The 222,144-nt window shown below is 40.6% G+C and overlaps 6 protein-coding genes and 1 pseudogene across 14 annotated transcripts; 4 read left to right on the top strand and 3 right to left on the bottom strand.

Annotated features, from left to right (window-relative positions):
* The first annotated feature begins 4,924 nt into the window (after nt 1–4,924).
* On the top strand, nt 4,925–38,503 carry MAPK12 (mitogen-activated protein kinase 12). The gene is made up of 12 exons (XM_066182970.1): nt 4,925–5,066; nt 5,789–5,918; nt 17,076–17,134; nt 18,437–18,548; nt 27,505–27,534; nt 29,197–29,244; nt 32,247–32,361; nt 32,981–33,052; nt 33,630–33,709; nt 34,460–34,538; nt 36,067–36,240; nt 37,027–38,503. Exons 1-12 carry the CDS (start codon nt 4,951–4,953, stop codon nt 37,095–37,097), a joined length of 1,086 nt encoding a protein of 361 aa, XP_066039067.1. The 5' UTR covers nt 4,925–4,950; the 3' UTR covers nt 37,098–38,503.
* Nucleotides 38,504–53,080: 14,577 nt separating this feature from the next.
* On the top strand, nt 53,081–56,431 carry LOC136290138 (secreted frizzled-related protein 2-like). Its single transcript, XM_066184553.1, has 4 exons — nt 53,081–53,367; nt 53,900–54,069; nt 54,970–55,062; nt 56,121–56,431. Exons 1-4 carry the CDS (start codon nt 53,081–53,083, stop codon nt 56,429–56,431), a joined length of 861 nt encoding a protein of 286 aa, XP_066040650.1.
* A 1,457-nt stretch (nt 56,432–57,888) lies between these two features.
* TUBGCP6 (tubulin gamma complex component 6) lies at nt 57,889–98,312 on the top strand. The gene is given in 47 exon segments (XM_066182967.1): nt 57,889–58,172; nt 58,540–58,612; nt 59,460–59,594; nt 59,909–60,005; nt 60,649–60,746; nt 60,823–60,927; nt 61,125–61,193; nt 61,829–61,955; nt 62,437–62,502; nt 62,859–62,918; nt 63,299–63,388; nt 64,604–64,710; nt 66,322–66,389; nt 66,870–67,140; nt 67,771–67,861; nt 69,192–69,277; nt 69,747–69,800; nt 70,411–70,495; nt 70,921–71,106; nt 73,003–73,162; nt 75,686–75,714; nt 75,717–76,499; nt 78,008–78,171; nt 79,578–79,788; nt 80,306–80,479; nt 81,522–81,643; nt 81,939–82,014; nt 82,462–82,571; nt 84,350–84,441; nt 84,534–84,673; nt 86,335–86,484; nt 87,114–87,195; nt 87,273–87,361; nt 87,536–87,651; nt 88,575–88,713; nt 88,799–88,915; nt 89,180–90,467; nt 90,891–90,940; nt 91,194–91,386; nt 91,648–91,816; nt 93,076–93,217; nt 94,175–94,369; nt 94,625–94,757; nt 94,964–95,177; nt 96,246–96,445; nt 97,239–97,401; nt 98,230–98,312. Coding segments are annotated over 45 exon segments (7,350 nt in total). The 5' UTR covers nt 57,889–58,172; nt 58,540–58,547; the 3' UTR covers nt 97,391–97,401; nt 98,230–98,312.
* A 1,155-nt stretch (nt 98,313–99,467) lies between these two features.
* Nucleotides 99,468–114,080, bottom strand: SELENOO (selenoprotein O). Its single transcript, XM_066182966.1, has 9 exons — nt 113,572–114,080; nt 112,059–112,262; nt 110,949–111,129; nt 107,807–107,937; nt 107,145–107,425; nt 106,659–106,809; nt 104,755–104,940; nt 103,550–103,706; nt 99,468–102,884 (listed from the first exon to the last, which is right to left on the bottom strand). The coding sequence occupies exons 1-9, from the start codon at nt 114,078–114,080 to the stop codon at nt 102,690–102,692; spliced, it is 1,995 nt and encodes a 664-aa protein (XP_066039063.1). The 3' UTR covers nt 99,468–102,689.
* A 1,622-nt stretch (nt 114,081–115,702) lies between these two features.
* On the bottom strand, nt 115,703–150,143 carry TRABD (TraB domain containing). 8 transcript variants are annotated; one of them, XR_010720758.1, is made up of 12 exons: nt 150,057–150,143; nt 138,742–138,804; nt 136,537–136,615; nt 133,715–133,881; nt 132,719–132,859; nt 127,628–127,738; nt 126,092–126,231; nt 124,650–124,822; nt 122,887–122,998; nt 119,822–120,199; nt 118,491–118,535; nt 115,703–116,567 (listed from the first exon to the last, which is right to left on the bottom strand). XR_010720758.1 is itself a non-coding variant. In XM_066182960.1 (10 exons), the coding sequence occupies exons 2-10, from the start codon at nt 138,763–138,765 to the stop codon at nt 119,989–119,991; spliced, it is 1,158 nt and encodes a 385-aa protein (XP_066039057.1). In that variant the 5' UTR covers nt 138,766–138,804; nt 150,057–150,143; the 3' UTR covers nt 116,574–119,988. The 8 variants fall into 8 exon arrangements, 5 of the variants coding, with proteins under 5 accessions (XP_066039057.1, XP_066039058.1, XP_066039061.1 ...); XR_010720757.1 differs by having other exon boundaries at nt 118,491–120,199; XR_010720756.1 differs by lacking the exon at nt 115,703–116,567 and having other exon boundaries at nt 116,574–118,535.
* Nucleotides 150,144–163,402: 13,259 nt separating this feature from the next.
* On the top strand, nt 163,403–168,219 carry LOC136290137 (tetraspanin-7 pseudogene; annotated as a pseudogene).
* Nucleotides 168,220–188,502: 20,283 nt separating this feature from the next.
* Nucleotides 188,503–211,871, bottom strand: PANX2 (pannexin 2). 2 transcript variants are annotated; one of them, XM_066182959.1, is made up of 4 exons: nt 211,377–211,871; nt 210,712–211,002; nt 192,194–193,645; nt 188,503–190,320 (listed from the first exon to the last, which is right to left on the bottom strand). In XM_066182959.1, the coding sequence occupies exons 2-4, from the start codon at nt 210,935–210,937 to the stop codon at nt 189,959–189,961; spliced, it is 2,040 nt and encodes a 679-aa protein (XP_066039056.1). In that variant the 5' UTR covers nt 210,938–211,002; nt 211,377–211,871; the 3' UTR covers nt 188,503–189,958. The 2 variants fall into 2 exon arrangements, 1 of the variants encoding a protein (XP_066039056.1); XR_010720755.1 differs by lacking the exons at nt 188,503–190,320; nt 192,194–193,645; nt 210,712–211,002 and adding exons at nt 200,461–200,549; nt 200,982–201,112.
* Between the last annotated feature and the right edge of the window lie 10,273 nt (nt 211,872–222,144).

The raw sequence follows: 222,144 nt of genomic DNA, 5'->3' as shown, positions 1-222,144 counted from the left end.
GAATTATCAGCAACACTTCCATTTGCTTTAAAAGCAGCTGCTTTTTTCTCACACGTTGCTGCTACTGCTGCTTGTGTTTATGGATGCAAACACTGGGCCTTAGAAAATCAGCACACTTGACAAGTGAGAGTACCAAGTGTCATTAATTTATGAGTCTGGGTAAGGGGTTTTAAGGCACTAGTATCAAGAGATTTAGAAAGCTACATTAGTGTTGGTGCCACTGCCCTTCTTTCTGCTGTAAGATAAAATATTGAACTGATACTCCTAAAAGGGTCTGAGTTTTTTACTACAAGGAGGGAATATATTGTGAGCTTTCTATGTGAACACCGATCTTCCAACCAATCTGACACTTAATCCATTAGACCAGAAATTTCTACATAATAAGCGAAACTCTTCAATTAGGCTTCAATCTTGCAGACATACAAATGCTTCATTTTGCACTCCCACAGTCCCCCAGCTACAATTATTGTCACAAATTAAGATGTGTACCATAGCACAGAGGTTTTAGCCAGTCCTTTTAGGTTCCAATTTGATCACAAGTAATACTGAATGCAGTAGAAATACTGAATCACAGTGGCAGAACTGAGACATCTATACACTAAATCTGCCATAACTGGCAGCTTCCACTGAGCAATACTTTGTTCCTTATAAAATAAAATAATATCCTGCAGATTAGCACTCAAATAATCTTATGCCTATTTTATATTAGAGCCTGATTGCTCAAATCAAGAACCCATAGTTAAATTACATTCCGTGCAAAAATTACGTAGAGTACTCCTTTCCTGCCCAGCTGTCTCGTTAGGTTGAGGTGGAAACAAAGAAAACTAAGACAGCATTGAGAAGGATGTGTAAGATGAGGATAAGAATGCCATGATGGTTTGAGTGGTTTAAACAGGAGATATGCAGTGACAAATGAGTAAAGCCATCCATCAGTGATATCCACTAATGCTCTTTTCATATGATTTTTGCATTGAAGTTGGGAAACTCTTGAGTTTGTTGGGTTTTTTTGCTCTGTAGACTATAGCATCTCATACTGCAACAATCTGTGATAGATTAAAAATTAAACTCCTTCAGTCTATTGTAGGAGAGGACCTTTTGGTGGATTCTGAGGAGAAGAAGTTAGGACAGTGTTAAAAGTAGTTGATTTAGGTGTCAACTGCTCTCTACAACTGACCTCTCTTCCTCCACCAACCTCCAGCAAGCAGGGATAATGGGGTAGTACATAGTAAGTTCTCACTTGACCTCTTGCAAAAATGAAATGCATAGTTTAAACTATTTTTTAAAATAAAAAAGCACTTAGGTGATGCCTATTTATTCCTTTCTGCTGATTGCTGAGTGACATTGCAACATGGCGAAGCCCCCAGGAGGGCTACATGTCACAGAAACTGGAACTGAAACACCCTGCTCATGGGGCAGAGACAAAATCAGAAAAGTTGCAAAATAGTTGGCAGTGACTCCAGTGGGGAAGAGTGGGGAAAAAATAGCACAAGAGTATTTTCTGGTTAAAAATTGGATTTTTCTAATGACTATTTTTTAAGCTTTGTTTCTTGTTGTGATAAATAGAATGAACTTACTTCCTCCGCAGCAACAGGTTTAAGTAGACAAGCACAGAATATTTTTTGAAGGTGGGGATATAGGAAGCTTGTTAAAAATAATAATGTTCTAGGAATCAGCTTTTGACAATTCAGCAAGATTTTCTGTTTATTGACATTGAAGGTATGTTTTACACAGCCAAATTATTCATATGTGAATTGGCAAATCAAGAATAAAATGATCATATGAAAAACAGATATAAACAGGCAGAAGGTTTTGATTTTTCAAAGGACTTTGTATGATCTTTCCTGCACATTTTCAGTGCCTGGACTGGAGATCAGGTGTCAGTCCCCTCTCCCTGCTCACATTGATGCACTCCTGCACCCAGGGCCCAGCAGCTCACCCACAGTTCAGTTCCTGATAAACAGGGCTGTGCCATTTTGTCATTTCCAAGGGACAGTTTGTGGTGAGCAGCTTTGCCATGAAACTCTCTCACCAGACTTCATACATGTAGGATTTCTTAGGAAAACATGGTTAGATTTCTCACTGCTTGCTTATAGAGCTTCTGCTCCAGCACCAAATCTTCACCTCCAGGCTGGAGGGAAATTGAGCTCTCAGTTCCCAGAGAGATTAGAAAGGGTACTGTACCTATCCCATCTACCTCATATGCTATGCAGCTGATGGCAACCATCCAGCACATCAAAAGTTGGCTCTTAAAAAAAAAAACAAAACCACCACATTCTGAAACCTCTTAAATCTTCCCTTTATGGGATGAGGATTAGAAAAGTGCAATTTTTGCACCATTAATGCATTTATTATTTTTTGTTAATGATGTCTGAAAAAGATCTCTTTTTTTCTATTAACTTTACAATAAACATATGCCAGAAGCAGAAACATCTGATAACATTCTTTTTTCAAATCTATCCTGTCAAGCACACATTGCTTGGCACAGAATAAGAGATGGCTGTAGCATCTAATTGCCCCCTTGCAACAACCTATCTGGGAAAACACATCACCATGTATCCAGCTGAGCCTAGCAGGATGCAGAGACTCATGCAGTTTGTGACACTGCTGTAAGATCCACCAGCTGTGAATAGACCCAAGTTTCTTGCCTCATTCCCTTCATCCACATTTTGAATGGTTTATTCAACAAAGCTTCCCCTGTTATGACAGTGCTGATTTCCTAGTCTTTTCAGTAAGTTTTCCAGTTCACCTCCTGTAGGTGTGACCTGGTGGAGAAAGTTGGTCTTATATTTGACCTACATGGCTACTTCATTCATTTGTAGCAAACGATGCCTAAATACTTACTCAAAGGAAAAACATGGGAAAAGCAGCAGTGGATAACTTTATCAATTTAAAATGTTTTTTAAAGTTGCTCTTTAATATTTTCAGCTTCTGCACAAGAGTGACCTTGTCTAAGCGATGCTAAGTTAGAACTTTTATCTACTGTATCAAAATCATCTAATTTCTGCCTTGATAAAAAGCAAGCAGTAAAAAAGTATCACTTTGTCACAACTGGATAAAGGAAAAGTAAGTGAGGGATGACAAGCAGAACTAATCCTCTCTGTATTAGAAACATATATAATGGTCATTAAAAGTAATTTAACTAATGGACCAGTTTAAAACAAGAGGAAGCTGCTCTATCTTTCACCTTATATCACTTATCACACCAGCCAACATCTGAATGGCAAACACCATAGAAGGGATGCCAGAAATTAAAAAATAATTTCCTGGGGCAGTGAGTTTTTAAAACTAAGCATCTACCATTGATCTAACGCTTCTTACAAGCCTCGTGTTAACTGCTAAATGTCAGAAGGTTGCTCTCCATTCTCACTAAACCAGAGATTCAAACAGGTCAGCAAGGAGCAGCACTGGAACACAGGGCTGGTGGCTGGAAGGTTGTGTTCTTCCTGTTCCCCGGCAGAAGGAAAGGCAGGGCGACTCTTCCATATTTCAGAGCCAGGCATGAAAAGGGCTGGGCTCCTGGCGACTACTAAAATGGCACTGGGATCTGTGAAACTTGTCCAGATTGCTCCTTTAGAGCTAAACCACAAATTGAACTCTAGTGACAGCAAATCTGAATTATCTAACCTCCGCAACATTGCTCAGGGGTGAAGTCAAACAAAACAAAGGCTTTACCAGACCCTGAAGGACAAGAATTTTAATTATATTCACAAGAGAACACATAAAACATATTTTAAACCAGGTCTTTGCCTTACACGTGTTGCTGGCCCAGACCTATTTATTACAGAGCTACTGAGAAGGTTGTTCTTGTCCGCACTTCAGCACTGCAATAATTTCAAGCTACTGCTGCACAGTTCCATTCCTGTAGCAATGTATCTGTATAAGAGGCCATTCTGATGCACCAGCCAAACTGGTTTTGAGTAATATCGTCAAACCACCTGCAGTTTTGCTGTTAGAGATCTCAGGAATTCATCAAGGTTACTGAGGAAACAGGATCAAAAATCAGAAGAGAGCCTGAGAATATGTCTGCAAAAAATGTAAACCCTAGATAGGGGAAGCACGTGAGGATGGACCAGTTGAATGTCCTGAAAGATGTGTGCCTGCCTCATGAAGTAGCAGCTTAGCCAGCCCAGAAATGCATGCCCACATGGACAGTAGACCTAGAATCTATATCTGGCATGAAATGTAAACAATAAACGGCTTCTGTTGGAATCATATTGATTCGGTTATTCAGTGGTTTCCCCCCTGCACATTCCAGCTCACTTCAGCCATGCACAGGACCACTTGCTCTGAGCACCTAAACCAAGTGATTGGTAGATTTTATTTAACCATATGAAATATTGTTGTAACTTGTGGTCTGACCCTGGGATGATGTGGGGACCCCTCAGTTGTTCGTCTCACGGCAGAGGCCATACAAAAGCTCACTTTTGGACTCCCAGCTTTACCAGCTGCAGCCTCTCGTACTCCTGAACACTTTGATGCAGCAGCCGGCGGCACCTCACCGGAACCTGAGCACAAACGCAAAACGGGCCCCGCGCCAGGGTCGCACCGTGGCGGGGAAGAGACGGCGAGGAGGGGTTTGGTCCGCACCGCAAGGACTCGCCCGGACAGCGAGAGCCTGGGCACCTGCCTCCCTGTCCGGGCACGCTCCGCCGCCGCCGGGACACCGCGCCCTCCGCGCCTCGGCGGAGCGCGGCCCCAGGCGCCCGGGCTGGAGGGGAGGCAGCGCGCTGCCGGGCCGCTGCCGATGCCGGCGCCGGTGCCGGTGCCGGTCCCCGGGGCTGAGCCGAGGCGGCGGGCGGTGCTGCCGGCGGGGCTGCGCGGGGCGGGCGCGGGCGGCGCCGCTGGCTCAGGCCCAGCCCCTCGGCGCAGCCCGGCTCGGCGGCGCTGGCCGCTCCCGCTTCCCCACCCGAGCTCTTTGTCGGCGCCGTGCCGACGGGGGTCGGCAGCGCCATGTCCTCCCCCAAGAATGGCTTCTACCGGCAGGAGATCACCAAGACCCTCTGGGAAGTGCGAGACCGCTACCGGGACCTGCAGCCGGTGGGGTCCGGCGCCTACGGAGCCGTGTGGTGAGCGGGGCGGCGGGGGGCAGCCCGGGGGCGGGCGGCGGCCTCTGTCCCGGCCCGGGGGATGCTGCCGGGCCCGGCTCTCTGTCGTGTTGCTCCCTGCCAACTTTTCCCGGTTGTTTTGCGGACCCGGGCTGGCTCCGCCCGGTGCCTCCGGCCCCGCGGGGGCAGAGGGGCGGCCCCGCTGTTCACCTGGCCGCCCCGGGCCGGGCTGCTCCGCCGGGGGAGCCGACCCGCGCCTGTCCGGTCCGTGGAGCGAGCAGAGCCCCGGGGGCGCTGCCCCGGCCCTGCCCCAGCGCTGCCCCAGCCCTGCCCTGGGAGCGCTGCCCGCGGCACCCCGGAGCGGCAGCGTCCCTGAAGCCCGGGGTGTTGTAGCCTTGGAGCGGGCCCCTTGGTTTGGCTCTGCGTTGGTGGTGGGTTTGGGCGTTTTGTGGGATTTTTTTGTCTTATTTTTGGGGTTTGGGGATTTTTTTTCCCACTCCGCAGATGTTCCTCTTTAAAGCTTTTGATAGTTGTATCCATTTCATCACAGAGCCTGGCACGCTTTTAAACGATGGAAATGAGATGGCTGCTGGCAGAGATGCTTTGGGGAGATGGTCTCCCCCCATGGCACCGGCGGCTGCCCGAGAGCCCGGCAGCGTGGGGCAGGATGCGGCCGCTGGTTTGCTGGGGTTTGCAGACTTGCTTCCGTCCTTGCTCACCAAACTCTTGGTTTTCACTTAAAGCTCAGCCGTCGATGGAAGAAGTGGTACCAAAGTGGCCATTAAGAAATTGTACCGCCCGTTTCAGTCTGAACTCTTTGCCAAACGAGCTTACCGAGAGCTGCGTCTCCTGAAACACATGAAGCATGAAAACGTGAGTTGGGTCGTTAGCTCAAAAATAACAGCTTAGGCACTCTAAATCAAGGGAAATACGTAGATTTAGATAAGGCAGATGTGTAGCGGAATGGAATTCTGGAATCTTTCAGCCTGTTTTTTTGTCTGCCTGTCCTACAAACATCAGTTCACACAAACTAGAATATCCTGTGGGAAGTACCACTTAATTTCCATGTAGGAAAGATTGGGTGGGGAAGGTTGGGACCACAGTGCATTTTGCTCAGTGCTAGTGAGAGGGATTAAAGACCAGAAACTACAGTCTCCATTACTATGTTCCTGTGAGTTGCAGAATACTGAGCACACATCTGTGGGTCTCAGGTGCCAGCATCTTTTTTTTTTTTTTTTTTTAATTCCTCTGAGCTTGCATGAAGATGCACACATGCATATCTCTGGGGAGGGGTTAGTATTTTTCTGCTTTTTATCATTCATGAAGGATTTGAACCTTTCAGGCTGATATTAATGGGAAACAGGAAAAGTCCACAAATGACTAAACAAATTGCTTTACTGTGAAGCAGAGAATAGGTAATAGAATTGCACATAATTGCCATGCAACATGAAAGAAGAACAGCTGTAGAAAGAAGTGTTGAAAGTGTGATAGAGAGAAAGATTCATGGTCCCAGTACTGCTTAGGGGCTTAGGAAAAAAATAAAAAAGGAATTTGTGCAGAAACAGTTTTTATGGAGTCAAAGCATTGATTCTAAGTGAGAAGAGTCCCAGGGTGGGCTTGGAGGGTCACAGTAGTAGTTTTAAGTGCTATTCATGAAGAATGCATATGGGATAAAAAAACCTTGTAGTTTGGAGGGAGTTGTTAAAATGATGCATAAGAACATTGTTTAAAATATTAGTTGATGTGGAAGATTAGAGCATACTTTCATTCAGAGGGTGTTCACAAAAAGCTGAGAGATCAAAAGCAAGCATGAGAGAAAGTGGTAATAACAATAACTAGTCATTGCCATTTAATATTATAATAACAAGATTGTGACTACCAACTAGGTTCTTTTGAGGAACAATTTGTGAGTTTTTCTGACAGTCCAGAAAGGAAAAGAGCTTTTTGTAAGCTTAAGAAGCTATCTGCTTGTGTTAATCTAAATCTTTTAGATTACTGATTACTGATAGTCTGATTACTTCAAAGTAACTGCCTCATAACCACTGCTGCATATGTTTAAGAGTTAATGTTTGCAGGAAACTTCTGTGTATGGGCTTTAATACTCTCAGCGTTTTTTTACTGAACATTTGGGAGCCGAGCAGCCTGTGCAGTTGCCAAGCTCCTAACTGTGTCCAGAATTTTGAGATTATTTTTCTTCCATTTCCCAGAATAATCTGTTGGGTAGCATTTTCCACTCCTAGCAGGTTTTATGCAGTGTATGCCCTTCAGAATAATACTCTAGAGCTCCACTGTGGGATCAGTTGGTAATTAACGAGTCCAGAAGAAAATGCTCACTGGGGAACCTGAGCATAATCTCTACAAGTTACAAATCAATATATATGAAGGAAGGGAATGATTTACCATCTTAGGAAACAGTGTGGGTGACAGAAAGAAGAGATCTTTGTACTAAGGAAAAGTTGTAACATGAATTATGGTATCTACTCATTAGAGAACAAAGACTGAATAAATGATCCTGCAGGGATTGGAGGGAGAAACTGAATCCACCCATCTGTGGTGAGATTGACATGACAGTACAGCCATCAAGACACTTCCTGTCTGCTATCCCAGCCTCACGTCCTTTTTGTCAATCGTGTTGGCCATGGCGAATTAGAAGCAGCAGCAATGCCTTTTAGGATTTTCAGTTCCTGAGCTGATCTCAAGGGTACTCCCTTAGCTGCTCCACCCATCCAAAATTAAACCAGAATGGCAGTATTGCTCCTCATCATGATTTTCAGCCCAACCCCTTTGACCAGCGACCATTCTGTCACAAAGGTTCTTTTTGCATATTTCATGGAAACAGAACCACAGAATGGTTTGCATTGAAAGGGATATGAAAGATCATCTAGGTCCAACCCTTCTGCTGTGGGCAGGAACATCTTTCACTAAACCAGGTTGCTCAGAACCCCATCAAACCTGACCTTGAACGCTTCCAGGGATGGGGCATTCACAACTTCTCTGGGCAACCTGTTCCAGAGTCTCACCACCCTCACAGGAAAGCCTTTCTTCTGTTTATTTGATAGTTGAAATTGTATCCAATTTACCCTTCTTACCTGTTTTTGTTTCAAAATTACTTTTGTCATCACAAGGAATTTGATGTTGGCTTTTATGGGAAGTGTGGTGTTTTATTTATTTCACTATGATTACCTCTCAGTGGACCATCTCTGCCCCTCGTAGCTTTCAGGGAATTTTTGTGTTAAGCATTCAGCAACACATTATCACAGTTTATTTAACCTTATGCTGTATTCAGAATGATGGACGAAATTGTAATGGTCTGACACATTGTACTAAAAATAGCAGCTCTGATCCTCCATTAAGATAGCAGAAGATACCATTAAACCTATGTCTCAGTGATACAATTCGTCAGCATGTCAGTGAAGAAAAATGGAGAAAAAGTACTGCTTAATACTCCAGATGACCTTCATTATATCCCCTTTGAGGAACAGGGTCATTTTTTTATGTAGAAGGGTTGTAGGATGACCAGAAGTCCTGTAAAAGCAAATATAGGAGTAATTCTACTGAATTTTATTGGATTTGCATTTTACTTTGTAGGGAAGCTAAGTCACAGGCCAGTTTGCTTGTGCCAATTTAGGCATTTTCAGGAGGAGGAGACTGGTTGCTGGCATACCATCTTTCATTAGACCTTCACTCTCTGTAAAGTCTCTCAAGTAAATGCAGTGAGGCATATTTCTGTATAGACCATATAGTGAGGAATGTTCCTATATAAACCATGCAGACTCGATCACATGGGACTTCTCACCAACCCTTTGCAAACAAATCCAAAGGAGTGTTGAGGGCCAAGAGACAGAGGCTGTGTGTGATGAGGATGAGACTTGTCTGTTACGAGATAAATCAGTCTTTAATGGCACTGGTACGCCTTTTTTCTTTTTTTTCTTTTTTTTTTTGGGTAGGCCTTTTAATTTGAGAGGACGCAGGATGTTTCCCAAACTTCATAAGCTGGTTCTAGTCCTAAAGAAGCAGTCTAATCCAGATCAATTCCTGAGACATTGCCAAAAAGAAAAGTTTGTTTCCAGTTAGATAAGCTGCTGGATCACTGTGTAGCTGCATAAATAGCTAGTGTATGGAAGGGCATGGTATGGAAATGAGGAATAAATGCAGCTAAGGCAGAATGAAGAAAGCACTTCTTGGAATGGTTTTTCTCCTTCGTTTAATCATGCTAGTTTGTAGTGTTCATCCCACTACAGTCGTAGCAGCTCTTGATTTTTTTTTTTCACATCTGCTGAATCTTGTAGAGAGGAACAGCCTTTTTACCTTTAGGAAATATTTTCCCGTAGTGCTGCTTCTGTTCTGTGTTTCAGTCCATTTTCAGTTAATTTAAAATGAGGACCTTTAAAATTTATCTATTATGGCTCTGGCTTAAAACCAAAAGCAGTGACAATATGGCCAGCGTGCTAACTTTGGCCCTGGCTTTAGCTCTCAAACATTTGCATAGGTCTATATTTGTGTATTCTTCTGCAGTTAATGGAGATGTCTGTGTATGCAGAGCAAAACCCAGACTAAGTGGAGGTGCAGAACCTTTCATTTCTTTTGGCAAATAACTTGGATTTTCTTATATGTTTGGAATGTAAATGATACCTTGATACTGCTTTTGTTGAAACAAGTGCACAGTTGTTTGCAGTGGTCCAGCCCTGGTGCTCTCCTCACCTCCAGTTTGTTAAGAGAATTTTTCAGGCAGGAGTGCAGAATAGCTGGCAAGGGGAGGTGGCACTGGAGAGAGGAAAAGAAGAGCAATGGCTCATACTGGTGGCTCGTGTCAGAACAGAGTGTGGATTTTATCAAAGTGAGGTGTTTGTACATATGTATATACCTATGTGTACGTACAGGCACCCGTGGGAATTCTCACACAGTTCTACCAATTAAAGTATGAATGTGTTTCTGGTGTAAAATTTCTGACAAATGCCCATTAAACATTTCTTGGGTCAGTTAATATTCTACAGATGTTTTCCCTTCCTGGAAACTGTATGTAAGAGGCCAGTTCAGTATTTGTTTAAAGGTACTCTATATTATGCTGTCATTCATTGCTCGGAGTGGAAATTATTCTCTGATGTATTCCCACATCTGAAGACCAGTGTGTGTTTTGCATTATGAGAAGCATGTAGCTTTTTTTTCCCTCTTTGGAAGGAATTGGATATCCAACAGACACCAAATTATCTGTCTCTCTACAGTTACATTTCTGAAGATGATGCACTTTTAGGTTGGCTGCTTTTTAATTCTGTTTTCTTTTTTATTTTGAAAAAATGCTGAGCTTTTTATTTTCACCTACAGAGTGTCAACCAGGGGAGAAATTAGTTCCAGAGAAAATAGTTGGTCATGCTATATTCTTGCTTGAGAAAAATCTTAAATCTGTCACCTTTTGCAGTTGGTCTAGCCTGACATGAGCAGTGGAAAGCAACAGTGTCTGCAGTGTACAAAATCAGAATAACAAGGGAGTTGTAGAGGAGTGATGCCTCAATGGATGAGAGCGTGCTCATTGTGTTAGAAGAGGTTTCCTGCAGCAAGTCCTGCAGGACTGCACCAGCTAAAAATTCACATTCTTTGGGTACATACATGTCAGTAAAGTGCATATATTTCCTGCCTGGAAATGGCAAATCTCCTTATTGGTCCATATGAAAGCAAAAACACAGTTGTAACTGGACAATTTATTGCTGTCAAAAATTTGTAAGGGAGAAAGACTCCTGTTTGCTTTTCTGCAGACTGAAAGCTTAGCACATCTAGGAAGCTAACAGGACACTGGAGTAATTTTATTTTGGTACTTAAAAGTCAATAAATCAGCATTGCGGAGTCTGTTGTCATTTCTGCCTATTTTCCTAACTTGACTAATAGGTGTTTTATGTAGTCTGGGCTTCAGCTGATAGCCATTCATTCACACATGGCCTTGGGTACTGGTAAAGCAGACTGCTGAGCTTATTCCATGAAATGAAAATAAGAAAAACAGCACTGAAACCCAGACTTTCTCTTTTGATTGCCATCCAATCTAGAGATGAAGATGAGTCTGTCTGCAGGATTTGAATCTGTCCAGTGTTACATAGGAATCCTTTGTAGGGAGAGTGTGGTGATGCTCATGGGTAAGGCTGGTGAGTGCCAGTGTGCTGACTGGCAGGAGAAAAAAAAAGGAGGTCATCCCTCATCTCTGTGAGGAAGAAAGGTGGCTGCAGTACAAGCCTTGGCACGAATAGTAAAAGTTTTAAAGAGATTGAGAGTTCTTAGTATAATAAAATGATGCAGGTGCCCATGATGAGAACAGCAAAGGAACATGAAGTTAATCCTGCAGAAAATTTAATGTGACATAATATATAGTTCAACAAGGCTCTCTCTCTCTTAAGGAATGTACTTGCATGTTTAGTCTGAGTGCTAAAGCCACTCAACTTCACTGTGTTTTCATGCATAACATCTGCAAGAGAAAGCAGCACTTACTGTATGACAGACTTAACCTACATTACTTATTCATTTATACTAGATTCAGGTCTTTTCTTGATGCCCTGCTGCTTACATCAGAAACTGTCTTTTACAGAAATATAATGGGTCAGTCCTTGAATAGAAGTAATCCAAAACATCAAAGTACAGGGGAGGGCAGAGGTAAGGAGCTATTCACCATTGTGCCCTGCTGTTGGAATAGTGTTTGGAAAAGAAGGCAGCTGAGAAGGGAAGAAAACCACCGTACCAATGTGAACCTGTTATTTATTTGTTAACAACAGTAAAGTTGGTGAGTGTGGTCAGGGGACACAGTAGGGTTAAAAATGGCTGGCGATGCTGCTACCCACCCCCCACTGGCTCCAAAGTAAATATATTGGGTGAAAGCATACCTGTGGAAAACAAGTTAGACCAGTAGATGGGTAGTTTTGTGGGTTTGCACTTCAGGAAGATGGAGCATCTTTCTTATGAAGGCATGCTGGGAAGGTTGTTCTGCTTGGAGAAGGCTCTGGAGGGACCTTAGAGCAGCTTTCCAATACACAAACAGGGCTACAAGAGAGCTGAAGAGGAACTTCTTACAAGCACATGTAGTGACAGGACAAGGCACAATAGTTTAAACTGAAAGAGAGTAGATTTAGATTGGGCATAAGGAAGAAATTCTTTTCTATGAGGGTCATGAGGCACTGGCACAGGTTGTTCAAAGAAGCTGTGGATGCTTCATCCCTGGAAGTGTCCAAGGCTGGATTGGAGGGGCTTTGGGCAACCTGGTCTAGTGGAAAGTGTCTCTGCCCATGGTAGGGGATTAGAATTACATGAGCTTAAAGGTCTCTTCCAACCCAAACGAATCTGTAGTTCTATGAAAGTGACACAGTATTACACCCTGTCCTTGAGATAAAAGCTATTAAAATACTTCAGTGCAGGCTGAAGAAATCCAGGTTATTTTTCAGTCAAATATACAGTAGATGCATTCTTTGTGGGCTTATTTATTTGAGAAATTGCCTCTTGGCAGAGTTAATTGGGGTAAAAATGGGGACCCTGAAAAGGCAGCACTGCTGCTGATTTTCACTGATGCTTTACATTGCCATTGCAGTGTACTCACTAGGAGGCCTCAGCTAGGCCTCCATCTCTGATAGTGTCAGTAATTGTGCTGATTAACACCAAAAATATATTTATAGAAGGTTTCATAGATAGCTCTGTTACATTTCATACAGGCAACACTATGAAAATAAATTATTCTTGTGATTGTTTATGGTGGCTTACTTTAGTGCTGGAACATCATAAAGTTCTTTACAAATACTGTCTTTAACTGAGAGGTTTCAAACAGAAACAGGTTTTTCCATCATATTATAAAGGAGGGGGTTGACTGCTCTTTGTCTGTTTCTTTCCCTTTTCCTGAAGTAGCTGGAGTTGTATCTTCCTCAGAGGAATTATTTTATCCCGTACTTCCTTGTGCTTAATATAGCTGCAAAAATCTCTGGCCTAAATGGAAATATGAATGACTCTGCTCCAGTACAGGAAAATAATCCCAAACCACAACTATTAAATAGAGATCACTGAGGAAAAGGAAATGGGTCCTTCACTTTTATTTTAAAATTGATTAACTGTTAGTATGTCATACTATTTTGGACACTAAAATGAGTTTCAGGATTTTTAGAAAACCTGCTTTGTAAAGCAAGAGAGGAAGTATTGTGAAATCCTTAGCATATTTAAAGAGTTTTCTGGTTCATTATTTAAAATTCCCTTCTTTGGGAGCTGAGCATTGGTCTTGGTAGCTTCATTCACTATAGAGGATTTGTAGCAATGATAGGTTTGTCTCCATAAGTTTGCAGCCTTACCTCAGCAATAATGAACATCAGGCAGCATGAAGTAAGTACCAGGAGCTCTGTTTACTTGAATGGATAGGCATTAGAATGTTATTGAACTTCATTAGTGTGTTTTGGGGCTGATATATTCTGCATGGAAACATGTTCTTCATGCTCCTGTGTTTCACAGGGGATCCCTGATAATGCCTTGGTACATGTTGTCTTGGTTTGGGAAGACAGGTATCTGCCAGGTAATAAAAAAAAAAAAACCAACTGCAGTTTCCTTTGGGATGGAGAGTGTAAACCCCCCCCCTTTTTTTTTTTCTTTTTCAATTATAAATTACAATCAGAGGCTCTTAGGCAAGGATTTGGGAAATAGGAATAGCAGTTCTTTACTAGTGTGTATTACAAAGCAAACAAACACAAAAAAACCCCTCACCCAACAACTACAGCATTAATAACAAACGGAAACAGTATCAAGAACCTTGAGGGCTTTGTTTCGCAAAACCCAGGGCAGTCTGGTTTCGGTGTCCCTGCAGGATCCTCAGAGCACCAAGCTGAAACAGTGGAAAAGTCCCGGGCTGGTAGCTGGGATGGCAGAGTGTCCTGGCAGGCAGGGGCAGGATGTCCCGGCAGCGCAGGGGGTGCAGGGTCACACTGCAGCAAGAGGAGCAGCGCCGAAGAAGCCGAAGGCGAAGCAGGGCCGGCCCAGCTCCCGCGGGTGGCAGAGAAAACTCAGGATTCAGGCCGAACCGGTGATAGTAGATTTCCCAGGACTGGATCCCTTTGGCCACAGTGAAACTCTTCCAGCCAGCAACAGCCGTTCTCTCTCTCCCCGAACGCCGAACGCCGGAAAAAGAAGAGCCCGCAGCTGCCTCAAGCTCTGTCTTTTACCTGCGTTATCTCCCCCTTCCACCTTTGTCCACCTCTTTGTTACGGTTAAGTACTCTCAAGTATCCAACACTTGGTCTCCTTGGTAACTTATGGGGAAAAAAATTCTTTAGAGAAAGAAGGAACAAACCTAACCTCCAACACATGTGATAGAGCAGCCACATTATTTCATCCTCCTCTGTGTCCCTTCTTTCCATTGTGGTGTCCCAGTGTCTTCCACTGCTACATTCAGATGTGATGGGGTTTATTTTCTTATGGTTCTTGCTTCAGTGTATGAAGGCATGGAAATAGCTGCTCAAGGAGAACAAGCAAGACTTTTGAGAAAGTGGGGCTTGATAAGGAAAGATGCATATTAAATAAGATTACTGCTAAAATGTTAACTTCCTTCTTCATATATGTACATCTGAGGAGAGCACACAACTTTCCTGGCTGTGTATGCTCTTGTGTGTGTGTTTGCATAACACTGCCTTAGGAAATGCCTGTAGAGCTGCATTATGCTCCACTGTTGCAAAGAATGTCTTTGTAATCCTGTCCTCCTCCTTTCTCTCACTACCCACAGAGAAAAGGAAAACCTTATGTAAAACTGACATAAAAAAAGAAAATTCTTACTGTAATGTTAGCACTAGAGGTATTACTTCAAATAATAACCACATCCTCTGTGGGTTTAATTATTGTTTTATGGTAGTTATTCTTCTTTAATTAGTTTGATATAACAGTCCCATATTATTAGTGACTTTTTTCCAAAGATACATGTGGCTACAGAGAAAGGGAGTTGTAATTTTCTGCTTTCATCTTTATTAGTTTTTCTATCTTCATGATCATTATAGCATTTTGGTAATATCCAGGCTAACCGTAGTAGTCTGCCCTTAATGTGAAAAGACTAAAGCTATGCGCAATAAAGATTTCATCACAGTTGGGGTTTTAAAGCTTTAAATAAAGGAAGGTGTCCTTTTCTTTGCATTTCCCCCCTCCATTTCTGTTCATGCTTCTCTTTATTTTCCCTTTTTTTTTTAAAGGTATGACAATTTTTTTTAATTTGTATGGCAGTTCTTGATATATGATCTAATGTCTGTATGGCCACAAAGATAGGCTTGAACAAGGTTATAAAGCTTATTAGTCCTTTAGGTTGCTTCTAGCCAAGTCCTGCACAGGCTCATGTTGCTAATAACAGCAATGTAGGAGCATCCGTGGACGGCAGGGAGAGGGAACTCTGCAAACTGGAGACACTTATAGAAACACATGGTTTTATTGCAAGGGTCGTGGGTAAAAGCTGAAGGGAACCCCCAAGGAGAGTGAGAGAGAGATAAGAGGTAAGACCAAGGGGTGAGAGCAGGGTGAGAGAGGTGAGCATGGTGAGGTAAGAGGGGAAGGTAGGAGCAGGGTATACAAGAGGGAAGGATAAGAGGTAAAAGCAAAAAGGGGCAAGAGAGAGAGGACCCCGTTACAATACATTGTATCTTCTTTTGTATTGAGTATTCTACTTTAAAGTGACCAACCGGCGCGAGATACAAAACCTACAAACTTTGCATACAGCCTATGAGAACTACTATATTACCATATCATTCTGTATTCTAAACTCTAAAGGCTATCTTCTTATCTATCTTTTTCCTGATACCTTGGCAGGGCTACTTCCTTGAGTCCTTTTATTTTCTATCCCTCAACCTATCTCCAGCTAATCACCGTCTTCCGGCCTGCCATGCCTACATCTCAAAGCTAGCTTTCATTTCTATTTCACTCACAGGTTTTATATTTTCAGTATTTCTTGTCAGGCAATCATATTTGTAGGCTTTCCCTGTCTCACCTTTCCCAACACAGCAAGCAAAGTTGTGGGGTCAATCCCCGTACAGGCCATTCATGTTAGAGTTGTACTCGATGATCCTTGTAGGTCCCTTCCAGCTCAGAATATTCTGTGATTCTGTGACATAGCAGCCTGCACCTGGGAAACACCATGAGCTCTCTGAGGCTTGGGGGTCTTCCTCTGCACAGACAGAAATGGTCATGAATTAGCAGCAGAGGTAGAAAAGAAACAGCACTAAAAGCCTGTGGTATTTAGATACTGGCTGGATTAAGCAGCATCTAAACTAAAATCTGGCTTTAGATCATTCCAGCTACTTCTTTCTGAGCATTGATTTCTGTATATTTAATTTTCTGGTGTTCAATGGGCTTGAAAGAAGCATTGATATTTAGTGTAATGCGCCCAGTCAATTTATATAGTTCTCCCAAAAACCATACTAATAGGAAAAGCTGTGGTGGAAAATCCATTTTACTAGATTATTGTTTCTGTGTTCAGTGATAGAATGCTTTTGTTTGGCAGAAAAACCTCTTGGAGGACCTAAGGTATAAGCCATAGTAAATCATATAAAGTTCTTGCTAATTTTTTCTCAATAAAAACTGTTTAGTTCTAGTTTATTCTTTGGACTTCCAAGAAGCTGTTTTAGTCTATATACCTAAATTACCCTGTTACTAAAATTAGAAGATGTTTAAGCTGCACTTCATTGATAAGCAGCAGGCTCAGCTAGGTGGAGAGAAATTACTAGTGCTTCATATTATAGACTGATTTTTCTGGTTTATTTTCAACACTTCAGTAGTTAAAGTGGTAAAATCTCCTTTTTCATAAAACAGGTAGCCTCTGAACTTTTAGTTCCAGTAGATACTTTTTATATTTTTTTATCACAGAGTAAAGCTGTCCTGTCAGTTACAAAATCCAGCACATATCAAGTCCTGGCACTACTTTAGGTATTCTTTCTGCTGTGTTTATGCCTGTAGCTAATGTTTCACTATGTTTTGGATTATATTTTTTCACTTATTAGGTGATTTAGTCTTTATTGTGTCAAATCAACGATTAATTTTTTTTTCTTTTTTTTTTCAGGTCATTGGAATTTTGGATGTGTTCACACCTGATGTGACATTGGAGAAGTTTAATGATTTGTAAGTTCCAAGTTGTTTGTTTTTTGGAGCCAAGCATTGTTGCTTGTGCAGGAGGAAAGGTTGTTGCTTTTTAAGTAGAGAATTTCAAAATTGTTGCTTCATGGACTTTTTTTTTCTGAGTTTCATCTTAATCTAACTCTTACGTGCAACTTTGGTGGGCTGGAGTTTTCAGATTGTCATTAGAACCAGTTTCCTATCTTACAAGGTGTGTACTTCTTTCAGCCCTTAGTAAATGGCAGTTTAGTGAATTTCCTAATCCACCTTACAAATATTGATTTCTTACCCTAAGGCCCAGGTTGCTCAAATGGTAGGACAATTCTTAACCCAGTCAGGTAGACTGAAAGTTACCCCTGCTGCATGGCATATTTCAGTGGGATCCATCCAAATTCAAGGATCGGTTAAAAAGTGCTGGTGCTGCTAATTTTTTAGTGTTTATCTGCACTGTGGTCTGTTGTGCCCTTTGACTGTTTTCCCAGTCAGTGGTCCAAACAGCCCCTAAAACAGATTGTTTTCTACCACATTTCCCTGACCTTTTGGTGGCATCTCAGATACAAGATGTTTAACGTGTCTGCTGTTCTGTTTATTTACTGCTACAATTCTGGTGAATTAGAGTTGCAAGAGAAACAGTGCTTAGAAATCCTTTTGGGTTAATGTAGTTTTCTTGTGTTAGTAGAACTGTTCTGGATTTCATCTAGCGTATCTATGTTTCCTAACCAACCTTGTGTATTCATATGTTAACAAAGAAAACTGTCTGACAGAAAAATGTAGAAAATGAAATACAGAAAACATGGAGCATGTGTTCATGTTGATTGTTGAGCCAAAAGGAATGTTGTCCATATTGTGTATTGTGTTAGCATTTTATACAACATATGTAATAGATTGCACATGTATGTGATGAGCATTGAAGAAGCACTGTGTTTTAAATGAGACCCTAAAATCATCCTCCAGATTTTGCTAGTTCAGTGAGGTGGTGATGACTGTGAGATACATCACCTTGCATGAATGTCTTAGTTTTCTATGTAGCTGTCTTTGAAATATAATGAGGCTTTTGATTAGTTTCTTTCTAAGCTAGTTCTGATAACTAGCAAATTTCCATAGTCAGTGACAAAACTGGGCAATACCTCTTCAAGACAATCAGATAAAAACTGATAGGCTTGGAGGGCAGGAGGATGATGAAGGAATTGTTTGGTAAATGGAATGATCTATATTTTAATATTGTAATTGAACTATAACATACAGTTATGTTTAAATTTACATTTGTTTGGTTTTCTTTCCTATTTTTTTGTTTTGTTTTGTTTTAAGCTACCTTGTCATGCCATTTATGGGAACAGACTTGAGTAAGATAATGAAGCATGAGAAATTAACCGAAGATCGAATCCAGTTCCTGGTATATCAGATGTTGAAAGGCTTAAAGGTTTGCTAGTTCTGCTACTATTTTGATTTCACAGTCTTCTTTCCTAGTAAACTGTTATGGAGAACTACAAGTACTTATAATTTAACAGCAAGATAAAATAGTAGAGTAGAGTAGAGCAGAGCAGAGCAGAGCAGAGTATGGTAAAAAAATATATTAAATCTAAACCATTATATTAATTTATTATATAAAGTATATTTTTACAGCTAAAAAATCCTGGATCTCTCAGGTTCTCATCTTACATTAGATGCTCCAGTCCCATAGCCATCATCATTAGCTTCAGTGGCTTTGCTTCAGTGTCTGTCTTTAACTGGGAAGCCCATAGCTGAGCACAGCAGGTGTGTCTCACCAGAGCTGAGAAAAGGGGAAGGATCATCTCTTTCAAGTTGCTGGCAATCCTCTGCCTAATGCGTGAGGCTTTTGGTTGTCTTTGGTGTAAGGGCACAGGTCCTTTTCTGCCAAGCTGGTCAATCTCCAGCCTTGTCTGGCGCATGGTTTTATTCCCTCCCAGGGTTTTGTTGAACTTTGGTGGATTCCTGTCAGTCCTTAGCCTGTGGAAGTCTCACTAAATGGCAGCACAATCATCTGGTGTGTCAACATTATTGTCAGCTCTGCATCATTTCCTGAGTTGCTGAGGGAGCCCTTTGTCCCATCATCCAGGTCAGTAATGAAAACGTTAAACAGAACTGGCTTCAGTACTAACCCTAAGGGGGACACTAGTGGTGATGGGCCTCCAGCTGGACTTCCTGCCACTGATCACAACTGTTTGATCCAGGCAGTTCAGTCACTGTCCATTAATCTAACTCTTACTTCCACTGTCTCTTAGGGTGTTATGAGAGTTTCAAAAGCCTTGCTAGAATCAGGGTAAACAACACTAATCCTGCTGTCTTATCATAGAAAGCTAACAGGCTATCAGGTGTGATTTTCTTCTGTAAATCCATGTTGACTACTGCCAATCAGTTCTTTGTCCTTCTAGTTTTTGGAAGTGGTTTCCAGAATTACTTGCTTATCACATTCCCACAGAGTGAGGTGCGGCTGACTGGCCTTCCTTGATCCTCTTCTTCAATACCCTGTTGAAGACATGAGCAGTATTTCCTTTCTTGCAATCATAAGGAACATCTCCTTATCACCATGACCTTTCACATACTATTAAGTGGCCTCATGATGACACTGGCCAACTTCCCTTAGAATTCATCAGTGCATCCCATCTGGGTGTTTGTTTAAATGTTAAATTTGTGCTTGTTCAGATGTTCCCTATCTGATCCTCCTCCACTGAAGATGAAGTCTTCCTTGCTTCAGACTTTTGTAGCAGTTTCAGGGACCTGTGGTATGGCAAATATTACCAGTAAAGATGGATGAAAAGAAGGCATTGAGCACCTTGGCTTTTTCATGCCCCTGGTCCAGTTTCCTGTGTTTTCCCTAGTTTTGTTTTTGCTCCCAGTTTGCAGGTAGAAGCCCTTCATGTTGACCTTTGTATCTCTTAACCACATTCAGGACTAGAGGGGTTTTGCCTTTCCAAATTCCATCTCTGCACACTTGGGCAGTATTTCCACATTCCTGCAGGGTGACTTTACTCTGCTTCCATCTCATGTATGCTTTTTTATGGTTTGGTTTCCCTGAGAGTTCTTGCCTCCTGTCACCTTTGCTTGATCTTGACTTCTAGTGTCTGTTTCTATTGTGTGCTGATGTTTTACACTGTGAAATTAGGAAAAGATTCATAAAAGACTGTAATGGACCATGCAGATTTGTCTGGTTTTGAACTGTAGGAAAGCTTCATTTTGTAGCTCTTCCAGTAAGTCTTGGGAAGAATAATGATTTCAATATATCACTTAAATAAAAAGTATAACCAAATGCCATGTGTAAGTCAGTTGTTGGTCACGTTCATGATTTGCTTTTTCTTTTCAGATGGTAAGCCTGACTGTTAATCCTCCATTCTTTCTCAGAAATAATGTTTACATTCATCTCTGTTTTATGTCTTAGATATTGTACTTATGTGGACGGCAGAGCTTACAGCTATAGCAAAACATCATAATCTTGAATTTTACTGACTCTCACAAGCATGATTCTAAATATATTAGCTGTCATATATCTTGTATGTTTTTCTTCCTCATCTTTTGCTAAATACTGTTTATTATTGCTACTCCTTTTTTCTGCTGTTTGACTTTTAAAAATTGGACTGTGTATATTGAAGTTCATGGTCTTACAACACAAAAAGAAGATATTCCTTAAGCTCCCTGTTTTTATCTATAACCTGTATTAATGTGATATAAAAATGATTCTTGGTCTAGATTAGTACTACAGTTCTTAAATTACTGTGTTTACCTTTCAGGTATACACATCTGTTGATCATAAAAAGGCTACTAATTCCTTACTACTTATTTTCTTTTGGTGACACAATTCCAAGAGAAGAAAAACCTTGATCAAGGTCTGCAGGCTTTATCCAGGCTCTCCTGCAGTGATGGCTGTTCAATTCTCTTTGCTGCTCTGGAGACCCATGGTGTAAGGAGGCTATGGAATGGCACTGTCTTAAATTGAATGTCATTCCTTGGCTGCTGCTGGCACTGTACAGTTTTGGTTTTATGGTCCTGTAAACACACAATGTATGGGCAGAATTTCCTCTGTGCTTGTACAGATAAGTGAAGTCAGTGTAGAGATGTGCTTGTGCAGTGGAAATACAGACCTGATTTTGATACAGGAATATCTGGCACGTCCATCAGGATGTGGATTCATCCAGATCTATATTTGCATTGCCAAACTCTATTAAAAACTAATTAAATAGCAGGATAGCATGCTGTGCCTGGACAAGAACATCAGGAAGAGCATACCCACAATTCTGTTGTCTCTCAGCACTTAACGGAAACAGAAGGGCACGTAAATTGTTTTACTCCCATCACAAAACATAATAATTATACTTTCTTGTTGAGTCCTGCATTATTGATTTCTCTTTGACCCTACCCTGGATTTTGTGATCCTATTTTAGTAGATTTTTGCTCACATAACTTTTTACATATGCTAAGTAACTATCCTTTGTGTTCTACAGTTGACATTTAAGTGCTAGAATTCCCAGATTACAAATGCAGGAACTAAAGTCAGGTAAACTAAAGCTGGATTTGGGGAAATTGGTTTTATTTAAACTGGAGGAAATTCACCTCTAATCTGGACTTTGAATGTGGAGTTACGATTTCAGTTTTGTAATTAGTTCCCTCGTCACAAAGCCATGTCCTAATAAGTGTTGTCTCAAGGACCCTGTAAGTGGAGTGGTCTGTTTAAGTTGCAGGTAACTGTGTGGGAAGCAGATTTCCAGGAGAGGCATGCTGTTCACCAGGGATGAAAAACATCATTTGTGCTAACTTCACAGGCAAGCAGTATATGAACTGTAAATAATTATCTTAGGTTGAGTGTAGTGGAAAGGATGAATAATTAATTCCAATGAAATGGCTTAGAAGCATATTTTGGTCCTAGTGACATACACTGTATGACAGAGGCCAGCAGAGCAGAACTTGTGGCCCCAAGGGTTGGCACTGTAGTCTGTTGGATCAGTAAATGTGGAAGACAAATGGAGCAACTGTGTGTGGTTGACATACATGGGAAGAAAATAGAGCAGGAATATGAGGATATATTGTGGCAAGGTTTGTTTGTTTGTTAGTGAAGGCTGTAGGGTTGGCTTCTGTGAGAAGACACCAGGAACTGCCTCCATGTTGTGCAAAGTTTCAGCCAGCACCAAGGCAGACGTGCTGCTGCCTAAAGCTGAGCCCATCAGCAATATTCATGGCATGTCTGTGGTAATAGATTTAAGGAGGGGTAAAAAAATGCTGTGCAGCAGCTGTGAGAGGGGAGTGAGAAAATACGAAGCAGCCCTGCCGGCACGAGGGTCAGTGAGGATAGAGGGGGAGAAGATGCTGCAGGTGCTGGAATGGAGATTTCCCTGCAGGCTGTGAAGACCATGGTGGCACAGGTTCCTCCTCTGCAACCTGTGGAGGACCATGACAGAGCAGTTATCCACACAGCAGCCATGGAGAACCCCATGCTGGGGCCCAGGGATGTGGCCTAAATGAAGCTGCAGCCCACAGAGAGCCCGTGCTGGAGCAGCTCCTGGCAGGTTTTGGGGCAAGACCTGTGGCCCATGGGGGACCCACACTGAAACAGTCCACTCCTGAAGGACTGCATCCTGTGGAAAGAACACATGCTGAAAGGGTTCATGAAGGACTGACTCCTGTGGGAGGGACATAAAAATAAAAGCAGTTACATGGCAACCAGCAGGCATGCTGAGATACTAACTGTGATAGATCTTCCATAAGAAGTGGTTTACCTGAGCAGTTTCTTACCCTATGTTTGAGCACAACTGTACTTATCTCAAAATTACTAGCAAGAAATAAAATATTATTCAGCTACTAGACTGTTTTGTTATTTCTTATTACACAGCAAACTCTGGAGAACAGTCTTTGTATCTGTTCATTACATTTTGGATTCTCATTGAACCATTTCAGCCAGAAGTACACACCTAGCTGGAAATATTTTTAAGAAATAGGAACGGTCCAGTGTTTGAGGCACATTCTTGTAGCCCTGTCTGTGCTAGGAAATGTGTTAAGCTGAAAGCAGTGTTGCTGGCCTGCCAACAGAAAAGAAAATGAGTCAGTAATTAGTTTATTCTTTTACAGATATCAATAAATTAGCTGTTTAAGAATGAGTTAGCCAAGTTTTGCATGAAAATCTTGTACTTTTTAAGGTTTACTGTGTGTGGGTTAAAGGCAGCCCATCTGTGTTTATTTGGATTGCTTTTTTAGCAGGGCATGGGGAACAAACATACACTTAGCTAATGCACTCAGTAGAGGCATTATAAGGGAAAAAATGCTTGCAACACCTGGGAAGGATGAGTATGCCACTGTAGATCTTTGTGGTAAAACTCACTCAGCTTCTCAAGGTTAGCCTCTCATTTGTATGATGGCTTTGTTTTTCACCTTTTAACTTGGATAGAGTCTATTCTGAGGGGGGCAGTTTGGTGTTAAAGACGTAACCTGCAATATGTATTTCTCCTTTGTAAAGTATATAAGAACTGTATGGTATCTGTATTTATTGTCTGGTCAAAGGCAAGAAGGCTGTTCATCATTTTTGTCACATTGCATGTTCTACTGTAACAACCTGTTTACATGTGACAGTTAAATGTGTAGGAAAAACTCTGTATGACTGATGTACTGTGAAGGCAAAAGGGAGATTTTTGGTAAGCCCCCCATCTGTTTCCTTGCAGGCTTCATTTCTCCATTTTATCTGTAGGCTGGTTCTGGATTGGTTGTATACAAAAAGCTCAATAGCCTTGATTTAAAAAAACCTGTATAAATTGAGGTCAAGACTGAGTTCATTAAAATTTGTATCAATTCTTCAGCCTTTGCTCTGCAAGTCTGTACAGTTCTTTTTTGTCAGTTCTTATCATTTTACTGTCTTTTTTCTACAGAGAATGAAATATTAATTTTCTTTCTTTGGTGAGCCTTGTAATTTATCAGAATTCAATGTGATGGGGCACCACTTAAAAACAATCACGTGCCTCTTCTTTGTCTGTCTCCTAGTCGGGCTGTAGTCTGGCATTAAATTTTACTTCAGCATGAACTTGCATCTTGGAAGGGCTTCCATAATTTCTTTTTTGTTGTTGTTTGACAGAAAAGCTGTGTATTGTCAAAAAGTACAGAAGGCAAGCTAAACATAAATGTCTGTATATGTAGGTGGAAAGAGACTGGAGCTGTCAGTCTTGGGTCCTTGTTCTGCAGGAATGCCAGCTGGGCTCCCGTTCATAGAGGTCTGGGCGAGGTGGCTGTCAGTCCTCTCTCTTTATTCAGAGTGCTTGAGAAGGGACAGACAGCACTTGGGCCATACAAACACCTGTTCAAGCTTCTTTTGCCATACTTAGGGTAAGATGTACCTACTCTAGTTCTCTGCTTTTCTCATCTGGATTTATGCTGGATTTTTTCTGCTTCTCTGCTTTCCCTTCCACCTCTGACTCATTTCCTCTTCAGTTTTTACTTCCCTGGCAAGATGCTTTTCATTTTCATTTTGCATGTTGCCTAGAACACATTCTCCTGAGTCTTGGCTAATCCCCTTTTGATTAGCTTTTTATATTGTGTAGAGATTACATTTAAAGAAAAGAATGCTTAAATTTTAGATGATTGTTGGATGACTTCCTAGCACAATCTGAAGCTTGCATTCCAGGATTTTTGTGAGCTACCAAAAATTGTCTTTAGGATAATGCACAGAGCTCCTGTGCTCCAAGGCACTTCACTTGTCTTAACTGGGTTCTTGAATCAAATATGGTTCGGGTGAAGTGGTAAAAACATTGTGAAGGCTATGTCTACTCTGTTCTGAATCGTTTTGCCATGTTAAGAATGAAAAATCTCTCAATAATTTAATGAGTAGAACCAGTAAGAATGGGATCCCGTTTCAGAAGGCTATTGAACAGAAATGGAAAACCTTCTGAATGAAGACTGGCATAGTTCCAGTGTTGCTGTGTGCCAGGGGACTATGAAATGCAGTTAAAAAAATACTGCTATTGTTAAAGAAACAGTGTAGCACAGCACCAGTATTTCAGATTACAGAAAGGTTGATGTGTGCATTGCCATCAGGAATAACTGGTATTTCATGTATTCTCAGTAGTGTTGCGCTAAGTGTTCAGAAAACATAGGAGCTTTCCCCAAAGTGTTAACGTGATCTTGGTGCTGTGAACACTCATAAAACCTTCAGTGGAGTGAGAATGCCAGCAAGACCATACTCTACCCCCAAACAGGTGAGATTTACTTTAACTGAAGTTGTGAAGGGTGCAGACCTTTTAATACCTGTTTGTACATTCCACATTCCTAGGTGCCAGATGACTGGGTCTGCCAGCTATTTCTTTACTGTGAACAGTGTTAGCAGCAAAAACCCGCTATAGAATATTTTAAGCATCTGTTCTGGAAAATCAAGAGGCTTCAGTTAGAACATACTGCAATAATTTAGAATGCAAGTAGACGTTGTGGTATCCTTGATCAAGATAGCTATGACAGAGGACATCTTTTTTCTGAATTTATTGGGAGTTAAGCTATTTACAGTTACATTTCTGGTTTGGGTTTATTTTGGAATTTTTTAGGTGCATATGGTCCCCATGTACAATTGACAAAATGCCTTCTCCTCCTCCTGTCCCAATTCACTTCATGCACATCCATGACAGATCAAGTATTTTGTAGTTTTTTGTTTGCTGTAGGGGTTTTACAGCCAATGTTCTGTGAAGCAGCCGTGTGCCCTCAGTGTCCTGTGTCAGCCCCAGGAAATCCTGTGCGGGGCTTTGGCATTTCCTACGGGTGATGATAAACCTTGCCCAATCTGCAAGTAACCTGCAACAGGAACTGCCCTACTGCAGATGCCAAGACAGGCCTAGGCTCTGGCACAGCAGCCAGTAGCGTGACCGTGCAGCAGCAGGGCCCTACCATGCCCTGGTGTGGATTGCTGAAGTTCTGGGCACAGGGTTAAAGGAAGTGAGGGCTTTTTCCCCCTTCCCTCTTTTCAGAACTTATGAGACCACATCTGGTGTGGCCAGTCAGGTGTAAGATAGGACTAACTGTCAGAGATTTTTTCAGTCACTGCTTTAAAAATTTGGATCTTAAATGCAGATCTTGTGCTGCTTAGGTTGTATGGGTTTTAAGTTCAGAAATTTAAGTCTGAAAGGCACATTGGTTCTGTCAGAAGAAGCTGGTTTTTGTTCTGTAGCTTTGCTTTCTTTGTCTCAGTATTTCTCATCAGTTGGATTATGAGGACCCCTTTGCAGAGGGACTCTTGCATTTGTGAGGTTAATTGCCTACCTGAGGGCTGCTGGAGAAGATGGTCATTGCTGTGGCTGATTTGCAATTATCCTGCAAAGTTCCTTATTTCTGTATCTGTGATGTTATGCTGACTATTCCTGGTTGGTCTTCTCTGGCTCTGCCAGCTAGTTCCCAGTGACTCTGTTGCCACTTGTCCCATTCTTCAGGGTGGAATAAAAGGAAAATTCTTCAGGTGAAGCTGGAGGATTTGCATCTTACTCATCTTTTCTCAAGTCTTTTAGTTTAAAAGCTTTTACTGTTCTCTTGTTTCTTAGCATCACTGGTATGGTGTGTTGGGGTCTCAGATCAGTTCCCCGCACCTGAAGGGACTAGCACATCCCACGCTGCTCCTGGAAACCGTGTCCTCAGTTCAGAAAAACTTCCTGCTTTTCGTTCCTTGCAAGAGATGCATATATCTGAACTAGTTACTAGAAGTTCCCTTTATTGACTGTGATGAAAATAGTCTCTTCTTGGGTATCATTCAGCTGGTGAAAGAAACTGCATACCTCAGTGAGGAGCATTTGGTGACAGTCATGGGTTCAAACATTTGTATTTTATCAGTTGTCATCCCAAAAGAACTAGTCCTGGGTGTTCAGTTTGTTGGTTTGGCTTTTGTGAGCCCTTAAATAGGTCACAGAATGGGTGATGAAAATATTCAAGTAAAGAGAATGTCTTTGATTTTGACCTTTCCATTTTCCATTGAGGAAATACTGAAGCATGTAGCAAGAATTCCCAGATAAGACCTTGACTGGCCTTCATCCCAGTCTTAATGTTCTCTTAAAAGCCAGTGCTGCTGGAGCATATGAATCTAAACTATGATGGCACACCAGAGACACCTATTGCAGGAGAACATTTCTGATATATAAAATAGCCTCTTTCCTTCCGAGATATATATATATATTTATCTCGATTGTAGTACTCAAACTGATTTAGTGATTTCTCATAATTAGGGGAGGGAAAGGACAAAATGCTAGTGTAATTATCTGAACATTAAAACCATAGCTAAACTGATCTTCTGTGCAATAAATAAACATTTTCTAATTTCAGTTTAGTTTAGCACCATGAAAAAGTACTTTCTCTCCTACCCCAGGCAACTTTTAAACTCAGGACCTCAACTAAAAAAATACTTTCTCTTTTTACAGTATATTCACTCATCAGGCATAATTCACAGGGTAAGTGGAAAAAAAGAAAGATGTTTCTACTTTGATAACGTGGGTGGTGTTTGTGTTTAAGCATTCTTATAAATATGCCTGGAATTCTGTTTATAGGTTTTCTCAGTTTGTTGGTGCCTTTAATTTCTTCAGTGGGAGCAAAAGGTGGCGTGGCTGTCTCAGTGTAAGCTGGGCACTCAGGTTACACTGAATACTGCTTAGACTGGGGGTTCCTAGATTACTTTGTGAAGTTGAGTTGTAAGTCTCCACAAGAGCAAATAGTGTCTAAAGTGAGATGGATAAGAGCTTTTTCTGTTTGTGGTTTTTGTTTTGTTTTGTTTTGGAGGTTTTTTTTAATGAAGATTAAACTTTTTTAAATAATGGTTAGGTTTTCTTTAAACCTTATATTAGTGTTCAAAGTTTTGGGGAACTGTAGAAACTGAAAAAAGTCCAGAATTATAGAGACTTAAGAACCTCATTTTTTTTTCTGAGACAAAGTATGCATTTGTGTCTTTTTGATTCCCTTGTCTGTATAAAGTCCACTTAAAATCACTTCTGCGCTGTGAAGAAGGAGTTCTGAATGATGCCTTCATGGTACCAAGCAGCATATCTTCCCCCAAAACTGCATTAGAACAGTAGAAATTTTCCATTTTTAATAAAGTATTAGGAGCACCATAGAAAATGCATGTTTATAGTAGCTTTAAGCTGGACTTTGAAACTACACAAACTGACAAAATAATGTTAGATATTTATATTTTTATTTTTGCAACTGCTGGGACCATGGTCTAAACTTACATTGCTTAGTTTTCTTCTAAGGTCTCTCCAGACCCTTGAGCTTCTTGGTTTCATTATGGTTTGTTGCACCAAATTGTTTCTCTCCAAGGCCCCTGTGATGTTAAAAGATCTTTGTACAAAACAGGTGGATCCCTGTTAAAAAGTTCAGAGAGAAGATACTTCTAAAGACCTTGTGCTAAAGTGTATCAAAACAAAGGTTTGGAAAAGCTGAAGGAAAACATATTTCCAATTATGTGTGCCTGAGTCACTGATGTTGCAATATCATCTTAGTCCTTGCCAGTTCTCTTCCCTTTGCTAAACTTTACAACTGTGAAAGATCAGTGGAAGTCTCTAAGGTGGCTTAAGAGACTTAAGGAAATACTTTTTTCATGGTGCAGTTGTATTGACTTTCTTAGGAAATTGATTTTTTTCCACAGAAGAGAGCATAGGGTTTTATGTAAAATCTTTTTGATTCCTTCAGTACTCCTTTTAAGTCTGTCAGGGTAAGGAGCCTTTATAATGTGTATTTTGATATGCAGTGTCTGCAGTCCAGAACTATATATGTGAATTGTTAACCTTGTGGTGTTAGTATTGAATGCAACATACTTATGTCCAAACCCCTCTCATAGAAAAATTAGTGAATTTCTTTCACGGGCAAGTATTTTCCTGACTTCTAGTAGAAAAAAAAATTTTCTTGTGGGGAAAACATACTGGAAAAAAGCCAAACATATGCAAGTTTGCATTCTTGGTTGTGTTATTTGTTATGACATCATTTTACCTGTTGCTGTTCAAAATAGTTACATAAAAACTATAAAATGAGAAAGAAAGAAGGAAAGACAGCAGAAAAGAATACTTTATTGTCTTGCAGTAAAATAAAAAAAAAGTCATTCATCTAAAATCTGGTTGCAGGATCTAAAGCCTGGAAACTTGGCAGTAAATGAAGACTGTGAATTGAAGGTAAGGTATGTTTATTTGAAAAAACAGTCATATGTGTTAGAAGACAGAAGACAACAAGTACAGCAGCTGTGGACATGCTGGCCGGTTTCAGTGTTGGGCCAGGCTTTTTGCTCTTGAATCACAATTGGCCTGTACATCCTCACAAAACAAACAAACAAACAAACAAACAAAAAACTACAGGGAATTTGAATGGGGATTTCTGAGTTACGATGAGTAAGGACACATCAGATCTTACAGCCAAGGTTTCATCCCTAAAAGAGACGTAAGAGTTTATGGGAGTGATTCGGTTATATGAGAATCTCAGATTTGAATAAATAGAAAAAGTCTATTTCTACAAGCTGGGAGATACAGAAGATCAAAGTTTGTGAAGGACACCCCTAACTGAATGAAAGAAAAGGTGATGCAAAGCATAACAAAGGTGTTTTTTAACATGCAGCATGCAAACTATGTACTTGCATGTAGCCATTGTAATACAAATTCTGGTCTTTGGAGACTGACCTGAATGTTCCAGGATCCTGTGATTTTAGAGTTTTCCTATCTAACACAAAAAGCCATTGACTTTTCCTGGCTTGTAGGTGGACAAATGGTGAGTGGACCCCAAGGTGATGGGAAAAGAGAATCTAGAAAAAACAGTTTCATATGGTTGTCTTCCCCCACACCCCAAGCTGTACAATTATATTTTAAGATGCAGGCCAGATGTCTCCTGAGCTGTATCTTATTAATACTTATTTAGTACATTTTTTTCTGCACACTCTCAAATTGAGTTTATGCAGGCACAGGATGACATTGCCAGGGATAGTGCAGCCATTTCCCCCCATGTCTGTGCACTCAGCAGCTTCCCCTGCATCAGCTCCTGTGATGATGAGACTGTAAGCAAGTTGGAACAATTCCTTGAATGGGTAATTAATTAGCTATCAGTTTTTTCACAATGTGCTTTCTGATGCTCATTTTCCCCTCATCTGATGCTCTCAACTCATACACAGGTATCAGAAAATTGACAGTGAAGGGTGTATGAGGGGAAATCACTGCCCTTTCTGTAGTCTCAAAGTTACAAGTTATTTTTGATAGTTACTGAAGCAGTTTAGGAAAATAAAGTTTGCTGAGTCAAAGGATAACAGTTGTTGAGGAGCTGAGGGAAATTGAGTCATTCTTTCATAATTCACAAATTATGAAAAGGATTTTCATGTGCTCTGAAAATTGCTGTGGAAGTTCCAGCTGAAAAATTGAAGATTAAAGTGTGGGAATAAAAGTTTTATGTGAAGATAGTTGTTGAAATGATACCATATTAATATTAAGTACAAATAGGATACACTTGTTTCTGAGCTTAATGAGATGTAAATGAAAATAAATCACGAGGTTAAAGCATAACGCACAAAAATTCTTGCTGTCGTTTTCTACTTCTACAAATCTACAAACCAAATTATATTTTAGCTGTTTCCAACTCTACATGTCACAACCCTTGACAGATAGATAAAATGCCTAAAAGACTGTGACAGAATAGACTGTACCACATCTGGCTTTGACCTGTTATATATATTTTTTTTCTTCTTTTTCCACCCTCCCTGTTGTCTTACTGTGAAAATACGATATGTGCTGAATATTTACCAAAAAAGCTATATATAAAGGTGTATTTTGCCACTACAAAAAGTCTGAGTCTAGTAAATCTTCAGTACCCAAAGAATCAGCCACAATCAAGTGCATTTAATTAGTATGAATTAAAAATATCTCCCTTTGCATTCTGTTCCTGTTTTTAAATTGATTGATAATCAGCAGTTATGGGGAAAACATGGAGGTTTTATCTCCAGTATGGCAATAAAGATAAGCCATAACATTTTGTAGTCTTGATTTGTGAATGAAAATACATATCTCCTTTTTGCTAAGTTCCAGGGAATGATGAAACTACCCTGAGGTATTTTAGGATGCTTAATTGCAGAGAACATTACAAAAACATGAGTTTTGGTATACGAATGCTCAGGTGTCCCGATTAAAACCTCTGCCCCATCAATAAACACGTGCGGCCCGATTCACATGGCAAACTCTGGCTGTTCATGCAAAGCTTCATATAAATCATGGTCTGTGTGTGACCATGATTTATTTATCTTCAATAGAACTTTACTTACCCACTTATCCTGTTTCTTGTTAGAAGCATGAACTTTCCAATAAATACAAATAGATTGTTATCCCAGGAGTGGGATTTTCTTGCTGTTTGCTGCATCTGTTGATGGTCCATACATGTGGGCGTTCTTAAGGCAAATTTTATAGAAGTTGACAAAAGATCATAACATTCATTATTAATCTCAGTGCTGTACACACTGCTATATCTAGAGAGAAGTATCTGAGAATCTTCAAAATACACTGAATTGTGCATAGCACTTCAAAAAAATTGCATGGATCTTGCATTTCTTACAAAAGGTTTGTCTGTAGTTGATGCTGGAGATTGGAGAAGACTTGGTGGGACTATTATGGTAATTCCCTACTCTTGTTGCCAATTTTCAGTGTGACCTAGAGGAAGTCTTCCCTTGTATGAGTTACTCATAAAGTAAAAATAACAATACCTTCTTACTTCAGAATATTCTTGGCATACGCTCTTGAATAATTGTGCCACCTGGGATATGAGAGCAATGGACAGTCTAAAATGGGTGCTATTCTTTTAGCTGTAACTTGATACAATGGTGATTCAGTGGTCACGGATTTTTTTGCATTAAATGTGTCCAGTATCTTTTTAATTACCAAGTGAATAATTCATTATTCACCAATTACTGGTCTTACAGCTTTTGGTGGTGCCACAGAAGTATTTAACTTGAAAGAAGTTATTCCAATCTCTGTGCTACCTCTGTCTTGATTTTTAAAATGAGAAAGACACTTCAATGAGAAAAAAGATACAAAAATAAACTAATCTCTGCAGATTGCTCCAGGTTTTTTTTTCCTTACAGTTGTAAAGAACTGAATGAACTAGATAACGAGCTATCTGATCTGAATGTGCTTTGTGCTTTCACTGACAGATCCTGGATTTTGGATTGGCAAGGCATACAGACAGTGAGATGACTGGCTATGTGGTTACAAGGTGGTACAGAGCCCCAGAGGTCATACTTAACTGGATGCATTATACTCAGACAGGTCAGTGTGTCTTCAGAAGTATCTTAACAGAGCTAAAGCATTCACTGAATCAGGTGATATAAAACAAGACTTCGTTTCTGAAATGAATAAGAAATTGGAGGTGGAAATGGCAATATAATTACGCAACATTTCCTTGTAGATAAATTGCAGGTAATCATGTGGTGGTGAGTTTCGGGATTTTTTATATATGTTTTCTGAGAGTAACAGAAAGTACTAAGGTGATTAGAACATTAAAAAATTATACAGACATGACAGTCTGGTCTCTGTTCTTGTGTTTCTGTAAAGGTGTGCTGATTTTAATTTGAACAGAGGAAAATGGCAAATGGAGGGAATTCAAATAACATTAAGATAACTATGGAAGTTTTTGAAAGCATTGAAAATTTACTCCCTATGTGCCTGCTACCGAGAAACTCATTCTGCATATTATGAGATTATCTCTAGTTTGCTCATTAAAAACTCTGGTAGTTTTACCTGTGCTGTTCATCATACTTGGCAAGGCACACATTTGTTTTATAACAGGCTATAAAGGTAATTTTTGTACTTATTTAAAATGTGTTTTAAATTAAATTTTATGCAAATTAAACAGACAAGTTAATGAGCCTCTTGGTCTTTTTTTCAGTTGACATCTGGTCTGTGGGCTGTATAATGGCTGAGATGATAACAGGGAGACCACTGTTCAAGGGAAATGATCGTATCCTTCAGTGAATTTATGATACTGATGTAAGAAAATTGAGAGGTTATGTGATACAGTAAGTGTGTTCAAAAAACAATGAGTATAAATTGAAAGCTTGCAGCTTTCTCATTAAATTATTATTTCATATCTGTACCACTTTTGCACACCTGCCAATTAAAATTTGCATTGCCGGTTTTTTTCAGTAGAGGTGATCTTCGAATCACAAATCATCAAGTAAAAAGCTCTGTGATAATAGAAAAGCCATATTTCTTTTTCTTCTAGTGCGTGCAATGCATGTGTTGATTGTTTAGATACACTAATACTTTTGGACTGATTTTTTGTCCAAACAATACAGAACTGGCCTGATAATATTAGAAAATTTTGCAGATGATTCAAATTTGTGTTCCCAAATTATAGGATATTTTCTTTGCCTTTTCTAAGAAAAATGGAGAACTTTCATCTTTTATAAAACTTCTGTTCAGTCATTGAATTAAGATTTTTACATTATTCTCCAACAGCAAAGAAATGCATTAGTTTTGCAGGATGCTTAGTTTCCTAATAGTGAAAGAATTTGTTCCTTATTTCTGGTATTCAGATTTGGACCAACTCACGGAAATAATGAAAATAACAGGTACACCAACTCAAGATTTTGTTCAAAAATTGCACAGTCAAGATGTGAGTATTCTGATTTGTCAATTGGTTTTCCATGTCTTAATTTTCCTTTAAGCCATGCTCAGTTCTTAGACAGTCTGAGATAATGTGTATTGACTACTGATATGGCCCCTGATGGTCCTTCTCTGCCTTGACATGCTTTGTGCACCCACAATAGCTACTGGAGATGGGGGGTGTGGAATGACAGAAAATTATCAAAACATTATTTAAATATTTCAGAATTCCAATGTGTACCATATAAACAGGTGAGCTGATATATGGCAACTTTTATTGTAAAGGTACTGAAAGCATGAAGATATTCAGAAAATGCTGTTGTTTGCAAATGTCTCTTTCCTGTCCTTATGTTAATGTCCTTCTAGAATCCTGAGGCCCTTACTATAAAAAATGTAAATTTATTCATTAGACTAACTGTACAATTTAAATAGAAAGGAATTACTGTATAAAGTTTACTTCTAGAGATTGCTAGAAACTCGCTATGATGTTCTTTCAAGTAATTCATACATATTTATTTGAATAAATATATTAAATATGGAGCACTAATAATTAAAGCTTTGCATTATAATTTCTAAATCGTGGTTTTAAAGCTTGATTTAAAAAAGATTTTGTTCAGGAAGAAGGTGAATACCATCAGAAAAAATGCATTGGTACAATGTGCTGTCAGAATATTGTTGAGAAAGATCTTAAGCATATGGTTAATGTTGTCGCATTACAAAGGTGGCAAGGATCTAACTTAATATCCATGTTTCTTTTAAGGCAAAAAACTATATTAAAAGCCTCCCAAAAGTCCAGAAGAAAGATTTTGCATCCATCTTGAAGTATGCGAATCCTTTGGGTAAGGCTGTTTGTGTGGGTGTATGCAGCTTGTTTTTGTGTTTGCATTGGAAGCAGCTGCAATATCAGTCATATGACAGGTGATGTGATGGTTCTTGGGTTTTTCTGTCTCTTGCTTTCCATAATTCATTATTTTGATTGTAGTGGCTGAACTTTGCTGAGTTTAAACCCTGCCAGCAATCAGTTGTTTCTTAGAAGCTTAAAAAAAAATTAGTATATCGTGTTTTGGGTTTCAATCTAGCCCCTGCTTATTGGTTTTACTTGAGCAGTTTTCTCAAGAGCCCTAGCAGATCAAGTATATCTAATAAAATTTTCTCTGTACTGTATTTAAACTGTAATTCTGAAAGCCCAATCTGATCTGCAGTTGAAATACAAGAAAATGGAAAGCTGAGATTTTAGTAATGGAATTAATACATCCTGAGAAACATCTGTGCATTCCTGAGAAATACTGGCTTGGATTCCATAGATATTAACAGCCAGAAGAGCATACCAAGTGTGCATAACTGTGACATGACCTGAGGCAGCCAGAGCTCTGAAAATATTCTCCCTAGGCATTATCAATTCTCCAATGACCTAAACACTAACAAAGCCAGTTTTATTAGAATATTGATTAGGATAATTGAATTTTCTCCGTTTAGGAAGTTAAAATTTTAGGTTCAGATACAGTACAAATAAATCTGATTAATAAAAAGCTCTTACCTTTACTGTATGGTTAGCTGTTGGGTAGCTACAGCAAGCTACACATTTACATTTAGTTTTTAGGATGTCTCTTCTTATTTCTGTGGCCATCTGGCTGCTTCTGGTCTGGAATAGGAATTTAAAAAGAATGTACAACATGGCAAGCAGGAGTTGAAGCATCCTGTCCTACACTTCTGCCTCTACTTCCTTTCAGCTGCTCCAAATCCAAGAACATCCTTTCAGCACAGAAAAACAGAAAATAAATCATTCATCATACCTGTTTACACTAGTCCACTTCGACAGCAATGGACCAAATCCAAAATCCACAGCAGGGGAACACACAAAATTTTAATGGGTTGTTTTGGCTGAAGTCAAAATCACATAGCAGATAAAGTTAGCTCTGAGATTCTAAGCATGGTCAGCTGACCTGACTTAATGAACTTCAAAGTGTACTTGGTTTGAATTTGGTGGCACAGAGCGTAGTTCTCGTTCGCTGTTCACCTGTTTATTCAGCTGCTGTCAGGGGGTGATGTACCTTAGAACCATGAGTGGCAGTGATTAAAGCCACCTGAGAAAGCCCCAGGCACAGTGGTCCTGGAGCCAGAAGCTGAGAAGTCATTAGCTGTTTTCTGTATTGCATACAGAAGCAAGGGAGCACCTCTGCATTGCATCAGGCTTTGTACACATCCCAGCTTGCTTGCAACAGTCATGCAAAGAGGTCTCAATAGATGCCCAGTGATTCTGTTCTATTGCTCCATGTATTTATTTGAAATACCTCCAGGGCAGTATTACTGTGTACAAGTGGAATCAGGGGTGTGATTTGAATATACTGTTGGTTTTCTGTGCAATAGCTGTAAACCTTTTGGAGAAGATGCTGGTGCTGGATGCAGAGAAGCGCGTCACAGCAGCTGAGGCTTTGATGCATCCTTACTTTGAACCAATTCACGATCCTGAGGAAGAAATTGAAGCCGAGAAATACGATGACACGTTTGATAACATGGATCTTCCACTAGATGAGTGGAAGCGTGAGTTTAATTTTGTGATATTTTCAAAAATAACCATATTGAAAGGCCATGTAGAAAAAAAAATGTTCCCCCTTACAAATTAACTTCTGCTTTTGATCAGAGTAAATAGACAGCATTAAGAGAAATGCTACTGAAAAGCCAGTGTTTCTCTTAGCAAGTTCTTGTGGAAGGATCTCAAAAAGTTTCTTCTCTGCTTCCTAACAGAGACTGTCCTCCATTTCCCTAATGTTTCTGTCCTCCCATCTTCTGCAACATAGAAAAGAAACCATTTCTGTAACTTGTCTTTCAGTGAATAGGGCAGATGAAGAGATTGTTTGACTGTTGCCTCTACAGGACTGCCGTGGTTGCTGGCCTTAAAGTTAGATTCTCTGAGGAAGAAAAAACATATCTGTGTCAGCAGAGATTTAAGTCTAATGTTGTTTTCATCTAAGGTTAGAGGTTTGTAGTTTGGCTTTTAAGTGAGGACCTGACTTTTAAATCTAATGTGCTCAGCAGCTCTTGTTGAGGATATTGCCCACTATACTCAAAAGTCAGTGCTCTCATTCCTTTGACAGCGCGTGTACCATTTCAGTTTTGGGCTACTTTTTCAAATCTGAAATGGTGAAAAAGTGATCCTTGATTCCCTTACTTTTTGTGCTCTTCCTCTCTTTTTGCCTGAAGAGGTCTCTCTTCCCGAGCTAGATCAGAGCCCAACCATGCTGGGGTTGCACCTTGCTCATTCATGTTTGTGCAGCTCCTTTTCTGATTAGACCACAGCAATGCCATGTGTATTTTGTTGTTTTGCAGGCATTACATATAAGGAGATATTGAACTTCAAGCCACCACAGACATCGGACTCAAAGGAGACAGCAGTGTAATTGTATGGCTCAGTATTTTCAGAACTCTGAGGAAGGCAGAAAAGTTGTAAATGTTTGTGACATTTCAGGTGTATAAAACTTTCTATAAATAAGCTCTATGTAATCTGTTTCATCTGCACTGTAAGAAGGAGCAATGTCTTTTATGGAAGTTGGTGCCTTTGGGAGTAGCATTTCAAAAATATCCAGAAACTTATTTCTGCCTACAGCTTCTTCCTTCTGCATGAAAGGACTCAGACTGCAATAACCTGGTGCCATCCTCAAAAGAGCAGGAGCAAATCTTCAACTCAGAGATCAGAAGAGTACAAGTTACCACCCAGGCAAGCTGAGAACACAGTATGTCTGATGTGCTGTGACTGCTCTTCAAGACCACTGAACTGTCATGAATGCTAGAAGTATTCATGTGACTTCCTCTGGAATATTTCACTTTGCTGAGATGCCTGGGAAGGCCAATCATCTTCTGTTACCTCAGGGACTGCAGTGGGTAGCAGAGACAGCCCAAATGAGTGCCTGCGTCCCCTGTCCTGTGTGAGAGGAAGAGAACCTCAGAAGTGCTGATGTCCTAGATTTTTTTCAAAGTAACCAGCATAGCAGGACAAGATTTCATAAACTTGCTAGATGAACAGTCACTGGATATATAATCACTGTATAATATTTTTCTCTAAATACAGTGCATTTTCTTTCTATATTAGACGAGGGATCAAGGATTTCCAGGGAGGAATTCTTCAGATTTTCTAAAATTTTGTAAGCTCTCTAACATCTTAGTATTAAAATTATCTCAGACAATCAGCAGTGCTGATTTTAAAAATAAAGCTGCATGTGGGTTACTTTATAGAAAATGAAATGAGGACCAAAATGATACACTGCAGCTCTTTGTCAGGAATACCTGCAGCAAGCTGGTTTTTTTTCACAGTGTACAAAGCTGTTACCAGGTGAAGAATAATAATTATTCCCTTTTTTACCCTTTTGAACTCATCTTACTCGGAAAAACCTTCAGACCTTTTGTTGAGAGGTACCTTAGCAGAAGGAGTCAGCTTCCTGATGGGATAGATTGGTTAGATGCTTCCTGAGTTTCTCTTACTGTCCTGTTACTGTATTTTCCTAGGTGCTTTGTTCATAAGGATCTCTGAGAAGTGTGAAAAACAACTGGCAAACCTTTGTGAGGAATTTCTGTGTGAAATTGCTTTTCTTTCTTAAAGGTAGTATCTTCACAATTGACTGTTTGGATGTGGAATGTTATTCCCAATGTAATACACTCTGGTGTGTTACTACTGAATGAAATAAATGTGAAAGAAGACATTTGATCTGAGCAGGTAGTAACTGGTAAAAAAGAAAACATTATATGGTTTTTTTTTTGCTTTAATATCCAATATAAACCATAAGTTTAATAAAGGCACAGTTATTCTGTATCTTTCAATGAATGTTTGAGTTAAACACCTGTAAATATTAGCATTTGTTTAAAAATTGTTTGTGATGAGAGTTGATTAGCTGGGGTGGACACCTAGAGAGACTAAATAGTAACAGAAACATTAAATTAATGTATTTGACAAGTCATTAAAAACTACTGTTTCAGGAATGCATGAAAAAAGGCAGAGAATGTAAACTGAATCAAAGTATTTTTCCAAACTACAGGTTCCTCACAGAAGAAGGCATACTTAAGAGCCATACCCCATTTTGCACTATGGACTTTCTGCTTGGTCTACACTTCTGTGTTAAATAGAAGTTTTATCTTTTACGGAATAGATGTTTTCTCTTAGGACTATGTTCTGTGGTCTTCTTAAAAGTCATGGGAGAAAAGTGCCTATTGGAATTAATGGTGTTGGTAGACCGAGTCAATGAAAAATGAAAAATGTCACTTACTTGAAAGTGCTGCCTCTATATTTTAAATGGATTTCAACATCCTGAGTTCTAGCAAATGCCTGAAGTCTGGAGATAATGCAGATGGCTCAAATGTTAGTCAGACTAGGAGGGAGAATTTTTTAATTGAAAAACTGCTTTGGATTTTCTTCCTAAAGGCCAGTGCTGCAGTGGGCATTTCCACAAAGTCAAGCCTTAAAATCCTTCATTGGCTGAGGTGAACTTTTCCCTCTCTTAATTTTAACTTAGCATTGGACCAGCAGCCAACACACATGAGAAAGACATAAGAAGATAATGTTAGCTTTTCTTGGTAGTGGAGAAATAAAGAACTCTTAAAGTAACTGAAGACCTTGATGCATATGTTAGCAAAGACAGAAGTACTGCTGTGCCATCAGCAAATGGCAAAGACAACATCAGGTTGGTCAAGAAGTTTCTGTGAAAAGATCAAATTCTGCAGAAATGGCTCCAAGTGGCAATAGAAATCATTAAAAGAACTTTGAGGTGAAAGCAGACTTTGCAGCAGAAGCAGCTGCTACTCCGAAGGGAGAGTTCCTAAGTTTTTATTTCCTATTCCTACTGGTGTTAAGCAACTCAGGTGTAAGAACCCAATTTCTGTTTGCCTTACAAGAGAAATGTAAATACATTCTGCATGTACATGAAATGTGTTGTGACAAATAAAGGTTGTGAGGTTTTTTTTTACACAATAATGGTCTTATTTTGCCCATACGTATTCCCAGATGTATAATCAGTACTGAAAATACTATTTTCAGTAAATGGATCTGTATGAAACTAGTATTGGAGGTACGTTTCATGTGATATTAGCTGCTGGTATAGTTCTTTTGGAAGCTAGTCAGTGCACAGACGCTAATCTTTCTCCCATTTTGTGAACCTGGAGTTGTCACAGAGCTAATCTGACTGTACTACTGCCACCAAACTATTTCTTAATAGCTTCTTGGATTTTACCAGACATCTCTGCTTTATTCTGAAGGACAGGATTTCAGTTCTTAAGTACAGCTGCATTTCTCAGCCTGATTTTAAAAGCCAAAGTCAGACTGATGGTCATGAAGCATATATATCTTTGAGTTAGACAGGGAAGTTTGAGTTAACAAGACTTCCAATGGGATGTATGGGGATCACATGCTTCCTGACTATTTTAGACTTTTAAGTATTGGTCTTTATTGCATTAAAGACTCGCCAAATGTTGAATTTTGATAATGTGTTAATGTGGGCCAGATGTGGTTCACAACTTCCTTTCTCGATTATTTTCTTTTTTTAAAAAGGATATCACTGAGGTGCATGCTAATGTGTCAGAAGATGCACTTTGTTCTTGATTGGGAATTACTGGGCATATGAGCTGGGTGGGAATCTTTGAGTTTCCTCCTTTCTGATCTGCTGTTCAAAAGTGAATGGCAGATGCTTCTGGTTTGTTACAGCTAAGGGTCTCAAAGAATGAGGCATCTGTTAGATGCTATCATTCACTGGATCTTGGTATAAAATAGCCATGTATTTTGACAGACCCTGCAGGGACCACAGAAAAGAATAGGGACTCAAAACACCTGCTGTCTCTGCTGATTAATTCTCCATCTCCTGCTTATGCTGGTGGCAACTGGTTGTATAAGCCAAACAATACCAGAAGCAGTTTCATGCACAGCAGCACTTAAAATCTCCTCCTAAGTCTTCATAAGAATTCAGAAACCTGAGCTGGAGAAAGATCAAGAGAGGAGGACTTCCATTGTACAGACACTCTTTGAAACTTCATGGAGTACCACTTAATGACCAGCTCTTGTGCACAGATCATTTGCAGCCTTTGGAATAGTAACATCTGAAAAACTGCATTTTCACCTAGCAACCACCTGCAGCTCTGAGGCATGGGACTGATGTATACTTTTTAGCTACCAGGAACAGCATCCCACAAAGGAGGTGAGTGGGGACAAGGAAAGTGTTTTAATGATTCATCATTTTTGTCTGCTGCTGTTTTACTCTGTAATGGGAGCTCCTTTATGTTTAGCCTCATTACTTTTCTAACCAGGAGTTTTCTAGTTTGTGGTCTGCTTCATGAGTAAGCAATGAGGTGCATTTCCCTGCAAAGTTAGAGTGATCCAGGCATGCAGCTCTTAGACTCTTCATTGAAGCATTTTGAATATGCTGTTGTCTTTGAGAAGCAAAGTAGACTGCTGGTGAAACAAATGAAATGCAAGGAAAGGAATTGCTCAGGTCCTGCTTGAGAATTTGGTTCTTGGTTTTGCCACGCAATGTCTTGGGAGCTCATGCTCCTGGGGAGCAGGTAAAGTTTCTTGCTGTGTTTGCATGGTGCCAGCAGCCGTGAGGCTCTTGTAACACCTAATCCACTTCAGTCTGATACTAATGAGAAATTCACTATGACTATAACATTGTTATATCACAGCTGATAATAGTAAAATTGTACTGCTTGAAAAACCATGGGCATTTAGTCTGCGGCGGCCTGGGCCACAGCAGCTTTTTTTTAGGGGTTTTTAGAGTCCCATTTATACATGATAGTTCCTGCTGCCAAGTTGTATCACCTTGGCATGTGCCCAGACATTTTGCTGTTCCTATGTAACTCCTTACATTTTTGGGTTTGAGCCAAGTTTGACTTTTCTTTTTCATAAAAATGGTAGTGCACTACTGTAAGGAGAAAAAATACAGCCAAGAAATGTATTTAGGAAAACATAAACTCAAGTTTTCTCTAAAGCAATAGATGCAGCAAAGTGCTGCAGGCATGGTCCATGCACTAGCACTGACATGGCCACAGAGCCATCATTGCCTGGAAAACTCTGCTCAGCCAAACTGATGGCTGCATGTGGCTGTCATCTCTTGTCTGTTGTTCTCCAGCCGTAAAACAGTAACAAAGCAGCCTTTGTGAGGTAGTTGTTTAGGAAAGCCTGATGGTGAGCTCTGCTGTGAGGGTTATGAGAGCGTCTGCAGGAGGTCATGAAGCTTGGGCTTCTGGGGCTGGGAGCCAGCCCTTCTCCATAGTGACCCTGAGGGGAGGCTCGCCAGCACTGTGGGGGCAAACCCTGATGGGGGGAGCTGCTTCCAGCAGCAGCTCTTGCCTTGGCCCTGCCTGAGCTGCAGCTCCTCAGCACCTGCAGCCGTGTCCCTGGCCATGAGTCCCACCAAACCACCTCCACTCGCAGGCTGATGTCCCAGTCTGGGCTGTCCCCATCCCCAAGGAGGTGCCCCACACCCAGGGCTGGGGCTGTCCCCACTTGCCCCTGCCATCTGCCCTGACCTAGATACAGTGGTTTACAATAAATCGGGGTCAAATTGAAAGGATGTGTTGGCAGTGCTCCATAATAAATGGAATGAATACATATTTCTGTGCCGTTGGCAAAGCTACTGTAAGTTGCTGTGAGTGTGCATTTGGACTAAGTGTCATGACAACATCATTCATTAAATTTTTCATACATGATGCATTTGTGCAAAAAGTAATGATTAGGTAGGAAAGAAAATTACTGCAAGAGAGCACAGATTTCCTTTAAAAAAAGAAAATACAATGCAGGAAGATTTTTTTGACGGGATTACTAATAGTGTAAATAAACAATCAGACTCATCAGAAAAGTAAAACCTCAGCAGTGAGAACACTGTGAACACTGACAGCAAGTACTGCCTGCTGGCAGAGTGGGAGGGCTAGGTCACCAGGCACACATACAAACTCTAGGTCTCATGTCACCTTACAGACATCAAACATGACTCCCCATATGGCTTTCAAGCACTCTGGTACTGCTTTGCATTCAGATTACTGAATTTTCAGAACAGATGTGAAACTATGGCCATACGAAAATGAGTGAATATTTGGAGACTCAATGAAATGAGTGTGATTCTTTTAATGAACAGTTCACTATAATAGAATTACTTTTTCTACTCAGTATTGCCATTGCGAAGTCTTTAGAACAGAACATTAACTGTGTTTCCATAGGTTTCTCAATGGGTTTTATGGCCTCTTATGCTTTATGGCTGGATTAGTGGTTATGATCACCTGGATTTGATATGATTAATGTTATGAACTTGCTGCATGTCTTCCAGGTTTTGCATTGCTTTCCATAACTAGTGTTTGGTATCATTAGAGTAATTTGAGACATAAATTATTTAGTTGCAGGGGAAATTCCCTGTATGCTGTAACCTCAGATCTTAGCAGCGGGGTAAGCATGACTTTCCATGAGAAAATGCTCAGGAAAGGCTGAAGGGCTAAGCCGAGCAAGCAGAGAGCATCACTGTGTCCCACACACTGGCTTGCCTTAATGTATCAAATTCATACCAGTGGATGCCTGAGGACCCCCTTAGGGCTAATAAAATCTTCTCTAATATGGTGGTGTGACATCCTCAGCTGGTTCATACATCCTTTGTGATCAACTAGGAGTTTTAAACAAGACTAAATCTCTCTCTTCTTGTCCAGAAATGTTAGACCTTAGTAAACATGGGCATGACAATAGGGCTGGTTGTAAAGGGCCTCAACCATAAATGGTCTTTTTCTCTTGGAAAGGAGAAAAATTAAAACTTTGAAGTAGGCAGAATTTGAAGCACCAATTCCCCTCATTTTTCTGTGTTTGTTTTATCTACTCTAGCAGTATTCCAACCAAGAAAATCAAATACATCTAATCCTCAAAGAAAGAAGTAGCCAAATGAATGTCCTCACGTGTGGCCATGGACCCAATCTGGCTTCTTCCACCGGAGTGTTGGAACAGAGTTGCCGTGTGAGGACTTGAGGAAGCACAGGGACAGAAGTTGTTTGTTTCCTTTAAAGATTGGCATATGTATCTGCAGCATCCCTTGGTGAAGCCAAGATATTAGGTTGAGGTTGCTTTTTTGAGCCAACCCTGTGGCAGGGAAAATACCTCCCATACTCAATGCTTTTTCAACATCATGGACCAAAACCAAGCATTTTATAGAATGTTGTGAACTTGGTCTGTGGTCTGTGTATGTTGGCCACCTTTGTCAGTTTTGCTCATGTAAAGGTCTGCCATAAGACACTGACATCAATAGGATGTATTCTAACACTCAGCATAAGCAAAACAGGCAGAATATTGCCTGCCAGGGCATAGTCATGGATCATGGAAACTGTCTTTGCCTTCCTTAGGTACAGAACCTGTCAGTAACTCCAGTACCTCTGTTTCATTTTGCTAGAATATCAGGGGGAAAAATGCTACTCAGCATGAAGGGAAACACATAGCATTTTCTCTGGATGTTTCTAAAAGTAGTTTTCTCTCTCACCAAACAATTCAAAGGTCTCCTGTCCCAATACATTTAACATTAGTAATGCTGTAGTAGATATGTAGATGTAACAAGGCTTATGGGGAGTGGCAATAGCTTTTATCACTTTTATCACAGAGATGCAGGAGCAAAGGAAAAAAGCTGAGGAAGCTGTCAGGCAAACATGCACCTTTTATGGTATGAAACTAGAGCTGCAATCAGAAATCCTTTTTCTCTGAATGCTCCAGTCTAATTTCAAAATACCTTTCCCTCTAAACTATTTGCTTCTCTATGGTTTCCGTAATGAAAGGAGCCTCTTGTGGAGACAAGTTATCAATCTTTGATCACTGCAACCAGCATGAAACCTTTAATGCTATTTAGAGAATGAAAATGGATCCTAAGACCAAAAAAACCCATCAGCTTCTCCAGTCTAACTGTAAATTTAATTATTTCTCTGGCTGTGCCTCCCTGAGCTTCATATACTAATTAGAAGTAAACCATAGTTTTAGAGATCATTTACGTACTATTTGATTTTGGGCTATTTCTAAATGATTGCTCCACATCTTTTTCTTATTTACTCAGCTCTTTTTGTTGTGTAGCTATTTAGGATGGATTCACCCATTTCACTTCCCAGTAGCTCCACTGGAAGAAAATGGTTGCTCTGGAATGAAGGTAAAGGGCTGTGAAGACCAAGTGACATAACATTTCACAGGCAAGCCTCACAGTCTGCACCCAGATTAGCAAATGGGTGCTGAAGTCTGAAGTCTCAGACCCTCTAATCCTGGCCTGCTGGCTTAGGGGCTCTGCCAAGGTATTGAAATCCAAATAGAGTTTAATCATTAGGGTGGAGACTCCTTTATCAGTGAATTTCTCTTCGAGATAGCATAATAGAAACCAAATGTCTTTGATGTCAACAGAGGCAACTGTGCAACATAAGCCATCACAGAAAAAGAAGGAGCCTGCTATCTGCCCCAAGGCTCAGAGAAAGAGAAGATATGTTTTCTTCCCTATCTTTTTGTATAGCACATTGCGTCTATGCTTTCTCTTTAAAGACTGATCTGTGGTTTGTTTGGTTTTTGGCTTTTTTAAATTGAATTCTCCCCCTTTGCAGAGAATTTAAAGCCTTTCATGAATACCAATGGGGGTTTCCCACAGAACAGAAGGGAGGGCATGAAGTGGTTGATTCTGTAACTCTCAGGCTTGCTGTGGTAGTGGTTGTGGCAATATGAATCTTTCTTATGGGAACAATTGCTGAGGTTTTACAGATTTTGCAGGCCCAGCATCAGTGTTACAGGAAGGCACTAAGCATTCACCATTAAAGTGCATATAAAAAGATTTAATAAGAGTACAAGTTGCAGAATCCACTTACTTTTACAAAACTGTTTTAGATGTCTTAGACAAAAAGACAGTATTTACAGAGATACCATCCCCACATGATAACAGAGAGAAAATCATAAAGGCTCAAATCAAAAAGTACTGTCTGTGAAGCCATTATCCCATTTGAAATCTCGACCTGCCCATAATGATCCATCTAATGCCTGGCATGGACCTGCCAGTTGTCTGCCACAGTGCCGTGCTCCTGCTGTCTCTCGAATTCTTCACTCCTCACACCGAGGTGTGATTTGGCTAAGCAGCTGTAGTCAAAACAGGTTACACATAAGGCCAGTTGCTTCATTCACTGAACCTTGAAAAATGTTTTGAGTTCCTTGATATATGAGGAATACTGAAAAAAAGTAGATTAGTGGCAGCTGCAATAGCAAGTGTGTCTTTTGTCAGGATAGGAAGGTGCCTTGAAGACTTCAAAAGGCTCCCTTTTGTGGTTATCCTTGTCCAAAAGGTGTGGGTTAGGTAATATCTAAAATAAGGAGAGTGAAAAAAATATATATTCACACTGTCAGTGAGTAATCCTTAGCCTTTAAGCACATAGCTCATGGTGCAGAACAGAAAATAACTATTCCCATCAAATATTTGCATAGCTGTCAGGTAAAAATCATATACCATACCCTATGAATGGACACACTGGTTTGTGAAGCAGTTACTCCTGTAGTTTGTAATTGCCACAGTTAAAAATATATTTTCTCAGAATCCCAAGAAGTTTTTGAATATTGTCTATTTACACATTAGAGTTCAGGACACAACTATTTGTTTTGAATAAAGTTTAGTACACACCTCTGTACTTGAATTAAAAAGTTTCAAAATGTTTTTAGTTAGAAAGCCCAAAATAATAAATCTCTTTCCAAAACTATGCTAATATAGAAACCTAAAGCTAGGATTTATCAAGAAAATACATTTTCTTTTTGAAATTTTAATTCCATTCTACAGTCTTAAAAACAATATGAATCCTGGTTTGGACAGAAGTTTGTAAGCAAAAAAAAAAAGCTGCCAGGATTCTAATGATTGAAAGCTCAAATTCATGTCCAGGGTGTAACTTTGACTATTTCTTTGCTTTCTTTGACAAGCCTTTGGTTTCACCAAGAACATTTGCAACAGGAATATTTGCTTTGATTATTTAGATTTAAATACGTATTCAGTGTCTGGAATGAGATTACATTTTACCATCAAGGTGTGCCAGAGTAGGTTTACACTGGATATGAGGAAATATATCTTCATGGAAAGAGTTACCAAGTATTACAACAGGCTGCCCAGGGAAGTGGTTGAGTCATGTTCCTTGGGAGTATTCAAAAGACATGTAGGTGTTACATTTAGGGATGTGGTGTACTGGGACCTTGCAGAGTTAGGTTTATGGCTGGACTTGGTCATCTTAAAGGTCTTTTCCAACCTAAATGATTTTATGAATCTATGAATGATTTTATGTATCTACATTATTCAAGAAAAAAAAATTATGCAAATGCCAGAGGGAATCTTGCTAAGAGAAGATCTGGCCATAATATCTAATTCGGGTATTTGAAGCACATCTGTGTGTTTTTGAAACATTACAGAAATTATTTAAATTTTGCTTATTCAACAAAGCGTTTAGGCTGAAGTTTGCCTTTTAAACAGGAGCTTCAGGTCTGCTGCTTCTCATGGTGTTGAAGTGAATCAAGCCTGGCCTGCCATGTGTTGTGAAAATATCAGATGCCAAGAGCATTTCCTGCTGGTGGCTGGGATACATAGAAGTTAAATGCGAAATACTGCCAAGCGACTTAAAAGGGATGGGCTCCCGGCATGCTGGAGTCAGCAGAGCATTCTCCCGGGGTTTTACTTGTTTAACTGATAGAGCTATCTCTAGTGGCAGCTAGAAGCCAGACACGATTTTCAAGACTTAATGTGTTTCTGTCTTATCTTGATGATCACTACTTGGCTACAGACGACAAAGAAAGAATCGGGGAGGGGGAATAGACAAGGTGACGATGTTTACTTTCTCACCGGACTACAAATAGTTGGTATGTAATGTTTACTTGAAGCCCAAACAGATGTTGCCCTGTCTCCCTATGAGAGTTCGAGTCTACTTGTATTCTCTCATGTCCGCAGAGGTTTAGAAACAATTCAGCGAGCTCTGTGTTTAACTTCACTTTTTATTTCATTTGGAGCTGTTAGTGACAGACAATACATGACAGGGGACTCGGTTATGATAGAAATTTGATGGAAAACCAGCATCAGCCCAGTTGCTGAAAGACTGCAAAAGCAGCTTAAGTCTAAAAGAAAAGAGGAGCTTTTCTGTGTCAGAAATTGTGCCTGAAATATACGATACTCCATTTGTCAAATAGTCCTTTCTCAAAATTAAATCAGAGCAAAATGAAATTGAAATCCAGTAAAACTGACTCAAGATTAAAAAGAAAGATATTAGGCAAAGCAGCAAAAGCAAACCAATACCAACCAAGGAATAAAAATACTCTACGACATTTAATTTTTTACCTGGGGGAGAACAGAGAAGAAGGCTATTACCACTGGCTGTTTGTGGAAGATGCTCATCTGGTATATTATCATTAGTGTAAGACCCTAAATTCAGACAGGCTGTATTTTACTCCCACCTGAAAGCCATTATTTGGAATTTTTGCTTACCCCTGGAGCAAAACCAACAACACTATTGATCCTGCCATGGTTTTTATGGCTGAAAAACAAAAATCCACTTTCTTAACAACAACCATGCCAGCATTTCTGTCCTATTTTCAGCCACCTTGAAAGCAAACAGCTTCACACAGCATTTAACCAATGTGGTGTTCAGCATAAGGCCCTGATGTGCAGCACACAGGACATGGCCTAAATGCAATTTTGTGAGTGTGCCATTAGTAAGTCAGTACTGGATTTCACTTTTGCCTCTCAAATCACTTTACACAAATTGTCCTGCTCTGCATTGACAAAGCATTGCTGGGCAGGACCTCCAAAAGCTGAATGGGTCAATGAACATTGTGATGTCAAAGCTCAGATTTGTATGCCTGCATTAGCTGCTAGCTGGTTAGCAAGTCACATCATCTTCCTGTGTCCTTTTTTTGGCCCTGACTTGGCCTCCTTAGCAAATGCTACTTACCCAGTTTTTGTTTAGTATTCAGCACCCTTGTGCTTTAAGTGATGCCCTTGGGATCTGTGTGGGTATTTACATGCCCTCTCCCCACTCCTGTAGCATCTGAACACTTCATATTTGAACATGTTTAACTCCAGCATCACCCCACCAGTGTTAACCAGAACAATCCGTGTGTGCAGGAGTACAGTGCAGCAGGGTTAAAGCTTCCAGAAGAAATGCGGCAGACTCAGAAACAAGTTTGGGTCACCCAAAGCACTGATTTTCTCTTTCACTATTAAAATAAACTCTCAGTTAATCAACTGACAGTAAAAAGGCCAGCACTCTTTGAGCATGCCAAAGCAGTGAGCATGTAACAATTTCCATTACAGGTTTATAAGGAAATACAGTATTTCAGTCCTTTAAAAATTGAACCAATGCTAAAGCCATTGTGACAAATAAATTAATGACGCCTTTTCAAAGGCATTCAAAGGCATCCATGACTCTATCTCTGCTGTTTTACAAATACCATATGTGGCCTAATTATTTTTTTAATAAAGCAAAGGAAACATTATGAAGTAAATCCTGCACTGCAGATGTTAGTCCAGCAAAGCTTTCATCAGAGCAAGGACCACCTCTCCCCTGCCTTCCTGCATGATTACAAGCTTTGATCTTTGTCTGGGAGCCTTGCATGTCTGCAATGCACTCCAGTTAAAAATTACTCCAGCCAAATATTGCAACAAATGTTTAGGTTAAAACCAAAAATCCCTACATCTGCAAATTTCCTCTCAGCCCCCTGCTCTCTTTGAAGAAAATTTCAATTCTGTTTCTTAGTGGGTTCTGATGGGTGGCTCCTGGTTAATCTCTGTCTGTCTCCCTAGTAACAGTCAAACGAGAGGACACAGAGGTGGGCAGGGAGCAGCCTCCAGCCACTGTTCCTCTTATCACGGTCCATCAGCAGGTGTCCCTTGCTCATATCCTGGAACAATAAATAGAGCCTGTGGGTAAGGGAACCAGCACACAGCTTTCTTCAGAAGTCTCAAAGAGCAGTAGCTGGACTCCAGATTTTGAGATCTCTAACTGCATGCAGGCTCTGCAATTGCCATGATAGTTTGTTAAACTAATCTTTTTTTTTTTTTCACTTTAGTCAGTCTTTGTTCAAGCACCCTCTACAGACATATATCACTACAAACAGAAATACTGAGCCACCAGTTTTTGAGCCATCTGAATGTTTAGCTAGTGTGGCAAAAGTAAAACAGTTTACTGTGTTCACAAAATCTATCTGTGTGTATATTTGCTTGATGTTTTTTGCCCAGCATGAAATGAGCAGCTGAGTGTTGGCAAAAAAAAGAGAGAATCTATGGCACAGCAACATGGGTGCCACAGGTTATGCTTCTGCCAACATCTGCTGACCTGTAGCACTCTCCAACCAATGGCAATCTACTCTGCATGCTCACTTTTAATAACTGTTCTGCAAGACTCCTGCTAAAATTTAAAATTATAAAGGCTTGCTGTCAAACCAAGTTCAAAAGTAACATCTGCTCATGAAGGACATCAAAATAATTGCGCCTGAACAGAAGCACTGTCCCTTACTTAAAAGTGATCTGGGAGTGTAGTGAAAAGGATGTCAAATTGGTGAATTCCTTAATAAATTATGACACTGAAAATAGTACAGGGTAAGGAATTTGACCCACTTGAACCAAGTCACTTCCAGAAGAGAATCAAAAGCTCCCATAAATGATTCTCTTTCCTGACAGAAGATGGCTATCAAAAATTACTGAATTATGGATAATGATCTCGCTTTAGAACCACCCTTGGACCCAGTACAGTCATGGGTGCCAGCAAAGGCATTTAGGCACATTTTTCTCTTGAAACTGGGGACAATTCTTGAGTCTACCAAAAGTCAGCTTTTCAAAAGCAAAGCATCAAAAGATAGTTGGATGCCTCTAAGAGACTAAAAGAAACTTTAAAGCACAGGTCCATGGTGGCTCATAAATGACCTGCTCCCTGGGAAGCCTGGCAGGAAACTGTCTCAGAGGTACACATTTATTTCTAAAACAGTTCCTATGGAGACCAAGTTTGCCAGGAGAGGTATTAGCTCTTATTAGATGCTCTTTGTCTCACACGCTCTCCTTGTGCTTGCTTCTGTTCTGTCCATCAGTCATGATTCAGGGACCTCTCAGATCAGCCCCACTGGCTCACAAGCCAGCACACAAGATCTTGGGTCCAGCCAGAGCTCAGCCCAGCACAGGCCTGGCATGGGCAGGTTTTAGGCAGCGGGAAGGGGCACAACAGCCCTCCTCCTGCAGAGCAGCACCAAGGGCACAGCTGGAGACTCAGCAACCCCACATCAGCTGGAGAAACAACGCTGAGTCAGGTTTTAAGATGAATCAGGTTTCCTTGTAGGTTGTGAGACAGTCACTGAGGAAAAACACAGAGAAAAACATCTAAATAGTTGAGAGACCAAATACTCTTTCTTACTCTATGTTTTACACCATTTGGAAATCTGCATGTACTACCATACTCCACATGCAATAGAAAGGTTTTGTTCACCAGAGATCTTGCCACCTACTTTCAGATAGCAGTCAGATGAGAGAAGTATTACAAAAGAATAGGAAGAGAGGAATCTGATGAAGTTCATAGAATTACAAGACAAAGGGCTGTGCAGTTAGCTTGGCCTGGGCCTGCCTCTGCTTGGGTTAAGCAGCTTCGTGAAGTCGTCTCACTGCAAAATGGTAGCAAGAGCAGGTGTGGGAAAGTGCAGCCTGCAGACATACTTGCATAGATTTAGCAAGGACGGGACTTTTACTGAAGGCTCTAACTTCTTAAGAAATACATGGAGCACCTGTCAAAGGGAAACTATCATCAGGCCTAAGTCAGCCTGGTTAGGGATTCAGTTCCTCTGCTTTGAGGTGAGATAACAAATACAGAGAAACCACATTTTCTGGGGAAAAAACCCACCATTCTGGCAACAATGCATGAGAAGAAAAACTGACAGTTGTTTTAAATACATTTTTAGTTCCTGGGACCTTGCATGCTGTCATTTTTTCCTACTTATTTAAACAGACACTTTGATTTTACTAGTAGCTTAGAGTAAAAAAGGCAGCTAAGGAGGAATCAGTAGGTTTCAAAGATACTAGGATTAGTAACCTAACCTTTAAGTATAAACCTGTAAATTATATGTGATGCATTGTCTAAGTGTGCTACATCTCAGTATAAGCACAAAAAGCTATAGTTTCTGAAAGAATGTATTTCAATCAAGCATCAATAATACTAGATGACACACTATTATGAACATACTTATTTTAGCCTAATATCCAAGAGAGATATTTTACAGTAAATCCACCTACAAATTATTAATAGCTAAACATTTCTGCTAATAAATCATGTAACCAGATGTGGAAATAAAAATAAACACCCATAACTAACTGGGAAAAAAAAAATCATCAAATGAAAAAATCTCCACAAAATGCTTTCTTTAGATCTTCAGCTTTTAAAACTCATAATCTGACTTTTCTATTCATAATAGGTAAGCTATGCATTCATCAGATTCTCTTTCATCTTAATTGGTTCCCAGCTTCTCTATAGTGAAGAGCTGTACTAACAGTGATAACACCATCTTTTTGTGCTATGAACAGAAAAAGTGCACATCTGGTATCATTTGCTTTCATACACTTTCATGTAATTATAATTCATTAATAAATAGTTTAAATGCTGCATTATTTGAGCATTTTTAAATGCAGACTGCTTCATTCAAAATAATAAAAATGTGTAACTGTTTCTTTCCTGAGCAAACACTGATAGTCACAACAGTGCTACAAATTCCATTCTGTATTTTCAGGTGTCTATTAAAGTTGATAGAAGTTGGGGCCTTTAGCATTTCCCACAATAGGAATCCAAATTTCTAGTCAAAATACTTGGTTAATAGCAGATGTTTTATAGTGCTTGACAAAAGAAAGTGCCTCTTCTACATTGTAAAGCAGTGAAAGATACATGGGCCATTAGCACAAGCAAAACATTTTCACTTGATAAGTCAATCTGGGCTGTTTTTTTCTGTCATGTCAGCAGTGTCTGAAAACAAAGGAGACACAGAAGCCCCAGGAGACAGCATGTCTGCCCAACCCCGTTTCTGGGGGATCTCTTAATTTGCTTTTGAAAGCACATAGTGAACCTTCCAGGTGTCAAAATTTAATATGCCACATAGCATGCTGCAGCCGCTGACACCATGGACATGCCAAAGGCTTATTCCAAATCAGTGTTCTTGGGGAACATACATCTATACTTTTTCTCCACCTCCCTGGCTGTCACAACAATCCCTTGATTAGGCAATAAGACCTGGTCTTGTCTCAAGTGATTTGATAAGCAGTTGATAACCAACAGTTCATTAAGCTCTTGGGATATATAAGCCACAAGGTTTTCAGCATGCCTCTGCACTTGAGTGGTTTGACAGCTCCCTGTTCGGCAGCCCAGGAGCCACTGGAAGATGTTATTGATTGCAAAAATACTTGTTTTTGCTGTGAGTGGTTTACTAAGAGTGGCAACAGCCTTGGACATTGGATTATCAACGAAATGCGTAGTGATACCCAAGGAGATGGGCATGTGCCACAAGATTGGATATTCTGAAATGAGACTTCCCAACCTGATGGGACACACAAGCATGGCAGAGGTTATCCAAAAATCCACCACCTGGCAGCACCTTGCACACACAGACTGTCACCCTCATGTGAGGACGTTCCTGTGCTCCCTGTTTGCGCCCATCTGTTTAGATACGTAAGTATCACAGCACTGTACACAACTCCAGCCTTTATTTGCCAGAACAGGAATGAAATCAAATGCATGTTTATCATAATCTAAAGGTGATCTCCACTTTTTCTGAAGTAATTCTGTTAGCTTTTTGTATTCATCAGAAAAAAGGGTACTGAAAACTTGTTTCACTTCAACTTTAGTTTGCCTTGGGAACATGAATGGTGTTGTCAAAGGACATGTTTTATTTTGTTACAGCTGAACTTTATTCTTATTCATTTAGGGTTGAAGCACCTATAGTGAATAGAATCAGGCTCATACTGAAGCTTTTCTCAGGTTGCCATAAACGCATTTTTTAAATCCTAACTAAATATTGCAAGCTCAGTCCATACACAGACCGCTTGCATAATTTGCATAGCTGCTGCTTCTGGAATTATATTATTATTGAAGGATGTTAAATGTCAGCACAGATTATGTACTTTGCACAGGAATCAATGTTGCGATAGTTTCTGTTATCACTGAGCTAACTGACTCAGCCTGGTATTTCGTCCAACAACAGGTTCATCCATCCTTGTAGGAGTATGTGTGTTGCTGTCCGTGACAGCTGCGCCCCCGTGCTCCTCTGCCATGGCCACCCCTGGCCTGCCAGCCTGGACTGCGACCGATTCCCTGGAGATGAGGACACGTGCCTGGCACCTCTCACTAAGGACTATAAATACTTGCATAAAGGTAGCTCCAAGATGGTGGAGGGGAGGGTGGCCATACCCTGTGTTCCTGGGAATCAAGGAGATAGAAGGGACACTGTCCGCAGGCATTCTGTGATTTTGTAAATCGGTCAAGTCTATCACTACTGCTTCACGTGTCCATGCAGATGGGTGGCAGAGTGCCAGTGCTGGCAGTGCAGGCCGCAGCAGACCTCCAGTGCTCCAAGTCAGCAGTGCAGCAGGCTATGCTGTGATAGTGGAGGAAGGCAATCATCACCCTGCACAGCTGTGGGCAGCGTCATACACACAGCGGCACACCATGTTTGAATTGTTTTGAAGTCCTTTAATAGACTTATCAATGGCCCTTATCACAGATGCTTTTATGTATACGACTAGTTGGTTCTCAGATCAGCTCAGGAAAATTGAGATGATTTTATCTAATTTTCCTTAAAGAAACATGAGCTATCTTGGCATTAATGTTCAAATCTTCAAATGCACTCACACTTACTAACTCTATGGAAAAGAGTAAGATTAAGTTGCTGCTAGCACACCCAAATTCATATATATTCACAGGCTTAGTGCAGCTGAACCCAGGGTGACTGACAGAATCAGCCACCTAACCCTTACCACACACTGTAGTTGTGTTAAAAATTATACTGTATTTGTTACTTTATTTGTTGCTGATAGTTGATCTTGTCCGTCTGAACAAGGGCTGAATGTGCATGGAAAATGAAACTCCTTTTCATCTCTAGCCTTATTTTCAGAGAAGTGTGTTGACTTTTTACCTGTTATCACTGGCCCTGTATTTGATGTGTATTTTGTCTGTCACCCCTGTGGTTAAACAGTGGGTTCTCAGCTTTGACAGCAGAAAATTAAAACAAATTATTCTAAAAGATAACAATGAGAATTTGTAATTTCTTATCAGTTGTACCAAAGCCTACCTGCCAGACCTGCCCAGCAGTGGAGGAATTCTTTACACACAAAAGAGTTCTTGAAGTTTTCTGTGATAGTAACTTTGGTAAGTCCTTGCTAATGTACCTGGTGTTAAAGAGACTCTTCTTCTAAATGCTTTAAAAGTAGGATTACAATTAGTGACAGTTTCTGCAGGGATTTCAAAGGATTAAGAGTTCAGCTGCTAACTTAGCTTTAGGTTGGTTTTCAGAATAGGTTCTTTCTAATCTAAATATAAGGAGGATTTATTGTGCATGAAAGATTTATTAATGATCTGGTTTCCAACCAAATAGCTCCTCTGGTCCAGTTAGCTACAACATGCTTTATGGAAAATATTTCAGTCAAAAGCAGCCAAATAAGCAAGTTTGCCTTTTATTAGCGTTTAAATTGAAAGTAAAGCTTTGATGTTTTACCAGTATATGATGTATCTTTGCTCCTTTTGTGAACGAGTTTTTTGTGATACCTAACTTACTGAGAAGGAGACTCAGAAAATCCTATCAGTAAAAGGATTTCTTACCTCCTGTTGTCTTGTTGGAGTAAGGAGTGGAGTTTGCCCTAGAGACTTCCTGGAAAGCCCTTTGATGGCAGTGCAAAGATTTTCAGCGACTTTGGCTAGCATAAGATCTAGAAATACAGACAAATGTCACGCCAAAAAGTACTGATGGAGTCAAGTGGAGTAGGTAGATACCTATAACGAAAAGGGAATATTTAAAAGGGTGGTATCAGCAAACTATTTTTGCCTAGGGATTCCACACATAGACAAGGTGAGTTTCAGGAAAATTGCTTGGGCAATTGCTGGGCAGTTTTGTGATACAAGAACAAGACCAACAGCTTACGATATGTAATCACCCAAAGTCTGATATAACATGGTGATGGTAAAAATAAATTACTGACACTTGTGAAAATATTTTTTCCAAGTCACCTAATTCAATGGGAAAAAACCCTTTACTACATAAAATTTATTTTTCAAAAATGTTTTACACTTCTGCTGGCACAGGCCTCACCATACTCTCTCAGCATAAATTATGATCGTATTTTTAAGGACTTACGCTGTTTTCACTGGTACTGTCTCTTACTACATTGGAGAAATGGTCTGACTTGCATTTCCTTTTCCTTTTTCCTTAGCTGTGAAAGTAAAGCTGTCCAAGAAGAGAACAGCATTCGAGGATCAACAGTATAACATTGAATGCCAGGTGGAATTCATTACCCAGGGCTCACTCTTGCCCTATGAAACTCAGAGTATGATACAACAGTGGCTGCTAATTAATGAAAAATGTATAGAGAGGATGGCTCCAACCCACCGTGCCATGGTATATCTCCTTGTGGGGAATATTGAAGAGGGCATCATTTTAGTGAAACAGGTTTATCGCTGGCAGAGGAAGGACTCCCAGCTGACTTTGGCTACTCAGAAGTGGAGATACCATAAATGCTTGTAAATATTTATCATATTGTTTGTAAAAAGATGATTATACCTCTCATGCCAAACCTATCTTGTAAATAGGAATGTATTATAAGTTGAATATAAAGCTTTAATTTCCTTTTAAATTGCGTTGTAAGTTGAACTCAAACCCCAGTGTTATCAGGCTTCCTTTTGGTAGTGTTACAGATACCCTCGTCCTGTTTCAACTCGGACAGCTATGGATAAATATTTCTTTGAGTCATGATTTTGAAAAATTGTAATATGTGCAAAAACCAGCATAAACCAGTTTCAAATCCAGCTGACTTTAAATGTAATTATCTACGCCACCCACTCTCTCCAGCTACCTAAACTTTCCCTTGCCTAATGCTTCATGAATCCACCTCATTTTCTCCCGTTGGAGTATTTTGAAAGGAGGCAGCCCTCTGCTGGTCGCTTTTGACGGAACCAGAGCGGAATAAAGAGAGGAATAAGTAACTAAACACGGGATGGTTTGCCCCAGTCGCAAGAAGATTTGACTACTGGGTGTCATAAATCAGGTCCCTGCCACTGAAAAGTCCCTTTTCATTTTCAGACACATTACTGAAGTTAATTTATAAAATTAAGCCGTTCTCCAAATGGTCTGCAGGGAACTAATGGAGTCAAAATATTAAAAAAATAAAATAAAATACAGTAAGCACATGATTTGCATCTTCATGGTCACTGCCATACACTGACATTAAAGACAACATGAAGACGGACAGAACTTGAGTTTTATAAATGTGTATAATAAACGCAGTCACAGGTGGCAATACATAAATTAAAAACTATTTCAATCTAGCGTCTATTACATTTTCTGGAAACAAATACGTGCAACATTTATGGGCAGTAGATTTCTAAAATTCGCACTTGTAATGATCTGGATACATTCTCCAAAAGCACGGGTTTGTATGATTACTGAATGTGATGACATCAGTTCCATCACTTTCTACCATGAACTGGGAAACTAGTAGAAACCGAGGGAAAGAGCGGTCAGTAATGGAAGAAGCTGCGTTCACACACGTGCCGGCTGCCCCGGCCCGTCAGGAGAGGCATCAGCGCCCGAGCCACGTCACTCTGCGGAAATGGAGGGGTCGTCCCTTCACTCCAGGTTCTTACTTTAATTTTCATTATGTCAGAGGATACCGCACAGCCCGGGGCTGTGGGTTGTTTCGCTCTTGGCTCAGTTCCACGCTAAAACCCTTCCAGCGGTGGGACTCCCGAGTCAGCGCCGATCCCCACGGCCGCCCCGGCCGGCTCCGCGGCAGCGGCACAGCGCGGCGGGCGGAGCTCCGGCCGCGGACCGAGGCGCGCTCCCGGCGCGCCGGGGCGGGGGTTGCGCTCGGCACGCCCACACCCGGGGCCGGGACGCGCCGCCCCCCGCTCCCTGCCCTCGGAAGGCGTCGGGCGTGAGCGGGGCCGCGGTGGCTCGGGGAGGGGCTGCCCAGGAGGCGGCCGGCGGAGCGGAGCGGAGCGCAGCGCAGCGCAGCGCAGCGGAGCGCAGCGCGCCCGGGGCCAGGGTACGCGGCCCCGCGGCCGGCAGCGCGCTGGCATCGGCTGTCTGCCTGTCAGCTTCTTTATCTCTCTGCAGCGTCTCTCTGGGGTTTTTGAAGCACAGATAAAGTTCTAAACCAAACAGATCCCTGTAACTGTGCTGCGCGTGTGTATGAAATCCTGTTGTTCCTACTTTGTGGCTTTGTAGCTGAGGCTGTCCCCCGCCGGTGTGTGGCCTCGCCGCCCGGGTAAGTCTGCGTGCGATGGAGGGAGGCGGCGGGCTGTGCTCGCAGCCTCGGCTGCTCCTACGGCCCGCCGGGCTTCGGGGAGCTGGGCGTACGCCCGCGCCAGAAATGCCGGCGCCCGGCTCTCCAGCACTCCGCCATTGCCAATCCTGCCTGCCCGCACCCAGTTTCGGTGGGGGCAGTTTTGTCAGAATCTTGAGTCCTTAATGTTTTTCTTTGATTTCGTTCTATAAGTACAAAGTCTAAAGTACAAAACTTCGTGCAAGCAGGTGTGCTCTGTATTTATATTCTCGCTATCTAGTGTAATAGTAACTGGTTTAAGTTTATTTCTGATGTGAAATACGTGTCTTGGGGTTTCTGTTCTGTTCAGTTGTAGCAATGGCTTCAGGAACAGCGCTGGTTTATGATGAGGAGATGACCACTCACAAACTTCTTTGGAGTGAGTAAGTCACTGCTGTTGTTTTCATGTATAGATCTTTATTAAGACTCGTGAGAGCAGTACCAAATAAATGCATTTTTGGTAAATCTAATAGGAAGTATCTGGTGATACTTCCTGTGATTTCCGAGTAAATAGAAAGTCTTTTCTTTAGGAGGAAAAAATACAATAGTCACAGTTTGTATCTCGGTACTGTAATGATTATCTGAAACTGGATTTGAGAAGCTGCAGGCATCGAGTCTGGGAGGCCTTAACAAGAGGATGAGGCATCTGAGTATTCCCCTAAATAATGTGTTTTAAGCTAATTAAATCGTTTATAAAGCTAAAGTATCGTTGACCCCGAAAAAGTATGTAGATACACTCACTCAGCTGAAATATGTCAGTTACATTCTGTCAGAAATTGGTGTACTGCTTAAATTTGCATAAATTAGAGGAGTTCCTTTGCAGTGCTCAGAGTAACAATCCATTGATGTCTTCTCTCCCAAACCTGCTTTTCCTCTGTTTACCTTCATTGTAACCTACAGCTTTTAATTGCAGCATTCCTTTGTCTGTAGTTAAGCATTGCAACTTTTCCTCTTAAGTGAGAGAGAAAACAAAAAATGATGCTATTGTATTGTTGGTTTGGATTTTTTTAAGATTTGTTTTTGCTTACATTTTTTAGAATCAAGTTCTGACTCAGTTCCAAAACAGAAAATGCTTAAAGATTTTTATTTCTTCATTTTTACTCTCATGTATTTCTCTTTTAGGGTAATGAATTTTCTTAAAATGGGGAGTTAAAAGCTAGGCTTTGTTAAGTGTATTAGTTACCTGTGCTGGTATAGTATTATAGTAATATAATTATTGCTTAATTTTAGTCCCATTTGTGATATTGAAGTGCCAAAAAGACTTTCATCCTCCTATGAGCAGCTTAGAAGTTACCGTCTTGTGGAAAGATGTGTCCATGTGCCTGCCAGAGAAGGAAGTGAGGAGGAGATCCTGTTGGTTCACAGGTCTGAAACTTAACTTTCATCCAGATTAATTCAATGAAACAGCAGATCTCATATCTCCAGATTATATTTTGATCCATTTGAAAAGAGTGTTCCAAAATTCAATGGCTTCTATTAATGTCAGTGGAAAATGTGTCATAATGTTGAGTATGGCATAGATGCTGAATTATGAATCTGCTATCCCACTAAACTTACATTCTCACTCTGTGGGGTTGTTAGCAATGGATGCTGATTTATACATAGGAATACAAGTAAACTTCTAAAAAAAATTATAGTTGCTTACTTAAGTGTTGTGTTAATCTCTTTTTCCCCTGCAGTTTAGAGCACTTGGAAGTGGCAAAAAGCACTCAGACAATGAATGAGGAGGATCTGAAAAGGGTCTCTGAAAATTATGATGCTTTTTTCTTTCATCCGGTGTGTAAGTTAAACTGCTTCCTCTATTGGGAGTAACAGCTATTTGTGTTACTGCAACTGAGTGGCATTTTTCTAAGAAGGGGAAGATTAAAAATACATTTTTTTGCTACTGATGTAGTCTCACATTTATTTATGATATTATCAATATCTGTTTCTAGTTTAGTATAATGCTGTAATTTAAATTGCTCGAGTGTCCTGTCATCTGTTTTGTAATTGGATCACACCGGTATAATGCACTGCTCAAATTTTAGCTCTATTTTTGTCACATAATGGCACTGTAGACCCTTAGTGACCTGCAAATCCCATTTTGGTAACAGCTGCTCTTAAATGTTGTACCATGAAACGGAGATTAAGTCTTCTGTGTTATGTTTCTGTAGGGTTTCATTCCTTATTTTCAAAGATATCAGGTTATTCCACTCAATACATCCCTCTCACATTTTTAACTGCTCCACAAAGAACATGCTCATAAAGATTATGGTGATCACTGGTAACCATGAGGGAAAGGAACCTGTGTTATAAAGTTCTGTTTCAGCTCTCTTCATATAGCTTCAGGGGAGTAGAATTATGTCAAGGCAGTTTGCTGTTGGGATGCTAAAGCATGTCATGTGTGCCTTGTTTAAGCTGATGAGTTTCTCTTTCTCAGAGCACTTACCGCTGTGCCAGACTAGCAGTAGGAGCAACTTTGCAGCTGGTGGATGCTGTGATGTCAGGAAGAGTGCACAATGGAATGGCATTAGTCAGGTAAGAAAATTCGTGAGGAAGTTTTCACCTAGCAAAATTTCTTTAGTTGTGAATAATTTATAAAATTTTGGTTCAGACCTCCAGGTCACCACAGCCAGAGAAATGCAGCTAATGGGTTCTGTTTGTTCAACAACGTTGCTATTGCAGCAGAATATGCAAAACTGAAGTATGGTCTGCAGAGGTAAGTGCATGGTTGACTCTTGAGAAGCTTTTCATATGTAAACAACAGTTTGACATTGTATTAGTTTAGATTAATGTCTAGAGCTTTCTGGGTGTCATGTTCCATTTGGTTCAGAAAAACATTTTTCATTTATACCTTCTGTTGATTAAGATGCTGTGGCTCTTCCTCTGAATGTTTTCTTTTACTGGTCTGTATAGAATCCTAATTGTTGACTGGGATGTGCACCACGGGCAAGGAACTCAATATATATTTGAAGAAGATCCAAGGTTTGAAGGATTTTTTTTCTTCTTTAATATAAGCTGTTTAAAGATTGCTTGTCTTTCTAGACAATAAGATTTCTTCAACTTCTAAAATTAGAATCTTGCAAAACATTCACCTTGCTATTTTAGTCTCTGTTTTTCATTTTTTATAAAATAGAAGGAAATATCTAAATCAAAATAAAATGTAAATCTGTTCTATTTTAAAGAACAACAGACAAAATAAACAATATGATTACCTTGGTTTGCCAGTACTCAGGTAGTACATCTGTTCTCTGTTCATGAATCTCTCAATTAAAGTCTTCAAGTAGTAGTTGGATAAAATACATGAGCTTTATTTTTTTTTAGGAAAAGCGATACAAGTAGGGTCTAGAAATAAGTGTGCTGTTCTGGAAATTCCTTGTATTTGATCTGTATGGAGTGCATGCTTACAAGACATTTTTAGCATGGTAATTTTTAGGTTGATTTCAGCATAGAACCTACTGTACCAATTTTCACAGTCTAAATCCTTTGAGAGAACTAAGGGGAAAGGATAGGATAGTTTTATTTTCTGCTGTCAGGCGATGCAGTCACCAGGTTCAGGATATAAAGTAATTTCCACAATCTTTTTGTCAAATTGTATTTTTATTTTTTTTTGTTTTCAGTGTTTTGTACTTTTCTTGGCATCGCTATGAACATCAGGAATTCTGGCCATCACTCAAAGAATCTGATTATGATGCTGTGGGTCTGGGAAAAGGAAAAGGTTTTAACATAAATTTGCCTTGGAATAAGGTAAATATTGTATACAGCACAACAAAGCAAGTGCAATAGCTTTTTAACTCATCCTTCATGTAACACTTTCTGAGTAAGTGCACTGCTTCACTTCCTTTGCAAATGTCTTACACAGTATATATCCTTCCTGTCAGGGTAATGTCTGCTGGAAAAATATGGCTCAAAATGTGATAATGTTTGAAAAATAAAAAGGAGAGAAAATTTTACCCACTCATTTTTACTTGAATATCTTGCCTAGCCATCAAGTCAAAAAGTGTTTCAGGAGACAGTTACATCTATCCTTGTTTAGCAAGAACTGAAGCTCATTAAGATTACAAATGGTGGATATTTATGCATGTTACTTAAATACAGGGCTTTTTACTGTACTTCATAAGATTCCCTCATCTTTAACTTTTCCTATCTTTCCCTAAAGTCTCAAAGAACCTTAGAAAATTAGTCATTCCAACTGGAAAACATGATCAGTGTTTCTCATATTTTTCAGGTTGGGATGGGAAATTCAGATTATCTTGCTGCGTTTTTCCATGTGTTGCTTCCAATGGCTTTTGAGGTAATTTTCTACTGCCAAGGAGTACTTACTGAGTGTTTCTTAAACAGATACCATTGAATATTTTACAGAAATGCAGTAATTGCCAGTAGCACAATTAATACATTTATTCTGCTGGTATGACGTTGCCTTGATCCACTGATTAGTATTTATGGAATTTTAGCTTTTAAATATTCAACATAATCATCTGCAGCTTCTCCAGCAGAAAGTAGCGTAAAAGGGTAATGTATTCAAGGAGAATCCTTCTGTGTGTTCATATTCTAATTGAAATAACAGCTGATCGTGGTACAGTCGAAATCCCATACAAAACTGAAAATAGGACATAAAGATGTGCTACTGCTGTCTCTCTTTTATAACAGTTTGATCCTGAACTGGTTCTTGTCTCCTCTGGATACGATTCTGGAATTGGTGATCCTGAAGTAAGTAACTTGGGGTCTTCGTGTTGTCAGTCGTAAATCTATTAGGAAAATATTCCTGGTGTTTTAATGTCCTGCGATTGCTAAGTGAAATTCACTTTGATCAAGCTAAAAATAAATGCTTAAGTCTTCCAGCTGACCCAAGTTCATTAAGCATTACAAGAAGGCATGTAAAGACAGATTATCCCATATGTGTAATTACTGTGTTATTTTTTTTTTCACCTTCCTTAAATGCAGTGGGTTCAGCATTCTGTTTGATATAATGAGAGATAAGTGTTACGGTATTCCATCTCAGACTTGGGTCCTTCAGATTGTTTGTTTGGGTTTCTTACCAGTGTTTCTGTATCAAGATGTCATCTCTTAAATTTTTTTCTTTGGTTTAGGGTCAGATGAATGCTACTCCTGAGGTCTTTGCCCACCTTACCCATTTCCTGATGCAGTTAGCTAATGGAAAGCTGTGTGTCATCTTAGAGGTAAAGACTTTTGAAATGTACTCCCAGGGGAAAGGTCTTTGTATTAGAGCCATTTAGGGCAAACTAGAAGCTAGTAAGCAAAACTTCTTAACAAAATAATTTCATTTTTTTATCTTTTTTTGAGTACCAGGAATGCAAGAATGGTTAAGATTTGACAGTGCTCTTACACTTTAGAGTTTTGAAACAAAGGAGCCATATGCTCATCATTCAAAAAAACATATCTTCTACAAATCTGTTCAGTTCTTGTGAACAGTGATTAGTCTACTGCTCTTGGCAGTCCCAAACTCATTTAAATGTATTTAGTGAATAGGCTCTATTACCAATGTTTTTACTAGTGCATTTTACGCCAGGAGACTTTAAAACCTTTAACCTAAATATATTCTTACTTAGTAATGCAGCACTTAGAAAATTCCCTTTTTGATTTAATGACTGTATGCAGGCTCTTTAGGAACTCTTTCTTATTCTTTTTTTAAACAATAAAACGTTTTCTCCTTTTGAAGTCTGGACTTCAACTCCCTATTTCTGCTGCATGTTAGAAAAATAGTGGCTTTTCAGGTAAATAAGTGTGTGGAATTACTGCTGCCAACAAGGTCTTCAAGAGTGAGCTGTTTGATTCACTTGACCTCTTGTTTTGCATGATCTTTCTTCCATCATCCTTCTCTCTAGCAGATTATTACAGATACTTTTGTCTATTAGCTGAAGTGCAAATAAGCATTCACTCCTACCACAGATGGTGTGACTGCTCCATAGGTGATAGATGGCTGCCTGCATGTCACCTAGCTGTCTTAAATCCACCTTGTTCTCCAAATTCTACCAAACTATTAGGCAACCACATATTAAAAGTGTCAGGCTGTGGGAGATTTCTCTGGTACAGCCATTTTCAAGGACAATGATAGCATTTGCCTTCTACAGAATGTTCCATAAGGATTGTTGAAGATGGGAATGGATAACACGTGTTTTAATGGCAAAGTAATGACTGATTTCTGAAGTTGAACTATGACAAAGTGAGTTCAATCATGAGATGCCGGTGAAGTTCAGCAGGTGGCTACTAACTTACTGTTTTCATATTGAAAAGTCATTGACTTTGATATACTGGGGTATCAATCTCTTTCCGTAAATACAGATACATTTCAAAAGGATAGTTTATTTTCTGTGTTGAAATTCAGAGAGATGTTAAAAGTGCTCGTCCCTTAGTTGACACAAAATACTTTTTAGGGTGGATACCACTTGAAATCATTGGGTGAATCAGTGTGCATGACTGTAAAAACTTTGCTTGGAGATCCTGTACCTCAGATAACTGGAGAAATGGCACCTTGTCTAAGGTAAGCATATTAAGAATTTTAAAACAACTAATGCGTTTTTTAAAGAGACTAAAGACATGCATGCTTTGAACATTTTGCTGAAGTAAGGTTTTAATATGATAGTTTATCATATATTATTTTCTACTTTGTATAACTTGCATTTTTAAATAGTCATCCAAGGTACATTTTCTATACTTTCGTTTCTGAAATTATTTCAAGTTGTGAGATCTTATAGCATAAAACTATAAGCCATTTTATCTTTAGGCCTTGTTATCCTGTAGAATTCCATCTCACTCAGATGAGATCTCACTGAGATAATCCTGCTGTAATCAATGTAATACCAGTTAACTACAGCCAGTATTTGGGAATGTATGCAACTGCAAGGATTAGTGCTTCAGACCCCGGAGCCACTTCAGTTTCTGTAGTACAGCAACAGCTGGGGCAAACCTTTCTCTCATCAGTGAGAGCTGATGCTGGGAAGAGCCAGTCTTGATTGAATACTTGTGTTTCTGGAATTTGGAGCATTGAGGCCTGGGGTGCAAAAGCACTTGACTATGTAGAGCTGTACCAAGATAATTAAATTTCAAGTCTAACTTCTTTTTAGAGACACCAAGACTGTGTTTGTACAGTGGTGGAATCTGACCTAGTAAAGCATCCTGAACCTTGGGCTTGAATCAGTCCCACATCTAAAGAGTGTCTTTCTGCACTATCTCCTCCACATCTCCATGTTCTGTCCTCCATCTCTCTCCCAGCTCAGTAGCTGAACTGTGATTTTTCTAGCAGAAATGCCCCTCATGCACTTTGGTGGCAGCACCTCCCAATTGGCTGTGTTAGTTAAAACTCAGAGCTTGGATCAGACTGGGAAGCAGTGTGGATATACACAGACTGTGGGCAGAGTTGCATTTGATAAACTGATGGGACAAAACTGGTTATTTTGCTCCTAGCACATCCCATAAGCCCTCAGTGTCTTCTTTTTCTTCTCTACCAGCTGTGGTATCTCAGATTGCTGTCATCCTATGTCACAGAGAGTTGATGACATACTTACCCAATGTATCAGTCCAGCTCCTGATATATACTCCTTTCAGTAATCTGAAAGTACATGGAATTTCTTCTGGATTTAATGTCACCTGAATTATGTTTGTATGATAGCTTAATGCAGTGGGAGCGTTTGTCCATACTGCTGCAAATGCCAGTGATAATAAAAAGGAGACTTGAACACAAAGAATAGCAGGGTATGTGATTTACATAGTTCCTGAACAGATTGTCTTGCTTTTGATTTTCAGTTTAATTAAATCTTTACATTGTGTAGATAAAATTTCTTGGCAAGACATTGACAGACAGGAGAAATTTTTCCTAAACTCATACAGGTCTGCATCCTCCAGCAGCAGGGTTGGGATTTCACTCAATGTATAAATGTGTGTACATGCTGTATGTATTCTTCACTTTTCTTTTTTGACTCTCAAATCTTTTCAAGCAGTGTGCCCACTGACTCCCGTTCTGTTTTGCATTCTTGGGAGAGATCAAAGTTTGTTCATTTTCAGTTGGATTTTTTGGTTTTGCTTTTTTGTTAAGTTATGATTTCTCTTATGATTTTCATTATTATTGATACTGTTAATCTGGTTTATTTTTTAGTGCTGTTGAATCTATTCAAAATGTGAGAGCAGCCCATAAAGCCTACTGGAAATGGTTGGCTTATGAAGGTAGTTTCTCTTCATTCAAGGAAATGTTACTGATAAATGGATTTATACAGAAATTGAAAATTATTAAAATTAATACCAGTGGGTTAAACTAATTGAACAAGCAGTTATTCCTCAAGTGACTGATGAAGCAGTATGAGGTTTCATTCGAGGTCATGTCTTCAGCTGGTCTGAAAAGAACTTTCTGAAGCTGGCAAACATCATGCCAGAAAGTAGCACTTTGATATCTTAGTGGATGCTGTTTTCTGTGTCAAAAATACGGGCATAAACTTTATTACAATATATGACCTTTCACTAGATTAAAACAAATGTAGTAGCACTAAAAAAATAACATCTGTGTCAGGAAACATTGTAGCTAGTGCATGGAGTAAATATGTATACTATGGATACAGCTGTATTCTATTTTTGTGAATAAATATATGCAAATATTAACACATTACTTAGAAACTAATACTTGTGAAACCCCTCTTTCTTTTTCTCTAGATACATCATTTTTACAAAATTTGAGCACCAAATCACACTTACTAAAGAAGGCTAATTCAAATCCCTCCACAGAACATGAATCTAAGATAACTAACAATGACAACACTGTCAAAGTAGACAGGTTTTTGGAATTGCACATGAAAAATATTCTATTTCCAGTGCCTCCCATCAAAACAGCAACAACTGGCTCTGCAGGTTCAGAAAATTTTCTCCCTGAACATGTTCAGCTGGTGAAGGAAATGGACAAAACTGAAATAAAAGCTCTTGTCAGGTTGGTCCTATTTACTTTATTTTTCACAGAGGATGAGAGGTCTCTGTACAGACTGTCATCTAGCTCTGTCTACCACAGTCATCTTTTTAGCCTTAGTCTACTCAGTTACATCCAGAATTTCTTCCTTTATAAATAAAGACATTTGTGTTGTATAGCACTCATAGCCTGAAATCCTTCAGAGAAATAATCAGAATACTTTTTCTTTATAACTATTTCAATAGAGATAGGACAGCTAATGTTAATGTATTAATTTAGAAAGAGATTTTGCTAGGAAAGTGTCTTAAAGCTCTGTACTCACTTTTAGCTAGAAAAAATACCAAACTGCTCTGATTTGAGAAATTCAGTGTTTTGTATTGTCTTCATCTAATTTTGACAGAACTCTTGTTTCCTGAATATCCTCAAAGATTTTTGTCTTCCTTCCAGTGCAGAATGGAGACAGGTTTAGGGAGCTGAAGACTCTCAGGCACCAGTGTTGTCATCTTCTTGCTAGAGCAGGTTTCTGAGAATAAATGTGGAGCACCTATTCAAAATGTACCCCATTAATACTAAGTGCAAAGCCCTTTATCAGTGTCTTCTTCAAAGACTACATTGCCTCTAACCTAGTTTTTCTTAATATAATTTCTTTTACAGTGGCTTTTATGCAGACCTTGTGAAAGAGGACAAAACTTTGCTTTCTATTGGCAATATATTTGTGATCCTAGATAAAATACTTAAGAAGGAGGTAATAATCTATTGCCTTGGTCTTGGGGGTAGGGGTGGAGTTGGATTACTCTGATTTTTTGCTTCTACTATATTGTCCAGATACTAGTTATTATTTATTTCCCAAGTCCAGTAATCTCAGCTAGAATGTGTTTAGCTATGAGAGCGAGCATGCAAGATGAGAAAACTATTTAGGGATAGCTGTTAACCCCAATCCATCTTTCTAATCATCTTTGGGCAACTCATTGTCCAGACGTTCTGTAGGTAGTCACAAAATATGAGTCCCTAAGAACGTTCTCATTGCTCTCAGAGCCAGGGGGAGCCAGGCATTAAGTCTTCCAGTTAAGGGGGGAGCAGAAGTTGCTGTATCAAGCACCAGTAAGCAACTGCAAGCAATCTGAAGAAATGCCAATACTTTTTCCTGTCTCAATGTGCAAAGTTTACACAGTAAGTTTTGACTTACATGTGCATGCACACATATTCTTTAGTGGTGTTTTCAACAGCTCTATTGTATGCTCTGATTCTGAGCAGAGTAATTTTAGTTCAGTATTTTGATTCTTGCAGGGTCAGGAATGAAGGCTTAGAGGGTGCATCTTCACATTTATATATAAAAACTTGGATGAACATAGAAGAAAAACTGAAAACAAGTTAAAAAAATTACATCATAATAAGTCACTCTTCCTTTGGGTGAAAAGCTCTCTTTAAGGTACCAGGCCTGCAAGGAAGAGCAGCTACCACAATAGCCTCTATCTTCTAAGGTATCTTGCTCTTGGAAGTCACATATGAAGATCTTGAGGACAAATTTCTGACATTATAAACTGCACACAGCTCCAGGAGAGCCTCTAAATAGATTTTTTTAAATGGTTACTGGTAAAAAGAAGTAGAGCTTTTAACGAGTTGCAGATGTAAGTTAACTTTTTGTGCTGACAAAGAGGAGGAATGAGGAGGGGAAATGGATCTTTTTGCTTAGTTTTTTTGTAGAGTTCAAAGCAAACACCACAAATGAAAACCGAAGGGTTGACTGAGTAATATACCAACTGTATTTTCCAGAAAAGAACAGCTTGCCTAGGTTAGAGTCAGAATATTCAGGAACAACCTCCTTTTCATAGGGTGTATTGTTCTGCACAGTTTGCAGACTACCTAGAGAGCCAGTAAATATGGCCTTCCCCTGGAAAAGCTATTTTTACAGTTGCCTTCTGGTATAGCACCATACTTTTGAAATAATAATGTAGTTTATGGCATAATAATCAAATATAGACTTTCTGTAGAAAATGAATTAACACAGCTCTTACACTTAAAAAATGACATGATCTTTTGCAGCATTGCTTCTGAATGAAAAATGTATTTTGTAGGTGTGTAATGGAATTGCAGCATCACCCACAGCTGCTCTTTCTGCTGCTGTTGCACTAAGACATTCTGTTCGGTTTGGATTTCAAAGGTGAATTTGCATGTTTTGAATTTAGAATCATTTGACAACATGTTAAAATCAAATACTAAATGTGGCAAATACGGCAAATTGCCTGTGAAACAAATAGCATGCCCACACACGTAGCATTTTCAACATGTAATCCAGATAATAGTGTGTACACCAGCAACAACCTTTTGCCTTTCCAAAGGCAAAAAATTGTTAGGATGATGGCTGTGATAGCCTACACTTGCTTTGTCAGATTTCAATTGGCTTTGGCCTGGGGACAATTCCTTGATTTTTGTTTTACCTCCCCAGTATTTGCTGGAAAAAATGGGATTTCCTTGAGTTGTCCTAAATGAGTTTTATTTCTACGTTTAATGGACCAAATTCAATATATATTCTTTTTAATGCTTCTAATCTACACGCAAACTTGTATACAAATTGCACTAACTGAAAAAAAAATTACTTGTAAATGTATGTAAATTTTTGTTTCGTGCAGAGTGCTTTGTGTATTTATTGGAGACATGCAGATGATACCAGACACAGAAGATGGGTGAGGTTTCCCTTTACGTTCGGGGTACAGTACCAAGGGCTTTCTAAATGTTCACAGGTGTCTATATGTGTGATGAAATCTGCATTGAGGATTCAATCATGAGCTGACATTTATTAAGTTTGAGACATCATACAAAACATCCCCAAATATATCTTCAAAGATAAATTATTGTCTTTAAATGCTATTTCATGAATATGGTTGTAGGTTTAAAGTATAATCATTCAGTATGAATTACAATTTAGATTGTTATTGAAAATACAATATAACAAATAAGGCAATTATTAATTAAATAGGGCCTGTCTCTCCTATAACTGCAGGAGGCACATATTGCTGATGCAGAGTTCCTTACTGAAAGTCTTCTTATATATGTATTTTTTCCACCTCCCCTTTTTCTTAAAAGTAATTTGCCAATAGTCTTTAATCGTCTTTTTAAAAATACCATTAAAAGGATTTCAGTTTTAATTGTTTACATTTTGGAATGTACTAATGCAAATAGTTATTTGCTCCTGCATTATGAATTAGTATTTAAAGAATGAGGAAAGAAAATATCCCATTTTTATCCCCTTGGGAAATAATTGGTTAAATACTCAAATGGGATTTTTATTTACAGAACAATGCTTATCATAAACATCTGTGAGAAAGAACAGTCTGGAAGGACCAGCTGCAAACACTATATTTCTCTAAACTGGAAAGAGGTAGGATTCACTTTCTGGAAACAACATAGGAGAAAAATATTAAAACCAGAAATAACAGAATATATTTAGAAATTTATAAAATTACATTTCTCCACTTTGGACCCTTGAAAATTTTTCCTTTTCTTGCCCTTGCTAGGTTACTGCTCCCTCACAGAGCTTTAGAGTGTATTAGAATGCATAGATTTGAGGAAACCTTTCATAGTTACTGCAGTTCATCTTCAGCAAGGCAGTGTTATGCTGCGGAGACACTAAGGAAAAGATGAATAATCCTGCATGTTTAATATAAAAATTGCTGGGGAAATAGATCAGTATCCTGTTTCCTAGGACAGTAAAACGCTTTTTGAGAGTCACCTTTCTGTTTCATTTTATATCTGGGAATTTGAGGTTTTATATTTGTGCTAACCAATTTGTTGTTGTTGTTAAAGGATGCTGAAGGAAGTGATTTCTTTTCTGCTGTACTTGGATTCATTCTCCCTGTAGCATATAGTTATCAACCAAACTTAACAGTAATAGCAGTTGGACCAAACAGAAGCCTTGGAATAAATGGGATTTCTCTGCTTGTTGCTTTACTACAAGGATTAGCTGAGTCTCGAATTTTTGCTGTGATTGAGGTAAGAAGTGGTGCTAAGCCGTGGTACTTCAAAGTGTCTGGCAGAGACACTGGTATGAACTGCTTCAAGCCACACAGTAGCAAAAACTGGCTGTATTTATCCTGCCTTTGGTAGCCCTGAGTTCACAGCTCAAACTGCCCAAGTTTCTTTCTGTCCTGAGAACAAGACAAGGCACAGCTCCACACTGAGCTGCAGGCTGCAATCACAGCCTGCACAATGGAGAAACCAAGGCATGAACACAAGCCCATGGTTATGTCGGTGGACCATAGATGTTCTGTCAATTTGCCACAACTTCCATTTTTATCTGGGATCCACAGCTCAGTTGTCTCCTCTTTTCAGAGGCACTTCCTGTATGTTAAATCATCTGGCCTCTTTCCATCAAATGTGATTGAAAGCAGTCCCTTGTCCTGTTCATAACAGGCTACTAAATTTCCTCTCCCTGGTGCTGTAATTTGTCACACATGACTTCCAGCCTGCAGAACACAAATCAGAAGGGCACATATCCTTCAAGTGAACTTAATTAGGATAATACATATTTGAGGGCCAGAGTACCCCAGCTTTGGTTTTTTTTTTACGGTAATACATATTTGAGGGCCAGAGTACCCCAGCTTTGGTTTTTTTTTACGGTAATACATATTTGAGGGCCAGAGTACCCCAGCTTTGGTTTTTTTTCAGGTAGACAGCACAGGAAAGAATATAAAAAATATGGGGACTTTTCCTAGGCTGACTTTTTTCATATGCTACCACATTAAGGATGCCTAAGTTTAGGAGTTGGAGGTTGTTTCCAGAGCAGTGATCAGTGTCAGTGAGTGTATCTTCATGAATTTGTCTAATCACGTAACTCAGTTTATACTCCTGGCCTCTCCTGTGGTTGTGAGTATCCTCACAGCATCCTCTGGTTGTGAGCAACGCAGTTTCTCTGTGTGATCTATGAAACAGTAACTTTTGATTACTTTTGTGCCTTCTAGTTCCTCTTTAATGAGAAACAACAAAAAATTGTTCATGTATGCTTGTTCTTATCTGTTCCCCTGGAAGTACTCAATTAAAGCCTTGCTACTCATTAAGCTGCCAATTAAGTGGATTTTGACATAATTTATTCTGTAGTTTTCTCAAATGTTATTTGTTTCAATTTACAATGTTGATGGCATAAATTGTCTAAACTAAAATAATTTGTAGATTGATATGCAGTATCCATAAATAATGTATTAGCACACTACTAATTAGGGGTATGAAATGGAGAAAATTACTGATATTGTGAATTATAAACTCTGACGAGAAAGGATATTAGGCATAGATGTTTAAAAAAAATTATTGGTACTTTTATATTGGTCCTCTGCTGGTAGCTCCATAACAGGAGGATGATTTTCTAATGCATGTGCATGGCTTTTTAGAAAACTTGAAAAAACGCTTCTTAAAACAAAACAGTGTTACAGTCTTCCAAATATAATCTTCATATAGCATCAACATTTCAAGTACAGTTTCTGCTAGGAAATGATTTTGATTTAGGCTGTGAGAAGTCCAAAAGAGTAAATTTCTTGAATAAGCAAAATATAGTATTGTTTTCCACTCATAGAAAGTAAATGATGCATGACTTAAGTAAAGCAAGCTCCATGCTCCCTTCAACCTCATAATATTTTCTGTCCTTAACCCCTTTTCATAACGGGAAACGTGAGATTCTTTCTCCAGTGGAAAAAACAAGTTTTACAGCAGATAAAAATTAATTTGCATTTTTCAGAAAAACCTCCATTTGAACAGGTTTTTATTTGAAAATGGGAGGTTGCTCATTGTTGCTACTAATGCTAGTTAGTAAATTACAAAAGAGTATTTTAAGGTATTTAATGTATCACTGAAACAAAGAGAGTTTGGTTCACAGAGGTATTTTTTCTTCCTAATTAGGACACAGAGATAAGTTTAATGCAAAATATAACCAAAGCATTAGTGGGTGCTTCTACACCTTCCTTTGGAGTTTATTTACCTCCTACCCAAGAAAAAGTAAATAAAATAAAAGCATTAAGAGACCAGTTTCAGCAGGAATGGAAAATGCTTCAGTGTTCAGGTAGGTTGTCTGATTTTATCTTTAACTCTTATATACTGTAAGTTTCTGAAAAGATGAACTATAAATACAGCTGGGTCCTGTAACTTAGTCAGTGGGTCTAGACTGGTCTAATGTGAAACTGGTGAAACTCTAAATGCTTCTAATTCTGCCACTTGAGCCGGAAAGCACCAAATTTCATAGCATAGCTGTACCCTTGAGACTTAGAGTACTGTTACTCCAAAATTTTGGAATGAAATTACCAAAATATGTGCTTAAAGAATGGGTAACAAGATATGCCCTGGCTCTGATTGCTAATGTGTTTTCTGAATATAGTGCCAAACCAGGTGATATTTTTATATGTTTAACTTGTCCACAAATAACTCAATAATGATTAGTCATGCTGCAAGTACAGTCACAGAGAGCTGAAGATCAGGCACTGTATTTGTACAGGAATCAGGCCAGGCAGGTAAACATACTTGTCTAGAAATGTTTCTTTGCTGAATGACTTCTGTTTTTCAACTAAAAAAAGCAATTATAAAGGTGGGCATCTCTAAAAGAAAATGCCCAAATCCAGGGGTCTGGTGTCAGTAAAAATATTCTTGTGGGGTCAGGAATTGTGGTATGAGCTTGATTAACAGCTGTTTTTTTTTACTGCTCTTCTTTTCAGTGAAGGAGGGGATTTCAAGAAATTGATTTCACTTCAGAATCATTTTACAAAGAAGAAGAAAAGGAAAATATGAGGACTTTACTCTGCCCTCTTTTCAAGCATAAATTGTCTATATAACAAATAAGAACTCCAAATCTCCAGAGACTTAGTAGTGGCCTAAGGCCACATCATGTAAATTCTCAAAATTAAACAAACATCCCAAGGCAATAGCTATGATATGCCTTGTTTTGTAGTATTACAGGTATGATTTAGGGATCCTTTTCAGGAGCACTTTTTTATTATTGTGACTTCAATAATTTGACCTTTTGATTTCAGACACTTCAAATGATATTTTTTACTGGTGTTCCCACTGGGTTCAACTTTATATCGTGGAATAAATAAATCTGTCTTTGCAGTTGTCTTTTTTAATTGTTCACAATGCTTCCCTTCCTATTTGTTTTGGTTTTCATATATTGCTAGAGGGGAAATGCCCATCCTTGAACATTCTGAAATTAAAATCTCTTTCAAAAGAAAATAAAAGCTATGTGAAAGATTTTTCACAAAGAAGAGCTGAACATGAAGATGTTCTGTTTCAGTTTAGAGTTTCTTTAAACTGACCTTTGAAGTCTAAAAAGGTATCTAAATTGGAAACTGGCCAATGGCCAAACTTTAGCTTCAGCATTTTTCCTAACAGGAAATCTGTTTTCTAACAGGAGATTTTGCCATTTTCCTCGCACTCTTCCCCTCCCTTTCTTTTTTAACTCAGCGTTTTCAATGAAAAAGCGTTTTCTGAGAAATAGCTCAGCTCTTTCCCCCTTCCCTGCCATTATTCAATGGGATTTATGGTGTTTGAATCACGTTAATGTTGCATTTTGATATGTATTTTTCTAAGCCTTTATTAAAACATGAACTAAGGAATGAATTAAGCGCACTCTTGGTAAATTTGTTTGAAAAGACGTCGCAAGGCTGCAGCTTCCTCCCGTAGCTCGGGACTAGCGTGGTTCATTCACTGCTTTCTTGGCGCTAGCGTGTTGTTACATATTTGTCAGCTGAGTGGCGACAACGTTTAGGGTGAGTAACGCGGGAATGGCTTAAAATTCACGAAGGCTCCGCCTCGGCGTTTCCGTGCCGGGCGGGGCCCGAGGGCCGGCCCCGCGGCGCTCCCTGGGGCGGCCCCGCGGCGCTCCCTGGGCCGCCGGCGGGGCGGGGCGGGGCGGGGCGGGGCGGGGCGGGGCCGGGCGCGCTCGGGTGACGTCGGCGGCGCCGGGAGGAGGCGGCGGAGCCGTCCCGCTGCCGCTGCCCCGGGAGCGCCCAGGTACGGCCCGGGCGGCGGCGGAGGGGCGGGAAGGGCGAGGGGCGGCCCCCGGGCCGCTGCTGGTGGCGGGGGTTCGGGGGGTTCGGCGCGCCGTGCTCGGGCCCGGCTGGATGCTCGGGGTGAGCCCTGCCGCCGGCAGCTTCTCCGGGGGTACCGACACCCCGCGTCTCATCGGTGGGTGCTCCGGAGCGCCCCAGGGATGGCGGGTGCCCTCCAGCCTAGCGGTGCTGCCGCCTTCAGTCGCCATCACCTCCCCCGTCTTGCCCGCGTCCTCTCGCCCGCGCGGCCCCGCGGCCGCGGCTGAGGACACAGCCGCGTGGGGAGGGAGGTGCCGGGTATCTCCGGGAAAAAGGTCGAGATGTTGCCGCAGGAATCCGGGATTACATCACGTCAACCTTCTCCCTTCTTCCTGCACCATCACTTCATTGATGATAAAAGTTAAACTGGGTTTTTTATAGCTCGTGTCCTAAATATGTGGGAGGTTAGTTCTCTTTTCTTTTGGCATGTCTCAGTTCAAGTTAAAGCATACTCATCAATTTCTTATACACCTTACGAATTTCTTCCTTTTCCTGGTATTTTTCAGGTCTTCCTTCCCATGAACGCAGAGAGCCCTAGACTTTAACAGCCAAAACCTGACAGCTTCATTTGAAATGGAGAGCATTACACAGTTGTTCAACGACTTGTGTGAAGCACACTTGACAGGTTTGCCATGGAAGGTTCACTTAGGCAGGCAGAAGATCAGCAAGAGAAAGGCTAAGCAAAATCTGAAAAGGGTTGCTTATAATGCCCTGTTCATGAACCTTTTTCAGGATGAGGCTCGCAAGCTGCAATCAAACGTTTCCAGGCTCCCAGTGAAAAACAAAATTTTGATGCTGTCTTTCAACTTGAGAGTTGCTGGCCTAGGTGCTCAAGCAGATAGACTGGAGAATCTTGTGGAGGAACTGGAAACAGCTGAATGCTTACCATTTACTGAAGTTAATTCTGTCTTAGATCTCTTAGTACAGCTTGCTGGAACAGGTCCTCCTCAGCTGGTACCACAAAAAAAGGACTATTTTCTGAACAACAAATATGTTGGGAGGAATGTCAAATACCAGGGTTATGATTATTATGATGTCAGTGTGTTTGAAGCCGACATCCAGTCTCTGATAACAAACGAAGAATGTCAGTTCAACGACACAATTCAGCAGACACTTCAGATAATGGAGGCTGCGCCTGGCACTGGACTCCCGGCCATAGGGCTGTTCTCACAGAGCTGTCCTGCGGGGGACAGGTTCGAGAAAGAGACGCGCGTCTCGCTCTTCGGTGCTCTGGTCCACAGCCGGACGTATGATATGGACATCAAGCTGGATTTACCACCAGTGCCTGACAATGCAGATTTGTCTGGACTTGCAATTAAAGTATGGTATCATTTGGTTTGTACTAAGGAGTGTGTGCATGCTTTCATGTGTCACTTTGAAACTATAGTTTAAAACCTAGGTAATGGTTTAATTGATGATAGAAGCATACAGCACTGGAATTCAAGATGGAGCAGGGATCCTTTTCCTTGCATAGAACCAGATAAGCTCTTTGGAGATGTATGATAACGAAAACCTTGGTCTTGCCCTGTAGCTGTGTCATTGTGGCCATAGGGTTTATGAATTTAAGCCATCAGCTGTATCCATACCTTCCCTGCCCTAGCAACCTTTTACTTGCATTTTTCCTGCTTTGTCTATTGAACTCCTGCATTGTTGCTTACTTGTCAGTGCTCAGACTGACTGCCTAAGCATCCCTGCCTGAATGTATGTGCTTTGCTGTTCAGATTGCATTACCTAACTTGCTGTATTGTTGTCTTGGCTTGTTATATCTTAAAGCATATTTTTGGGTTGTTTTTTTTTTCCCTTTGAATGGCCTACTTCCTATTTTCCTTTTACCTTTTCAATGTGTACAGTTTCTACTGTATCTTTTTTCCCCTTTTGCTGTCCATTCTTTTTATTTTTACTGGTTTATTCTCATAGACTTCTGTGAAATGCGCTTTTAGAGCTTTTCTTCTTGCTTTGCATTTTTCCTGTGTGTAGGTAGGCTTATTTATAGCCTACCCTTAGATCCTCATCTTGTTCCTTTACTTAAGATATGGATAGATCTTACAATTCCTTTAATTCAGGGTCTGAATTGAAACTTGAATGCCAGCACATTAAATAGAAAAGCCCTGTGCCATTCAGTGTTCACATGTTGATGTAAATTGTAACCTAGAGGAGGCAGAACCTTTTTGAGTTAGTGCTGAACTCTTTCCATCAGACTGGAAGATTTGCAGTTTCTTGAGGAATGTCCTGCTTTTTCCATGGGTGTGATTGTCTTTTACTAAAATTGAGGACAATTCTGCACATATGGCTCCTGTTGAGTGGGAGTTGAGGATGTGGCATATACACTGTTTGGACACTTACAGATTTTCTGCATGTGAATTGGGGAACAAACTATGTTAGTCATAGTTAACAGAGTGTTTACAAATTTGAAGACTTGGGGCCTGCATCATTTGCCTGGAACCAATGGCACAGCAGTATGATTTTAATAATGCTACATATTGTTGAATGTCCATACCTGAGATTCTCAGTTTGTAGAACTATGTGCTGGCAAATAAGAAAGCTTCAAGTTTAATTACAACAAGTGTAGTATATTATTTTGAAGGTGATTCAGTTTTTATGTATGGGTATTAATACCTGTAGAGACACATCAAATGAAAAGAGTGCCTACAGTAAAAATTTAAAATTGATATGAAGGGAGGTTATGTGAAAGACGTTGGGTCACGTAGAGTCATTTGGTCACGAGAGATAGCGAAACATCTTTTTCATTAGCAAGTGTATCTTCATCATCTTATTCATTAGCAAATGTAAAATGTTTTCATGTCTGACATTTGAACTCTTTCTGACAGGTTCCCCAAAGTATAGACCAGTCAGAAGATGAGGGATTCCAGTCAGCATCCAATCTGACTCCTGATTCTCAGTCAGAGCCGAGCATGACTCCAGACATAGACCTGTGGGATGCAGTGCTTACATATGGACCCAGCAAACGAAGATGTTGGGAAAGAATTGGGTAGTATGTGTCTGATCTTACTGGTAAACTTACTCTGCACCATATGCACATGTGGGAAGGTGCATTGCATCTTGTTTCTGCATGACCTCAGTATAAATAGTGAAATGAGCATGTTTAATTCACAGATTTCAGTACACTGCATTAATAGAGATAAAGGAATAAAGGTCGTGTGGTTTCAACAAACAGCTTCTTAGAGTGCAGCAGTTTCATAGGAAGAGATAAAATCATCTTTGTCAAAAAATGAAGGGATTAGGAAAATGCTGTTTGTGTGAAATGCAGCATTTTTCTAACTATTTTGACTTATACACTATGCAATTTGTCTCAGTCTAAAATGATTCCATATTTTCATTTTCAAAAGAGAAAGTGGTAATTGTAGAGCAGTAGAAGAATTAAATATCTCCCAGTATTGTATTGTATTCCTTTCCCCATCCTGTAGACAAACCAGAAAATTATAACAGATTTCTTGGTGGTCTAGTTAGACTTGTAGTTCTTTTGGCTCTTGAGTAGAAGATGCATCTCCTGAGAGAAACCTCTCTGCAGTCCTGTTAAGGGTTCCTGGCTCCCCTAAAATGGAAGGTAAAAGAAAAGGCAGGTATGGCAGGTATCCTGACATTTCAGATGGACAGTGATATGCCTGATTCTTGGAGAAGCTTTGCTCTGTATGTTTTCTGTAATTTTAAACAATAGTCTAGTGGAGTGCTGTTGCATTGTTAAACAGTGTTTTTTCATCTCTGAGCCTTAGAAGCTCAGAAACTCAGAAGTTCCCTGTTCTGATTTTTCAAAACCGCTGTAGCCCACTTGAGCTTTTTTACCAGCTTTTTTACAGTTTTTCTTGCTACTGTTTAGACTGTAAGGGTGTAAGACTTAAATCTAGACCATATGCCTGACAGATTTTGTGTAATACCTGCTACTAGAATTCAGATTTTTTTGAGGAATTGGAAATAGAAATTGTTTTGGAGGGGATAGTAATCTTCACTGCGAAGAGGTAAAATGTGTTAATAGAAGTTTGTTCTAGCACTTTGAATGTATTTCTCTTTAACTTACTTGTATATTACAATTAAATGAACCATGGAAATATTGTATTGGCCTCATTTCCTAGTATGAAAGCTGTATCAGGGAAGGCCATAAAAGCAGCAGGTGGTTCTCTGTCAAGGATTTTGTCTCTGAACTAACTTTCAAATTATCTACGTATTTCTTCTCTGTACTGAGTTTGAGCTATGGTTTCACTGACTGAATGCACATTCCATTAAAAATGTATGTTACAAGTATATTACAAATATATTACAGGTAACTTTTCTGGGAGGAGTTCTGTGTGTGCAAAACTCAGAAATGCTTTTTTCTTTCTGTATGAGAGGTATTTCCATCTTTTCACATAGTCACCTTGTAATGTTGTGTTTGCTTTGACACAGCCCACCTGGTAAAAAAGAGGAACCATATCTTACTGAAGCTGGCAGAGAAGCTTTTGACAAATTTTATAAACTTCGAGAAGGAGAATTGCAGCTGTTTACTAATACTGTGCTTCAGCTTCCTCAGCTTGTGCTGGTGAAAGAACCTGAACTGGTTAAGGATGTCTTGAATGTCCTCATTGGTGTGGTATCCACTACATTTTCTCTCAATCAGGTAGGGAAGATTTTTATCTGCACCTCTTAGTCATTTTTGTTTTTTCCTTCATAGAGGTTTCCTTTTCAATACATTTATTTCTGATGAGATCTTGCAGTTGTGGCTAGTGTAAAGAAGTTGAATTTTGCCTAATGTCAGCAAGGCAGTATTTATATATTGCAATAATTATGTTACTGGAATAGGCTAAGAGTATTTGTAATTCTCTAAAGGTTTATGAGTACGTGAGAATAGATGTGTAAATGATTTTGTAGATTAGATTTTCTTTAAGGAATTAGATATAATGAGTCTTATTCTGTATATTTGAAGGCATCATTCATACTCCTACAATTTTGCTACAATTCAATGTTTATCTCACTGTCCTAGCTATACAGTCTCAGTCAACTGAGTATCTAAACTGAGAATTTGTCTGCTATTATTTTTGTGTGTAAATGTTTGCTCTTTTAAATCAAAATGCAGCTCTGAAGTAGCTGAATCTACCTTGTTTGTTTTTTTTTCTTTTCTCCCTGTATTCTTGTAGGCTGCTCAGTCATTTGTGATAAAGGAGGGGGTGTATGTATCTGGCACATCACCAGAGACAATGCATAACCTACTCTCAGAAGTTGCAGAGTATGGAACCTATTACACACGGCTAAGTCGTTTTTCTCTTCAGCCGGTTTTGGATTCCTCATACAGCAAAGGACTTGTGTTTCAGGTAAAACAATTGTATTAAATCAACTACATTAAATGGGCCAATTATCTGAGGTAGAGAAGGTGATTGATTTCATGTAAAGCTGGAATTCCTGCATTCTGCAAATCTGCAAAGTATTTTTAGTGTAATGCTCCATCGCAGATCAGCAAGGAGCAGTGCTGCTGTGTTTAAATCACAGCTCTCTGTGCTGTGGGCTTGCTTGCACTGAAGCATGCCGTAAAATGTCTTTGTTACCCAAAGTGTGATTTGTTTAGTCATATTGTTCTGTTGTGGACTAAAAAATTACAATTTTTAATTGCTTTTAAAACATTACATATTTATACAGAAAGATGTATAAAATGCAAGTACAAGAACTTTCTTAGTACACTGTGTAGATATATATATGTAAGTATATATATATATTTCAAAAATAAAAACTGAGGTAGAGACATATAGTATTGAATAGTTTTAATTACTTTTCCTTGGTTCAAAATTAAGTACAAATTTTCCATGTCAGTCCTCTGTATATTGTGTTGAGCTGTATGTACACTCTGTAATATCTGGTGACTTAATCTCTTCCTAATGCATAGAATTAAGTTAGGATTACTTATGAAAATGTATTCATTCTGAATATTTGATTTACAGCAATGTTATTTAATTTCTGTTAAGGTCTCTTTTAGATAAAGTTCTAGATAAGTTTTTTGCAGTATCCAGTTTAGGCATAAAAGTAAAGAAACCGTTTCCCCTGGATTGGTGTTATAGAGAATGAGGAGCTCCTCAAAGGATAAGCCAAAGTAGCTGAACCAAGATGCTTTATTTCACCGTGCATGGGCACAGGTTCTGTGCATGGATGTGTAAAGAGTATAGGGGAGTCATCTGGCTCATTGGAATGTCTGAGGTTGCATGGATCTTCACTTGCCCCTTACTTTGGTGTACAATTCCCCCTTACCTGCATATGCCATTTATTTTACTAAAAGGTTTGTTTTCATGCTGATGCAGTTGATGAGAGTCATGGATAGACTGTTAACAACTTTCACCGAGACTAAATATTTTCTGTTGATGCCAGGCATTCACAAGTGGACTGAGAAAGTATCTTCAATATTACCGAGCCTGTGTTTTGTCAACACCTCCTACTTTAAGTCTTCTAACAATCAGCTTTCTATTCAGAAAATTAGGTCGTCAGCTGAGGTAAGAGAATGGTATTAAATGTTTAAGCTTTTCATAGCAGAAAAAATGCAATTGATTTCTTCATATACACTAAAAAAAAAAATTACCTGGGCATTCTTACTTAGTCTATCAGCATTTTTCTTCTGTTTTACAGAATTTTGTTTTATATCCAGACTCTTCTAGGGAAAACATACAAGGTCTTTATACTCAGTTATCATTCGGCAGATATACTAGTTATATATATATATAAAGTTTATCTCTGATCCTGGAGACCCCTGATTGAAATTTTTATATATGTTTTAATACTGTTTTTTAGGTATTTAGCTGAACTGTGTGGCATAGGAACAACAGCACTGGGGATCACTGGTGGAGCTGGTGCTTCTTTTCCTACGGTGATTTTTTGTTCGATCTTTTTATGTTTGTTTTGGGCTGCTGTGTTAATATTCTTCAAATTAATTTGGATTTTACATGAACTACTGGGTGTTGGTCTCTCTGCTAGCAAAGCTATGATCCTGGACCCCAGTTAGAGCTCTATAGTCCTTTCTCAAGATACTTAAAAATTTGGAAATTTGTCCAGTGTTCTCAATTCCTAAAATAAGCAAAGGGCACAAAATAAACCTTCTAGTCACATGAATCCAACTCTAAAAATACCTGTTTCACTCTAGAGATGATAAAGTGAGCTTGAGGTAATTTGCGCAGGTAAAGTGACCTTAACTGCAGATAGATGTAGAAGTTGAGATGAATCCTGCCTCTGTGTCTAGTGAAATATGTAAAGCCATGTATTTTTGTTAAAGTTGTGAGGTTTGTTGCCTAATGTTAAAATATTTTTCAATTTTTAGGGTGTTAAATTGCTTTCATATCTGTACAAAGAGGCTCTCAACAATTGTAGTAATGAGCATTATCCAGTTCTTCTGTCTTTGTTGAAGACAAGCTGTGAACCATACACAAGGTGTGTACATACTGTTCTCTGCATAATTGAGTTTAAGGGTTAGGAATTGGTAATCTGCCGAGTAACTGCGTGTTTAACAATGGTTTCTATTATTTTCAGAAAAAATACATGTCTGTATATGCAGTATATATTAAAACTAGTTAGTTTTGCTGTTCTGTCCCTCTTAGCTCAGTAACAATCTAAGGGGTTATTTGTGGTTAGATTAGTAAATAAATATATTTAAATAAGATTTATTTCTTGCTGCTGGTCATGGAAACTCATACTGGAATAGAGGATATGGATAAAATCCTCTATCCTTTGGATCTTTTTTTTTTTTTTCATACCTCAGTTAAAATCCTGAAACTGGAAACTGACAAGTTTCTTTTGTTGTACAAACTGGGAAAGTTCATGCTTTTTTCCACTGTCTTTTTGTTGTGGGCTTTTTTGTAAGCAAAAATGAATAAAATATCTGTTGTTTGTTAAGTACATGTAACTAACTAATAATAGGAGTAATTAGAAGTAGATTTCCTTGGACTGCAACAGTTTTGTTAAGCAGTGCACATCAATTTAGAAATTATTAGTTTCTAGACATCTGAAGAGATGAGCAATTTTTAATAGCTATTTACAGCAATTATAGCTGTAGTCCATCATCAGTTTGCAATGCTACATGATAAATGTCAAAATACTTAGAAGATAAAACAAAAGTCTGTCAAAATGCTCTAAATGTAAGATTCCTCCCATGGCCACCCTTCTTGTGTTTTCTTCTTTCTGTGTGAAATGATCTTCAGAGAAATTTAATTTCAGATTTACCAGAAGCCTCACTGAAATATCTTCACAGCTCTTACCCTGCTATTTATAGAAGGAAGCCAGATTTCTGAAAAACCAAGGGCATCACATGGAACCTAGAAAAACCTGGATTGCTGCATTGGTTCCTGAATTTACTAGATATCTATTGAAGCATCAATTATACATCAGCACTACCCTGGAAGGAAGCTTCTATTGTCTGCAAAAAGTGTTACCCACTCATTTATTAACCTGAAAGAAAGTGAATAATACAAGTTGTTGCTCAAATAAATCATAGAAGCATCAGATTCAATAGTTTAGAAGTTCCTTTTACTTAGAACCTTGAAGTTGAGCAGTGGTTGCTGGGTTGAATGGTCCCTCTTTGTTGCATAGTGTTAACTAAAAATTAAAAAAAAAATCTTGCAGGATCTCTGAGCCTTTATGTCTTTAGCCTCAGCTTGTGTTGCACAAAAATAGTGGGTTTTTTATTTCTTCAAAAGTTTGGCTCACACAGATAAGATATGAAAAAGCATGAATAAATATGCCAGAATAGTAGTTCTCATCATTGCACGTTTATTAAAAATGCCTCTGAGTCTGGGGAAAAAGTCCTTGGTATTGTATCTTTGTTTTATACCCTTTTAGTTTCTCCCTCCTGAAATTGCCTCCGTTTCAAACAAATCCTTTCTTGCTGTGCCCTTGATGTGCTGCAAAGTTTTCTATACATTTTTTAATATATATTTAGTAAATCGATATGCTGGAATAAAATCATTGTTTTAATTGTTCTTGTGTCTAAACTAATTATCGCTGAAATATTCTTTAAAAATTTTTAAGAAAAGTTTAGAGCCACAATCTCCTATATATTTAAATGTCAATGTCACAGCACTTAATTCATGGCTTTTTTATCCTGCCTATAGCTTGTGTCTTTTGGGATTTTAAGGAATATACTGACTCCTTGGTTATAATAAAGGAGAAAATGCAAGAGGATTGATTTTCAATATTGTATTTTTTTTTTCCAGATTTATCTATGACTGGGTATACAGTGGTGTATTCAGAGATGTTTATGGAGAATTTATGATTCAGGTGAATGAGGATTATCTTTGTTTCAGAGGTACAGTATATATATGGAGCATTTCTAATTTATCTAATTTGTGATGTTAATTAAATCACTAAAACATACACTTCCATCTTTTTGTTACATAGATAAACATTACTGGACTCACGGTTATGTTTTGATTTCAAAAGAAGTAGAAGACTGTGTCCCTGTATTTCTTAAACATATTGCTAATGATGTATACATATGTGGGAAAACCATAAACTTGCTGAAATTGTGCTGTCCTAGGGTAAGTTTTGTGTTTCTTCCTTCCTATTACATTGAGAAAAACATGTCTCTCTAGAGTAACAGTCTAGGTTTTTAGCAAGTTCACTTCTTTATCAAAACCTGGTATTGTGTAAGTAGGATCATGGAAGGCAATTACTTACTTGCTTTCAGATACTTGTCAGCTAATTATCCACTATGCTTGCTACCACCTCACTGCAGAAATAGGCATTTTAACATCATCAAATTTATTTTATACAATGCACTGTATTTCTTTTCTTTGTATCAAAAGCAGAAATGTTTTAGGCATTGAAGTAAGTGCCTTCCACTTCTTGCACTACTCCTTTTTGGTTTAAAGCTGCCTCACTTACCAGGCCATGGCTCAGTTCTGCATAGCTCTTCCAGCTGTACTGCTACATTTTCAAGAAGTGCTTAAATAGTTCTGATTATTGGTGTTTTGCAGAACGATTCTTGTCCTTGGTGAGAAAAACATGTTCAACTGCTTGGTGTCTTCCCTCTTCTCTCTTATGTCCAAAAATAAAACAACCACAGAGGTGTGTGAAGTCTGTAGACATTCCCAGGTAGCTAGAATTCTCTTTAAGGTGGGAGCTGCGCAGTCTTGACAGCTCATTATCAGCTATGTAGTGCGAGGTGTAAGCCTAGTACCTCAAGTGAACTGTCCCTCTGCCAGTTCTCCTGAGTCTGCTCTGATAACCGTTCCCAGGCCATGACTCAGGTGTGCCAGCAGTACTAGACTCTTTATAAAAGTGTCAGCAATCACTTCCGTGATAATTTACAGCTTTATGCATCACTAACACAGTTTCTTCCCCTAGGTCATATGGCACCCAGGTTCAATCATCTTCCATCTATCTGAGAGTGTCAGGCACATTTCATCCCTTTTTGATAATGTCCTCAAGAGTTGGGCTTTCCCAACTTCGTTCTGCTTAGGCTAATACATTCCCAGGAATACAGCCTTGGGCTTCAATCTTCTGGCTTTTACTAGTAGACTGGGGGAATCCAGTATGAGCATGCTTGTGCACTCGTTTGGGTTTTTCCTTCAAGCTCAGTTACCTGTTTTCTGCACTAAGAGAATAGCTTCAGAGATTTAGTGATATTGAGGCAGAGTAGGAAGACCAGGTATAGTTAGAGAGTAGGTTCTCTGTGGTGTGCACTGGCTGTGGTTTTGAGAGTTCTGTCATGTGCAGAACTCTCTCCTGTGGGGGTGTTACTTCTGTCTTAGAGAGTTCCTACTGAGTGGGGGTCTGTGGGGGATGTAAGTGAACAAAACCTAAGTTTTGATAGGAGAGATGCATTCAGCATTGAGTTACTCGTGCTCAGTTAATTTGGATATTCAGAAAAGGAAAATTTGAGACATTTATAACATGATTAATATAAATGTATGCATTAGATTTTCAGCAGCAAAGACAGAACTTTTAAGAATTTGACCTGTGGTCCAAGTTGTGGACCATGGTACCTTTGTCTCCTACTTTGAATTACATAAATGCCAAAAGATGATAGAGCTCGATGAAAGCTTTAGATCATAAAGATGAAAGCTTTAGATCTGTGTGGAGGATTGTGTCAATGTCTTGAAGCATGACTAAGATAAAAAAATGTATAATGTGAATTCATAACATAAAATTTTACACTTTTAAAAAGGTATGTAAAAGGAAATTTCTCATTTTTCAGCATTATATATGTTGGTCAGATATACCTGTTCCCCGGATTTCAGTTATTTTTTCACTTGAAGAACTGAAAGAAATAGAGAGAGATTGTGCAGTGTACGTAGGTCGAATGGAAAGAATTGCCCGATACAGTTCCATAAGCAAGGAGGAAAAGGTAAATTAATAAAAGAATAAATACTTCATTAGTATTTTTTAAAATAGTCCATTTTTCATTTTTGTTATAACCTCTAAATAATTTGTATTTATAGTCAGGATTTTTTCATGGGTTAATTGCAGTTTTAATTGCAGCAAATAAACTTACTTAATGTAGCTTTAAAAAGTATAGGTGGTGTGTTGACATTTTTTTGCCTTTTCATATATTAAATGAGTGTTAGACTTCAATCTTAGTTCTTTGCATTAGGAGATTTGTCCTCCTACTGAAAAGACTGTTAGATTCTTAATAACCAGATAAGACTTATTTGTAATTTCCATAGATAATTGTTTTTTCAGAACATTTTAGCTTTAGTCTCTGAAGGCCTGAGACTTCTGGCCTTCAGATTCCATCAATTTAGTGTATATATCAGATGGATTTGGTTTGTTTTAAATCTGGAGTATTAACTTCCAATACTAGTTTGTAGATTTTGCATTTACTTACTTGTTTTATTAATATTTTTGTTGTATTAATTGATTAATAACCATTATAAAATATGTCTTTGCAACAGTGCATTTCAAGTCTAAAATAATAGAAAAAATTCCACCTTGGCTTTTTGGTTGTTGCATTTTGGGTGTTTTTTTTTTTTTTAGAATTTGCGCATGGAAATAGCCAAACAAGAATTGATTGTTCATGCTCGGGAAACTGCCAGCAAAGTACTAAAAGCCATTAGCGGTAAGTTATAGTGGCATTTTATATGTTTTCTAGTGGGTTAGTTAATGTAAACTAACAGTATCTTTATTTTAATACAGACAAGCAAATATCAGAACGAATGGCTTTGGATGCGAAGAAACGAGAACAGTTTCAGAAGCTGAAAGAGCAGTTTGCAAAGGACCAAGAGGTATCTCTCTGTGTTTCTAGAGGCAAACTGTATTTCTTAGGCAAATAAATGAAAGGATATGTTGTACTGAAGCTGAATTAGTAGCTCACGGTGTACAAATAAGAACTTCTTGTAGACGTGTGTGTTACAACTGGTGTTGAGAATGGCTTTTAAAAGCGTTAAATATTTATGCAGCGTCGTCTTGCGATAAAGCAGGAGGAGATTGATGATGATTTCAGCTATGCTCGAGAGCTCAGAGAGAGAGAAAAAAGACTGAAAGCTTTAGAAGAAGAACTGGAAAAAAAGGCAAGGTAAATGTATCTGAGTAGTCTTCAAAACCATCATAAAGATCTCAGGAAAAAAATATTGTGTGTTAAAATTTGTGGTACTAGTAGTTTCCAGACATTGTTCTACAAGGGTAATATTTGCAGTTAGAAGATAGATGTAAGGATTTTTGGTAATCAATGAGCAATTTTGTTATGAATGGTTAGTGGCCGAAAAATCTGGGACCCACTCATTTGTGCCAACCCTATCCAGTCTGGGTTTTGTTATAATCAGAGTTTCAGGAAAAAACTTGACTGTATCTTACAGCTTAAAAGCAGAGCCCGCTGCAAAAATGGCCACATATATGTCAAAGTAGAAGTAAAAAGCAGTTGGAGTTAGATTGATATTTTACTTTCTTCTGTTTCATCCAAAATTATTTAAGCCAAACGAGTGACTTACTAAAAATAGTAATAAAAGTACATGTTTTTTGCAATAGGACACGAAATAAAGATGCTTGACTCCAGTCAGAAGGCAGTAGAAATCGGAAGGCTTTATTTACAATTCATTCAGCTCTTTCATAACACGCTGCGCTAAAAGGCACGTTATTGGTCCATAGGGCTAACACCTCTCCCATTGGCTAAGTAACAGAAATAGCAAACAACACCTGTTGTTGTGGGAAAGGAATATTGTTTACACAAGGTTGTTTTGAGAAAAGGAAAACTGTTGAAAAGTTTCCCTTAGGAAGAGCTCAGCAATTCTCGGGCTCGGAAAATATCGAGCCCACATGTTGACTAAAAATACAGTCCTGTGTTTTCCACCTGTTTATTCTCTGTGACTGAAGCCTCTGGCTTCTACATTTTAAGAACCAATTCTCAGTTCTGAAGTGCTAAAAACTCTTATTCTTTAAAAGGGAAGATGAAAATCAGTGTGCAAAAATCTGTAACTTAGCTTTCTCTTTACCTTCATTTAGGCAGGAATTAATTGACCATTACAGCAAACTTTCTGATGATGCAGCCCGTAGGGAACAAAGAACACTATGGAAAATCCAGCGCCACAAGTTGGAAACAGCACGTCTTAAGTTTCTGTTGGAAGATCAGAAATGCATTGAGGTACCTCCTAAAAATATGTAAGAAATGTGATTTAGAAAATTTGATACTTGGTACTTAAAGACTTTTGTCTTTTTTTCACTTGTAGGAAATGCTTGAAAAACTTCCAGATGGAAACTACAGGAGAAAATTAGACATTATTCCTTATAAACAGTGCCAGTTGGCTTTGGATAAAAACCCTGTTGAGAAAGATCCACCTTCACAAGTGAGTTTATTTTCTTACAAAACCTTCTAGTTGCTGTTCCAAGTTTCCCTAAAGGGACTTCATTTCATGGTTCATTTCAGTTCAGTAAACACAAGGTTCACTGTAACAGCAAGGTGAATAGTTACCACTTACAGTACATCAGAAAAATTGGAAAGTTTTTAATCCTGTAATAAAGTAATACCTTAATTAGTAGGTTGATATGTGAGCAGCCATACAGTGTAATAATGATTTATTTTTTTGGTGTCTGTTGTGAAACCTCTGCAGTCTAATGACACAGTTGGCAGTAAAGAATCTGAGCCTGAACAAGGATATGCTGCTTCTGCTGACAAAGCACTGCCCATGCCAGAGCCAGCAAATAATAACGCTGATGAGCATTTTCAGCCTAAAGCAACGGGATCTGAAAGCAGTCTCCAAAATTCAGAGAAAGCATGCAGTTCTCTATACAGTGCTGAGTCCTTGCCTGAATCCAATGTGAATATAGAAGATTTCATATCAAAGTCACACGATGAACAGCCTATTGCTGTTAGGATGCAAGGTTCTTTGCTAGATGAGGCATTCCGAAATATTAACTCTGATCTTTCTGAAACTTCGCAAGCGAGTGGAAGTCAGCCTGTCTTGAGAGGAGCATCAGAAGAGGACAATGCACCATTGCATCAGCAAAGCGAGTATGATTTTAATACAGTTCTTAGACCATCTGCAGTTTGGCAGGGACATGTTAGAATTGGGGAAAATGTATTTGATGTGGACGACAGAAGGCCTCGGTGGAATATTCATGGACATGCATCTGATGCCAACATTAGAGTGGGAGAATATGTACCTCAAGTGGACACTTACCAGCCACATTCAAGCCCTTATGGACATTCTTCAGATTCCCATATGAAAAGCAGCAGCTATACTTCTGAAATTGAATCTAGAAGACCCCGATGGAATATTCATGGGCATGTTTCTGAAGCTCATATCAAAATTGGGGAATATGCTTCAGAGATAGAGACTTCAAGGCCTAGGTGGAACATCCATGGACATGCTTCAGAAGCCAATATTAAGATTGGAGAGTATGTGTCAAATGTAGCTCCTACAAGGCCTCGATGGAGCAGCCATGGTCATGCATCTGATGCCAATATCAAGGTTGGTGAAAATGTGTCGGAGGTGGTCTCAGCCAGGCCTCGCTGGAACATCCATGGGCACGCGTCACAGTCGCACATCAAAATCGGAGAGCTGGTTTCGGACACAGAGCCTTTGAAATCCCGTTGGAGCCCATTTGGACACGCATCCCAGTCAAGCATCCAAATAGGGAAGTGGGCCCCATCGACAGAAAATGATCCCATACCTCATCGCAAAACCATTTTGGGTTCTTCATCCGACTCCACAGTTCAGACACTTCTGTACAATGAGGAGTTACCTCCTGCTGAAGGGAAAAGAAATGAAGCAAAACCGTCTCAAGTTAAGGAAGAGACATTGCCACAGTCACAGATATCTGACAGTGTTACAGACTTTCCTGATGCTAATATTAAAGATGATAAAAAGGAAAATACAGTAGAAAAGAAACAAGAAGGTAAAATAAAATTAGGTTTATTCAGTCAACATTTGTTTAAGGATTTGTGAAAATAACTATGAATGTTTGTTTTCTAAATGGGTACTTTCTTCCTTACCTACGCCACTTAATTCCTTGCATAACTTTTCATATAGTGCTAGAATTCAGAGGAAAGAATTTGAGCTTAGACTTGTGTCCTATGCGGAAGAAACAAGCATTGAAAACTTCTAGCCTGAAACTTTGTGAAACTGGACCTTTAGGGTCCTTGAGTGGAGAACGTGCATGAAACTGCCTGGGTGGGGCTGTGGGGAGGTGCTGTTGTTGGTGTGGTTGTTTCTGTGATAGTTTATACAGGAAGTTTGATTAACTTTAGGAGCAGATCTGAGGTATGAACCAAATATTATAATGGGTCTAAGTAAATGCTGACTTTAATTGTATTTACAGTAAATGTTGTCAACAAGGACTCTTCTCCAGATTCCTCACAGAGCTTACAGGTAAGAAACAAAAGTGGTTGTTGAGAGGATTTATTTTTCTTTTGAAGAATTGAATGCACTGGTAGTTAAGGTAATAAATTTCTATCCTAATTTAGTAGTCACTGTAAAATCATACTGGTTTTGCATGTCTGAAACACACAGGTGAGTAGGCTCTTCTCTTTTCATTTGGAACAGCTGGGCAGTTATCTGTATGAACATATTTTGAGCAGACAAAGCCAGCATCTTATAAAATTTGTCCATTTATGATTTATAGAGAGAAGAACCTGAAAAGGCCATTCCACAAGACACCATGCCTCAAGAAACTTTGTCTTCTGAAGCTAATGCTCCCACACCTAAGGAGGAGGAAGGCGAAGAGGAAGATACGTGGAAGAAAGAACAAGCTTATTTGAAAGCCTTATCGGATCAGTATTGTATTGAAAAATATCAAGATAGTTACGATTTGATGTGTGAGTAGAACTGTTGGAACAGGAGATCAGTAGAATCTGTGGTAAATTTGAGCAGGAAAGCTGAATGCCATGACTTACTAGTAAATTGCCAATGTTATAGCCAAACAATTTGCTCCTAGGCACAAAGATGAGAAATACATTTTGACATGTTACGGTTTTCTAACCTGGAGGTGTGTATAGAGAGTTTAATAGGAACATATTATTAATTGTTAAGCTTCTTAAATATAATAACTAACAATGTTTGTTTATTTTTAAATGTAGCAGAACCACCAGTTTCTCATCTCTTGCATCACGTGATACCAAGATCATACACATTTCCTGTGGATCCTATGGTGCAGTCTGCAACAGATGAAACTGCTGTACAGCTGAGTGAGCTCTTGTCTCTGCCAGTGCTGATGAAACGTTCTATTACGGCTCCACTCGTGTCTCAGTGAGTACTTGTTAGCAATTTTGCAATTAATTTTGCAATTAATGTTGTATTCTGTTTTGAGACAGGAGTTGCACATAGATCTCTTAAATTTGCTCCTAGAAGTAATTCAGTAAATGGTCCATTGCTAACTAAAAAGTTCAGATCTGCGTGATAAATAATAATGTAAACTTAGATGTTTATGTGTAAATTAAAAATTTGAATGTCTGTTTGGAATATAAACGCTCAGAGGGGAGTCTTGTAGATTATGCAGCAATTATTTTGACACCGTTACTTTCATTGTTGTTTTAAAAAAGTGTATTCTTTATAATATGTGTGCTAGTTTATATTTGAAAGAGGAAAGCTAAGGGAGTAAAAAAAATTCCTTTGATTACTTGAAATCTCATATTGTTCAGGGTATATTTCATGTTTGTGTGGGAACTCCAGCTTCAAGGCTGTTTTGAGGTATAATGGAAGCTGTTCTTGTTACCATTGGGATATATAAGGAAACCATATATATGTTGGACAGTTTTATTAGTATATCTAATAATATTTGAAATAAAAGGTTTTGTTACTTTGTGCAAGAGTAGCTTTTGTCATGAAAACAATTACGCACAGACACTCTTTTTAGAATCTGCTTTCCTATAAGTTTCCATCTGCTAGCTCTGAGTGTGCTATACTCAAAGTTTGGAGCAATGTAGAAAGATGTTGTTGTCTTAACTTAATTTGAAATATTTGGTTGGCTACCAGAATGATCTGTGTACAAATTCACACATTTAGCAAACTGAGCCTGAGTTTTTGTTCTGCCAGAATTACCCTATCCCTGATAGGCAACTTAAATTATTTAAAGCTAGGTTGAGTACCTACACTATACTGTAGACTGTAGTGTAGATCTGCCCTTAATATCTGGTGCCAGAGCTTTTTCAGTGAGTTCTTACTGGAGATTTAATAGTCCTTAATTTGTGTAGATGACAGAGATAAGAAGGCTGTGGATAAAATGTTGCTCCAAGTCCAGCAGCGTATTCTAAAGATCATTGTATGTAGCCAGTCTTAAAATACTTCCCCAGTATTTTTCAGAACCCAATTACCTGAAATGATAGGTTTTAATTCTGGTATATAAAGGAGGAAGATTTTTCATCTCTTTTTTTTTTTGCCTATATGAGTAACATCTTGTCTTAGTGGAGTTCAGTACTGGCACATTAATCTGTTGTAGCCACTGAATGTTAACAATAAGGAAGGAGTTACATGTAACAATAATACCTTTTCTGTGTTTTTATTCTTAGTGTTTCTCTTGTGAACAAAGCAATAGTTGATTACTACTTTGTGGAGCTGAACGTAGAGAAGCATTTTGAAGCGTTGAGACACTTTTTGTTAATGGAAGATGGGGAGTTTGCTCAGTCACTCAGTGACCTGTTGTTTGAGAAGGTATTTGTTTTGTTGTCTTAACCCCAGTGTTTGAGTTGTCTGCTTTACCTTGATGCCTCAATTGATTTGGATGGGAAGGAGGGAATGGTGTGAATTAGAATCCTGGCTTCTGGAGTTTTCCTCTTTTGTTCTGCATCAAGAACTCTGTAGCAAGGAACTCTGTTAATTTTGTAAGGATGGAGAAAAATGGTCTTGGACAGGTAAGCACTCATGGAAGGGTAATTCACTCTTCCCTGTGAAAACTGCATTATTGCTGTCCCCTCTTGTCTGCTGGCAGCAAGGCTGGAAGAGCCTGTTGCCATTTGCTAAAATCCAGCAGAAAGGCCTGTGTTGCAAGCTACCTACTCTTACCTTAAATATCCTCAAATAGAGAGCAGAGGAGGACATGTGAAGGGAGTGCTGAGGCAGTATATTCGTGATTTACTGCTGTGTCCGTGGGGAAGACAGCAAGGTAGGAGAGATAGCCTGGGTTGATATAGATGATTGCCTGTGGACATAGGTGGCTGTAGGAGAGTTAATGCATTTCTCTTGAGTCCTGAAAAAGCTTTAGACCCAACTGGGGAAAACACTTAGGGGTTTAGACTTGATGAATAGCTTTATTTGTAAACCTCTGAGAATGCTGAGGTGATGAGATAGGCAGATTCAAGTCAGATAAATCTGTTGGTTCCCTGGCTTTCTAAAGACTATTCCCTGCAGGAGGAACTTAGAGCAGCTCCTCAACCACAGCAGACATACAAAAACAAATCAGTGTAGGTATGAGATTACCTTCATGCTGTGAACAGGAAATAGTTCAGAAGTTGCTTCTTATGCTGTTCATGCATCCCTATGGTAGAAGTAAAAACTTCCAATCAAGGCAGGGTAGTCTCCACTTTACCATTGTGCTTTAATTCACCTGTGTTCAAGAGCCAACACTTGTTATTAATATGGTGTAATTAGGATTTCTTTTTTTATCCCTAGCTTGGATCAGGACAAACACCTGGTGAATTGCTGAATCCACTGGTTCTTAATTCTATCCTAAATAAAGCACTACAGTACAGTCTTCATGGTGACACCCAGCTTGCTTCCAATCTTTCTTTTGCCCTCAAGTATCTCCCAGAAATGTTCAAGCCTAATGCCCCAGATGCTCTGAGTTGCTTAGAGCTCAGGTACAAGGTAAGAAGGCATGGAGCAAGGTAGCATACTGCACTTATGCCATGGTTCTTATGTACAGTGATAAAGTGAATATGTTAATAAGACTGCAGTATCTAAGAAAGGAGTAAAATAATGTGTAATGGAAACTACAGGATTTACTTAGCCTGACCACGGCATTACATTATTAAAATACATAATTGTTGAAATGCTTGTATTTTAAATAATGTTATAATTTCTAACAAAATGTAGTATGATCAGTGCTGCTATTTCTTGTAGGTTGACTGGCCTCTGAACATTGTCATTACTGAGAGCTGCATGAATAAATACAACAAGATTTTCTCCTTTTTGCTTCAGCTGAAGCACATGGTGTGGACTCTGAAGGACGTTTGGTTTCACTTAAAGCGCACTGGTAAGTGTGACTCGTGAATGAGAGAGCATCCTGTTCCAAATGCCTTCAGCACCCTCTGCTAGACAAGTGCTTACATAGAGTCATGTCGAACTTCAAAAGCCACCTTGGCATTTTAAGCGGACTCTATTAATAAAAACCTTTATTCCTTTAAAAATTCTGATTTTAGATGGTCTCTGTGGCTGATAATATATTTCTTTTATTTTCAGCTTTAGTGAGTCGTGCATCAAATTCTGTTCAGTTTCGACAGCTCCAGCTGTATAAACATGAGATGCAGCATTTTGTAAAAGTAATTCAAGGTTACATTGCTAATCAGATTCTTCATGTTACATGGTGTGAATTTGGAAACAAGCTGTCTTCTGTGGGCAACCTAGAAGAAATTCACAGAACGCATGCTGAATACCTCAACAAAGCAATCTTCAGGCAAGCTACCATACTTAGTTTTATGTCAAATACATGTTAAGGGAGTGGCCAGTCCCAGCCTAATGTATTTGTGCAAAACTGACTTATGTGACACATTAAATAGTCTTTACGTATGAAAGTGTTCTTATGTGAGAAACAAACTTCATGGCATCTTACAAGGTCTGTACTTTGATACTTTTTCTCAGATATCTGTCCTTTTCATTCCCTGGACTCCTTGAGTTACCTCCTGCTCCTGTTCACCATGCCTCTGCAAGCTTCCAGTCTGCTCAGGACAGCTCTAAACTAAGAGCCCTAAACTAAGGGCACATATGCCACAGTTCTTTTTCTTTCACTCCATCCTTTGTAAATTACTGCTGTTTCATTCATCATGAGTAGTGTGCACAGTAAGCCTTGCTAAAGGATGTAAAATGCATCTCCTGTACAATGCATCTTCTAATACATGTGCAAGTGACCAGGGCTGGACTTGGAAAAGGACAAAAAGATGCCTCTGTCTAGATTTATGAGCAGTGCAAGAGACACCTGTCTTTTGGGAATCACAGGCTTTTAGCTCCTTAGTTACTGTATGTGAGGCAGAGGGGTGGCGTGACTAAAAGGAAAGGAGCTGGAATTTATTTGGTTTCTCCTTGAAGAGTGTACACTGAAATGATGAAGTGTTGAGATGGAGGGAAATGATAAAGAACAGAAATTATAATCAAGAAATAAATCTCTCCTTTCATATCTCTCTTTCTGAGTTTTAATCAGAAAAGACTTGCCTAGAGCTGCTGTTTGGATAGCAGGTAGTAGGATGAGAGGAGATTAAAGGAAGCTCAGAGCATACTGTTGTTAAATGTCATCTTTTTTGCAAAGGCAGATGTCATTCTAGAAATCAGATACTCTAGGGCAAATACAAGTTTCTTGGAAGGGCAAGTAAACTGTGCGAGATTTAGGCATCTTGTTTAAAATTTGTTGGCTGCAGTCTTGGGGATTTTTTTAAGCAATTACCTGAAGGATTGTTACTCCTTTGTATTTGTGGTCTTACAACCAGTAAATTGTATCAACTGATTTCTGAAGTTGTTTTTGCTCTGTTAGGGGTCTGTTGACAGAGAAGGCAGCCCCTGTGATGAACATCATACACAGCATCTTCAGCCTGATTCTGAAGTTCCGCAGCCAGCTCATCTCTCAGTCGTGGAGCTTCGATGCAGGGAAGCAAATGGCTGTTCATCCCAACTTTGGTCTGATGCAGCAGTCCTACAACACCTTCAAGTATTACTCCCATTTCCTATTCAAAGGTAAGAAATTGCATAAATTCTAGACAGAAGAAAAGGTCAGCTGCCAACTGGAATGTTCTGGTAGTATAATGTAAAAGTAGGAAGATTTGTATACTTAGAGAGTGTTGGAAGTGTAGTTCCCAAATGAAAACTGCATTATTGTGGTTTGCTAAGATCTGCATATACACCAGTTAAGATGTCCACACAAGAAATCTGACAGATATTTCAAAACTGACTGTAAGTTTTTGCGGATTTACAAAATAAGTATTTGGTATTTAGCTGTTCTTACATGCCTACGGTTTCTCTTTTCTCTGGAATTGAGTTCTGGAACTTTTTATTGGCAGCAGTGAGAGATAGTTAGATACCACTCAGAAGTAATTTTAGATGTATATGCAATATTTGAGTTTTGCCACTGGTATGAGATTTGGAAATCCCAATTGCTATGTTGGACTAAAGCTCAGAGAGCCTCCCAGCTCATGCTCCAGGCAACTTTTTCAACCATATGGATTATTTGCCAAATACTCTTTCCTTTACCATGATAAAATTTCATTTCACTGTCAGCTTAGGCTATAATGTGCTGAAATGGTTACCTTCCATTTGTCTTTCAGATCTTGCTTGTGTTTTAGTACATTACTTACCCTTCCTCTAGTATATAGATGGTTTGTGGGGTCTGGGTTCCTTTTTTTTTTTTTTTTTCAGAAAATCTTGAATTTCTGAAGAGGTGCAACTGCTTTTCTGAGATCTATTTTTCTGGAATATTTTCTAGTTCAGACTATATTCTTCAGGAAATGAGCTGCCCTTTTTATTCTTTAAGGGTGTCCAAAAATGGTATCAAAGGACCAAAAACAGATATTTCAGGATGAGTTAGAATGGCTGCTTCCAAATTCTGCAGGAAGTCAGAACACCTGTGGGAGCCACCTAAGCCCATACTACGAGATCTATGGTTGCTTCATGGACAGAGGTTAATAGACCATTCCGTAAGGAACTCTGATGAGTGACCCAGTTTTTTACACCCTCTTTATTAAGCACTACAAGACAAATATGTGCTTGTTCATCTCCACTTGTACCTTCAGTCACCACGTATTGTAAAATGCTCTCTTTCCACAATGGGTTGATCCAGAATCCATTGAAAGCCAATACAAAGTTGTCTGGACTTCAATGGCTTTGGCTCGGGCCCTGACTTCTAATAATACACCTCCCCTTCTTCCTTGCATGCTGCTGCTGCTTGCTAATTCCTTTGGTATTAGTGCATGGGATGTTTGTGAGCATAGGGAGTTTCTATTGGCTTTTTTCCTTTGTAATTAAGGATGTTTAGAGCAGTCAGTTTGTTTGTTCATAGAGCGTGAGGGGTTTGTCTTAGGAATTTCTCTTTGGTTTTCTGTCTCACAATGGACTTTACTCAAGAAAACTTCAGCAGAGCTGCTTCTTTCACAGAGGTCTCCTGAGGACCTTAACATGCTTCCTGGTCAGTTGAAATTATGATAGGAACACACCATCTTATTTTGAAAGATTCTGTGATTTCTATGTTTCTATGAAAGCAACTTGATAAGGAAATGCTGTTAGAATAATGCACTTTCACTTAGAACTGACACAGTCTTTCTTTTGCATTTATTTGAAATATTTTATAATTCCAGAAAGAAATACTGGACCTTTCTTAGGTTAAAATATATATGTTTCTATTGTTCTCAGATTTCTGCATTATGCCTTTTTTTTTTTTTTTAATTAAAAGGGACAGATGCTGTTGAAGATGAATTTACAAAATAATCTTAATTGAAGCTTACTTTATGTTTTTGATTTTCTTCCAGTGGTAACAAAGCTTGTAAATAGAGGATACCAACCACATTTGGAGGACTTTCTGCTGCGAATTAACTTTAATAACTACTACAAGGATAACTGAACTCTAGAGTAAGGATCACTGGTAACACAGTGAAACTATATGTATGTGCTTATGATTTGTACAAGGTTATGCAAATGCCATGCAGGAGGCATTTTCCTTCAGTGAAATAATCTGCCATCTAAAAGCTTGAAGAATATAACCACCATATACAGAGCATGATGATGCTTAAAATCCACTAAACCTGCCAGTTGTTTGATCTGCTAAAAATTAATATTGTCATTATTGCAGAGATAGAAGAGCCGAGTGCCTGGTCTTAACACAGGAGAGAGTGCAATACTGTATATCTGTGAATGTGTAAATGTTGTATTTTCAGTGGTGTCAATTTCCTTCAATGTAAATACATGTACGTGAAATAAATTAACAGATACTTTCTAAAACTGTTCAGAGAAGGCTATGAGGTACAAATGTTCCCACAGATTTTAGTACCTGTTACTTGATGTGGTTTATTTTCAAACTGATTAATTTTTAATTTAAATAACTAATTTCTTTAAGACTCCTAGTCACAGTGGAAGAGGACATGATGTGCCAGGGTGGTCTGCTAGGAGATAAAGTATTTGACTGTTCAAGCACTTGGTGATTGTTGGAAGGCTTGTGCCAAACTTAGTTTCTTTATCCTTAAACTATGCATCGTGTTTTGTGGTGATTATTCAAAACACCTAAAACAGAAATTCAGTATCACTAAGGCAAAATAAAGCTGTAATTCCCAATATATTCCAGCTACTGCTTTGAACTGATGTCTGTCTGGAGCTTTATCAGAGCCCCTCATGTCCTTTGGTTTACATGGCATGGTACCTGTGCTGCACACAGGGTGGCTGCAGCCTCCAGCTCCACAGCTGCTGTCAGGGTGAGGGAAAATAGAAGTGTTAAGGGGAAGTGGCAGGACCAAGTGTAACATTTGTATACAGGTGAGAGGAACTGAGAACTGTCACTGCACACTAAAAAACTCCCACTGTCAAGGCAGGAAGCATAAAGCCAAATCATAAGATGTAACCTTGTAACCAAGGTAGTGGCAGCATTATTTAGAATTCAGATTGTGTGATCATACAACTACATGTGACACCATTGTGAAACCCTCCTGTTGAGTTCACATCTGCAAACAGTATGGTTAACAGTAAAACTTTCAGGAAATAGGCATGAACAAGAATATTAAAATTGCAATTTTTATTAATTTTAATAAAAGAATCAAGGCTGTAGCAGTTATTTGGAAAATAAAAAACCCCAAACCAAACAACCCACAAATACCAACACCTCCCTGACACAACATTCCAAAATAAGAGCTGACAGTAAAACATTCAGCACTGTAGATTTACAACTTCATGAAGCAGATTACTGTGAAATCTTACCAGGCCATGAGAGGAGTCCCATTATCATGTGAGACTATCCAGAGATCCACCTCCAAGAGGCTCTCATTTCAGTTTTGTAATCTGCGTACTACTTGATTTTATGCAAGGGGACTTCAGGCTATATGGTATAGCCACAGGCTAAGTCTAATCAAGTATTTCCACAGAAAGCTTTGGATAAAAAGAGCCACCACTTCATTTTGAGCACAACTCCGTAACTTTTACATAAGCAGAATATGTGACCAGTAATAAATATTATTTTCAGAACCTACTGCAAATACAAGCAGTAAAAATCAAGAAGCAAATTATGATTCAAGTATTTGGATTCCCAAATGCTATAAGCTGTACTCCTTTCTCTCTGAAGAACTAAGTGATAAGTGTTAGCATTCTAATCTGGACAAAATTTGGCCGAATCGTGCTGAACAACCTCCTGCTTCCACACTGCTCCTGGAACAAGAACAGAATAAACTCACCATCATCAGAGATCAAACTACAACCTACCTTCTGAAATGAGAGTGCTGAAAGAACACAAGCATTCCCCTTGGCTCTGGATCATCAGGATTCTTCAAACACAAAGCACTGATGATACTGCATGCCCTGGTGAACTGAGCAGTTGAACTTCAGTGTGGCTGGAACATGTGAAAACTGTCCGAGTTTATACCTGTTGGTATGTTGCACATACAACTTTACTGAGTGGCACACCAAAGCAGCCACACCAAGGTCCTGCATTCATCATTCCAACCCTGCTAGACCTCTTGCACTTGATCAACACGTAAGCAAAGAATATTTAGCAGCAAATGCCACTGCATTTGCATTTCTGGCTGTAACATTAATTTTCCCTTTTAAGGATAATATAAATTATTCCAAAGTATTTCCATGATTTTGTTGATGTAGGTGCACAATAATTTGGTAGTTAGTTCAAACCTTTGTATGTCCAAACACACAGTTACAATATTCTCCTTCTCTATATACCATGATTAACAGAGACCTACTCAACTGCCACCCCAGTTATTATCATAATGCTGTTAAAAATTTTAGACTTGATCTCTTAGGCATGGTTAAGAATCATTACTTTTTACACCATTCTGTTAAGCAAAAACCTTGGACAGAGCTCCTCTACAATTCGGTTCCCCTCTGCACCCCAACAGAAAAGAGAAAAACTGAGAAACAAAGAACAGTTACGTTGATCAGTTTGGAGCAACTTCTCCCTCCGTTACTCCCTTGTGGGCCAGGCACACTGTAAGAGACCACAGGTTCTGCAAGGGAATGTCTCAAGTGTATTTCAGATTGCTGACACACTTTCCCTCTCTGATGCAGTCCTCTTTACCCAGCACTGACTTTCTGCTAAAGGTTCCATTAAATGGTTTGGTTCTAGTAACCCAAATTTAAAGGAAGGATAAACCTCAATGAAAGCCTCAAACTCCCTCAAAAATGGATTATTCCCAGAAGACCTCTTTCAACTACACCATTCTTCCATGGGCTAGGTAATACACCTAGTTTGTCCTTTTCTGTAAGGACTTCAAAACTGCACAGAAAGTGCTGTGCTTGTCAGAGATGGTTTGTCACAAATCAGTTCCTCCAGCTCCAAGACAGAATGGATATTTACAGTCAAAGCATGCCCTATGTCCTCTGACAGTGAGGAAGACAAACTGACTTAGTGCAGATGGATGAGCAACAGTCCAACTGTTCTCCCTGGCTGCTGACAGCTCGTATTGAGGAAGACTTAAACACAATTCAACCCGAGGTGATAACAAGTTTGCATAGGGGTAGCAGAAGAATTTCTTTGAGGACATGTAAATCACAGTGTAAGACAGTGATCTCTTTGGAAAGAGAAGCCTTTGCATTAAACCAAATCTTTCAGGTGTCTGAACTAGGAACACAGTCCTTCAAAAAGAATTTCAGAAAACTAAGTGACAACTAACTACAGAACAACTTTCTTTTGATGATGTGACAATAATGGCAACCAACCTTCCCCTGAAACCTCAACTGAAATGTTTAAAGTAACTTGCAAGCAAGTCAGTTCCTCTTCTCCTCCCACATCATCTTTTACCCAAGCTCAAATAGCACATTCCTAAATGACCAACTTCCATCATGAAGATTTCCAAGGACCGTGGAAGCAAACTGAATGGTGCAAGAGTAGAGAAGGAACGAAGAACCCCACTGACCAGTGTGATGAGCAGGTACCTCACCTGCACACTTCTCAAACAGGCAGACTCTGTTAGGAGCACTAACCTGGATTTGGGTGCTGGAGTAGTTTAAGGCTCACACTAATTTGGCTTATGGATCCTGCCCCAGGCAATTGGGTTACAAACTGCACTCCTGAGTTTAGTAGATATTTATGAGTGTTTTGTGCAAACACACTGAACCTGAATAAAACTTCACCGCCAAGCTTTCAAGTGCAAATGTATGTAACCTCCCTTAATTCTGTTCTTAAAAAAGCCAATTCCTCCCCCCAAATTCTAGCCTGCACACATTCTCAGAAAATAGATAATTAAATACCAATCTGAAGGTTCACAAGAAATGAACTACTTAATTAAATGAAATATAGCTTCAAATAAGCAACACTGAATCTATTCCTCCATTAAAGAGAACTAGAAGTTTCTGCATAGAGAAAGCAGTAAATAAATATTAAAAGTACTATTAGTTAAGACATCAGACAAAAACAGATCAGATTCCTGACTTGTTATTTTTGTCTTCACGTAACAACAGCTCCATTTGGATGTTTGAAGTTCAGCCTGCCTCAACATAAAACACTGCTTTTTACTTGCAACGTAGTGAGGATAAAGGAAAGACTTTGGGTCTTTAAACATTTCAATTACTGATGTGTATGGGCTGTTGACTGTCACTGGTTTGTTCCAATGATCCACAATTGCTTCAAATTAAGCACAGCTGAAGAATGCTGCAGATGCATCCAAATGTAGTGTTGTTTCAACAACTTAATAGCACTTTGATGTTTGCCTTGCTAAATTCTTCACTGCTGAAGAAGGATCAGAGTCTTCAGTTCACCGCAAAAAACAAAACAAGGCAGTTATGAAGATCACGTAACGCAGAGCTCCGAAGCCCACAGTGGAGGTTTGCTGCAATATGATTGTCTGCTTCTGGTCTCTTGAGAACAAACAGCTGCTGTAGCAGTTGCTCCCTCTTCTTCTGCATCTTCCTTTAACTCCTGGAAACTTTCTGCTTCTTGGAATGGATGTTCTAAAAGTTTCAGTACATTTCGTACCTAGAGCGAAAACATAGCATAGCTGTTAAGAATTTAGAAAGTGAAGGCAAAATGATACGGAGAAGAACTCATGCCAAATAATGAGCAAGTATATTGTATTTAATGCATGAACTCCAGACAAGCCAAATATTAAACAGGTGAACAATATATATAAGATGCAAACTGTAAAATTGTACCTGGCTGAGTTTGTATCTGTATGAGATTCAGGCTCAGATAACTTGAAATGCAAATATTAAATACAGACTCTTATGTAATTTCTCAAATTAATTTTTGCATATTCTGCATGGAATGTTCCACAAGCTGAAGTCCACAGGTGAAAGCTGTAAATGTTATAACACTTTTCAGAAAGGAAGAAGTATAAATTAATCCTCAACTGCCTTCCAAGCCACTCTTGAGACAGTAAAAACAGTTTAAATGTCTTGTCCTGAGGTCAGCCTACAAAAGCTGGTGAAGTTCAGATTGAGAGTTTTGATTCCATTATTTGTACTGCAGTCATTAAAATTACAGTTTCAACAAAAACAAGAGACTTCCTGAACACTGAATTCCCAATCCCCTTACTGCCCAAGATTCCAGACCAAATTTTGCCTGGTATAATGTCAGTCATTGACAACACCACTACACATCTACACAAGCCTAGAGAGTAAGAGAGAGCAATAATAGCATACCTCTGAGAAATCCCCATTTTCAGCTGCTTCTATGGCATTCTGGGCAATATAATTTCTCAAGATATATTTTGGATTGTTTGAATTCATGACCTTCACACGCTCAGTGTTCCAGGCATCAGCATTACCAACGCTTTCTATTTCTTTTTGCAAACGTTCTCTGAAATGAAGCAGGTGACAGCAACTGGTTTTAACCAAGAACCACATGTAGAAGTTGACACATTTTCTTATTTTGAGATACTTTGTTTGCAGTTCTTAAAATATACTACATCATCTGTAATCCTCTGAGTTTATAAAATGCAGCATGGCAACAGAATATAAAACAGCACTTTGTTTAAAATCAGTACTATGGACATGGCTTGAGGAAGTGGCACAGCAGAGCTTTTCTATTCTCTAAAGTCAGATCAAGAAACAGGATATGGTCTGTACTGCATTGCTCTGCAATGACTGACACATTCAGGTCCTGTCTTTCAAGTAGTTCTATACTGTTTACTGGTTAAAGCTTTTGCTGTTCCGCTAAAAGCTCAGGGATGCAGCTGAGGCAGTTTGAGCTATTTTTTATGAGTAATACTTGCTAAGGCTCTCAGCCCTGCTGGAGAACAAGATCACAGGCAACCAGGTGAGGAAAGATCTGACCTAATCCACACAGTACAAAAAAAATAATGCTCTATTCAGGGGGATTCTTTACAAAAAATCTCTTGCTAACATGTAAGTCTTTAGGCTTTAGAACAGTCTGGTCATTTGTTTTTTCCTGGCCATGACTTCTAGTCTTACTAGAATTATTGATTAACAATGCTTGCTTTCTGTATTAACACATAGACTTTTCTTTTGGAAAAAAAAATTCAAAGGATAGAATGCTTAGAGGTCAGTCAGTTGTAGTTACTGAGCACTTAAAAGTTCACAGCTGCAATTAGTCTATGTCAGAATCAATAACAACATTGTTGAAGCACTTTCATACTAGATTTGATGCTAGGTGATTTCTACACCCTCACACTACCTCAAAATCTAGTAAACAATATAAAAAGAAAGATGTCCTTGAACTTTCACAGCAACAAAGACACTGATCATGGCAGTAGATAATAATCTTGAGTTGCATGCCCTCTACATCCTCCTAATCTATATTTGAGGCAGGGTATCTTTTATGAGACATACACATTGTTCTCAAAATGCAGAAATATAATAGTGCTATCAATACTGAGAAACCTTACCTGTATTTCTCCAGCCATTCCTTCCAGTGTCTTTTATTTCTGCTGAGTAAATCATCTGCTGTTAACTGCTGCAGTTTAGAGAACTGTTCAATGCGTTCCAATTCTTTATTTATATTTGCTTTTGTTCCAATTAATGCAAACAGCTGAGGATTCGACTGAGCCAACATCAGCATCATTGACAGTTGTCTGGGAACAAAAAGAGCAAACACATTAGATACTAAAGTTGAGCTGCCCATCAAGAACCATCTCTTTGCAATCAAAGTAGATACAAAAACATTCATAACAAACTAGGATTTCACTAGCGAGGTTAAGTAACAGAAATTCATAATTAAGAAAACAAGTTTTATTACAAATGATCCTGATTTTACTGCTCTTCCCCCTTCTTAGGTGTGTTTAATTCATATTCCTATGACATATAAAGTGCAGACAGTAGATTTTCAAAACTACTAGTTTAGCTGCACAATTCCCATCAAAACTTCAAAATGAATTTGGTTTAAAAAAAATTTATCTTACTTAGATATCAAGACAATATAGAATTCACAGGTTTTGTTGTTTTTTTTTTAATTTCATACCTAGTATTTTTTGCCAGTACTACTACAAACCTAAATGATATAGGAAAAATACTTCATTTGAGTCACATGAGACAACACTGTGTTTGACTTTTTTAGCTAGCCAGTCTAAATCACAGACTCAGAACTGATTTCTGGTAATAAATTCTGAACAATATCCAGGCTATTTTGCTGCAAGTTTGACTAGGATTGGATCTTTTCATATTTCACTGTGTTAGCTGGTGCGGTATAATAGCTCCACCTTATTTTGCAATAACATACTAGCTTTTATTTTTTATGAATTAATAACTACAGCATACATAGCATACAGTAAAATAAAAACCATAAGAGTTGCAGCATATCAAAATATAAAGTGTATTCTGTATTTGAATTTCCTCTGTGAATGTATTTTTAAGCAAAGGAGAAAAGAAACATTACTCCTGGCCTCAAAACAGACAACTCATTATATCAAGTTATATTTCCCTACTTTCAGTCAGCAAAGATAAGCCAGGTGCTTTTATGCAGATCTGATATACACATCTGACATGCCTAGATCTATGATATCCAAGTGCTAGGATTAAAAATGCAATCTGTCATGCACTTACTTTAATAAAACAGTACTATTCCCCTTCAAAATGTCACATCCCTACCATGATGATTTATAGCTACTTTTGATGTTTCTCTAGTCCTGAATGCAGTGTTTAAAAAATACTGTCCCATCTCTACCACACAAGCTACCTCTGTATTGTGCTATCAACACACAGCAAAAGCTGGAAAATTTGGCAGGTTCATTATTTTCCTGGAGCACTTAAAAAACAAGGCCAGGGAGAGGGAGAAAAGTGTACCCAAAATACCTTTAATTTTCTCCCCCATCTCCAAAAAGTGGAAAGCTGCTACAATCACTGTTTAAAGCAGCAGCTGAACATGAGTAGTTATTTTTCCATGCTCAGAGTAGCTGGACTGCAGAACAAATGGGGCATGAACTACACCACCTAAAGTTTATTGTTAGGCGAGAACTTTGGCAATTGAAGGTGACTCTTTGCTGACAGTACACTAGCAGAACACAGTAGCATTGTAGTTCAAACCCATTTTTTCTGTAAAATACTTCCATATCACTTCATTATTTGGCACTCTCAATGCCTCAAGTCAGCAGAGACAGGGAAGGAAAAAAAAGACCAAGCAAAAGCTTGGACAACTTTGAGAGCCAACTACTGAAAGTCACTGCTGTAGATCATGTCTACTTAACAGTAACATTTCCAATCTTAAAATCAGTGAAATATTACATACCATGCAGAGTTCATTATGGTTATAATAAAACTAAGAGCAAAAGCAAAAAGCATTTAAGCAGTGTCATACCTTGGATCCATCTGTGGTTTAAAAACAACTTTCAGTTCTTCCACAGAAGCACACTGACTTGTAAGCTCTTCTAGGAAATCTTCAAATTTTGAAGGATCAATGTCTACTGAGAATGAACTCAGCAAGTAAAAAATATTTGTGAAGTCTCCAGCTGAAAAAATGAATTTTTTGAGTAATGCAACTAATAAAACAGCAGGAAAGTAGTTCCCATACCTCCTTCCACAGCAGTACAGGTCACCATTCTAAAGAGGCAAATAAACTTTTGTCTCAGTGAGGGTGCAAATGTGAGACAAAGGCCCTATATAAGGCAAAACTACTCCACGGTTCACAATAAGGTAATTATTTTCAGCCTTTTATTCTTCTCACAGATAACAATGTAGTTGCACAAGGCTACTTTCTTTTAAGATCAAGATATAAACTGTATTTTGATTTGATAATAGATTCTGATGGGCTATTAACTAAGCACCTTCTGTGCTATTCACCAACCTGTGAGATGCATGGTTTCAAGCAGTTCAGACACCAGCTTACTATCTTCTTCTAATTCCAGTTGGATTAGGCCTAGTTTTTTTCTCATCTTCTGCAAATAATGTTTCTCAAATTCTGCATCATACTCCTCTTCCAGGATGAGCTGGCTTATTTCCAAGGGCAGCTCTGGAACTAAAGCTTCAGCAAGTTTCCCCAGGTTCCACTTGCAAATCTCGGGCTGTTTGTTGTAAGCATAGCGCCCTGTATTATCAGAACCATTGCAAACGTGCTCAGGGTCATACCTACAAGAGAAGAAATAGTCAGCATTCTTCTAGTTATCTGGACACCAATATAGTGAGAAGTAGTACTTTCATTATTTTAGTCTGCTCTAGGAACTGAAAAATTTGAAAGGAAACACTCCTTGATTCTCTTCCCAAAGCCACAGGCTACATGATCAGTTGTTAAGTTGATCTCTAGCTGTTAAGCTGGAGGTGTTGTGAACATAGCTAAAAGTACATTGACAAGAAGAATTACAGGACAACTAGAACCACCGTAATCTACTTTACCACAAAGACAATTCAAAAGTTGTCTTCAGAGTTAAAATAATGAAGCAACCACAAACACCAGGATTGTCCTACATAGCAAGAACAAATGCACATTCCAAACAATGGTGCCACACTGACCTGTCCATGAACCCAAACGGGCCATAGTCAATCGTTAGTCCAACTATACTCATGTTATCTGTATTCAGCACACCATGACAGAACCCCACACACTGCCATTCAGCAACCAGCCTCGCTGTCCGCTTGGTTATCTGAAAGAAAGGACTTCTTTTCAGTTTTCATCACAATGTATTTCCAGTATATTCCTGTATTTCCTAGTGTGAACTGAGCAGATTGTGGCAGTATGGCCTACACACAAACATCTTACAGACAGTTTGCCTCTCTCCTCCTGCCAGTGACTCCCCTGTTTATCTGTCTCCCATTTCCATTCATATCCTCTTCTCTCCTTTCATGCTTGACTTGCCAGTCAATTGAACAGTTTCAAATGCCCTGAAGACAGTACACTGAAATAAAATAAACTGTTTGACATCAGACTTGCATACAAGTCTAGTCATTATCCAAATATATTCTTTTGCCTATTACTAATTTTAAAGAGTAACTACAGGCAGGTCACATAAGCAAATGTTGTCTTTTGGTTTACCTCGTATGGAGGGGCGATTTACAGGGAGGTTAACGGACTGACACGAAAAAACTATTCCCTGCAAACAGGTTTCAGCACTGACAAGGATTTCTCTCCATGTTCTGAGAGTGGAAATAAGGCTACAGCATTAAATAAAAATATTGCAAGAATGACAATTTTATTTAAATGCAATTCTTCACCAAATACATACTTCATCAGAAAATTTCCACTGCTTAACTGGGAACTATTTTTATGGAATTGACTAAAATCACTGCATATGCCCCATCCTTCAAATAAATAGCATAGTATTTTAAAGCAGTCCTAGTCACTTAAATACATTAACCCACCTATCAACTGCAACACTAAAAATCTAAAAGTCAGGAAGCTAACATGGTTTTTAAATAAAACTACTTGCAAATACTTTACTCAATTGCTGTAAGTAAAAATTTTGCATAGCTATTAGCTAAAACTTTTAAATCAAATTACTTTCATAGATAAAATCATTCTTCTTCCCAAATAGCTAACAATGCACAGAAACCCAAAACAACTATTTGCACCATGCTGCAGTGTAAGTGTATTTCATTAAAGTTCAAAAAACAATCCACTGATTGTTTCATTAGATGGTTCCATGCCTTTGTGCTCAAATCCAGATTTTTTTCTACATTAAAAAAAAAACCAAAAACATACAGTCAAGTAAAGAAGAAAAAGTAAGACAAATCTTGCCCTGACAGGTAGTGAAAACCACAACTGTTGCGTGCAACAGAACCTTCTGGTTTACCCTGAGATCCCACACTTCTAATTTTTCCAATATTCTCATGGTAGGTACTTTACCCATTTTTCCTGAACGCTGATTCATGGGGCAGCTGGAAGCCAGCAGCCAGCTACATGTGTCCAAAACTGATTACCAAGGTCATGAACCAGTAAGAGAGGCACACCCTGCACAATGGCTCTGTGCCAGAAAAATGTAGAATTTAAAAATGACAAAATCCTGGCCACTAGGGTTGGGATGAAAGCACTCCAGTAATAAGGCAGTTCTTGTACGGATGCATTGCACACCACCAGGGTTCTGGTAAAGAGAAATCCTCCTGACAAGAGTGCCCAAAAAACAACTAAAGCTTGAGTGCCCCTCAAAGATGGGTATATTGATGATGAAGAGACAGCTCTGCATCCCCTTTGACCTTTATTATTTTTGATCACCATTTTAGCATAGCTAGCCACACTAGAAGGCAAGTATGGTGTGTATATATAAATAAGACCGTCAGCTGAAGGACATGCTCATTTGAATCTAAACAATAGCTACAAATTACTTGAGAAGTCCAGATAATGATGTTTTCTAGACACCTGCACATTATTCTCCATTTCCTCCACAGTGCAGAAGGAATGATAAAACAAGAGAGAGTTGAAGTGACAGCACTTCCCTGCTAATGGATGTATTTGCTCAATTAGAGAACGGACTGGGGTGATTTTCAGGAGAAAAGTCTGGAAAGTTTCCACTAAGGATGAGAGAAAACATGAGGAGGCAGTGATAGCACAGACATGGAGTGTGGACAGGCAGTGGCATGAGGAGCACAACAAATAAAAAATGGATCTGGGGAAACGAGAAAAGGATGCTAGAGATAGGGACGGGGGGGGAAGGAGAAGGAAACCAGTAGTAACTGGGCCAGGAAAAGCAGCCAAAAGCAGAAAGAGGCAGGACTGGACACACATCCACAAAGATCCCCAAGTCCCATGACTTTTCTGCTATCCGGAAGTAAACATGCCATCAGCTGCAGAGCTGGACACACACATTGTAAGTGACAAGCCACAGCTCTCCCCATCAACCCCAACTGTTCACACACAAAGGGCGCGTCCAGCACAGTTAAACTGCTCGGAACATAGTGGTGAACCAAGTCACAGCTTGCTTTGAAGAACTAATGCAAGTATGTACAAGCTGTGGTAAAGAAAAAAAAAAAAAAGGCAAGAAACCAAACCATAGAATGTCAGCTATTAAGTCTGGCCTTTGACCTCTTACTCACTGGTCTGCTACAAAAGTGCATCATGCTGCAGCTATTTCCTCATCATTCCCATACCAGGTCATTTCAGATTTCAAAGCATCACAGCAGCTTTCAGATAGACTAGTTAAGTATTAGACATGGGTATTTTTTAATTACTGTTTGCTGGCTAGTTATAAGAGTGCTCAACTGCCTTTAACCATTCCAGTTCTAAAGTCTGAAGTTAAAACTGATTTGCATACAACATTCCTGTTTATAATTTGGAAAATGAGACACAGCATTCTCAGCATTTTACAAAACAATGCCTTGCAAGTGATGTCTCAGCACCATCAACTCATCATCTGACAGTCAGAGCCAGAACTCCCTCTCACAGTCTAAGACAGTCCCAGCAATTGGAGATAAGCCTTTGGAAGCTCCCCCAAAGCAGGGAAATGATGATTTACCATTAGAAAGGTTAAACTGTTTTCACTGGTCAGATCAATATCAACACTGCTTTCAATCAATAAGCAGGTCTACTGAGTGCTTTCTTCAAAGAAGAGTTCAGACAATTGAATGATACAAAGTATTAACTGACTCCAGTCATCTGTGCTTGCAGATGAACTTCCTAAAGATGACTGGTAGGGATTTATGAAGAGAATCTGATCTTCCTTACCTCTCTGAAGAAAGCAGCATTCCTCTGAACAGTATTATCTGAATAAGCCTCCTGAATTTCTGGGTAGAAAGTGCTGATCACATAATCAAGCATCTGTATTCGAATATCATTTCGGTTAACGCTGGGACCCTTGCGGCCAGTGTATTCATCAGGGGGTTTGAAAATCTCAAAAGAACCAAATCTGTTTCAAAATAAAAACACATTTTAGAATTATCTGATACTGTTAACATAATTCGGTATTGCATGTAATAAAAACATTTACTGTCGTTGCAGTAACAGCACACCTCTTAACACCAATTCTTCGGGTGACTGAGAGAAAAGACCTGCAAGATTCCTGCACTGAATGTGGTGAAGCTCAGTGACTTGGGGAAAGGAAGCTCCTACATCCTCATGTAACTAAACTGACCAACCCTGTCAGTACTGAACACCAGCTCATTAAAGTCTCTTACAACTTCTACTGAAAAAAATTTAATCTGCAAATACGTAGAAGCTGGACTTATTTTAAATACTAGACTGTACATCAAGCACACCAGATATATTTTCCAGATTTGTAAACACACGGGAATGCACAGAAATATTCACATACATATGAAAGCATATATGCCTTATACCTCACCTTCCTCTAATATTCTGTAACCTTAGAGGAAGCAATGCAACTTCCTGAAATGCCTAATATTTCTACTGGAGCAGGAACCTCATACACTTCTCAAGCTGGGAAAGCGCACCCGAAGTTTCACTGTAGCACATTAGAAACTAAGGATAGAGCTATAATCCACCACCACCACTACTACTACTAAAAAAACCCATGCATTCTGTACAGGAATAAACATGAAAATTCTCTTCTCCTAAGTCTGCAGAACTTACTTCTTCTCTCTACCCGGCCAGCATCCCTAGTATATATCTGTCTCAGTGCAAAGACAGCAGCCCATCCCATTTGTTGAGCAAGAAAAGGAGCTTCCTATAGTCCAGCAAAAGAAGTTCCAAGCCTCCAGAATAAGAAACACACAAACTGTACTGTTAGGGAAATACACTTACAATGGTATTTTAAAAGAATGTTAGTTTTTAAGGAAAAAAACCAAAACAAAACCAATCAACAAAATAGGCTCCTACCTTATAAATGTAGAGGCAATTCTCAGAACAACTGTACACCTTTCATTTTTTGGATTCCCATCATAAAATACGTCCCGAACGACTTTGGAGTCAGATGTCACGCAGGTGCCAGCCCGTGTTGTGGGTATTCCCAGGTGAAACATGGCCTCGCTGCACAGGAACTCCCGGATGCTGGACCGCAGGACCTTCCGACCATCCGCTTGTCTGCAGACAGAACACATGGAGGGGTTTTAGGCTATCAAGGCAGGAACTCCTGTCTCTTCTGCAGCAGTAGAGAAATAAAAGCCTAAAAGTAGCACACTCTGTTCATGGTCACACAAAAAAGCAGTGGCAGATGTGAAAGGAAAAGCAGGACATTCAAACTTCTGTTAAAGTTCAACTAGATGGACACAACAACTTGCAATGAAGAGCACACATACCAGAATAAACCTTCCAGCTACACATATCCCTTCTAATCATTAACTGTGCTGGTTTTATTGATGCAATAATCTTTCAAAAAATTTTAAAAATTTGGACAGCTATAGCTATTTTATTGTATATCAAGCCAATGGTTTCCTCTTAATTAAATGAAATATAATAAAAAATATTATTTTGAATCTTTCTGGGTAAGCAATCAAGAAATGGGGTCCTAAATATGAGCATGCACAAGAGCTGCACTAGAAAACCCCAAACCACCTAAACAGACAGACAACAAACTAGCTTATTTAATAGATACTAAGCAAATGGAACAGACACAGGTGGTTCTGAGCCCATACTCCAGGCACTTCCAAAACCACAGGCAAACAGGAGAGCTGCCCAGGGCAGACCTAAAAAGCTACCACCATATCTCGGATTTTCACTGTGATTTCCTTAAGCCTCACAGACCTGAAGAAGGACTTTAGAAGCCCACATTCATGTTTCACATACATGAAACTAAGCTGTTACGGAGCCTGTGTAGAGCTGGGACAGAAAACTTGGGAAATGCAAGCGGGAAAAATCACCTGAAATGTTTAAAGTATTTAAAGGCTAATGCGACTAACAAAGAGACCCATCTCTTGCAGGGATTTGGTCAATATGCCATTCTGGGGACTCGTCCACTATTCCCTGGGAAGAGTGGGGAGAAGGACCAGCAGCACAACCAAACACGCACATTTAAATACCACCTGTGCGGGCAGCAATTACACACCGCTCTCCCCACTGTCATCGTGGTCTGCATCCTCGTAAAGAGGGAGACCCGCACAGGAGGATAACCAGGGATAGAAGTGACGTGCCACCTGAGCGAGATGCAGTTACACTCTTGTTTCCCCGCGGAAAATTTTGCCACCACCTGATCTGGCATTTAAACATTACACTCGCTGACGCCAAAATTAAACAAAAAACAAATAACCACGAGGGCTTAAGAGACGACCTTTGCCTCAAGGAACGATCCTCAGCACGGCACCAGCCCCTCGCTAATGCGACCTGCGAGCCGGCAAGTCCGACCCGTCCACGGAGCCCCGGGCGCTGCTCCGGCCCCGTCCCGCCCGGGCCTTACCGGGAAAAGGGGGTGATGCCGGCGCCCTTGAGCTGGATCTCCCAGCGCTCGCCCCGCGGGCCCAGCACCTCGCCCAGGTACATGGCGGCGCCGTCGCCCAGCTGCCCCGCGAAGCTGCCGAACTGATGGCCGCAGTAGCAGTGCGCCGCGGGCTCCGCGCCCGCCGGCACCCGGTTCCCGCTGAAGAACAGCGCGGCCTCGGCCTCCGCCGCCGCCGGGTCGGCCGCGGGCGCCTCCAGCCCCAGCAGCGCCAGCGCCGGCAGCGACATGGCCACCAGCCGCGGGTTCTGCAGCGGGCTGGGCCGCACCCGAGCGAAGCAGGCACCGGGCACGGTCCGCGGGCCGCCCTCCTCCGAGGCGTCCACGGGCAGCGAGCGCAGAGCCAGGTTGTCGAAGCGCAGCGCGCCCAGCCAGCTCCCGCGGCCCTCGGGCTGCTGCATGGCCGGGCCCGACGCCGCTCGCAACAGCCGCGGGGGGAAGCGGCGGGCGCCGCGCAGCACGGAGTCCATGCGCCCGGGCCGGGGGCGGTGCCGCGGCGAGTCCCGCCCATGGGGACACCGTGCCCGCAGCGCGGCTGGGAGCGGGCGGGTGACACTTGGCCCCGTCGGGGTGGCTGAGCCCGCTCGAAAGCGCCGCGAGGGGCGGCCGGCGGCAGCCGCCAGCGGGTCGCGGGGGCGCTGGACCCACAAGAAGAAAAAAGATAAACGAATGCATGCCACAAGTTCAGTACTTATTCAGAATGCTCCTGTTTTGTGTAATTTCAATTAATAGCTACTATCTCAGTGGTGGGTCGAGACCAAACCTCTCCAAGGTGTGCATACTTACTTTCTCTGAAGGATGCAGTGTATGCCTCCACTTAAACCCGGACATAGCAGGTAAACCATCTGCAGACGGTAGATGGCACTAAAGTACTGCTGTTGTACATTCCGGCTAAACTCAAACGTGAGTCTCAGCTCTAAAGAACTGGGGTGTAACCGTAACAGAGAGACGACATGGTGATGGCAGCACGGAGAGGGAGAGGAGCTGCCCAGTGGCAGGTGATGCACACCCAGAACCCTGTTGCAATTGTACAAAATTAAAGCCCTGAGTAACCTTGCCAGGCTTGCTCACACACAGCTCCAGGAACAGAATGCTCCTGCTGGCCCTGGAGAAAGCAAAGGCACAGCTTAGTTGCTGCAGAGACGCATCCCATTAATAACCACCCCGCTCTAATTAAATATTGCTTTTCATTACTTTGTTCAGTTTGTAAATCATCTCTGTCGCCAGAATCAGGGACATGTTACCACGGAAAGAACGTGACCTAGCTGGGATTTCTCCCCCCCCCCCCCCCCCCTTTTTTTTTAGGTCTCATCCTTCCAACATTCCCTCACGCATTAATCATGATACACAAGTACCAAGCATCTTGGATAAGGCAAGTGTGGAAGTAGCTGTGTGCATCTTTCCCTCTGCCCTTATCATCACAAGAGCTTTTCCGTGTCATACTACACAAACCAACAGACAGAACAACCAACAAGCAAAAGCAAGGTGTTAGCTCACCTTGCAGCACAGTCACACCCAGCAGAGAGCTACCAAGGAGGAGCCAGAGTCAGGCCAGGTGTCAAGACTCAAAAGACAAGGTCTTGTGATGGAAAAGAGCACACACACACACACCTGTCACCCAGCCTTTTCTCTACTGGGAGTGAAGGTAAGGAGAGCCTCATCTTTTCTGCTGTTGCGTCCCTGGAATATAGAAAGCTCCACTCTGCAGCAGGCACAAGGCAAGTGATGAGGGAGGGGATAACTACACAACCCCCAGCCAGCTTCTTAAGCTGGGAGCTGTTGAACAGGACAGCCGCTTCAGCGGTTCCTGGGGTCCTCACATACACATAGACACAAAAGACCTGCTGGTCTGAGGACATACACAGCTGGTGTGTGTTTTCACCCAAAGAGTCAGCAGACTGATTGCAGCTGTGTATCTTTGGAGCTACTTTTGTCCTACGCTTGATGTCTTCCATGTGCGTTTCCACAGCATGGGCTCAGCCCCCCACTGAAGTCTGTCCATCAGTTAGGCCCACATTAGTGACCCTCCTCCTGCCAATACTTAAAAGCTCACACAACTTACAAAAATGTCAGTCTTAAAACACTCAAGCCTAAAAGTCAAGTTTATTTCAGTTTTAAAAAGAAACAGGTAAATACATACATGAGTTACACAAGAGAGTTTCTTTTCCATGTGTAGTTCCCACTGCCTGGCACTTTGAGGTAACTTGCTATACTTCTCAGTTTTTTAAATGTTTTACAATACACACAAAAATACAGCTTCCAGTGGAAACACAGACATTTCAATCCACCTCAAAAAGTCAATCTTTAAATTTTATTCAGTATTTGGTATAGAAATGACACCTCAAACATGACGTGGGCCAGCAGTGTGCAATGTAATGCTGGTGAATGATACACTCCCAAAGCAGGCAGCTGCCAGGTGCCACCTGAGGCTGACCGAGCACTGCTCCAGAGCCAAGCTGCTGTGCAGCGTCCTCTCCACTCCCAGGGACAGTACAGGACTACAGTACTCAAAGATTTTTCTTCCACCTAAATGGTTTAACCAGCAATTCTGTGCAGCCACAGCTCCAATTTCAACTGGAAGGAACTTTGCCTGATCAAGGAAAAACAGGCTGCATTTTGCTTTACACACAATCAAAAAAGATGGACCACTGATTGACAAAGGGTACAAACAGATGGTACATTATCTGTATGGAATACAGCTTATCATATATGTGAATACAGCGTCTTTGTATTAATGTCTTTTTTTTTAAAAGTAATGGTCACATTGATTTACCTGTGTCAATTTGAAAGATAAAGGTCTTTGCCACTCATTCAGCATCTTTTGCACGTAAAGGATCTTTATTTCCCATTCGGAGGACAGCACTTCAAGCACAAATGACTGTGCCTGATGTGAAGCCAATGTCAGAGTGCTTTGCTGCACTGGGACTACAGCTGTCAGCTCCTTGCAAGACTGAGCACTGGAGACAGGAAAAGAAAACCAACAACAACAAAATCAACTCACCACACCTAACTGTGGACTCATGTTGAGCAGTCTCCCTGTGTGTTCAGTAGGACAGGGAAACTGTCCTTTTCCTCTTAACCAGTTACATGTGGTAGGCAGAGAAACTAGCTCCCCTGCTTCAGCATTACACTCAGATGCCCTCAGCAGGAAGTAATTAGTTCAGCTAATGTTCTCCAGGAAAATGTGTTAGATGGTGGAATTGTCCTGTACTAGATCTAGCTAACCAGCATTTGCTCTCAATAAAAATACTGGCTAATTAGGAAAATAAATACCTTCAACAGAAATGGTGGTTAAAATATTTTATTTTTTATATAATAGAACATACTGCTGTTTATTTTAGATCACTTTAAAGGCACACATTGTTAAAAATACTTCAAATTTACATCACATGTACAAATGCATAAAACAGATGTACATGTCACCAAAAAAATACAATATGGCTTCATAAGGTTGAGGCGGGGCTGGGACAATTCAACATATACTTAAATTTTACAGGATGCTGCTAACACTGACTAGAAAAGAAAAGAATGGACCTTAAACATGGATTATATTATATAAACAGTACAACACATTGAATATACAACATCAAGAATTTGTGTATAGGTTCATGGAATTGTTAGTTCTGCAAATTCATCACTTTCCAGTGCCACTGAATAAACAGTGCATGCATATGGTCTGCCAATTTAAAACAGTGGGAAGATAAATTGCAAATTCTCCATCCACAAAGAGGTTCCCTGAAGAATTTGCTGATATGCTTTTTAAAAAAAAAAAACAAAACAAAAAACCCGACTGAAACAACAGACCTAAGGTACTGACTGGAGAGAATAACTGAATAACAAATGAACACCTTAGATGGTAATCACTTTTGGCTAAAAAGCATAAAACATCAAGACTGCAAGAATGCTCCGTGACAATCATTTAGCATTATTCCCACCCAAGATTAAGGCTCCTATCTAAAATTTACCTTAGATTTGTTTTCCTTTGTGTAAAATTACCTGAGCACAGATATCAAAGATCTACAGAGCTTTTAAAATACTTGCAGATACTTTAAAAATCTGTAGATAATTTAAAGCAAAATATCAATATATTTAATTCTACCAGTTAAATATTCTCAAGAAAATAACCAACAGAACAACATTTTGGTATGTCAGTAAAGCCAGGAGAAGAGTGAGCTTAAGCTTTTGCTTTCATCTTTTACAAATGTACATAAAATGTAATAGAATTATTAAAATAGGACTGCTTAATTGTAAACAATACATTAAATGTTTTTAAAAAACAGGAATCAAAATTCAGGCAGTCACTCTTCTATAAATTGTTTACAAATGCTCTTACTAGAGATGGCTGGTGGTTTCTTAAGCACTAATAAATAGAAAATTAAAAGACCTGCCCCACTGTTTTCTGTGTAATAATTTACACTTTGTGTCCTAGAAGCACGAATTGCTGTCATTCTCACTTGCTAAAGTTCATTCCCTGGACACCTGTAAGGCCCAGACCCAGAACTGCACCTAGCATCATCTCAAGAGCTCTGCAGAATCGGGTTAGATTCAGTAAGGTTAAAAATAAACATGCACTTTAATAATTTGCTGCACTGAAACTCAAAAAATTTTCAAAGAGCAAGGCAGAAAAGCATCAGGTTGCATGGACAGACGAGCTCCCAGCCAAGTAAATGCCATCACGGAGAGGAGCATCAGACGCTTAATTTTAAAAGCTCAAAAAAGACAACACTGTACAGAAGACAGATGTAATACCTCCAGCAAACAAAAGACTGTATGGAACCATTTCCAACACAAGCCTTTGGAAATATACCCTATTAAAAGCAGTTTCTGGATTTTATTGAACCAACTGAAAAAACACAAAGAAACACAAAACACAACATCACCTTTTCCTCCTCCTGCCTCACATAGTGGTTTCCCATCTTTCATTCCTGAAAGAAATTAATACAGATAAAAACCTCACTTTAAACAATAAGCAACTGTATATGACTATGAGGAGCAAACGGGACAAAGTTCAAATACATCAGGTTAACTTTGATATGACAATGTTATCTGTGTTGGCGAACTAAGATTAGCTGATTGCCAAGAGCATTTTACAATCACTGACAATCCTGTAAAAAAGGAAGGTACAAAAAAATCCCAATGAAATATGAACCTAGGATTAAAAAAAAAAAAACACACCAAAAACAAAACAAAAACCCAAAACAACAGCAAAAAGCCCAGATTGATGATGGATGAGTGTTCCAGATAATTAAAAAAGAAATTAACAGCAGTCTGTAGTACCCATAATTCTATGTATAAATAGCAGGTAATCCAAATAAAATGCTACAGTTGGTTGAAAAATTAAACTAAATTGAAGACTGCTTTCCCATTAAATAGATTAAAATATTCATCCACCAAGAAATTACATTGATAAATAAAATACTTTCCTGTAGCAAAAACAAGGGGCAGGTTAATTCTAGGCTTTTCTTGCCAAATATGAGAGGTCTGAGAAACAAAAGTAAATTGTACAGTAGTTCTAGTTTCTTCAATTTACAACACTGAAACCAGCAGGATTTGGCTAAATAATACAGTTTAAATAAGCTAATCTAAAGGAACAGAGCGTCCTGTAAACATCTGACACAAACCACATTGCATTCTGATGGGGTGGCTATACCTTCTCTATGCAGGAGAAGGTCAATTCAATTGGTGGTGGTAACAAGGGATGCAATCTAAAGGCAACATTCCTGTTCTTCAGTAAGGCTTGTAAAAAATTTGAGCCATGTACGTTTGACAGCCTGTACAATTCTGAAATTCCTGGAAAGCTCTTAAGTTTAAAAAATGCCTAAATGTTTTAGGTATAAAACACACATTGAGAAGATGTCCTTCTAAATTATGTGTAAAAGTGTCTGGCACCAGAAACAAACACTTGGTATTATTATACCTAAGGAAAAAAAAATCAAAGAATCACTCAAGTGTCCCTGAACTTCAGAGGAGATGCAGCCAATTAGGTTTGTGTTGTTCTTTCCTCTGAAAAAGGAGCCATAAACACATACCCTTTAAGCTGCCTGTACTACATCATCAGTTATATATATATATATATATAATATATAATGCATATATAGTATACACATATACAATATGCATGCATATATAATATATATATATATATATATATTTGCATACACATTTCTTTTACCTCAATCTGGAATCATCTGGTTTCATGCAACACACCTACCAAGAATCAAAACTATTAATTAGATCATAGCTGGTGTTATTTTAGTATCAAATCTTTTATCATGTAGTGACTGAGTGTTGCTCAGCATCAATCAGCTCTGACTAGAATCCTCATCCTTCAGTCCAGTTCACGCGTTGCCTCCATCACCCTTTCTTCAGCCACCTTCTTCACACAGAGCCTCTACTCCATGCTCTACTCCACGTCCACTGCTGAGACACCTCTGTCAGCCTCTGAAGATAGGGCTGTGTTGCTGGCATTGAGAGAACAAACTGAACTGTCCTGTGACCTATTCGGTAGCAGCCATATCCCAGCAGTCCAAGAAATGTTGCTTTTATAACGAATTTGAAAATCTTACTTGAAACTGATGGAGGAGGCACACTGAAACAAAAGATAGAAAACAATGATATTATTTGCATAGCTAGAAATAGTAGGCATTTTCCAATTAAAAAAAAAAAAAAAGATTTTTTTTTTCCCCTCCTCTCCATAGTGCAGGAAATTTTCAGGTAACAGATGCATCACGAATGAACAATGTATTCTTTCATGTTCAAGGGCTACATACAATTAAATAACAATAAAAATTTAAAAACACTAACAAAAGCCTTTTTACTTATGTATTACGCCACTCTTAATGGCTAGGAACCTTTACTCGTCTACCACCCTGCCAAAAGAACTGAGTCAATATCCAGACTTCTTGAAGAATACCAGAAGAGAATATCGAGATTTTCACAGAGCCACTTTGAAGTCTCTGCACTGGCCACCTGAACCAGGAGGGCAGAGGACAACAGGCACACCAGATCTACCCCCACAAGCTTCAAGCAGTCTCACTGTTGGCGTATGAAGCAAACAGTTAATATTGCCCTCCCAATAAAGCTGATTCTTAAAGCACAGCCACATGCACATGCAGCCCTGCACCCTCACTGACAGGCTCAGCAGCAGCTCAGCTGGCCCTGCACCCACAGCAACTCATGGGTTTTCTGTCACAGACAACTCAGAGGTTTTCATATATTGTTGCAAAGGAGCCTCAAGTTATCATTTATTTATATGCAGAAAAAGTTTCTAGTGTATTCAGAAGTAATCAGTTACAATAGTGCAAAAACACTGCGTGCTCTCAAACCAGGTTAGATGTGCTGAGATTAGGATACAACTAGACTGAGTTTAGATCCATGGGCTCAAACTAGGGAAAAGTTATCACTGGTAAGACTTTGCACATTACAGCAATATACAGGAGAGTTTAAAAATAGCGTATGTATTGAACCAAGAATGGTGTAAAGGTATCTCTGTACTTCCTTATACCCTTCTCCAACTACTCTTTCTCAATTCTAATACCTCACCACAATTTAAAAAAACTCAACAACAGCTGGTCAGAGCATGGTGCTAATACCGCCCAGGTCATGGGTTCAATGACTGTATAGGCCATTCACTTAGGAGCTGAATTCAATGATCCTTGTACATCCCTTCCAACTCAAAATACTCTGTGGCAGACAGTAAGGTCTGCCTGGAGTCAGGTTCAATGCATGAACTTAAAAATTAGAAAAAAATTAGAAAAAAATTAGAAATATATGTATAAAAAATAGAAATATATATATTTTAGAATATTTTAGAAATATAGGTAAATATATTAGAAATATATGTAAATTTTCAAGTTCACGTTCACTCTTCTAAAATTTAACTAAATTTCTGTGAAAGTCTTAAAAACTTGCCACCCTAGAGAGATGATGAACACTAAACACACGAAAGAAAGCCCTAGCTCTGCTCTGCAACTGCAGTGCAACAGCACAAGGGGCAAAAAAGTTTAAAGAAAAATAAGTTGCAAATGCAGCACTCTTATGAATGTCATTTGCTCCATATTATTTCAGAAAACCAAGTTAATATCTTGTGAAAGATACTAGTAACTCTTCTGCTCAGTTATGGCACTGGCATGGGTAAAGACAATCAAGTCAGAGCCTAAACTTTGATGAGAAAGACCTTCTATGCAGGCTTGAAGACATGCATTTGGTCTTTGGGCTCCTCAGTTCTGTGTTGTCAATGATGCAACCAACAGCCACCACACAACTCCATGGATCTGGACAACCTCATTGTACAGGTTCTTTGCAGGGTGCAGAGGAACATGGAGAGCTAGTTTGTGACTCCAGGCAAGGCTTAGCCTTGAAAGATAGTTATAAATGGGTAGGCAGAACTTCTATACTTTGCATTCTTGAGTCCAGACAACAAAAGTCTCTCTAAATCATATTTTACATGTCTAAATATACCATTTATGTGGATGTCAGTCTTTTCTGGTTTTCATAGCCTCTGAAGAGATGCGTGAGGTGGTTACATAAACACAAGAAACAGATGTGATAAGGGAAGTGTGAATATTTGAAAGACTCTATAATCCTAAAGCACCACAGATCAATAGTACTAGGTTGTATTATAATCTCTCCTGTATTTCTGAAGTCCTGACCTTTGTGGATTTACAGGATACACATAGTCTGAATGCTTTGGTTCTTCAATTCTGTCTTTTAGAAAGCACATACATCTTTTTTAACAGGTACTTTGAAGCAAGAGTTCACCAGATACATGGCTTAAACCAGCCCATAATTGGTTAGGTATACACAGTAAAACAAGTCATTACTTAGATACACACTTAAAAATAGGGTACAAGCAACTGTGACACAAAGCTTGCCAGAGCCAGCAGTGTCCTGACAAAACAAAAGCTTTAAATCCAATGATTTATATTTACCTGTTAGACTGAAAACCTGTTCTGTTTTTACCATAATCCACAGCCCTCATTTCAATTTTCATTTTAGAAGACTTAAATGAGGACCAATTAATTTTCTTTCTAGACAATGGCATATTCTCATCTCTGCTTCCCTCCATATTCAACTATTTTTTTTTCCTTTAATATTTTATTTTTCTTTGCTGTAAGCACAATCTTCAAGCACTGCACAGCAAGTCAGTGAGATGACAGGGCAGGGATGAAGTAGAGATGCTTCTTCAAGTTGTGACAACCAACCAGAAAAACTGCAAAGAAACTGCAGGTTTTTTGCAAGAGAAGCTGTTAACACATAGGAAAGGCCGATGGTTACCTCATTATTTCCTGGATCTTTAAGTCAGAATTCCAGTTCTTTTCAATTCCAGGTACATGACCCATGCCAACAACACCAACTACAACAGCTGGGATATATTTTCTAGGTTCATCTGAGAAACGAGAGATTGACAGAAAGGAACAGATCTGTAAAAGAACTAATTTCAAGCTATAAATAAATAGGCAATGTGCGAGACTACAAAATTCTCTTTTTTTCCAAGATATAGGGGCTTTTATTACCAGATATTGAAACACTGTCATTACATAGTTATCTCACCTACTGCCTCTTTCATTGAAAGTCTGAAAGTCATTAAAGTCCTGGATTTTCAGGAATCATTTATTTAATAAACAGACCTGGCCAGTGCTCATACTCCAACCTCAGGGCTTAGCAGATGCAAGCTAAATTAATTTCTTTCCTTCTCTGTGTAGGTCATGTTTCTGTGCTGCTTATGAGGAACTCCCCATGTCTTTGCTGTCTCCTGGACAGAGAACTTTCTCTGTCACTTTGGACCGGGCACCTGGCACACAAAGTGTAACAAGATTTGGGCCCACAATTGGAGAACAATGCTCAAGACCACACCTGTCCCTGTCAAGTTCACTGTTAGAGACCCGGCCGCAGCAACAGCAAATTCAGGCCAGTGACATCCAGCAGTGAGCCAGCTACACCAGACCAACGCAATACGTGCCAGATCTCACCCTCACCTCCCATCTACTTTCCAAATTTCACAACACCCAAAAAGTGGTTTCTGGAAGTTTTCCCCAATGAAAAATATAGCACCATGCCGCAATAAAAATAACTCACAAATAACTTTCTAAGGAATAATTATCAGGCTGCTTTCCTATGGGGAAAATGTTATATAATACCTAAATATAAAATACAAGTTTTATTGTTTTGCTTTAAATATCCACCCATGGTTTTTCCAGGAAAAAAGTTAAAAAGTGAAAAGCAGACCACCTCAAAATGGAACAAAACTGTATTGAAAACACTAGAACTATTATACATATTTACCAAATTGTTTTTTCTACATTTTCTTTTTCTCAGTCTATTCTATGGTTGCTCTAAATCAGAACCACAACTACAACAGAAGTTCGGCACCAAAGTGATGACAAACGCTATCTTAAGACATTAAGTAAGGGGTAACATACTGCAGTAGGCTGATATAGGAAGGGCATCATATATGCCCTATCTATCAGACAGATCACATATGCCAGCAGAATACTTCCAAAGATTAGACAAATACTGTTTTTCTATATGCCTATACCTTGCTGAAACAGCAGAGTCACATATGATTATTAGTGCCAGATCATCAAAGTTCCTAGCAGCCCAATTTATAATTTAAAAAAAAAAAAACCAAACCAACAAACTATGAAGAGTACTGAAATTAGAGAATTAACTTATCAAGAAATGAGTCCCTCAGCAGCCAGTGACAACAACGAATTTGGTGAGATAACGGGGCAAGTGAGATAGACAACTGTCCCATACTGTACTGTCATACCAGATCCCTGCCTTTTGAAATAGTTGTCTGGCTAATTAGTACTTTCCAGTTTTAAACAGCACAACGAGAAAGGAAACATATTTTAGAGTCTACTGCTCTAGGTGGTTTCAACAGAAGAGTAATACCCCTTTTTAAATTTTTAAGTGTTGTATCTTAAGTGACACGTGGCATTCATGAACAGAACATCCCAGATTTTCTGAGAACTGAACTTTGGACCAGTATACAAAGAACATCTTGCTGGTTATAATCTCTGCTTTAAAGTAATTACTTTCTGAAGCTCGAGGTAGTTCTATCTGCTTTGCTGCTTGCTTCAGCATGTAGGTCAAGTAAATATCTCGTTCGGAGACAATAGTTCGATGAAGATCGGGGAATTCTCCAATCATTTCTGCCATCATTTGTTCCAGTAAATCCTTCTGTTTGCATTTCTCCACATCATCTTTACTGAAAGAAAGGTAAGTTTTCTCAGTATCTGTTATGCTTTTAAAGGTCAACACACAAACTAATGAATAAAAGCAACAGGGCGCTACACCTAAACACAGTCTACAGTTCTCCTCTCTCAGTTTTCCTCTCCAAAAGGAAAATAATCTCCATAAACCTGTAAACTGATACCTAACAAAGCATCTACAATGAAGGAAAGGGAATAAAAGAGGTCCCTTGCCTTTAGCCAGCTCAACCGGATTTTCTCCCTTCCCATTTTAAAAGCTGACAACTCAACTCAGCCAAACCACTGGGTTTCAAAGGCAGGAGTTACCATGGTGCCCCACTTCCAGTGTGTGTTAATAAGCTTAGAAGAGCCTACACACAGCTCTTCTGAGGAAGCAGATCTGATCACTGATCACACACAGAGTCTACTTAAGACGAAAAAAGGCACACTGTAATGCATAGTCTGAGGGCATGGAAAGAGATCTGCAGGACAATCACAGGTCTTTAGCAGGGAAGTCAAAGTCATAAACAAATTTGCAGAACAGAAGAATAGCAAATGGGCAGAAAATGCAAAATAAGAACTGCAGGAGTAAATGTAATGAGCTTTTATTCTTTTCAAAGGTGCTATAAACCCTTCTATTAGCACCCCTAGCTGTGGGTCATAGCTTGTGGAATTAAATTATCTGGTTTGGCATCACTGTCTACTAAAGATAGATGTCAAATACGCTTCCTTTAGTTTCCAAGATGAAAGAACACTACAAATGTCAGCAAGGCAAGGTAAAGGAGAAATGCTAGCTTTCAACAGACCCAGAAACATCAACAGACTGACAATTCTGATGTTGAATTATTACTCCCATTTTCCATGGAATGTCATGTTGATGTCTGGACGTGGAACTCTTAAGAACATACAAATTATTGCACTGAGGCCTTTATTCTCTCTTATTTATAATATCCACACACAGTGGTGGGAAAGATTTCATTTTCTGCATAAAAACAAATAAAATAAAAATTTAGAGAAAAAATTTTAAGCATACTAGGAATTCTTCAGCACCTAATCTTACACTTCACTTGGAGGTAATGCATTGAAAGACAATTACAGGAAGACCTGACAAAAGATGAGAAAGACAGCTTTCACTTTAAAAATATATATTATTGCAGGATAGTTTGTATATTCATCCTTCTCACTCAAATTTCATTGCATCAGGCTGGGTACCCTCATACTTAAGTCAAACTGAAGAATTGAATGATCCACCCCAAACATAAAACATATGGAGTGCTCATTCATACCTGATGGGGTCAGATAAAAAGCAAAGGCCCCAAGCAAGCTTGACTTTCTGCCAGAAGGAAAGTGCAGCAATTGCTCTCTTAAATGTAACAGGGATGGGTCGGTCACCAAGGTGGAATTTACAGAAAGGTACTTTACTGGCCTGAAAGAGAAGATACAAATAACTAGTCAACATTTGACACTGCAGCACAGCACATTCTTGTTAACAAACATTAAGGATTTATTGTGTTATATAAGGTATCTTAAAAAAGAGCAAGTAGTGTCACACCTCAAGATAAAAAAATATTTCAGCTTTGCAGTAAATATAATTTACAAAATAATACTACATTACTTCATAAAGGAATAAATCTGCTACACAGTGCAATGTGTATTACAGTAAAAAACAATAAATTGTAATGCCACACCCTAGAGGTTTCTTGTACTGGAGCAGAAAGCTTCTGATTATTACTACATAAGGTGACAATGGGGCTCGATATGTATCTGGGTCTGAATAAAGTCAGAGGTGAACCAACTGTCACCACTTTGCTTTCATTTAGGGTTTGCCAGGATCATCAACCTTACAGTTGGTCATGCTAAAATATATTAAAGAAAGAGCTTATGAGACAATAACTGATGCCAGATACCACATGATAATGTGAGACTCGGCTGTAGCTCACGCTGACAAATTTTAGCACAGTACAAAATTTCTAGAAAATTCTTTCCTATGCATAGTTGTTTAAAAATTTCCAGCAATCACTTTAGAATAGGACAGAGCTATTCTTTCTCCCCACTTAAAATGAGAAACACTTTAAATATTTCATTCTCGTCTAGAATGGTCAAGAATATAAGCCTTGAAGTTTTCTTTTTTAATCAAGGATAAATACACCAAATTATTCCAGACTGTTTATCAGCAATGTTCTCTCAGACTTCCTTACTGGTACATAATTTACATAAAAGTAGCAAGATACATTCTTCAAGATGGATACATACAGAGAAAACAGCATCCCAGTTTTCCCGGGGGGGGAAGAGTAGTGTAAAACACAGCTACTATTTAGTTTCAGGTACCACTGCTGGCAGTAGTACAAAAGCTGATGTTAAAAAGACCATATAGGACTAACAGACCAGTCAGATATTTCCCCAATCTTTGCAGATGAATGGAAGAAGTCAGATCTCATTAATCCTTTTGAGCTGGTTTTCACAGCCTGAAACCCTGACACCACCAACAGTGGGACCAAGATCACTATTCAGAATTCAAAAACAATTATTTAAAATAAACTAAATTATTAATGAAAATAAATGTCTTCAGAAATATCATCAGGAAAAAGCCTTATCATTTGAAGCCTTTTTGGAATTGCTTTCCTACCACTTGTGTCCACAAATCTTTGCACCTTAAGGTACAGTTTGAAGTTGAAAATGATTTTTACTACTTCATTGGCTTCAGCAGAGATATGGCCCAGAGTGCTCTTTTCTAGGCAGTAACAAAATGGTTTTATTTGAGTTCAACTCTGGAAGCAAAAGGTCAGTAATCTGACCTCAGAAAAGCCATTTCAAGTTCGCACCTCTTTGAAAGCCTCCCTGAATTCTCCTCCTGGGGCCATTCCCAGCTGTTCTGTGATGTGAGCAGAAACCTTCAGAAGTAGCATTTGCATCAATCCAGACATGACTCCATTCTGGCAAAAGAGGGAGAAAAACGTTAAAAAAAAGGCAACAGGCTGAAGAATGCACTGTTCACAGAAGTGAAAGAAACAATAATTATTTTAATGAAGAAACAGCATTGAAGCTGTATTTTGGAGCTGCTTCACTGATCAATATAGTCCATATTTCAGTTTTTATCAGTCTACCTCATTGTGTGGCCAAAATATTCTGCCTTTCAACAAAAATGTACAGCAGGTTAAGAAAATAAAGAAGGATAGCCAGACTTATATCAGTCTATATTTATTGTCTGCTTGAAGAAACTGTCTGAATAACCTAATGGTTAAACAGTTCATACTGTGCATTTAGTTTTTCTTGACCTATCTGGATACAAAAAATAAAGGGACCACAAGAGCATATTCCATTAAATGCACAGTGAATGCCATGTCCTAGAAATACTGAAGTGAATAGCCAGTGGTCTAATCCCAAACATGTCTACAATGGTGAAAAACACTAGATTGAGGACTGGTTAGATGAAGAAACACAGAGAATCTAACAACAAATTGCAGTGTATGATTTTGGCACACAAGATCTTAAAAAAGAGACCTCACAGTCCTGAGTAGGAGCCAGTCCCACAGGAAGATTGAAGGCCTCTATTGCATTTTTGAACCAGACTTAAAATCAAAGCTCTTCTCTTGAAAAAGGAAAGAATTCTCCTATGTATACTTAAGCAAAATTTTCCTTTCCTGATCTTTTACAAAAAGATTGAAAGGAACATCTCAAATACATCCCTTCTGAGCAGCTCTGGCTGTCCTCAACAAGTTACTTTTGTGATTAGGACTCAATGAATCAACATTACGTGTCCCAAAGCACAACCTGCACCTTGGTTACACGTCTCCTCCATTTTGGCATCAGTCCATAATTCTACCAAAAGGCGCACTGCCCCTTCTCACAACAAAGGCTAATTTCCTGCTGTATCATCAACTTCATGCAACTAAAGATGAGGCTGCATAGGATAGCCTGACTTAATATTGACTGCTGGAAGTTACCAGAGAAATGTCCTGGTCTCCATTCCCTGCTCAAATGACCCACCCTGCGCCAGACCCAATGCTTGTGTGATCTCTCCAAAGGCTCTGGGTGGGTTTGTGCCATAAAATGGACTCAAGAGTCACTGAGGACCAGAACTGGCAAAAGAGAGGGGTTATTTTCAAAGCAAATTGATTACCTGCTTTATCATACTACAAACTAGCAAGCATGGAAGAAAGTCAAGTGCTGGGCTTCTGGGAAGAGCCAAGGAAGAAACAGGAGAAAAAGTGTTTTCACAGGATCCCTGAGATCCAGTTAAAGTGCCTGGGCAACAAAGGTTTCCAGAAGTTCAGAAAAGATACTCACAAAACCACCACCACAAAAAAAGCTAGGCTAATGCAGCCTGAGGTTATTTGCTGACTGATCTCTCCTTCAGGATTGATGCGCCTGAAGTTGTTTTTTAGATTTTTACACTGTGACAGGAAGACTCATCCTTGTTGGCTAACACAGGCATGCATCTTTGAAGTGTTTCCAAGATGTCTCTGCTCTTAACCTACATCAAACTTAGTGCCTGCCATATTTGTTTAGCAGGAAGGACGTAAAGGGTGACAAGTAGCTGCATGTAGCTGCAACCAGCAACAACTGGCCAGCCAGATACTGTTGGAGAAAAAAGAGAAAAATGTATAAAAAAAGGTGAGAGCAAAACAGTAAGGAAGACCATTATCTATAATAGATTATTCAGTGCTGTATAAAGGAAAGCTGACCACAAAAGAACATTAAATCCTGAGTGGATGGCAATGATTTAGTAGGTTAGATGGTAGAACAACCATAAATAAATATAGAATTCACAAGTATAAAGACATTTAACTGCACAGGCAGAGGGATGCAAAGCTATTAGCACACAGGAAAGAGAAAGCAAACCACCAATTTTATCAGCTCAGTGTTCAATAGCAATCAGAAAGCAAGAAGAATAAGAGATTACCGGGAAAGGAACAATAGTGAAACATGAAAGCACTGCTCTACAATCTGTAGCAGACTCCAGCCATGAAAACAAGACGCTTCTACTAGAAAATGTGCAAAGAAATACCAAACATATGAGAAGAGATTAAACATACTAAATTCTGGTGAAGTTTGGGAAAGGATGACTGAGGGAAGATGCACTACTGGACACACAACTAGCACAGAGACAGTGAAAAGGGCAGGAAGAGAGAACAATATCCAGGCAAAAAATGTTTATACTATGTATGGGAACACAGCCTATGCAAGGGGCCTTGGAGCTACTCTGTGACTGCATAACAAGTCACTGATCCAGCACCAAGTGCAGAAACAAGCCATGTGTACTTTCATCTGCAATTCTTTTTAAAACCCTAATTCCCATGAAGGAAGGCAGCACAGCCTTGACACCTGGAGTGTCAAACTGGCTTTCCTACTGCTGCAAGACCACTGAAGGTTAGACTTTAAAACACAAATAGGTAGAAAGTAGGTAGAAGAAGGCAGAAAGTGAACAGCAGCCTGCTCCTGTCCAGATGGATGTACCTATCATCTACCAATTAATATGATATCCATTTTAAGAGGACTACACCTGTGGGTTACCTAAACATGGAGGGCCGTATTACACAGTGCAAAAGGTGAGCTGTTTACAATAGCCAGAACCAATATTACACTATGTTCCTCCACAGGTAACTTTAGACAAAAAGATGTTAAGCTATGATTCACTAGCTCACTTTCTCCCCTGACCCCAGAGCAGGGTTTCTCAACTGCCCATCTGTGCCAAGAGTAGCAATCTTACAGCCACCAGGAACAATATAGCAAAAAACCAAGCCCTACTCAGACTAGCACAGGGCCATGGAATGGACACAGAAGGGACAGCAGAACCAGGGAGAAGATAAGAGAAAACCTGTCTCACCAGTTAGGTTTAAGCCAACTGTTACTGCACATCTCCAGGTTGAGCCAGATACCAGTCTACACCATGCTGCTTTGCTTAATGGAAAGCAAACAGGTATTTCTCTGCAAACAACTTCTAAGGGTTTTGAAATTCAAGGAGGAGCTAAAGGAAGTCTGGTTTACACCTGCAGCAGTTACTTAATAAGCTGTGGATGCCAGTGACCCATTGCAAATATGTAATGTTTCGTGTTAACATTCTGCTCAGTTTCCAGCTTCAATTAAGAGCAATGAAATCCAATTTTAGTGCTTAATATTTATGTAAGTGATTATAAAAAGACACAATGTGGGCTTTTTTTCCTCATTTCCAAACTCAAGGATGACAGTTGAAAGCAGCTTTGACTTCTAGTGTAGCTTTTGGGCCTTTCTCATTTCAGTGAGAGGAGGCAACTAAGACATAACTGGGCAACTTATCAACTGGTCTGATTTTTATCAGAAAAAAACAAAGACACTATAATTCGGCATGAGACAGCTGGACTGTTCTTCCTGGTTTTCCCTGTATAATCCATGCTGTTAGTGATTTGAAGGGGAAAGGCTGGGGAATTTCTGGGTTGAGACCATAGATACAGAAATACGTTCTTTAAAAAGTCCTATGTTCAAATTCTATTATTTGCATTATTCCTGCAAAAAAAGTAAAGGAGAGTAATACTGAACTGTAAGAATAGGAAGGATCCTTGCAGTATTCTCTGGCTTTGGAGCCAACAGTTTGTGCTTTCTACTGTCTGCACACAAGACCACTTCAAGCCCTGGTAGGAAGCGGTAACTACAAAGCTGCCAACATGAATTTACATCACAGAGAAAAAAAAAAAAAAGGTCTGCTATTTTGTTTTTATTGTCCTTTTCCTCTCAACACAACAAAACCTGTTGCATTTAGCTTTGATATAAAGAAAAAAAGTTTCTGTGCCTGTTCACAATGTCAGAAGCCCCCAGCTATGCTGTTCCAGTTGTTGTGAACATGCCTTTTGGCTACATGCATCAGAATAATCCACTCAAGATAAACAGATAGATGCAGCATTTCATGCAAAATGGAAGTGTTTTGCAGTGTCTTTTCCTTTGATAGGGCATAAATAAAGGAAACAGGAAAGACAATTTACTACCTAACTGCGCAAGTCAGAAAGCCTGCTCTGAGACCCTGTGTGTGAGCACCCACACTGCACAGCCCCCAGCCACTGCAAGTGCTTCTGCATACATGCAGATTATATTCCTATGGGGGTGCAGTCCTGGAAATCCCCAATTACATCAATAAAGCAATTCCAATATACAGTAACCACACAATCAAAATAACAATCTACGAATTTCTTCATCCAGCTGGACACTGAAACTCTTTTTACTATTGACCGTGCACTGTTGTTCTAATCAAGAGCCCTGTCATTTTAAGTCAACTTTGTGTTGTTTCACTGTGCCTAGCTTAAAATTACTCAAATGCAAGCTAGCTAAGTGGAACTGAAAAAATACAGGACTTTTTGCACACACATCCAAACATGTCCACATCAAACTGCCAGAGTAGTCATAATTTGAACAGGATCCCACACCTTTTAGCCCAGATTTTTCGGAATCCCCCCTTCAGGGCCTATTCTCAATTAGAAACTACTCAAAAGACAAGTGGATACGTAGGAATAAAAGAGCAGGAATTAAAGAGCAACACACTAAGATGAAGAAGGAATGCAGCTGAACAGAAAATACCAAAATTAAGTGCCCTTTAAACAGTTGTGATACAGATGCAGATTGCAGAAATAATAAACACATTTAAATATATTAGCAGAGCATTACAATTGCAAAGTTAGACTTGTGTCCTGCAAATGGAGCAGCTGTTAAATGCAGGATTCCTGTCGAGACCAACATTTTGCCCAGCCAATCCTATTGTGAAAACAAAGTCCTCAATGCTCCATCTGAAAACAGAAAAAATACCCAAACCTAGCTTTGCCACTGTAATAGTATTCTCACCTACATCAACAGTATTAGGTTCCTAGCTGGTGGGAACACTGGTTCTGATTGCAATTTGACAAATTACTCTTAACGTAAACCTTTAATTCTCACTGAAGGAATCATACCTGCTTTATAGCTTGTTGAAGTTTTTCCAGATTTATTTCTTTGGCTTCTTTTAGTAATGTCTTTTCATCCATCTTTAACATAGAAACTCTGTACTGGCACAGTTCCACCACAACTACATCAGGCTGCACTTCTTGTATTGTCTGAAAAAGATGGAATTATTTATACTGCTTTAGAAAGGAATAAACAGAAATGCACCAAATATCAACACTTTGAAGAGAAAAGGGACCTTAAAAGCACATTCCAATAATCATTTTCAATTAAAAAAAAAAACAGTAGAAGATGAAATAAGAATTCTCCAGGTAACTTATGGATTGACAAAAATATTAAGGAAAGTGACAGCAAAATGTCACCGGATGCTTTGAGCCAGGATAATGGTGACCATACTGTGCTGGGGAGGGGAGCAGGGAAGAAACACTTCATGTTAAACTTTTCACATTCCCAAAATTAATTTGACTGTACTCTGTGGTATTTTGCAATCTTGAGTTAGAATACACTTTGCGCCAGAATTGTCAACCCTGGCTCTTACAAGATTCCTCCCCCTCTAGCTCCTGAATAAAGCCACTCTTAACTGCAGAGTTTGCAGGAGATACAGTATGAAATAGTCCCTACTTGCACTAGGGCTTCAGACCTATTTGCAGCTTGAGAATGGAATTCAAGTTTTGTGCAGCATGGTTTTACAGCCAAATACTACCCAGGCAACAGAAGCTTCACCAGTGAGATTTCTACTTTCAACACTGGCACTGTATCTGCCTTTTTTTATTGAAGGGAAATTAAAAATATTTGAGCTGGGAGAGCAATGTATTGCATCAAAAATTATTACTATAACATGGCTCCTCTCATCCCATATTACTGTTAGCCCTCCAACAGCCAACTAGAAAAAACAGAGCCTGAAAGTTATAGCACAGAAGGAAGTCAGAGAGCTGGACTTCATTCTACCTAGTGCTCAGATGAAACATTATAAAGAAGCTGCTCAAGGGCTCACACTGAGTATTTACCTTTACCACATCCTTTTTGCTGCTGTCACTGAAGTGGGCTGTTCCAACCACATATACCTTAGAACCATCCTCAGCATCAAGCTCAGTCACAGTGCTTGGTAAAGAAGGCCTTTTCTGCCTCTTCTTCAACTTCATCTCCAGGAGAATTTTAAATGCATCTGCATCAGCTATAAATGCAAAGAAAAACAGAGAAGAAAAGCATACATGATATAAAGTGCAGGTAAGTAAGACAGAAAATAAAAATGTCGCCACTAAACAGCAGAGTAGAGCTAAAAGGCCATTGATTTACCACTGTAATCTTACATTCAATTCTGAAGCTACATCATTGAGAGTGCCATCACTGGAGAGGCTGCCTCCAAGCATGGGTCTCAGTCCAGGTTTCCTACCCTGTGGACACTGGGACAGGTTGTCCACGCAGTTCAGTAAGGGAAAGAGAGAAGCTGTGTGGCAGGTGAGGTGGACAGAGAAGCAAAGAATACTTAGAAAAGGTATACACTAAATTAGAGAAAAAAAAAAAAAAAAAAAAGAGCATTTTTTAAATTCTAAACCCGAAGTGTTTCATTTTGGGATTCTTATCTATATAAACGATAGCAACACATGGACACTGGTGTGAACATGGCAAAGTCACCTGCACGTATTGGCACATATAGGATACCTACAGTACCAACCTTAGCCTTTCCTGTCATTAACACACCAGGGATCAGTACACAGAGGAAAACTAAACCTTGAGAGTTATTTAGATCAGGAATCCAATCATTTTTCCCTAGATTCAACAACTATTGCAGATCAAAATGGTACAATGTGAGTTTAGCTCCTCTATGTCAAGCTTGCTGTATGGAAAACAGGAGGATCTATCAGCTCCATCACAGTTGCTCATTAAATGCCAGACAGCCTCATTGACTGAGACAGAGAAGCTTTAACTCGACAGCAATGGGAAATTAAAGTCACTTTGAATGAGTCATCTTTAAGCTGTAATACATCTTAGGAAAAAAAAAGTATCAAGCAGGAAAGCAGAGTTTTGTTTCCAACCAACTCTCTTTCTCTGGCAAGCTGCTGCACAAGTTAGCAGAGGTCTCAAGTGGTCTCCAGAAGCCTGGAATAGGATCATAAGCCCGGGGGAAAAAAAAAAAAAGATTAGTGAACAGTTTGTAGGCAGGATGTCAAAGATGCAGATAAATTACAGCCTCCTACCACACATGAATTTTACGAATCTGGTTTAACTCTGTGGCTCTGGCCCCAGTTCTGTACCACAAATATGAATCTTGTAAGACTTTGTGTAAAAAAAAAAAAAACAAAAAACAAAAAACCCCAAACCAAAAACAACCAAACATAAACCCCACCAAATTAAAAGAAAACTAACCAAATAAAAGAGAAAACCCAAACCAAAAAAACAGCAGCAACCCTTCAACATCCTTCTTAGCATTTTAGCAACCTACTACTTTCATGGTCAATACCCAGAACATGGTGTGCTGCAATCAGTACTGTCTGATCTACGACAATGCTGCTGCCAAAACAAATGGTGATGCTAAGGAGAAGGTAAGAAAAGCATGACTGAAAAATGAAGAAGAGGTAAGGCTGTTGCATTCGTAGCACTCACAGCCACAGAACTATAAAAGCAGGCATGGCAAATCAACAAAAACTCACCTAAGCAAATATCCTGCCTCCCACTATGGTCAAAAGTGGATGCCTAAGGGAGAATATAATACACAGGGAAGTGTGTGTGATACCTGTCTCAAATACTTTCCTAGCCTAAAGCCATTGATGGTTCAGATTCCCCCAGTTAAAGGTGGTTTCTACATATTTGGTAACCCTTAAAGGGTGTAATTTCTATTTAATTTTCAAGCTTTTACCTCACACATATACTCAGTACTGGACTGAATAATGTTTCATGTGAAGAAGAAAATGTGATAATGGTACAGTACCAGATGTTATAATTTAAGGACACAATTAAGGAAAACATTCTCAGAAGCAGCTATGGTTTTTATTGAACCACCTTCTATATTTGGAGAAAAAACCAACATAAAAAGTTCATCTGCTTCTTTAGGTCTGCATCTACCTTCCATAGCTTTAGTCACGGCTCTGTTTGCTCCCATGCAAGCTGAGATCCCTAGGAAATATTCAGCAGTGTTGCTGTTACGCACTAATTTGCCCTAAGATGGGTCAGAGCCTATTATTTGCCAGAAAGCACAATCTAAGTGTTCCTATGGTTATAAATGAGCACTGTATACGTTAATATCACAACAGTGTATCAATATAAATAAAACAAATCCTAAGAAGCCTTTGTTTTTTCCTCTTGAGAAAGAACTGACTGTCATTATCTGATCTTACCAATAACAGGTAAGAAAATATATTCTTCCTGGGCTCCACAAGACAGTTTTGGCTGGAATACTTCTATTGCCACATCCTGCAGGCTTGCCAAAACATTATCATGCTAGCATGGTCAAAGCATTCCACTTGGGACAACTGATCGTCATATCACTAGATGTCAGACTGTCAAAGCATACTTATGCATCACTGGCTTAGAAAGCAATAACTGAGCTTAAAACAATAGCTGAGTGTATCTATTCAATCTAAAAATATTTACTTTTGAAAGTATGGGATCAGCAAACTGACAACCGATACGTCATTGGTCTTTCTAAATTTGATTTACACAACTGGGCCTTGAAACAAATCAAGAACAGATTAAATCAGCTACGATTTCATTAGCATCTCCCTTTTTCTAACAGCCCTGTCCTTTTTAGGTAAGGAAAAGGCAAGGATATATATTCAGTTGAATACCCTTCTGCTATGACACACCCTCCCCAGTCAAACCAGAAACATACAGATATTCTGCGATACACTTGACGATTCCTTAGGGCCATCTTCTGGTGCATCAGAGGACGACATTGGATCTGCAGCAGCCTGTATGAAACAAATTCAAAAGGAGGCTGGGAATTATAATGAAATGTTTTAATACATCTTTCCCTTTGTGAGTTTACTCAATTTGAACCTACTGATAATATTCAAACAAGTAAGTAATTTAAGCAGTGTCACATTTCAAAAACATCTGTGGTTTTACAACTCTTTTTTCCTAGCTGCCTATGATAAAAAACTTATTAAAAACTACTACATACCTATTTTAAGGGATACTATTTATACCTGACATGGAGTTTTAAAGTAAGTGTGATTTCAGATAAAATGAACAAATTTATCTCTAACACTACAACAGCACTTCCTGTGTTGAAAACTAAAATGTGCACTGATTATTTTATGCCATTTGACTCAACCACCAGTCAGCATTAGTCTGTCAGGAGTCTGACAAAGTTAATCAGTACTCACAAGACTGAACACATCCATTCTAGAAGAGCCAGGCCAAGTATTTGTTGGAATAAAGCAATCACACAATATGCACATCAAATCTTAGAAAGTCCATGTGCATGATGACTTTATACATATTACCAACCAAAGTCAAAAAAGATACAAGGCATCTGCAGAGTTTTTCCCTCTAAAGGAACAGAAGGCAATTGAAAAAAATCCAAAAGACTGACTCTTAGATATTATCCCTATTATATGATACAGGTCTTTGGCTAACAAAAACCCTTCTTACTTTTAATTAACTGGCAAGTTTTAAAACCTGTGCCTAGAATGCAAACGATTTCATTCAGCTAATGTCATTCAAGCCAGAGAGGCAGAGTTAGTGCAGAAAAGACTCAGGAACAAGGGAAAGCTAAATTACAAATTACCTTTAGGCAGCTACCTTAATTCAAAGTTTATCAGGATGATTACTGGAAGAATTTGCAAATTCTGAACAATATTAAGTCCAAAAGTTTGAGATGGGATGAGAACCCATCATCATTTAAGCACTTTCCAAAGGAAAGACAATATTAATGAGTCAGCAAGCAGGCGGCCAACCTCTCCTGATGGATATCAGCGTTTTAGCTAAAATGACTGGTTTATTTACTTTGTACTTAACCTGGTAAAGTTTAAAGCAAGTCTGTACAAAGCACATCCAATTGTTAAGAGCTTTCTACAAGAGTTAATATTTTCTTCTGGCATTCCATTATGACAATCAGGAATTTTGAGAAAATAAATCCTGAGTATCTTACCGTGGCCCCACTGAAGGCAAGGAAAAATTTATGATACATTTCATGGAGTAAACTCAAAAAGTACAACAGCTTTAAAGTGCAAAGTTTAAAATATCCACAGCAACACATAATCCTTTCACTACAAGGCAAAAGTCTGTTCATTGACAACTGCAAAACACTGCAAGTTGCAATTACATTCACAAATCTAATTTAACACCAGCTCAGCTTTTGATCACAACATATGGCTTGACTCTACTGCTTGCGTACGTTAAGTGTAGTCACAACAATATTTTGGAAAAATTTATCCATCTGTAACATATGGAATTAATCCTGTCACTTGTGCTGGCTTTGTCATCACAACATCACAACACTGCAATGAGCACAGCACTAAGCCACCACATTAGTAATCTGTTGTTCTTTTCTTTTATTAACAGGACAAAAGAACTGACATTCTTATACTTCATAGGATAAAAAGTTCCTGAGCTTCACCTATTATACCAGAAAAAGGTTTTGTGATACACAGATATGAAAGGAGAAGAAAATTAACAGAAAGGACAGAAAAAGCATCTCAGTTTAATTTGGCAAGGAACTTCAGCCATGTACAATGAGATTATTTCTATACAATCAATTTCTGTAATTTACTCACAAAACCTTTTTCCTCCTCAAGGCTTAATCTCATAGGTTAGGCTATTTCATGCAATTCCTCACTTGCAAGAAGAATAATAGAAAAGACCCATTTTAGCTTTTGCAACTGGAGGGAAAGAGAACCTGAAAAGAACCTAGATGTATCAAGAAAAATAGTACTCAGCTCTCCATCCCCATTTCAATAGGGGTCTCACACTGGAATTCTCAGTCTTAAGACTTTGCAGAACTTGCCCAAGAACAAGTGGAAGAACCTGGCTGATTCAGTCTTGACCTTCCCTGCAACTGTACTGAGATACAAACTTCATCTCCAAGCCCTACCTCAGACTGTTGCTCCTCTTGCATTCCTGCAGCGTAGGCTTGTTTTCACCAACCACACAAGAACTGCAAGAAAAGAAATGGGGAAGAATTAAAAATTAATGGTATAACCCAGAATATTTGCTCAAGAACTGTCAGGGGGGAAAAAAGGTGTCTCTACAGTCTCCAACAAAGGTTGAAGTAATAAAAGCAGCAAACAGCTGTCCCCTCTTCAACTCTACTGCCATTAAAAGAACCACAACAAACCAACAGCAACTCCCCCAGCAGTAGTTAAAACTAGCCTGTTTCAGTATGGTTCATGAGGAGGCTCTAAAGCCAAAGCAGTTTCTGCAACAGCAAAAATCTTGCTCAACTTAATCCGTTGCTCTATCTTGTCCATATGAACTACATCAAGATAGCTTTTAGGCAGATTTTAGGAATCATCTATATTTCTAGGACTTCACTGCTCCACAGAATAGGGGAGCAGTCACAATCTTAATATTCAACTATAGTCATAGACGTTGTTTTATCTGCCTCATGTGACCACATACATTCATAAATATGCCAGGGTTAGAAGATCAGTCAGCTAGTATCTGTGTGACAAACCCATGAGACTAGGTTTTCAAACCTTTAGTGAATGGTTTCCGTGTTTCAGTTTAACAATAGGGATGAAGGAACCTTGAAAGGCCAAAGTTCTCCCTGAAGCTGGCAGAGTGCTGATTGGACTTGGGTGGTACTGTGAGGCAACTACACAAGACACTGAATGCACTACTAGTGATCATTCTGCTTATTCTCACTGTCGCCCCACTTACATTGAAGCACTCAAAGTCCTGCTTCTTTACTACAGAATTCTGGGCTACCTCCATTTGAGCTATTTCATAGTGCATGAGAACAGTGTTAAATAAAGGGAGAGCAATCCTGAAAACTTATTCACAGAATACATTTGCAGTCCCACTCTGAGGAGTGGATAAACAAGTTTGGGTCCTGCCCTATGGTCAGGTGAGGCTGGAGAAAAGCTGGCTGGCATCTGGGTGACAGCATACTTTAGCACACAAATGTGATGGCAAGCTTCTCCCTTCCCCAAATACAACAATCTCCTGCAGTCAGATTAACACTCTGCATTTTAGAAAGCCATTTTGCTTTCCAGTTTTGCTAAAAATAAGTTTCTTTAAAAGAGCATTTGCCTGGGCAGTATGAAGCAAGTGAGTGTAATTCTGTCCACTGGCACATCTCCCTCCATGCAGCAGAGGGATTTCAGGAATTTGTGCCTTCTTGCTGTCCACTGCTCATGGTCAGCCAGCAAACCAGAGATCACAGCTGCAGGCTGGGCAAGAAAAAAGCAGAGTGGCCAAGATCCTGGCTTCTGCATGGTCTCTGGAGAAAAATCCCCATGACACCCAACAGAGCCCCACAGCTTGAGCAGGCAACAGCTAGAGACACAACTCCTGAGGTGTGAGGCAAACACCTCATTAAAACAAAAAAATACACACTGTACACAGTCCAAGAGGTTCATTAAAACAAGCTATTCAAAAACATGCAATAAGTCTGCACAGGCAAAATAAGCACTCCAGTGGTTTTGCTATAAGGCACAATATAATTTTAAAACCAGCACCTTCCTGTTTTCCAAGGAGTCAAGTCAGAGAAACCTGGATGCCAGAGTAAGCTGAAATGGCAGGTGAAGCTGAACTGCTCTTGTGCTTCAGTATTTCCACAATTTACGAGTGGTACAGACAGATCTAAAGCAGCACAGAAGAAGGAAACTCCTGCCTTGAGACCCGCAACCTGACTGGGACACACCAGCCCACAGACACCTCACTCCAGACAGTCGGTCAGTTTTGTGGGCTTAAGTAAACTCAGTGCCTTTTTATCTTGTCCTGTCTCTAATAGACTGGTTTAACTACTTGTTGACTTAGACAGTAAACCATACTGGAAAGCAGGCTCAGTTTAAAAAAAACACTTCCCCCCCCCCCCCCCCCCCCAGGCATTTTTAGTTCAGATGATCAAACAGCTGCAGGAAGAACTGCAGCCTCAAAACTTGAGGAACAGCATGAAGCAGAGATGCTGAAACTAGCTGCACTCTGAGAAAATACTTGTTCAACTACAGCATCACTCAGAGTGTACCAATACTCTGATGCTCAGCTCTGGGCTCAGTTCTCAATTGGTTTGTGTGCAAAATACCACAGTTTTTTTCTGGCAGTGAATCCGCTGGCCCTAAATATAACCTAAAGTTTTAAGCTTGATTAAGACCTGCTGGCATTTGAAAACACATCTCTTATCTACAGAGTGCTCTTCAAAATAATAAATTGCAAGTTTTGCTTAAAGAATAGACTCCTATACAGAAGCACTAGATGGTATTTCTTCCCCACCAAGTGACATTTTAGAAAACCTCATCCCATTCTCACCACTAACTAAATTACATGTCTGATACTGGTGGGGGTGGGGGGAAGAGATCTTTTTTCACGTTTAGTCATGCTAACTAGCACCAGTTTTTAAATGACCTGTACCTTTGGAGAAAATAAGCTGCTTGTTTCCAGCTCCAGCCTCTGCAGGGAATCCATGGAACAATAGTTCCATGGCCAGGTGAGAGAATGGGCAGTCACAATGACAGGCAGGTCTGCTACTGTCTTCTTCTAGGACAAGTGGGGCTGTGGGAATCTCATGAGGTTTAATAAGTGCAAGAACCTGGGTCGGGGCAACCCCCCATTAACAACAAAGGCTGGGGGATGAAGGGACTGAGAACAGCCCCACTGAGAACTTGAGGGTGCTGGTGGATGAGAGGCCGGACACGAGCTGGCAATGAGCACTTGCAGCACAGAAAGCCAACTGTGTCCTGGGCTGCATGACCAGCAGGGCAAGGGAAGTGTTTCTGTCCCTCTGCTCTGGTGACACCCCACCGGCAGTGCCGCATCCAGCTCTGGGGACCCCAGCACAGAAGGACACCAACATGTTGGACTGAGTCCAGAGGAGGCCACCAAGATGGTTAGATGGCTAGAGCACCTCTCCTGCAAGAAAAGGCTGAGACAATTGTGGTTGTTCAGCCTGGAAAAGAGAAGGCTTTAGGGTGACCAGCTCTCCAGTACCTGAAGGGAGCCTACAAATACTATGGAAAGGGACATTTTACAAGAGCTGTAGTAACAGAACAAGGAGGAATGGCTTCAAACGGAAAGAGAGTAGATTCAGACTAGATAACAAGAAAAAAATTCTTTATTGTGAGGGTGGTGAGGCCCTGGAACAGGCTGCCCAAAGACACTCTGGATGCCCTATCCCTGAGAGAGTACAAGGCCAGTATGAATGGAACTCGGAGCAACCTGCTATAGTGACAAGTGTATCTGTCAACTGCAGGAAGGTTGGAACTAGATGATCTTGAAGATCCCTTCCAACCCAGGAATTCTATGCTCCTGTTTTCAGGTGCTAAGATCTGCTCAAGTTACACTGGAGGTGAAATTTTCCATGCAGAAGACTGTTTCTAGACTCAGTAGAGTACAGACAAAGCTGGGTACTCAGCTAGCAGCATCCTCCACAGCAGCACTGGCAAAAGTGCATATATTTTAGGAATGAGTCAAATACCTAGAACTCCAGGCTGACCTAGCTCATCCGTGTCAAAGACACCATCCTTGTACATCTGTGTATTCACAGAAGTTATGTGTGTGCCATGATATTTGAAATATAATTTGAAGCCTCTGAGAGAAGACTGAATGTACCTTGCTGTTACACAGATAACCAACTGAAGCGCACAAATCTGTATGCACTTCCTTACACCATGTCCAACAGCAAGAAAAGGGGCCAATTCAGATCAAATTCTGGCAACCATCTGAAAAATTTAAATCCGCGCATTTCCAAATTTCTTGGAGTTTAATTTTCCAACCTGTGTTTTGAGCTTTTTTTTAAAGTTTACTTTCCTAAAGAAATGACACAAGGTAATAAGGCATCTTATTTGTCTGTGCTTGTTCACCCATATGTGAATTTTAACCAATTTTGGCACGCAGGGAAGATCTCACAGTCATTTAGAGGTGCAACACACAGCACTGCTCCTCCAGGAGAAAAAGATCACTGAAGATTAGAGGAGGTGCATGTGAAAAGGAGATGGTCAGCAGAACTTGCCAGGGAAGAGAAGGAAATTCAATCCCAAGCTGAAAAGCCACAGGCAAAAAAAACCTGTTCAGACAATAATTTACAGTGTTCCATAATATGTATACTGCAGTATCTCATAACCTGAAGTTCTACTTACCATGAGATTTGGCATGAACATGTGAAACCAATCAAATTCCCCTCCTCCAGCTACTTCAAAGGCCTGAAAAAGCCCCTTGTGAGATATATCACATACTGAAAAACTCAGAACATGACAGTGCACTTCCTTCAGATGGACTGGGAGATACAGCTTTTAGGCACTCATAAAGATCAGAGATTAGGAAGTATTCCTGCTCTCTTATCTGCCAGGAGACTGTCTTAATTCATTCTCCTGCTTCCAGTACTACAAATAAATTCCTGGAGCTAGAAGACACAAAGAAGGGTCTGATCTTGCTCCTTATAACCCAGCAAGATGAGGCTTTGCCTCTGAAATTTTCTTGAAAGAACTCCTTGATGATTGAATCTCCACCTCAAACACCTTTTCACCAGGCAAGTGGAATTCTTGTACTTATTTCATCTTTGTTAGTCCAAGGGGCCTGCCATTCACTGGGCCATTAAAATTTATTGTTTATATATACATGTGTGAAAAAATTAAGCCCTTTCACCAATTCTTAAGATACCTAGGCAACCAAACAGGAATTTTTGAGACCACCAAATACACTGCAAACCTACAATTTAGCCATTACTCATCTCTATTGATAGGCACCTATTTCCTCTCAAGGTCTTGTTCCTACAGCACGCACAGGACAGCCATTGCTACTGAGAAAAGTATTGCCTAAGAGGGCCTGTGTTTGTCCCATGCACATAGGCATTATTCTCTTTCTCCCAGAACAGCATGTTCAGAAAGAAACACACAGAAAAGCATCTTCCAACAATGCTTACCCTGCACAAGAGGCCAGCAAACTAGAGGTAAAAGAACTCCCTACCATGCTATTTCCCATCAGCCCTCTAGTTCTCATAATAAAAAACAGCTTCTGCAGTACTTCTTCTTTGCACGAAATCCTCTCATGAACTCATTTTTTCATACTTGATAGCCTTAGTCAACCAAAGGGTTTCGGTTCTACCTTCATATTTAGGCACCTGAAACTCAGTTTCCAGTCTCAACAACACAAGAGGTACATGCACTCACAAATCAGGGCTTCTAGCAAGGCAAGTTAAAAAACAAAAGGCCCTTTCCTGTTTAATTTCAGTGAGGTAGTTCAGTGAGAAAATTCAAACACCACATAGACAATTCATTATAGTATCCTCCTACAGTAGGGCTAAACTTGTTCCTTTACTGTCTTGTCTAAATTTGCTTCCTTCAGACAGTGATTTAACTGAATCGATAAAAAAGCTCTCAAAAAACCTCTCATGCTCCTACCTATAAAACAACACAGTCAGCTACTTTTTAACAAGATTTTTATTGGATGTTTTCCTCCTTCTGAGCTATACAGGAATTCAGAAGAAGCACTTTGTTTCCTCAACATGTTGACACTGCAAGAGGGAAATAAAAGTTGTCTGTAGTCTTATAACTGCTCTGTATTTTCTATGTGCTGTGCACACAACAGAATAGGTAGTGAAGAAACTAGGAAAGGAGTCACCAAACTACAGCTTGTTCCACCTTTCATTAAAAGGAACAGGCAAAAATTTATGTGTCTGATCTCCTCAATAAACAAATCTAAATTTATCTATTAGTGCTTTTGATAGTACAATATTCACTAACATTGCAGAAGGTACCCATATCACATGGTACTCAAAGCATTAATCCTGTAGCCTCCGAGACAGGACTGTATGTACACCCGTTTTACAAATAAGTAACTGAGGTATATGAATGCTTAAATACATCTACAGATCTGGCCTCTGGTAGTTAAACAAGTAGTTAGAAGGCTCATGGAACTTTCAAAGCATTTCAATTTTGCAATCTGAATTTTCCTTTGTTTTTGATCACTGGTCCTTCTAGAATCCCCACACCCCACAGGACAGCACTTCCCCCGAGTAACAAGGCACCACCACTCACCCTTGTCCCTCTAAAGCTGCTGTGGGAAAGACAAGAGAAAGGCTAGCGACTGAATTTGAGAGCAAGCTGTCAAACAATCAAGTGGGAGCACACAGAATCGTGTGCGAGCCCTCCAACACCAGTATCCCTGGCCAGAACACAGCTTCCATCAGCTTGGCATAAGATACAGCAATAAAAACTTACCTGCATCTATGTGCACGAAGTGTTCTGTGTCCCTTCCATCATCTAAACCTACAGTTTCACTAGCAATGGATATTTGATTTAGCTGGTATAGCCTATACACTTTACACTCATATTATGTGCTGCATAAGCACATCTCATTTGAATGCTGCTACCCTTTAACAGGATCACTGATTTTATGTAAACATAAAGAGGCATATCAGTACCTCAGAAGATACAGACTCAACTTTTCTCCCACTGAGAAACTGTTGCACTTTCACTCACTGTCTCACCTATCTAACAAAGCACCTTCCATGCTCAACATTTAACCTACTAAGAATGCTAACCCAAAATAAGATACCCACTTAAATCTCAGCACCTTAAATACTCTGCAACAGAGTAATTAAGGTTGATGAGGCTTTTTTTCATACTTATGCACAAAAATCTTACAAATGTTTACAATCATCAGCTCCAAATGATATCTACTCTGTTGATAGCCTGCTCATACTCAGAAGGATGCATCAGCTGAAACCTGTCTGCCAATTAATGTAACAGCCACAAATTCAGATATTGGAATGTATTTCAAAATTATCACCAAGGTGACCTACTCCACATATTGCATGCTATCTCTCTGACACAAACCCACGCCTTTGAAACTCAACTGAGCAACTGGCACTGTAATCACAGATGGTTGTAGAGCATGGCTCTGGTTTCTTATGACTCAGAAGTTCACAAATTTCAAAATGCATATTTTTACCCTCTGACCATCAATGAGGTGTTCCTGCAGAATGAACTGTGCAAACATATGCAGCCTAAATTCAGGTACCTGCACACTAGTCAACATCCATTTGCATGCTTTGGAAGTTAAAACATAAAAGTTCAAAGACAACTACATTCATTTCGCTTGAAAGGAGGAGTCGAAACATGAGAATATGTGGCCTCGGACACTGAAAACATGCTTACTGGTAAAAGACAAGAAAGCATTCTCATATGCTCTGTGGTTTTACAAGCTATTGCTATTACATTGACTGGGGCTAATTGATGAAATGAGTAAGTATGAGGTGAATCAGGACACCAATGCACTGCACTGCAAATTTATGAACAAGCATTAGCCTGAATCCTTACTCTTTTAAGAGGTTGCAGAGGTAGTAAAGATACTGCTACATTTAGAAACATGGGACAGAAAGACTACAGTGATGTGGCTCAAGCCTGCACAGACACTCAGAAACCGACAAGTTTTTTAGAACCTATACATCTATCCAAGTCACTTTCCTATTTATTGTATTTCAGCATGAATTATGTGAATTCAGCAAAGATCTAAAACCAAAATAATTTCATTATACTTTCCTGTATCCAGCAGCTTGGGGTAAGGTATCCTCCCTCCAGGCCATGTAAAGCTATGAACCAAGTGATACTTCTGGTTTTGGAAAACCCTCTGCAAAACACTCCCAGGCAGAACAGAAGGAAAATAGCACAGCTGCTGCATGTGTATGGAATTCCACAAGAAGCTCATTACCTATAGAAGCAGCAAGCAAAGGAAATGGGTGAAGAAGTTCTGCAGTGTCTATGGCAGTCTGCTGAAATATGCAGAAGTTGCATCTCAAAAGTACCCACAGACACACTCACTTTTACTATAAACACTTTGAAACACAATCCTTATGATGGTAAAATTGGGATTTCAGAAGACAAAATAATTCTGCCCAACTGCCAAGCACATTACTTACAAGTAGTGTTCTTCTGTCTGTCCCTTTCATCCTACTCTCCAAACACTCTCTGTGAACAAGCTGATCTACTCTTTCAAAATCCTTAGGTGAATGCAAAGCTTAAAACAGTTACATGATATGTGCCCATCTTCTGGCAACTAGTAAAAAACCCACAGCTCTACTGTGGCAGGGAACTGATGAAAAAACTCCTCAGACACAAAGCTGCAGGGTAGCAAATTCCAGTCTGCAGTCACAGAAGCCCCATGATAACACTAACAACTCAGTACTATCAACACGCTCACAGGAAAGCTGTTCTACTTCCAAGTCCATCCAGCTGTTGCACCACTTATTTAACCTGTAAAGGACTCTGTACCTAACAAATTCAGTATATATATACAAACTAAAAAAAACCACCAAACCTCAATTTCCATGACTATCTGCTGCCCTTCCAAGAAATGACAAAACCCCTCAGCAACTCCTGATCCCAGTTCCTCACACACAGTCCTTTACAGGCTACACTGTAACTGGCTGTCTTGCTGCCCGTCTGAAGGACAACTACCTATTGTGCAACATGTGAGATGTGCATCCAGCAAGGCCAGACCAGGATCTCCAGATGCAGCACGCAGGTGTCTGGACACTTTCTTCATTTTCACCAGCAGTGTTCAGCTGGTGGCATTCAGCTGTGGTGTAGGCTCTTGCTCTCTCTCAAAAGCGTGCACACCCTTCCTGAGACAGACCTCTCAACTAGCAGACAGTCTGAAGGGCTTACCCACTGGAAGACACACTCCAGGAGCTCCAGTGTAGTGCTTGATATGCAGGGTCATCAGGACATTTAAATTCTTGCATGTGGACATGCCAAGATCCTGTATCCCTCAGTGATTTCCAGTGAAACTAACAAGCAGGTCAACTAAAGGCAGGGGAAGGAAGGAGGCAGGAGTAGAAAACAGCTCCTCCATTTTTTATTATTATTATTGTTAGAAAAAGAAGTGTACAGGAAGAGAACTTGTCACTGAGTGCATGTATGTTTTCATACAAATCTATAAATTGTGGTTAATATTCAAGTTATGTTCCCCTGAGTCCTTTTTTAGAAAGGGAGAAAAATACTCACTGCAAAAGTTTTAAGTTCAAATACAGAACCCCAGTATTAACTAACATTTCCAAACCACCTGAAATTTGAATGACCCTTTAAGAAAACATTCAGTAACTGAAAGTCTGATCTCAGATTCAATTCACATAGGCATTTGCAAATATATTTCTAACCCAGTAACAATCACCACCAAGAGAATATATTGGTCAGATTTTGTACAAAATCATCTACGAAAGACAGCCAGCGTCCTGTCTCCTGACAGGACAAGGAGAGCTAAAGAATCTTTCTTTCCCACTGGCACTGGCTGGCAAAGCACATGCTGTGATATCACTTCAGACAGACACAGTTACACACCACTCCCATTAAATCTGGAGCACACTTATCTCTCATCTGCTCTCATTTCTACGTTTTCGAAGACTGCCCCAAATCTCTTTCTGCACTTTTCCTGAACAGCAATAAGGAAAAAGAAGATGCTTTCCAAAAGGTACTGTTTTAAAAAAGCATTTGTATAACTCTCCCACAAATAGACGCCAATACCACGTGGTTTATTCACAGTTGTGGTGGCAGCAGCAGTGTTTCATCATATCTACCATATGGAAGAATGAATACACTGAAAAATCTATTTAACTCTTCTAACACCCAGCTACACAATATCCAAGTCTACAGTTAAGATGCCAGAAGGCCAGACACTGTGAGAACTGAAATTCACAACAAGCAACTTAAAATTGAAATTTGCAATAAAACCGTCAATTCAAGTTACTGAATCTTCAAAGTCTACTGACTGCCACCGACAGCAGGGCACAAACCAGTGCCACAGCCACTACCTAGATTTTTCAATTAGTAAACTCATTTATCCTAGGATAATTAAATAGACACGTGTTTTTTCCCCTACTGTGTAACGTCTATCCCTTACTAAAATACAGCAGAAAAACCCCTGCAATCTGTTTGGTTCGGGTCTTTTTAATTTTTTTGCTTTACTCTGTTAGCTTTCCATGAAGGAATACTTCCATCAATGAGGTGAACAGTAACTGCACAGACACACATCTCTACCAAATGGAGAAGTGTTATTCCAGACACCCTGGTTATTTCTTTCAACTAGTATGGTCACCATGACATTTGCGAAACAGCATCTAACTTGAAAAACACCATCCATCCAGTTCTCTCACTTTTCCAACCCATCAGTTGCAACTTTCTGCGAAGTTTTACCAAAGAAAAATACTCTCCTTCTTCCTGAAAGCTAGCAAGAATAAACCCCTCTACTGTATGGACATCTGTATCGGTACATGTATTTTCCTCAAGAGAAAAGCCCAGGCTATGCCTGTGACACGAGTTATGTTCAAGAGCTAGGTTAATCTGAACTATTTTCAGAGGTGAATTCAGAAAAAGCCACAAATGTTTAGAGACCAAAAAAAAAAAAAAAAAAAAAGAAGAAAAACTGTGAGTCTCGGTTTACTGCAGCTCCCTGCCAGAACTAAATCCGACGCACTTATCTCTAAACACCTCGATCAGGAGCGTTATGCCACGTCCGTGAACCCCGACCAGGTAACGGCCGTAACGAAGGAGCTGAGGACACGCGGGCCCGGACCCTTAAAAACGGCCCCAAGAGTCGCATTTCCCCTCAAGTTTCCTGCCCAGCTGCAGTTCCCCGGCAGGGCAGGGCAGGGCAGGGCGGGGCAGGGCAGGGCAGGGGAGGGCATAGCGGGCCTGCTCGCGAGACGCCCCCGGGAGGCGGCGGGCAGCGGCCTCTCGGCCTCCTCCTGCCCCGCGAGCGGGGCCGAACGCCTCAGCTCGCCCGCTACCAGGCAGAGCTCGCCCGCCCGCCCGCCCGCCCGCCGGGAGGCCGGCCCCGCCCGGAGAGGCCCCTCGGCCCCGCCGCCTGCGGGGTCACCGGCGGGGCAGCGTCGGACCAGCCCCGGCTGCAACTCTCTCCCCGGCTGCCAGGCCCGGGGAGCGCTTCCAGCAGCGGGAGCGAGTAGGGCCGCCGCGCCCCGGCCACCTCCCTGCCCAAGGGGGCGCTGCCCGGCAGCACCTCCGGCCCGGCACCTGGAGGGGCGGGACCGGGTGCGTGCCAAGGGCTAGCGGCGAGGAGACACGGCCGCGCCGCTCGTGGCCCCCTCCTCTCCTGGGGGGCACCGGGAGAACCGCGACACCCCCATCCGCTCCCCCCTGCACGCACCCGCCGCGACCGGGGTCGGCCCCAGCACGGCCCTGCCGGCCCCCGGCTTGGCGGAACGCGGCAGCGCGGCCACCCCCCGTCCCCGCTGACCTGCCGTGCTGGGCGATGGGAGCGGCGGAGCCGCCGCTGGCCGGGGCGCTGCGGGCGGAGCGGGCGCGGAGCGCGTTAGCCGGACAACGTGCTGCACGAGTCAGCGCGGGGCGGGACCTCCGCGGGGCACCCTGGGCGCTGTAGTCCTGCTCCGCTCCCGGTTGCTCGGCAGCGGGCGGCAGAGGACTACAGCTCCCAGCCCGCGGGGCCCGCCGGCCCCTCCTCCTGCTCTTCCCTCGCTCGCCCCGCGCGGCTCCTCTGCCGGCGCCGCTCCGCTCCCGCCCGCGGCCGCGCGGCGCCGTGTCCGTGCCGAGTCCGGCGGCCGCTCGGATCTGCGCCGGCGGAAAGGCCGCCCGGGGCTATCGGGATTTTTTGCGGGAACCCCGGAGCGGAGCGTGCGGGGGTGCCATCACCGGGCTTCCAAGCGCCTTCAGCTTCCGTGGGGGGCGGGGGCCCTCCTGGCAGGGAATTGAGCCACGTCTTTGAGGCTGCTTCTCCCTGTACTGGTGAAGCAGCTCTGCGGCCGCGGGGACCGCTCTCAGCCGAGCCCGGCTTGGTGCAGGAGGTCCGGCTTGGCACCGACCTTCAAGCCCGGGACTGGGAGCCAGCATTGCTGCCCAGGTGACTGTGCCTGCCGTGGCTGCTGGCGGCGTGCTGGCACACGCGTGGCCGCCCCTGGAAGCCTTTGGAAATGTGTACAGGTGTAAGGGGTGGGACTGCACGGGGTGTCCATGTGCAAACACGCCGTGGGTCTAATGAAGACTGAAATCGCAGTGATATCAGGCTGCAAACAACATCAGCTCTGAAGTTATCCATTATTTCCTCGATGTGTAGCCCTGCTTGCCGCTGCTGTTCTGGGCCCTTGGCCCTCTCTCTTGCAGTGGGCCTCTCCTGCTGGAAAAGAGTTAAATGTTTCACCCACAAAACATGAAAAATCTGTGTTAGATCACTTGTTTAAGGGGCATTTGGTGATACTCCAAATTACCAGGCTGATACATACAAATATTTTTCTGGTCAAGAAAACATTTGTTATCAGAAAGATGTGTCAAGAGTTGATTATAACGACTGGTTGTGTCCTGGAATTGTCTCCATCCTTTTCCTGCTTCTCTGTTCTGTTTCTGATAAGTCACAGTTCAATGACAGTATGGCTTAAACACCCATTTAGTCTGAGCACACCTTTTTTGTCTAAATACAGTTTCATTTGAACAGATGTGAAGATAGGTTTTCTGATCTTTTCTTACTTCACATCCTGGGTTAGTTTAGGATTAGGCTGAGCTTTGCAAGTATGTGGTATGTGGAAATCAAGTCCAGACATGTTGATACAGTTGAGAGTTTTACTTCCTGTTTCAACCTGCTATAAAAGCACAGAGCAGGCATTTCATGTATGAATGATCAAAACACAACAAATGAAATAAGGTGCAAGCTATGCAGACCTTCAGTTCTGAGGAAGAACTATCCAATGTCTGACATAAAAGGAAGAAAATTTCACTTTGGGCATTTTAATCTAGTGCTGTACACTGATTCCAAATACATTTGGGTTTTTTTTCCCCCCACTACTGGTGGAGAAGGTTACCAAGAAAGATGGGACACTCTACTAGATCAGAATGAGTTGGTTGATGCTTTTGGGGAGCGTGCCTGATGGTTTTATTGGCATCCAAAGACATTGGCACTTTGAGTAGTATAATTTCTAGATGCAGCTGCTCCCCCTGACCACAGTTGCTTGCTTCTGATTCTGCTTCTAATGTCTACCAGGCATCAGCCTTGCCCAGCCACAAGCCTTCTGTGGCACCAGATCCACCCTAGGGCTGTTCTGTAGCAGGGGAACCCTGTGGACGTTGGCTAAGCAGCACGTGAGAGGCCCTTATGCTCAGCAGCCTGATTATCAAGTTGCAGTAATGTCCCTTACACAGCTGACGACAGGTTTTATCCTCAGATTTGCTCAACTATCAGTGTGTGCCAGGCTTTTACTCAAGCCCCAGCTATTTGCAGTGTTGTGTGTTTGGTTCAAGCTGATACTGATACTGACAGTTCAGTATTTTTTTGACTGCAGCTCCTTCTACTACACCACCAATGGTGTTTTGTTCAAAATCTGTGAGCCACTTGACAGGTTACAGATCTTTTCCCAAGCTTCCCACTGTTTCAGCTGCAAAAGTTCAATGATTTTTTGGTCAGAGCATGAGAGCACTGCCTTAGCCTGCAGGAAAGACCTCACCTAATCTAATCTGATTGACAAGCCCTGTGCTTTTGGAAATACTGTGAACCTTGCTGGCCTGATTTTATTTTAGCTTGTGATGCTGTACCCTGATTATGTCAACAGTGTTGGTTGTATACTTACTTCAGGCAGTGTTTTCTTTGCTGGCTCAGCAGGAACTGTGGTGGCTGAACATGCCTTTACAAGGACCAAAGTCAGATGCAGGTCTCTACTGACATGAAAAAGTGTGGCCAGAGAATTCTGTCTGTGCTGTTTCAGCTTGGTCTGTGGTGCACAACACTTCTCTAAGTGGATAGGGAGGGCTGAAATGGGAGGAAGTTTATCAAAAGCAAGGACCTCCGCCAGCAGGTCTAGAGGTGCCCTTGTGCCAGGACTGTGCCAGGGATCCCTCTGACAGCTGCGGTGTCTCTGCAAGAACCTTCGTGACTGTAAATTGTATTCTGCTCCGTTGCGAGTAATGAATGAAAGAGTTGACATACTTGAACACTCTATTAATTAGCAATTACAAGATGGGTCAGTGGTGTCTTCTGAGAAACCTAATGTGATGTGTAAATCCTGTTCTTAACATTTAATACATTGAATATCTTCTTTAAATGTTGCTATTGATGTGGGATTGTTTTGAGATCAATGGCAAATGCTAGTAGTGCAGAGAGGGCATGATAGATGATTCTCGGATTTCTTTAGTGTTTCAACTCTACTTAAAATGCAGTTCTTTTTTTATACTGAAACAGCCTCACAGAATTGTTACCAGCCACAGTACAGTATATCTGAAGTAAGTTTGCTGTGTAATGAGCCAGGAAGGCTCCTCATGAACATGCCGCTGTTCTTAGCCACAGAAATTTCCAGGAATTTTTGGGATTTCCAGGGTTAGGAACGAGGAGGGGAAGCTAAGTGCGCTTTTGCCTGCCCTTCCTTCCTCTCTTTCCTTCTTTTATTTCCTCCCTCCTGCCTTCATCTTCCATCCATTCTGCTCTCTTCTTTCTCTTTCTTAAACAAGTTGTTTTTACATAAGGTTTCTTAAGAAGTGATAGGAGTAATGGTGACATCATCCAGAAGAGCTCGATTTACTTCAGTGGTCTCTGGTTTGTAGCAAATAGAGACCCAGTGCAACATTTCAATCAGCGCCTGAACAGATTGCCAGGGAGGGTACCAGGCTGTTTCCTGGATGGCCATATGTCTGTCCATGTCACAACAGATTCTTAAGAACTTGTAATAAAGAACAAATCACTACTACCACCCAAAACAAAACAAAACAAAAAAACCCCTTGAGCATTAGAAATGTTATTCAAACATCTGACCTAAACTGATGCTTGCTTGTATTCAAGCCCAGTAGCTCGTTCTCTGTGGGACTGGAGGACTTTCTCCTTTTAGCAGCCTTCACCTGTTTAAACATTGTCACCTCTTCTCTTGCCTTCTCTAGATTTTCTCCGCGGAAGCGGGGCCGGGCCGGGGAGCGGGAGCGGCGCTGCCGCGGGGCTGGGGCGCCCCCTGCCGGCCGCGCTCCGTCAGCGCCCCTCGGGGGCCCGGTCACCCCACACCTGCACAGCCCCCGCACCCCTCCCTCGGCCTGCTTTTCTGGCGTAATTTTGGGAGACATCATCCATCTCAGACTGCGAGGCAGAAGAAGAAAGACAGAATGACTAGCAGCTTCGCTGAATTTCTTTGACCATCCTCCCTGGAGAAGACGCAGGTTTGTCATTTCGGTCTCACTCGCTGCATGTTTGTTATCGCTCAGAAAAGCACCCGAGGGCCATCTCCAGCGTGCTTCATTCTCTCGGATCGGGAGTATGGCCTATATTCACGTTGCTCCGAAACAGCATCTAAACACGCTAAGAGGGAAGTTAGAGAGCGATTCTTCTGCGCCCAGGAGGGATAGGGCTGCTCTGTCACTCGGGCAGCGCAGAGGTGGCAGCCTGCCATGTCAAGAGTGCCATCCAGTGCACTGGTCTTGTGCTCCTGAGGCTGGGAAGGTCTAGGAGCTGTTCCTTCTATGCTGCTTCTACGACGGAGCTGCTGTATGTGGCTGGAACAGGCTCCAACAAAGATTATTTGGTAAATCAGAAGAACCAAACCACACACGGGACTAGTTCAACTGTCTCTGGACTTTACAATTTTCCCTTAAATTTGTGTGAGATGTGGGGACAGTTCATCATGAGTGGTTGCTGTGAAGAGAAGCTGATGACTGTGAGCAAGGCTTTAACAGCCCGGTCCCTGGCCTAGCTGCTGTGCTGGTGACTGCAGCACAGGCACAGGCAGGTGTGCAATCCACAGCGTGCATGTGGAGGAGGATGGCGCTGATGGCAGAGGGGGTGGAAAGACTACAGCTCTTTTGTTCTTCCTCTGCATCATCCCCATCCTCTGCTCCCCCCCTTTCCATTAAATTTGTAGCAGACATGCAGAGCACAGCACATTGTAGAGGCATTCCTAGTACCTGTGGGTAACACAGCTTGGGTACAGAAGCTGCATCAGCACAGGGCTGTCTGTGAGGTCGTTTGTGTGGGGGGCATGGGGAACGAGCAACATGGCATTGCTGTGCCAGCAAGGTGGATGTGAGACACCTGCTCTGGGCTTTCCTCACCCAGGAGGCAAATCAGAGCCTGTGCTTCTCTACAGGAAAGGCTGGAAAAGAGGGCAAAACAGAGACGTACCTCTGTGAGGAAGCCTAGGATTGTACATATCAATCTTTCTGTTCACCAGAGGAAAATGCAAGTATCACAACAAAGCCTAACCCCCTTAATCTCTGGAAGACAAGGAGAAACAACAGAGCTATTATATGTGGTCTTGTTCCTACACATGAAAATTAAATTGCACGGTGCTGTCTTCAACTAATCACAGACTGGATTAGAGCCATAGAGCAGAAAATCTGGGCTAATGCCAGTTTGCAATCCATAATGCACACTTGTCTGCCTCAGATTTGAAAGCTGTATGGCATTATGGGAGGCTTTGGTTGTAATCCCTGCAAATAAGTAAACAAATGAGTTGAAGATAAAGACCAGTTAATGAAGCACTGAAAATCATTTCTGATGTCAATGTGAGATGTGAACACAAGAAATAGAATGAGGGGTCCAGATTCCTGGTTTAAAGTTGTACTGAAACCTATGGTTTGGCAATACGATTTTTTCTTTTAAATTACTCTGTTCTCACAAGCCTTGGGATGTACATAAACATCAACAGCTTTTCCTACAACAAATTGAAACCAGGAATTGAAAGAGCTGGGTGCTTCCTGCTCACCACTGATTGGCCAGGGGATCATTCAAAGCAAAGAACAGTAAGATAATTTGAGCAGGTGGTGCAAACATTTTCCCACATACTACATCCATATGTGGAATCAGTGAAAGTGCTGTAATCAACTAGCCCACTCATCAGCTCCCCTGTTTGCATGAGCAGTAAGATTCCTTATGTGTACGTGCATTTGAGGACAAAGCTTGCACAATTGAAGTCCCTGGCAAAATTCTCTCTCACTGCAGTGGCTACAGGATCTGGTTCCAGGAGCTTGCTCTGAGTGGGCTAAAGCTGGAGAGCTCAATACTGTTAATATTGCATTTGTTCAATTATGTAATTCAATTTTTAAAAAATCAAGCCTGTCACATGATTACAATCCCTTTCCTACTAATATCTAGAAATACTCTGATTCACAAATCCCAGCTACTTTTGCCTTCATAGATTGGATGGAAAAGTGCTCAACATATGAAAGGTCCCTTCATAATTCCTTTCTTCTGAAAAAAGAATTAAGTTGCTAATAAAATCATTAGGACACCTTAATGTTACATTGTGTTTGTGTACCTGTTTCAGTAGTAGGGAGAAGTTACACAATGCAAAATCAGAACCTAAAATCAAAAGTTATACCTACAGCATATCAGAATATTCAATTGCCTCCCATGGATTTGAGTCAAAATGTCAATTCCCATGCCTGTGTCCTGTAATGGACCTTGAAACAAAGAGGTGGAATTTCCAAGAAAATAAACATGTTCAAATTTTCTGCAAAAAGTCCTGGGGCATCCACCTAAGCATAAGAGTGAAGAGAAGGAAGGAAACATCCTCAGGATTTCTGAGAAGGTGGAGAACTTACTGGTTAAATGCAGACAAGTTTGAAAAGGACTCTATTAGGAAAAAAAAGGAAGAGTAAAATTACCACATGGTCACAACGAACAGCTTCCAGTCACCTGCCCCGAGGCTTGTGGTCCTGGTAGAGCAGTTTAAAGAGTTATCACCCTTCAATCAGAGTTTAGTGCCCCTAATGAACTTGGGAGGCTTTATGCAAATCCATCCTACCCGGCATGACAGTGGCCTAGAAGCACTCTTGTAATCTGAATCTCCACCTCCGGTAAGAATATAGGAGCTAACAGCAATAACTTCCCAAGCCACTTGCTTAATGGCTGCGTGTGCCCCACAACAAAGTTTCACCATCTGAAAACCTGAATAGTTCGTAGACAGGTTACTGCCTAAATTGGCTGTTTTTCTTGGGAAAAGAGCCCAAACTACAGCAGTATAAAATCATACTGTTTATGTATTATGGACACATTCAGCTGTGTGTGCTGGGCATTTTGTCCAGAAGGATACTGTGAGAGACTGTAAAAGCTTTGCCAAAATAAAAAGAATCCCACATCGACTGTCTTCCCATGGTCACCTAGATGGGTGACCTTGTCATAAAGGGAAATTAAGTTAGTTGAGCAGGAGTTTTCTCTCATGATCCTATGAAGACCAGTAACTTTAAAAGTACATGAAAAATGTGTCACAAAAAATAAAAGAAGAAAGTTTTCAGCAATCCTTACTATCCTTCCCATAGGAAACTCTAAGAAGACTTCTTGTAATTCTCATGTTTCTACCATGCTGATTAATGATTTATTGTCTACAGGCAAGCTATAGAATGAATAATGTAACAGGCATTTTAATACAAAGTTGTAGTAAGAATACTTAAGATTTTATCACCATAAAGAGCTAAACAAGATTTTTCATATCTGGGTATCAGAGAGGACAGGCAGACTGATAAATGATTGCCAGTGTGGTGCCTTTCCTGACCTTTACAGCAGGCAAGAGCAATGCTTGCTTGAGGACAGTACACTTCATGTGAGCAATTCGAGGGAGCTGTAAAAGAACATGGATCCAGGCCCCAAGGCTTGGAAAAACCTGTTGTTGCGTTACAGAAAGCCATAACCTTTCACTTCAGCAAAGATAAGGGTTTGGGTGACCCCAGGATAACAGTGGTGCTCTTTCACCAGCCCACACACAGTGTGTGTGGTCACCTTGTCCTCTCCTGTGATGGCGAGATCTGCCAAAACACAGAAGCACAGCAGAGACAAAGAAGACGTGTTCAGCTGGGAATCAGCTGGTACATGTGGAATACCTGCCTTTGCATTGGACCTCTGTTTTCTGCTAAATGCTTCAGCCATGCAATTATCCATGAGATTTCCCAATTCCTCACTCAGAGACACAGAAACCATGAACCTTGATTGTAACCAAATATTCTTTTTCCCCACTAACTTTGTGCCAAGCACCAGTAGGAAGCAAGGGACTACTGGTAGGTATTTTTTGAGAAAAGCACATTACATGCAACATATAGATCCCCTCTATACATCAGGTTGTGTGCATTATCTTTTTAATATAATCAGCAATGACAGATGTTCATTCCATAAAGTTACACTTACAATATCATTTAAAAGTCTACTGTCTATTGATTACACAACAAAATAAAATTACATGGTGTATTGGGGTCTTTTTTGTGCATCCAGAGAGGAACAGTCTTCTCCCTTACATCAGCATTTGTGAACTGGAAGCCTCCATGGTTGTGACAAAATTGAAGAGAAAAGTAGTTGTGCTATGCAACATGACTCCCTAGTTTACCCTAATTTACTCTGTTTTGCATTGGTTACTCCATAATTAGTACCATGGCATTTGTTTAAGATAAGACAGAAAAAGAAAAGGGGCTATAAAGAAATAAGATCATTAACTTTCAAACCCAGCAAAGGTGATACAAAATTATACCAGCCAAGTGAAAAGTGGAAGAGATTTTTGTTACTGCAGACCTTGGAAATCTCATATATGGAAATCTGTATTGATAAGTGTAGGTGAATGTTATATGAATGATGACTTGTCAAGTACACTGAACAGCTGACAATATGCACATGACACACATCCCATATGTGAAATGCCTAATACCTTCAGCTCCTAATATAATAAGTAGAAACAGATAATTAATAGAAATATGTTCAAATATTTTAAAATCAAGTGTAAAATTTGGCAATATTTAATCATATCTTATTCTCCCATTGCTCCTTAAAAGAAAAATTTAAAGATCTACCTTTTTTTTTTTTTATTCCTTTGACATGGTATTTTGACAAGTTACCACCAACCCAGCCTGCATGCTATTTGGATATACTAGTGTTGAAATATATCTGATGCTCAGCATATAATGAATTTCTGTGGGGTAAATGGAAATTGCATTGACTTTTTCCTTGAGAGACTTGCTTAAGGCATGGATCATATTTTCCTCTAGTTACGGTGAAGGTACAGCTAAAATTAAACTTTGTGTTTTATTTTAAGGTTAAAAAACACATTAGAAGTAAATCATTAATTCAAAGGATCTCTGATGATTGCTATTAATAGCAAAGTAACTGATATATGGCAGAGATTGTACAATTGAGTTCCTAAAATAAACTTGCTGTGAAAAAAATTCGTGCTCATGCTAGTACTGTTGGTGAAGTACATTAGTACATTCCAAGGATCAGTAGGTTGAGTTCCTCCTTAGGATCATAGTTGCTGCAGCAACTATGGTGGAGACATCTGCTCAGCTATGCAAGCTGCTAGGAACCCCACCTGGGTGCCTCTCTGCTCTGCCCAGGCTGCATCCCTCAGTCTGCTGATAGAGCACAAGCAGTTTAACCAATATTTCCTCTTGGACCAAGGGTTTATGACAATGGGGCAAATAATATGTGGCGTTTCATAATCTATTCCTTTTCCCTGAAGGGACCTGCAATTGGAATTGAGTTCTGTTATGAAATCTTGACACATTTCCTTCCCAGAATGAATGGAAAGATTAAGGGGAAATTCTCTTTCTCCAAGTTCATCTTTTCCCATTCAGCCTGGGCTTGCACCATACCCATGCTGCATAGCCCTAAGAGTCTGTAAAACTATGACTTTTGTTTCATCTGATGCAATTTAAAATAAAGATAACTTTCAGTTTTACATGAAAATAATTTCAATTGGAATTAGATATCCTATCTTACACTGAAAACCTGCTTTTCTTATTAACAATTCTACTGAACTCAATGGACTTGAATTTATGGTGTAAGAAATCACTCAACTTGACAAAGCATTGCAATATTAGAATTTACCATAGGAGACACTTTTGTTTTGTATTTACAGGGATCCCACCCAGTAGGCATCTTGTCCATGGGAGGAGCTCTTAAGCATATTGCCAGACAATAAACTACCAATAAGAAATAGTTGCAACACCAAAGGTACACTAATATAACACCAGCAGAACAATATGGTGGCATCACAGGACTTCTAGTTTTCCCCAAGGTAAATAAATGCAGGTACTTTAGCAGCTATAGTACCTCTCTGTAAATCATGACATGAAAATCTCATTCAGGTGTCTAAGGAAAATACACTTGAGCACATTAAACCAATACTTTTTAAAGCTACTCTTGCTACCCATATTTTTGTGGTAGAGCTCCTAACTACCTGATCTTGCTCTCTGTGCCCGTGCTGCCACTCATTCTTCTAGCCAGAGATACCTTAAATAGTCATGAACTAAGAACCACAAAAAGGCTCAGTTTCCTTGAAAAGCCATGAAGAATCCCTGCATTGTTCTTCCCTCAGATACAGAGTGATGGGAAACAGCCACTTCAGAATTTCAAGTGTAAACTCTGCAAAAAGAAACCCCACAGAAAGCTGAGATGATCACTTTAATTTAAAATCACCATGCATCTGCCAGGAAGGAGGTGTAACACTTAAGGTGCTACAATACCAAAACCAAACCAAAACAGTAAGGGAAGAGGAAAATTCATGCTTCAAGCAAACTGCTGTTCCTTGCCAAATAGTATTGCAAAGTGCTGCCTAATTAAGTATCTCCCATCACCCACATGTCCTTCAGATGCATGGTTTGGCAGGCAGCTTCTTGCTGTCAGTAAGCACCAGTTTTCTCTAGGATATATTAGTTTGCATTTTCCAGGGTCAACCTCAGTGTATTTCCTGCCCATATCTGTAACCACTCTTTGATAATAGGTATCGCTGCTCTGATTTAGTGGGTTAGGCACATCTGATCCTCCCTTCTTGTGGTATTTCCACAACACTGCTTTCCAAAACAACATGGAATGGAACATCATTTCTCTTTCATCAGATTGTCAGTCCACATATCACATGTAACATCATAAAAATTTTTTCACTTGTATGATTTCATGAGATTCTTTAACAGTTTTCTTACTAAGATGTAAACATAATTTATGATTTGGCCAATGTCCGAAAAATCAAGCTGTTCCAGTTAGTTTATTTTTCAGACACTGAAGCTGTTTCATCATTTATGACTTTGCATATGCTCTAGAGTCCAATCCTACCCCTCCTCTACTTACCCAAACAGTTCCAGGAGCATGGATTATGAGAATGGACAGAATTTGGCCCTGTATACTCATTTCACCCTGGTTTAAAAAAGCACAAATGTTATTATCATCTGGCATCTTTCAACACTGAATGCTTAACATGATTTTTGGAGGAAGTTCAACACATAATTACCAATGAAACCAATAGTTATTTTGTGAACCCATTATAATTTTGTGTCAAATGCTTCACAGCCGCACTGACAGATCATATAATGTATTTTTGGAGATCTGGATTTCTGTACCTTTAGCACTATTCTTTATTTCTGGCACATGTTAGAGCAACCTGGACGACAGCAGATCTGCCCATATGCCCTATACTCTGACTGCTCCTACCAGGTATAATGCTTCCCAAGGTATGAGCCTGTTCTAAAGCTATTTTGCCTGTCTGCTTTCACTGCAAGGAAGGGCAAGGGTAACAGAAAATCCTACTGACTGGTGTTATTTATTGGTGTTGAAGCCTGTTGAACCTGAGACAGTGTTCAGAAAAAACATTCATGGGTTTGACCTGTGAAAAGGGTCTGTAGCCCCTCTGCCTAATTAGCACTGCTTAATATAGCTAGTCTTGCCCTTCTGTGGGTTTCAGTTATTTGTGATCCAAGACTTAGTTCTGATACATCTGAGAAACTTCAGAAAAAAATTTCTCCATTGTGAGCAAGTCCACAGAGACATGTGAGATAAGAAAGGCAAAACAGCAGCTGGTAGTTTTGAGATGTAGCTAGTTAGCAGTTCAAGGAATCAAAAGGAAAAAAACACTGTATGAAACGGTGCAAAATCCTAAGAGAGAACGCAGGTGGTTGGAAGATTGCAGCACGGCAATGATCAGCCCTTTCTAAGGACAGCAAGGGCTTTTCCCTGCATGGCTGACAGATGCCTGGCCAGCAGAGACTCACTTTGGAAGAAACATAGCTTCAGGAATGTGACTGTCAGAGGTCCCAACACTGACTATTCATTTAGGTGTGAAACCATGACAATCATTGTCTTTTAGCTTTTGACTATGAAATTCCACACCTGCAGACCTCTGGTTTGTCTTTGCTGTGGGCTTATGTTCTTCCCTGTGGATATTAGTCATATGATTTAGTGCTAAAATGAGTAATATAGAACTAAAATCAGTAATATAATGCAATGTCCTGAGGAGTACTTCTAGAGCATGGACATCATCATTCCTACAACATCTTCCTTGACATAAAGATCTGGGAATCTTCAGAGATCTGAGAATCAAACTAGCTCAGATGTGACCTCTCAAGAAAATGATGAAGAGCTTAAACATGGAAACTGGCAAAAGAAGAGAATCTGCAAAATGTAGGGAAGATAGCATCCTCCTGCTAATGAAATTGTCAAGGCCTTTAATAAAGAACAAGTGGTGTTTCAGTGATGATTATGCTGTATTAATGGTTTGACAACTATGAGTTTCTGGTTGTACATTAAACCTGTGCATTAAAATGTAAGCACAGGAAGCACCTCCTTTCCCTCCCTAAATCTGTAACAGAAAGAAATCAAGAAAATGTTAACACTGAAACGCAATGAAACCTCAGAATTCAGTTCTGAAAGATGTGAACCACAGGATACTCTGACCTGTTTTTTTGGTGTGACTGTTGCACATACAAACCAAAGCCTGGAGATGCTAATTCTACCTCTGACTGAGACACTGTCTCATTTACAGTTTCCTACAATTTTTTTTTTTTTTTTAACCTGACTTGTAGCAGTAGCTTATCTTCTGCTCTTTTGCAATGAGACTACATTGATGATGGAATCTCTTCTTGGAGCTTCCTGGGCCACGAGTTATGTAACAGTACCTCGCTGTGGTTTAATGTCTTCTCAGCGGCTCTGTTATCATGGGCTAAATCAATGAATATTTAACAGGGTCAGGGCACACTGAAAATAGTTTCCAGCCGGGAAAATCTAAACTGAATGACTGTCTGAATGTGTAGCTAGTTAATATTCAGGTACAGATTTGCGCTTATTTCGACAAAGGGTCCTAATAGCACAGCTTGATGCAGTAAAAGAAATAAACCCAAAACCTCTCGTTATGCTTCCTGTAGGTTATCTGTGAGTTGTTTAAGTATTACTCCTACTACTTATAAAAGTTTAGTCCCTTGCCCAGGGTAAACCTGGGCTGCAGCATATGTCACTAAAAGTTAATATCGAGCTTTCTTCTTACAGGATGTTTTTGCCTGAGGGTCCGCAGTGCCACGGGCAGAGGCAGCTGCCAGTCTCACCCGTTTACTTCTCGCGGGGAGACGAGAGGGGAGCCCGGGGCCCGGCAGCTTCTCGCTGTGGGCGGCTCGTCCCCGCCCGCCGAGCCCCGCAGCGCGCCGAGCACCGCCGGCCCGCCCCGGGCCGCGCCCTCAAAAAGGCGACGGGGCGGAGGAGCGCCGGGCCCGCCCCGACAGCTGCTCGGGGAACCGTAGGGGCCCGCCCGCATCTCGAACTCCGCCGAGGCGCCCGTGCTCCGCACCGTCCGGAGGCACCGACGGCCGCGGGACGCCCTCATCCTGACCGCCACCGCCCTCCCGACGACAGCAGGGCCCGCGGGCACCATGACCCTGCTCAAGCTGTCCCTCATGGCCTTCAGCTTCGTCTTCTGGGCAGCGGGGCTGACCATGCTCATCATCGGCCTCTGGGCCAAGGTGTCTCTGGGCAGTTACTTGGCGCTGTCGGCCAGCGGCTACCCCAGCGCCCCCGCCATCCTCTTGGCCACCGGCCTCGCTGTCATCATCTGGGGCTTCTTGGGATGCTTCGGCGCCGCTACGGAGCACCGGGGACTCCTGCGCGCCTACAGCGCCTTCCTGGCCGCCGTGCTGGCGGCCGGGCTGGCGGCCGGGCTCTCGGCGCTCCTGTACCGCCAGACCCTGGCTCAGGGCTTCCAGGAGGGGCTGCGCCAGGCGCTGCTGGCATACGGGGAGGACGACGCGGTGGCGGACGCCCTGGACGCGCTGCAGCGCGCCTTGTCCTGCTGCGGTGTGGAGAGCTACCGCGACTGGCTGGCCTCGCCCTGGGGGCTGGAGCAGAACGGCTCCGTGCCCCTCAGCTGCTGCCGGGCCCGCCGCGGCTGCCAGCGCAGCCCGCCCGACGCGCGCAGGCTGCACCGCGACGGCTGCTTCGGCAGGGTGTCCGCCTTCGTCGGCAGCAACATGTTTTATGTTGCCACCGCTGCCCTGGGGCTGGCGCTGCTGCAGCTCATCGGTATTGTGCTGGCTTGCTTGCTTGCTGCCCGCGTCCCTGCCCGCCTGCTGGGCATCACCACCACTCGCTGAGATCCCCCCACTCCTGCCCCTTGTCCTCTCCAGCTCCCTTCTTTCCCACATAACTGAGTACATCCCGCTGGGGAAACCCTTCCTTCATATTCACCATTTCCGCTTGAGCATCGTCCTCCAGTCTCCATTCCTCTGGAGCCTGTGTTAGGTGCGCTATGAGCATCTCAAGTCCCTCAGAAGGAAAAGTGCTGGGAAGGTGCCTCCTGGCCTGGCCATGTGTCCTGCAGGGCAGCAGGTCCCCACTGGAGCCTCTGGACCACTTCTGCAGGGAGTGGTGGCAGCATGGGCAGACATCACTCTCTGAGGCAGCAGGAACATCTGAGGCAAGGCTGACCGGTTTTCCGGGTAATGTAAACACCAATGCACCGAATTGTGGACCAGGAAAGAGGAGAGGGTCTGGGAGAGCAAGAGAGATGTCTCTTGACATTACACCATGTGAGTGTTCTTCTGAGACTGGAAAATGATGTTACTGGAAAAACTGCTGGAGTGCAGGAGGGGCAGGCGTGGTCCTGGGGGCACCCAGACACCCAATGCCAGCAGCTGACACTGGGAGCTGTTTGAGGGACTGTCCAGCATCGTGGATTCCATTGCCGCAAAGATATCCTACCTTCGGTGTGAGTGAATTCAAGCTGTCCAGCTGCTACGGGTGCTTTTCCCGCTGTTGGTCTTTTCAATGCCAATTTCTATCTAAAGGTGGAGCTGCAGCCTCACGTCTTACTCCCTCCTTCAGGATGTGCCTGTCCTCTTAGCCACTGTGTCGCTGGTTACATATATCTTTTCAGTCCTGCAAAGACCTAAAACCTGGGTCCCTGTCCTACAGGAAGATGGCAAAACTGTACGACCAGATCTGATGAGGGGTGGCAAGAGGAGGGAAGGGTTCATTGCCCTTCAGAAGTTTGCTTTGGACTTTTACTGTTAATATCAGGATGAATGGAACAGGCTGACTGTTTTGTAGAAGGGTCACTAAACAACAGCCCTCAGACTCTGACATTTTTCCTCTCTCAAAGGATTTGTCTCTGAAGTGTGGTCCCACCTACATTTTTGAAGCCAGATCTGTATACAGCCTGAGAGTAAATGGAGAATCCCCAAGCCCTGTCTTGCCCTGGATGTATTTAGCTCAGACAGCAATATAAATCTCCTAGATTTTTTGTTTGTTTGTTTGTTTGTTTTTTCACAACAGATCTGTGTTTGCATTTGGAGTTTGAGGAAAAGCAAGCCACGCACTTCAGAGGGTCCTGAACTTTCCGGAGCTTCACTCCAGCTTCTTTCTGCTTCCTTAAAACCTGTGAACTCTACTTTTACATATTTCTCTACCTTAGAGCACAAAGAAGTGCCCACCTTAGCCAGCAAACAGGGGAGGAACAATCTCAGAAAAGAATCATAGAACCACAAAGGAACTCCAGAACATGGCATCTCATAGTAATGTGACTTGCAAAGCTGTGGAGAAGGGTCAACTGAGTAAAGAAGATGCCTGGAAGCTTCATGGAAGGAGAGGAGCAGCCTTGGAGGAAAGGCTTTTTTCATTTATTAGGTGGTTATTTAGCCATGATAATCATGTTCTAGGTTAACAATGTAGTGTGAACAGTCTTCTCAGTCATCTGCATGGGTGAACCCTGGAAATATGTTAGAAATCTCTCTTTATAGGGAAAACAGTGCTTTATTTTTGAGGGTCGATGTTTATTATTTTACAAAATATATTTTGCATTTTTGCTTGTAAATGTCCCTTTATGTTATGCAGTAGTGGAACTCCTGTTATTTTCTGGAAGTCAGGATTGTGTTGTATAATTTTAACAATGGGCAAAAAAAGTATGATTTGTATGGTAAATGGTACTTGAGAAATAAAGTTTAGCAACTGCTAAGAGCAAAACAGGTCACTGTGTCCACTCAGAGTATTTGGATTGCTGTATGTCCACACAAGGTGCAACTAAATGCAAGTGAACTGAAGCGTACATTGAAATGTAGAGACAGAAGCATGTTGTGAGTTTTTAAAATTATTGTTCAAAAGATCCATTATCAATGCAATAAAACAGGAATGGTGGAGAGTGTGGGAAAGGGACAGGGAATTGCACTGGGTTTATAAAAAGATCTTCTTTGAGTTAATAGGCTCTGAAAAATTACAAGAATATGGCATTGCTCTATTTTTACTCCATTGATGACTAAAATTATTTCTGATTTTGACCCTTGTTGCTTTATGTGACACATAGCAGGTGGTCAGAATGAAGTACTCTGTTAAAACACATTCAAGCATAGTGTAAATATGCACTTCAGTGTATTTGTTCTGGTTTTAAGTCGCTAGGAACATCAAAATAGGAGTAAGAGCAAGTTTGAAACGTATCAGTGTATGTTTGTATAGTGATCGGGTCTGAATCCGAGGACATTAGCTGAATGTAATGAATAATTAAAAATGTAAACCGTCACTCTGCACTCTTGGCCTCACTAAAATAGGATAAACCTTGGCAATGACCAATTAAATGCTAAATAAACTTATGTCACCAAAGATTTAATGAACTGGCTGTGTTAGTTGAATGTTTATTGCCAGTTCCTAGACTTAACAACATTAACTTTTGTAACTGTAAGAAAGAAATGTCATTCTTCTCTAATTAATTTCCAGATTAAGAGATCCCCAGTAGTTGTTTCAGTTGTCTTGAATTCTTTGTGCTCAGTGACCAAATCTTACTTTAAGCTTTCAAATTTGTCTGGATTCAAGGTTCATTTTGTTCTGGATGGTCAGAATGGCTGTAACTGGAAAATGTTACTCTGGACATCACCATCTATCCCTTGCTGGAATAGGTGTTTGTTTTCTGTCATCTGCTTCAGCTTTAAAGTCGCTCATCACAATGCTATATTTTAATACAAGATAATACAATTTTTTACAAAATGCTAATAGAAATTTTAACATTACTGGCTATTCAAATCAAGGAGCAAACTGTGTTGCAGCTGTAGAAACAATGGCTCTGTTGTTTGGACAAAGTGAGATTTAGGATTAACAGGGTGCTAAGATTAGACTCCTGTTATGAAACAAGGACTATTTTATAATGTTGATCTAGAATGCCAAGAATATAAATCTTTCAAACTTCAAAAGTGTTTTGATATGTCATCCAGTATGAATTATTTGCAGTAGCTAAACTTTGTGTTACAGAAAACCAGAACTAAAAATGGCCTTTATAACAGATGAATTTTTAAATAAGAGATGGCAATCCTGGGGTTAGAAAACTTAAACAATTGTCCTCCCATGCATGCAGAGTTTCCTTTTAAATGCCACTGTTTACTCTGTGCAACTTCAAAAGTTAAAGGCATTTACATTGTCTCCTTGAATTTTAAGCTTTTCAGGACAATACTATGGAAGGACATTCAAAGCAAACTAGAGCGCAAAACAACCTAGTGGTAGGATCTCTGATGGTTCTTCTCTGTTTTCTTCTGTTTCAGAGGCTGACAGTTTTTGTAGGGTAAGTCTTTTGCCAGCAGTAGTGTATAATTCATCGGTCCATTTTGAAGCATCCATTGTGCTTCAAAATGGTAAAAATACATATTTCTACTCAACTGTATGTGATTCAAACCCACAAATTTCACTCTTTTCAATATGCCATTTTAGTTTGCTGAGAAATCAATTAAAATATCACAATTTAATTCTGCTTTGTTGTCCCCTCTACTGTCCCCATCTACTTTCTGGGCCAGTAAAATACAAATATCAAAGGATATAGTGTCCCATGTTATCAAAGAGAACACCATCACACATATGCATTTTTTAGAAGCATATTGGTCGTATATATGGATTTACTTGTGGATGAGACAGAAAAAGGAAAGCAAACTAAGGAACCTATTCTGTCCTTCACATTAGCTTTGATTTGCAATTAAGACACAGTACTCTGTTGTAAGGAGGAAATCTTTTGTTAATGATTTCAAATCTACAAAATAGAATTTATTAGAGCATCTTATCTGGGCTACAGAATTAAAGTTATCAAATTAAACATTATTTCAAATGCTCTAATTCTATAAAGGTCTCTCTAATCTGCTTGAAGTGGTTTCTGTGCTGTTTTGCTTCTCCTGTACACTCAATCTCCTTATGTGTAGAGTCACTCTAAGGTTGGCTGAGTTTTGAATTAAATAGTGTTTAAAGCTTCAATCTTAGAATATTCCTATTTTGTACATGTTATCCCTGGTTTGTCATATTAGGGTACTCAGACTGATACATTATGAATATAACATTTGTATTTGTTGGTTTTGAACAGTATCTTGAATCTTAGCCAAGGCCACAATAAAATAAAGGGAAGCGCAATGCTCATATTGGCCAAGACAGCCAACTCCTTGGGACTGCCAGTTCTTGAAAGACTATCATATTCCATCCTAACACTACAACAAATAGATCAAATACTGCTTGGTAATTCATGTTTCTAGTTTTTCCAAAATAATGGTTCTACGGCTTTTCTCTGTCTTCATGGAATGCATTATCTTAAGGTATCAGCACTTTAGAGCAGTGGTGTGGTCTCAAAACCTAAGAAAAGGAATCTTTCATGCTTAGCGTTAGAAATTTTGGAGAGCTTCACTTCTTCCAGGTCACAGAGATGGGGTGCTGAGAGTATCTGTGGTCACTTCTAGGAGGATTGGGATTGATAGTATCTTGGTTAAAATGTCAGCATCAGTACCAGTAGTTCTGCTGCTTTACTGCTGTCCTGAGGGCATCTTCCTGGGCTGTTTCTCTGCTGTTTGGTTCTTTGACTTGGCAGACAGCACTGTGTAGTGTGCCAAAAGACACCTCTAGGACAAGATACTCTTCTCAGTAGTTGTCCTGGAGTATTAGGCCTTGTTCCTTGCCATAGTGTACTGGTGTCCCAGTAATCCCAGGTACTGCCATTCTTGCCTAGAAACTCTCAGAAGAGATAGAGGTGGAAGCTTGTCAGATGCAGTAGCACCTTGAGTTTTATTGCAGAGTTCAGCCAAAATAATCATGTAAGTAAAGCACAAATCCAACAGCTAAATATACCTATCTCATAATTTGGAAAAGGTTGTTCACTGAAACTGGTAAAGAAAACATCAGGATGACTAAGGTATAAGCAGAATTGGAGACTCATTAATATTGCAGAATTTCCCACCAGTGTGGCATATTCACGCTTTCTTAACCATTTTGGCCTTCCACCTACCTCTCTAACTCCACTTCTTATTCCCAGAGTGTAATTATCTGTAATGCTCATCTCAGTTGTTAGATTTCTGCTACTTTGTGGGCTGCCTTGAACAAATTCCTTTATTTTCTAGCTTCCCACCCCAAGGACAGGCAGTCCTTCGAAGTCTGAGCTTCTTGTTCTTTTGAAAAGAAGCCTCTTGATCTGTCTATTTTAGTGAACAGCACTTTTCTAGCACTAGTAGTTTATAATTATATGAAAAATTTGGCAGAAAGACATAATTAAACAATAATTTCAGATAGCTATTTTTCTATTAGATATTTATTTCTTATCAAAGCAACACTCCCTCCCCACTCCCCTTGCATATATCAACTTTGTTGACTTGATGGTATTGTTGTTGCTGTTGTTTTGTTAAAATGATAATATTCTGGGAAATTGGGCAGAAGATAAACTAGGTATTTTACATGAAAATAAGTGGGTTTTGATCAGCTCTAATGATTACATTAATAATTTAATTAATAAAGTTTAGAAGGTACCATTGAGCAAACAGATCAGAAAATAAATGTGTTATCAGAGACTTAGTGGAGAAAAAATGAAGGTCTCAGAAAACAAATCTCATGGCTTAAAAGCAGAATACAGATAATTTTAAGTCTCCTGGTAGAGAGCATTGAGACAGACACCTGGTTAATACAGCTGAGAAGTAAAAATGAAGATGTGAGTGCTGTTTCAAAGCCAGCTGTCTAGCATATGTTGTGTATGTCATGCTTCCAGGGTGTCAGTGATGTCATCCTTTATTTCCATTCTGAATGATGCTCCTTGTGTGCTTATGACATTCACATTTATTTCTTACTCAATTTTTGCCTTAGACACTCATCATGCTCTTTTCCTTTTGCAGGGGGCTCAGTAGTGATGTTGAAGAACCATTCTGTCCCTGCTGGTGTACCCAGTAAGATTTCTCCTGTGCTTCCTACATATTTCACCCCTAAAAAAAGGACATGACTATTTTTCTCTGAGCTTGCACTGTTCAATATCTTGTGTGCTTCTAATTTATAATATAAAACACCGATTAATCAGCTTGTCCACAGAGACTATAATGAAAAAATTGCTTCCCTTTAAGCCCTTTTTTTTCAGAGTTTCCTCAATTGTACCATCTAAGCTTCATTAATGTAATTCTCCTGCTACTGCTTCCTCTCCAGCTTTTAATTATGACATTGTAGTACAATGGTCAGGTCCTTAGTTGGTACATTTTTGGAAACATCTTTTTTTTGTTCTTCCCTCTTGGCTTTTATCATATGATTTCTATCCTATATTTACAAGTTTTCAAGGTATGCTATTCAGCTTCAAATGAGATTTAAAAAGTATTTTACACTCTCTTCTCCCATGCAACAGCAAGAAGAGCAGAAATGGACTCAAGTTGCAGCAGGGGAGTTTTAGATTGGATATTAGGAAGAATTTATACACCAAAAGGGTGGTCAAGCATTGGAATAGGCTTATCAGGGAAGTGGTTGAGTCACCATCCCTGGAGGTGTCTAATAGACATGTAAATGTGGCACTTAGGGGTACGGTTTAATGGTGGACTTCGCAGTGATGGGTTAATGGTTGGATTTGATGATCTTAAAGAAGACTGTCGCATCTTCTGGATAGCAATGGGAGCAGGCAGACCTCACAGTTCATCTCATCACAGCTCCCAGATCCATGCTGATTATGCAGGGATTGTGGAAGTGGTGTGGTCAGCTTTCAGTGCTGTGTTTCTATAGCCCATATATTTTCCCATGGAATGGACTAGTGCCGTGTTATCTGTGCTGTGCTGGCACTGTGCTGTAGGGGCTGTTTGCTCACATGGGTGAGCACATGCTCAGGACTAAGGAGCTAATGTGAAATGGGAATGTTACCTGAGGGTATCAACTCATCAAAGTGTAGATTCTAGAGATAAGAAGGAAACACTAAATCGTTCTCCTTGGAATGACTTTTGAAGGCTCTTGAAGTTTATTCCATTCGCAGGCTTGCTGAAAGAGACCTGGCAGCTGTGGAGGCTGAGTCAAAAAAGAGTCAGCAGAGTGCTCTTGCAACAAAGATAGCCAACCACATTCTGGGCTGTATTAACAGAACTGTAGCCAGCAGGATTAAAGAAGATACTGATTTTTTGTTTCTGGCACTCATGAGGTTGTGTTGGGAGCAATGTGTCCAGTTTTGGACACAATACAGTTGATAAACTGTGACTTATCTGGCTCAGAGCCACTAAGCCTATTGGGAAGCTGGGCAATGTGATAAATGAGGAGAGGCTGTGGGAGCTGGGTTTGTTCAGCCTGGAGATAAAAAGGCTTGGGGGGTCATCAAATTGCCGTCTTCATGTTTCTCATGGCATGATTTAGTATGCCCAAGATGCAGTTCTCTGGGTATCAGAGTTGTCTACATTTGCAGATGTTGCATTCTTGTGTTTAATCACACAGTGATCATTTGTAGGAACTCACACAGAAAGTCACACTTTAGTTTTGAGTCAAAACTGGGGGGGGAAAGAACAATCATTATGTGAGCAAACAGTGTGTAGGATATTGCCACTGGGTAGCCACTGCACTGTAATGAGTCTGTCTTTACTTGCAAGGAAGATGAATGTTTCATTTCAGTCCCACTTTGCTAGAGACAAGAAGCAGTGATTTTTTTTTTTCATTATCTTGTTCAGCAATTTCAGGACAAGTTAATATTTGTGTCCAGAGATTTTGTACATTATTCATCTTCTATTCCTATTCTCAAGCTGGACTGACTGATTTGATGCTGTACTGAGTGGAGGCACTTGGGTTGAAGTGGTATGAGTTCCAATTGTGCAGTTGTCCTTCCCTCACCCATTCTTGAGGATGTTTTCTGCTTAGAAGGGCTGAAGAACCATGGCACAGCCAGGAGCAGAAACCCAGACAGAGGACAGACATTTCAGTTGGTGAGTCCCATATAAATCTACCCAGCTGGGACAGAGCACATGCTGGCATAGCTAACCCTGCTCCTGGTTGCAGTAATGGCTCCCACAGAGCTGACTGAAGCATCTCTGCATGTCGTTTCTGGGGTTTACTCACTGCTGTTACCAGCTTGGATGAGTCTGTACCCATTGTGACACCAGCCAAACTGCTGGTTCGTAGAAGGATTGAATGAAAACTGCTGAAAAATATAACTAGATGTTAAACAATAGCCACTGAGTACTAGCAGATGTGACAGGCCAGTCAAGTGTTCTTGTGACCTTGCCTTGGCATGCAGCAGCTTTTGTAATAGAATATGGCTAAACACAATCCTGCATTTCTATTTTCTGTATCATGGGAATGTATTACACACTCTGAAGAGGCCAGGATAAAAGCTGATTGCAAATATGTTATAAATTTTAACCTGCTAAGAAAATCTCGATCGTGCTACAATGCATTTTGGAACATTTCAGCTACATTTTGTTCACAATAAGCTTCTGTAGAATGATTGGATGTTACATTAATGGTCCAATAGTTACCGAACAGTATGCCTTGAGCTTATAGCTGGTAATTTTATTCTTGTGGACACTTTTTAGAAAGCAGAAGACCAAAGGCACTCTGCCACAGTACACTGCCTGCTGGGCCAATGCTTTTTGGGAAACAGGAGTTTTACAGGCACAGCAGGAAGCTTCCCTTTCAGTGAAATCCTTTGTGCCAGTGCAGACTGCAAGCAAATTCAGGGAGTAACAGTGTTGAACATGTAGACTTCAGCTGTTCTGGACTATAGAGAAGGTGTTGAGAATGCAAGAGGGAATGCTTTGGCTGTTCTGGGCCACAGATCTCCTTGGGAGAGATGAAGAGATTACTGGAATTCAGAGTTGTTCTGATACTTGTTTTTGTTGATGACGTCATCTGACACAGGGCTTGAAAATTGGAGATGCTCCAAAATGGAACCAGGTCAAAGTACAAGCCACCATATTCCTAATTCCTTTACTGTCTGACAGTGCCCTGCATTCACTGGGCATGAGTAAATCTGAATTGTGAAATCCAGGTAGCACCTTTTTTGGTAGAAAATAAACAGGAGAAGATAAATGTTTAAGCTAACTATTTAAAATTTGGATCAAACAGAGTAATTCAATAGGTTAATGAAACATCTCTCTGAAAACACTGTTATAGAACACCCAAGAAAACATCAATATCAATGTCATGTAACTTAAGTTTATCTTATCAATGCAGGAAACCTTTTCATAATGCCCTTATGTGAGGATTTCCTGGTTTATTGCTTGTATTTTAAACAAGCACCTGCAATTAAACATGCAATTGCTACCTTCAAAATCCCTTAATTTTACTTTTCTAATAGGTAGAGCACATAAAGCACCATATGTAAAGAACAGACAAGAAGCCAGTTGTTCACCTTGCTGCCGGGCATCTCATTTCCGGGTGGATTATCTTATGTGCTTTATTAAGTTTGATGTAAGAAAATGTTTGCACTTCAACAGGGCAGGTATTAGCACCATTTCTGGCAAAAAAAGATTGTACCATACAGTTTCATGCTAAGTTTCTTTTTCTTTCTCCTGCAAATCTCTGCTTTGTACCCTGGGCTGATACCAAGTCTCTGGCCCCAAATACCAAGCAGGTGTGGTGGGTTGGAGAAATCATTGCTTACCATGCTGCTCATCATTCAGATTAAAATGGTGCATTTTCATAGAGGGCCCTTTACTCGTGATAAAAAGTCAGTGCTTGACATAACTGTATTAGACATTGAATGGCTGAAGTGAATTTTTTTCTTGATACAAACATCAGTCATCTGCAGTTTTTGTGTTCAAAAAGTAATTCTTGTCTCGCTTTTTAGAGACTATTAGGCTGAGAAATTTTTAGTCTCTTTGTGGCTACACAACTGTTCCTATTCATCAAATGAGCAAGACTGAGCTGGTAAATTCTGATGCTGTTTTATTGATTTTCTGAGAATGTATTAGTGTTATTAAAAAGACAGAAATGCCTATGCAGCTGGAGACACTCCAGGAAGTTTTTAACAATGCAATAGATATATCCAAAAGCTAGTGGCTATCAAACTAGCAAGGGGCAGATCAGGCAACTGGATACCATGTCACGTTATTTGGGATTTCTGGGGAGCCCCTCCAAAGTCACATATAACACAGGCAGATTGCAACACACTCATGTGGGCCCTCATTCACCATGTCACCAAATCTAGTTGGTTTCAGATTTGGGCAGCAGCAGACTTGTAAGTCCCCAAGACCTCACAGTAAACAGTCTCAGACTATATACTGAGGGGGAGGATCAGAGGATAACCTCTGTGACCACAGCTGTGAAAAGAGACAATTCTTCACAGGCTGTTTCCCCCTCACAGACTCAAATTCTTGCCAAAACCTGGCAACAGACAGATCCTTGCAGATATCACAGTGCTGTTTTTTGATGTGCCCTGTAAGCTGCCCTAATCACAGATGTTATAGTTTTGAGTTCCTCAAAGATTTTAAGATATCACACATCTGTATGATTATTTTTGTTTCCTTGTTTTTTATCTTGTTCTCTGATATAAAAAAACCAAAAAAACTCAGGCTGAAACCACCACCACTTTTCCGTTTCACTGGACTCAAGCTACACTCATAATTTTTTTTATATTTTTAGTTCAGGTGATTATTCCACCTACCAACAATTTCTTCAGTCTAGCTAGGATTTTCCAAGCAGATCTACCTTTGGGAAACTTGGGCTGTCCCAAGCGAATACCAGAACACGTCCTTTAATTTCATGGGTCACTTACGCTTATATTCAGGCATGACATGATCCAATACCCATCATTTCAGAGACTGACCTGACCTTGCCCATCATAAAATGTACAAATGAAATGTGTTTAATCCTTGCTGCAGACAGAGACACAGAGACCTGAGGGAGAGACTGGCTCCAGCAGCAGTGTGGCTGCTGCACACTGCGGCTGCATTCTGCACCTGGACTGAGCTGCCAGCTGCACTCAGTTACCCTACCTGGAACCACAGAATGCCAGTTGTGAAACTGCTCTCCCAGCACAATGGTATAAATTCTGCTTATGAAGAAACAGTATTTTCTAAAAAGGAGTTTAACTCCAGATTCCACAAAGCCTGCCTAGAAAGAGCTGTTTAATTTCCCTGGGGATTTTTGAGGTCCCTGGATATTTATGAATGTACTTGTTCAGATAATTTAGAGCATGCGGATGTGACAGATTGTGTACAGAGATGTGGAAACTCCTGAGTAAGTGCTTGCTTGGGTTGATGTGGGCAAGCAGGGACCCATGGGGCTTCACAGAGACGGGCTTGGGCCTCCAAACAGCCCAACCCAATGATGCAACACCGTGCCTCAGTCAGTGGTTACCCTGCTCAGCAGTTTGGAGCTCACCCAGAGCCAGCCCCACTCTCTATATGGTGACTGCCAAATCCTTCACATCATCTCTGTCCTTTCAACAGACTGGCTCTTATCTCTCTCTTCTGCTTCATCTGCTCCTATCCTGTGATGAGAATTCTCTGCTGCCTTCTGTCCCTGAAACAATCCCATGAGACTTAAAAAGAAATGTCTATTAGCCTTCAGTCCTGGGTAATTTTCACCAGGTGTAATTACAGCCTCACTTCTCTCCAGTCCCCCTGAAATTTTGCTTTGAAATTGTCTGACACTGCTTCCTATTAGAAAAGACATTTTACTTCACTTGGGGTGACTGCACTTCAGAAATGAGTAAAGTGATTTCTAAATGCAGCCTGAAAATTCTTACTCTGGGTTCTTTCTTTATTTTTTTTCCCAGAAAGGATGCAGGAAATCTGTCAGTCAACAAAGGAGATGAAAATTTAGGCTTTATATGTACACATCGGAGAGGAGTCTGGCTCATGAAAGGAAAGGTGAAATAATTCCTTCTTCTTTGAAAGCTGACCTTTCCTCTGGCAAGGTAAATCCAATTACAATAACTGCACTGATTTCATTGCAGTACCACTGGGAGCACTCTAATTCCATAAAATAAATTAGCATAAACACAAAGCACACATGACAGGTATATGAGAAAATGTTCCAAGTTCTTTCTGTGCAATATTAATATGTTATTCATCAAAGCTGTGAGTGAAGGCTCACAAGTGAGGGGTTGATGTTTTTAGCTACATATGACTTGTGATAGTTAAAGAACAAACATTGCTGCTAACTGTTAAGATCTTGGGTGTTCTTTCCAGACAGCTTAGTAAAAAAGAATTTCTACTCCCTGTCCATCATTGAGATTAATTCAGATCCTATTACATAAGCTTTTTGGAAACATATTTTCTCTATTTCTGTCACCTACACTTGCAATAGTTTTAGATTTCATGTTGCAATATAAAAATTTCAGTCTCTTCCAGAAAATGATTATAAAACTCTTGATAGAAAAGACTGTACAACACATGCAAAGATATGTACTTACCTTGATTGATAACAAATGGTAGTAAAGTATTTAAAAAATCAGATAAATGCCTGTGTCTGCAAGTTACATGCAAGACCAATGCTATGATTATTTCTCAATAAGAAATTACATAAAGGTGATTTTAGCTTTAAGCTGTTAAAAATATATTTGCTGATTCTTAAGCCTAACTTCAGGCAAGGCTTGAACTTTCATTATTGCCAGTGGGTGGATGCATAATTAATGCAATATGCAGGTAAAGTATTGTCTGATTAATTTCTCTTATAGTTTGTTTAGGAATCTTGTTATTAAACCTAGTTACCAGGATAAGGACTGAGATTGTTACAAATACTTATCATATGAAATCACACCAAATTATAGAATAACACACAATGGCAACAAATTATAACATTTTATCTCTTTGAATGATGTTAATAATGGATATGTGTGAATATTAACCAGAAAAACTGGACGTTCAATAAGTTTATTTAGAACTGGTTTAACCACGTACAAAATGTCACCTTTGGGATTAATTTATCGGAATAGAAACTGGTTCTTTTCTGAACCTTCCATTTCTGCATGAGCTCGTGATCAATGTCTACGCTGGAGTTAACGGAAACATTTCCACCTGTGTACCAAAGGCAGCTCCTGCCAACAAGCACTATTAAGGTCTGTCTCCTGGTGAGAGGGGGAGAGGAGCAGGAGCAGCTGGCTAAATAAGCTATTTAGGAATGCTGGTTGTGTAGTGTGAGTAGAAATGCTGTTTCCTGTACCTATCAGCAGGCGTTGGTCAGTCAGTGCTGCCGGCAGAGCTGTTGGCTCCCAGCAGGTAACAAATGAATACTGAACAGCACCTTTCAGCTCAATACAACTCACACATAAGCAGGTCCTTTACTTGATCTCTTGTGTAGCACTGTGTCAGACTTACTGGCTATAAAGAATCTTTCTTCCTGCAAGATTCTTAATGAACAGGACAGCTTTAATATTAAAGGGGTGCTGGTGCTGAGAGAAAGACCTGCATCTCGCTTCAGAACACTGAACCCTAAGAAAAGGGGAGAAAATCTGTCTACTTCAAAGTTCTTACCCACTGATCCAAAATTTCTAAGTACATTTTAATTGTACATTTTTCTAGGAAATGTAAGAACTGAGCTGAATTTGTCACTTCATACCACCATAGAAAAGCAGTGGAATTGCTGCAACTGGTGAATAAATCAGTGTACCCATCTGGACTCATATTGTCCACCTTGAAAGTGTCAGAGGTGGAGAACTGTGGGGTTTTTAATGTGGCCTCAGATAGTGCTGGAATGGTTCCTGCAGGTGAACCAGGTATGGAATCCTGAAGCAGCCTGGCTGGAGCCTGATGTCTTGTAAGGTGGCAGGATTGTATAAGCCATTAGCTGAAGAAGAAACCTCAAGAACTGGGATAGAGAGTGTAAGGTATGCTCAGGCTGTATTGCTACCTTTGAATTAAAAAATGTGAAAGCCCTCAGAGGCGAGGTTATGCTTGCCCAAATGAATTTCTCTGTGTATGGCAAGTCAGCTGGCAACAGACACATTAATAATAAAATCAGACAAGTTACAATCTTAATATCCCAACAAAAGCCATTGGGGCTTCTACCCCTAAATCCTGTTCCCCAAAGCAGCATCTGTTATCCACAGTGTCTATCATTGTGTTGTAAGCAACATGGTAAAGAGAGGTGATGCAGGCAGGTCAATGAAAACTTTTTTCACAGAGGAGTGTTGCACCGTGGCATTTGACCTTGACCTTTAGTTTAGGTATAGCACATAAAACTTCTTTATTTTACCTGTACTACCTTGGGTAAACATACAACTTTGTGCAGGCTGCTTGCCTATACAAAATTGCAAAGCTGTTTTTGTTATATTATCTCTGAGTTTTCATTAACTAATTTCATATATGTATCTGCTGTCGTCTCTCTTTCCACCCTGTACATCCCTTTTCTTGTTTATGTGTCAGGTATTTTCATCCCAACATTTTTGCAGGAGACAGAAAAAGCAGAACTTCAAAAAATATTTTCCAACTCAATTTTTATTTTTTTTTTCTTCACGTGTACAAAAGTAATGTACTCTCAGAACAGTGAGCTCTCAGAACTCACTGACTAAGCTTAATAACTAAATTATTAAAATTCAGATTATTAAAAAAGGTCCTGTGCCTGAATAAAGCAGTCCATATTAAATTCCCCCTGAATTTCTGTGGCCTATGATTGGTGGTTTGGTTATGCCCCTGAAGAAGAGGCTTCAGCTGACCAAGTTTGCTGGGACGGAGGACACTCAGCAGGAAGGTGGCCTTTCAGTCACAGTCTTTCTGAGGACAAGGGCCAATTTGCTGCCTCTGCCTTGCTGAAGACAAGTGGCCCATCCTGACAGCCCAGCAGGATTCCTGCCAGTGGGAACAGCTCCTCGTCCAGCCTAAGTGTTGGCAAAATAAATGGTCCAAGCTAATGTAGAGGAGAGTTAACTCCATTTCATTTGTAAAGCTTTTGCCTTTGAACTCTCTAATTAAAAGAAAAGTATTTAATATATCAACAGAAGGGCAGATACATATTAACATTTCAGAAGGTGATTAAGGGAGTTATCAAGAGGAAGATATTTTAACAAAAATGTTTGGAGGTAATGTGTCATTGGAATAACAATTCTGCTAAATACTAGGCATTATTCTCCAGGAGTAAGGCATAATTGGACCAGCACATACAAATTGCCTAGTGCACATAGAAAGTCGATTAACTGATTGCCAGCCTGCTAACAGAAACAATGTTATCTTATTCATACATTTGCTGCTTTATTACCATTCAGCAGGAAGAGAATGGAAATGATACCATAAAATCCTCAGTTTGCATTCAGGTGTACCAACTTCTGTGCCATAAAGTCTGTGTGTATCAGACATCCATGTTAAACAGGTCTTGTCTGTGCTGCTTGGGAGTCAAATGCTTTGGGGTTTTATATCTGCTGTAAATCTGCAGCGGAAACATCATTCAAGCTAGCTGTTTGTGTAGTCATTTGTTACTCTAACCTGATAGATTGCTCAGCACAGGCGTAACTTATTTGGACACATTTGGTATCACTTAGCACATGGTCTCTGACTTCTTAAGCAGAAACAACAAATGAATATTTAAAATTTCAACACTACAGTGAAGACATTAGTATTCCTGTCCCTAAGGAGTTACCTAATGGAGTCAACTCCAGAGAACAGAAGAAACTGGTAGGGGAGAGTAGAAAGTGGATTTGGGAGGCATCAGATACTCTGGGGCATGCAGTCTTGAATTTGTGTCCATCCTATGATAAAGCAAAACTTGCTCTTCAGTGAAAATGAGGGATTTACTTACTTTTAGCATGGAGCAAAAGTAAACACACACACATAATTGCCACACAGAGGTGGTAAATATGCTGTAAATTTTAGTCTAATTTTACTTCACAGTAGCTGAATGTTAGCACATTCAGTGGGCAGAGTTGAAGATGACAGTGGTGCATAAGCACAATTTTACCCTCTGGGGAGAATGCACCTTGCATGTGAGCTGCTAAATTCCACTCGGTTTGGATCTCCAGAGCTGGTGAACAGTATTGGCACCTGCTGGCTCTCCCTGTTTTCCTCATTGCTGGGAGGGTTCTGCAGCCTCTTCTGTGGCAGCTGTGGTGATGAGCTGCAGCCAGACAGATGCTTTGGTGAGGCAGAGCAAGCTGCTTCCCACCAATACCCAATCTGTAGCTCTGGGAGTGAGGATGGCTGAGGGAGAGAAACATCATTATCTCTGGCAGTTTGGCTTCAAGGAGTAGCATGATTCTGGAGAATATTGCCTGTGGCACCTACCAGCTGCACATTGGTTCATTTTGCAGAGTGAGTCTGTTGTGATTGCAGCTTCTCCAGCATAGAATAACCCTGGAGATTCTACCAGAGGTACAAACCAGCCCCTGGTAGAAAAATAAGGCTTCAGACACATGGCGAGTCTCACATACATGCCTGGCAGGAATTTTTGGTCCAGGACAGCACACTTAATGTCACCTGCATTTAAACTTCCAGACCACAGACCCTGGAGCAGTGAGGAAATCAGCTGCAACTGCTTCAATTTACTGATCTGCTCCAGTGGTACTGTGTTACTGGTTAATGAAGAAGCAGGCAGTGAAACCTAGGCACAAGAATTGCCTTGAGAAGAACAGATTTAATGTGCAAAGAGATACATGGTAGAGAAACAGAGTGGAATGTCAGAGGAGGGCTCAGCAGGCAGGGATGTCACAGATTGTGAGCTTTGGGTGAAGGGGTGGGGGGCAGAGACAAATCAGTGACAGGCTCAACTAAGGATAAGCATTGTCTACGTGGCCTTTGGCTGTGTTTGACTTCCCAGGGGACGCCTGTTGCCTTTGGTAGCTCTGGGCCCTGACTCACCCGTGTTCTGCTCCTCACCATTTCTCCTGAGAAATCAGTAAGTCAAGTGGTCCCTCCTGTGTCCCCATGCCTTGCACAGCCATGGCTGCAGATCTGTGAGCTCATTCCTCGCTGGGTAACGTTTTGGCTGCAGAAACAAGGAAGTGGGCAACTCTCCTGCATAGAGAGTGTGTTTTAATGCCCAAAAAGATGAGGCTGCTCAGTGCTTGCCCAGGAGCCCTCCTAGGAGGAGCAGCTGTGAGCCCAGGCAGGCAGGCAAAGCCAGCTGGGCAGGAGCAGTGCAAAAGCTGAGGGCTGTCTGGCGTCTTGGTTGGAGCAGCCATTGTGCTGCTCTCTATGACAGCAGCTCCCAAGCACTTGCTGCTGTGCAAAACTAGGAAGTAATGTGCTAAATTAGCAAGTTATCTCATCAGAAGACTTCTGCCTTGGTTTTGCACATGAAATCTGTCACCAAGTATCTAGCAATTTACTATTAGCCCAAACATGAAGCACTTAAAAAACCCCTAGAGATTTACAGATTTTAGTTCACTACATAACTCACAAAACTTAATTATACTACCTAAACTTGAAGAAATTAGATACATTTTTATGGATTTGTTTCAATGCTTAAGGTAAAAATCAAAAATCCAATTCCCATTTGTAGTGAAAATGACATCCCTATTTTACCATATATTTGCCAAGGAAGCAGTACAACAGAGGTTCATCAAGTTTTAAATATATCTGTTTAAAGTCCTGGGCCAGAACCTCCAAAGGAGACACTTGGTCTGCTAGGAAAAAGAGGAGCAAACCTGCAGAGGAAATTTCATTTGTCAGCCCATATTTCCTCTGTTGTTACCCAGAAATTCAGTGTAATAAACCTGCATCTAGATGGTAAAGGAAAATATGAAAAGATAGCTCTAGGTTTAGGTCCGAGTGTCTCTTTCCAAGACTTTACTCTTGGATCTCCCCTTGGTTCCCATCTTGTGGTTATTTTAATATGAAACTTTGTTTAAACAAAGACTTACGGCAGGAGACCAGGCCTCCCCGAAAGATGAGTAGAAACTGAGGATTTAGAGCAAATTAGGCCAAGCAATTCTCTGACAAGCAAATACAGGCTTGCAGAGAAACACTTTGACTCCTGCTGTGGGACATCCTGACAAACCTGTGATAAAAAGAGTTAAATAGACTTTTGAAAAGATCTTAAATATAGAGGGAGAGGTACCTATCTGTAAATATATTGTGTTTCTGGCTGATGTTCTCTTTCCGTAACAGGGAATTCCTTGATTTCACATGGTCAAATGGAGAGTCTTTGAGGGAGCTTGGTGCCAGGCGACAGAGCCATTAGGTATGTTCAATGCCATTCCTTTTGCAGCCACCATCTGTCTAGCTGAAAGGTTGTCGGAGTCCAGGGCATTCCTCTGGGCGCCCTGGGAGGCGACAGACCTCAGCAGAGAGGTTTGGGACTCGAGCAAGAGGGTCTTGCATCTGTACAGGGGGGTCTTGGAGCTGAACAAGGGGGTTGTAGTAGACCCTGGCACAGAGACCAGGAGGACACTGCCTTTGACTTCAGCCCATGGGAACGGCTTCCAACATTGAGAGAAGAATTACAAACCACAAAGGTGTGAAAACAGTAGTTTAGCTTAGCACAGGATGAAAAATTATGTGGTTTTGAGTTTTTAGAATATAGATGCATGGGGGACAAGATGGAGGATTTAGGGTGGTGCCCTGAGTTCTTCCTTCTTCTCCCCTGGCCTCCATCTTCTGGTGATGGTGGCACAAAGTAGTTTAAGGAGATTGGGTCAGAGTAGAGTTGACCCCTTTAGTATAGGTGATAGGCATTGGAACGTAACTATAAACAGGTGATACATAATTTTCTGTATAAAGGGGCTGCGACATCCCACCGCGGCAGGAGTCACCTCGTGTCCTAGCTGCTGTTTAGATCTCGACTGGGCACAGAGAACATTGTGAGATATGAAATAATAAACAGGACGGGAAATCAAGAAAACAAGACCTTGAAGACTCTGTTTCTTTCTTGCGACCTGGCTCAGGGCTTTCAGAGGCAAAAAACCTCTTGACCACCTAAATCTCGGGTGAAGAATCAAACCTGAGAAAAAGTCATATTCATTGTCCCAGCTCTCTCAGCTTTTCCTAATAGGAGAGATGCTCCAGTACCTCCAGTATCACCTTTGTGACCCTGCATGTCTTCTTCCCAAGTGCTAAAGTACTCTGTCATTGCCTGGGAGTAATTCTCATGATACTCAAGCTTCTCACAGAACCTCCTTTGAGTCTTCTGCCACTTCTATCGTCATGTGAAGCATTCTATGAAGAAACCTGGGATACCAGGTTTCTCAGACTCTCAGCTTTGTTATTCTGGACCATTTATCCTTTATAGCTAGTCTGAATCTAGATATATCCTTTTCTAGTTTAAACTCTCTTTTCAACCCTCTTCTAGTTTGATACCATTGCTCCTTGTAATATTGTGATAAGACCCTACTAAAAAGTCTGTCTCCATCTTTCTTATAATCCCCTTTAAGTATTGAAAGGCCACAATAAGATCTCCCTGGAGCTTCCCTTCTCCTGACTATTAATTTATTCTAGACATCTAGTCACTCCTTTATATTGTTCAAGCCTTTCCAATAACAGGATAAATCTGTCAATGTGAAGTCTGCAGGACTGTACATAGAGGACAAATAGTACAGAGTTTTCTTAGCCCCCATTGTGGCACATCCTTTTTCCAAGTTTGCATGGATGAACACATCCATTACTTTGCAAAAGGAGTTCCTGAACTGCTCTCAGAAACTCTTTTCCTCAGCAACAAAATGTACCCATCTGTCTCCTCTGCTGTGCGCCTCAGGGTCTGGGCACAAGCTTGTTATTCCAGAGCAGGAACTGGTAAACTGCCATGGGGTTATTGCCATGGTATAAAAGCTCTAAGAGCAAAAACTAGTATAATCTTCTAATTGTGTAATTTTTCTTTACAGGGAGCCATCTGCATTGGAGTGGGTTATGGGGTGGTTTTCTGTCTCATTTCATGCAAGATGTCAAATTTTGCTTTGAATCATGCATTCCTCTTTCAGGGATTTATTGTAGTCTTTGCTGTCCCTAGATGTGTTTGTGGAAAGCTAGACTGGTGACTGCTATGAGCCCTGTGATTATAAAGCAAAATGAGTTAAGCAAGAGTCAGTAAACTTCTTTGCTCTGGGGAGCAGCAGGAGGCCCAACAACTTCTTTCAGCTGAAGCTGGCACTGACACCAGGCAAATCTATTCTGTGAACAAACAGCAAATCAGTAAAGCATTAAAACACAGAAGCATCCAGAACCACTGAGGACAACAGGATTGGGAGGCCAGCATTTCCTTGAATCTGACCTACAGAACCCCAAGATCCTCAGCGGCGTGGCAGTCATTCATAATTATTTTTGCTTGTACAATGTTGTAAACCAGTTAAAAAACACTAACATCTCAGGGAATAGCAAAAGCTGAAGATTTGTTTCTTGTAAATAAAGTACACAGAATGTTTTGCCATTAGTTACAGTCTGTTTACAGACAGAATGAAATATTCATCATTAAAAGCCAGAAAATATTGCAAGGTGTCACAAAAAATATTGTTAAAAACTCCCAATGTACTCTGTGGCATGTATTTTAGCAAAATTATTTTAATGAGAAAAGATGTTGTGTCCTTAATGTGAAACATTCCTTGATCAATATTCCACAATGATTGTCAGAATTTAAAAAAAATTAAAAAAATTCTTGTAGGAGGAGAATTCAGAAAACTTTCCTGCAGAACCCAAAACCATCCTGACCTGCAGAACCCAAAAAGATCCTGGCTTTGCTGGCAGATAGTGCCCTACCTATGGTATATTGTCAGCTTTAGATTAGATAGTTTAGGCACAGCTGGAGTAGAATTGTTTTACTTTCTTGTGCTTCAGTGTCTGTAACTGTAAGCCAGAGACAATAAGGATGAGCTCTTCTGGAGCTTCTTGAACGCTGTAACTGAAAGGTTAAAGATGGGTTTTCACTATTCTTATTAATACTCTTCTGTGATTGTGATATAAAGGCGAGTATTTCCCCCTGTGCAGCGCTAGGTCAAGTGTGATTGAGGCTGTTTTCAGCTCTCATTCAGTCAGTGGCTTTAGGAGCCTGGGCTCATGCTCTCAGACTTAGCTTTTCATTAGTGCTTCTTTTGATGTAAGCCTGAGAGGGCAGTGACAAGCTTGCTTCAAGCTGGAGATGTAATTCCCTTGATGCAGCCTGCAAGCGCTAACCCTGCTGTACTTTTGACTGGAAGATAACGTGGTGGCTGGGACAAGTGACAGGAGCTTCATCTCTGCTTTGCTTTCCTCTGGTCCAAGCTGGCTTTGGGAGCCAGCTCTGGAGATACAAAGGATGTGCAAAGTGACCGTGCAAAGTGTGTCCGCAGCACAGAGACAAATTCTGCCCTGAGTTTTAGTGCCAAGGAGTCATTGGAAGTACAATGCAAAGAACAGCTCCCATGATCAGGGCCTGGCTCACTGACAGTATCAACTCAGCTGGACCAGAGCATCTTCATCAGCAGACTGAGCATTGGAAAATGCCAGTGGAGTCAGCAACACATGTAACCGGATGGGTTGGGCCTAATGTGGGATAATGGGAACTGAAGGGAAAAGAAATTACTAAATATAGCTTATTTACAAAGTGAAGTACAGAAGATGAACATTCCTATGCAAGATGCATATTTACATGAATATATAGAATTTGTAAGTGTACAATTGATATATATCAATGTATGTTTGTGTAAGTGTACATTTACTCAGTACAGCTAATTATTAGTAAAAACAATACTAAAATCATTATTGCATTAGAAAAGTCCCCACAGAAGCACTTCTCGAGCTGCTGGGAGACAGAAATGGTTGATCTCCTGCTGGGCTTACACAGCCTAAATATAGCTCAAAAGATGTTTCTGACACACTTGTCTCTCTTTTGGGTTGTCAAATGTACTCTGAGTAAGAGTACCCTGGAGAAAGGGGTTTCTGTGCTCCCAACATGCAGTCCTATTTCCTGTGAAGTAAACAGGAAAGCAGTCTTGAAGAATGTGAGTCATCAGATCTGTCAAGATGAAACCACTAGGCAGAGGCAAGGCAGATGGAGATGTAAATGCAATTCAGGCTGAGCAGACATTTAAAAATGCAGCATTGTCTCTTCTCTCTTGTTTTTGGTCATTCAGTTTAAATAAGTCCCCTTTGGTGGGGAGGACACTAAAATTTTCCTTTCATTTCAGCAAAGCAGTGGTTGCTATGCGCCTATCAATTATCTACTCCTATATCAGCCAAAATACACTTGCTGTCTGCTAGTTTGGTCAGTGAAACAGCATGTCTGGGCCACCATCCTGCCCTCAGCAAGCAGCTACTGTGGTAACACCCAGAGCTGGGTGCCTGACATCAGCAGCCTGCAGCTTGTGATAGACATTGCTGCAAACCTGCTGGAGCACAACACGTAAAGATGAGTTAAGTGGGTGTTCTCTGAGTTCAGCTTATCCCAGGGATAAGGAAATGTATATGGCTTCCTTTCTTTCTTTGAGTAGGTCCAATCAAGTCTGATATTGATTTCTACAAGGGCAGCAACACATGCTAAATCAATAGGAACCAGAGATATCACAGAGAATGACAGTTTGTCCACACAGACTTGAGTCCTGCTCTTGGATGAAAAGGCAACGTGAATCTTTGTGGGCAGCTCTTCCTAGGAAACACTGCCCTCCCCAGATGTAAGGGTACATGCTTGAGAATCCCACTCTGCATTTTCTGCATAATGAAATTCTCTCCAATGATTGAATTTTGCTGCTTTCAGAGCACTACACAAAGTTCAGATCCTTAGTTTTGAGAAAATCTGCTTTGCCTGACACTGGTACTTATATATATTGGTGTATCACTTCAGACCTGTACAGCTGACCTACATAACTGTACCAAGTGGAGAGTGAATGGGCAACCTCAAGGATTTTTCACACGTCTTTAGAAGTGTCAGCTGAGAGGCTGCAGCCAGCAAGAAATTCACCACACTGTCTACTGACAATTGAAAGTACTGTGGCATAAGGGAATTACATCACCTTAACACTGGCCTCAGGGTCCCATTCTTTCACCTTGCTTTTAGTAAAAAAATCATTATTGTCTTATGGCAATTTTCCATATTTCTTTTCCAATTATTTATCGGTGTCTAACAAGTTCTGAACTATAATGGTTTTAATTCATCTAAAAATTGCAGTGGGGCATTTGACTCATCTCCAGAATCTATGTGCCATTGCTTTCAGGTGACTCTGAGTGACTGGCAGTAACCCATCAGGCCAGGCACAGAGCTTGCCTGCAATCCTGTCACTGGTGATGCTCCACTCCTGTATCTTGGGTGGAATGGGACCCAGGCTATGGAGGTATAGATTTGTTATTTAAATTCATGCTAGTGCCTTTTCCCAGGGCTGGCAGGACACAAGCCAGCAGGAGCCATTGCAGTCCTATCTGCCAGCAGCCCAGAGCTCCATTCCCCCATCAGTTCTGTGCCACACTCATGTGAGACCTTGGGGTGTTACAGCCAGGTCCTCCAGCTGCCCCCAGCCCTCTTCCCTGTTGGCAATACCTGTCCCCTGCCTTGCTGCCTTTATGGTATTGGGCTGTTCAGGCCAAAGAGGCCGTGCAGCTGGGCACAACTGAAGTAATGTAAGGGGGAATGGTGGCTTTACATTATGTGAATTACAGGTCCCGCATACCACTTACCATAAAATCCCCATTGTAATAACAATGTGTGATGGACTGAACTTGGCTTGGATGGGCTGATTGAGCTCTGCTATTGTTTCCTTCATAACATGGGACTGATGTCTTAAACAAAGCATTTTTGTGCCAGATAAGGTAAAAGGCTGTTAAGAATCCTATCCTGCAGAGATGGGGTAATGCTTTTCATCATACCAATTTCCTCTCCCCTAATAAGGCTGACAGCATACAACTCCCTCCCAGGGCAGGTATTGGGCACTCACACAGAGGCCTGAAGCTATTCCTCCTTAAGGAGGCACAACTGGCACAGTTAGAAACAGGGCCAAAGAAACAGTCATGTCATTGGAAGGGGTCACAAACCATCAAAAGACCCCCTAAGAAAACTCCTCCCTGGGGGAAGTACTGGGGGATTCCCACATAAGCCTGAATGTATATAAGCTGTCAAACTCTTTATTGTGTGGGTGCTGGCCCCAACAGATCAAGACTACCATGATGACTCCAACCATAGACATCAAAATTGCAACAGTCAAGTCTTTTTGCTGGATCAATAGGTGGTGACATCCTTCCTCCCCACTATCAACTCTTGTCCTTTCCTTCTTCCTTTCTTCTCCTTACACATTTTCTTCATCATATTTTTATAATTGTATAGAGAAGAACCAAAATGTCTACATACCTCCTTTCCAGTGCAACCAAATTGTTTTAAAATAAACTTGCCTCAAAAATGTACACTGGTCATTCAGTGTCATTTTACTCCAATCCTCCCCACGGGATCCATTGACAAGAACCTCAGTTACCCTGCTTTAGAGGTGGGTTGTAACACTAAGCTAGGAATTAGTACACATTAAAATATCCAGAATAATAGGCATTTATTTTCAGTACTATTTTCATTAAATATTGGTATAATATATCCATGTCTGAGGTAATAAATTAAAAATAAACTCAAGATTTCAGTCCCATATTTGTGCTGCATATTTTTTTCTACCATTATACATATTTTTGAAGCAAACACACACAGTCTGTAATTCTGAATGCAGCTAGGAATATTGTTTTAACACAGTCACTTTTTGTTTCACTATAATTTTGCTGAGAATGGTTATTGCATGATACACTTTTAATAGACGTTTTAGTTATACTAGTGTTTTCTATTAAATTACACATATTGCAATTATAGGAAGATGGGCATGAAGATGTGCTTTGAGCCAAGGATGGCAAATATTGAATCAGTGATAGCACATACTGCAGGATTATTGTCTGCCTTCACTAGAGCCCAGATCCAGCAAAGCCATTTCAGTGTGTGCTTAGTTTTGACATGAGTCATTTCAGTGTCATCCATGGCCTTAATTTTTGCTGAGTCAAGGACTAGCCAAATCTGTAGAACTAAATCAATAGACTTCTTTAACTGTGTGTTATTTGAGAATGGGTTTGCTGGTTTCATATTTTGTAAGATATTTTGTAATGACCTCTGTAAGATTGTTCATATCAGTGAAGCACCCATGAAAGTTTCTAACCTGGTTCATAAATACACTATGAAAAAATAAGCAGCTACAATGACTCTCTTCTACACATTTTGTTAAAAGTAACACCTGGTTTGAAAAGTTATTAAAGTAATTTTTTCCATGGTAAAATATATTTAAAAAAATAAACTCTTAATTTAATAATCTTCCATCAAACATATAAGCATGTTAAAGGGCGGGGCATACTTCAGGTATTTTCATTTATAAATGCAAGAGATCGAGTGTATCAATCTTTCGCACTTAAATGCTGGTGGTAGTAAGGCCCTTTCAGCTAAGTCTCCATCAAGCCCAACATCAGTGAGCTAAAGAAACAAACACAAATTTTGCTTGCATATAACTTTTTCATAATCCTGAATTAAAAAAAAAAAAAAATCCTCCCAGCTTAGAAAAGAATTCTTCTTTAACTGCTGCCATTAAAAAGTATACCTCACCTCCATGTTAACTTTAATCAGTGATTCTGAATGCAAAGGATTTAAACACTCACTAAAATTGCTGTGGTGTGCCATTAGACTCTTAATGTTCATAAATTGTGCTAATTCCCATTTAAATCAGGAAGCTATAGTTTAGAGTTAGAGCTAATGGTTATCTTAGTGTTAAAGGTCTATTTCCACCAGATTTTCTTTACTCTATTTTGCAAATGACTGACAGTGCTTATGATGTGATCCTGACAAACCATTTGGGGTTATTACCAGAAGCTATAGTCTGTGAGAAATCTCTCCATGCTCATGCAGTGAGTTGCATTGCTGGGGGACCATGGCCCTTAGTACTCCACCGAGCTCACGATGGCCATCGGCTCGTCAAACGTGGCCAGTCTGATCTGCTTCGGGGTAGGCATGGAGAGCATTTCCCCGGTGTCAGTCGGGGAGTGAATCCCATTGTCCATCATGTTGGAAACCTCCTCCTCATGGTCCTCGTACAGTGTATTGATGTGCAGCAAAGGGTGGGCTGGGTTGCAGCTCAGTGCAGGTGTTGGCTCTGCCTTGGCCTGGTTCAAAGCCATACTGGTGGCAGCAGCAGTTGTGGCTATATGGTTGTGGTTACACGTGACAAAAGCTGCAGCAGCAGGCACAGTTCTGCATGTCTCGGATGAGTATAGGATCTCTTTTGCAGGATGAGGGGTGTCTAGAAGAGAACAAAACAGACAGATAAAGGACAGGTAGTCTTTTACCGTTCCAGTCCATCAGCAAGGAGTGTCCTGAACCAATAAAAGTCATTGGCAATCTTGCCACTGATTTCAGTGGGATCTGAAGAGGATCCCAAACTGAATTTTCTTGGGACCCCTTGAGAAATCTAAACAGGACTGTTTCAAAACAACAGGGCTGTAAGCTCAGGGAAACAGGACAAACAAGAAGTGGGGTTTGTAAATCTTGCTCTTTTTTATGCATGCTCATGCTTCCTTATGTTAATGGTATTTTTGTAAAATGAAGAAAAAAACCAACTGAAAAGTATATTTATTCCCCTCTATAGTTTGGCCAGTGTTTTTTAAACAGTATGATTTAATGTTTTGACAAATGTAATGACTATTGAAATCCACAGGATGGAATACAAAAGGCACTGGTATTTTCAATGGGAAAAACTAGTGGTTACACATTGTAAGCCACTTGTCTTTAGAAAGAACTCAGCAATTCATCATAAACTGAAGTCTCTTTCCAGAAATTGTAAGTCTGCCTTACCTGATGGACTGCAATGTAGGTCTAAGTCAAAAACAAAGTTGAAAATTTTCAATGTGAATGGGGAGTCACAGAGCCCCAAAACTCCAGTAATTATTTTTTGCCCTTAAAATATTCAAGCACTAATTTAGATGAAGGTAATTGAACCAGAAAACCCCAGTAGTTTTGAGGAGTTGAAATCAGAGCAGGTGACTGGATAAGGAATGCTGTAGAATAGCTCACATGCACATTGGGGAGTTGGAGGGCTCTAAGGAGCATAGGGATTTGGAAGTGACAGAAACTTTTATACCTCAAATCACTTCTTTGCTGGGCAGTGGGGTGACGGTAGAGGTCAGTCTGTCGAAGCCCAGAGGGAGGTCTTAGCTTGTAATGAGATGAGAGCCATTGCTTTAAGTACGTACAGATTTTTCTGTAACTTCAACTGCATAGTGCTTCTCTCTTATGTCAGTAGCTTACAAAAATAAACAAGAAGATATCTGTCTATCAGTTTATCTACTGATCTATCACTTTTCTTAATGTTCAAATGGCTTTCCTCATCACCCTAGCACCTAGCAATCATTGATATATTTGAAACACTCCTTTGAGTTAAGAAAGGGACAGGCTTTATAAGACACACAGGGAACCGAGGCACAGAAAGAGCATCTTCTGTGAGGCCACATGAGAAGGGAATGGCAGAAATCCTTAATCCCTGACCAGCACCCACACTTCAGAACATCCATCCTCTGGTCCATGTAAGACATAGGGCAATTTAAAGTGTGCATGAAGAACAATGTCAACAAGCTGAGTTTTGATTTTCTAGGTGACAAACAAATGCCAATCCCTAAGAGCTGGTAGTCTAAGAGATCTTTTTTCCACAGGCAGCTTTAACTGCCATTAGTAGGCTCCCACACACTCCTAAGGGAGTACTGCTCAGGGTACTGGTCATCTACCATGGCAGTTTCCATATGACTTGAAAATAAGGCCGATTTGAAAGGTGCCAGGTGCTGGTGGAGCAGGAAGGGTATCATGGAAATCAAATGCGCCTCATTTCCTTGGCAAGGCATGACCACATTTGTAGTTGTGACAACCCGCTTACATTTGAAACATTACTCACACCAACAGCCTGCACCCTGTTTTTTACAGCTCTACCTGTAATAATCCTTAGCCTCCATACAGTTGTTAAAGGCAGAGAACCTCTGTTTCTGAGACCTGCAAACCTTGAGATTACTAGCTATCCCCAAATCTAGCAAGGTAGGTCAAACAGTGCCAATAAACTCTGAGTTCCTTAAGATTGTTATGTAAATTATGACCTGTGGAGGTGGTATGGGCATTATGACATACTGTACCTTTGAGAGAGGAGGTAACATGCACTACAACATTCTCTTCCTGGTTTAAAAATCCACCCTCTTGGCTTTTTGACGTAGGCATTGAGGGGATGGCTTGAACCTCTGGCTTGGGTTTTTTGCTACTAAGTATATATGGATGAACATCCAAGGAAAAGTGCCGTGTGTGCTTTTTTTCACTGCTTGTGCTTGGGATGGCGTTTGGCTCGCTCTTATGAGCGGAGGATTGCTGTGAGGTTTTTGCAGCAGACTCCAACAAAGGAGCTATAAGGCTGTCTGTCGCTGTTTTTCTCCGCACAGGCTTCGGTTTATCAGGCTTATGGTTCTCAACCTTCATAATGGCTAACTGCTCCTTGAATGGCTGGGGAAGGGGATTGGTAGTCGGGATCCATTTCATCTTCTTCCTTGGTCTCTTAATGATGAGCTGTTCATTAGCATCAATGTCTGCTGGATCAACACTTGGGTCTATGGTCTGAATCCCTGAATCACGCATGGTTGGAGTGGCATCGTGGTTGGACTGGGCCAATGCTGCGAGCAGTTGGCGTACCACATTGTCGTACATCAGATCGCTTTCATTTGTAATGAAATCCAGACGGTTCAGTGATTTTATGTGGTCCCTATTTTCATTACAAAACATGGCCAAAATATTGATATCACAAAACTGGGACTTCTGCCACTGTTTCTTGGTCTTTATTCCAACTTTGTTCAGTTTATCAAATATGAAGTTAGACTTGCGAAATATGAAGAGGTGAATCAAGTTGATGAGGATAATCAAGTTCATGAAGCAGAGGAGAACGATATCTACACCAGCAATAATCCGCTGGAGCTGGACGGATGGCAGTTTACAGTTCACTCTGATGTGCAATTTGGAGCTGCTGGTTTTGTCTGGAGGCTCACCTAGTGCACATGTAAATTCATTTTGCTTCTGTGTAGCATAGTAGGTGGATAAGTATGTGATTGGTATGATGCTTAAAAAGATGATGAACAGATGTCTTGCAAGATAAAGCTTAGCTAAAAAGTTACTTCGTCCTCTTCTTTCCAGGTATTTCTCAAACAAGTTCTGCTCAGGGCTTTTTTCCTTCTCTGCATTCTCAATGATTTCTCTTTTCTCTCTCTCTGTTATCCCTGGCCCTTTGGACTGAATCTGTTTCTCTATTTTTGGTGCCCGCCCTTCAGCTGCACGGTGGTAGCAGTTATCGATCTCCTGAAGCAAAAAATTAAGCTCTGAAGTCAGTCGAGTGGAGGCCAGAAATTCCCAGCCCAGAGCTGGAATGTACATTATCCCAGCAAAAGCCAGCAGTGCATAAGGTAGGAACTTATGCTCAAACAAGGAGGGCCAGTGGCTGGCATCAACTCCTGGCAAGGCATCTTTTAATTCTGTCCAACAATATCCTCTGGCATACAAGGCTTGATCGCGGGTGAAGTTGTGTGGTGTGTAACAGTATATTGGCTCCTCTATAACAGAGAGAAAAGTCACTGCTGTGCATTTAACCTACAAAAGGAGCTCTGGAAAATAAACATTTCAAATTATATCAATTTTATTTTACTGTATCTTTACATGACCATTAAGCCCTCCACATCTATTAGCCAGTTCAGGCTGCACACATCGTCACAAACCCTACAGCAAAACTATGTACCTGAAAGTTTTAGAATGAGCCTGAGTTAGAAATGTCAGCAAGAAATACATATTTTTGTTTAATGACCTCTCTGAAAACAATACCCTAAGCAACCGTGACGTGAACTCTGTAAAGCTAAAAAACCTGATATTCACTACAAAGCCAGTAGCTGAGGATGTTCCATGCACATGCTGAAAATTAGATAAAATTTAAGGTTCATCCCAGCTAAACATTCCTCTAAATAGAAAAAAAGTTAGCTGTAGCTTAAGGCAATATTTTATTAATTATTAACAAAGTCAATTCATTTGCTATGTTAGAAAAAAAATGAAACTTGAGACATACAAGGATTTAGTCAACTGTATCCCTCTCAGCTAATGTGAGATAGCTATCCCTATCAGTGTGACTGACCAGGACAGAATCTGGTGTGTTAACTATTTATCATCATGAAAATTTAATTCTGCATTTGAAACTATAACTTTGGGTTTTTTACACTAAGTGTAATTAAATGCAGCTTCGCCATCAGACAGTATTACGGAAGAAACAAACACTGTGGATCAAGAAAGAAATCAGACAAAGTGATAGGAGAAAAAGTATAGCAAGGATTATTAAATTCACAGTGATGCAATTTTTCTCTCAGGAAATGTTTCAGTCATATTCTGCTGGAGGATTGAAAGGTTTGTCGAAGAAAATTACACCACATATTTGTCTATTTTAACACTCCTTGTAAACATTTGTTTTTTACCATGATCATCAGGATATTGAGACAAAGGTCCTGACCCAGTAGATAAATTATGTTCTTACATGATCAATTTTTTTTCTAGCAATACATGAAAGAAAGAGAGAAAAACTCGTGAAAGCTAAAGCAGCACTAATTTCCCAAAGAACAATGACGATTATGACGACACCCTATTCAAAGAGGAAGACCATGTTTTCATGTTTTGACAGGTAGAACAAAGAGAATATATTTTACAGTGTTCTGGTACACCTTTAAAAAACTTCCCAGAACGAGACCCATAGGAGGAGGCATGCTCCCTTGACTTCAGAATTGCTCAAGAACACCAAGCCTACTCTGGTTCTGAATGTAGTCCACAGTTCAGATCAAGAACAGCTCCCGGGAAGAACGTGGTGGCACTGTTCTCTTTATAATAAAAATGAAAACAAACAATAGCATATTGATAACAATAAATAGAATATTAAAAATTAATACACAAGCAATTCCCCCTAATCTTTTTGGCTTAAAAAATGACTTCTTACTTGACCAGTTACTTTTCACATGTGAACAAATCAAAAATTAGATCTTTGGTGTGGAGGTATAAACCTCTTCTGTGACTTAGAGAGAATTAATACTACCAACTTAAACACAGTTGACAGAATAAATGCTGCTACTCAAGACAGCATGTAAAGTGAATATGCTCAGCAAATCCTTTAATATCACTTTTGAAGACTATTTTAAAATGATCTAACTTCAGTCTCTGAGGATAGCTTAAAGCACTTCCATTTAGACTATTTTTGTGTACTTATAGTCATGTAACAAGAAAATGCTCATTAACTCCCTTGGTTTTGTAATTATGTGGCCCCCCCAACCCTACCCATGAAGGGATGCATACAAAATATTTAATCTGCTACTATCAAAGACTTATGGTAGAATGCCCCAGGAGTCCAAACAGATTCCTGTGTAAAAATGTTCCCATGGGGTAAAAAAACCCAGGATGCTATGTTTCTCCTAAGCAGAAATTTTTTGAATTGGGTATCCTTAAGCCCAGTAGAACTTCCCAATATGAAACAAAGTTTCCTGGGGCATACATGAGTTCTTTTCTCCTAGGTCTCAACATCACAAATACTTGGGAAAACAGCAGCAAGTATTCCTACAAATCACCCATAAGGTTTAATTTTGGATTCCTGCATCGATTACTACTACCAAATAAACTGATTAGTTTTCTTCACTGACACCTAAAAGCTAGGGTGACTTTTGCCAAAATTGTATATATATATCTAAAAACAATCCGATACAGTTTTCTTTTATAAATTAAAAAAACTAAAAACCAATGAAAATGTCTTAACATTTTACATTTACATTGGACAGACCACTGAGAGACTAACTGCATTCCATCCATTGCCACTGCTTTGGTGAAAAAAGTCTAAAGAGCTTCACAACTCCAGTTTGGACTGATCAGCTGCACTATAGGCTACAAAATGAGGCTGTCCCAAACAGTAGGAAAAGCAAATGTCACTTTAGAAGAATTTGTTCTCTTTTCCTCTGTTAAAAATGTTTTTATCTGACCCAATTGCCTGTGAGGTTGTAAAAGATTTCTGATTTATTTGGCCAGCTGAGAATGATGTCCCAGTCTTACTCAATGTTTTGTACCTTGTTGCTACTAGTCTAGTATTTTCTTTGCAAATTTGCAAAATTGGCATGATTTTCATTGTATGACATGTAAGTCCCAAGACCCTTCAGACAAAAATGAATCCTCTGTGGAGCCAGTGAGACTTCTGGCTGACGACTGATTGAAGTGGGAGCAGTGGGATTCCAAAACAATTTTATTCAAACAGTATTTTCTAATATAGAATCATTGAATCACAGGTTGGTTTGGGCTGGAACGGATCTTAAACATCATCTAGTCCCAGCCCGCCCCGCCATGGGTAGGGACACCTTCCACTAGGCCAGGCTACTCAAAACCCCATCCAGCCTTGCCTTGAACACTTCCAGGGATGGGGCTGTCACAACCTCTCTTGGCATTATCTTTGAGCTATATTTACTGTCAGAGAATGCCATAAATTTTGGTAAAGTTATTCCACAGGGATATTTAGCTTAACCCTCTCATCATGGGACTTGATTCAAAAGGATTGCATCAGACTTGGAAGCTCATTCTTCTAGAAAATCGTCCAGACACGGGAGAAGAGAGGAATTCCCTTCTGAAGTAATTCAAAGCAAAAGACTCATTTAGCTGTTGCCTGGGCAAAGAACTTGTCTCTCTTCATTGACAAGAGGCTGCCAAGCAGGATCCACACCAGGTTTTGAATCAGCTTTTGTGAATGTTACTTCCTAGACAATGGCAGCATTTAACCTGGCATTTAACAAACACCCTGATGGTGTTTGATCCAGGTATAGTAGGGTATGAGACTGCTTCTTCTCTACTGCAGCCTGTGTCCATCATAAATTAATGAAAAAGAAAAGCACCATGTCAGTAACTAATCCTGTTATAAAAGTTTGCAATGACATATAGCTGGATCTTAACGTGCAGATCTGATGAGGACAGCAGAGGAACAAGTTATTCCCACACATATACCTCACATAGCTGTGAGACCCCTGCTTAATCCAGTTTCAAGAAGACACAGTAGATTTATTTTTTTTTGTTTTACAATGTTCTCCCGATAGTTAAGTAGCATTACAAAAGGTTACAATGGTGTTAAAATCATAGCTCTGATGATGGATCATGCAATATAAAAAATGTATTTGCTTTTAACTTTATATTCATAAACAGTTTCTACTGATACTCGTCTTTCACCCTGAAAATTCTTAAGCAGTTTATGAAAGTCCTTTTTCATATAACCATTCCAGCCTCCATGAAACACAGCTTTTTCCTGAGACACCACAGTTTAATTGTGTATGGAAATGAAGTAAAGTGTTGCAAAAAAAAATTTTGAAAAGCTTAGGGAGCATTATTATATCTGAGTGGATTGGTCATTCTCTCATGTTGCCTAGTCTAAAGCCCATAAAAATAATTTCTCTGCTCCTTGAAAGATATATTCCTAATAATTACTACATTGAAAAAAACGTCTTTGACGATAATATATGATGGTTTTCTAATACTAACTTAAGCCTAAATATGCATGCTAAGAAGCTGAGTTTCCTTTTTTCAGTATGTCAGATGTTTTCAACAATTGTACATAAATACATTTTATCCTGCTCACTATGCACATAAGTAGCTTCTAGAAATCTGCAGAACTATCCTCTAGGATAAGGTATGAGAGAGATCTCACTGCATTTTTCAGACATGCAATCAAGATGAAATAAACAACACAGAATTACTTAGTTGTGTAATATAACTGATTGTGTTATGCCACTTGAAAAATTAAAATCCCTTGGCAGTTAAGTTTTTTCACATGCTCCATTCTGCAACATCCCACCCCATCCCATCATTTTAAGGATTACTTAAATGGAGAGAAGTGACTTGTTGGAGGTCCTGTGGTACAGAAGTCATAACTCAGGGGAATGAAAGTGCATGGCTGCAGAAGTCATTCAGGGCAGGGAGATGGAGAAAGGAAGGGGCTGTGCTCAAGAAAACGATTAGAAAGACTCTAAAGAGACGGTGTGGAAAGAAGTGAAGTCAAAAGTACTGAAGCTAGGAGCTGTCAAGCCTGCTGCTTTTAGAAAAGGCTTAAAGAAATGCTTGTGGGCTTCCTGCAGGCACAGGCTCCCACACCTACTGTTCCCAGTCGAAGGTCAGCCATCTCCTTTCAGTGGTTCTCCAACCTCCCTACACTTCAATAAACATTCAACTGTCCTCTTTGAGAAGTCCTGAATTAAACATCATCTTTCAGGCTGCAAGTGGTAGGCATGAAAATATGTTAGAAAAATAAATCTGCTAAATTTCAAACTGGAGTTATAATACTCCAGGTTCTGGATTCCTCAGGAAAGAGGCTGGAATGCTAAGGTTTGGGGTTGGAACCCTTGTAAAACTTCCCAGTTTTACAGAAATGAATCTCAGATGTGGAAATGGAGTTACCAGTAGAAAAATCTGATGACTCCTGTTCCTAGGCCATTTCCTGAAATTACACCCCAATGCAGAATCATAGAAATGCTGTGTCCCACATCCCACTCGAAGCACGGTCAGGACTGACCAGCTTGATTAAGGCTTTGTCAGTCTGAAAACCACCACAGTCAGAGGCTACTCAACCTGCCTGTGCATCCTGCTCAGTCAGGGACAACGCTTGATTGTCCTCAAAATGAATTTTCATCTTTAGGTCAGGTCCAGCAAGAATGGCCGATCCATGCAGCAGCAATTTTTTTCATTTTTGAGAAATGGCCATTTCAAAAAACGAATGCAATGGCCAGTTGCATTAAGAACATATCCAGTAAAATACAGCTAGAAGGCTGTCACAGGCATACATGTGGCTAGAGCTGAGGCCTCAGTGTTGCACCTCAATCGAAGGAAGAGATGCCAGAAGCACAGTTCACCAAGGAAGCCGTGTGTGTGTGTGCATACATGTGTGCATTTGCCCATCTTTATCAAGAAACATTTTGTGAGAAATGTGGCCTGGTTTATGGCACACTAAAATGACACTGTCAAGAAGATACAGTGAAACTGTAGATATGCATCACTCTCCACTGTCTATTCAAAGTTAAGACTTCCCAGGAAAGTGAGTGAATTGCATCTAACACACTCACCACTTAAAAACAAAGATAACAGTGACGATCTCTTAGCATTCAAAGCTGTAAAAAAAGTCAGACCTGCTCCTGAAAAGACTTAAGCAACTGCATGCATTGGGCATTTCCCTTAAGTCGATGTGATTACTCACAGTGCATAAGATCTGGCACATGCATCTCTCTTTGAAGAACTGATGTTGTAGTTATAAAGTTCCTAACATATTATTCTGAGCAAACGTTATTTAAATAAATGTGGACAATACATTTAGAGTGCTTTGGAAGGCATTATAAAAAAAAGAAAATAATAATAATCAACAGTATATACTCCTATGTAACAGGGAAAATTATGTTTCATACCTACTGCATTCCCAGTGGAATAAAGTATATTTGCCAAAATATAAACCATGATAACAAATTGTATATGCCTCCTGTGACCTTCAGCTTTTAGAATTTACTCTAAGAAAAGAAATCACACCTCATTAATCTTCCCACTGAAATGCATTAGTCAGCATTCCAGTGCAATAATTGAGTAAAGCGGAAGAAATAGTACGATTTTCCAACAGCAGACAGAAAAAAACCAGAAAAAGATTTGAGAAAATATAATACAAAAATGTAAAAAAAGATGAAAATTCTTGTTTGCTACACCAAGGCAAAGGTAAGCATGCCTCTTGTGGGAAGATTTCTTCAATGATCTAGTGGCAGCATGACTGCCACTCCCCAACATGGGGTATAGGCAGCAGAACTGGTGATTGGGTGCTGCCGAACAGACTGGATCCCCCAGCCTCTGGACAAGCGCTTAAAACACTCTTGCTGGAGACTGAAGCTAAGTATCAGGTAAATATACTGGGAACTATATTTACTGAGTTAAATATACTACAAACTCATCCTAGCCTAGCACTTCCTAGCAGCTGGCATTCTGCCCTCTTGAAGAGAGCTGCTGAATCATCCTCAAACCTGTGCCCAACCTGCCTGTGAGGATAAGTTGGCAATCCAGTCAGGACCTCTGAAGCACTCCTGGCGCAGTCCTCTCCACTTGTCTCAAAGGAGAAATTCAACACTTAGGTAGAATCTCTGAGTCTCCCTGCCCATCTCTTCCCAGTACACACATTTCTAACAGACAAAATAAATTAGAAACTCCCTGAATTCAGCAATAAATGCATCCCAGTATTTAACAAGGGTATTCCTTATCATACTGCTTTGTGACACATACATGTAAGCAAACTGACATACATGTCTCAATTATCTTGGGTACTAAAAGGATTGCACAAGAAAGCAGGTAGCAAACTGTTTATTTTTAGAAACAGAAATAATTTATTTAGTATTTTTTCAGCAATTTTTAAATGGCAAAGAAGAAATGTCCTGGATCCTCTTCTCTCTGGAAAAAAATGAATAAAGAACATTTATGTTACTGAGATTGAAAATGTAGTCTAAGAAAGTAAAATATTATCTAAACAGTATACATATCTTCCATCTCAGTCACAGTCCACAAGGAACATGGAACTCTGCTTCAAATGATTTTAACAAAATGCTAACTAAAACCCAAATTAACTGTCAGCAACAGGAAAAGCTCACTTAAATTAACTAGTTTATTTCAACTACTTTATTTAAAGGATATTTAAAGGTTAGAAATTAGTACAGCATAAGGATGGATCCCTGAAATTAATTTTGGGTGTCATACAGTCCTATTTAACTCACTGAGTTTACTCATATGAATGAAAAAAGAAAACATCCATTAAACTAAGCCTTAACTTAGCAAACTAATTATTAAGAATTACTAGTTTTACTGAAATAAAGACAATACCTTTACCTTTCTTAGGGAATATTCTTTCCAATCTGAATACAGGTTCCATGCCCATGAAGTCTTCCTAAGGTACAAATTTCTCCATGATCAGCAAGGTAAGGTAAGCCTTTTTTGCCCAATCTCTGAAACCACTTGTCCTGTTTAAGAAAAAAATCTTGAAAAGAAAGTCCCTAAAAAAATGAGATAGGAAACCACTGCTGCTCTTAGGTTCTATGGGCCTATACTCTGTATGGATTAGTTGTAATGAGTGAGATGTAGAGAAGCAATTTCAAAGATTGATAGGTAATGAATGGGTCACCCACAAGGGTAACTTGCAGAGCAAGGGTAGCAGTAGGTCTCCCTGTATTTCCAATTTGGCTCTTTTTGCCTTGCAGGATTGCTGCTTGAACAGCATATATATTGGTTCTGCAGAATCAATGAATTAACAATGCACTTTCCTAATGTATATACAAATTCACAGAACAATGTTCCCTGCATGTAACAGACACTGGCTCTTCTAGAAGTAGCTGGTGTGCTCACCCTTACTGGCAATCTGAGGTTAAGGTTTGGTACACCTGCCCAGGTTAGTCAGGAGAAGAAGACACCTGCTCCTGCTTGTCTGCTATGTTGGAAATAGCAACTGTTATGAGGAAGGTGCAGAAACACTTAAATGAAATCCCTTAGGCTGCTCCTATAGAGAAATGTGTCCTCAATAATGAGCTGCATCTACCATGTGGTGGCCATGCAGCACAGTGGTAAAGTCACTGAAAAGAGCTTATTTACAGTGACTGGACCACTGATGCCAAGATTTGAGGGAAGTTAGATCTGAATTTTAAGGAATGTATTAATCTAAATATAATTAACGAAATTCAGCCATGCAGTCAGTCCTACAAAAGAGCTCTGAATAACATTTACTTCTAAATTTAGCGCTTACATGAAGAGGTGAGTGGAATTTCAGTGATGTACAGATCTTCTGCATAGGAGAAGTAGTAAGGTGTGAAAATAATATTTAAACGTTTTGCAGAGGTCAAAAATTGCCCGCTAGAGATGGAACCCCAAAGCAGCTACAGGCACTCAGACAGTATGTTAATTTGGACTGCAGTAATACCTGAAGGAAACTGCAAGAATAAATGCTGAAATGAAAAGAATCATGAAAATCCAATGGAACTGATGATAGATGAACAATGGTGGCTTCTTAAATCAAGGGTCAAGTACAAAATACCACCACAGAAAGCAACAGGTAACAGCAGGTTCATTCTACAGCATTATTATTATTTAATGACTAGAAGTTAAAAAATTGCTTGTATTAAGTACCTCTTGGCATAAACACAGCACTCAGAAAAGTTCACGTTGAAAAAGAAGAAAAGGACCAACAGTTAGCTGATTAGGCAATAACATTAGTTTAATAATATGGTATTTAGAGGGCAGAGATGGCTGGTCTACTGCTTTTGGAAAACTGGTTCCTTCATGCGTAGAGAAGTTGAGTTTTGTGAAGTATCAGAACTGTTTTGATTCATCACAGAAGAGACAGAAAAATCTGCTCCCGGAGGCTCCCAAGGGCTCTGCCAGTTCCAGTGTGGAGGTCTCCTGACCTCCTGAAGAGAACATGGATCTCGCAGAAGATAAGATACCTCAACCTCAAAATGTGAAATAATTAATCATAAAACTAAAATGCTCCAGAAATAGTCACTGAGCTCTGAGCTGCAAAAACCACACCACATATCTCAGCACCTGGCTGCAGCACTATTCCATGAACTTTGAGTCTGAGACAGGCTTGGTGCCACTGAAGAAAACCAAACAAATCCCCAAAGCTTGGTATCATAGTGAACAGCTGCACTGCCCCATTCAAATGCAAGAGTATAATACATGCCTGGGAAAAATCCCCAATGATGGAAATATGTGCCCTGATTTCAACGTTTTTCTTAGAATAAATCCTGTATCATGTAAAAAAAAGGCATCTACAAGAATTATGCCACTCTATGCTGAAATTACTCAGCTTTTGTAATTAAACATATACATGCACTAAGGGTGTCCACTGCAGCTATTTTAAATACTGAGAGAACCCAGGGAACCCAGTGATGATGCAGACTCTCCCTGAAGACTTTTATAGCTCTTAGAAACCACACAAGTTGAAATTTGCTCTACATCATGGATGCATGATGTATTTCTAGTTTAGAGACAATGAAGAGTCTCAAATACTTCAGGGTAGCTTTGAAAAACAGTCTCGACCTCACTCTTTATTTATTCACAAGGTTTCTTTCCTCTTGATAAAGGTGAATAAATTAAGTAGCTGTTAAAAAAAAATGTTTTTGACCGTCTCTTCAAATCTATGGGTTATCTGAAAGCATGTAGTAAGGTAAAATTCATCCATAATTTGGATGTCTTCCCACATATGACACTTGAAAAAATAGAGGGTTAATAATACAAACAGGTCATTAAAGACAAAAAATGATGATGTATGTGTGTTGATTAAGTCTGAGAAATGGAATTTATGACAGAAAAAACTTCTCCAGTCACTAGGAACTGCAGTGGAGTAATGTATGGCTCATGGCATTTCCTCAAGAACACCTTTCCATTCACCATTCACCTGTGTAACTGCAAATCTTTAAACGATCAAAACTCACAGAGTCCCAGCCAGTGTATCTTGTGCACACCTTGAGTTTGTATCTGTGTAAACGACCCTTAACCTTTGGGAAAACTTCCATCAGCAATGTGAACAGCCAGCAGCCAGCCTGTGGGTGCGTGTATCATTTCAGTCCTTTTTAAAAATACATGCTAAGAAAGCACTTAAGTGGTACTGTGACACTTCTTAAATTCTCTTTTCTCTGCTATTATCACCTCAGAAACAATTTCTGCACTGGTGTCATCAGTTTGTCATATACTAAACAATCTGGCTCTGTACTCTTAGCACTAACAGAGTCACTTGGGAAAATGCCATCTTCACTTTCTTTAAGTGCAGTTGGAGAGAAAAAATGGAAAGTAAGATCAAAAGCAATCTATTAGGTAAGTCACCTAAATAAGCATATGTAATTATCCTGACACAATTCAAAGCAGAAATACAAATTAGAAAAATTGACGAGAAATACAAAATAAAACTCCATCTCATAATATAAAAATCTGACTTATACTATTTCAAACATATTGTAGGGTGAAAAGTGAAAAAGACATTGAACTCATGCATATACTGTATTACACAGTAATGTAAGCATTGGTTATGCAAAAGATTATGAATCAGGTTTATAAAACATAAAACCTTGAACTGACATTTCAGTTATTAAACACTGTTTCCTTCCATGGTTTCTTATGAAAATTTTCTAGCAGAAGGATGGTAGAGGGCTGAACAATACAACTGCTAAGAGACATAGAAATACAGTGTTTTTGAGCAACCTCTTTTGTATTTTGTAGGCACTGTTTTAAGAACCTAGTATGAAAACCAATGCCAAAGCTTGGGTTTTGACTAAGGTATAAAAATTAACTGGATGAATGCTTTGATTTATTTTAATAAAGTACCGGCATTTAACAGCTTGGGTGGGAAAAGTAAACATGACTGCAATATGGAAAGAATAGTTCACTGTGAATAGAAAGCATGAGGCACCATACAAGAGGGATATGACTTAGCAATACCTTGACAACATTGGTTTGGAAACCAAAATATTTCAATATTGTAAAGATAACACAACAAAACCAGCAATGTAATCTCCTTTGGAACCCACCACTCTCTGGTCCCTTACAGAGAGAACTTCCCACAGACATTATTGATGGGGTTGCTTCTCAACCTAGCACAACACTGGAATATTTAAACCACTCACTAAAATTAGATTAAGCAATTTAAAAGAACTAAGCAGCACATCATGAAAGCCAAGCGTCCCTTAATCTACTGGATCATAGAACAGTAGATTATAGAACAGTGATTATAGAACAGTAGATTATAGAACAGTGAAAGTTCGGCAAATGCCATGAGACACTCAACACAAAAGGCTGCCACCTGCTGCTGGTAGCACCATTGCCAGTCATGGAGGAGATGATACAGCACTTGCTGACCCAGCAGCATCCTACTTGTGGCTGCAGCTTGTGTGTACTAATACCATGTCACAGGGAGAGTGAAGGATAAAAAACACTTGGAACATCAAACAGACCTACTTCAAACTCACAGTCTAATACTCCACATTCTGTGCATTTTGGAAAGGAAGTGAAAATGGAAACGCTGATGGACTAATCTTGTTTATCTATATCCATACCACTCCAGACTGACCATGCCTTGACAAGAGATACTGAAACATAACTAAAAACCACTTCTGAAAACCAACAGAGGCCATAGCTGGACTAATACTATGTACCTTGAATCCTTACCTTCTAAAATGTAATTAAGTTTAGTGTTTTACCATTTCTTTCACTAAATATTAACCTAAGGCTGACTTAGGTTAACAAAGAAATACTTCCAATAAAAAGAATCCCCAAATCTTTATCACAGGAAAGGGAACAATCCAGCAGGCTTCGATGCAGCTAAAATGGAAAGACAAAAGTGACAATCTTTACTAACAGACATAAAATTTGCTTTACCACCAGCCAGTACCTGGTATAGTCACCTATTCATACACTGGGACAGCACAGTACTATCAAATCTGAACTCTCTGTTCATATTGGTTGTATTTTACTTCTAGTTTGCACAGGAATAACTAACTGCTAGGAAATAAAAAGCTAGGCATGAGAAATCAAACCTCCAGAGAGTCAAATACAAGCATGGACCTCTGCAAAGCACTGCATACACATCTGCATGATGCCTAAGATTATATAGGGTATGATGGGGGCTATATCATGGTTCTGACAGAATTTAAAACACATTTCCTCACATATTTTAATAAAAAATTTAGTTGTTATCTTTAAAGTAGTAATTTTCAAACAAAACTAGAGCAAACCAAAGTTCCCTTGGGACCACCCACTGCATGCATTGTTACCTCAACAAGGACACTGCTATTGGAGAGGTTTCCTTTAGCCTACACTGCCTTCTGAGAGCCCTGTGACTCCAGGAAACCAGGAAACTCATAGTTAAATAGAGATTCCATCCACTAGGTGTGAGAAAAATGCCTCAAAAACTTCCTTTATTATCCTCAAGGTCATCATACATTGGTCTCTAAACAGAGGATTTGCCAGTTTTATACAAAGTCCATTCATGAATGAGTTTTAGAAAGGGAAATAATATTAATTCTTCTTTTGTGAGTGCTCATGTGGGCTTTCTTTGTGTTGGGTAGCTGAATATCGCTCCTAAATGACTTTATGATGATCTTACACTCAGTAAAAATATGCCTCATGGATTTATTTTAATTAACTTTCTTGGGGTGTCCTTTCTGGAATCACACTGGTTTGCTTGAAAAACGAAGGAGAATTAGGAGACTCAGAAATGACATTTTAGGAGGTTAGCTACATGACTTTCTTTCCTCCTGTGAATAAAGTTTCTCCCCACTGGGAGTCGGGAGAAAAAGCTCACTCCCCACTGGGAGTGGGGGCCAGTGCAAGAATCTTATCTTACTTCAGCCATCAGAGTCAACTCTTGTCCTCATTGAAATCAATGGTCAAGTTCTTACTGCCTCCTTTGCAGCCTGAATTTAACTTTCAAGAGCACATTCTAGTAGTGTGCCTTCGTCCTGAAGAGAGCTCAATTTCACTTCAAATACACTGCCATCTATAGTGGAGTATGGAAACAAAACCTTATCTCCCAATATATTTAGCTATGTTACAAATTCATTTATAGAGCAAAGGCACACCAAGGATGACAGCCCCTCTTTTCACTTTGAGTCAGACTGTAAAGACACCAAACATCCAGAGCTGCACAACGTGGAGCATGGCTGGCAGGTTGAAAGCCCTCTACTCTGTTCTCATGAGACTCCACATGCAGTACTGCACCCAGTCTGGAACGCTCTGCACAGGAAAGATCTGCCTGAGACTAGAGGGGACCATGGAAATGATCAGAGGGATGGAGAACTTCTATGACCAGCTGAGAGAATTGGGGTTGTTCAGTTTGGAAAAGATTCCAGGAAGAGCTTACTGATGCTTTTCAATGCTTAAAGGAGGCTTTTGAGAATGATGGGGACAGACTTTTTAGCAGGGCCTGTATCTGAGGACAGTGGTTTCAAACTGGGAAAGTGTAGCTTTAAGTTGAACACAAGGAAGAGATTCTTTACTCTGAGGGTGGTAAGGCACTGGAACAGATTGTCCAGAGAAGTCATGGATGTCCATCTCTTCAAGGAACTGTTTAAGGCCAGGCTGGACAGGGCTTTGAGCACCTTGATCTAATGGAAGGCATCTATGTCTGTGGCAGGGAGTTAGACTATATGATCTTTAAAGTACCTTCCAACCCAAACCGTTCTACGATTTTATGATACATGTAATAGAAGAAAAGCACAATATCTAATTAAGGTATTTTGTAACACAGTTAAGTCGAGATGAATTGTGATTTTTTCACAATTTCAACATAGTATCTGCCAAACAATTAGGTCTTGCCTCTTACGCTACTAAAACAGTAATTTGTCATTTAATTTCTCAAAAGAGATGTAAAGATCAGAACACTCCAATTCAAGAGCAAACAAATCACTTACATGAAGAGCACATGCATTTACCTAAACAATGACTTTGCCCATGGCAATTAAAACAACATAATTAACTAAGTAACTTTATCTTCAGCCACAGACAAAATAGAGTATACAATATATTATAATATAGACATAACAATTTTTAAGGTCGTCAATTAAAATCTTTTAAATAAACACCACACATTTTCTTTGTCCTCTGTTGTAGGGCTGAACTTAGCTTTCCTACGTGCTTCTGCTTTCAGAAGCACGTAGGAAAGCAAAGTTCACCCCTACACCAGAGCAGCCTCTGGCCCCAGAAGACTTATTGCTGCCTGGGGTCTCCCAGGCTTCCCACGATGATGGGGTGCCTTCTGCACACCCCCAGAGCAGGATACCCACCCTGTCTGACCAAGCAGTTCTCACTGCACTTGTTGGACAGACTGTACAGTTGGTCTTGACTGCACTTTAAGCTACACTTTGCACACACATAAACTCAAATGTCAATCAGTGAGATAGGAGGCTCTTCTCTGCCCACTGATCATGAGGGTTCTTCCAATCGTCAGCAAAAAAGTTTTGTGAGAAACCACTGCTTTTAGACAACGACATTTTTATGTCTTGAATGCACACACCATTGTTCCAAAAGCTTTAGCAATACTGATTAAATAAGATGGTATAGACCCCAGAAAACGGGGTTGTTTTCAGTTTAGTGGCATGATGGTATCTTCACATGGCTTATACTGGATATCCTTAACAGAATAAGGAATAATGGCAAGTATCAGAAAAGCACACAAGGGCCCAAAGCAAAGTGTGGGAAGCTACTGTGATATTCCCAACCAAAGGGCAGTAGCTACTTTTTTCAATTTCACCAGCAAAGTTTGTACTTGCATAGCTACTATTTAAATTGCACAGAAGGAACAGTATCCAAAGGTTACCATTATTACCAGGGTCAGTATCCCTGGACTAGCATGACTTAGTAAAGAAGTCTAAGTAAATACTGTTTTGTTAAATGAGCAACATCTGATTAAGATCACATTAAAATTAATGTAAGTTTTGCTCTTGAACTCTGTGGAAGCAGAATTGAATTCACTAACCTGGAACTCTTCGACTCAAGCCTAAAAAAGTATCTGTTTAGTTTTATTAGATTCTTAGAGTTTTTCTATTACATTATCTCGCATAGTTTTTTTTTTTTTCCTTTTCTCATATTATTTTTCTAACTGCAGACCAACTGAAAAAACATGACATCATATGAGAGAAGAACCTTATCCCATGTTTTCCCAGAGACATAAGGGTGTTACATCTTAAGTTTTGTCCTGGCAGGACACAATAGGCTCTGCTCTCTATCTTACTGGCTCAAATCAGCATACACAGCCCTTAAGTAGACATAAGCAACATTGCTTTTAGTCCTGAAAAACAAATCTGGAACACAACTGTGAGCCTCAATAACAGTCTTCCACAGCACAAAATAACCTCAACAGCAGAAATACAGACAGATGCAAGCAAATTCAATAGGCCCTCTTTCTTCCATAAGTGTGTGGACTACACTTTAGCCTTGCAGAGGGACATGCACTGTATAAATCTGAGTCTCCGACTTGATACTTCTTCCACAATCTGCAGCCTCAGATGACTTCCTCCCATGGAGCAAGCTACAGCTGTCTGGCCAAGCAGTGAGGCATCAAAGGGCTTCTGCTAGCAATCTTGCACTATGTCAAGGAACACACATGAAGGGGGCATGACCTTGCCTGCAACCAAGGCTGTCCTTAGGCCTACTGAGGTTCAAATCTGTACATCTCAAACAGTATGAAAGCATATATGTAAGCAAGCACTCTTGTGAGCTGCTGTAGGATTGCCTTTTTATTAGCTTAGTTCTCTGCAGAGGAAGTGATCACAAAACTTTTGCATTCCACAGAGGATCCTCAAAGGTGACCTTGAAAGCTGTCTTTCAGTTGCTCTGAAGATCCAGTTTTCATATACCTGGTAAACATGGTTTCTCCAAGATATCTCCAGAAGACCATCCAAAAGATGAGGTTCTTATTAACTGTGGCTGGAGATCTTGAGCTATGTAACTCTTTTTTAAAAAACTGAGGTGGATTGAAAAAGTTTCAACTATAATTAAGAAAAATCTCCAGACTCCATTTGCAAGCAGTTATACTTCTAGGTGATTTAACTTTACCTCATAATGAAAACAAGTATTAGGGATTGGAAGTCAATCCCAAAGCAGCGTGCAAAGCAGGAGCCTGATTCTTGTATGTTTAAACTGGTTAAATACAGCCAATTCTCACCAACCTCACAATCTACAGACTGCCAGGTCAGGCCTGTATGTTAAAGTGCTAATAATTTCCCATGGATTTTCAGTGTGGAGCTTCAAGGGACATTAAAAGCAGTCATGCACTGGCAGCTACACTCATCAAGCCTACAATCAACACAGGAAAACAATGTTTACACATGCGCTAGTGGCCCAAAAGGTGTCGTAACAGTTTACTGGATCAGTAATGTTCAAGGCTTACCAAAACTTGACCTTCTGAGACTGGTGGTGATGGGCATTCAAACTAGGCTTTTTAAACTGTTACCAGTTAATGCAAGATGTTGGCTCTCAGCAGAAACAGATACCAGTGATTTCCACTGTCACATTATGGCAGAGCACACTGCCTGCGGCTCTGTATATAGTATCAGTCTCCATGAAAGCACCAGCCTCTCCCTGGTCGGCCAGTTACACTTACGCTGTAGATGCCTGAAGTTACATAAGGACAATGCTTGACATCAGCCAGGGTCCAGCACAGGACCTGTCCAGGATCCACCTCAAGCATTAACCCGCTCTGTCACCCACGTCAGCTCTCACCTGCTGCTGGGCAGTGGACACCTCCCCACGCTACTGCTGCCTGCAGATCAGTGACTCGGGGCTGCTCGCAAATGGGGGTGGCTGGGGACCCCTCCCCACCACTCACCTGCCAGCCAAGGCAAGAGGCAGCAGCTGTCCCCATTAGGGACCGGTCAGGACGGCGACACCACTGCCCTGCCCAGCACGACGAGGGACAGCGGCCCCCTCCTGAACACAGGTGGCTCTTAGGTAGTGGCCGCTGCCGCCCCGCCGCGGTCGCCACCCGCCGAGGCGAGGGCTGGCTGACATCTCTCAGCACCAGCGGTCTCGTTTAGCAGCCACTGGGACACGACCCTGCCCGTCCTGCCGCCCTTACCGGCAAAGTTCTTGGTGAAGACGAGGGTGACGAGGAGGATGGGGATGAGGACGGTCCCGATGGTGACCACGCGGTCGAAGGGCAGCTCCAGCTTCAGCTGGAGGAGTAGAGCCGCCAGCGCGCCCGCCTTGTCATCCTGCTGCCCCGGCAGGATGAGCTCCTTCAGCTTCTCGCCCGCCAGCAGCGCCGTGGCCATGTCGGGGTGGTTATCGATGATGTGTTGCATAAGCAGCGGCGGCGGGCGGCCTCACGCCGCCGGGCTTCCCCGGGGACGGGCGGCGCCCGCCCGGCCTGCGGGGACAACACCGACAGCGGTGACGGCGGGGCCGCGGCCGGGCTGCGCTGCCGCAGCGGCACCGTGCGCTCCCCCGGCCCCGCCGGCCCGGCGCGCAGCCCCCGCCGCCCTGGGCAGCGCGGTGCGGGCGGGCCGGGCGGCCGCGACCCCGGCGGCAGCGGCTGTGCGGAGCACGGCAGCCTCCCGCTCCCCGCAGCCGTGCGGAGCCATATCACGAGAGGCGGGCGGCGACACGAGATGCCCGGTGACAGCTGTGCCATTAAGCGCTGCCTCTGCTTCGCAACCCGTGCTGTACAACAGCAGCAGCCATGCAACCAGGCAGACCGGAGCCGCCTACCGAAGAGCTGCAGACAAGGAAGGGGGCATTTACCTGGCAACTTCGGCTCCCTCGGCTCCCGGGGGACGGTGAACAAAACCGATGGCCCGTACAGAAGAGCGGAATCCGAAAATAAACTTACACTGGACCCTCCTGCCGAAAAAAGGTTCCTGCACCACCACAAGTAATGAAATCGCTCCGGGCTCGGAGCGGGAGGTGGCTGATGCGCTGATGCTCGTTACAACAGCGGGCGGCTGGCGCAGGCATGGAAATGCCCGCCCGCACCGAGCAGCGATAGCGTGCCGAGCAGTTCAAGGGGCTCGCAGCCGTGGGGGGGAGGAGGAGGAGGAGGAGGAGGAGGAGGAGGAGGAGGCGAGAGCAGCCCGGAACGAACTGCGGGAACGCAGAGGTCCTTTAAGGCATCCCAGCGAGCAGCCGGAGCCCGCGGAGCCGGGCGCGGCCGCAGCAGGGCGGCCGGGAGCGGCGCGGCCGCAGCAGCCGGTGCGGCACAGCCCATGCGGGGCTCCGAGCGCAACACGTCGCGGCGGCGGCCCCGGCGCCCGCGTCCCCCCGCAGGAGCCACCGCGCGGCGGCGGCAGCGCGCATGCGCCGGGCGGCGCGGGGAGCGGGCGGGCAGCGCCGGCCGGGAAAGGCGTCGCGGCCGGCCCGGGGGGACACTGCGGGCACCGGCACGGCTGGGATCCCTCTCTTCCCCTTCCCGCAGCCTCACAGGGCAGCTCAGACCCGGGTGTGCGGGAGCTCCCGCGGCTTAGCGATAGAGCGGGTAGTAGCGAGGGAAGGGAAACCCTCACCCAAGCGGGCCCTGAAGGTCTTGGGTCTTTGGGCACGTCAGGATTTAAGTGCTGCCAATAGAAAGCCCTTCCAGGATGCTGTCTTTTTAAAGCACATGTAGGGTCGACCACACCTCGTAGAACAGCCTAAGAGCAGAGCACTTGCCAAACATGCAGAGGCCAGCTTTCACGCACAGCCTCTGATGTTGTCCATCTCTGTGTCTTCACAGAGATGACCAGACCTTGCTGTCCTTCTCTGGAACAGGCTGGGAATGGAGCCCGTGTTAACACTGGGAAAAAGCTGGACCATACAGCATCAAAGGAAGCCATATGTGCTATATCATAGCCTGCAGCACTGGTGTTCGGAAAAAAAGCTCCAGGTCACAGATCCTGCTTCTTAACTTGTTTATGGATTTTATGTTTAGTAGTACTTAGATAAAAACCAGAGATAAATATTGCTGATATCTCTCTCAAAGATTTGCAGTTGTCATCTGCAACTCACATGAGTAAGGCAGGGATTTTAATCTTTGCCTTGAAATTTTCATTTCCCTGGTCACTCTGAACAATATGATGGCTGTGTTTATTATTCAAGTTTAAATATTGGCTGCAAGCTTTAAATAATACTTCTAGGCAGGGGTCCTTCCATCCAGGCAGGGAGATAATGGGCAAGGAGAGGGATGTCCTGATGGTGACTGAGCAAGGATCCCAGGCAGCAGACACAAAGCTGTCGGTGCCACATGCTCCTGAAGAGTACTGAAGATCAGAAGGCAATAGAGCCGAATGAATTATTAAAAAAAAATGAATATCGTCCTAATGCCGATATCCAACTATGACGGACAAAAGACTCTCTAACAGTTTAAAGTTAGAAAGTGTATGTTTAATTACGACGCCGGGCAGCGTGCGGGATAGCTCCCAAACACACGCGCGCTCACAGAAGATCACAGGGTCTTTTTATGTACAGAAGTATTGAATACCCAAAACACAAATGTATATTCATGACTTTGTACATCCCATTCCCCGCTTCGTATGGTCATTAGCCAAAAGCTATTAAGCATGCGTGGTTTGTTCTTTGAAATGGGTCGGTGGTCTTTTTTATGGGGCGGGGTCTCAAAATGATGAAGTAAGTGAGTCTTCTTCGCTTTGACTTTTTAACCTTTTACTGTTGTGTGACAACTGAATCCTGTTTTCCCAGAAGTATTTTATTTATGAATTCATTGTCCTTCTTGAAGCCTATTGATTAGTCAGAATACACAAACATAAGTTGACAGGCCTCATGATTTATCAGTTCCTTAAATCCGGCTTCTGCTTATCAAAAGGGAAGTCTATCTGTCTTACTTCAGCAATATCTGGTTTAACTAAAATCTTTAATTCTTCAAAATTAATGTTTCACTAAACCTGAACATGTAACCATCACAATTTTCCCTGCTTCTAATCCTCCATGGGCTCTGCCTCTGTTGGTCTTGTGTAAGGACTGACATGCAGTATCTGCCCCATAGTCAGAAAGCAGGGAGGGAAGAGAGCTATCCTTTTCTTACACCCTTGTCCAGGTACAGTGGGTACTTGTGATATAGTGCAGCAGAGTTCTTGGTCACCAGCTGTACCCCAGGAAGGGCAAGGTAGAAGGCAGAGCAGTGAGGATCCTGGTGTGGTGAACTTGGGAACAGAGTACAGCCTGTGTGGTTCCTACAGCTGAGGAAAAGTGGGGACAATTTCCGGGTCAGGCTTTAAGCCTCAATAATCCTAGCTATCTGTGATGAGGGATAGATGCATCAATTTCTCTTGCCCTAGCTGTATTTGGATGTGTATTTTATTAGCCCCTAATATACAAGCTTTCCATTCCAGCAACAAAAAACCAAAATACGTTATGCACTTGTTACTGCTGCTGCCAGAGGGATGATACTGAGCATGGTACTGACAGCCTGAGGCAGTACAGCTGAAGTGCAAATCTTTTGCTCAGACTTTCAACATTGTAACTGTTTCACCATTTGTCTGCTGTTGACAATCTTGGCCTGCTCGAGATGGTAGTTGAAAGACCACTTTTCTTATTCTCACTATGTCATCTCCTTTTTGAATCCTCTTTCACCCATCCAGTTACTGAATTCAAAACAATCAGCTTGTTTTTTGTTTTTAGAAGCTGCCTGTGGTATTTCTTCTATCTTCCCCTACCTAAGCCCTTAGCACTCATCTGCTGACTCTAGATGCTTCCTTATGTTTTTCATGAAGTAATGCCAGCTCTAGTAACCATTTCTGAGGAACCTTGGTATGAACATCTACAAATGTTAAGAACTTAGGAGCAGCCATCTAGTCCCTTACATCTCCAAATATGGCTGCAACTGGTCAATTAAGGAAGTGTTAAATGAGGTAGCCTGTGTTGATGCCTTTCCCTAACTGTCCCAGCTTCCAACAATGTTGAGGGAATTTCCTGAACTTGTGGTGGTTTGATAACTCCCAAAAGATATCAGGATATTTTTTCTGGTCTCCTGTTGGGACTGTGTAAATTTCTGACATCCACAGCCTCTTTATTAAGGAATCCCAAAGGCCTGCAACCTGTTGTATCAAACCTACCTTGTTCTGTTTCCTTCAAATGTAATCAAATCATCAAATTAGACAGCTCCCTATGGGAACATACCTGGATCAATCCCTACCCATCTTTTCCATGACGCATATACTTCTGTAGTCATCTATTATACCTTCCCTTTAAATTATACCTAGTTCCACATTTAATATCCAAGACATGGAAAAATAACCATAAATCAGACACTCTGCTTTTAAAATAACTATGACATCCAAAAGTGATTAAAATTTCTCTTGTGAAGCTTGCTGCATTATAATACCGTAATTTGTTTTAATCATATTGATTTTGTAATCCTGCTTTGCAAGGTTATGTCTGTACAGCAAGCCAAAGAGACAGGCAAGATGGAATGGTACTGTTAGACCAGAACATGCGTAAACAGAAGCCTGTAGTAAGGCAGAGAGTGGGACATGGAAAATTACTGTCACAATTTACAGACAAACACCATAGCCAAGTTTCTCAGCAGTAACATCCTGGCATGTACGCTGCTGGATGATCTAGACAATAATCAGGCTGTGATAATATTCCTGTGCTAATAAATATTTCACAAGTTGCTGGTAGGGTCAGAAATTGATTTACAGATCAAAGTGGAAAGTGATGTGAAGGAATTCTAATGAATTCTAACAAAAGATCAAAAAAGTAGTCTTATTTTTTAGTTTGAATTAATCACTTGTTATCACATAGAAAATACTGATTATTGAAGGTAAAGTGTGGGTCTTTTTTAAGTCTTGTTTTCTCCAGTTCTGAAGGTTTAGAAGTTCAAAAGCAAATGAGAAAAAGCGAGATTGATTTCAAGTTCTGACAGGGACACTTGCAGCACCTAGAATTTACCTTCTGAACAGAGGGTATACCCTCTCTAGATATGGTGTGAGATTTATCTATTCAAACATGAAGGTGCCTGAGCATTAGATATTGCAGAGCACTATTCCTGAAACATGTAGGAGGAGAAATAGCTAAATGTAACAGTGCAGTTCATGTGACCAAACGTATATGTTCTCTTCCAAATGAGATGCATCATTTACACATGGTAGGTGTCCAGAGTTTACACATGAATCCCACTCACTGTCTCTTATATTACAGCTTGTCTTAGCTTAGCCATTTCCCCAAAGGTGACTGTGTGTTGTCCTTGTCCTTATCAGCTCCCAGTCACTTGAAAATTGCTGCCTTTTAATCTGAAGGTTTTAAAATTGGTCATGCTACCATGAATCCCTCATGCAGTTCCTCATACCAAATTTATGGAAAGGATGCAGCTTCCCTATTAACATTGTTAAGGAGCAGAAGGACTGGGGAGCACTTATGGAGCATTTCTTACCTTCAGCCAGGGCTGTGGCTCAAATCCCCATGGTCTTTACCCCATCAGCACACCTTGAGAATCATATCACTCAGCCTGGGGGTGGTGTGGCCCTGCACAGACCAGCTACTCCTGTGCTGGCAGGGATGCTCTCACTAGTGCAGGTTTGCAGTCAGTGCTGCCATGGCTGTGCAGGTGCTGCTGCAGGCGCTGTCTGTGTGAGCAGCAGTCACACCTTTGGTGAGTGCAGCCATGCCTCTGCAGAACGCTCCCAGTGAGACAAGACTGTAGGGCTGGAAATGGCAACTGGCAGATGGCAGGGAGCTGTGGAAGTGGGTCTTAACTCAGAGGTGATGGTTTTGGTGGTAAAGTGAAGTGAGATGCCAGATGAGAGTGAAAAGAAGCAACTGGAAATGCAGCCTGGCATTTTGGCAGTAGCAGGAGGCTCTGTAATCCCTGGTAAGAAAAAGTGACTCTTAACAGCAAGATGAGATATGGTGGCTGACATCGATGAAGTATTTTTTGCTGCAATGCACATCTCCTTGCTAGTGGGTCTCTTCTGGGGCTGTTTAGAGTAGACTATACCATTTCAGATTCAGTGAACAGCTAGTCCAACTGCCTGACCGCTTTAGGGCTGACCAAAAGTTAAAGCACATTGTTAAAGGCATTGTCAAAACACCCCTAAAGCGCTGACAGGCTGGGGGCATCCATCACCTCTCTAGGAAGCCTGTGCCAGTGTTTTATCACCCTCTCAGTACAGAAACACTTCCTAATGTCCAGTCAAAACCTCCCCTGGTGCAGCTCTGAACCATTCCCATGGGACCTTATCACTAGATACCATGGAGAAGGGATTGGAGTCTCCTTTTCCACCTACCCTCCTCAGTAGAAATAAGGTCACCTTTCAGCCTTTTCTCCAAACTAGATAGGCCTGAAGTACTCAGCTGCTCCTCAAACTACATTCCTTACACCCTCACTGTGAGCCAGAGACTCAAACACTGGGCTTCAAAACCAGCTAATGCCACCATGGGAACCTGGAGGGTAACTGAACCTGTTCAAGGGCAAAGAGATTGTATAAGCACATAATGGGTTATTCTGTTGCTGTGGTAGGCAAGCTGTCTCTGCATAAATCAAGAAACTGCTTGGCTTAAATAGCTAGTAGGGAAGTCAAGGCTGAAGTAAGGTAACATATTTCTGTTGAAAAAGCATATGGTATAGAGGAAATGTAACCAGTTTGAATGAAAGAGTCTGAAGGGAGTCTTGGGACTATCTAGATAGCAGTATGAGCAATACCATATTGTATCAAAAGTGCCTGAGTAACAGTGTTAAAAATACCAAATTTGGGTATGGATATAGCAGAATTGGGACCAGTGAGGAAAAAATAATTAGGAGCATGTCATTAAATAGGTCCCATTTGTCTGGGAGGACCCTAGGCAGAGAAAAAAAGGTGCAGGGTTGGTGAAAAGGTAGGTTCAGGAAAATAACCACTAGGAATTAATTAAATAGGAAAAAAAGCCCAGGCATTTGGTATATTTCTGTGGAGAACAAAGAGGGACGAGATATTCTGGTTGTAGGATTGTGAACACCTCCAGTGGTAAAGCTAATCTGTGACTCCAGGTCCCCCAGGGTGGTGAACAGCACCCCTGAGACAACCTGCTGCACTCTCATCAGGTCTATGTCCAAAAGACTTGGCATGCAAGGGTGGGCTGAGAAGGGATAGGCTTGTACCTGAATAGTAAATGGAAAAGGGAAGGGAATTGTGGCATGATGGAGTTTGCATAGGAATGGTGGGATTTCTTTGTAGCAATTGTGAATTAGAGGTACTAGAAACAGGCAATGTAATTGTAACTCAAAGTTGTGCTTGTACTGATACAGTTGTGAGTGAGTCCTGCTCATATCAGACATTTGTTCATTAGCCAGTTAAGGTGGTATCAGTCTCTTACAGGTGTGTAGATTAATCAACAGACATTGAAAGTGTTAGCTGTGTTATCAGGTCTCCAGTCCAAAGGAGCAGAGTCAGACACGTAAGATATCATGATCAGTGTTTTAAAAGATATTTTATATGCAAAAAATAAAACCATTTCATTTCCCCAAGACTTTCTCAGTAATGAAGAAAATGAAATGGGCAGTACTTTTTGTCCTGTGATGTGGGGCTTTTCCAGCATTGGCCTAATGCTTTTTTTCTTACTGTCATTATAACATTGACCATTGTGGAACCAAGACAGCTTGCAACGGTACAAACTCAAAGTTTTGAGTGGGCTCTACTCTGTGGCTGAAGACAGTCAGACACAAGGCTGAAACACTTCGGTAGCTGAGACTGCAGCTGCATACAGATGGCTCATGGCCAGAAATGTGCACAGTGTTAGAAAGGTTGGCATGGTAGTGCATGGGACCTAGAGATAGAATCACCAATAGGAGACTGAAGAGACATTAAGACAGAGCCCACTGAAAGTACAGTAACTAATACCAAGGGGAAAAAAAACCCTCAAGAAAACAGCATCTTAAAAATCTATATTAATTTAATTCTGGCAATTTATATTGCTTCAGAGGAGACTAAAGACATAGATATATTGCGTATTTGTGCTAGTTTTGGCTGGGATAGAGTAAATTATCTTCACAGTAGCTTGTGTGGTGCTCTGGTTTGGATCTGTGCTGAAAAGAATGTTGTTAACACTGGGATGTTTTAGCTGTTGCTGAGCAGTGCTTACGCAGTCAAGGCCTTTTCCCCTTCTCACACTGCCCCACCAGCAAGGAGGCTGGGGGTGCACAAGTAGTTGGGAGGGGACACAGCTGGGGCAACTGACACCAACTGACCCAAGGGATATGGCAGACCAGACGGCATCATGTAGGAGCATCCCCTGTCTCACCTTTCCCAACAGCATCACGCTCAGTATAAAGAGCTGGGGGAAGAAGGGGAGGCCATTTGGAGTGGTGGGGTTTGTCTTCCCAAGTCACTGTTACATGTGATGGGGCCCTGCCCTCCTGGGGATGCCTGAACACCTGCCTGCCCATGGGAAGTGGTGAATTAATTCCTCGCTTTGCTTTGCTTGTATGCACAGCTTTTGCTTTACATTTTAAACTGTCTTTATCTCAACCCTTAAGTTTTCTCACTGTAACTCTTCCAACGTTCTCCCTCATCCCACTGGGGGAGTGAGTGGCTGCAGGGGGATTAGCTGCCAGCTGGGGTTAAACCATGACAATATTGACTTAAGGGTGTCTTTGTATTTGCATCTTTCTGTTGACAGAACACAGCTTGTTTCTTGTTTTAGTCCCTTGCTTCAAAATTTTAAATTCTGACAGAAGAAAGCAAAGCACACACTGAACACTTTGCTCTCAGTACAGACTGCAATCAGCAACATTCTTTCAAATACCACTCAGAAGCTTGCAAAGGAAAAGCTGCATTCTGCCAGGCAGTGGTATTAAGTATCACATGGAAGGCAGTCATAATTCCAGTTCACTGTAGCAAGGAGCATTTAAAGTTGGAGTAAACTCGTAATGCAAGTGAACAACCACAGATGAGATGATGATGGTTCTTTTTGTTAAGCCTTAAGTGAAGGGATAAGAGCCCTGATATCTGCTCCAAGTCCTGCTTGTTTGAGCATCACAAGCTAAAATACATAAATATAATTTGGAGCCAAGGAACAAAACTCTCCAGAAGTCATAAACTGCTGTGAGTCCTCATCTTGCTATACTACACAGAGCTCCCCTATAGCTTGTCCCCTCTCCCTGGTCCCATTAATCTTGCATTGTGCTGCACTCTGGCTCTGCTTCAACAGGGCAGACGGAGAACATTGCTGTAGCCTATTTCATAGCATGATTAGGCATTTTATTCAGAACTACATATTCAAATTCTTCAGGCTGAAGAGGGCACAGATTTTTCACTTCTGGGGATAAATGAAAAATCCCTATGATATCACACTGGATACTATCCACACTCTGCTACTGGGTTTCAGAATTTTCAATGAAAAACAAAGAAAAATGCTAATGTAATTTTATAGTTGCTCAGAGTGTTCTGTTATGCTCAATTATTGCCTTGCTATTTCTGTTCTTTGACATTCAAATAAATGGTATATTAAGAGGAAGGAAGGTTTTAACCCTACATTTTGTCATACAGAAGTATTACTGGAAAGATTCCTTCTCTTGCATGTTTATGAAAGAATTCTAGCATGGTGGGTTCTGGAGGGAGCTCTCAGATCTGCACGATAAGCTGTGCTGCCAGAAGGCTGAGCATCCTGCTGCTACCCGGGTGTGGGTTTAGGAAGAGAGCTGTGGAACATTCTGCCGCAGAGGCAAAAGAGAGAGGCTGTGTTCCAGGAAGAAAAGCAGGACAGAGCAGAGAACTTTACACAGGTTTGTGGAATAAGGAGTTTTCTTGCAGGTCTGTGATCCTGTACAGGGTTATGAGTACACAGCTCTCCCCTCTCCCTGTGATGGGGGTCTGACCTCTGTATCTTATTCTGGAGAGAGGCAGATGCTTTTCACTGCAAACATTCCTTTGCAGATGCTTAACAGGGAGTTAATCTGGTCTTCAAATTTTTCCTACTGCAGTATGAAGGCAATTCCAGGGAAGACAACTCAAGCAAATGAAGGGGAGAAACAAGTCACATCCAAGTAGCCTCTAGCCATCCCTGCATCACATGTTCAAGTAAAGATGTAAAAGGGCAAGGAAATTAGAAGGGATGAGAAAGTAAGTGAAACTCCTGCATTTTTCATCACTCTTTGTTCATGCAGGCTGCAATCTTTTTGATTGGGACTGTTAAACATTATCAATCAGCTGATCTAACTACACAACTATTTTAACCTCCTTGCATACATTGACAAAATGCATACAAGTCATTACTTGTTTTTAACACTTGGTATTGTCCATTTAATTGTAAGGAATTAAAAAGGACCAGCTGTGCCAACACATTATTATTAATGTACTTGAAAACAGTGAGTAATCTACACAGTTCAATTATAGGGATCTCCATGTCCCAAAGAAAGCAATTGTAAAGATTTACATTTTAATTGATATCTTACTCTGTAAAGAAAAATAAAAGCCCTCAGCTACCTAAGTCCTTATAATTAATTAGGCACAAAATACTCCATAAAGATTAACAGTGCCCTCATCTCAGGAGTGCTCAAATAGAAAAACCCCAAAAGGCAGAAGAACATTAAAATCTGTAAGTTATCAGAGTAACATGTCTAGTTTTGCAGTTACAGACTGTGACAAAACCAAGTCATGGCTGTATGTACAGTCTTGACATCCAGGTGATTTTCAATCCAGTGCCATTTTCCTTTTCTGTTCCACATGCACAGGCCAGCCCTACTCTGAATCTTCTACATGTACTGGATTGTACAATAGCTGAGAGCCCGTTTCAGTACTTGAATGGACTTTGTCAGTCATGTTCCACAGCCCCGAAAGGCTGGAGTAGCTCCCTTGCAGCCACACCATCCTGCAGACACTGTGGAGTCATTACTGCTCATCCCATGTCAGCAAGGCAGTGCTGTCCCACCTACAATGCTGTGCCTTGTTCCACTGTTCCTGAAGTGTTGATGGATGAGAATGCAGCATTTGCCTTGTTTGCCGGATTTATCATATGCTCTGTGCTTAGTCTCCATACTCAATGAATTCACATGATGATGAACTTGTCCCTCTCATCCCCTGTCCCAAACCACAGCTGCCAGTAAACACAACCAGTGTGCAGGCCCTGCAAAGCCATATGCCTTGGCAGCCCAACAAACTTCTGCCCTTGAGACTGCTACAAAAAATTAAGTCTCACAATGCACCACAGGGACGTGTCCTCCTGGGAGCAGTTCTGCATTCCAGTGGAGGAGGGTGGATTTGCTCCTAGCAACTGCCACGAGACTGTCAGACACAGCATGGCCACTGAGAGCTGCTGCCTGGAGCCTGTTAGGCATGACAGCCATGCATGGTGCCGAGGCAATTTACTTGTCTCAAGCTTGGCATCTACATGTGCAGATGTGTGGATACTTGCCAACATCTACCTACCTCGTAAGGTCAATTATTTTTTGTGTATTGAGTTGTGGTGGTTAGGCAGCCTTTGCCACATCTTCTGGCAGATGCTGCCTGCATATGAATTTAGGCATTGGCCTACCCACAAGACATGTTCCAGTGTAAATTGAACATGATATCGGAAGGACTTAAACGTCCAGGAACTTCAGCTGGTG

Source organism: Chamaea fasciata, unplaced genomic scaffold (assembly GCF_029207755.1).
Source record: "Chamaea fasciata isolate MVZ Bird 193981 ecotype frontalis unplaced genomic scaffold, bChaFas1.0.hap1 SCAF_5, whole genome shotgun sequence".
Lineage (NCBI taxonomy): Eukaryota > Metazoa > Chordata > Aves > Passeriformes > Sylviidae > Chamaea > Chamaea fasciata.
Note: the sequence above shows the minus strand (reverse complement) of the source record. Positions and strands in the feature narration are given on the sequence as shown.

Coding starts and splice junctions, on each gene's coding strand:
- MAPK12 (XM_066182970.1), top strand. CDS start 4,951: ATGTCCTCCCCCAAGAATGGCTTCTACCGGCAGGAGATCACCAAGACC. Junction 5,919..17,075: donor AACACATGAAGCATGAAAAC/GTGAGTTGGGTC, acceptor TTTTTTTTTCAG/GTCATTGGAATTTTGGATGT. Junction 18,549..27,504: donor AGATGTTGAAAGGCTTAAAG/GTTTGCTAGTTC, acceptor CTCTTTTTACAG/TATATTCACTCATCAGGCAT.
- LOC136290138 (XM_066184553.1), top strand. CDS start 53,081: ATGTTATTGATTGCAAAAATACTTGTTTTTGCTGTGAGTGGTTTACTA. Junction 53,368..53,899: donor GCGCCCATCTGTTTAGATAC/GTAAGTATCACA, acceptor GTCCAACAACAG/GTTCATCCATCCTTGTAGGA. Junction 54,070..54,969: donor CTATAAATACTTGCATAAAG/GTAGCTCCAAGA, acceptor ATTTCTTATCAG/TTGTACCAAAGCCTACCTGC.
- TRABD (XM_066182960.1), bottom strand. CDS start 138,765: ATGCAAGAGGAGCAACAGTCTGAG. Junction 136,616..138,741: donor AAGAGGAGCAACAGTCTGAG/GTAGGGCTTGGA, acceptor TGTTTCATACAG/GCTGCTGCAGATCCAATGTC. Junction 132,860..133,714: donor GCAAAAAGGATGTGGTAAAG/GTAAATACTCAG, acceptor CATCTTTTTCAG/ACAATACAAGAAGTGCAGCC.
- PANX2 (XM_066182959.1), bottom strand. CDS start 210,937: ATGCAACACATCATCGATAACCACCCCGACATGGCCACGGCGCTGCTG. Junction 193,646..210,711: donor CTTCACCAAGAACTTTGCCG/GTAAGGGCGGCA, acceptor TCTCTGTTATAG/AGGAGCCAATATACTGTTAC. Junction 190,321..192,193: donor TGTTACCTCCTCTCTCAAAG/GTACAGTATGTC, acceptor GTTCTCTTCTAG/ACACCCCTCATCCTGCAAAA.